At 43.8% G+C, this 288358-nt stretch overlaps 2 protein-coding genes and 1 pseudogene across 4 annotated transcripts in view; 2 read left to right on the top strand and 1 right to left on the bottom strand.

Annotated features, from left to right (window-relative positions):
* Window positions 1–86937, bottom strand: part of Mapk8 (mitogen-activated protein kinase 8) — a 103215-nt gene extending 16278 nt beyond the window's left edge. For 2 of the 3 annotated variants that reach the window (XM_045137371.1, XM_045137373.1), the window contains exons 1-9: window positions 86823–86937; window positions 27751–27919; window positions 23713–23842; window positions 15609–15667; window positions 15371–15509; window positions 9648–9813; window positions 4718–4789; window positions 2807–2989; window positions 1861–1985 (exon numbers count right to left, since the gene is read on the bottom strand). In XM_045137371.1, coding sequence (XP_044993306.1) covers window positions 1861–1985; window positions 2807–2989; window positions 4718–4789; window positions 9648–9813; window positions 15371–15509; window positions 15609–15667; window positions 23713–23842; window positions 27751–27872 — 996 coding nt within the window. In that variant the 5' untranslated portion in view covers window positions 27873–27919; window positions 86823–86937. Of the gene's footprint in view, window positions 1–1860; window positions 1986–2806; window positions 2990–4284; window positions 4357–4717; window positions 4790–9647; window positions 9814–15370; window positions 15510–15608; window positions 15668–23712; window positions 23843–27750; window positions 27920–86822 lie in introns of all 3 variants that reach the window. The other variant, XM_045137372.1, reaches the window with a different exon arrangement.
* Window positions 86938–128108: 41171 nt separating this feature from the next.
* On the top strand, window positions 128109–266601 carry Frmpd2 (FERM and PDZ domain containing 2). Its single transcript, XM_045137653.1, has 28 exons — window positions 128109–128132; window positions 156945–157070; window positions 158868–159025; window positions 163365–163556; window positions 165143–165272; window positions 168573–168660; window positions 171058–171193; window positions 171907–171978; window positions 180713–180887; window positions 182230–182377; window positions 183612–183750; window positions 200285–200437; window positions 206471–206656; window positions 214399–214555; window positions 223494–223704; window positions 229006–229103; window positions 231992–232084; window positions 232616–232723; window positions 232818–232934; window positions 235505–235710; window positions 238928–239032; window positions 242326–242419; window positions 243357–243442; window positions 246152–246296; window positions 251108–251322; window positions 252976–253074; window positions 256414–256757; window positions 266553–266601. The coding sequence occupies exons 2-28, from the start codon at window positions 156947–156949 to the stop codon at window positions 266599–266601; spliced, it is 3828 nt and encodes a 1275-aa protein (XP_044993588.1). The 5' UTR covers window positions 128109–128132; window positions 156945–156946.
* LOC101615157 lies at window positions 146982–147298 on the top strand (annotated as a pseudogene).
* Window positions 266602–288358: the final 21757 nt, after the last annotated feature.

Genomic DNA, 288358 nt, shown 5'->3' with positions numbered 1-288358 from the left:
GGGGGCAAGGAAAAGGGAGAAGGGAGATGGAGGGTTATACAGGACTAAAGACACCATGAATTTGTACTAGAGACACCTACTTGTTTATTAGCTAATGAAAAGATGTAACTCTCTTAAAAAAGGAGAAAGAGGGTGGGGTGGTAGTTCGGACAGAAGTACCCTGCTGAGATGAAGAAAGAAAGCTTTACCCTAAAAATGCTGTTCCAGAAAAATCCCAGTGCCAGAACTGTTACCCCCTTTCCCCTGGTGACCCATTGCCATAGTGCTCATGAGGTCCTACAATGCAGGCCATTGCTAAAGTATTTGGTTACTTATCAGAACTAGATAGTAAGACCCTATTGCTGAAGACACCACAAGTTGAGGGTGCAGGACATGGAGAAATCAAGGTGAAACGGAGATGGCAGCCAGCTCTCTTCTGGCTAGGGGTCATAGTGCTGGAAACTGCTACAGGAGCTGCCAGAAGAGAAGTCAACAACACTGTGAACAAGCAATGAATCCTGAAAGCTACACAAACCACCAGCCAGGCAAGATGTACCTGCTAGTGCAATGGTGTATCTGTGTGTGTATGTGTGTAATCAACTGCTCTCTTATTGGATATGAGGCCTGCTCAGTGGGAGGGAATTCATGCCTGGTACTGAGAACCATATCAGAAGCCTATGGCTTAAAAGGTCACAGACCCTAGAGGGAAGTCTCCATCCATCTCTGACTAAGTAGAGTTCAGGCCTATCAAAGTCTTCTAAATGTCCATGTTTATCCTCTTTGATCCATGTGGCTTGCACTCTTGATCAGAGATCCTGCTTTTTACAGATGGCAGCGAACACCTGGGAGACCCACAACCCATCAAAATGTCAAGAAGAGAAATTTGATATGCCTAGCACAGGAGGAATCATCTCTATCATACCTGCCAGGGTCCAGGAAACACTGCAGAGGAAGTGGCAGATTAAATATGAGTGTTGGGCTAGAGAAATGGCTTAATGATTAAAGTACTTGCCTGCAAAGCCTAAGGACTCAGGTTCAATTCCCCAGTACCCATGTAACCCAGATGCACAAGGTGGTACACGCATCGGGAATTCATTTTCAGTGGATGGAGGCCCTGGCTTGCCCATTCTCTTTATCTGCCTATCTCTCATAAACAAATAAATATTTAAATATGAGTGTTGCTCTTATGGCAAGCCAGAGAACCTTCTCAAAGTAAAGTAAACTTCTAACACAACCTCTAAGAGTCAGGAAACATTGCAGAAGAGGGAGTAGAAAGAATATAAGAGCCACATGGTATAAGGTACACTCTGAGGCATTGTCCTCCATCTAAACACAGAGACTGGGGTGGAAAGAATGTAAAAGCCACAAAAGTAAGAAGGTATACTCTGAGGCACTGTAACCCCTCTGCACACAGAGACTGGTGTATTCATGACTAATTACCAATAACCCAACTAAGGAGGATTTCAGTGGAAGGGGGATGTCTATAGAGAGGGACCAAGCCATTAAGATATATATATATATGCCTATACTATTCATAACTTTCTTATGTAGAAAAGTACTCTGGAAATCTCTATTGCAGGAAATAAAACATTTTTTTCTTCTAGCTTTTGAAATGATCACATTTCACTTTATATCACAGAATTTTACTTTGCTTAAGACTTGTTTCCAAGTAAGTTAGGATGCTCCCCCAAATGTACTAGCATCCTAGATTAGGTTATCAATGCAAGAAGGTACGCTCACCAGCCGGAGGTTTTCTTCATGCAAAAACAAGAATGCATCTTCTTTTTTAAAACTTGAAATAAAAAGGTATCCTTCAAACTCAACTTTAATCCTAGCTCTAAGAACGCAGTATGCTCTTCAAACATTATGAAAAGAACTTACGGCTTCTGCTTCAGAAGGGTCATACCAGACATTGATGTACGGGTGCTGGAGAGCTTCATCTACGGAGATCCTTTTGGATGCATCTATTACTAGCATTTTGGATAACAAATCTCTTGCCTGACTGGCTGCAAAAAAATGATGGTATTAATGTATACATGTTAATAAAGTTCTCAATTTATCAACAGCTTCAGAAAGTTGAGGTTATTTTTTACTTAAAAAGCATATGTTTGCCAGGCATGGAAGCAATGGACAAGCAGAGGCAAAAGGATTGCCGCAAGTTCAAGGCTAGCCAGGGAAAGTGAGACCTGGTCTCATAGAAGAGAACAAAGCAGAACAAAATAGAAAAAACAAAAAACAAACACCTACACCAAATGAAGCATATACTTAAAAAAGAAGAGACTTTCTTCTTTTCCTTTTCTTCTCCCCATTCCTCTTCCTTGTCTCATTCCTCTCTCCTCCCAGGCTAGCCTCCAACTGCCTATGTAGGCAAGGAAGAACTTCCGTTCCTCTGACTTCAATTCCCCAGTGCTGGCTGGACCAGGCGCATGCTAGGCAAGCACTCTATCTACTGAGCTACATCCCCAGCTTTCATTTTTTAAAACAGGGTCTTGTTGGGGAGCCTAGACTAGCACAGAACTCATTAAGTAACCCAGTTGGCCTCAAACTGCTGGCAATGCTCCTGCTTCAGCTTCCTGAGGGATCAGATTGCAGGCTTACACCAAGCACAGCTAAAAAATAGTGGGTTTTTTTTTTTTTTTAAACTACAAAACTAGGCCAAATAAATGATGTAAAAACATAAAAAGTGAAGGCAAAAAGAACCAAAACTTCAGTTTGCTGTACTATTTAGACACAATCTTGGGTTACATCCCATAATAATATGGCTAAACTCACCTCCAACACATGCACATACCCCAAATGAGACAATGTATATATTCATAAAACTTACCTTTTAGTTTGTTGTGTTCTGAGTCAGCTGGGAAAAGTACATCAGGGAACAGTTTCTCAAAGCTATATCCAGCATATTTAGGTCTGTTTTCAACATAAGTCCTTACTGTTGGCTGTAGTTTCTTCATGAATTCAGGACAGGGTGTTCCAAGCTGTTCAATAACTTTATTCCATTGATCAATATCTAATATCAAGTAGCTAAGAAAAATGTTCTGGATCTAATGTTCAACACATTAGTTATATCCATAATAAAATATAAGAAAATGGAAATTTAAAAGATCCTATGAAAAATGTGGCAGGTATAAACTTTTTATCTCACAACTATCTTGCAAAAGGCAATGATTGTAGGTGGGCAGAAACGATCAATAAATAGGTTTTGTTAACCTTATTTATTGGGTGTTTGTGTGTGTGCATGCATGCATGTGTAAGTTTACATAAACACAATTTTTACTATAAAATAGCTTAAACTCATAAATTCAAAATAAAAATCATAAGTAACTCAAAGACATGTTATCATTACTACCCATTTCTACATGCAAACTACACTCGTCTCACAGTGAAAACTTTTCTTCCAGCTCATCAGAAAATGTGAGTGCATTTCCTAGAGAACAAGAAGTATTTCTACAGTCTGTCCTATTTTTCTGAGTTCCCTATACCAACAAAGCAACTGGTAGCAATAAAAAGACAACTCTGACTGAAGTACCACTTTCTCTTGCCATGTTCTGTTTAGCCTATATCAATGACTGTTTTAAAGTTCTAATATGCATGAAAAAGATTCTGTATTTTAGTAAGTTATAAGGCTAGAATTTTCTGGTCTTGTTCCTCCTAGCCTTTACACACTAAATCCCCAAACATGAACACTCAAAAGTCTTACTGTAATTTAGTGAGTATTCTCATTTCTCCTGAAGTAAATTTTAGGTGTTAGTTGCTGATAGACACACCATTGTTAATAGAAATACCAAAAGTACAAGAACAACAGGCGTGAATCCAAATTCAACCATCAACATATGAAAAACTCTTACTGCTAAAATTCTCAGTATGTTATGTAGACTAATGAGACAACAATCAAAACACAAAACACACAGACCATTAACAGAAAAGATGTGAGGGGATCAAACAAAAGGATGGCCAGAAGCAAAAGATAATTCCAAAATTCATATTAAGTCATAAATCTTTCTAGACATACTCAAGTGTGTAAGTATTATAAATTTTTAGTGCAAGCCATGGTTTTTTTATTCAAATAAATCAACTCAAAGCCAGCAAAGAAATGGGTAATCACACTTGAGCACTTTTTAGAATTAACATGATAAATAATAAATGAGAAAAAGTCTACGTCAAATAGGAGGTGGTATTTTGAATGAGTAATTTAACAATACTGTGTATTAGGGAGAGACAAAATACATTACACCTGACCAGGCTGACGTACTATCATACATTTTGACCTTTAGGAACTACATTTTAGGCCAAAGATAAGGATACGATCTGTACCTGGGAACAAAACACCACCTTTGATCATTTCTCCCATGATGCACCCAACTGACCAAATGTCAACTGAAAACAAAATGCAATGACATTAACATAAATATTTTGGTTAAAATAAAAAGAAAATATAAACATTAAAAAAGATCACACACACCATGTACATTTTTAAATCATATAAAGCAATACAAAATAAAAGTGAGTGACAGTGAATGTGCTCTGACTACCAGCAGAGACTGTATGTCCTACTGCCAGATGCAGCCTACAAACAGTTAGCTTTCTTAGCTCAACTTTTTTTTGGAACTATAACAGCCACAAACTTTGCATCTGTTTCACAGCCCTGTGTGTATAAATGTAGCATCTTCATTTTCTTTAGAGAACACAAGGAAGTTCATCCCTGACTAATGAATCTGCTGCAGCAGCACAAGGATACAGTCCCTTCCTGGAAAGAGGATTTTGTGGCAAACCATTTCTCCCATAATGCACCCCACAGACCATAAATCCACTATATGTTTGCAGCACAAAAGAAGGAAAAGCAAAGCAAAAGGTCATTAAAATCAAAGAAGCATAATATGACTGCATTATACAAAAACTGCAAAACACCACAAAAAGAAAAATGTGACTTTAATTTCAGCTAATGGAATAATTTGAAACAAAATATTTTTTAAAAAGCTTTGGCTCAAAACAGAAAATGTGACGTGTTGATATTTTAACTACATATCTATTTTTAAAGTGAAAGCCATGCACAGAAATTGCAGAAACTAAAACACCTGTACATATTGTAATTTGTAAAATAAGTAGAATCAAACACAAACTTTTTATTTATTTATTTATTTTTTGTTGTTGTTGTTTTGGTTTTCTAAGGTAGGGTCTCACTCTGGCTCAGGCTGACCTGGAATTCACTATGTATTCTCAGGATGGCCTCGAACTCTCGGCAATCCTCCTACCTCTGCCTCCCGAGTGCTGGGATTAAAGGCGTGCGCCACCACGCCCAGCTCAAATACAAACTTTATAAATAAAACTAAAAATGTATATGACTTAGTTAAATTATAAAGTACATTATTTTGAGGCTCAACTGTGCATTAAACTCTCTCTTTAACTTAAATAAAAAGCATGAGAAATTTAGCATATTAGTTCAACAGAAGAATTTATGAATAGCTATAATAAAATTTTCATCTAAAGCTGTTCGGAAAATTTCAAACTGTATTTCATAAAACTATTTAACCAAGAAGTGCTACTTGTTTACTCTGAATTGAAAGTCAAAGTTTTTTAAAAATATATTTTATTTATTTATTTCAGAGACAGAGGTGGAAAGAGACAGAATGGGTGCACCAGGGCCTCTGGCCATTGCAAACAAACTCCAGATGTGTGCGCCACCTTGTGCATCTGGCTTATGTGGGTCCTGGGGAATCGAACCGAGGTCCTTTGGCTTTGCAGGCAAATGCCTTAACCGGTAGGCCATCCCTCCAGCCCTAAGTTGTTTTTAGTTTTTTAATGAAAACATCATTCTACATTTATACTACCCCAAAGTGAACAAGTGCACAGAAAACAAACAGCTAATCCAGAAAGGAAATGGGTAAACAGAAACAGACTTCGCAGGCTTCCTATTTAAGCTGCTGTGAGTTTATGTGTTAGCTTTAGCTGGATGCACTAGGAAAGTTGCTACAGCTTTGTTACTGATTAAGAGTCTCAGAGCAGACTTTCTGATCCTCACCAACTTAAATCTACAGTCCTAATCAATGCTGTGAAGAATGAGCTAGGCAAAGAAATAAGCAGTTTTGGGATTGCTATCTATTTTCTAAAACTGACCATACAAGCTGACATTTTATATCTTTGGGCTTGAATGCCAGAAAAGAGAGGCAAGTCAGTGGTGTTAATCATTCAGCAGGGAAAGAAGAGAAGAATGAGCTATTTTTCAAAAGGAAAAAGCATAGACACTGGGAATTTAGATAAAGGCTCAAATTCTTTAACAGCAGAAGAGGAAAGGGTAGGACTAGATGCCAGAGAGACACTTATGTTATTCATGTTATACAGAATTCAGGGAATTTAAACCTGTATTTTCTAGTACATTCCTTTGTTTTTGTTTGTTGTTGTTTTTTCCTAGGTAGAGTCTCACTCCAGCCTGGGCAGATCTGGAACTTACTCTGTACTCTCAGGCTGGCCTCAAATTCACAACCATCCTCCTACTTCTGCCTCCTCAATGCAGGGATTAAAGGCATGTACCACCACTCCCGGGTTCAAGTGAAAGAAGACTAATGCTCACTGAAGAAGCTTAGGAGCTAGCTAATCTGAGTAACTTTTAGAAATCCTTTGGAACCAAATCTTCCTTGAAATGCTTATAAAAATATTATGATTCAACTTTCAAGGATAAAATTTTAGAGAAAAATTTAACAAAGTTAAAACAAGTTTTTATTTTTGGCAAAAATCTATTGGAATAAACTTTAATTCTTTTATTATTTTATTTTTGAGTTAAAGACAGACAGAGAGAGGGAAGAAGAGAGGGAAGGAGAGAATGGGCACACCAGGGCCTTTCAGCCACTGTGAACAAACTCCAGACGTGCGTGGCCCCTTGTGGCACATGTGCGACATTGTGTGCTTATGTCACTGTGCGTCTGGCTATGTGGGACCTGGAGATTCAAACATATGTTACTAGGCTTTGCAGGGAAGCGCCTTAACTGCTAAGCCATCTTTCCGGCCCTGGAATAAACTTTAAAAAAAAAAAATTACAGAAAACAGCAAACTAGTTAAATAGCCAGGATACAACCTCCAGAAAAACATTAAGCCTGACTCATATATAAAAATGATATGAAGGGTCTAACTGCTTCCTATTAAGATAGTTTAACATATATTAGACGTTTAGAACAGGTGTGTCTGTGGGGGTGTTACTGAGAGGGGAAGGACTTACGTTACTGGCTACCGAGGAAGAGCTGTGAACTAGCACTCACAAGTGACTGTTTCCTGGGATGGTTGGAAAAGTAGCTTTACGGTCAACATGACTTGCACTTAAAAGAGAAGCATACTTCACCATCTATATATGTGATAGAGGATTAATATCTAGGCTATACAAAGAACTCAAAAAGTTAAATAATAAGGAATCAAACAAGCCAATCAAAAAATGGGCTATGGAGCTAAATAGAGCATTCTCAAAGGAAGAAATATGAATGGCATATAAGCATCTAAAAAACTGTTCCACGTCACTAGTCATCAGGGAAATATAGATTAAAACTGCATTGAGATTCCATCTCACTCCTGTCAGATTGGCTACTATCATGAAAACAAATGATCAAAAATGTTGGCGGGGATGTGGAAAAAGAGGAACCCTTCTATGCTGCTGGTGGGAATGCAATCTGGTCCAGCCATTGTGGAAATCAGTGTGGAAGTTCCTAAAACAGCTAAAGATTGATCTACCATATGACCCAGCTATAGCGCTCCTAAGCATATATCCGAAGGACTCATCTCATTTCCTTAGAAGTACATGCTCAACCATGTTTATTGCTGCTCAATTTATAATAGCTGGGAAATGGAATCAGCCTAGATGTCCCTCAACTGATGAGTGGATAATGAAGATGTGGCACATTTATACAATGGAGTTCTACTCAGCAGTAAAGAAAAATGAAGTTATGAAATTTGCAGAAAAATGGATGGATCTGGAAAGGATTATACTAAGTGAGGTAACCCAGGCCCAGAAAGCCAAGTGCCACATGTTCTCCTTCATATGTGGATCCTAGCTACAGATGATTGGGCTTCTGTGTGAGAAGGAAAATACTTAGTAGCAGAGGCCAGTAAGTTAAAAAGGATATATAAAGGGAAGAGAAAGGAAGGGAGGAGGGTACTTAATAGGTTGGTATTGTATATATGTAACTACAATGATTGAGATGGGGGAGGTAATATAATGGAGAATGGAATGTCAAAGGGGAAAGTGCGGGGTGGAGAGGGAGGGTATTACCATGGGATATTTTTTATAATCATGGAAAATGTTAATAAAAATTGTGAAAAAAGTAAATAAAACTCACATATATAATTATAAAAAAAACAAAAAAAACAAAGAGGAGCATATGTTGGTCTCTGATGCTGTCCCATCTTTAGAGAAGTAGCTAACCTAAGAGGGTAGTTTCAGGACACTGACCCATGACAGCCAATAGTTACATGGCAAAAGAAATCTTCACGCTGGTCAATTGAAATAAGGATTTTCAAACAAAACTTTCAAAATTTAGGTAAAGAACAACAAAACATGTTTATTTAAAAATGGATAATGTTTAAAGTATTTGTTTTTAATTAGCTCAGAGTAAGAGTAAACTGAACAAAAATCCTAATTTCAGTGGTTATCTTTTATTTTAAAATGAACTGTTATTCCAGTATCCTTCCTAGAACAATATCTAGGTTATGTCCTAACAAGTATTTTTTCTTTTATAAGTATTTAATTGATTAATTTATATCACAGTGTATGTGTGTGTGAGAGAGAGAGGGGCAGAAAGAGAATGGGCATGCCAGGGCCTCTAGCCACTGCAAACGAACTCCAGACACATGTGCACCTTGTATATCTGGCTTATGTGGTTACTGGGGAAATGAACCTGGGTCTTTAGGCTTCATAAGCACGTGCCTTAACCGTTAAGCCATCTCTCCAGCCCCTAACAAGTATTCTGGATGAAGTCATCACACTTACTACTACATGGTATTTCTTTGAACTGGACAGAAGGCTTCGATGAAACACTGTTTCCTCAAAGAAGCTGCTTAATTACCCACCAGCTTTGCAGAATGAGACGCCATTGTAGCACTCAGTTTGCACTAAGTACTACTGTGATTAACAGTATCACGGGGTCAGGTGTAGGGACAAAGGTGACTACTGTACACTAAGATTACTACCAAGACTAAACTACTGAGAACACTATACTCTTCCTTTTATATAGAAGTATTTGTTCATTTTCAAATTGCAGGTAAGCAAAAGATATAAATTCTGTTTTCAAGAGTTATGGCAGGGCTGGAGGGATGGCTTAGAGGTTAAGGCATTTGCCTGCAAAGCAAAGGACCCAGGTTCGATTCCCCAGGACCTATGTCAGCCAGATGCACAAGGGGACACACGCATCTGGAGTTCCTTTGCAGTGGCTGGAGGCCCAGGCATGCCCATTGTGTCTCTGTCTCTCTCTGCCCCTCTTTCTCTGTTAAATAAAAATTAAAAAAGAGTTATGGCAATAAATTATTCATCTAACAGTAGTGCTGATAAGTACTTACATTTAAATAAAAACTTACTTCAAATTCTAGATAGTGTCATACATTTAACTCAACTCATTTTAATATAATTACATAAAAAAGAAGAAAATCTAAGAATCTAAAAAGGTTATTTCAAATAAAAAGCATATGCTGACCGTTTTCCTTGTAGCCCATGCCTAGGATGACCTCTGGTGCTCTGTAATAGCGAGTCACTACATAAGGCGTCATCATGAAACTTGTTCCTGCAGTCCTGGCTAGTCCAAAATCAAGAATCTTCAAAGTGCAGTCTGATTTCACTACTATGTTACTAGGCTTTAAGTCCTTCAAAGAACAAAAATGAAAAATAACTGCAAAGATACATACACAAAGATTTTTCAGTTTACAACTAAGTTATATAATTTGTAAAAGAATTCATGTCAACCATTCTCACTATGGTACCACTGGTATCACTGTACAAACTGTCATAATAATAGGCAAACCTGAAAATTCTACTTTAGTACATTTTAAGATTTATGAAAATAAGCTTATAACAGAAGTTAATAATGTTTTATTTCACAGGTATCAATCACTATTATCTAGAAATTTTTGGTCAAGTAGATTAGAAGGTATTTGGAAAGACATCGTAGAGCTCACTTAAGACCTATATTTATTCACTATAAGCAATGGCCCTGGTAATCCCAGTACTTGGGTGGCCGAGGCAGGAAGATTAGAAATTCAGGATATATAGCAAGACCTTGTTTCAAAATACAAATAAAAAATAGCTATTATGGTAAGACAATCACATATTAACATTTATATTCATTTGCAAACTAAATAAATTAGTAGCACTTGAAAATCTTGGTCTAAAGTTACAATAATCTTTAACATTATAAAACCAAAATGAGCCATTCTGTTAATCCTGCTATGTTATCTGACCAGTTATTTTCACAGATGTTCTTTGTGTGTGCTGGGAAGTGAAATCATCAGGGCCTTGTGCATGCTAGACAAGTGCTCTACCACTGAGCCACACATCTCAGTACCACAGGTACCCAGTTCCAAAGGAACAAAATAGTCTGTCCATCCCTGAGTTCCCACATGAAATCACAAACATTTGCTCATACAGTTTCTGTCTATATGTACTGGAGAGCCCTAGTATGCTGGCAATGCTGGTCCATATTACTGTGTGCTGCTGATACTGCTAAACAATGTCTTTGTGAAGAGTTGTCATTTGGCTCCAGAAGGAAATGAGTGTGATGACAATTGGAAAGAAGGACTGGCACTCATGGCTTTACATTCATCATACTTTGCCTGTTATCCCTAATGAATCTTATTATGAACCAAAAAATGAACAAAAGCAAAGACCCTCAACACAATTACATATAGTGCATTAACCACGCGACGCAGAGCACACAGACCAAATGCCAGCAATCACCAGCGAAGGCAGAAGAAGCTGCCTGGGAAGACAAAATTACTTTTTTGATGTCTACATCCAAGAAAGTAGGGTGATGTCCTTACTATGCTCTGAGAGGCAATCCTAGATGGGCCTTAGATGATTTATATAGCACGTTTAGTGCAACACACGATAATTTTTATTATTCCTATTCTGTAAACATGATGTTCCTAAGACTTTTAAAATATAGTATCACAACAAAGTAAACAGAAACTTTGATACTATTTCATTGTCAATGTGCTATGGTTGAAAATAACTAGCTCTTTATACTAGTACATTCTAGTCTAGAAATATGATTCCAAACTTAAAACATTTTGCTTTGAAAAGATTGTATTTTTAAATAAACACTTTAAATTAGTGTGTATGTGTTTGTATGCATGTGTGTGCATGCGTGTGTGCAACTCATAGTCTCTTGCTGTTACAGAAAATGGATGCCAGGTACTTGTGCCACTTATTGCATCCAGCTTTACATGGGTGGCTGGGGAATTGAACCTGGAGTACCAGGCTTACAAACAAGCAACTCTAACTGCTGAGCCATCTTCCCAGGCCTCAGAAATATTAAAGAAAAAATAAATTTAATGTTATTTATTTGTTTGTTTATTTATTGTTTATTGAGTAGGGTCTCAGTGTGATCCAGGCTGACCTGGAATTAAAGTAACTATGTAGTCTCAGGGTGGCCTAGAACTTATGGTGATCATCCTACCTCTGCTTCCAGAGTGCTGGGATTAAAGGTATGAGCCACCATGGGTGGGTGGGTGGGTGGGTGGGTGGCTGGCTTTCTTTCTTTCTCTCTCTTTCTCTTTCTTTCTGTGTGTGTGTGGGGGGGGGGAAGAGACAAGACAAATGGTGCTCTAGGGCCTCCAGCCACTGCAAACAAACTCCACATGCCTTGTGCATCTGGCTTATGTGAGTACTGGGGAATGGAACCTGGGTCCTTAAGCACCTTAACTGCTAAACCATCTCTCCAGCCCAGAAACAGATTTATTTTTTTCTTTTTGAGATAGGGTTTTACTCTAGGTCAGGCTGACCTGGAATTCACTATGTAATCTCAGGGTGGCCTTGAACTCATAGCGATTTTCCTACCTCGGCCTCCCAACTGCTGGGATTAAAGGTGTGTGCCACCACGCCCAGCTCCAGAAACAGATTTTTAAAGAAAAAAAATTGTCTAAAGAATATTTGTCTCAGTGCCACATGTTCTCTCTCATATGTGGATCCTAGCTACAGATGATTGGGCTTCTGTGTGAGAATGAAAATACTTAGTAGCATAGGCCAGTAAGGTAAAAAGAAGACATAAAGGGTAGAGAAAGGAAGGGAGGAGGGTACTTAATAGGTTGATATTGTATATATGTAATTACAATGATTGTAATGGGGAGGTAATATGATGGAGAATGGAATTTCAAATGGGAAAGTGTGGGGGTGGGGAGGGAGGGAATTACCCTGGGATATATTTTATAATCATGGAAAATGTTAATAACAATTTTTAATTAAAAAAAAAGAATATTTGTCTCCAAAAAGAATAACTGAAAATTCATCCTTGCATATCAATACGTTTATCTTTTTACAGATGATACTAACGTCGTTAATTGAAAATGTGAAGAATAACTTGGAATGCACATGAATTTATGGCAGGAAAGAGGAAATATTCCATCTTCTGTCTCACACTTTCCTGGTCTTCTCAGTTATGCAAGGCTGCAGGAATTCTAGTCAATGGGATTTGAGTGGGAGAAAGTGGAGAAGGGCCAGTGCACTCTTCCTGTAGTCTGTTTCCTTGCTCTGGTGATAGAAACGTTCCAGATAGTGAGCCTATTGGTAGTCTCTGTGGCTGTTATCTTACAAAGCAGAGTTCCCATTCCCATGCATTAGACACACAATGTGGGAAATAAACCTTAATCACGTTTAGTCACTGAGTTTGATATTTGTTACCTCAATCAAGCCTGGCATGTTCTGATTAGCACTGAAACTGGGAGTTACTACTATATGGTGAACATTCCTAATCTGAAATACTACTGCCCCCAAATTCAAACATTTTTTTGAGCATCCACTGGTATTAGTGCTCCAAAGGTTCTGGTGTCTATTTTCATATTTCAATGTTATGGAAAGATAACAGTAGACTCAAGAAAGTCTTAAATAAATCCAAGACTATAGGGCCATGAAGTCTTCATGTCAGTATTCAAAAGGATTTTAGATGCTCAACTGGTAAAGTTGATACAAATGTTACAAAATCTAAAACCTCCAAAATCTGAAACACTCCTGGCCCTAAGCATTTCAGATCACAGATACTCAGTCTGTATAAGCACACAAGATCCCATAATGAACATGATCTTACAGATGAACAGCAGGGAAACTAGTATCAACTGTAGAAAGATGATCCAAATTAGGCAGAAACAAAATATTTTATGAGCTGTCAGCTGTAGAGTATTTATATAATGAACAAGTTGATAATGGACTGCTTGTTTACCCTGCAAATGAAGTTTAGAACTTTGTGGTGATTTGAATGAAATGCCCCACAACAAGTTCCTGTGTTTTGAATACTTGGTCCTCATTTGGTGGCAATTTTGGATGACTGTGAAGCCTTACTGGAGGTGTGTGACTGGGGACAGGCTGTGAGGGGTACTACCCAGCCCACTGGGTGTTCACAGCCAGCTACTTCCTCCTGCTGATCTGTGACAAGATGTGAGGGCCTGGCGCCACCTGCACAATGCTCATTTGTTCCCACCATGAAGAAACTTCCCATTGAAACTATAAACAAAAACAAACCTTTCCCTCCTATGTGTTTCTTGTCAGGTGTTTTGCCTCAGCAATGAGAAGGTAACCACTACAGAAGTAGCCACAGACTTTCCATTCCACATTACAGTAACTGTGACAAGAGACCATATCTACAAAACTTAAAATAACTACTATCTTATCTAACTTAAAGTTCCTTGACTCCTACTCTAGAAGAGATTGGAAACCAAAACTCAATTTGTTGGATATTGGCACCTTCTGAAAGAACTGGCCACTTTAAAAGGGTCTAGAATTTCAGGGTGCCACCATTTTGGAGAACCTAAATGCTACTGTAACCCTCAAAAAATGTATGATAGATGATTCACATCATCTTGCTGAAGGGCTCAACTTAGTGATTTGTCTTGATGGGATATGAGGAAGGTGATGCTAAGCAGGTCTGAAGAGCAATTCTGAATATGTTTCATGTAGCAATTCTTGTTCCGCCTTTCACCATGGGAAGGGTATCCCTTGAAAGCCCTCTTTTAGCATGGATGCTGAAGCCCAAGCTTGACTCAAGGTTTACAGCAATGCCACACAGTCAATCCCTAAGCAAACACCATGTTGTTTGAAGTCACTGATATCTCTGGCTTGTTTCTATGCATCGTTTCCATGTAATATACCTGAGAGCTTTTGAAAACAGAGATATTTTACACCCTTTCTGTTCTGACTTTCCTGTGTGTGTTGTGGCATGCACATACATACCACACACAAACATACACACACACAAAAATACAATTTAGGAATATGAAAAGGCATCCTATTTTCCATAAATATTAAGATAATAAAACTATTACTAAACCAATCTATAGACTCAATGAAATCCTTAATAAAATTCCAATGGCCTTTTCTGCAAATGGGGAGGCTGATCCTCACATTCATTTGCAGTCACAAGTACCTCAAATAGTCAAAATTACTGAAAAAGAACACAAAAGGTTCATACTTTCCCATTTCAAAACTCAGTACTGGGGCTGGAGAGAGGGCTCAATGGTTAAAGTACTTGCCTGCAAAGCCTAATAATCTGGGTTTGATTCCCCAGCATCCTTGTAAAGCCAGATGTATGACATGGTACATGTGTCTGAAGTTCCTGGCACACACATTTTCTCTCTCTCCCTCTACCCCTCTTATCTCCTTGCAAATAAATAAAATATGTATGTGTGTGTGTATATGCACGAATGTATAAACTTTGGGCTGAAGAGATTGCTTAGTGGTTAGGGTGCTTGCCTGCAAAGCCTAAGGAGCCAGGTTTGATTCCCCAGTACCCACATAAGCCAGATGCACATGGTGGTGTATGCATCTGAAATTTGTTTGCAGTGGCTAGAGGCCCTGGCATGCCCATTCTTTATATCTGAGCCCCCCAAATAAATTAAAAAATTTTTTTTAAAAACTTGGTACACAGCAAAACTGATCAATATAATATTGTACTGGTATATGGGCAGACACAAAGACCAGTGAAATAGAACTGACAGTCCAGCAAAGAGGAGTAACTGTTTAACTAATGCAAAGCTGTGTTGCTGTTTCTTATAGGGGAGGAAGGGTTGAAAAGGATTTGATATAGATGGCAACTGCACAACATTATGACTGGACTAAATGCCACTGAACTGTACATTCTAAAATGGCTAATTCTATTACATGATTTTCATGTTAATTTTTTTAAAAAAGCATATGATGATAGTTTTATCTACTAACCCGATGAATAATTCCAGCAGAGTGAAGGTGCTTGATTCCACACAGCATTTGATAGAGAAGGTAGGACATTCTTTCATGATCTAGTTCCATCTGTATCACTTGGCAAAGATTTGCATCCATGAGCTCCATGACTATGTAACTTCATGGGTGAAAAAGATGACAGCTAAAGTGTACAGCAACATGAGGATAATATACTAGTCATATTTTATATTAACAGAATTTTAATTACTACACTTACACATCTTGAAATTCTTCTAGGGATTTTTGTGGTGTGAAAACATTCAAAAGGCCAATAATCTGTGTGTAAAAGCAAAGGAATAAAAACATTACAAACAGTTTCCTTCATCTGGGAACAGCAAATACATAGGTTAAAACAATTCCCTATCACTTTAAAAGTTTCCAAGCTGATGTTCAAGCAAGCTTGTATTTTACGTAAATTAAAACTTCATTGCTAGGAATTGGAGAAGACGAAAGTGAATTAGAAAACACAAAAGATCTTTAGGGCAATCAAAAATGAATGACAGAAAGTGTGTACGTATATATAGATACAGACATATATATACCTCTTGCCATTATGCAGGTGTTCACATTCATAGATTATACTGAACACTAAGTAAATCCTAGGGGCTGAAAGTGTATTCAGTGGTGGGGTGTTTGCGTAGCAGGTATAAGATCCTGGATGCAATCCCCGGTACTAAAAATAAATAAAAGTGAATCCTAACCTAATGCAAACTATGGGGACTTTGGTGATAACAATACATTAGCTCTGGTCTATCCATTATAACAAATGATTTGAGAGAATGCTATACATGTATTGAGGCAGGAGTTGAATGCACAATCTGTACCTTCTCCTCAAACTTGCTAAGGATCTAAAACTGCTCTGAAAAAGTCTTAGAAACTGGTAAGTCAACTGAAGGGTTTCCATACAACATGTTCCATGAACACTTTATCAAGTGTTATTTCTTTTTTTTTTTTTTTTTTTTTTTTTTGGTTTTTCGAGGTAGGGTCTCACTCTGGCTCAGGCTGACCTGGAATTCACTATGTAGTCTCAGGGTGGCCTTGAACTCTCGGCGATCCTCCTACCTCTGCCTCCCGAGTGCTGGGATTAAAGGCGTGCGCCACCACGCCCGGCAAGTGTTATTTTATATAGATATCTACATAACTTGTTAGCAAATTTTAGTTGCCTTCTGTTAACTCTTTCCAATCCAGTAATGCTATATGAGCTCAGCCCTCTCCTCCCCTGGGATGCTGGACCCTACCTCGAAAAACCAAGAAAAAAAAAATATTTTATTTACTTATTTGAGAGAAAGAAGGGCACACCAGGACCTCTAGCCACTTCAAAGAACTCCAGATTGATGCACTACATTGTGTATTTGGCTTTATGTGGGCACTGGGAAATCAAACCTGGGTCCTTAGACTTTGCAGGTAGGCGCCTTAAATGCTGAGTCATCTCTCCAGCCCAAGTCATTTCTTTATAACAAGAAACCTATGTGTGGTGTATGGATGTGTTATGAACAGGAGAAAGTATGTTGAATACCATGATGACATAGACAATAACTGGTGACCCAGGTGCACTAGTCAGCACTGTCAAGGACTGGTGGTTTGTGAGACTCTGGAAAAGAGTCTTGAAGATAATTAAGATAAGAAGATAATTAAGCTCAGGAGATAAATGACAAGCTCAATGAGTCATATGTTTAGAGACATCGAGTTTTTTAAAACAGCATTCTGCAGACTAATTTGGTATGCCTCAAGAATCATTAAGTACTTAGCAAAAGGTTTTTCGAGGTAGGGTCTCACTCTGGCCCAGACTGACCTGGAATTCACTATGGAGTCTCAGGGTGTCCTTGAACTCACGGCAATCCTCCTACCTCTGCCTCCAGAGTGCTGGGATTAAAGGCGTGTGCCACCACGCCTGGCTTAAAATATTTTTTTTTAAAGAAAGAAAGAAGCTGGCATGGTGGCTCATGCCTTTAATCTCAGCACTCAGGAGGCAGAGGTAGGAGGATCGCTGTGAGTTCAAGGCCACCCTGAGAGTACAGAGTGAATTCCAGGTCAGCCTGGGCTAGAGCGAGACCTTACCTGGGAAAAACAAAAATAAAAACCAGAAAGAAATGACTAATTAGCTTTATTTATTTATTTTTTTGACTTACTGGCTTTTATAGCCCAGTACACAATAATGGTCCAGACAGATTTTAGAATGTTTGTTGACAATCGAGGAATGGGACGGTTTTTCCAGACAAACTTCATGACAGTAGAATGTACATTATTGACTTATTATATATTATGTTCTGCTTATAGAGGACATTTAAACATTTTTTTCAGTGAATAATTTTTAAAAATGTTTAGGTCAGAAAGGGTAAACTAATTGTTTAGCATAAAGGAAGTACTAGTAAAAAAAGTATATGACTGCTTGAAATAAACTTGAGTCACCCAACTGCAAATAAGTAGCAAAAATATTTTCATTAATAAGTGGAAAATCCAAGGGTAGGAGAGCGGCATTAAAGATTAACAGATACAGACAGAAATAAAGTTTGTATCTTAAAACTAGTGGACATGGAAGGTATAGGAAGGACAGCTAAAGGATATATGGTTTCTTTCTGGGGTAGCAAAAGTATTCTAGAACTGATTATGTAATGCCTTTCAGATATTGGCATATATACTAAAATCCATTCAATTGTATTCTTTAGTGGGCAAATGTAGGCATGTGAATTATATCTCAATGAAGCTTTTACAAATAAGACTAAAACAGCTGTCCTATTTTTCAAGAGTGTGAATAAAGGAAATTTATCAATCATAGGCTAAAGAACAAGCAAAAGCCAAAGTGTTTAGTAGGTGGGGTATGACTACTTTCAAATAATTAAAAATTACTAGTTACTGAAAAATATTATTTTCTTCTGTGGATCAAAAGGACAATTAATAATACTAGCAGTAGATGAGAAACGCCACTACATATTTACTCCATGATTTCAGAAAGGCACTGTAAAAACGTCTCTAATCGTGACAACCACGTTAGTAAGATGAAGAATACAATGAGAGCTGGGCAACTCTGACAGATACAACATCTGCTGCAATGTACCAGTGGTTCCAGCTTTGAAGAAGATAGCCTGAGCAAATCTGGGCAGACAGGCCAGCATATGAAAAATTAGAACAAAGAGAAACCATCTCTAATACTCAAGGGAGAATAACCAAATGTCACATTGGTAATTTAAAAGAGAACGATTGGAAATACTGTACTTAATTTTTAAAAAAATCAAGCAAAGCCAGGTGTGGTGGAGCGCACCTTTAACCCCAGCACTCGGGAGGTAGAGGTAGGAGGATCGCTGTGAGTTCAAGGCCACCCTGAGACTACATAGTGAATTCCAGGTCAGCCTGAGCCAGAGTGAGACCCTGCCTCGAAAACCCAAAAAATAAATAAATAAATAAATCAAGCAAAAAAAGAATGGATACAATATGACTTGTTATCAGACCTCTGATAAAGAATTACTTGTAAGTCAATGTGAGGCAAGTAGTGACATGATTTCCAGGCAAGATTTAAATATCTACAATAAAGAGATGACATTTCAGCATCTACCAGAGGATTCCAGACATGCAGTACTATGAGCTAAAGTGACTTATCATAGTGCATTCAGTAATAATGGACTGGATGAAAAAGAAAGAAACTCAAACTGTCCTTGAAAAGAGGGGAAAACTGAGACATTTAGACTCACAAAGAAATGATCTGTGCAGAACATTGTGATGAAAAGAGACTCAAAAAACATCTATCATTCATCAGGGAGTAAAAAAGCACAGTTACTATTACTGATTTTTCTATACTTAATTTTACATTCATTCACTGAACAAAGTATTTGTTGAGCATCAGATCTGGGCCATTTCCACTACAGGGCTGATTAACAGGCAACATGGTTTCCATATGTTCCACTTAGATGAAAGCCATCTTTGCAGCCATCCCAGCTTGTGGGAAACGAGTAACTGACTACTTGAGAAAGGACAAAGAAAGACAATACCAGGGCTGGAAAGATGGCTTAGAGTGTAAGGCGCTTGCCTGAGAAGCCTAAGGACTCAGTTCAGTTCTTCAGTACTCACGTAAGTCAGATCCATCAGTTTGTCTGCAGTGGCTGGAGGACCTGGCACACCCATTCTGTCTGTCTCTGAATGCCTGTCTGTCTCTCTTCCTTTCTCCAATAAATAAATAAATAAATAAATAAACAAAATATTATTTAAAAAAAGACAACACCTCCACAGCTTTCACCATGAAATTGGATCCACAGACCAAAAGGGGCATAGGCAGTTCTACTGATGAGTAGGAGGCCACTAGCAAAACTAAGAAAGCCAGGCATGGTGGAGCACATCTTTAATCCCAGCACTCAGAAGGCAGAGGTAGAAGGATTGCTGTGAGTTTGAGGCTAGCCTGAGACTACAGAGTAAATTCCAGGTCAGCCTGAGCTAGAGCTAGATAGACTCTTACCTCAAAAAGCCAAAATAAAAAGCAACACACACACACACCCCAAACTAGGCCACATGCCTGGTCCCTACCCAGAACATGAAAGGCTATAATTTCTTCGTTGTCAGTGACTAATTTTAACTTCTATTTCTGAGCTCTTTTTAAATGTCATTCTTCCTCTCTGGGAGGCCCTCTCTCTTCAACAATCTAAAATTTTCTCCAATCATTAAGAATCAGCTTAAGTCTATTCCCCAAAGTCTCCTTAGCTCATTAATGCTCATAAAAATCTCCCTTTTGTAGGTACCATAGTGCTGAGAAGAAGTGACAGAAGAGTGCTTAGCATTGAGTCGTCATCTCTCTCACACCTGCCGAGGCTCCACTGCAAAGAGGTGGTAGAAAAAACTGTAAGAGCCAAAGCAAAGGTAGGAGTGCTTACAATGTACTCTTCTAGACACAAAATGGCCTGGATATCCATGACCTCACACTACCTACACAAGACCATCATAATAGGAGAAAAAGATCATGACATCAAAATGAAAGAGATACTGATTGAGAGAGGGGGGATATGTAAAGGGGAAGGGGGGGAACAGAGGGAATTAGCATGGTTTTATTGTCTTAATTATGTAGCAGGGGCTCATAAGCTAGAAAAAGGCTGTAAGAGAGGAAGGAGAGGGAAGGACTTTAGGGGATGACATTGTATATATGTATGCAGAACAAACTGCAAGGAGGGAAAGGCCTAAGTGAGGCCAGGGGAAAAGATTGTACAAAAGAAGGATGTGGGGGAGGGTCAATCAAAATTCAAGATATTTTGAATAAAACATATGAAAAATCTCCTTTCCTGAATAATGGCACATTCAGAAGTCATAAATTGTTACTAAAAATTTTTCAGTGCCAGGGATGGGATAGCTTCCAGTGAGTTATTGGCCAGGGAGGTCCCCGATGCCCCCAAAACATTACAGGCTATTGCCGAGACCCTTGGTTTCCCATGAGAAAGAGATGGTAAGATCTTATTGCTGAAGACTTCACATGCCTGAGTGGCAAAGTCACTGAGAAATCAAACTGGTGCTGAGCAGAAAACCTTCTCCTTGTAGACCAGCCAACTGAAAGCTGGAAAAAGCTGCACTATATGCAGTCTTGTGGGAGACAAGTCATCAGCGGTGAAAACAGTGGATACTGGAAGCCTAAAGTTTAGCCAGGCAGGCCAAATGACTGAATGAGTGCAACAGTGGCATGTCTCCTCTGGAGGAAACCAGCTGCTCTCTAATTGGACTGAAGGCCCACTCTATGGGAGGGAATACATCACTAGTACTGAAAACCTAATCAAAAGCCTATGGCAGGGGAGTTAGCAGCCTTAGGGGTATAAAGCCTAATATTGTCTGGATAAATGCATATGTTACTCTCCCTGCTCTGAAAGCACTACATTCAATGTTCATATTCATATATTAATGCTAATCTCACTTCTGGTTAGAGATGCTTCTCTTTTCACATGGCAATGACCATTGGGATGACCCAAAAGGCAACAGAGTACTGAGAAGAAGGGACAGAGGAGTGTCCAGCACTGAAATATCTCACACCCTCCAAGGCTTAGGGTCCACTGTGGTAAAGGTGGTGGATAGAATGTAAGAGCCAAAGGAAGTGTACCACTTCTTACATACAAATGTCCGGACAGAAATTGGCCTCGATATCTAAGGCCTCACAGTGCCTCACAATACCCACACAAACGCTCATAATAGGAGAAAAAGATGATGACATCAAATTAAAAGAAAGACTAATGGAGAGAGGGAGAGGATATGATAGAGAGCAGAGTTATGAAAGAGAAAGCAAGGGAGGGGAGGGAAATACCATGGTTTGTCTGTAAGTGCAGAAGTTGTCCACACACACACACACACACACACACACACACACACGTTAAGAAAGTTTATAAAGAAATTTCCCTTTTGAAAACTCATCAATACTTACTGTCTACCCATCATTGTTGGAGAGTTTAATTTTACTGCTCAGTGATGTTTAATTTAACTCTTGCTATGTCTGTAATGCCTTCAAAACAACACCTTAAATTTCCTGAAGAATAAGCTTAATTATTTTTTAAAAATATTTTTACTTATCTGTATATATGCCAAGATCTCTTGTTGCTGCAAATGAATAACAGATACATATGCCACTTTCTGCCTCTGCCTTTTTATTTTTTTTAAACAAATTTCATGTGTGCATATGTGTGTTTTATTTGAGAGAGAAAGAGGCAGATAGAGAATGGGCACTCAGGGCGTCCAGCCACTGCAAACAAACTCCAGATGCATACACCCCCTTGTGCATCTGGCCTACGTGGGTCCTAGAGAGTTGAACCTGGGTTCTTTGGCTTTGCAGGCAAACAACTTAACTGCTAAGCTCTCTCTCCAGCCCAGGGTGGGTGCTAGGAAGATGAACCCCAGGAGAGTAGACTTGGCAAAAGTGCTTTTGACTGAGCCACTTCCCCTGCCTCCAGTAAGCCTAATTCTTAATCTCCATATATTTTCACACACACACATTTGATTTTTTTGAGGTAGGGTCTCTCTCTCTAACCCAGGCTGACCTGGAAGTCAATATAGTCTCAGGGTGGCCTTGAACTCAATCCTCCTACCTCTACTTCCTGAGTGCTGGGATTAAAGGTGTGTGCCACCATGCCCAGCTTGTATTTTCCCTATTGATGATAAAGCTGTAAATTCACTATTCAATGGTTTGTATAATGTTAGCTCTCAAACTGCGGTGAATTGTATCTGCTGCCATCAGAAACTACCGGACTCATTATATTTTAGGAAGTCTCCAAGCCAGATGCTTGAAGCCTGGCCTATTTCCTCTCAGCTTGGAATGATCATTCTACTAAAATAACTAGAAAAGTATCAGTAAGTTTAATGTTAGCTTGAAAAGGTTTAACTGGTTATTCTCAAGATGAATAAAAGATGCATTCTCAGATCTTCATCATATAGTTAGAAATGATTTTGTAGGGCTGGAGAGATGGCTTAGCAGTTAAGGTGCTTGCTTGCAAATCCGAAGGATCCCGGTTCAATTTTCCAGGATCCATGTAAGCCAGTGGCACATGCATCTAGAGTTTGTTTGCAGTGGCTGGGGGCCGTGGTGTGCCCATTCCCCCCACCCCCGCACCTCTTTCTCTCTCTCAATAATAATAAAAAATATTTTAAAAAGAAATGTTTTTCTATTTAAGTATTTTCAAAAAGGTTCTTTTATTAGCAGTGGCTATCCTCAACATAAAACGATCAGTGAGTACTTTTACCACTTATGAGTACTGTTAGCACTTAAAGACATGGAAAGAGATGGACAGAAGTGATTTGACTTATATCCCATTAAGTAAAGCTCCAATGTCAAAGTAAACTGGGAACAATTTCATCTCTGTACCAAGCTAGTCTTCTGAAATTTCAGTTTTTAATAATTATCTGTGAGAGAGAGGCAGAGTATGCGTATGGGCACACCAGGGCCTCTTGCTGCTGCCACTCCAGAGCATGTGCCACTTTGTGTGCAGCTTTATACTGATACCCGAGGATGGAATCCAAACTGACAGGCTTTGCAAGCAAATGCTTTTAATCACTGAGCCATCAACTCAGCCCCTAGCTTTATAGAGAACAAAAAGCAAAAGATGAGATCAAGCCTAAATAAAATACTTGTAAAACACTATTTCTTTAAAAGTCCTTTTAAAAACTGTAAGGAAATTACACAACCTAAGTTCAGAAACCATTTTACTTTTGGTACTATTTAATAAAATTGAAAAAAATATTCCAACCATGGATATATATTTTCCTTTTAAACAATGTAGAAAAGTAACCTAATATTAAAAATAGTTTGATAGGCATGTATTCAAGAATAAGCCTTGATTTCATTTATACATAAGAACTCTAAAATATTCACTTACATTTTTGTGATTAACACATTTCATAAGAACTAGCTCTCTGTAGGCCCGCTTAGCATGAGTTTGATTCTGAAATGGCCGACTTAGCTTCTTGATTGCGACATTTCTTTCAAGAATGGCATCATAAGCTGCACTGTAAGAAGAAATTCAAAAGCAAAATATTTAAGGAAAAATCTCTAAGGCTCAATTTATGAAGTATTCATGCAGTGTCTATGCTTTTCCCACAGTGATTGTGTTCAAAATCCACTTACCACAAGGGGGTATGTGAATGCACAATTTTTTAAAGTATTTAGCTTAAAGTCTAAGTAAATCCTCCACCTCCATCATGGAGACAGGAAAAACGTGGTTTTGAATTCTACTCAAAATATGTACTAAATACAGCATTTTAATCTTATTGGACATAAGAAAATGAGTACAGAAGAAGGAAAGTACATTAAGATGTGTTTTGGAGGAGGAACTAAAAACTCAAGACATTTATAAATATGAACACTAGATTTGAGTAAGGCATATAATATCCTATATATTACTCTTCATATCTTCCCCATCCATTCCTTTCAAATACTGCAGGTCAGAGAAACTGAAGCACAAACTGAAGTAAAACTTGTCTTTAAATGGTAGAATTTTATGGTTGAAAGACCTTAAAGCCATTTTGATTTATCATTGCCTAATAAGGGATCAGCAACCATGTAACTTGCTCAAGGTTAGCCAGAAAGTTAAAAGCAATGCTGTAACTAGAAGACCAAAACAGGAAAGAGACCACCCTGCTACACTGGACCACTGAACATTCTGTAAGAGATCATTGTTGTTACATACCCTTACAAAGCTAGCTCACTACTAAGGCTGGAAATCTGTTCAGTATCAACTTCTTATCAAATATAGTATAGAAACATGTGAATTAAAAAATTGTTACTGGGCTCAAGAGATGACTTAGTGATTAAAGGCACTTGCTTACAAAGCCTGATGGCCTGGGTTTGATTCCCCAGTACCCACATAAAGCCAGATGCACAAAGTGGCTCATGTGTCTAGAGTTTGTATGCAGCGTCACGAAGCCTGACACACTATTCTTTCTTTCTGTTTCTCTTAAATAAATGTAATACATAAATGGGTTTACCTATCACTATAATTGCTGCATATGAACATACACATTCACACGCATACACACAAACACACATGCCAAAGTATAAATATGATATTCCTTTTAAAATGATGTATAAAAAATCAGGGAAGGTGCTTGCCTGCAAAGCCTAAGACCCTGAATTCAATTCCCCATGCTAAAAATTAAATAAATAAAAATAAAAATAAATAAAAAACATTAGGGGTTATGCAAAATTATAAATTTTGGCTATCTTCATAATCTTTAGGTAAAGTAGGTTTTATTTTTAATTATCAAATCCATCCCTAATAATTGTTATCTGCCTAATCAAAAGAATATTCCAAACTGTAAAGATTCAAAAGTACAATGTACTATTTTATTTAATTTTTTTAGTCTAGTATATTGTATCTAAAAATTATATTTTAATTATTAATCCCTCTTTAAGAATGTGTATGTTTGTTTATTTGCAAGCACAGAAACAGAGATGGTGGAACAGAGAGAGAAAGAATAGGCACGTCAGGACCGCTAGCTGTGACAAAAAACTCCAGATGCATGTGCTTGCTACATCGTGTGTCTGGCTTTAGTGGGTACTGGGGAGTTGAACCTGAGTCGTATAAAACAATGAATTTAATTTGTTAAATGTAGATGATTAAAATGATAGCAAGTCAATAGTTTATAAAATGGTCCCTACTTTTCTGATTTTTGATACTCTAAGCTACTTCAAGACTACAGAAAATAGGGGCTGAGGAGATGGCTCAGCCTGAAAAGCACTGGCTGTGCAGACTGAGTCTAGGCATGCTCTGCAGAACCACACTAATGCGGACAGAACACAGTCACCAACCTGTGATTCCCTGCACTCCAGAAGCAGGCACGGGGATCACCCGCAGTGAAACTGGCTTTCTAGACTGACCCAATCAGTGAGCTCTGAGGTCAAGCAAGAGACTCTGCCTCAGTAAGTAAGTAGGGCTGGAGAGGTGGCTTAGCAGTTAAGGTGCTTGTTGGCAAAGTCAAAAGACCAAGATTCAATTCTCCAGTACCCACGTAAAGACAGATGCACAAGGTGGAGCATGCATCTGGAGTTTACAGAGGTTAGAGGGAGGGCGTGGCACACCCATTCTCTCTCAAATAAATAATAACTAAATAAAATTTAAAATAAATAAACAAAGGTAAGCAGTAATCAAAGACACATGACTTCAACCTTTGGCCTCCATATATTCACCTGTACACATGGGAACACACATACACACAAACATACACAGGCCAAAAATAAACAAACAAACAAACAGAAAACAAGTCTGTGTTTACATCATATGCAAAAGAGTTAGATCTTAACTATTTTACCTTAATTGCTATGAATTTTTAAAAATTGCATGAGAGGTAAAGTCTACTCCTTAGAGGTTAGCAAAAGCCTTAGATTGTATTGGTGCATGGTTTTCTCTTTCCTAATCTATGTGGATCCATAAACATGTGACACAGTTTTGCATGTTTAATATTTTATTTATTTATTTGACAAGGAAAGGGGGGGGAGAGAGAATGGGCATGCCAGGGCCTCCAGCCACTGCAAACAAACTCCAGACACAAGTACCAACATGTGCATCTGGATTACATGGGTACTGGGGAATCAAATCTGTGTCTTTATGCTTCACAGGCAAGTGCCTTAACTGCTAAGCCACCTCTCTAGCCCTGTCTATTTTATTTTAAATACGGTATAGTACTCTGCTGTCTAGTAAATGATTATTTTCCTTGTGCTGCTTCCAAATTTTGCAATGTAAATGATGTTGCAACAACAACCCTCTTTTTATATCTTTGTAGACACAGGCAAAAATTTTTCTAGGACCTAGCAGAAATACTAGATCATAAACATGTCTAATTTCTTTTTATAAAAATATTTTTATTTATTCACAATTGAGGGGTGAGGGAGGGAGAGAAAGAGGGAGGGAATGGGCGCACCAAGGACCTCTTGCCACAGCAAATCAACTTCAGATATATGTGTCACTTTGTGCATTTGCCACTATGTGGGTACTGGGGATTCCAACTTGGACTGTTAGGCTTTGCAAGCAAGTACCTTTAACTGCTGAGCCATCTCTCCAGCCCCAAGTCTAATTTCTTCCAATAGATTCTGTAACAAATTTTGTTCAAGAGGTACTAAAGATATGATTATGCCTGAGTAACACTTAGAAAGTTCCTCAACAGCAACTTATAATGCTAACGTACTGATTCTGAATCATTAACAAAACTATCCCACGGAGTGCTTTTATTTCAGTTTATAAGGAACTATACTGGTGTATAAAATCCAAGTTTTTAAGCTGGGTGTGGTGGCGCACACCTTTAATCCCAGCACTCGGGAGGCAGAGGTAGGAGGATCACTGTGAGTTTGAGGCTACCCTGAGACTCCATAGTGAATTCCAGGTCAGCTTGGGCTACAGTGAGACCCTACCTCGAAAAAGCAAAAAAATAAAAATAAAATCCCAGCCTTTTGTAGATATTAGCTTGTATATCAGTTAAAAAAAAATATAGGTGAGTTATAGAACACATTCAGTGAGGTGAATAGCTGACTTTACTCCCCAATGTGAAGTAAGATTTCCAAAATTTCAGTTTCATTGTAGAGTGAAAGTGATGGTTAAGTGGCACTTTTATTAATTATCTATGGGAACAGATGCACACACAGAATTATCAAGTGTGAAACCTATTCATTTCTGATACCGGTGTCTTTACATGGTTTATATCCAAGGATTTCAACATACTTAAAAGTAGCAGTGTTTGTAATGGCTATGACTGGGTACATAATAAAAACAACATTAATTCCTGAGGAAAATACCATGTTATAGCTTTCAATTTACAGAGTCTTAATTTTTGAAGCAAAATGATTATCTACCAACATATCTATATTACAAAAAGAGGAAAGCTAGTAAAGGATATTTGCCCAGTTTTTGGAAGTAGAAACTTACCATACTATTCCTTGAGCTCCTGAGCCTATAGGTTTTAAATTCTGGTATCGTTTCAGGACTGTGAATGTCGAATCTCCAATCTCTACACTATAAAAGTTGTTGTCACGCTTGCTTCTGCTCATGATGGCAAGAAATTAATTTAATGGCTTCATCCAAAAACTCACCGAGGCTGAAAAATCAAACAAACTGTGATGTAACAAAATTTGAATCCTTACTCTTCATTCATTGATTGTAACAGATCATTACATACAGTTCAAAGAGGTGCTTCATTAAAAGCACATTACAAAAACAATTCCACACACTTTAAAGTAAATGACTGATTGCTCTTTTCAAAATATTATGAGGATGAACAGTTTCTCCATTCTAGAAGTCCCTGGCACTAATGCAAACTTACCTTCCTAAAAGAATAGCAAAAGGAAACAATCATAACTCAATGCATTCTGAAGAAATTATTTCCATAGTGAAAGACCAAGGCAGTGAGTATTAGTACACATTGCACCTGCCTAACAACAGACAGTCCGTGTGGTAAATCCACTGACTCCAACAGCAACATCCTGATTGATATAACATCTATGCTGACAGTACCGTGGTTTAAAAGATGAAGATGTCAGGTAGAAAATACAAGACTGAGAGAGACACATGCACACATTTAGTACATTAGTACACAAAACAAAGCTATTTGAGATATGTGGATCATCATACAAATCTCTAAGTTTTGACTACAATTCATTACCATTTGTCAAACTGAAAATCAAGGCAGTCATTTTTCTCATCTGAGTACTGATAAATCTACTATGTCCTCTTCCTAAGTAGGTGAAAGCAGTCTGTTGCAAAATGCATGCATTGCTGTAGAAGTGTGGGCCTGGAATCCTGGTACTCAGATGATTGAGAGGAAAGGATTACTTGAGCCCCAAACTTTAAAAGTAGCCCAAGCAACATAAGTGAGACCCCATCTCCAAACAAAAAAAAACAAAAGAAACAAATGCATCCAAGTCAGCTCTACCCTACGCCTGACCTACTCCTATGTGTTAGAAAAAACAGGAAAGAAACAAAAGAGAAGACTTGGCTCAACAGCAGAGATAGGCTTTATTTGGGAATGTCTGAGAAGGGCTCTGACCAGGCAGGTCAGAAGTAACATCCTCCCTTAAAGATTATGGTGTACTTATGAGGTGGTGGGGGCATTAGAATTCCTTTGTGGCTCACCCAGCCTCAGAGCCTGGGCTACTTCAGGAAAGATAAGTGGACGGGTGGTTTGGGGTCATTACAGTTAGGTGATAATGGGATGGGTAGTCTGAGTCATTCAGGAAAAGTGCAAAGCATGAGGGGTAGTTGGGTCACTATTGGGAAATTGAAAGTTACAATGAAATGGCAGTCAGAATCCAAAGACGGAGTCATTCTGGTTCTAACAGTGTCATGAAACCAGTCAGGTCTAAAGAAATACTCTGTGTGTGTGTATGTGTGTGTGTGTGAGTGTGTGTGTGTGTAGGGGAGAGGAGGGAAGGAGGGAGGGAGAGAGAGAGAGAAAGAGGGGGGAAGAGAGGGAGGGAGGGAGGGGGAGAGGGAGGAAGAATGCTAATAAAAATTCTGATAGGACTTTTAATGTAAAGAATCAATTTAACAATCATTAAGAGCCTATCATGGACCAGGACTGTGAAATACTGTCAAAAGTCAGTAAATAAAAAAAATCAGGTGCTGGAGAGATGACTTAGCGGTTAAGGTGCACACCTGCAAAGCCTATGGATCCACATTCTACACTCCAGATCCCCCTTAAGTCAGATGTACAAAGGTGAGGTAAGCACAAGGCCACACATGCCCACTAGGTGGCACAATAGTCTGGAGTTCGATTGCAGTGGCTGAGGCCCTGGCATGCCAATTCTTATTCTCTCTCTTTCTCTCTCAAATAAAAACTGTATCTCTAAAATAAAAGTCAGGTAATACTTTAGTGGGGCCTGTGTAAAATGTCATGCCTCAAAAGCACTGTGCAAGTGGACAGAACACAGAAGTAAAGGACTTTTGGCAATGACTTAAACATTCAGCCATGCTCACATATCAAATCTGGGTACTGGTTATCCCAACCAATTTCCTACATTAACTTGAATTCTCTTTCCCTACCAGAGTAGGGAAACAAGGGGAGAAGAATGTGGGAAAACAAAAATAGGGAAGTGGTATATGTTAGGCCCTTTATTAAATATTTTACATTTATCCTGGGAGCTGGGCCCACCCAGAGCATAGGGAAATGGTCCACTGCACTCTTCAAATATGACCAGAGAGTAAGCAAAGAGTTGTTACTGTTTTCATCATCTGGGATGTTAAACCGTTAGCCATTAACCACTGCTTAGATTTCCTGTGCTTACTGGAAGGAGTGGTACTTCTCTCCTGAAGATCAGGATCAGGAGAGAAGGAGGTCGGGGGGCACTATGGTACTTGACAGGAGTTGATGTACAGCTGCCAAAGTAGGTAACAAAAGACGGTGTTGCAGCTCCTAAGTGGCTGCAAATGGAAGAGAGTTGGGCAGATCCAAGAACATGCTCTAGGGCACCTTTCACTTTCTGCAAAGATTAACAGATTCAGAGCTGTGTATGGTGGTGCACACCATGAATCCCAGCACTTGGGAAGCAGAGGTAGGAGGATCGCCGTGAGTTTGATTCAGATATGCTCTATGCTGTCATCAGACAACTAAACTTAGATGTAAGACAAAATGCCTTTAAGCTTCTGTGCCATTCTTTAACTACATCTGTTTCACTAATCAGACGTCATATATATGTATGCCCTTCAAGGTCGGTGTAACTTCCTTTCTAAGTGTTTTAATAACCTACTGTAGAAGCCAAAGCCAACTGGATTCACTGCAGCTGAAAAGGCCAACATTTTGGCCTCTGCTGCCGGAGCATGAAGCCACAAGAGATGATGGGACACTTGTAACTGTTCCTATGGTAAGTCAGCTGTCTTCCTGATCAGAGAGGACAAGGAGACCTGAAACAAAAAATTGGTGTACAGTCTAAAACAGGAGATTCATAACCAAGTAACAGTCACAGTCCTCCAAGCTTCCCAAAGAAGGAAAAGCCACTGGGTTAGCACAGCCCTGACTCATCCTAACAGACAACACCAGCAATGGAAGAACCATAGTGCTCCTCCCAGGTCCCTAAAGTCTCCTTTGGAGAGCCATTAGTGACCTCTAACAGTAAATCTTTTTGTTTGTTTTTGTTTTTCGAGGTAGGGCCTCATTATAGCCCAGGCTGACCTGGAATTCACTATGGAGTCTCAGGGTAGCCTCGAACTCACAGCAATCTGCCTACCTCTGCCTCCCCAGTGCTGGGATTAAAGGCGTGCACCACCACGCCCGGCTTAAATCTTTTTTTTTTTTTTTCATTTTTCAAGGTTGGATCCCACTCTAGCCCAGGCTGACCTAGAGTTCACTCTGTAGTCTAAGGGTAGCCTTAAACTGTTTTTCAATGGTATGATCATTTAGTCTCTATTTTTACTCCATCTATTGGTTTGAAAGATGTTATATGACATAAAAAATACTCAAAAGACTTTAAATGACACAACTGAGAAAATCTCTCCTCCAAATACTGAGGTTCAAATGATGAGGAAGGCTGTTAAACAAAATATGGTATATTTGTCATCATCAAGGCTAATATCTCAATTGCTTTATAAACCATAGAAGAACATATTCAGACCATGTCAGATATTACTGTGCTATTCATTCAGTGAACAGTTGTCGAGGAGATCTTAGTCAATTCACACTCATACAGGCCTGAGACAATCTAACTCCATCTTCAGGGCCTAGAAGTCTATAAGAATGGAAACCCTAAAGGCAACCAGTTTGCTGTGTGCCCACTTCCCATTAATTCCTTTCTTCTGTTCTTTCTCCTGACATTTTCTTCCAGAACTGTCTGCCTGTACTCTATCAATACATTTGATAGATAGCCCCCACCCCTGGGAAACTACAATTACTCTATGATTCTGTTGAGTTACAAGCCATTAAAGAATGACTGGTCATTGTCCTCTTTCGTCTAGCACTTAAGTGTCTTCCCAAGAGGGGGGGGAGTGAGAAGGGGTCATGTAGCTTTGTTAGGTGGTTAGAGTGACTGGAACCCTGAAAGTGAAAAGTAGGTATGTTGGGTTGGAGTGATGGCTTAGTGGTTAAGGTGTTTGCCTGCAAAGCCAAGGACCCAGGTTCAATTTCCCAGGACCCATATTAGCCAGATGCACAGGTGGCACATGCATCTGGAGTTCATTTGCAGTGACTGCAGGCCCTGGCATGCCAATTCACTCTCTCTCTCCCTCAAATAAAAAAAGATATATTTATTTATTTATTTATTTATTTGAGAGCGACAGACAGAGAGAGACAGATACAGGGAGAGAGAAAGAATGGGTGTGCCAGGGCTTCCAGCCTCTGCAAACGAACTCCAGACGCGTGCGCCCCCTTGTGCATCTGGCTAACATGGGACCTGGGGAACCGAGTCTTGAACCGGGGTCCTTAGGCCTCACAGGCAAGCGCTTAACCGCTAAGCCATCTCTCCAGCCCAAGATATATTTTTTTAAAGTAGGTATGTCTTCAGTCTTTGCTAGAGATCAGACAGGAAGCTGGCTTCTCCTTATCTCTTGCCTAAAGTAGTTCCCTAGATCTGTTTTTCTACAAACAACTTGAACCCCTCCTGGGAGGGAGGCCCCCTTTCCTAGAATTTACATCTAATCCTGACATTCTAGCCAGTCAAGTTCAGCCCCCAGTTCAGCATCATAGCTGGCCTCTTCATGAGCCAACTCCTAGCCCAGACCAATTAACTCTCACTCTGGCTCACCCGAGCCAGAAGGTAAAGCCCACTACAGTAAGGTTATTAATACATTTACAAAGGGGGCAAGCTCTCTTAGGTGCTAGTCCATCACTCTTGTACCTCCAGGTTCTGGTGAGTGTCCCCTTTGTCTCAGCCCCTGCCCCTTCTCTACCCACTCCTTGTCTTCCACATGGCAGGGCCTCTCTGTACTTTCTCTTTTTTTCCTCTCTTAATTTCTTTTCTCATTTCTTCTAGGCACACATGGGCTCTCATACTATGTGGGTATATGCATTTTCCTTCCCTTGGTTTTGTTACATTCCTAAATAAATACAATGTGATCATAATAAAAAATAAAAAACCATTGAGATTAAGTAACACATTATTATTATTATTATTATTGAATAATGAAATCAAGAAGGAAATCAAAAAGTTCACAGAACTGAATGAAAATGTAAGCAAAATACTAAAACCTATGGGATATAAACAAGGCAATCCTGAGGAAAGTTTATAGCTTTAAATGTCTATATTACAAAAACAGAGAGAACTTAACCAATTTAATGATGCACCTGAAAGACTTAAAAAACAAGAAAAAAAAACCCAAAGGTACTACATAGAAAGCTATGAGCTAGAACTGCATACAGGGTAAAAAATCAATGAAATAGGAACAGAAAAAAAAAAAAAAAAAGCAATCAATCAACAAGTCGGGTGTCATGGTGCACGCCTTTAATCCCAGCACTCAAGAGGCAGAGGTAGAAGGATTGCCATGTATCTGAGGACAACCTGAGACTACACAGTATATCCCAGGTCAGTCTGAGCTAAAGTGAGACCCTACCTCAAAAAACCAACCTCCCCCCAAAAAAATAAAAACAGAATTTTATTTTTATTTTTGCAAAGAGCAACATGACGGACAAGTGTCTAGCCAAACATGTTAGTGCTGAGAAGTGATGGCATGGATTAGGAAAGACTGAGACCCTATAACTTGAGATAGAGATGTGTGAAAAGACCCTGATGACGCTGGGACACTGAACTCTCAGATTCTAGTAGAGGAATTATTTTGCTTGAGCAAGTAGCAGCTCCACACTTAGCAACAGAAACATCTCCATCTCCCATCCCCTGCAGTACTGCCCTTGCCAGTGCACTGTCTGTGGAACTGACAACCTTCCCTGAAGGAAATGCCAAGCAAGACAATGTTGATGCCCCTCGGTGCCCACCCATCTTCATCTCTAGGCCTATAACCAGATTTAAAGCTAAGCAAGCCCCTAGAGGTGACGTTTAAAGTATGACTCACAAAAAGATAGAACCCTAAAGAACCTCACAAGTTTTCTAACTCATTCATGCTGAAGTCTGGGGAATATGCATAAGAATAGATTTTATGGGTATGGAAGATGGAGAAAGGGACGTAAAACTAGATCAGGCTGAATTTCTTCAACACAGGCCCACTGAGCAGAGGTACTGAGTTTAATAATGTAGCTCACACAGTTAACTTTTTTTTTTTTTTTAAACAGAGTGCCAAAAATTTATTTGATTGGATTGGCTTAAAAGAGGGTCAAAAGATGACCTATTGTGAATCAGCTGGAGCTGCTGGATATCCATTGGCTTTGTGCTGATAAAGAAATTAAGAGAGTCAGGGAAATTGGAATGCTGGAGTGGGTTTGCCATGTGAAACCATATTCTCCACAATTGGAGAGTTCAGAAGATGTGTCCTTTACTAAGAGATTTGTGAGGGTACACTTGAAAAGCTCAGCCACTGCTCTTCTATGTAATGCAGACCCTACTGTGGGAGCCATGATTGCTGAATTAGATGATTTATATACCATGGGTCTAACTGGATCCTGGATTAACAAGAGCTAAGTGGCAGCACTGAATCACCAGAAGGTGATGTGAGCATACTTACTGTAATGGACAGCACAGGCAAAGCAATGTTAATAATGCTGTGGCTTCTGAAAACCTTTGTCCCTGGCTAATTAATTAATCATGGTATTCCCAGAAATCAAAAAGGTAGGTAGGAAGCCTGCTGAGTTCTTGTTCAATCTATATAAGCAGAAAAGTTCCACATCACATGAACAAAAGCCTGCTTTAAATTAAAGCAACAAGGCTGGAGAGATGGTTCAATGGTTAAGACACTTGCCTGCGAAGCCTAAGGACCCAGGGTTGATTCCCCAGTACCCATGTAAGCCAGGTGCACAAGGTGGCCCATGCATCTAGAGTTTGTTTGCAGTGGCTAGAGGTCCTGGCATGCCATTGTCTCTCTTTTTTTTTAATTATTATTATTTATTTATTTATTTGAGAGCTACAGACAGAGAGAGAAAGACAGAGGGAGAGAGAGAGAATGGGCGCGCCAGGGCTTCCAGCCTCTGCAAATGAACTCCAGACGCGTGCGCCCCCTTGTGCATCTGGCTAACGTGGGACCTGGGGAACCGAGCCTCGAACCGGGGTCCTTAGGCTTCACAGGCAAGCGCTTAACCACTAAGCCATCTCTCCAGCCCCCATTGTCTCTTTTTAATAGATAAAATAAATCACAGCAACAGAGCATCATGCCCCGTAATCAATTTCCAGGCTTTGGTGCGCCCATTCTCTCTCTCTCCCTCTACCTGTCTTTCTCTCTGTGTCTGTCGCTCTCAAATAAATAAATAAAAAATTAAAAAAAAATTTCCAGGCTTGAGCCAGTTTGTGGACTAGGAACCCCTTGAATGAAGTCCCCTTAAAGAAGGGCCCTCCAACAGTTCCAAAAACTTTTAACATTAATCTTTCTCTTATCCTTCCCAAAGAGATCTACAGCCTTTTACTAGGATAACTGTACATTGGGGGAAAGGAAATAACCAGACCTTTCAGAACCTACTAGACTAGAATCTAAACTGACATGGATTCTGGAAGATCCTGAACAGCACTGTGGCCAACCAGTTAAAGGGGCAGACAGAAGTCAGAGCTCAATGGAATGTTAACCAAAGTATGACTCAGGGTGGGTCCGTGAACTCATCCTGTGGTTATTTCACTGGTCCCAGAATATACTACTTCAGAGAGATATACAATCCCCACACCGGTTCCCTGACCTATGGCATAAGGGCTATCATGGGTAGAAAGGTAAATGGAAGCCAAGAGAGCTACTCCATCAAGGAAAAGAGTGAACCAAAAACGACGCATCCCTGGGGAGACTACAAAGATTACTGCCACCAACAAGGACTTGAAATATGCAAGGGTGCTGGTTTCTACCACATCACCCTTTAGCTTTCCTATTAAAGATGGACAGGTTGGAAACTTAAAGTAGTGACTCCAATTATGGCTGCTGTACCAAATATGGTTTCCTTACTTGAGCAGACTAACAAATCATCTGGAACCGGGTATGTAGCTACTGATCTTACAAATGCTGTTTCCATACCTATCCATAAAGATCATCAAAAACAATTTGATTTTAGCTGGCAAAGCCAGCAGTACACCTTTACTGTTTGACTTTAAGGTTATATTAATTCTCCCTGTGTTCACAGGCACCTTGATTACCTGTCTTTTCCACAATGTATTATGTGGGTCTATTACACTGAAGACATTATGCTTATTGGATGATGTGAGCAAGATGCAGCAATCATTCTAGAGTTACTGGTACAGCATCTGTGCATCAGAGGATGGGAAATACATTCAACCAAAATTCAAGGGCCTCAGTAAAATTTCTAGGAATCTAGTGGTTTGGGGCATGCAGAGATATTCCTTCTAAGGGGAAGGATAAATTGTAGCACCTGGCCCCTCCCACCACCAAGAAAGCAGCACAATGCCTAGTAGGCCAATTCAGAATTTGGAGGCAGCACATTCCTCTCTTGGGTGTGCTGCTTTGGCTCATATACCAAATGACTCATAAAGCTCCTAGTGTTGAGTGAGGCCCAGAATAGGAAACAGCTCAACAGGTCCAGGCTGCTGTGCAGATTGCTCTGCCACTTACGCCATATGATCCAGCAGATCCAATGGTACCCAAGGTGTCAGTGGCACACAGAAACACTGTCTGAGCCTGTGGGCAGGGCCCCAAAGGAGAGCCACAGAGGAGGCCTTTGAATTTTGGAGGGTGGCCCTGTAGCCATCTGCAGATACTATTCTCCCTTTGAGAGACAGTTCAGCCTATTATGGGGTCTTAATGGAAATAATGGGCCACCAAGTTACCATGGGACCTGAGTTGCCCATCATGAGCAGGGTGATATCTGACCTATCAAGCCATAAAGCTGGACAAGCACAGCAGCAGTCTATAATATGTAAGAGTAAATATGTGATCAGCCTGGAGCAAGTTCTGGAGGCACAAGTAAGTTACATGAACAAGTTGCTCAAAGGCCTAACTCCTACTTTTGTTATGTCTTCTGTCCTCAAAATTGCACCTGTGACATCATGGGGTGTCTCGATAACTGATTTAAGACTTGAGCCTGTGTAAATGCTCATCCAAAGAGGACTTCAGCAAAGGGTGACTTTGATCATTAAGCTGTTAAGATAAGCCGCTCTATGGTTAGCAGTCGACTTCTTTCCCTGGCCCAACATGCCCATGAACAAAGTTGTAATGGTGACAGAGATGGAAGCTACACACGGGTTCAAATAGACTTCCACTCAGGACTGACCTGGCTATGGCTGCTGCTGAGTGACAAATCTGCTGCAAAAGAGACCCACACTGAATCCCCAATATGGCACTATTCCTTCAGGTGACCAGCCAGGGTAACTACATTGAAGCACTTCTGTTGTGAAAAAGGAAGCGTTTTTGTTCTTAGTGGAGTTATTTATTCTGGGTAGAGATTTGCCTTTCCTGCATGTAATGCTTCTGCTCAAACTACCCCCCATGGACTCCAGATTGCCTTATCCACCACCATGCTGTTCCACTGAGCTTTGCTTCTCATCAAGGAACTCACTTCACAAAGAAGTGCAGCAGTGGGCCTAGGCTAACAGATTCACTAGTACTCCCATGTAGATTCCCCATCATTTTGAATCAGCTGGCTTGACAGAACAGTGCAATGTCACAGTGCTGACCAGGTGGTAACAGCCTGTAGGACTGGGGCAGTTATCTTCAGAAGATTGTATATGCCCTGAATCAACATGGAACGTATGGATATTGTTTCTCCCATCACCAGTACTCACGGGTCCAGGAATCAAGAAGTGGAGATGGAACTGGTACCACTCACCATCACCCCAAGTGACCCCATAGTCAATCTTTGCTTCCTGTTCCTGTAACTTTATGGCCTACTGTCCCAGAAGTTCTGGTTCCCACGGGGAATACTTCTACCAGGGGTACAACAAGCACTCCATGTATCTGCTGATGAATCCTGAGTCTCCTCGTATTCAACACAAATTAAGAATAGCAAATGAGATACATCCCAGAATTTTACTCATATTAGTAAATTCCACGTATACTTACCATTACTTTATCTTGTCAGTAACATAATTACACTCAGAATTTCTTTTTAAAAAGTGCTATGTGTTAGGAGAAGATGATTCCATAACTGATACCTTTCTATAATTAAGTATGCCTATTCTCCATACAGAAAAAATTTGTAGAGTAAATGACGCTATGTTTCAGAATCTGGAAGCTGAGCAAGACCAGGGAGAAAAATATCATTTCCAATTGATTGTGAAAACTAGAGATGACAAATCTACTCCACTGTGTAATGGTTAGCACTCTGAACTCTGAGATGACAAATCTAAGTAAAAGACTCACAAGATGCATATAAAATTTAGTTGTCCATGTACAACCTTATTATTAATCACTTAAAAAGAGCTTCAATTTTATGTTCTAGCTCATCTCTAAGTTGACCTGCACAGGGTAAGACCTATGGCATGGGCTATAACATCATTTCTTCATTACCAACTAAATTCAGAAACAAAAATATTGACTTTTTTTCCTACAAAAATCTGCAGCAGATATTAAGTATTTCTCCTTTAAGTCCTGTGTCCCCTTTTCCATAAGAGAAAGAATTTGCTGGAGTTGCACATTTAAAGCAAGTGCTACACACTTCATGTCCCAGGTGTTGGGCTTTGGGCTATGTGTGTTAAAAAAAGAGGGGAAGCAGAGCATGGAGGCTTGTACCTGTAATTTCAGCACTAAGGAGGCAGAGACACCGTCCAGCATTTTGGATAAATGCAAAATGAACACAGAACATGGAAAAATATGATTTAATGGAGAGTCAAGGGAGGGCACTTTATAGCCCACTGAACTGACTATACTAGCAGCTTTTACTTAAGATTCAGACAACCGGGTGTGGGGCACATGCCTTTAATACTGGCACTTGGGAGGCAGAGGTAGTGTGAACCTGAGGCCACCCTGAGACTTCACAGTGAATTCCAGGTCAGCATGGATTCAGGCAGTCAAAACTATAGAGAGCCAGAGCATATGACAGATCACAAGTTTGCATCACATCAGATCAGGAGTTGTTTGTTTAGGTTTATTTCACCAGAAAATCTTTGGAGAAGCTGTGAATTCCTGTTTTCTGGAAGCTCCAACCAAGGTGCATAGTCTTCCATGTCCCCAGGCTTAGCCTGTACAAAAATTAGCCTTCTGGGGACTGAAGGGATGGCTTAGCAGTTAAGGCGTTTGCCTGCAAAGTCAAAGGACCTTGGTTCGATTCTCCAGGACCCATGTAAGCCAGATGCACAAGGGGGTGCCTGTGTCTGGACTTCATTTGCAATAGCTGGAGGCCCTGGCGCACCTATTCTCTCCCCCACTCTCTCTCAAATAGATAAATAAAAAATAATGTAAAAAAAATTAGCCTTTTATCAATTAGCTTGATCTCCGCACAGAGGCAGGAGGAATTTCTGCAAGTTCAAGGCCAGCCTAATCTACACAAAGAGTTCTAGGTCAGTTGGAACTAAACGAAAGATCCTGTCCCCAAAAAACAAACAAGCAGGGGAATATACCTCACAGTGGCTGATGCAACCCACCCAAGACCTATTGTGATAGTCTGAATCAGATACCCACATAAATTCACGTGTTTTTTTATGTCTGGTCCCCACCTGATAGCCACTGAAGAGGTAGAGCCCTGCCTGAGGTGTTGTATCACTGGGGGGGGGGGAACCGTGAGATTTTTAGCCCCCAACTTCCCAGTGTTAGTTCAGCCCACTTTCTTGCTGCTTTTCCACCTGCTGTGGCACAGGGGGTGTCCAGAGGTTCATGCCATGCTTTCCCCTGCCACCAAGAAGCTTCCCCTTGAAACTGTGAACCAAAGTAAAACCTTTCCTCTCATCAGCTGCTTTTGGTCAGGTGCTTTGTTCCAGCAATTAAAAGTAAGTACAATACTTGTATAATAGGAGGGAAAAAATGATAACATGAAAATGAAGAGAGACAAACTGGAAAGAAGGGATTCAATGGAAGGTGGATTTTGGAGGGGGAGACGGGTAGGAATGGGAATTATCATGGTATATCGTTTATACTTACGGACTCTGTCAATAAAAAGTTAAAAAAAAAAAAGACTAGTTGGAAAGAAGGGATTCAGTGGAGAGGGATTCAGTTTGTGAAAAAGGGAAGAGAGTGGGAGGGGATTATAATTACAGTATATTGTCAATACAGTAAAGCAAGGGAATGTGATAAGGATAAATACTTGTGAGGGCTGGAGAGATGGCTTAATGGTTAAGGTGTTTGCCTGCAAAGCCAAAGGAACCTGGTTTGCGTCTCCAGGACCCACATAAACCATATGCACGAGGGGATGCATGCATCTGGAGTTCATTTGTAGTAGCTGGGGGCCCTGGTGTGCCCATTTTCTCCCTCTACCTCTATCTCTCTCAAATAAACAAATAAATAAATAAAATACATTTTTAAAAATTAAAAAAATACTTCTGAAATTCATGTGTTATTACAGGAGTGTGCACTGCAGCACAATATGAATTGTTTCCAGATGAAGCTCAGTGATGGAAGTCAAAATAGCAAAACAACGATATTTACTAGAAAAAGAAACTTTATACAAGAATAATTTCCAAGCCAGGCATGGCGGTATATGCCTTTAATCCCAGTACTTGAAGATGCAGAGGTAGGAGGATCACCATGAGTTCAAGGCCACTCTTAGACTACATAGTGAATTCCAGGTCAACCTGAGCTAGAGTAAAACCCTACCTCAAAGAACCAAAAAACAAACAATTGTAATAAAAAAAAAAAAAAACCTTTCTAAAATTCTGCCTCATTTCTATAAGCAGTTGGAAAAATTCGATATTTAAATAAAGCAACTTAAGTCCTTAAGGACACCTAAGGTTCTCTCATTATATCAGGACAACCATGGTCACTTCATAGTAAGGAATGGAAAAATAAAAAACTACTTGAGTTGAAGTCTAAACTAATTTTCAATTACCTGCAATTTCTTATGGGCTTTACTCACCAAGGATAATCTATATAACTGACCATGCACCATAATCTCTCACTATTAAACCAGGAAGTGACTAAACAAGAGAATATGCAATTAAAGCAATCTAATCCTCATGCCACAACTATAAATCACGGTAAACAGGCTCAGTCATGGACAACCAAAGGTTCCTTCCTTATACCTAAATATCACTCAAGTTTCACAGCTATCAGCAATAAGACACCCAGGAATTCAAGATATATTTTTTAAAACACCTTTGCCAAAGGTGTTTTAAAAACAAATGAATAATCTTACATTCCTTCTAAGATGATGGAATAAGCATCTTCTCAGTTTATCATTATCATCAAGATATGGTAGTTTGAATGAATGTCCCCAATGTAGATTCAGGTGTTTTATTTTTTAATTTAAAACTTTTTATATGTTTATTTATTTATTTGAGAATGACAGGGGGGGGAAGAGAGAGAGAGAGAGAGAGAGAGAGAGAGAGAGAGAGAGAGAGAGGGAGGGAGGGAGGGAGGGAGGGAGGGAGGGAGGGAGGGAGGGAGGGGGAGGGAAGAAGAGAGGGAGAGAGGGAGGGAGGGAGAATGGGCTTATCAGGGCCTTTAGCCACTGCAAACGAACTCCAGATGCATGCACCACCTTGTGCATCTGGCTTACATGGGTCCTGGGAAATCGAGCCTCAAACCAGGGTCCTTAGGCTTCACAGGCAAGCACTTAACCATTAAGCCATCTCTCCAGCCCCCAGGCGTTTTATTATTATTTTTTATTATTTTTATTTTTTTTAATATTTTATTTATTTATTTGAGAGCGACAGAGACAGAGAGAAAGACAGATAGAGGGAGAGAGAGAGAGAGAATGGGCGCGCCAGGGCTTCCAGCCTCTGCAAACGAACTCCAGACGCGTGCGCCCCCTTGTGCATCTGGCTAACGTGGGACCTGGGGAACCGAGCCTCGAACTGGGGTCCTTAGGCTTCACAGGCGAGCGCCTAACCGCTAAGCCATCTCTCCAGCCCCCAGGCGTTTTATTAAAACTTGTATTTCCAGCTGCCTGGCTGGAAGAGGAGTTTGTTGTCGGTCTGTGCTTGCTTTGGGTTGCATGCTGGCTAGTGTTGATTTCTCTCTGCGCAGACCTGTGAAAGGGGATCAGTCTCTTCCACCATTAAGGAACTTTCCCTGAATCTGTAAGCTGAAATAAATCTCGTTCCTCCCGAGTCTTCCATTGTAGTTAGTACATTGTACTACAATGCAAGGCTTGTCATTGTCTTGGAATTTTCATATCATAAAATATAGTATAAATATGGCAATAATGTTGTCAACACCTGATAATACATAAAAAGGAATAAAAATGTCAGTATATCTGGCCAATGTGTAGGACAATTTATAAGGTAGCATGACGGGTATAAATCTACTCATAATCATAAGAGGATGACATTCTCATAGATCGATGACATTAACAGTTCAGTCAGCAGTTATAGTTATTTTTGTTTTAATAGCTGTGATGGAGAAACTTCAAACACTGTGAAGAATGCATAGCTAATGACTTTTTCTGATGTAGAGAGAAAGGCCAAAGACCACGAAGCAGCTAAATTGATTCCACAGACATAAAGAAATGAAGTAAATTTTTAAAATTTTAAACTGCTTTTTCACTTGCTTCCTTAAGAAGAGTAGATAATTATACCTCCTGTTTTACACAGCTTAGCTGAGATGACCCTTAATAAAAAGACATGACAGGACTTTTATAAAGACAAATGAAAGCAAGGGTCTTAGCGTATACATATATGGCTAGTTTACACACATTTCCAGACCAGGCTGGGCTACAGAGCAAGACCCTGTCTCAGTATCCCACCCCCAAAGACAAATTACACAGTATATTTAAAATAACTTTTGTGTTTTCCTTACCTTGACTTAAATCATATATATTTCCAAATTGATAGAAATAACTCACTATCACAGGTACTAATGTATATACAAACACCATACCTAAAATGATTCTTGGAGCTGGAGAGATAGATGGCTTAGCAGTTAAGGCACTTGCTGGCAAAGCCAAAAGACCCAAGTTCAATTCCCCAAGCCAAGTCAAACCAGATGCACAAGGTGGCACATGTGTCATGAGTTCGTTTGTAGTGGCTATAGGCCCTAGCATGATGCCCATTCTCTCTCTCTCTCTACTTCTTTCTGTCTCTTAAATAAATAATATATAAAAAAAAATAAAGATTCTTAAGTATGGTTCTTACAGTTTGCTATCAGTCTAAAGTTATTTAAGCTGGGCATGGTGATCATGCCTTTAATCCCAGCACTAGGGAGGCAGAGGTAGAAGGATCATCACCATTAGTCTGAGGCCAGCCTGAGACTGCATAATTAATTCCAGGTCAACCTAGCTACAGTGAGACCCTACCTCGACAAAAAAACAAAAACCCTTAACATTAATTAATTAAAATCTAAAAAACAATCTAAGACACAGGATAAATCATTGCTTTAATTTGGCGTTCTAATAGATGTTTAATAAGAAATACGGTCAAAGGTAATCATCAATTATTTGCTTGCTGTTCTCTGTCTCCCAGATAGGGAAGTAGTAGAACTAATAAAGGATTTAAAGATGGATCTGGCATTTCAGAAAAAGGTTTTCTCCCAGTCAAAAGAAGGATAAAACTCTTTATACTAATTCAGAATGGCCCCAGGTTATCTTTTTAGATTCAAGCACATGTGGATAGAATATAAGTCTTTTTTTTTTTTTTTTTTAAGGTATGGTCTCACTCTAGCTCAGGCTGGCCTGGAATTTACTAAGTAGTCTCAGGCTGGCATCAAACTCATGGTGATTCTCCTACCTCTGCCTCCTGAATGTAGGGATTAAACGCGTGTTCCACCATGCCTGTTTTTTTTTTTTTTAATTTTTACTTTTTATTTTTAACCTTGAGTTTTTAAAATCAGGACTCAATATGTGGCCTAGATTGACCTTGAACTCAAGGCAACCCTCCTGGCCTTAAATTCCCAAAGTGTTGGATTACAAACACGAGCCATCATGTCTTGATTTAAGAACAAGGATTTTAACACAGGTCTAGGGCTGGGGAGATGGCTCAGTTGTTAAAAGAGCTTGCTTGCAAAAGCTGACAGCCTGGGTTCAAGTTTCCCGGTATCCACATAAAACCAGAAAATAGCAAATCCCTCAAAATAAATGCAAGTCTAATATGGACCCAAATATTTTGCCATCTTACTGACTAGTTATCTGATCTAGGGCAACTTATGTAACCCATTTGATTCCTCAATTAGTAGTATTAATACCTGTCTTCCAAGTTTCTGGGAGAATCAAATTGTATACTAAGAAGCCGACAGATGATAAAACATTCAACTAATCTTAGGTTTCTTTCTTTGCTACTTAAACAACCAATTACTTAATATTTCTACAGGTTTTATTTATAGACAGTATCTACATGGATTATTTCAAAAACAATACTTTTTTTATGGTTGGTTATGAGCATAATTCCATTAACTATTCCACTCACTCCACCATTTGAAACTCAAGGAAAAGAAGTAACCCAATGGGTGTGCTATTGCTAAATACATCTTATTTATCCAACTACTTTCCCATACTGCCTTTGAACAATTCTGAGAATACATATACTTAATGCAGCACTATATTCTTTTTTTTTGTTTTGTTTTGTTTTGTTTTAGTTTTATGAGGCAGGGTATCATTCTAGTCCAGGATGACCTGGAATTTACTATGTAGTCTCAGGGTGGCTTCGAACTCATGGTGATCCTCCTACCTCTGCCTCCTGAGTGCTGGGATTAAAGATGTGTGCCACCATGCCCAGCTCAGCACTATATTCTTAAAAATGACTGTCATCAAGAAAGGACTCAGAAGGTATCATAGTGCTGGAAAGAAGTGACAGGAGTGCTCAGTACTGTAATATCTCTATCACACTGTGGTGGTTTGACTCAGGTGTCCCCCATAAACTTAGGTGTTCTGAATGCTAGGTTCCCAGCTGATGAATATTTGGGAATTAAGGCCTCCTGGAGGGAGTGTATTGTTGGGGGCGGGCTTAAGGGCTTTATAGCCAGGTTTCCCATGCCAGTGTTTGGCACACCCTCCTGTTGCTATGGTCCATCTTATGTTGGCCAGGGGGTGATGTTCACCTTCTGCTCATGCCATCGATTTCCCCTGCCATAGTGGAGCTTCCCCTCGAGCCTGTAAGCCAAAATAAATCTCTTTTTCCCAGAAGCTGCTCTTGGTTGGGTGATTTTTACCAGCAATGCGAACCGGACTGCAACACACACCTTCCAAGGCTCAGGGTCTAATGCGGAAGAGGTGGCGGAAAGAATGTAAGAGCCAAAGGAAGGGGTAGGACTCCTTACAACATGCTCCCCCTAGACACAAAATGGCCTAGATATTCATGACCTCACAGTGCCTGATACTACCTATACAATACCATCATAATAGGAGGTAAAGATCATGACATCAAAATAAAAGAGAGACTGATTGAGACTGATGAGATTATGATGGAGAATGGAGTTTCAAAGGGGAAAGTGGGGGGAAGGAGGGCATTAACTGTGGGATGTTTTTTATAATCATGGAAGTTGTTAATAAAAATTTGAAAAAAAATTAAAGAAAAAAGAAAGGAATGGATTCACCATATGTCTAGTTTAAGAAAATCTTATATACAGATTATTGGTAATGTTCAAAACAGTCTCCCCATCCTACATGCTACAAAGATGCTCTACCTATGAGTTATCCCTCAGGTTCCCCCAACCTTTCTAAGACAGGGTCTTCTTATGTGCTTAGGCTGGCCTAGACTTGCTTTGTACTGCAGAATGGCCCTGAACTTACGATTCTTCTTTATCTACTCCTGAGTGTTAGGAGTGCAAATGTGTGCCAACCATGCTTGGCTCCAAAATATCCAAATATAAATTTCTATGTGTTTTAATGTAGTGTCTACTTTTAAGATGAAGAACATCCCAGCTGCTTTTCAGAAGTTTCTAAATAATCAAAAAATGTGAGACAACTTGCCATCACCTGTATGTGAACACCAGAATGTCAAATTGAGCCACCAATGTGATATATGTGAGCTATCTAGTGGGTAAAAGGAAAGTAAGTTTAATTATAAAGAATATGATAAGCTGGAGAGATGGCTTAGTGGTTAAGGCACTTGCTGGCAAAGCCAAAGAGACCAGGTTTGACTCCCCAGGACCCACATAAGCCAGATGCACAAGGGGGCACATGCATCTAAAGTTCGTTTGCAGTGGTTAGAAGCCCTATAACACCCATGTTTATTCTCTCTCTCTCTCCCCCTCCCTCCTATTTCTGTATCCCTTTCTCTCAAATAAATAAATAAATAAATAAAAATAAAGTATTTAAAAAAGAATACGTCATTGGAAATAGTCCATTATAACCCACAAAGCAGCAGAGAACTAATAAAATATCAGGGCAAATTAAAGATAACATGGCTAAGAATTTGAGTGGAAATCAAATTTTATGGATAACTGAAGATGAAAAGTAAAGATAAACATTCTATGTTATTTTTAAAAATATTTTTATTTATTTGAGAGAGAGAAAAAAAAGAGAGGTGGGAGGGAGGGGTTTGGGTGCACCACGGCCTTCAGCCTCTGCAAACAAACTCCAGATGCATGCACCACCTTGAGTATCTGTCTTACGTGGGTCCTGGGGAATCGAACCAAGGTCCTTTGGCTTTGAAGGCAAGCACCTTAAGTGCTAAGCCATCTCTCCAGCCCATCATTCTATGGTTTGTTTTTTTTTTTAAACATTACTATCAGACCACATCTAACTTTATAAGGCATTACAGAACTGAAGAAAGATTTCTTACACCAAGAAAATCTAAGGGTAATGGGTAATGTGGTGGCTTGAATATAAATATCTCAGTAGCCTTATGTGTTTGTGACTGAGCTTCTTGACTGGTCCCCAACAGATGGAGCATTTAAGAGGTGAAACCCTGTTGTAGGAGAGGTACTGCTAGGGATGTTCTAGGTGTTAAGGAGTCAATAGCACGTGCTGCTCTCTCTGCTGTGGATGTACTATGAGCCTGCTTTCTTCAGCACGATAAAACTTCCTCTTAATATTGTAAGCCTGAATGAAATAAATCCTTTCCTTTCAAAGGGTGATTTTGGTCAGGTGTCCTAACAATGAGAAGGTAACTGCAACATGTGGCACAGTAAAACAAAACAAAAGATTAGCTAACTGCTGGTGGGAAGAGGGAAACAGGACTATGGGGTGAATTTCTATGTGGTAACTGAAGAAAAGGCTCACCTTGGTCTGTGCTCCCCTGCAGGCTGAAGGTAAACCTAGCAAGCTAAGGGCTTTGAATAACACATAAACTTCTAAATAAAATCCTACATAAAGCACCCCAGCCAACCTGCTTGCCTGTGGAAGTCAGAAAATGGGGATTGTGCCAGATATGCTCATACTCACTCTGAGTTCCTGGCCAGCCTGGGCTGCAGTGAGAGCCCGCCCTCAAGAAAACCAAACCCAAAACAAACAAAAAAAGTTTGATAACTTCAGAAGCTACAAATTACTTAAACACTACAATACTATAGACTTTACTTACATCATAGAAGTATAGTTTTCTCATCCATTGAATGAAGGAATGGCAATCACTAGCTAAGACAGTCTTAATTCTAAAACACAATGATTTTAGGCACCATGACCTGAAAACTAAAGGGTTTAATAATAAGAAAATGTATTTTTCCCATTAACTCACATGAACAGTGTGTTGCAGACTCTAAAGAGGAAACAAAGATGACTGACTTGGAGGAACACCGAAATAGGTGGATGAAATAAAACATACAAGCTTATTTTAAGACAAGACAGAAACGAGAATCAGAAAGGGTATAAATGCAATGCTATAGAAATCTCCAGGCTAATAATTAAACCTGAAAGACAGGCAATTTGGATATCTGAGATTCATTGTCTAGATGGGGAACTAGCAGGAGAAGAAAGGAGTGGAGGGAGTGTATCGTGGGAGGAAATGAACAGAAAAGCCAGCAGCTGTCGAAAAAGGAGTTAACAGCTGGTCTGGTTGTGTAAATGCTGCTGACAGGGAAGAAGAGACTGGGATGGGGGCTGAATGTATTTATGCACCACAGAGCCTGCAGAACCATATGAGTACTTAGGGCAAAGCTAATCAACTTAGCCAGATCAATGGAAGTAAGAAAAGACTTGTGCAGTACTGAAAAGAATCAAAGGGTTTGTGAACAACTAGATATATAGGCAATGAAAAGAAATCTAAAACAGAAAGTCCAAACAAAACAAACAAAAAAGCCAGGCATGGTGCCACACACGTTTAATCCCAGCACTTGGGAGGCAGAGATAGGAGATCTCTGTGAGTATGAGGGCAGCCTGGGACTACAGAGTGAGTTCCAGGTCAGTCTGGACAAGAGTGGAACTCTACCTAGAAGGTGAGGAGGTGGGCTGAAGAGATGGCTTACTGGTTAAGGTGCTTGCCTGTGAAGTTTAGCCAGATGCACAAATGTGAGGCAAGCACAGGGTCGTACATGTCCACTAGGTGGCACAAGTGTCTGCAGTTCCACTGCAGTGGCTGAGGCCCTGGCTTCTCTCTCTCTCTGTCTTAAAAAAAAAATTCCAGAGTGTGTGTCAGGGAAGGACAGATATCAATATATCATTAACCAAACAGAAGCCATACTTATTTTGTCACTATGTTCTTATTTTGTATACAAATTGTTGAAAAAAAAATTAAGGATAGAACCTATACTTTAATGACTCAAAAGAAATAGCTATTTATTGTTTAAAAGTCACTGCCTTGATTTTCCTCATGGTTTTACAACCCACGTAATGTGCTGATGTTCACTTTTGCCTCTTACTAAACGTCATATAAGAGAAATTACCGCATACATGTTCCTTCTGTGGCTTGCTTCTCTTGATTTTGTAGCTGACCACATACGTATGTGTAACAGTAGTTCTTTAATTATTCTCATGGAGTGGTATTCCACTGCATGAATGTACTGCAGTTTGTTTTTCCTTCTACTGTCAAGGGATATTTAGGATGTTTCCCATTTGGGGCTATGATAAAAGCGCCACTGGCAGCATAGCAGATGCCTCCTACACACATTTACTTACACTTATTTAGGGCATTTGCCCAATTTTTCAGAGCCTTGGGAGTTGAACTTTGATAAGTACACCTTCAACTTAACTACAAGACAGGAAATTAGCTTCCAAAGTGGCACATCAACTTTTGAGATGGACAGATTAAAAAAAAAATATTTCTTATCTTTAATTTTCACTTGTCTAAATACTAAAGACATTGGGCATTTTTCTTCTCTACTTACCTATCCATTTTCCTCCCATCTTTTCCTAGCTGATTTATTCAAGTTGTCCATGTATTCTTGGTAACAGTCATTTGTCTTAGTTATGTGTTGCAATTATCTTCCTCTAGCTGGAGTCTGTTGTCTCACTCCCCACACAAAGTCTCCTGAACAATGTAGATGAACTTCAAGGTCAGTGCTTTCTGAGGTTTGCTTAAAAAGCTTTTTTCCATATTAAGGAAAACTTGCTTTTACTTCATATTCTACACAAGTTTTATGCCCTTTTTCATCAAGTTCTTTACTCAGTCTGATTTTTTTTTTCTCAGTGTGGTTAAGACATCAAATTTTTGTTCTCATGAATAGTCAATAATCTAGGCACCATTAACTGGAGGCCATCCTTCCCTAATGGTATGCAATTATAGCAAATATCTATAGGCACAATGACAGCTGATTCTAGGTACTCTGTTCTTTCCATTGCCTATTTTCTACCCTTGTTTCAGTATCACAATAATTAATTATTTTTGGATTTCAACTGTATCTTAATATCTCAAAGGGCAAGCCCTCTAACTTTATCAGGAAACTTTAGACACAGACAACATAAAGAAATATGCAGAGAAGGCTGGGATATCCCAGCAGTTTAAAAAAAGGCTTGCTGCTTAAACTTAAGCATGAGGGCCACGCAGTCCAGAGACTCAGCAGAGTACAGATAAAAAGCAGCATCTTATGTGACCATGTACACTGTTAACAGCAGTCTGCAAAGCGGAGCTCGCTACCTACTAACTACCAGAAGCTCCAGGTTGGGGGAAAGACTATTTCAAGGAAATATGTGGACAATCAACAAAAGGACACTCCACTTTCTCCTCTGAACTCTGCATGCATGAGCATGTAGCATTTGTATCTGCCTAAAAATGTGTATACAACATGCACCACACAAATCATACCACAGACTCTATACACACATATACAGGAACAAAGAAACATACAAAGAATTTACACATTGGAATAACCAAAGTTTACAATCCTAACACTGGAGGGGCTCAGTCATAAGAATTGCCAAGTTCAAGGCCAGCCTGGGCTACAGATACACAGTCTCAGAAAAAACTACGAAAACAAAACAATGGTAAAAGTCAGTGTGCTAGTTTGAAAGCAAATGTCTGCTCCCCACAGCTTTAATTATGCTTGCAACTGAGTCTCCGCAGGCAAAGCCCTAGTGGAGGAGCTGTCACTCCAGTCCAGCCCGAAGGTGTGTTCAGAGCACTTTGAGCTCTGACTGTTACGTGCTTGCTGGCTTTTGGTGGTGGCTCTCAAAACCAACTGTGACTATGGATTTGTCCTTTCCTACTTGTATTTATGCATATCATGCATTTATGCATTATTATTATTGTTTTGATTTCTGTATTTTAGAGTCAGAGTATTAGTGTGTGAAATTTAGAACTGTTTGTTCTTTGAAGTTTATTTTCTACCAGTATGACGAAATCCAACTTACCTCTAGTAAAGCTTTTACAAAAACATACACACACGCGCGCGCGCGCGCGCGCGCACACACACACACACACACACACACACACACACACACACAGCGGGGGGAAGGGAGGGAGTGAGGGAAGGAGAGAGGGAGGGAGAAGGCTCAGTGGGTAGCAATACTTGCTATACAAACATGAGGACTTGAGTTTGATCCCCTCCACCAGCATAAAAAGACAGACAGGCTCATGCATACCTGTAACCCCAGTGTTGAGCAGGGTGGAGGCAGGATTACAAGGGCTCTCTGGTCAGTCTAATAAAAAACAGGGGAACTCTAGATTCAATGATAGAGGAGACCTGGTATATTCCTCTACCCTCTGGACATATGCACACATGTGCATACACAATACACATGTGTATACACCACACACACACCACGTACTACACATACATCAAAATAAAAATAATTTTAGAGGCCTGGGCAGATAGTTCAGTGGTAAAAGGCATTTGCTAAAAAAGTCGGCTGCCAGATTCATTTCCCCAGCCACCTATGTAAAGCTGGACTGGCGGTCATCTGCAGTGGCAAAAGCTCATGGCATGCCCACCCATACACAAACACACACGTGTGCAAATAATATTGGAGAAATTGCTTAGTGATTGCCCACGAAGCCTAAGGACCCTGGTTTGATTCCACAGTACTCACATAAACCAAAAACAAGTTGGTGCTCGTGTTTACAGTTCATTTGCATTGGCTAGAGGCCCTGGTACATCTATTCTCTCCCTTCCCCATAAATAAAATTGTGTGTGTGTGTGTGTATTCATGTATGTATACATGAGAGAGAGAACGAGAGAGAGAGATACTGGGGTTAAGGACATATTTTCAGTGGTAGCACCCATATTTAACATGAATAAGGCTCTGGGATCAACCTCTAATACTCTATTCCAAAAGGGAAAAAAAAAACTACTAGCATTTTCATGTCTTTATTCCATCATTTACTTTCAATCTTATTTATTCATTCATTCCTTTCATTCATTCACTTTTCGATTTCTAAAATTCAGTTTCACTTTTCGATTTCTAAAATTCAGTCTGACACTTAACACCTGACAAAAATCAATTTAGGGGAGGCTGGTTCAGTTTCAGATTACAGTCCATCAGGGCAGGGAAGGCATGGAGGTGGAGGCTGATCACACTCAGTCCACAGTGAGAAAGCAGGGCCATTAAAAGCTGGTGCTCAGGGGCTGGAGAGATGGCTTAGCAGTTAAGCTCTTGCCTGTGAAGGCTGAGGACCCCAGTTCAAGACTCGACTCCCCAGGACCCACGTTAGCCAGATGCACAAGGGGGGCGCATGCGTCTGGAGTTTGTTTACAGTGGCTGGAGGCCCTGGCGCGCCCAATCTATCTATCTGTCTCTTTCTCTGTCACTCTCAAATAAATAAATAAACAAACAAACAAACAAACATTTTTTTTTAAAAAGCTGGTACTCAAGCTAGTTCTCTAGGTTTTTATACAGTCCAAGAGCCCAGCCCATGGAACAGTACAGCCCAGTTAAGATGCTTCTTCCCACCTCAATTAACCTAATCAAGATATTCACTCATGGGCTGGAGAGATGGCTTAGCGGTTAAGCACTTGCCTGTGAAGCCTAAGGACCCTGGTTCGAGGCTCGGTTCCCCAGGTCCCACGTTAGCCAGATGCACAAGGTGGCGCATGCGTCTGGAGTTCGTTTGCAGAGGCTGGAAGCCCTGGAGCGCCCATTCTCTCTCTCTCCCTCTATCTGTCTTTCTCTCTCTGTCTATCACTCTCAAATAAATAAATAAAAATTTAAAAAAAAAAAGATATTCACTCACAGGCTGAACAGAGACTAGCCTAATGGTGATAATCCCTCACAAGTGATTTTAGCTCCTATCAAGTTGACATATTTTAATATAAGCCACCACAGTTGGTAGCTATTGACATTAGCTCTGCTTTTTACAAAACCTACTAAACACAATTATCTTTTAGAAATCATCCTTAAGATGTTTGAAGGTAGTTACTACTTTTTGTGCTTTTCACTCCTTTTTATTTTCTCAGGCCCTACACTTAAAGATCATTTCCGAGGGCTGGAGAGATGGCTTAGCGGTAAGGCATTTGCCTGCAAAGACAAAGGACCTCGGTTTGATTCCCCAGAATCCATGTGAACCAGATGCGCAAGGGGGAGCATGCATCTGGGAATTTGTGTGCAATGGCTAAAGGCCCTGACATGCCCACTCTCTTTTTCTCCCTCCCTCCCTCCCTCTCTCTCTCACTCTCTCTCGTAAATAAAAAAATATTAAAAAAAAATCATTTCCTCCTTGAGGTGTGTGGTGGCACACACCTTTATTCCCAAGCACTTGGGAGGCAGAGGTAGGAAGATGGCTTGAGTTTGAGGACAGTCTGGGACTACCTAGTGAGTTCCAGGTCAGCCTGGGCTAGAGTAAGACCCTACCTGGAAGAAAACACCACCAACAAAATCAGTTCCCTGGGCTGGAGGGATGGCTTAGTGGTTAAGCACTTGCCTGCAAAGCCAAAGGACCCAGGTTCTACTCCCCAGGACCCATGTTAGCCAGGTGCACAAGGGGGCACACACGTCTGGAGTTCATTTGCAGTGGCTGGAGGCCCTGGCATGTCCATTCTTTTTCTCTTTCTCTCTCCCTCCTTGTCAAATAAATAAGTAAATAAGAAACCTATTTAAAAAATCAATTCATGTCTAGAGTACAATTTTCAGAATTTTATTTACTGACAATTTCCTAATTGCACTGTTTTTGTTTGTATGAAATGTATGGATTCCCCTTGACTTTTTCCCCCTCTTAACATACAATTTTAGATTTTTTTTCATCTTATTATATTTCAGTGGCTTCTGGGTGAGAAACCATGGAAGGCAGAGCTGTCTTCTCTAGATAAGACAATGATCTCTTTCTTGTCTTTGGTCTTGGCTATTTCAGTGTAACAAGGCTGGAGGAGGACGGTTTCAGAGCTCAGAAGGCTCATCCACAAAGGGAAGAGGAAGACTTGTCAGACTCTTTGCCTAGAAAAGACTCTTCTTGACTCTAGTCCCTCAATGCTGGTGGAGGCTGAAGATCAGAAACTCAAGTTTCTCAGGTTTCAACAACTGCCTTCCTACATAAAAACCACTTTAAGGGCTACAGAGATGGCTCAGCAGTTAAGGCACTTGCATGCAAAGCCCAATGACCTGGGTTTGATTCCCCCATATCCATATAAAGCCAGATGCACAAAGTGGCACATGCATCTGGAATGGGTTTACAGTGGCTAGAGGCCTTGTGCACCCATTCTCTCTGTTTCCTCTCTCTGCGTGCAAATAAACAGATTAAAAAAACCACTTTTTTTTAAAAAAGGCCACTTTAAGTGTCATAGACCCAAGTTTCTGGAAATCTTGTGCACTACAACTTTGATAAAAAAGTCAGAGGCTGGGGAGATAGCTCAGTGGATTAAGTGTTTGCTATGCAAGCATGAGTTTAGAACCACCCCCCGCCAAAAAAGCTGTAAGCCACAGTAGATGCCTATAATACCAACATGAAAAGCAAGCCCTGATTTATTTTTGAAACCAGTGTTATCTTGGTAACAAAACCGGGAAAGGGCACACCCCAGCCTGTGATTTTTTTTTTCAATTTTTTTTTTTGTTCACTTTTTATTTGAGAGCGACAGACACAGAGAGAAAGACAGATAGAGGGAAAGAGAGAGAATGGGCGCACCAGGGCTTCCAGCCTCTGCAAACGAACTCCAGATGTGTGCGTGCGCCCCCTTGTGCATCTGGCTAACGTGGGACCTGGGGAACCGAGCCTCGAACTGGGGTCCATAGGCTTCATAGGCGAGCGCTTAACCGCTAAGCCATCTCTCCAGCCCCAGCCTGTGAATTTTTAAAAAAATTTTTTGTTCATTTTTATTTATCTGAGAGTGACAGAGACAAAGAGGGAGGGAGGGAGAGAAAGAGAGAGAAAGGGTGTTCCAAGCTTTCAGCCACTGCAAACCAACTCCAGATGCTTGTGCATCTGGCCAATGTGGGTCCTGGGGAATCAAGCCTTGAGCCTGGGTCCGTAGGCTTCACAGGCAAGTGCTTAACCACTAAGTCCTCTCTCCAGCCCAATTATTTTTTTTTTTTTACTTTTTCTCAATTTTTGAAACATTTTCCGTGATTATAAAAAACATCCCATGGCAATACTCTCTCTCCCCCTTAAATTTTTTTTTGTTTAATTTTTATTAACATTTTCCATGATTATAAAATATATCCCATGGTAATTCCCTCCCTCCCCACCCCCACACTTTCCGTTTGAAATTCCATTCTCCATATTACCTCCCCATTACAATCATTGTAATTACATATATACAATATCAACCTATTAAGTATCCTCCTCCCTTCCTTTCTCCACCCTTTATGTCTCCTTTTCAACTTACTGGCCTCTGCTACTAAGTATTTCCATTCTCACGCAGAAGCCCAGTCATCTGTAGCTAGGATCCACATATGAGAGAGAACATGTGGCGCTTGGCTTTCTGGGCCTGGGTTACCTGACTTAGTATAATACTTTCCAGGTCCATCCATTTTTCTGCAAATTTCATAACTTCATTTTTCTTTACCGCTGAGTAGAACTCCATTGTATAAATGTACCACATCTTCATTATCCACTCATCTGTTGAGGGACATCTAGGCTGGTTCCATTTCCCAGCTATTATAAATTGAGCAGCAATAAACATGGTTGAGCATGTACTTCTAAGGAAATGAGATGAGTCCTTTGGATATATGCCTAGGAGCGCTATAGCTGGGTCATATGGTAGATCAATCTCTAGCTGCTTTAGGAACCTCCACACTGTTTTCCACAATGGCTGGACCAGATTGCATTCCCACCAGCAGTGCAGAAGGGTTTCTTTTTTTCCATATCCCCGCCAACATTTATGATCATTTGTTTTCATGATGGTGGCCAATCTGACAGGAGTGAGATGGAATCTCAATGTAGTTTTAATCTGCATTTCCCTGATGACTAGTGACGTAGAACATTTTTTGAGATGCTTATATGCCATTCGTATTTCTTCCTTTGAGAACTCTCTATTTAGCTCCATAGCCCATTTTTTGATTGGCTTGTTTGATTCCTTATTATTTAACTTTTTGAGTTCTTTGTATATCCTAGATATTAATCCTCTATCAGATATATAGCTGGCGAAGGTTTTTTCCCATTCTGTAGGTTGACTCTTTGCTTTTTTCACTGTGTCCTTTGTGGTGCAAAATCTTTGTAATTTCATTAGGTCCCAGTGGTTAATCTGTGGTTTTATTGCCTGAGCAATTGGGGTTGTATTCAGAAAGTCTTTGCCAAGACCAATATGTTGAAGGGTTTCCCCTACTTTTTCCTCTAGCAGTTTCAAAGTTTCCGGTCTGATGTTAAGGTCTTTAATAAATTTGGACTTAATTCTTGTGCATGGCGAGAGAGAAGAATCTATTTTCATCCTTCTGCAGATATTTATCCAGTTTTCAAAACACCATTTGCTGAAGAGGCTGTCTCTTCTCCAATGAGTATTTTTGGCATTTTTATCGAATATCAGGTGGCTATAGCTACTTGGGCTTACATCTGGGTCCTCTATTCTGTTCCACTGATCTACATGTCTGTTTTTGTGCCAGTACCATGCTGTTTTTGTTACTATGGCTCTGTAGTATAGGGTAAAATCAGGTATGGTGATACCACCAGCCTCTTTTTTGTTGCTCAGTATTATTTTAGATATTCGAGATTTTTTGTGATTCCAAATGAATTTTTGGATTGTTTTTTCTATTTCCCTGAAGACAGCCTTTGGAATTTTGATAGGGATTGCATTAAATGTGTAGATTGCTTTAGGTAAGATTGCCATTTTCACGATATTGATTCTTCCAATCCAGGAACAAGGGATGTTTCTCCACTTTCTAGTGTCTTCTGCAATTTCTCGCTTGAGTGTTTTAAAGTTCTCATTGTATAGATTCTTTACTTCCTTGGTTAGGTTTATTCCAAGGTATTTCATTTTTTTTGATGCAATTGTGAATGGGAGTGATTCTCTGATTTCATCCTCCGTGTGTTTGTTGTTAGCATATATGAAGGCTACTGATTTCTGTGTATTTATTTTGTATCCTGCTACATTGCTATAGGTTTTGATCAGCTCTAACAGCTTGCTAGTAGACTCTTTAGGGTCCTTTATATATAGAATCATGTCATCTGCAAATAATGATAACTTGATTTCTTCCTTTCCAATTTGTATCCCTTTTATGTGTGTCTCTTGCCTTATTGCTATGGCCAAGACTTCCAAAACTATATTAAATAGAAGTGGGGACAGTGGACACCCTTGTCTTGTTCCTGATTTTAGTGGAAAAGCTTCCAGTTTTTCCCCATTTAGTAATATGTTGGCTGTAGGCTTGTCATAAATAGCCTTTATTATATTGAGATATGTTCCTTCTATTCCCAGTCTCTGTAGGACTTTTATCATGAAGGGATGTTGGATTTTGTCAAATGCTTTCTCTGCATCTAATGAGATGATCATGTGATTTTTGTCCTTCAACCCGTTTATGTAATGTATTACATTTATAGATTTGTGTATGTTGAACCATCCCTGCATCTCTGGGATAAAGCCTACTTGGTCAGGGTGAATGATCTTTTTGATATACTCTTGTATTCTGTTTGCCAATATTTTGTTGAGAATTTTTGCATCTATGTTCATGAGGGAGATTGGTCTGTAATTTTCTTTTTTTGTTCTATCTTTGCCTGGTTTTGGTATCAGGGTGATGCTGGCCTCATAGAAGGAGTTTGGTAGAATTCCTTCTTTTTCTATTTCCTGGAAAAGCTTAAGAAGCAATGGTGTTAGCTCTTCCTTAAAAGTCTGGTAAAATTCAGCAGTGAATCCATCCGGGCCTGGGTTTTTTTTAGTTGGGAGATTATTGATAACTGTTTGGATCTCCATGTTTGTTATAGGTCTATTTAAGTGATTAATCTCATTTTGATTTAATTTAGGTAGGTCATATAGAACAAGGAAATCATCCATTTCTTTCAGATTTTCATACTTTGTGGAGTATATGCTTTTATAGTATGTCCCTATGATTTTTTGAATTTCTCTGGAATCTGTTGTGATGTTACCTTGTTCATCTCTGATTTTATTAATTTGTGTCTCTTCTCTCTTTCTTTTGGTAAGATTTGCTAAGGGTTTATCAATCTGGTTTATCCTTTCAAAGAACCAACTCTTTGTTTCATTAATTCTTTGGATTGTTCTTTTTGTTTCTATTTCATTAATTTCTGCCCTAATCTTTATTATTTCTTCCCCTCTACTGATTTTTGGTTTGCCTTGTTCTTCTTTTTCCAAGGCTTTAAGGCGAAGCATTAGGTCGTTTACTTGCGACCTTTCTAATTTCTTAATATAGGCAGTTAAGGCTATAAATTTACCTCTTAGAACTGCCTTCATTGTGTCCCAGAGATTTTGGTATGTTGTGTTCTCATTATCATTTGACTCTATAAATTTTTTGATTTCCTTTTTGATTTCTTCATTGACCCACTCATCATTTAGTAGTGTATTGTTTAGTTTCCATGACTTTGTGTATGCTCTATAGCCTTTCTTGCTACTGATTTGTAGTTTAATTCCATTGTGGTCAGACAGAATGCAAGGAATTATTTCAATTTTCCTGAATTTGTTAAGATTTGCTTTGTGTCCTAATATATGGTCTATTTTAGAGAATGTTCCATGTGCTGCTGAAAAGAATGTATATTCTGCAGCTTTTGGATGAAATGTCCTGTATATATCTGTTAGGTCCATTCCTTCTATGACCTCATTTAGTCCAGATGCCTCTCTGTTTATTCTTTCCCTGGATGACCTGTCAATTGATGAGAGTGGGGTGTTAAAGTCACTCACCACCACTGTGTTTGGTGTTATCTGTGACCTTAGTTCTAATAGTGTTTGTTTGACGAATTTGGGAGCCCCCATGTTAGGTGCATATATGTTTAGAATTGTAATGTCCTCCTGTTGGAGTGTGCCCTTAATCAATATAAAGTGACCTTCCTTATCTTTCTTGACTAACGTCGGACTAAAGTCTACCCTGTCTGATATTAGGATAGCAACCCCTGCTTGTTTTCTAGGCCCATTTGCTTGAAACACCGTCTTCCAACCTTTCACCCTAAGATAATGTCTATCCTTTGTAGAAAGGTGAGTTTCTTGGAGACAACAAATTGTAGGATCCTGCTTTTTAACCCAGTCTGCAAATCTATGCCTTTTCGTTGGGGCATTGAGACCGTTGATATTAAGAGATATTATTGAAAGGTGTGTATTTATATTTGCCATTTTTGTGTGTGTGTGTGTGTTACTGGTTCTACCTGTGCTCTCTTCTGTTAACTGGTATTTGAGTATAGCTTGTTTTTTCTAGGTTCCTTATATGTGTGCTTTTCCTTTTGTTCAGCATGGAGGATTCTATCAAGTATCTTCTGTAGAGCTGGTTTTGTCTTCAAATACTCCTTTAACCTGCTTTTGTCATGGAATGTCTTTATTTCTCCATCTATTTGAATGGATAACTTTGCAGGATAAAGTAACCTTGGTTGACAGTTGTTATCTTTCATAACTTGGAATATATCACTCCTAGCCCTTCTGGCTTTAAAAGTTTGTGTTGAATAATCTGCTGTAATCCTGATGGGCTTGCTTTTGTAGGTAACTTGATTTTTCTCTCTAACTGCTTTCAATATTTTTTCTTTGGTGTGTGTGTTTGGAAGTTTGATTATAATATGGCGAGGAGAGGTTCTTTCTGGGTTTTGTCTGGCTGGGGTTCTAAAGGCTTCCTATATCTGTATTGGCACCTCTTTCCCAATTTGGGGGAAATTTTCCTCTATGATTTTGTTGAAGATGCCTACTATGCCTCTGGAGTGGAGTTCTTCTCCTTCTACTATGCCCTGAATTCTTATAGTGGATCTTTTCATAGTGTCGCGAATATCTTAAAATTCCCACTCATACTTTTCTATAAGTTTGTCTTTCTCTTTGTTGGACTGCATTAGGTCTGCCACTTGGTCTTCTAGCTTAGATATTCTGTCCTCTCCCTCATCCATCCTACTGGTGAGATTTTCTACAGAGTTTTTTATTTCATTAACTGTGTTCTTCATTGCTAGTAATTCTGACTGGTTTTTCTTTATTATTTCTATTTCCCTATTTATGTCTTGTATTGCCTTCTTTATTTCATTAAATTGGTGTCCTGCCTCTTCTTTGATTCCTTTGATTTCCTCTTTGATTTCTTCTTTGATTGTTTTCATGTGTTCTTTGACCTCTTTGAACATATTTATAATTATTCTTTTGAACTCTTTCTCAGGCATTTCCTCTAACTCTTTCTCACTGGAGGACATTTCTGATGCATTTATACTTTTAGGTGGATTTATATCGTCTTGCTTTTTATTGTTTCTTGTGTTATAATGTATATATTTTTGCATCTTGGATTAAGTTAATGCTTGGATTTTCTAGCTAGCTGTGTATTCTTAGCTGTATCAATTGATTTGATGTAATATATTTTCAGGGTAGGACCTTAAGGTATTAGGTGTGGCTCTTAAGACTCTCAGAGTATCTACAAAGATGTTCTTAGGGGTTGAGTTTCCCTGCTATAGGAGTATTCAAGCAGGCTGAGTGGAATAAAATACAGGTAGATTCTAAAATTTAACTAAACACTGTACACATTCCATCAAAAACAGCCCCGAGTATGTATGCAAGAGTAGTTATTATAATGACCAGATCCTCTATCAACAAAGAGATTTAGATTTCTGGTCTGTTGAGGGATCCAAGTCAGCTTGTGACCAAGTGAGACCCTTCCCTGGTGCAATCCCAGTTACCTTGGGTGATTTTGGTCTCAGTCAAGTTGCTGCCTGGGTCGTCGGGCTGTTGTTCTGATTTCTGGAGCTGGGCACTTGCTTTTCCTACGGGGCAAACCAGCTGCTGCTGCTGCCTCTGCTGCTGCCGTAGCTGCCACCACCGGAGCCACCACCGCTGCTGAAGCTGCTGCTGCCGTGTCCACTGCCACTGCTCCCCCCAAAGCCGCTGCTGCGGGATCTGCCGCCGCTGCCGCTCCTGGGTCCGCTGCTGCTGGGGTCGCTGGTACCGGTGCTGGAGCCGCTGAGGTTGCTGCCGAACTCTGCTCCTGCTTGGGTCCCGCTGTCAGCCGAAGTTGGCGTGGCCCGGTCCCGGGCCGCTGGTGTGTTCGCTGGAGCTGGGTTCAGGCGGTGGGGGAGGGGAGGGAGCCACGGCTGCTCTGGTTGTCTCGCTGCTCCACGTGTTCTTCTACCTCGTGGTCTTCTCCTCCGCTGCTCGCTGCCGCTCTCCCCTCACGTTTCCCGAGTTGCGGAGAGCGTGGTGTGAGGGGAAAATCCCGCACCTGGCTTTTCCTGCGGCTCGAGCCGAGAGTCTGGCGGCTTTCCGCTGTGCCGCGGCTGCGGAGGTTGGCCGAGCTGCCGGAGCCGCTTTTCCCACCTGTGCAGGCTCTGGATGCTCTATAACTCTTCTACTTCTCCGCTGCCGCCTCAATTTCCTATACACCTCACTTTTTAGTAAAAGTGTGTATTTTGCTGAGTTTTTTTGGTCTTTTTCCCCCCTAGGCTGCTTTGACGTGGTACCTACGCCGCCATCTTAACCGGAAGTGCAGCCCAATTATTTTTTTAAGACAGTGTTTTGCTATGAAGCCCAGCCTGGCTTTGAACTTATGTTTAGTCACTTTTCCCTAAATCTAGTGAGCACTAAGACTACAGGCATATGTCACCACAGCCAGCATCTGGGCCTAATTTTTAATTTTAAAATTACAATTAAATTTCCCTAGTAATTATGGCACCATTCAAATTATCTATAGCATAGTAGGCTTATGGTTTCTGAAATTTATTTATTGTGTCAAAGTTGTCGAATATATGTATTTATAGTATTTCTTTGCTATTGTTTTGTTGTCTGCGGGACCTAAACCTTGTATTTCATTCCTGGTTTTGGTAAATTGTGTCTTTTATTTTTATTTTCTAAAATGTCCAAGGTTCTGCTTTGTATCTTTTATTTATTTATTTATTTATTTGTTTGTTTGGTTGTTTACTGTTTTTCCAGGTAGGGTCTCAGTCTGGCCCAGGCTGACCTGGAATTCATTCTATCGTCTCAGGATGGCCTTGAACTCATGGCGATCCTCTTCCCTCTGCCTCCCGAGTGCTGGGATTAAAGGTGTGCACCACAACGCCTGGCTTTGTATCTTTTATTTATGGAGACATGCTATTAAGAATTTCCAGTTTTTTCCCATTAACATTCAAAATTTCTTGTTGAAACATTGTCTTCACGACTGCTTTAAAGTCCTCATCAAAAACTGGACATGGTGGGCTCATGCCTTTAATCCCAGCACTTAGGAGGCAGAAGTAGGATCACTGTGAATTCAAGGCCAACCTGAGACAACATACTGAATTCAAAGTCAGCTTGGGCTAGAGCAAGATCCTTCCTGTTTAAAAAAAAAAAAATCTTCACTAAGGATGGAGAGATGGCTCAGCAGTTAAGGCACTTGCCTGCATAGCCTAAGGAACCGAGCTCAATGCTCTAGTACTCATGTAAAGCAGATGTACAAGGTGGTGCATGTGTCTGGAGTTCACTTGCTAGATGCCCTGGCATGGCCATTTGCTCTCTTTCTATCTATCTACTTCTGTATCTCTGTATTCATGTTATCTCACTGTCAGTATGTATTGTCTTCTCCAATCAAAACTGAGCCTTAAACCATGCGTGGTGGCACACGCCCTTAATCCCAATCCCAGCACTGGGGAGGCAGAGGTAGGAGGATCGCCATGAGTTCAAGGCTGCCCTGAGATGACAGAGTTAATTCCAGGTCAGCCTGGACCAGAGTGAGACCCTACCTCGAAAAACCAAAAACAAACAAACAAAAAAAAAAAAAGCCTTTTCTGGGTTTTGGCTTGAGAGATTATCTATTGAAACCTTGATATTATGCAGAAGACAGGATCTTATTTAAATATTCTACTTGGGCTGGAGAGATGGCTTAGTGGTTCAGGTGCTTACCTGTGAAGCCTAAGGACTCAGGTTTAACTTCCCAGTACGTAAACCCGATACAAGGTGGCACATGCATCTGGAGTGTTTGCAGTGGCTATTTTATACCCTGGAGTGCCCATTCTTTCTCTCTGACTCTCTCTCTCACATAAACAAACAGATAAACATTCTACTCTATTACAGCTGGTTTCCTTTGATACAGCTCTGGTGGAAGAACTACCTAGCCAGGTATCAGCAGTTTCCTTAATAGGGTTTTGATTAACTATAGGCTGAGGAGAAAGGAAGAGAAAGAGGAACCCATCTGCATGAAGATCAGAGTTCCTGATCCTTGCTAATGGGCTGTGCTCCCCACATAGGCTTCAACTGCCATTATAGTGGGAGGTGGTTTTGCTGCAGACTGAACATGGAGAAAGTCTAGATCCCCACTTGGCCTTTAATAATCAGAATAATTTTTCTGTGTTGGCCAGAGTATAGTAGTTATTTTCTAAAATGTTCCTGTCACTCTGTCATGCTAGGTTTACCCATATGGTCCTTGGCTTGATTTTTTTAAAAAAAAAATTAAAGGCATGGTCTCGCTTTAGCCCAGGTTGGCCCACACACTGTAGCTCAGAAGAATGGCCCCAAGCTCATGGCAATTCTCCATCAGCAGCATGAGTGCTGGGATTATAGGTGTGAGCTACCACACCCAGCACATAAACAATTTTTTTTTGTTGTTTTTTCGAGGTAGGGTATCACTCTGGTCCAGGCTGACCTGGAATTAACTCTGTCACCTCAGGGTGGCCTTGAACTCATGACAATCCTCCTACCTCTGCCTCCCGAGTGCTGGGATTAAAGGCATGAGCCACCACGCCCAGCTCATAAACAATTTTTTTTTCTCTTGATCTGTACCCAACATTTCTGGAGAGCCAATTTTTACATATTTGTCCTGGAACATGAGGCAGTAAGAAAACTCAGGATTTCCAGTAATATTATTTGGGTCTGGGGTCCAATCTAATCCATCATCTTCTCTTCACTTTTTGGCTTTTGTATGCTGCTTCATAGATAATGCCCAGGTTTTTAGAATAGGGAAAGAAATTTCTACTCCATGTTGGATACAGAAGTCTTATAATGCATCACTGTTGAGTTTAGCTGTAGGTCTTCATGGTTAGGCTTTGTAGGGAGAGGTGTTGGTGTTAAGAATCAAATCTAGCAGTAACGGCACATCTGTTATGGTGGAAACCAATTGCCCTCTAATTGGAGTGGAGACCTATTCTATGGAAGGGAATACATCCCTGATACTGAAAACCTAAAACAGGGGTATTCATGAGCCCTAGTGGTTTAATGTCTGCTGCTGTCTGGTTAAATGTATATACTATGCTCATCAAACTGCCCAGTAAGCACTTCTCTTAATATTCACACCCACATATTAATGCTACTCTCACTTTTGGTAGAGAACCTTCTCTTTTCAGATGGCAGTGACCTTGGGATGACTCAGAAGGCATCATGGTCCTGGGAAGAAGTGAGAGGAGTGCTCAGCACTGCAATATCTCTATCACACCTTCCAAGGCTCAGGGTCCATTGCGGAAGAGGTGGTGGAAAGAATGTAAGAGCCAAAGGAAGGGTAGGACTCCTTACAACGTGCTCCTCCAGCCACAAAATGACCTGGATACCCATGACCTCGCAGTGCCTACAAAACACCTGCGCAAGACCATCATAATAGGAGGAAAAGATGATGACATCAAAATAAAAGAGAATGAGAGGGGGAAGAGGTATGATGGTGAGTGAAGTTGCAAAGGGTAAAGTGGGGGGAAGGAGGACATTACCATAGGCTATTGTCTACAGTTATGGAAGTTGTCAATAAAAAAACAAATAAACCGGGTGTGGTGGCACATGCCTTTAATCCAGCCCTTGGAAGACAGAGGTAGGAGGATCACCGTGAGTTCAAGGCTGCCCTGAGACTACATAGTAAGTACCAGATCATCCTGGGCTAAAGTGAAACCCTACCTTGAAAAACCAAAAAACAAAACAAAATAAAATAAATAAAAAAGAATCAAATCTAGGATTCAAAGAAATGTTTCCAATCATATTCATCTGCTTCTTTATGACTCTACAAATGCTTGGTAATTTTATTTCACAATATATTTAGGACTGGCTTTCCAGAAAAAAATAGGCAAGGAACCTAAGTGACTGACTTACTGACAAACTGAGAAGTCACCCAATAAGTAAAAAGGTCCACCATAAGAAAATAAAGTGAAGACTAGGGGGTTCTCAAAGGAAGACATACAAATGGCTAATGCACTCTCAAGGAAATGTTCAACATTCTTAACCACCAGAGAAATACAAATTAAAACAACTATGAGATTCCTTTACTACAACCAGGATGGCAATCATTAAAAATTCAAATGACACCTGGGAGTGGTGATGCATGCCTTTACTCCCAGCACTTGGGAGGCATAGGTAAGAGGATCACCATGAGTTTGAGGTCATTCTGAGACTACATAGTGAATCCTGGGTCAGCTCAGGCTACAGCGAGACCCTACCTCAAAAAACTAAAAAATTGAAATGGCAATTAATGATGGTGAGGATGTGGGGAAAGTGGAACCCTCATTCACTGTTGGTGGGAATGCAAACTTATACAACCACTATGGAAATCAGTGTGGAGACTCCTGAAAGGTGAAAAAAGCAACCAGCCTGACAAGACGTGTGTACCTGTGCAATAGTGGCACCCAGCCTTAGCGGGTAACCAAGGCCAGAACGAACCAGGTCAAAATCCTATGGAGACCAAGTTCATGGTCTCCAATGACAAGCTCCTTCTAGTCTTGACTCTCTAAATTAACAATGCTTATCCCATTTAACCTCTGCTGACTTCATTCTCCATTGGAAAAATCTGATTTTTTGTTGTTTTGGTTTTTTTTTTTTTACACAGAAGGTAATGAGACCAGAGGAGATAAACCACTGAGGAACTGGCCAGAGGAGCAAGAGTGCTGCCTCCATGGAGAACTTGACAATCTGCACCAGGGTGAAGGAGGTAAGATGTGGGGGAGATACTCAACACTTACCAAAGCAGAAATCCAGAAGCTTTTGAGAGGTTAACACTGAAGTAGACTTAAAATACACCCACCAAGGCTCAGGGGATTTTGCAGAAGAAGGGACAGAAATACTGTAAGAGCCACAGGTTGGGACATCATACCCAGAAGCATGCCCCCTCCCAATGACTGACTTCTACTCTCACAACACGTAACTTACAACCCCATGGGGAACAACAGCAACCCCTCCTGGGGACAGCCCTCAGCGGACTCTTGGCAGGGAGGAGGGAAATGATGGTATTAACACATGATGTGTCCATACAAAGTATATTCTTAATAATTTTTTTAAAAAGTGAGTAATTCATAGAACTATTAGATCAACTCAGAACTGTGAGTTACAAATAATTTAATCTAGTTCTCTTATATTTCTTATGGTCTTTAGGCTCTGTATGTTTCACTGCCATAAAAAAGTATGTTAAAATCTCCCACTAATCAGTGAAGAAAAATCAAGTGTGCTTGTGTTATATTTTATGGCCAGAATTCCACCATATCTCACATGAATATTATAATTCTTAGTCTTTTGTTTTTCAAGTGTTTGTGAATTTAAGAAACTTTTAGTCTCTATGAGTCACTTTTTAGGTGATTTTCTTTTAGAAAGCATCTGCCTAATTCTTTGCGTATCATGTGAGCTGACACAAAGATAGAATGAGGGATGTACACAATCACATTGTAATCTTACCTAGAATTCATGAACTTACATAGTATTTTTCCTTCCTAATCTTGTAACAATTATAATATACAATATAGCATACATACAAAAATATAGCCAGTGTAGTATATGACTCATACTTACATATATGCTACCTTCCCCACCCCATCAGCTAAGTGCTTTGGAAAGTGGGAAAATTCTAGTTAACTTCAAGTTTTCCAAAGTATTTAGCGGGTTACTTTGCTTACAGAAGATATTTTTTAAAATATATTTTGAACTTAAATTAGTAAAGAATATTAATCATATAGCATTATGATGCTAGTACATTGAAATTCTCCTGGTAAACTAATAAAATGTTCATCAGTCCAGAAACGCAGAGATGACCACCACCAAGATATTTAATTAGCTTTTGCCCAGTGGCCTATGTGTAGCTCTTCAAAGCAGGAATGAACAGAAGAAAGGCTTTGGTAAGTCCATGATGAAAAAGTAGTAACTGCTGGGAAACAACAGCAGATGGTCAATCTGGCAACAATCTTGAACAGGGCAGCTCTTCAGGAATAAAGACAACAAGGGAGTTATAAATAGTACCAGAATCTGTAAACTTAAAAGCAGTTCACAAAATATGTGTAGCTTTAAGAATGTTACAGAAAAAGCAAATCTGTTACCCCACACTTTCTAAACTTCCTAAGGACTACAGTTACTTCTAACAACTGTCAGAGATAACCAACTGAAAGCTGGACCGTGATGGCACACACCTGTAATCCTAGCACTTGGGAGACTGCATTAGGAGGATGGTAAGTTCAAGGCCTTGGGTTACATAGTGTGTTCAGGACAACCTAGACTAAATATCATCCAAATGGTCTCCAAATAAATATGCAGACAAATACACCAAAAATATTCAGGAGACAGTCAGTCAAGGATTCAAGCTACTGCAAGCCCACATCAAATAATTCATGTCTGTAACTGCCAAATATACCACACACACGCCCCACTTCTGGCTCCACCATCTAGTGTCTTCCCTCATAAACAGAAGCAAAAGCCTACAAAAGATAAACGGTTTGCCTGAGGCAAGTAAAACTGCCATCAACTGTAACTTTTATTTATGTCAAATTAGCCAATTATTCTGGGCACTGGACCTACCATATCTAGGAAAAAAGGGGGTCAGGGAGATGGCTCAGTGGTTAAAGGTGCTTATCTGCAAAGCCTGTCAGCCTGGGTTCAATTCCCCAGTACCCATGTAAAGCCAGATGCACAAAGTGACACATGTGTCTCGAGTTTATCTGCAGAAACAGGAGGCCCTGGTGCACCCATACTCTCTCCCTCTCTTCTCATAATTAATTTTTTTTTTTTACAAAAAGAATGAGGGGGAGAATTGGTAATGACTCCCATTTCTTATTTCATTAAATAAAACAATAAAGTTCAACCAACTGCCTGCCACCATCCCCATGAAATGCCACCCCTCTGAACTTGACCCATGCCTCCATTCCTTCCCAATGTCCTAAATTTTACTACAGTCCACTAGCACTGGAGTTCCAACTTTCCCTATATCCTCAAATTTAACACATTTAACTTGGTTTTTCAGAAGCATCATAAAAGCTCACTAACTAACTAAATCCTTGAATTATTCTCTTTCCTTGTCAAAAATTTACCTAAATTTACCAAGTCTCAGTAACTAAGATTGAATTTACTTTCTTCACAGTAATAGCTAGAAAGTAGACAAAAACCTGAGACTGCCATAGAAACTGGAAAACAGAAAATCAATGAGAAAAGAAAATTCAAATAAGGCCAGCTCTGAACTAAAGAGAAGGGAAGAACAGGACACAGAATCACAAGCAACTCCTTAGATGAATGAGCTTGGGCAAGTTAGTTTTATCCTGCCTATAAAATGGAGGGGAGGGAAGAACAATGGCTGTCTATACAAAAGTTATTAGAAAGATTCAATGAGCCAGGCATAGTGGCACACGTCTTTAATCTCAGCACGCAGTAGGGAGACAGAGGTAGGAGGATCACCATGAGATCAAGACTACCCTGAGACTACATAGTGAAACCCTACTTCAAACAGTCAATTTTTTTTTAAATTAAGAAAGGTCAAATGAGCATCTCTTTGTGAACTTGGGCACATAAATATTTGTGGTTCCCCACCCACACCCCCAGCAGTCTTATTCTAATCCAAACTGACCTGGAACTCACTCTGTAGCCCCAGGCTGGCCTCTGACTCACAGAGATCCTCCTATTTCAGCCTTTGGAGTGCTGGGACTAAAGATGTGCACCACCACACCCCACTAAGTAAATAAATAAAAATAAAAAAAAAAACATATACACATATCTGTATGTGTGTGCGTGTATTTTAACTTTTTTTAAAAATCAAAAATCAGAGAGGAGGGAGTGGAAGGAGGATTAATCAAAATTTAAGATTTATGGATACAAGCCATATGGAAACCTACTTCTTCACTAGCTAAATAACATATATGTTTTAAAAAAAAAAGAGGGGGGCTGGAGAGATGGCTTAGTGATTAAGCGCTTGCCTGTGAAGCCTAAGGACCCCAGTTCGAAGCTTGGTTCCCCAGGTCCCACGTTAGCCAGATGCACAAGGGGGCGCACGCGTCTGGAGTTTGTTTGCAGAGGCTAGAAGCCCTGGCGCGCCCATTCTCTCTCTTTCCCTCTATCTGTCTTTCTCTCTGTGTCTGTCGCTCTCAAATAAATAAATAAAAAATTAAAAAAAAAGAGGGTGTTTGGACAGATTATCTAGTGGAGGTAGATAATGTGCCCAGAAGCCATAGATTGTTTCAAGAAAATTTCAGTCACAGGGGTGTGGAATACCTTCCAGTGCATTGTTGGCCAGGGAAGTCCCCAATGGCCCCCAAACATTACAGGCTACTGCCAAGGATCATGGATGCCCACCAGAACTAGATGGTAAGATCCTACTGCTCGCCAAGTGTGGTAACACACGCCTTTAATCCCAGCACTCAAGAGGCAGAGGTAGGAGGATTGCTGTGAGATCGAGGCCAGCCTGAAACTACAGAGTGAGTTCCAGGTCAGCCTGGGCTACAGGGAGACCCTACCTCAAAAAATAAAATAAAAACAAAAACTAAGAATATTAGGAAGGGTGGGACTTCTTCAATTTGATTAAAACACCCATTCTTATTCATTCTCTCTGTCTCTCTCCTTGCAAATGAATAAAAATATAGTAAGTAGGAAGAGGCAGGAGAATTGCTTTGAGTCTGAGGCCACCCTGAGACTACATAGCAAGTTCCAGGTCAGCCTGGGCTAAGCAAGGCCCTACCCTGAAAAACCAAACCAAACCTAACCAAACCAAACCAAACAGAGATACATAGATAGTTTTTTTTATGAGAGAATTGGTGCACCAGGGCCTCTAGCCACGGCAATTGAACTCCAGACATGTGCACCACCTTGGACACATTCGTGACCTTGTACATCTGGCTTACGTGGGTTCTAGGGAGTCAAACCTGGGTCCTTAGGCTTCACAGGCAAGGGCCTTAACCACTAAGCTATCTCCTTGGCCATGCATAGATAGATAGACAGATCAACAGATAAAAGATATTGATAGAGATATAGATGACATAGTAAGTTCCAGGTCAGCCTGGGCTAGAGACTCTACCTTGAAAAACCAAAAATAAAAATAAAAATACAGTGTGCAAGTTTAATATAGTAGAGAGCCACATTTAGAAATATTAATATACACATGTATGAATTTATATCTATTGATATATAACTATTTCATATATACCTACTATACACTTATATTTACTATGGCTACAGATAGCGACTAAAGAACACCATCCCAATAGTAAGGGACTCACCTAGCACCAGACCTTGGTTTCGATTATCAGTCTTAAATAAATAAATACAACAGATCTCCTTGTAGAAATGGCTGATTCTAGGACTGAGATAGAAAATATGCAAGATGAGCTACAAACACCTTGTAGGGACACAAAATAAAGAAGTATTCAAAAATTAAAACAAAAAAAATCCACAGACGGATGTCAAGAAGCCCACAACAGCCAACCAGAGTGAACGTGCACTAACTGGTAAAAATGTATTACACTAATTAAGACGGTAATAACTGGAAACCTGTGTGTGAAGTATATGGGATGTCTGAAATAATATCGTCTCAGATTTCCAGTAAAATTCTGACACATAAAATTTATGTGAGAATAGTGACTCTCTCACAGTAAGGAGAAAAGGTTATTTTCAGAAAAAACAGTTTGTACATTAAAAGCAAAAAGCATTTGCCCCATTAGGAAGAACTTACAGTTCAATCTTAGCTAGTGAGGGAATCTTTTAAAATGTTCTTCTGGGAACAGAATCTTGCTAAGTATCCCAAGCTAGCCTTGAAATCACTATGTAACCTGGACTGGCCTCCAACCATCTTCTCCCACAACCTCCTGAGTGCGAGGATTATAGGCATGCACCACCACGCCCAGCTCAGGCAAAGTCTTTTATAAAAACTTAAAATCTGGCTAATAGATATAGAAAGACAGGGTAGAAGAAAGCACTATTTTGCAAAACCAAATAAGGCTCAATTCCCCAAGTACCCACATAAAGCCAGGACACAAAGTGGTGCATATATCTGGTGTTAATTTGAAGTGTCTGGAGACCCTGGTATGCCCATTCTGTCTGTTTCTTCTATCTCTTGCTGCTTGCACACACACACACACACTATACATACAAACATACATACACACACACACACACACACACACAATATATTATATATATTATTTTTAAAAAGTAAAAGGGGGCTGGAGAGATGGCTTAGCAGTTAAGGTGCTGGCCTGCAAAGCCTAAGGACTCATGTTCCATTCTCCAGGTCCCACATAAGCCAGACACACAAAGATGAGGCAAGCACAGTTCACACATGCCCAGGAGGTGGCACAAGTGTCTGGAGTTTGATTGTAGTAGCTGAGGCCCTGGCAAACCAATTCCCTCTCCCTCCTTCCCTCCCTCCCTCCCCCCCCTCTAAAAAATAAAAATTAATCTTGCTAAAAAGACAAATGACAACTGGTAAGAGTCTTGAATAACAACAAAGAACTCCTAATTTAATAGCAGAAAGGTAACCCAATTTTTAAAAATGTTTTCATTTGTTGACAATCTATACATGTATGTAATATATTTTGATCAAATTCTTCTATTATCTTCTGGTGTTCCTTTCTTCCCACTGAATTCCTTCTTCTCAACTAGTACTATATCTATTTTGATGTCTTTTTTTCCTGACTAAATGAGTATGGTGTATGGTTAGGGCTGCTTGCACAAGCATGGGTGGAAAAGTTATTTACCCGAACCCAGGTAAATTACCAGTGGTTACACCACTGAAGACAATGTCTCCCTCTCCTCCATCAACCATTAACTGCCAAAAGCTCCCAGGCAGGTAGAGCTCCACCATCCAACACAGAGTATTAATGGGTCCAACCCTGTTCAGGTCTTGTGGAAGAAAAGACAGCCATTGTGGGCTTTTGAATGCAACTCATGTCATGTCCAAATGCTGTTATGTGCAGCATTCCACAGCCCTCCTCCCATCCTGTTTCTAACCCTCTTCTGCGATGTTTCTTGAACCTCGGAAGTAATACAGATGTCCTATTTAGCACTAAGCACTCAACAGTCACTTTTCTTAGCACTCTGATGAATTCTGAGCATTCCTAGTAGTCATTGTCCACGACCAAAAGAAGCTTCTCTGGCCAAAGCTAAGATCAGCACTCATATATAGACATAAATATTTGGAGAGCAACTTGACAAGTATAATATATCCTTTTAACCAAACAACAAAAGTAGCTTCCCTCCTACAATCTATGACCTCCCTAGCCATGGGCTTTTGACAAAATTTTCAGTATCAGGCACAAATTCCCTCCCTTGGAGCAAGCCTCAAATCTAATCAGAAAGCAACTGGTTTATCCCCATTGCAGTGTAAAAGTCATGCTGCTATTGTACCAGTGGACATTATCTTGCCTGGTTGGCTCAGATGTGTACCTAGCAGAGTCTATTTCTGGGAAAGTCTGCTGATCATTTTTCTCCCCCAGCAACCTGCATAGCACCTTCTGACACTATAAAAGCTGGTCAGAAGAAAGGGAAGAAGTTTCCAGTTTAATTCCAGCTTGATTTCTCCTTATCCTACAACTGTAGCATATGACAGTTACTTACTACTGTGATCAACTACCTGATAGGAATTAGCTTAAGGCAGAAAAGGGTTTATTAAGGATCATAACTTTTGAGGTGGCAGCAAGTAGCAGGAGGAGGCCAGGCTGTAAAACCTAAAGGTCTGACGCCTGCCCCCCTACTTTCTTCAGTAAGGCTCTACTTTCTGAAGTTTCCATAACCTTCCCAAACAGCACCACCAGCTGGAGACTAAGTGTTCAAACACATGAACCTATTGGGGACACTAGATTCAAACCCTAACAAGAGTTTTACTGTCCAGTTATGACAGGCAATCAAGAGCCTGTATTGTTCTATCTCCCTGTTCAACAACTCCCTGGGAGGTATCCTACAACCTAGCACTGAGGTTTTCCATTAATAACTTATGGCTTCTGATAATCCGTATCTATAATGGGTAAAAGGATCCGAATAAATATTTCTCTCAAGATACACAAATGGGCAGTAAACACATGAGATTTATTAGTAATTGGGGAACTGAAAATCAATTACACTCAAGACAATGACAAGATTGAGTAGAATGCAGAGTAATTGGAGCCTCTGTATCTTGCTGACAGAAATGTAAAACAGTACTACTAGTTTGAAAAATAGCTTTGTAGTTCATCAAAATACCAAACATAACCCAGCAAGTCACTCCTGGGTATGTGCTCAAGGGAAATGAAAACATATCCCATGCAAAAACGTATTTGGGGCTGGAAAGATGGTTCAGCGATTAAGGCACTTGCCTGCAAAGTCCAACAACCTGTGTTCAATACCCCAGTACCTACATAAAAGCCAGATGCACAAGGTGGAATGTGCATCTGGAGTTCATCTGCAGTGGCTGGAGGCACTGATGCACCCATTCTCTCTTTGTGTCTCTCTTTTATCTCTTTCTCTGCTTGCAAATAAATAATTTTCAAAAAACCTTGTATATGAATATGTACAAAAGAATTACTTATTATAACCAAAAAGTAGAAACAGTCCCATGTAATTAAATATTACTGGACCACAAACAGAAATGAAGGATTTATACATGCTACATGAACAAACCCTGAAAACATCATGCTAAGTTAAAAAAAAAAAAAAGACCATCATAAAGGACTACATATTGTACAACCCCACTTAGATGAAATATCCAGAACAGGCAAGTCTATTGAGAAGAAAGTAAGTAAATGCTAGAATATAAAAGTAGGGTGCGAAGGGAATGTAGAGTGAGAGTTAGTGAATAAGGAATTTCATCTGGTGAAGGCAGAACACTCTCAAGTTAGACTGTAGTGGTTGCTATGTGAACATGCAACACTATTGAACAGCCTTTGAATTCTACCACAGTAAAACATTTTTAGCTTATTTCTTGTGATAAACTAGTGTAACATAGGTTGTGAATTCCTAAACTCATTCTATGGACTACTAGTGATCCTGACCAGCAATGTGAAAACTTCTGCTATAAAGTCCTGTAACACTAGAACTAATACCATCTTCTTTCTACCATAATAACTACTGCCACCATACCTCACATCCCTGCTGCCTCAGTTATAACAAAAAGTCCAATTCTCCCTGGTCATCCATTAGTCCCTGAATGTAGACTGCCATAGGCTCTATAAATCCTTCATTTTACCCAATTCCTTATCTCCCCTTATTCCTTTGTTCTCTGAAATTTGTAATTTGTAATGAATCATCTATCCTCCCTCTGATTTACCACTCACTGAACAAAAACTTCAGCAAACAGGGCTGGAGAGATGGTTCAGTGGTTAAGGTGCTTGCCTACAAAGTATAATAACCCAGGTTCAATTCCTCAGTACTTACGTAAAGCCAGAGACACAGTGAAATCTACATCTAGAGTTCATTTGCAGCAGCTAGTGGCCCTGGTTTGCCTATTCTCTCCTCTCTCCCTCCTTCCCTCTTTGCTTGCAAATAAATAAAAATATTTTTAATAACTTTTTGTTATTTATTTATTTGAGAGCAACAGACAAAGAGGCAGAGACAGAAAGAATGGGCGCGCCAGGCCTCCAGCCACTGCAAACAAACTCCAGACACTTTGGCCACCTTGTGCATCTGGCTAACGTGAGTCCCGGAATCAAGCCTCGAGCCCTTAGGCTTCACAGGCAAGCACTTAACCGCTAAATTATCTCTCTAGCCCAGTAAAAATATATTTAAAAATATTCACATTGTTTTTTTTTACATTTTAAAAAATTTATTGATTGTTATTATTAATTATTATTACTATTAACAAGATATTTCATATGGATACATCATGTGTTGACACCCTCTTTTCCCTCATCCCTGCCCTCATTCCACTGGGGATGCTCCCCATGGGTTGTGGTTTATGCATTGTGGGAGCAGTAGTCAGTTATTTTGGGGGGGAAGGGAATACCTCTGGGCATTCTGTCTCAACCAGTGGCTCTTATGATCTTTCTATCCCCTCTTCTGCAAAATTCCCAGAGCCGTGCTGGGTGCGTTTTAAGTTTACTTCAGTGATGAGCTCTTAGGAGCCTCTGGATCTCTGCTTTGGTGGGTATTGAGCCTCCTGAGGGTCTGTCTCCTTCACCCTGGTGCTGATGATCAGGAACAGCATGGCAGCAGCTCTCTTGCTATGATTTTGCATGTGTGTATGAATGTCTTGTTGTCTCTGTTCCTTTCTCAGTCTTCTTCCTGGAACTCACTCTGTGGCCCACAGCTGGCCCTGAACTCATAGTGATTCTTCTACCTCAGCCTCCACAGGGCTCACATTGTGTTTTAATGACTTTTAATGTGTCTTCTTTCTCAATTTAATAAAACTGCTCATCAAGATCACTAACTTCCCATATAATCTCTCTGTGCCAGTTACTTTATCTAGAAAATGGGAATATCTGTGCTTATAGTCATCATGGGGTGTTTAAACAACTTACATACAAAATAGTGCCTGAACTACAATAAGCCCTGAGTGTAACATTGGCTATTATGCCATTAGTATATTCCAGATTCTTGTTTTTCTTGGGTTCTATTTTTTTTTTTTTCGAGCTTACCTGACAATCTATGATTTCTTGAGCTGTAAATTGCTTCAGGATCAAAGGGAGGTAGGAAGATCAGAAAACAAACTATGTAATTTCTATTAAGCAATGAGACCTCTACAAAATTTTAATGAAGTATCTTCAACCAACTGCCATATGATTTCTTAAGAAAGCCCAACAGCCAAATCAAGCTCTTCCCCTTACTCCCCTTCCCTCCCATGTTTTTCTGACTTACTGATTCTTTTGTTCATTTGTTTTTTCAAGGTAGGGTCTCACTCTAGCTCAGGCTTACCTGAAATTCACTATGTAATTTCAGGTTGGCCTCGAACTCATGGCAATCCTCCTGCCTCTGCCTCACAAATGCTGGAATTAAAGGAGTGCGCCACCACACCCAGCCTTGACTTACTGATTTTTGTCAAGATCACGTTTCCAAATATAACACCTTCCTGCTTATATGCATTGGCTTCTCATTCACACGGCCATACAGATCTCGACCACTAACTTGATTTGTGCTTCTGGCAGCAGGCTGAACTACATTTCTAGAAACTGTCCTTGGATCTTATGCACATGAAAACAGTCCATCTGTGTTATTCATTAAGAAACAAGAAAGTTAGTTATTAATCATTTGTTCACAATCAAATGGTTACCAATTTGCCTGTTTAACAATTGAAGACTACAATTCATTTCAAGAGTATTCACATTATCTTTAGAGAAAAAAAGTTCACACTATTAGCAATCATTTTAACAATTCCTTCACAATTTAATTATTATTTATAAACATTAAATACACATTGTGTTTCTTGTTTTTATATGGGTTTTACATATATGGACAAAAACAATCTTTGAAAATCACTGCTACCAATGTTGGAACAGAGAGGGATGTAAGAGTTTGGTAAAAATCAAAGTAAAAACATTCAGCTATAATACAAACAGAATCTTAAAAAGGGACTTACTATTTAAAATACAAGTTAGTAGGGCTGAGAGTGGTGGCCTATGCTTATAATGTCTGCACTCAGGAGACTGAGGTAGATTACAAGGAGTTCAAGGCCAGCTGGGCTACAGACCGAGAGTTCCAAGTCAGTTCAGGCTACAATGAGACCCAGCCTCAAAAAAAAAAAAAAAAAAAAAACACCAAAAAACCAAAAAGTAGTAACAAATATACAGCATTAAAGATTTAAGAAAGTAGAAACAATGCCATTTCCAATTGCAATCAAAATAACAGAATGGGCTAGAGAGATGGCTTAGCAGTTAAGGTGCTTGCCTGAGAAGACTAAGGACCCAGGTTCAATTCCCCAGTACCCATTAAGCCAGACATACAAGGTGGCACATGTGTTTGGAGTTCTTTTGCAGTGACTAGAGGCTCTGGCTCACCCAATTCCTCTATCTGCCTCTTTCTCTCTCAAATAAATAAATAAAGACCCTGACTCAAACAAGATGGAAGGCAGGGACCAACAACACCTGAGGTTATTCTCTGACCTCCGTAAAGACACCACAGCAGGTGCATACCTGTACTCACAAACATGAACATGCACACACATACCCTAAAGATTTTTAAAAAATGGAAAATTAGGAACCCCTCAAAAGATTCAAACAAATGATTAAGTTTTCCCATATATCATAAAATGGTCAACTGTATACATACAAAGCAAAAATCCTAATAAGCAAATTAAATCTATGTAACTGAATTCAATCATGGCTGGGGATATTGGAAGATATGTCAATCAACCTGAAAAGGTATATGATAACATTCTCAGTGATGGACATAGTCAACATCTGACATGCGGACTACCCCAGTGTGTACATGTATAGATTAACTGTTATTGGATTATATGCACACAGCGTGCTTCTACTGCATATGAATTTTATACTAATAAAATTAAACAACCTAAAGTGAACTCAACAAAAATAGCAAAAGATTGGCAGAGAGGGGGAGGGACTATACCAAGTGAGCTGATTATAATTGAAGGTCAAATAAAATAAAAGAAAAGAAAATACAGCGCTGGGGAGATAGCAGTCAGCAAAGCACTTGCTACATAAGTGTGGGGCACTAAATGGCAGGTGTGGTGGTATGCCAATATTCCCAGAATGAGAAGGTAGAGAGAGGGGAACCCTGGGGAAGCTAACCAGCTAGACTACCTGAATCAGTGAGTTCTGATTTTAAGTGTGACACCTTGTCTCAATAAATAAGGTAAAGCTGGGCATGGTGACGCACACCTTTAACCCCAGCACTTGGGAAGAAGAGGTAGGAGGATCACCATGAGTTCGAGGCCACCATGAGACAACATAGTGAATTCCAGGTCAGCTTGGGCTAGAGGGAGACCCTACCTCAAGAAACCAAAAATAAATAAATAAATAAATACATAAATACATAAATACATAAATAAATAAGGTGGGATGTGATTGAGGAGAATACCTAATGTCAACCTCTGGCCTGCACAAGCACACACATGCATGCATGTATTCATGTGCCTAACATATGCAAACATGCAGACACACATTATACACACACACACACACTAAAATAAACCAACAAGCTAGAAGCCACAAAGAGAAAGAAATTAGCCCCATCTGAAAGCACACTATAAACTATAGCAGGGCTTGGTTCCCAATAGGGTAGATGGGTCTATTGAATAGAAATGGCCACAAGCACAATGGGAATTTAGTAAATGATAAAGGTGACACTTTAAATCAGCAAGATAGTGGATCGATTATTTATGAACTAATGTTTAGGGCATTGAGTGTTTATCTGGTGGTAAAAATAAGTTCGGGGCTGGAGAGATGTCTTAGAGATTAAAGAGCTTGCCTGAGGAGCCTAAGGACCTATGTTCAACTCTCCAGATCCCACATAAGTCAGACACATTAAGGTGAGGCAAACACAAGGTCACATGTGCCCACTAGGTGGCTCAAGTGTCTGGCATTCAATTGTAGCAAATGAGGCCCTGGTGGCCCAACTCTCTCTCCCTCCCTTCTCACTCTCTCTAAAATAAAAAATAAGTAAGCCTGGAGCCATATATAAAATCATTGCCTAGAAAAGCAGACAGCAAATTTGGCAAAAATAAATCTTTCAGAAAAAAATATCAAACAAACCTGGAGCTATTTCTCCAGTGTAAAAATGAATTCTACAAATCTAAGATAATGAGCAACAAAGTAAGGATAAAGACCGTTCATATGAAAGAAAATATGGGTCTGGGGAGAAATAGCTCAGTGAGTAAAGTGCCTGTTCTGCAAGCACGAGGACCTGGGTGGTGACATGAGCCTGTAATCCCAGCACTTGGGAAGTAACGACAGGCAGACAGACACTTGAAGCTAGCTAGCCAGGCCGTTTAACCTTATGGGTGAGCTCCAGACCAATGATAGACACTGTCAAAATAGGTGGATGATGAACCTGAAAATGTCACCTGAGGTTGCACACACATGTAAGGACCCACACATATACATGCATGCACACCACACAAAAATACACATGCACAACAAAAAATGGGAAAGAAAATACAAATAGTCCTTATATTTAATCTCACTCCCAAGGGCAATGACAAGAAGCCAGCATCCTTACCCACTGCTGGTGCAATCAAAAATGGACAGCAATAATGATCAAAACTACAAGTGCACATACAGATACTCTGACCTGGCAGCCCACTTCTAAAAATTTATCCTATACATTTCTATGCAAATGTGAAATGATGTCTGCACAAAGTAACCACTGAACCATGGCTTGCTCTTGATAGTAACAAAACTGAAATGTACATAAAAAAAAGAACATTAATTAAATGTAGACCTTGATAATGATGTTACGGACTCGATTGTTGTGCCCTCCTCTCCAATACATATGTTGAAGCCCTAACCTCCAATGTTGATGGTATTTAAAAAGGAAAGTATTAGGAAGTAATATTAGATGGGCTCATGAGAGAGGATTAAACTCTTAAAATAGGAAGAGGCCTGGGCTTCTTCTAGACACATGAATATGATGGCAGAAGGAAGCAGACCCCTAATCAGGAAATCAAAGTGGTCAATGTAAGAAACATATTTCTGTTCCTGTAGCTACCCCAATCTATGGTACTTTGTTATAGAGCCCAAACAGACTGAGGCAAATGGAATACTACAAAACTGCACACAAAAAAATAAAGACAGCTGGAGAGATGGCTTAACAGTTAAGGTGCTTGCCTGCAATGCTTAAGGAACCAGGCTTGATTCCCCAGTAGCCACATAAGCTATATGCACAAGGTGGCGCATGTGTCTGGAGTTCATTTGCAGTGGCTAGAGACCAGGGCACGATCATTCTTTTTCTCTCTCTCAAATAAATAAAAATAAAATAATTTAAAAACAAAGGAAGGAAAGAAAGACAGAAACAGTGAAGAGAGAAAGTATAGGTATGTCAGGACCTTCTGCCAATGTAAGCAAACTCCAGATGCATGTATCACTTTGTGCATCTGGCTTGATGTGAGTACTAGGGTATCACACCCAGGTCATAAGGCTTTGCAACCAAGCACCTGTAACCACTGAGCCATCTCTCCCACCAGAGAATTTATTTTTATTTATTTGGGAAAGAGGCAGAGAAAGAGACTAGGTGTGCCAGGACCTCCAGTCACTGCAAACAAATTCCAGATGTGTGTGCCACCTTATGCATCTGGCTTTATGAGGGTACTGGGGAAATCAAACCTAGGTCCTTTAGCTTTGCCAGCAAGCACCTTAACCACTGAGCCATCTCTTGAGCGCATTAAGTCTGAAATTCTGATGAAAGTGGATGTATTGTTTAGTTAGATGAAATATAAAGGAAATGTCAAGAAATTTTCAGATTAACAGACAAAGCCCAATACTTAAGCTTCTGTTTTGACTGAAAATTGACCCTTTTTCCAGTCACAAGAAAATCTCTGAAGCAGTAGCTTCCCTCCCATTGTAGAGACATCTGAATGTCAGAGCTACTCTCAGGAGTCAGAGAATGAGGAGTTTCTACCTCACCAACAGCTTTTAAGAAGGCAATGGGATGTTTCCTACCAAGCAAGACAGGTATAAAGGGCTATCCTCAGCAAAATGGTGGGTGACAGCGCCAGGAAGCAGTGAAGTCCATACTTCTCAATACTGAGAACAGCAGTTGTAAAAATGTTCCAAACCTAGCATGATGGCACATGTCTTTCAGCACTGGTAGGAGATAGGAGGCCAGTCCAGGTGAACCTGGGCTAGAGTGAGACCTTGCCTGAGAAAGAAGAAAAAGTGCTCTGGTATAGATCAAGCCTCATCTTCAAAACCTGGATACAAGTTTGACAAGCCAGTTAGCATTTCATTTTGATTTATCAATACTACATTTTAAACTGTAATAAAACATTAGAAAAGACATCTTGCTTTCTAAAGTTTATAAAGTTAGTAATATTTTTTTAAGACAGGGCAGTATATGCTAAGGTATAGAAGTTTCCAAATGCTTTGGCAAAATACATTTCTAATAAAATGGCCAACAATATTTGCTTCTTTGTCTTATGACAAACATACTTCTGTTTGCTTTTATCTCCTATCAAGTCATACTCAGACCACTGCAAGTAGAGCCTGACTGTGACAAGACTGCAGCAGGCTCACAAATCACTACTTCAAGTGGCACAGAGTGGGTTCTCACTAACAATGGCGGTGTAAGATCAGTATCTTATCACAGTTGCTGTCCTCATGCAGAGTCAGAACTTTAAAGTAACACTATAACCACTAAAACTATACAGAACTCAGAAACTCTATAAAATGCTAAACAAACTGTTGTGGTTACCAAATCTGAAAAATCTGCAATCTTCAGAGTCAAAGAACACAGTAAGATTAAATTTAAAAGATCTGACAGCATTCCATTTGCTTCAAACATATTATATGATCTGAATTATTCCCAGCTCCTAGATTCACACTGCTTTAGATGTCAAAATAAACCCAAGAAAATTAAGGCAGTACTCTGGTATAAGAAATGTTTGTTAAAAAAAAAAAAAAAGCATTGTATCAGGCAATGCATCAAATACTTTTCCTTTGATACTTGTTTTGGGAACATTCTCAAATTTTAAGGCAGAGAGGATTACAGATCCAAATGTTAATGCAAATAATCCCAGTCAATTCAGATTAGTTGAGATTATCAAATTTTAATAAACCTAGCAGAGATGCAGAAAGAAACAACTGGCATTTCCTGGAAAATAATAATGCACACTTCACATGAAAAGAATTAAAAGGGCTGGAGAGATGGTTTAGAGGTTAAGGCGTTTGCCTGCAAAGCCAAAGGACCTAGGTTCAATTCCCCAGGACCCATATAAACCAGATGCACAAGGTGGCGCAAGTGTCTGGCTTGCAGCTGCTGTTGGCTGTGGCACACTCATCCTCTATCTGTCCTCTCCCCACTTTACTTCTCTCTAGCTCTCAAATAAATAAATGAAAAAGCTAAAACATAAAAATAAAATATTTTTAAAAAAGAATTTAAAATCTTCTTGTCACTTTGCATTCCTTCAAAGTAAAAATAATAAGTGGAAACTCTAAAATTTCCTGAATGCTTTATCTACCATCCAAGCATATGGCTTTACATGCATTAATATTTAAACCTTATAGCCCTATGAGGTTAGGTGCTCTTATTCTCATTTGACAGACAAATATGTTATATAACCTGAACTGCAATATGTCACAAAATGAGATTTGGAATGTTGACTAGAACTCAGGACTGGTGCTGAAGTCATGTTAGTTATTTTTTAAGTTTGTGTCCCAAAACTTTCAAAAGGAATGGCTGGAGAGACGGCTTAGAGGTTAAGGCACTTGCAGGCAAAGCCAAAGGACCCAGGTTCTACTCCCCAGTATACATAAAACCAGATGCACAAAGTGGCGCATGAATCTGGAGTTTGTTTGCAGTGGCTGGAGGCCTTGATGCTCTCATTCTCTCTCTCAAATAAATTAAATTAAATAATAAATATTTTAAGAATTGGCAAGTGTTAACCAAATCCCATGCATTACTAAAGCATAAGAGACAGGTAATTGCTACAACAGTGACATAACCTACCCAGTGTATCTTAAAAGGTCAGAAAATTTCCAAAAGTCCTCATATACACAAATTTTAAAAATCATACTGCAGTGAAATTTGGCCTTCTCAGAGATTTGCAGGGAGCTTTTATATGAGAAGGTGGTCTCCCAAACATCTTTTAATCAGGTACAAAATTCACTGGTTATATGCACCATAAATTTCATTTTTGGCCACACTTCTTGAGGTTAATTAACTTTTCATTTTCACAACTACTACAAAGTCCCTGAGAACATTTTTCATCAGAAGACATAGTACTATGAAATGAATAAAAGCTGTATGTATTTATGCATGTACATACATGCATACTGTCTGGTATTAGAGAAAAATTTAACAATTTTTTCTGCTTGAATTACAGAAGTTAAATTATGAGTGCCTGTTCTTCACTGGGATTCTGAATAGTCACTCAAAATGGACATTTTTTTGTACATTTTCTGAAAAAAACACCTGTCTACATAGAGTTCTGCCTGCCTTAGTTGACAATTCTAAAGCCAAAAGGTTAAGCAACTTGCAGCAGGCTCTGAGATTATGGATGAAAAGTAACACAGGTCTGAATCTTGGTTTTATTCCCACTCACTGCCCGACAAAAGAGGGTGCCTTACTGCCAAGTCCCATCACCTTGTACAGTCAGTTCTCTTGGATCAGAACTCTTCTGAAATCAAAGCTTAGGTGACCTGCCCCAGAGCAAGTATGCAAAGCCTCCAAATGTTCAGGTAAAGAGCTAGTGACTCAGACAACAAGCGCTGCAGCTCACTGAAAGGCAGTGATTCACATGAAAAGCTACCTGGTTCTAAGGTCTTTGCATGTGAGTCAGAAAGGCTACTTACTTCTCATACCATGGACTTGACCAGAGCTTTCTGGAGAGCTGGCACCTTAATGTCAGACATTGTTTTTCTACACTGTGCAACAAAGCATCTCAACCATGTGGATGACTCAATTATGTCAAAACTCAGCCCTCTGGCAAGGCAAAGCAACAAGCAGCAACCTAGCATTCAGCAAGCTCTTAATGATCACAGAATACTTTATGACTGGGGATTGAATAACAAATGACAGTTTCCCTGAGCATCTAGTATCCCCTCAAGGTCATTTCCAAATCATCTCTCACAGAACATATAACTAAAATTCTAACTGTATTAATTTTGTACAACTTATTCTTTGGCCAGTTCTTGAAGACAGGGTCCTGTTATGTAGTACCGTAATTAGCCTGCCTTGCTTGATCCCTGAAGTGCTGGATTACAAGTGTGTATCACCACATTTGGCTCATTTCATTCTTATACCAATTTTGTTTCCACGGTATTTCCCTCAGGATCTAAAGGATCATGAAGCACATACAGTTTCCCACTTTGCCATTTTCAAAGTCACTGAAGGAATATATTTGCTAACAGAATCCATGCTCTCTTCCCTTAAAACACTTTGGAGTGACATGGAGAATGACGAGATAGTGGGCACAGGGTTTCTTTTTGGGATACTAATGTTCTAAAATTATACAGCGGTTATCAATGCATAACTTGGTGACTATACTAAAAAACATGGAAGTGTACTCTACAATAGGCTAAGTCTTATGACACATGGATTACATCTCAATAAAGCTATTTTTTAAAAACCAACTGAATTTAGAAAGCAACGTAACCTTGTCCTTCTATACATAGCCCAAATGTAAACTACTTCCAAAGGATTATTTTGAAAATCAGTAATCCTTACTGTAAACTAACATATCTTAACTAGATAAAGCAATAAAAATTTGATGTCTCCAGATTTTATCACATATTAATAATATATCATTTTTAAATTTTAAAAATACTACTCTATGTCAAATCAGTTCACCTTGAATTTTTATTATCCAAAACAAATGCTAAGATGTATTAAAAGTAGTGGAGGCTGGGCATGGTGGTACATGACTTTTAATCTCAGCACTCAGGAGGTTGAGGTAGAAAGATCACTGTGAGTTCGAGGCCAGCCTGAGACAACATAGTGAATTCCAGGTCCGTCTGAACTAGAGCAAGACCCTACCTCAAAAAAAAAAAAAAAAGTAGTGGAAATGCACTATACTTTCAATACAACAAAAGTATTTTGAATTCTAGGGCCATGTGTTTTGTGAATAGTGTGAGTACAAGTTAAAACTCTAAAAACTAAACATTTCTAAAAAGCATTTCTAAACACTATGAAGCAATTCTAAAGTGTTATTAGAAATCAAACACTTGTAATAACACATTTATAAAATCTGTTTTACTTTTTTAAAAGAAGTCTCCAAAACCCTCTGAAATATTCACAAAAGGAACGGGGATAATCACGTTGGATTCCTACTGCTATGTCTGAGGGTGTATGTATATACAGGTAGAGAAATCCCTCATCTAACGTGCTTGGGGCTAAAGTTTCAGATTTCCAAATTAGGGATGCTTGTTCACATGTATACATACATATCTACATACCACAATCTATCTTACTTTATTAATCCTACTTAAAAAAAATAAAAAAAAACATTTAGATAAGGTTTTAGGCTAGTGAGTGGCCTAGACAGGATAGGGAAAAAATTGAAAATGCAGTGGATGGAGAGCCTCTTTGGCAGTCACAGGTAGCATGCTACATTCCTTGATAATGTACCCATCTGGCAGTAAATCTGAGGCTGCTGAAACTTCATTGAGAACATGAGAAGTTTTTGTAAGGCTTGATTTTTACATACTACCAGTTCTAAAGCACTTTCAATAAGTCCCACGTTTATTATATTACAGGTTAGGGTGGACACACAGGTGCAAGGAAGGCCTCCCTCAAAGAAGTCCCAATGTGACCGCTTGCTCCTGTCATGCTCAACACTGAGGATGTTCACTTACAACATCAGACCTTCTAGGCCTAACTTACTAGCCACAGCAGTAACCATTATAGATGACTGTAACACTGGAAAAAAGAATGTATGTTCAAAACAAATCTAACTCTATATTCTCTAATACAACACTATTTGAAATTCCAGTAAAATGAGGCAGGGAAAACGACTTAACAAACAACCCTTAATAATCTCATTTAAAGGGATATCTATAATATTTCAAAGTATCCTCTTCCTTTTAAGGATATTTCTCTGTGGCCTCAAACCTCTCCAAATGAATACATTACTGAACAGTTGCTGAATGAATGAATGAATGAAATAAACAGATGTTCTAACTGCCAAGAAGGTACTTGCTGGATGCATGTCTCAAAACACAACAGGCTGACACACGAGAATCCTACTGGGAAGATCACTTAATTTCAGAGGTAGAAAACAAAGTGGACGTTGTCTTATGCCATGCAGTCAACATGTTATTAAATTCACAATCGGAAGGGGGAACTTTCAGAAAGGAAAGGAAAAAATCCACAAAAACGCAAAGTGTCCCTTAAATGGACTAGGTTCCACCATGTCTGGATTGGAAACATAAATATAAGACAAAGAGACTTTAGGCTTGGAGGAGGGGGGGGAGGTCAAAAGGTCACCACCCGGTGACCCTCAGGAGAACCGACCCAGCTCAGGCCAAGCTGAATCCACCCCACCAAGTGTGGCCCCGAGTTGTGCACACAAGCCATGGATGGAGGCCACCCCAGCCTCTTATTTTGTTTTTGTGTGTGTGTGTGTTGTTTCTTTTTTTGGGTGAGGGTTTGCGCCGCAGCCGACGTTCCCCTGAGCACCTCGGCACAAAGAAACCACCCAGAGGGCTAGAGAGATGGCTTAGCGGCTAAGGCACTTGCCTGCAAAGCCTAAGAACCCAGGTTCAACTCCCCAGGACTCCCTTAAGCCAGATGCACAAGGTGGTGCATGCATCTGGAGTTCATTTGCAGCAGCTGAAGGCCCTAGTGTGCCTATTCTCTCTGTGCCTCTTTCTCTCAAATAAATAAATATATACGTGTGTGTGTGTGTGTATACATATATATATACATATATATATATATATATATATTTTTTTTTTTTTTTGTAAGAGGAGGAGGAAATCACCCAGAGACAAAACACGCTCCCCCACCACCACCGACGGACATACTGTGAAGACGCGGCCCCGGGTAGGCAGGCAGGCGGGCCAGGGGGCAGCGGGCCGCACAGGCTCCTCCGTGCCCACCTTTGCCCACGACTCTCACAACTTGCCACCCAAGCCCGCTCCATTTTCTGCACGCGAGCGACGCGGAGGGCAGAACCCGCGCGAGAAGGGCGCGCGAGGACGGCCGCGGCGGGGCGGGGGTGCAGCGACGGGCCGGGCGGCCGGGGTCGCGCCGCACCACGCCCCCTTCGGTCGTTCCCCCCGCCTCCGGGCCGCTATTGTTCCCGCGCCGCCCCCGCCCCGGCGCGCTCACGGGAGGGGGTCACGACGACGGCGGCGGCGGCGGCGGCTGCACAATAACATAAACAACCGAGGGGCCGAACCCGGCCCCGCGGCATCCGCCGCACTCACCCGGCAGCACGGCGAGCGGTCGCAGGGAAGCCCGCGGCGTGTGACCGACGCCGTCCGTCCGTGCAATGGCCGCGGCCGTTAGCCAGCCGTGCTCGGCGGCTCCGCAACTCCCGGGCCCGTCGCGTCGTCCGGCCTCGGCCGCTCCGCTGAGTAACAGAGACGCGGGCCGTCAACGCGCACGCCCGCCCACGTCATCGCGCAAGGCCACGCCTCCCCCGCGCGCGCGCGTCTCCGGAGCGGCCTGCGGGGCGGGGCAGCCCTCCAGTCCCAGGGAGTCCCGGATTGCGGGGGCGGGACCCGCATCGCGGAGGGGGCGTGGCCAAGCTGGTGTGCTGGCCTGATTGGAGAAGGGCGTCTGGAGGCGGGGCAGCGGGGAAAGCCTCAGGAAAAGCCGCGTGTGAGGGGCGGGGCCTACGGTGGCACGTGGCGGCGCGTGGCTGTGAACCCCGGCGCTGGCAGACAGCGGTCCACCAGGTCCTAGCCCGAGCCTCCGGGACTCCTTGCCCTGGGGTTTTGAAGGTCAGGTGGCTCAGGTCACCCGCCGGTAGGCGAGCAGGCACGCGTGCAGGGGCGCACACCTGAGGGAATGCTACTTTGAGGGTCCCAAGCACCTCTTCAGCTTCGCAGGAAAAAAAAAAAGGACAAAAACTGCCCCCTGTTTTTTCCAAAATCCTCCCTCCTCCCACGTGATCTTTTTTGCGTTATCGATTTACTTCTAAGGCTCCACAAGTCAGGGAAATGTCAACTAGAGAAGTGATAAGTTGACAAACTTCAGTAGTGGGTGGAAAGGCTTTTAAATCACTGCCATTCATGAAAGAGGACATATTTTAACACTTGACAGAAGAAAATGTACCAATAAATCAGAAAAAAAAAGCAAGAAACAAGCCTACATACAATGATTCCGCTTATGAACTATTAAAACTGTACAAGACTGTCATAATTGGAGGAAAAGATCATGACATCAAAATAAGAGAGACTGATTGACAGGGGGGAGGGGATATGATGGAGAATGAAGTTTCAAAGGGGAAAGTGGAGGGAGGGAAGGCATTACCATGGGATATTTACAATCATGGAAGTTGTTAATTACAAAAAATAAAAAAAATTAAAACTATATAGTATATGCATAGTTCTATGTAAATACATACCGAATGTATACAAATTTATTTTGATAGTGGTTCATTAGCCAACTGGGAAATGAAGGGTAATTCAGTTTTCTCTTGTGGATTTGAGGCAGTTTAGGGTGACTGGGACGAGGAAAGTGAAAAGCAGGAATGTCCTTGAGTCTGCCCTTGCACTCTCCACTTTTCCAGCTCTGCTTTTCCATAAGCAAGCTGAATCCCTCCCAAGGAAGGAGTTCCCCTTTCCTAGAATTAAGATTCTGGTCATGGCTGGTTAGCTCACCCTTCATTCAGAATCTATAAATGACCCCACTTTGGGTGGCAGGGTGGGCTTTTCCCCCACCTGCCTTCTACATGGCAGGAGCTCACTGCACTTTCTTTGCTTTCCTTAATCTAATACAGTATCTCTAAACCCAAATTATTGGTGCGTTGGCATATATTGGTATATTGGCAAGGAATCCCCAAATTCCTGTTTCAGCTTCCCATGATTTCCAAAAGGAATTGTTATGTTGACAATCAGAGATAAGTTACCTTAATTATGAATACATCAATATTTATTAAATATGTAAGTAAATTCAGGTAAACTATTTTCCCTTTGCATGTTGAGATGACCTATTTCTAGTGATTCTGAAGTGGAATATACATGAGTAGTCATTCTTTGTTTTGTTTTGTTTTTCTCAGCATTCGTGTGCGTGTGTGATATGATATACATGTGTGTATACGTGCACTTGTGTGTGCTGGTGTGTATTGGTAACACATGTGGGGGGTGTAAGTATGTGGATATGCAGGCATTGAAGGTCAAAGGGCAACCTCAAATGTTATCCTCAGGAATGTTGGCCAAGTGCTTTTGAGACAGAGTAACTCATTGGCCACGAATTCACCAATTTAGCTAGACTGGCTAACCAGAAATCTCCAGGGATCTCCTTCCCCAGTGTTGGGACTTTAGGGGCACACTGTCATGCCTGAGTACTGGAGTATTGTTGCATGTGTACTGGAGATTGAACTCAGGTCTCCGTACTTGTTAGGCAAGCACTTGACCATGAACCATCTCCCTAGATCCCTTATCAATGTTCTTTACTGCTCTTCTCTCCTCATTTCTCCAGCACATTCTCTGCCAGACAGTGTTCTAGGACTGGGAATGGCAGCACCAAGCAGGACACAGAGACTGCACACCAAGTTACTCAGCCTTAATCCATCTGTCTCCCTCCCAGCAGCCTGATGTGTTTCCTTTTCAGAGACCTTCTCCCAGACAAAACTTTAGGGTTCATGGCGCCAATGCTAGAATGAATGATGAGCCAATTGATGAAGCAAAGTTTGAGACTTTATTTAAAAAAATATACAGCCAGGCGTGGTGGCACACATCTTTAATCCCAGAGGCAAAAGGGGGATTATCGTGAGTTTGAGGCCACCCTGAGACTACATAGTGAATTCCAGGTCAGCCTGGATTAGAGCAAAATCCTACCTCAGAAAACTAAAAAGAAAAGAAGGAAGGAAGGGAAGAAGGAAGGAGCTCCAGGAAAGAGAAAGAGAGAAATATAATGTATACCTAATGAAATATGGACCTGCCCAGAGTTAGATTTGTAGCTTGAGAGAATAAGACATAGGGTATGGCTCCTCAAAGTCTGAATGTAAAATGAACCCTGTAAATTCATGTGTTTGAGTGCATAAGCCCTAGCTGGTGGCACTATTTGGGAAGATTGTGGAACCTTTAAGAGGTGAAGGCTTGCTGGAGGAAGTGTGTCACAGTTACAGCCTAGCTTCACGGACTTTCTACTTCCCCTCTACTGATGTGAAGATGTGACGTCATCTGTCTGCTCCTGCCATGGTTTCCCTGCCATAATCGCCTTCCCCTTGACACTTTAAGCAGAAAATCAGCCCTTTCCTTGCCATAACTGCTTCTGGTTGGATATTTTTGTCCCAGCAAAGAGAAAGTAACTGATAAAAGGTTTGTGCTTATGAGTGGTTGTAATGGGTGTATATATAGGAGTTTGACGATTCTCAAGTTATAGCCCTAAATGTTGCTCCACCACCACCCCCTGCTTTCCCTGTAACATTGTTTAAAGAATTTAACTCGTGAAAAGGTTAAAAGTTAAAGAATTTCTCTTAGTGGAAAAAGTTTGCGATGGGTGCTATGCAGACTTAGGAATAAGAAGGGAGTGCTAAAGATTCAGTGTGGTATCTCAGTGGGCTATGTGGCTTCTATTAGTGATGTTTGAAGTTTGTAGTCATTTGAAGTCTGATGCTGCCTCCCCCTCTTTTTTTTCTTTCTCAGCAGTAGAAGAGCATATCTGGCCTGGAGAGATGGCTTCACAGTTAGGGTGCTTGCCTGTGGAACCTAAGGATCCAGATTCAACTCCCCAAAATCCATGTAAGCCAGACACACAAGGTGGCACATGCATCTGGAGTTGTTTGCAACGGCTAGAGGCTCTGGTATGCCCATTCTCTCTCGTTCTTTCTTACTTTCATAAATAAATAAAATAAAATATAAAAATGATCAGATTTCAAAAATAGAGCCTGTGCCACTCTTCCCATGTCATTACAGTTTTTCCTGTCTGTCTATCCTACCTCAGCAATACAATGGAGCTCAAAATCCCTGTTAATTGATATTAAGAAACTAGCTGGTGTAATTAATGAGACCAGGGAAAGGTTAATTATGGAATTTCCACTCAAGTGGAGAAAAGACTTTTTTTTTTTTCTAGGTAAGGTCTTGCTCTAACCTAGGCTGATCTGGAATTCACTCAGGGTGGCCTCAATGTCATGGCGATCCTCCTACCTCTGCCTTCCCAGTGCTGGGATTAAAAGTGTGTGCCATCACACTTGGCTGAGAACAGATTTGACTAGGAAGAGATTAAGTGAGACAGGGGTAACTTGGTGTATGACGGTGCTCTGATAAAAGAGAGCAGGGTAAGTTGAGAAAGATGAGGAAGGACCAGCCATGGTGGAAGACCGAAGAGGAAGAAATAATAAGATGGGCTGGAGAGATGGCTTAGCGGTTAAGCACTTGCCTGTGAAGCCTAAGGACCCTGGTTCGAGAATCGGTTCCCCAGGTCCCACGTTAGCCAGATGCACAAGGGGGCGCATGCGTCTGGAGTTCGTTTGCAGAGGCTGGAGGCTCTGGCGCGCCCATTCTCTCTCTTTCCCTCTATCTGTCTTTCTCTCTGTGTCTGTAGCTCTCAAATAAATAAATAAATAATTTTAAAAAAATAAAAAAAAAAAGAAATAATAAGATGAGGGCTGGAGAGATGGCAGTTAAGTGCTTGCCTGTGAAGCCTAAGGACCCTGGTTCAAGGCTCTATTCTCCAGGACCCACGTTAGCCAGATGCACGAGGGGGCGCATATGTCTGGAATTCATTTGCAGTGGCTGGAGGCCCTGGCGAGGGCATTCTCAATCTCTCTCTCTCTCTCTCTATCTCTCTCACTCTCAAATAAATAAAAATAAACAAAAATAAAATTTAAAAAAAGAATTAAAAAATAAGATGAAAATGAGAAGATTGGTAAAGGGACTGATGGTTTGAATGTAAAATGTCCCTCCTAGGCTCATGTATTTGAATACTTAGTCCCCAGCTGGTGGTGCTCTTTGGAAATATTGTGCAACATTAAGAGGCAGAGCCTTGTTAGAAATGGATCACTGGGGGCAGGCATTTAGGTTTTATGGTCTGGTTCTGGTTGCTGTTCTTTCTCTGTTTTCTGTCTGCAATGTGATGATGTGACACCAGCTGCAGATATCATGTTTCAATCTGTCAACAATGTCATGAAGGTTTTATAATTACAGAACAAAAGAAGATCACAAATAAGGCACTTTTTCAAATACATTGGTGGAAACACCAGGTAGGTGGGTTACAGCAAAGCAGGGAAATCTCTGCGATAGGCTTCAGTTGCTCTCTGATAGCATTCTTAGCCTTTGGGTTGGTGGAAGGTTTCACCTGATAGTTATAAGGATGTTCCATCAAAAAGATGGGTAGGAGGGCTGGAGAGATGGCTTATTGGTTAAGGCACTTGCCTGTGAAGCCTAAGGACTTAGGTTTGATTCTCCAGGTCCCATGTAAACCAGATGCACATGGTGGTGCATGCATCTGGAGTTTATTTGCAGTGGATAGAGGCCCTGGCATGCCCATTTTTACATACTCTCTCTCCCTATCCTTCTCTCTGTCTCTAATAAATAAATCAGAAAAATTTTTTTTTAAAGATGGGTAATAAATAGCTATTACGGGCATTAAAGACAGCCCAAGATGGGCTGGAAGGGTGGCGTAGTGGTTAAGGCATTTCTTGCAAAGCCCAAAAAAGGTTCGAGTCCACAGGATCCATGTTAGCCAGATTCACAAGGGGGCACACACATCTGGAGTTTGTTTGCAGTGGCTGGAGGCCCTGACGTGCACATTCTCTCTTTCTCTCTCTGCCTCCCTCTCCCTCTTTCTCTGTCAAATTAATTAATTAATAAAATTAAATAAAAACAACACCCCAAGATAATTTGTCTCTGGACCCAGAACATTCCAACTCTACATCACATAAATACTGATCAATCGATAGGTTGTTTGAAGTAGATACAGCTGCTTTTCAGAAACCTTAGCTCACAATACACGCAAAAGTGTCCTGCTCTCAAGTGAGCTGGGAACCCCCTTTTGTGCTTTTCTTTGCATGTGACACTTCACATTCACTTTTACTCCATGACTTGATGCAGAATGGGGCCCTCACCACATGTGGCCACCTGATCCTGGACTTCCCAGGCCCCAGAAACATGAGACAAAATAGACCCCTGAAGCCCACCGTGCTCAGCTACCAAAGACGGTTGGCATTCCTCCTCTGGTGAATAAGAGAAAGGGATGAGTGAAAGGGTCAGAAAATTTATTTTTTTGGCACATGTGTATGTGTTTCTCTCCACTTAATTTACTGAGGCATTGCTACCTTTCTGTTGCTGTTATAAAACACATGACCAAAAGCAGCTGATGGGAGGAAAGAGTTTATTTTGGCTTACAGTTTTGAGGGGAAGATGCATGACGGTGGGCAAAGGAGGTAGAACATCAGGCTGGGCATCATTCCTTGCCACAGAAGGTAGAAGATAGCAGCAAGAGAGTGAGCTGAGTTCTGGCAAAGGAAAAGCCGTGCCATTACACCCCAAAGCCCACCCCCAGAGATCCACCCTCTCCAGCAAGGGACCAAAATACATGACTTCATGAAGGACATCTGATTCAAATCTCCACAGGCAAGGTCTCACATTTGAACCCAGAGCTCATCAATTTGACTATCTAGTCAGCTTGCCATAGGGATCCCCTTTTTCTGCCTCCTGAGCTCTGAAATTATTGGCAGGCATTTTTTTTTTTTTTTTTTGGTTTTGACATTCCTAGCTAAGAATTTTTTGGTTGTTTGATTTTTGGTTTTTGAGGTAGGGTCTCACTCTAGCCCAGGCTGACCTGGAATTCACTATGGAGTCTCAGGGTGGCCTCGAACTCACAGCGATCCTCCTACCTCTGCCTCCCGAGTGCTGGGATTAAAGGCGTGCGCCACCACGCCCGGCTATTGGCAGGCATTTAATTCACCTATTAATTAATGCCACCTGGCATTTAATTCCAATTCTGATCCTCACAGTTCATAGCAATTGCTTTATCCACTGAACCATCCCCCCAGTCCCAAGAAAATATTATTAACCCCTAAACTAATTAATAAAATTTAAATGAATGTATATTTCAGAAGAGAGCCAGCCACCAGACCTCTCAGCATGGACCTCTTGCTCCCCATTCACAGTTCTTAGCTGGGTAGCGGGCGTGGTGGCGCACGTCTTTAATCCCGGCACTTGGGAGGCAGAGGTAAGAGGATCACCATGAGTTCAAGTCCACCCTGAGACTACATAGTGAATTCCAGGTCAGCCTGAGCCAGAGTGAGACCCTACCTCGAAAACCAAAAATCAAACAACCAAAAAATTCTTAGCTAGGAATGTCTCGTGGAGGTTTGCCCTCTATAGTCCTAAAGGTACTGGAGGATATTGGTGTAGGTGTCACAGGAAAGTTTTTCTGTGGGGAGATATAATAACACACCTGTTCAGCCCAGCAGGACTCAGACTATGGACTATGGACCAAAACACGATTGCACCAAAACCAATGAGTTTTGGGAGTTACTTATAGAGCAGGGTGAGGGGCTGCTTACAGGAGCATGGCTGACTCAAAGGCAGCCGCATCACGGAAAAGCCTATCGCAGCATTGGTGGCAACACGTGGACCCTGTGTCTGTCAGCCACGCCACACAACCTGCAGGCAGCCTTGCTGGTTGGAGTCTCATCTCGAGCAGCTGTTGGAGAGATTTAAGGAGTACCCTTTCAACCTTTTTTCTAAGACCTATTGACCTCTTCCTGAGTCTTCTGAGCTTCCTTTCCCTCCTCCCTTCAGGAGGGAATATTTCAATTTGGAGGAATTTGCTCTACCATAGCAGGTCTGATGGTGGAGAAAAGATAACACTCCGTAATTGGCCATTTCCTTTGGGTAGCTTTAAGGATGACCCACCTTCATCCCCTCCCCACCTCTTCCACTGGATGTCCTCTTTCCAGATGGCCAACTGGAGCTCATATTAATAGGCAGGCACTTATTCATGCTACCAATAACTCTTGGGGGAGGGACCCCTGTGACCTCCCAACTTTGGCAAAAAAAAAAAAAAATCCCTTCTATTGTTAGTTGAGTTTGAAATGGCTCTTTCTGGTACAGCTAGACAGACATTCTCAGACTTTGAGGTCTACCTCCTGTTTCCCTGGTAACAGCGAACAGGAAGGCGTCACAATTTCCCTTTTCTAGGATTTAAAATACCATGGGAAAGAGAGGAAGATGTAGGGCTTTGGTTGCAGTCCATTAGGATAGCCACTTCTTCCTAGCCAGAGGAGCAAAGTCAGTACTCTACCTTGGGCCCTGAATGGAGGCAAGATGTTCTAAGATACCAAGACAAAAGACTCTTGTCCCCTTCTTCAGGAATGAATTCAACCGAACCTGTCACTCACCTGGTGGAAAGACCACTCCTTACCCCAAACCATGCTGAAGATGCAAGAGGAATAGTTAACCCCTTAATGGGATAACGTACTTGAATCAGTTGCTTTAGTCTTGCTGGGACAAAATACCTGACAAAAATCAGTTCAAAGGAGTAATGGTTTAATTCCACTCACAATTCCAGCTGACAGTCCATCATGGCCGGGAAGGTGTGGCGGCAGGAGCTTGAGGCAGCTGGTCACATTCAGTCCACAGTGAGGAAGCAGAGAGTGATGAACACTACTACTCAGCCAGCTCTTCCTTTTTACATGTTTTTATTTATTTTTTTAAATTTTTTGTATACTTTATTTATTTATTTATTTGAAAGCAATGGACACAGAGAGAAAGAGGCAGAGAGAGAGAGAGAGAGAGAATGGGCATGCCAGGGCCTCCGGCCACTGCAAACGAACTCCAGATGCGTGTGCCCCCTTGTGCACCTGGCTAACATGGGTCCTGGAGAATCGAGCCTTGAACCAGGGTCCTGAGGCTTCACAGGCAAGCACTTAACCACTAAGCCACCTCTCCAGCCCGTGTTTTTATTTATTATTTGTAAGCAGACAGACATAGACAAGACAGAGAGCATGGGCACTCCAGAGATGACTTCTGAGGTTCCCTGATGTTAATGAAAAGATGCTATTACTTCAAGAGGGCAGAAATTAAAAGATAATTAGTTCTTTATCACAATAGAATTATGATTGATAATCATGAATTGTATATTTTAAAGTAACTAGTAGAGAGAATTTTGATTGTTACTTCTTGAAGAAATGATTTATGTTTGAAGCAAGGCTGTCAAAATATTGAGGTAGGGTCTCACTGTAGCCCAAGCTGACCTGAAATTCACTGTGTAGTCTCAGGCTGACCTTGGACTCACAGTGATCCTCTTACCTTGGCCTCCTGAGTGCTGGGATTAAAGGCATATGCTACCATGCCAGGCTCAAAAGTACTTTCAAAAATATTTTATTTATTTACTTATTTGTTTATTTTATTTATTTATTACACACACACAGAGATTGGGTATGCCAGGGCCTCTAACCAATGCAGATGAACTCCAGGCACATGTGCCGCCATGCACATCTGGCTTACATGGGTTCTGGGGAATTGAACCTGAGTCCTTTGGCTTTGCAGGCAAGTGCCTTAACCGGTAAACCATCACTCCAGCACCCCAAAGTACTATTTTTTATTTTTATTTATTTGAGAGTGACAGACAGACAGGAGGAGGAAGAGGAGGAGGAGGAGGAGGAGGAGGAGAGAGAGAGAGAGAGAGAGAGAGAGAGGGAGAGAGAGAGAGAGAAAATGGGAATGGCAGGAATTTCCAGCCATTGCAAATGAACTCCAGATGCATATGCCCCCTTGTGCATCTGGCTAACGTGGGTCCTGGGGAATCGAGCCTTGAACTGGGGTCCTCAGGCTTTGCAGGCAAGTGCTTAACCACAAAGCCATCTCTCCAGCCCTAAAGTACTATTTTTAAGACGAGTTGGTAAAGGAATCTTTAATAGCTCATTGATTCTGTTTTAAAGCAAATTCCCAGATAGCAACACTGTCATTTATGAAGGTGGAGTCCCTTGCCCCTTGTACCAAAAACATGCAGGATTTATTCTCAGCTAAAGGTGAGTATAGGTGGCCATCCTGTTCTGCTCCTGACTTGTTGTGAGACTGACAAGTGGGTGAAAAATTAAAATGTAAGGACTTGGGGAAATGCAGAGGGAAGTGTCATAATCCTTCAAAGTATGGCCCTCTTAAATAAGTGACAACTACACAGAAACACAAGTTCAGTGGTCTGGATATCTGGGGGACAAACATCCCCATGCTAGGCAGGGGAGAAGTTAATTTCTGGTGATGCTGGAAGTAGCCTGGCAGGAGCAAAGAGCTTCTATAAAAAGACACTTGTGCCTCTTCCCTTCGCAAATCTGTTCACCTTATGGCCAGCAAGCAAAACAGCAAGGAAGGGCCAGGGTCTTCTACTCAAGGATACAGCCCAGCGACCTGAAGACCTCCCACTAGACCCCACCTCCAAAATGACACCCTGGGAACCAAGCCTGTAACCCACGGACTTTTGAGGGACACTCGAAATCCAAACTTGTTAGCTACACGATTGTACTTTGACTACCAAATCAAGATGCAGTACAGACATCAGGGAGTTATTAGAGTTCTTCAAAGAGAAGAAAATGTCAACTTTGGAAAACAGCTGCTACATTGCAAAGTAAATTTCCACAAGCTTAAAAATAGAAAGTAAGATGGAAGAAGGACACATGTTACATTTCAGATAAACTAACCATTAGGAAGGAAGAAATTTTAAAATTAACTTTTCCTACTGATGGAAATAACAGGACTATGGCAATGATATGTAAGTATTTTGAATTATACAGAAATCCTGCAGTTACTTTTTTTTGTTCAACTTCTACAAGTTATAGGAAATACTTGGAACTCTTGGAGGAAACACTGAAACACTATTCTATAAATTGCAGTTCACATCATATGACTTAAATGAAACCAAGTTGTATGAATTGAATTGTCAACCTTTTAAAAAAGTATTTTAGGGGCTGGAGAGATGGCTTAGAGGTTAAGCGCTTGCCTGTGAAGCCTAAGGACCCCGGTTTTAGGCTCGGTTCCCCAGGTCCCACGTTAGCCAGATGCACAAGGGGGTGCACGCGTCTGGAATTCGTTTGCAGTGGCTGGAGGCCCTGATGTGCCCATTCTCTCTCTCTCTCTCTCTCTCTTTCTTTGTCTGATGCTGTCAAATAAATAAATAAAAATAAACCAAAAAATTTTTAAAAAGATAAAAAAAAAAGTATTTTACTTTTATTTATATATTTGTTACAGAAAGAGAGAGAGAATGGGCATGCCAGGGCTTCTAGCCACTACAAACAAACTCTAGATGTGTGCACCACTGTGTGCATCTAGCTTACTTGGGTTCTGAGGGATAAAACCTGGGTCCTTGGGCTTTGCAGGCAAGTGCCTTAACCACCAAGCCATTTCTCCAGCCTTGTACTGTTAATCTTTAAAGCAAAATCATTCTTTGCATGCAAAACTTTTTCCCTGGGAAGATAATTCACCCTAGATGGGAGTCAGATGACAGACCAAAGTAGGATTGCACCACAACCAGTTTTTGGAGAACCAATGAGTTCATTGAGGTTACTTACAAAGCAAGACAAAGAGTTGTTTACAAGAGTATGGATTACTCAGAGGTGGGTTCCTTGCGGAAGAGCCCACCCCAGCATAGGTGAGCACTCAGGAAAGCTACATCTCTGGAGCTCACTGCGTGACTTGTAAGCAGCTCTGAAGGTCTGACAGTCTCTCCCCAAGCACTTATTTCCCTTTTGTATAACCTTGGGATGAAGGGGTCCTACCACCTTTTCCAAGATTCTGAGCCTACCTTCTTTCCCGATAGAGAATATTTTAATTCAAAGAAAATTGCTATAGAACACTGGTCAAAAGGCTCCCCTAGGCAGTTGTTTACTGCCCCTGCAAACTTGGGGAAGTGGTTGTGGTGACCTTTCAAAATTCAGATCTATCAGACTTGATTTCCTGATTCCCTTTAGGTGGGGATATATCAATTCAGAGGAATTGCTATCCAACATTCTTTAAAAATTATCAGCCCTGGGCTGGAGAGATGGCTTGGCAGTTAAGGCACTTGCCTTTGAAACCAAAGGACCTCAATTCAATTTCCCAGGACCCCACGTTAGCCAGGTGCACAAAGGGGAACATGCATCTGGAGTTCCTTTGCAGTGGCTGGAAGCCCTGGTGCACCCATTCTCTTTCTCTCTCTCTCTGTGCCTCTTTCCCTCTTTCAAATAAATATATAAAATTACTTTATAAAATGATCAGCCCTGGGACTGGAGAGATGAGTCAGTGGCTAAAGTACATGCCACACTAGCATGAGGAGCAGAGTTCAGATCACAGCATCCACTAGAAGGGCTAGTTTGTGTCTGTAACCCCAGCGGGCCTATGGCGAGATAGGGAGCAGACAAAACTGGAAGGCCAGTCTGGCCTGGTGAACTCAGCCGCTAACAACAAAGGGACCCTACCTCAAAAACAAGGTGAAAGGCAAGGACCAACACTAGATAGTTATCCTCTGGCACAATCACCAGAGAATAGACTCGCTCACACTCACACATGCACACATATATACATACCATGCACACATTGTACACACGTATCTTATACACATGGACACATACACACACACACACACACACAAATCATCAGTCCTAGGTATACTGAGTTTAGTTTTTTTAAAACATTTCTCTTCCTATAAAATTCTCTTAGCAATTCTAATAATGTGATTACATCGGCAGAAAGAAACGTTTCAAAGTTTAAACTTATCAAAGATTATTTGACACTTGCCAAGAGCAACAGATATTACTTTCAGTAGCATCAGTTGAAATATGGTTTTAAAAGAAATTATTAAACCTATACATTTTGATGACTTGACAAACAAATTCAAAGAAAAGCCAGAAAAAATATGATCAAAATACTGCATTAGTAAAGTATTGTGTTAGTAAAGTATTTTTTTATGTGCATGTATGTGTGTAAGTGTGGACACACATGTGTACCTGCCTGTGTGGAGGTCAGAGGTCCATGCTGGGTATCTTCTTCAGTTGTTGTCCATCTGATTTATTTTTTTTAAATTTATTTCAGAGAGATAGAAAGACACAGAGAGAAAGGCGAGAGAGAAAGAAAGAAAATGGGCACACCAGGGCGTCCAGCCACTGCAAACGAACTCCAGATGCATGTGCCACCCTGTGCATCTGGCTTACATGGGTCCTGGGGAATCGAGCCTTGAACTGGGGTCCTTAGGCTTCACAGGCAAGCGCTTAACCGCTAAGCCATCTCTCCAACCCTCCATCTTAGTTTTTGAGATTAGATCTCTCACTGAACCTGGGACTTATGGAATAGATAGCCACCAAGTTCCAGGGGTTTATGCCTCCCCACTGTTGGAACTACAGGTGCATACTGCCACATCTAGTTTTTACATGGGTACCAAGAATTCAAATGCAGGTGTTCCCCCATCCTTGCTTAGCTAGTGCTTTGTGCACTCCCCAACTCCCATGTTTTTTTTTTGTTTTGTTTTGTTTTTTTTGAGTCATAGTTTCCTTCTATCCCAGGCTGATCTGGAACTTACTGTGTAGCCCACGATGGCCTTGAATGCATTGTGATCTTACTTTAGCCTCCTGAGTGCTGGGATTGTAGGTGTGGACCACAACATCTGATTATTCATCTTGGCAGCTTTAATGATACATTTTCCTTGCCTTTGGAACACTTTAATTTACACGAATTGCCATAGGTTATCAATCTCTCCCTGAACCAGTATCAGAAAGCACTGAATTCACCCAGTATGAATGTATGGAATGGGGTAGGAAAATGTCCCTGCTTTGTGGATGTCAGGTGACTATGGAAACACAGTAGGGACCAAGAAACGAGGGACTGAAAAGGCGGTTGAGATCAGGTCAGGGAGGCAAATATATCTATTGGACCATGGTGGCAGTTACTGCTGTTGACTGGTTGGCTTTCCCTCGGCAAGGGTCAAGTTCAAATGCCCCAGGAATGGGATTAATGCGATTAGTCATATGTGCTCAGCATCAAGAAAAAGACATTACCTCAAGGATAGGGGAGTCAGCACAACCAAACAGAATGCTTAACTTCTAACTTCATCAAGACTTTTAACAGGCTATATGCATTATGTATTTATACCAGTTGATCGTCCCATAGGCAAGAGCTTCCCTCAAGGGGGATCATTAAGGAAAGCTTAGTAAAGAGCTTTCTCCAAAGATGTGAACACCATTAAAGGAAACTAGCACGTGAAGACGCAGCACGCTGGGGCTTTCTCAGCCTGGATCTGAAGTCAGAAGGGGAGGGAGTGGTTTGCAGCATTTACGGAGGGTAGAAGAGACGCCGCAGTCGCCCTAGTTGACAGGGCGCGGACAACCCTGAGCAGCGGGCGGGAAGAGGACAGGACATTGGAAGTCCTGACCTCCCATCTTTGCCTCCTGCCCTTGCCCCTCTCTTCCAGCTGTGAAACCCAGCCACAAGCAGAAAGCCGGAGCCCACAGGCGTTAGTCCTGTCTTAGTACCATAGGTGAGTGGGTGGAGAGTCACCTGCAGGGTCAGTAAAGAACATGCAGCTCAGGAACTTTGCACGTGAGATATAAATACATTAAGCACCAACTAACAGCTGTGATAATATGTATAAATGCTATATACTTTATATGGTATATTATGCTATGTATTAGATATTTAACGTGTATATAACGTACACATATGTGTGCATAAATATTTATGTGTGCATAAATATTTATGTGTGCATGTATAATAGAAGAAAAAGAGCAACTGCAATAGTCTGACTGGCTGGTGTAACAAGAAAACAAGGGAGGAAAGACTATGAGGTTTATTAGTCCATGGGCCCTTGGCCCTGTCACTCTAGGTCAGGGCGGTAGGAGGGTATGGTGGCCACCTCATGGTAGCCGGGGAGCAGATAGATAGAGAATGTGATTGTATTAGTGAGCTTTCTTTCTTTTCTTCCTTTTAGTACATCTGGGCCTTTAGCCCATGAGATGGTGCGATCTACTTTCAGAGCCCATCTTCCTCATTTAGTGAAATGCCCTCACAGACACACCCAGGGGTGTGCTTTACTAATAATTTGTCTTTGAGAATCATCTCCATCTAAGCAATTTGACAATCAAGATTAACCTTCACTGGCCGGGCGTGGTGGCACACGCCTTGAATCCCAGCACTCAGGAGGCAGAGGTAGGAGGATCACCGTGAGTTTGAGGCCACCCTGAGACTCCATAGTGAATTCCAGATCAGCCTGAACCAGAATGAGACCCTACCTCGAGAAACAAAAAACAAACAAACAAGCAAATAATAATAAGAAAAAGGTTAACCTACATTGGCTAAAGAGATTGCTCAGTGGTTAAGGCATTTACCTGCAAAGCCTAATGACCTGGGCTTGATTCCCCAGTACCCATGTAGAGCCAGATGCACAAAGTGGCACATGCATCTGGAATTCAGTTGCAGTGACTAGAGGCCCTAGTGTGCAAATCCTCTCCATCTCTGCCTCTTTGTCTCTGTTTCTATATATGTCTGCTTGCCAATAAATAAAAATATCTGAATAGAAAACTATTAGAGAAAAAGGTGCTTTCTAGCTTGCTTGTATTCTTCCTCCACAGCAAGCAGGAACATCCAGGCTTGAACTCTTATGGTTGGTTCTGCATATACATGGTGTGTGTGTGTGTGTGTGTGTGTGTGTGTGTGTGTGCATATGTGCACATGTTTGTGCAAGACAGAGGGATGTGGCTTATATATGAAGCAGGCGCCAGTGTTTCAGGGTAGAACTAGCATGTGTTTTCCTCCTTGCTCCATATAAATGTTTCCATATTTAAATTTTTAAAGAAGACTCTCACTGGCCTGGAGCCAGCTGTAGAAGGCCCGACTTCGGCTCTCTAGAGGGACTGAGGGGGAGGGTTCGGTTCAGAAAGCAGCAAAGAAAGTACCAAAAGATCTTAGCGTGGGGTTGAATTAGGACTTTCTCATCATTCTACGGACTTGGTGTCTTAGATTGGATTTCTCTAGAACTTACTCAGTTCCATCCATGAGTCCCACACCTCAACTTGGATCCATCTCACCGCCTTGGAAGTGCCAAGGATCTTATCTTCCCTCCATGCTTTGAACGTTCCCAAATCTTCTTCCTGTCTCCCCTTCCTGTCACCACTCCTCACGCCAAACTAGCTGGACAGCATTAAAGTGGTCCTAATGTCAGTAACAAGTATATGTGGTCATTATTTGGACCTGTTCAAAGAGACCATCATTGCAAGTCATGACACCAGGTATACTAGGAAGTTTACGTCAAGAAAAAAAGACAGGGGCTGGAGAGGTGACTTAGCGGTTGAGATGTTTGCCTGCAAAGCCAAAGGACCTCATTTTGACTTCCCAGGACCCACGTAAACCAGGTGCACAAGGGGCTGCATGCATCTGGAGTTCGCTTGCAGTAGCTGGAAGCCCTGGTATGCCCATTCTCTCTCTCTGTCTGCCTCTTTCCCTCTCTCAAATAAATAAATAAAAATAAAAGTTAGGAACAAAGAGGCTAGAGAAACATTTCAATGTCTATTTCAGCCAGGGTTATATTGTGGAAGAGAACTAGTGAATGAGTGAATGTTATAGAGGGGATTAATTGGATCAGCTACGGGCTGGGCAGTCCAACAATAGCTGTCTGCAGGATGGAGAGTCAAAGAACACAGCAGCTGCTCAGTCCACAAGGCTTGAAGCCTCAGCAGTCCCAGTTTGGCATGGAGAGCCTGGAGGCTTCCTGGAGGTCTCTGGGCTTCAGTCCACTGTGGGAGGCTGATGAGGCTGGATTCCAGTGTTGCTGAAGGAGAGCAGCAGCAGAGGAGATGCACCCACCAGCAGGTAGCAAGGGCAGCCAGGCAAAACACCCAGTGTTCTCTCAAAGCTTCTTATTTATTTGAGAGAGAGGAGAGAGAGACAGAGGAAAAGGCAGATAAAGGAAAGAGATTGGAGCCAGGTGTGCTGGTGCATGCCTTTAATCCCAGCACTAGGTAGGCAGAGCTAGGAGGATCGCCATGAATTCAAGGCCAGCCTGAGACTACATAGTGAATTCCAGGTCAGCCTAAGCTAGAACGAGGCCCTACCTTGAAAAACAAAACCAAAGAGAGAGAGAGAGAGCAAGAGAACAGACATGCCAGGGCCTCCGGCCCCTGTAAATGAATTCCAGATACACTCACCACCCTGTGCATCTGGCTTATGTGGGTCCTGGGGTATTGAACCTGGGTCCTTAGGCTTCTCAGGCAAGCACCTTAACTGCTAAGCTATCTCTCCAGCCCAGAGCTTCTTTATATATATAGTCCACCATTAGAAGAGACACCCACCCCTCAGGAAAGATCTCTATCAATCCTTCTGGTAAGGCCCTTACAGACCTGTTCAAGAGGCATGTCTCTTACTTGATTTCTAATCTGATAAAGTAGATGACAGAAATGAACCATTACAATATCTTTGTGTGCGTGTGTGTGTTTGCATGTGTACATGTATGTGGTGTGCTCTTGTGTACGTATATTCGTATGTATGTGGGTGCACATGTGTGTGTGTGTGTGTGTGTGTGTGTATAGAGGTTGAGATTGGGTGTTTTCCTCAATTGCTTTCCACCTGTTTTTTTTTTTTAATTTTTAATTTATTTATTTGAGAGTGACAGACACAGAGAGAAAGACAGGTAGAGGGAGAGAGAGAGAATGGGCGCGCCAGGGCTTCCAGCCTCTGCAAACGAACTCCAGACATGTGCGCCCCTTGTGCATCTGGCTAACGTGGGACCTGGGGAACCGAGCCTCAAACCAGGGTCCTTAGGCTTCACAGGCAAGCGCTTAACCGCTATACCATCTCTCCAGCCCTCCACCTGTTTTTTATACCATAATCTCTTGTTGAACCCAGAGCTCATTGATTCGGGTAGATTAGCCAACCAGCAAGCCCTAGAGACTTCCTGTTTCTGCCTCCCTTGCATTGGCATTGCAGGCACACACCACCACACCTGGCATTTTATATGTAAACTGAGGGTTCAAACTCAGGTTCTCAAGCTTGTATGCCAGGCACTCTGCACTCTGAGCCATTTCTCCAGCCCTGATTTCATGATGTTACTTACCAGGTTCCTCCAGAATCTTGGGATCCCAAGCATGACAGCTCCATTAATACGTATTACTCTGGCTTATTGATGAGTGCATGAGCTCTATACACTTCCCGGTCCTGGCCAAGAAAGGTCTTAGAGAATTGCTAGAATTCACCTCCCCACCCAGTAACCTACTGTTGTTTTTTTGTTTTGTTTTGTTTTTTTCTGCACCAGTATCAAAATGGAAAGGAAGAGGAACTACCCAGTGTAAAGGAAGGTTCACTGGAACTCAGGAAACCCAAAGCTTACTTTCCCAAAGTAGTATCATTGTTTGCCCCAAATGCGATGTAGAACACAAGAGCAGACAGAGGGCCCATCATGCTGGCATTGCGTGAAGCCAGCCCACACATTCTCCTCTTCTGCACTCTGATGGAGCTTGGCCAATAACTCCTAAATAACTTCCTAAACATAGATGCCGAAGCCTTCTAAAGTGAATATTAAAAAAAATTTTTTGTTTATTTTTATTTATTTATTTGAAAGTGACAGAAAGAGAGAGAAAGAGGCAGAGAGAGACAGAGAGAGAACGGGTACTCCAGGGCCTCCAGCCACTGCAAACGAACTCCAGATGCGTGCGTCCCTTTGTGCATCTAGCTAACGTGGGCCATGGGGAATCAAGCCTGGAACTGGGGTCCTTAGGCTTCACAGGCAAGCTCTTAACCACTAAGCCATCTCTCCAGCCCAAAAGTGAATATTCTTATATGTGAATAAATTTATATTTTATGAAGTGTTGGTTGATATAAACAGCTTCCTTGCCATGACTATTTGTGGTTACCCTTCCCAAGCACATGGGCTTTTTCAAATCGTAAAAAATATTTCTGTAGGATGCTAAATGGAGGGAATAGTTGAGGAAAGAAATGAATGGATACACCCCAGATACACCTGCATAAATAAAACCATGGGACTCATGGCTAAGGAAACAATTTCTTGGGCTGGAGAGATGGCTTAGCGGTTAAGCGCTCACCTGTGAAGCCTAAGGACCCTGGTTCGAGGCTCGGTTCCCCAGGTCCCACGTTAGCCAGATGCACAAGGGGGCGCACGCGTCTGGAGTTCGTTTGCAGAGGCTGGAAGCCCTGGCGCGCCCATTCTCTCTCTCTCTCCCTCTATCTGTCTTTCTCTCTGTCTCTGTTGCTCTCAAGTAAATAAATAAAATATTAAAAAAAAAGAAACAATTTCTTGGGCTGGAGAGATGGCTTAGCAGTTAAGGCACTTACCTACAAAGCCTGAGGACTCAAATTTGACTCTCCAGGTCCCATGTAAGCCAGACACACAAAGTGATGCAAGTGTGCACAAGGGGTACACATGCTTGGAATTCTTTTGCAGTGGCTGGAGGCCCTAGTGCTCCAATTCTCCCTCTCTCTCTCTCTCTCTCTCTCTCTCTCTCATTTGCTCAATTTCTTGGTGGATTGAATCATATTGTCCACAGACTGATTAGAGCAAGAGAATGGACAGTACAAAAGCTTCTATGGCCCAGAGTAGAAGTAGAGGCTGCCGGTCATGGACTACTTACCACATGGCTTGGCTCAGCTGTTCCCCTTTTCACTGTGGACTGACATCCCTGTGCAGTGTCATTTGGATGAATAATACTGGAGATAGCACATCCACAGCTGCCTGACCTCTCATGAGATGAGGTGTCTTCATCTGTCTTCTGGTAACATTTAAAAAAATAAATAAGACTCAGGACTGGAGAGATGGCTTAGAGGCTAAGGCATTTGCCTGCCAAACCAAAGGACCCAGGTTTGATTCCCCAGGCCCCATGTAAGCCAGATACACAAGGTGGCACATGTGTCTGGAGTTCATTTACAATGGCTGAAGGCCCTGGTGTGTCCTTTTTCTCTATCTGTCTCTCTCTCTCTCTCTAAAATAAATAAATAAATAAATAAGTTTTAAAAATACTTGAAGCTGGGTAATGTATAAAGAAAAGAGCTTCACTTGGCTGCAGTTTTGAAGATAGACAATACTAGATTGTGGGGTCCAATTCTTCAATTCTTTACCTCTAGTGTGGGCCTTCTGACGATATCACAACATGGCTGATGGTGAAATGATGTGGGAAAAAGAGACAGCACATGGTAAGATAAGTAAGACAGATTCAGGGGCCAGACTTTCTCTTTTTATAATAAACCACTGTTTCAGGAACTAACTAGGAACCTGTGACAATAGCTTTAATCCCTTCCAAAGATGGAGCCCTCACTGACTCAAACCATGAGACACCTACCTTCTAAAGTTTTCACCACTAAATTTTATTTATTTATTTCCATATGTCTGTGTGTATGTGTGTGTGCACATGCACACACATGCCATGGCCTCCTGCTTCTGCAAATGAATGCCAGACGTGTGTTATTTTGCATTTGGCTTTATGTGGATACTGGAGAATTGAACCTGGGTCATCAAGCAAGTGCCTTTAACCACTGAGTAATCTCCCCAACCTAGTTCCCACCATTTTAATGCCAGTATGTCAGGGTCCAAGCTTCTAACACATGAACCTTTGGGAGACATATTCTAATTTTGTCCAAGCCATAGCAGGTAGGAATGCCAGACACAGGCAAGAAAGAGAACTGAAGGCATCCATAGACCTATCCCTAGACCATCCACAGGAGGAAAAATCAAATAGAGCATATGAGCCTCCCAGGCAGCCAGGCAAACAGCAGAGTAGTGCAGAGACTGAAGCTCACAATTCACCGGAATTTATTTGTCATTTCTCCACTCTATTCAATGAAAATGAAACAAATACTTTGCTCAAGGAGTTTGGAAGCTTTTAGCATTGTGTTCTTGGTATAGATCATCAATATTTTGATCCTTCTTTCTGTCCCATGACAAATCAGGATTTCCCAAATGCCTTTCCTGTCACAGCCACAGGTAGAGGATTTACATACCATGATGCTTTTCTGAATCTGAAATGCTTTCCATAAGCGTTTGTATTTGAATACGAGACCCCCAGCTTGTGGTGCTATTGTAGGGGATTATGGAGAGTTAGGAGGTGGAGTCTGGACGACACAGGTGGATAACTGGGGGCCAGACCTTTAAGGGTAATAGCCTAGTCCCCGTGTTGGTTTAAATCAGACATCCCCCATAAGTTCGTGTGTTCTGAATGTTTGGTGCCCAGCTGATGGCAGTTTGGGTGGTGGAGCCTTGCTGGAGGAGGCATTTTGTTTGCGGTGGGCTTTGAAGTACTCTACCAAGCTCCTTCTCTCTCTCACTGGTGTTTTCCACCTGCTCTGGCAGAAGGGATGTCCAGCCTCTGCTCATGCCATGCTTGCTTCTGCTACCATGAAGCTTCCCCTCGAGACTGGAAGCCAAAATAAAGCCTTTCCTTCCATCAGCTGCTTTGGGTTGAATGCTTTGTACCAGCAACGAGAAGGTAGCTACACCGCCCTGCTTCCTGTCCCACACTCTGCCTCACAGCCTGCCTGCCACGCAGGAGCTGCCCCATGCACTCATCAACAGGAGCCACTTGGCCACGTCTTTCCCACTGTGATGGACTGTACTCCTGGAAACCATGAGCCTGAGTAAAACTGTCCTTCATTAGATTGCTTCTGTCAGGGATTTTGTCACAGCAATGAGAAAAGTAGCTAACACATAGGCTAAGTATTCAGCCTCAGGCTAAGGTAGTCTCTCTCTCCTCCTTGACTTCTTTTTTTTTTTTTTAAAATATTTTATTTTTATTTATTTGTTTATTTGACAGAGAAAGAGGGAGAGAGAGAAACAGAGAGAGTGGGCATGTCAGGGCTTCCAGCTGCTGCAAATGAACTCTAGACGCATGCGCCCCCTTGTGCATATGGCTAACGTGGGTCCTGGGGAATCCAACCTGGGTCCTTTGGCTTTGCAGGTAAATGCCTTAACTGCTAAGCCATCCCTCCAGCCCCCACCCAGACTTTGTATGTAGTCATGAGATAGACAAGCATTAAGTAAGACATCCCAATAAAGTAGAGTCAAGCACTTTTGGTGAGTAGCCCAGCCAGTGACCTCTGTTTTCCCTCTAAGTGGGCAGAACTAGTCTTCAGCAGCTAAATATAGTCAATTCCTCCATACCTGCTCAACATGTCTACAGAATACTGCTTTCCAGTCTTCCTGGTTGGGGCTGTCGGGCTATAGGAACGCAGATCATGAAGAGAATATTCAGAACAGAATTTGTATACATGCAGCTACACACGCTGTGTGCCCACCGGGAGCAAGGATCGTGCCCAAGGTTGTGGATGGTGATACCAACATCAGGGATCCTGATTGCCCAGGAACTGCTTGTATTACGCTTTTGAGTCCTGACATTGTGGCCAGAAGTGCCGTGGAAGAGTGACGTACGCACATGCCCAAGTTCCTTCTACAAAGTTCATGGTAGTTGTGTGTGGCCTGTACACTTGCTCCAGCTATTTTAAACCATATCTAATTTGCTTGTGATATGTGACACAACATAAATGTTACATAACTAAATATTATCCTGTATTAGTGATGAGAAATATGTGTGCACATGTTCAGTACAGATATAGTTTTTCTTTTTCTTTATTGAATCAGAGTCTCACAGTAGCCCAGGCTGATCTAGAACTCACTCTGTCGTCCCAGGCTGGTCTCTAACTCATGACAATCCTCCTGCCTCAGACTTCAAGTGTTGGAATTAAAGATATGAGCCCCCACACCCAGCTTCCTTTTTTTGGAGTTGAAATTTAGGTATGTATCTATCATTATAACATACCACCTCTCAAGAAATGTGTTTTTCTTTTCTTTTCTTTTTTATTTTTATTTTTGAGAAATAGACTCTATAGTGTTTACTTTCTTGTTGCTGGGACAAAGAACCCAGCCAGAAGCAGTTTATGTAATAAAAGTGTTTATTTTGGCTTACAGCTTGTTTGTTTTAATTTATTTATTTGAGACAGTAATAGGAGAGAGAGAGAGAGAGAGAGGAGAGAGAGGAGAGAGAAAATGGCCTCCAGCCACTACAAATGAATTCCAGATGCATATGCCAACTTGTGCATCTGGCTCTACATGGGTACTGGGGAATCAAACCTGGGTCCTTTGGCTTTGCAGGCAAATGTCTTAACCATTGAGCCATCTCTCCAGCCCATTGGCTACAGTTTTGAGGGGAAGTTTCACCGTGGTGGGGAAAGCATGGCAGACAGACAGCTGCCAAATCTTGTCACTTTGGCAGGGAGGAAGCAACAAAAATGAGCTAGCGAATACTGTCAAGTGGAGCTGCACTATGAATTCCTAAGGATCACCCCCTGTCCAGTGACACACCCCCTCCAGCAAAGCTCCCCTTTCCACCAGCTGGCAATTAAGAATAAGGTTTAATCATAAACACACGAGGCTATGTGGGGACACTTGGCATTCAAACTACCACATTCTTCATAACTGGGCAGTGTTGCTCACCAACCAAGTTGCCCTCATGGTTCAGTAGTGTTGGTTTAGCTTCTGTTATGGTCACCAGATATTGTGTTCCCTATTGAATGCATCCTGCTGGATTTGGATGGTTGGGTATGGTACTGTCCTGTCATCCATTGGCTTGGACCATCTTCCTTCCCTGTCATAACAACAAGGGAAATCTTTGACCTGGAGATCTTTCATAATGACCTCTTCCCCACATTTTAAAATATGTTTTATTTTTTAGTTAATTAATTTATTTAACAGAGAAAGAGAGAGAGAGAGAGAGAGAGAGAGAGAGAGAGAGAGAATGGGTGCGCTAGGGCCTCCAGCCACTGAAAATGAACTCCAGACGCGTGTGCCCCCTTGTGCATCTGGCTAACGTGGGTCCTGGGGAATCGAACTGAGTCCTTTGGCTTTGCAGGCAAATGCCTTAACCCCTAAGTCATCCCTCCAGCCCTCTTACCCACATTTTGATGAACGCTTTAGTCCAGGAGAAGATATCATATTGGCATAGCAGTCATGATCCAAGATAAAAAGAATTGCTAGATTTTATTTATTTATCTACTTATTTGTGAGAAGAAAGTGAGAGAGTGATTATGGGGACACCAGGGCTTCTTGTCACTGGAAATGAACTCCAGATACATGTGCCACTTTGTGCACCTGGCTTTATGTGGGTCCTGGGAAACGGAACCTAGACTGGCAGGCTTTATAAGCAACTGCTTTTAACAGCTCACTCATCTCCCCAGGCTAAAATTCCTAAACTTCTAAAAGAAATTCTTTATTTGTGAAGTCTTTTTCCTAAAATTTTTATTTATTTACAAGTATGTCTGTGTGCATGGATATGTGTGCCACAATGTGTGTGTGTGTGTGTGTGTGTGTGTGTGCGTGTGTGTCAGAGGACAGCTTTGAGGCATCTGTGCTTCACCTTCTTTGAGACAGGGTCTCTTGCCATTGCAAATGAACCTCCAGACCATACTGTTGTAGGTGGGTTGGGATCACAGATGCGTGTGCCACTTTGCAACTGGCTTTACGTGGGTGCTGGGGAATTGAACCCAGACCAGTAGGCTTTGCAAGCAAGATCTTTTAACCACTGAGACCTCTCTCCAGTTACTGTGCAGTCTTTTATGGTAAAACAGATTATAGAAGGAGATGCAGAGGGCATGTTGCAGACCATTTCAACACTAAGCTTCTCAAGCACAGGTTTCATTTATAGGCTTTTATTAAACCCTGTAAGTTACACCTGGCATAGAATTGACTCTCTAAATGCTTGAACAATGATTATGTAGGTAATAATGCAAACAACAATGGTGATAATTATTAACTCATTATGAGCCTATGAAATAGGTAGCGGGTTGCCATGGATTTGTTCAGTTACTTCTCCCGGTCATTCCATTTCAGTAGATGGGTAAAGTCACCCAAGTTCCTGTAGCTAATAGGTGGTGGGAGAAGGAATTAATGACTGCTTGAACCATGGGGATACACTTCGTTATTGCCGTGCCCTTTAGGGCCATGCCTCTGTGTGTGTAATGGAAAAATCAGGCAGAACGGAGGCCCCGGTGTGAGCTAAGAGAAGGCAGAGGTGGTGTTCTCAGGAGAGCGGGCTACTGAAGACAGGGAATGCAGGTCAAGATAGAGAGAGTGTAGCTGTGAATGTGGCTGAGAGTGGCATCAGTGCAAGAGGAAAAGGACTATTTTCTCCCTTGATATCCCATAGGAGCTCAGCCAGAGCTGGTGAATGTGAGCAATGGCCATTTATGAGTTGAGGCTATCCTACTGGTCAAGGAGAAGACTGAGTGAGAATTGGGGTGGCGGGGGGCCGGGACACTGCAGGCCTTGGTCTCTTTCCTACCGAGGAAATCCAGAGGGTCTGCTACTGCCTGTGATGCAGGAGCCAGTCAGTGCTGTCTTTCTCAAGTTGTGAGCTTGAGAGGCCATTTACTTCTTCTTAACACCTTATATTTTTATTTATTTGACAGAGAAAGAGGAAGAGAAATAAAGTTAGAGAGAGATAGGAGAGAATGGGCACGCCAGGGCCTCCAACCACTACAAATGAACTCCAGACACATGCGCCCCTTGTGCATCTGGCTCACATAGGTCCTGAGGAATCTAACCTGGATCCTTTGGCTTTGCAGGCAAACGCCTTAACTGCTAAGCCATCCATCCAGCCCCTCTTCTTAGCACCTTATTGACCTTAGAGTGTTGCCACGAGGAGAAAAGTAATAAAGAACAATGCCCATCAAACTTGGCCATGGCCTGGATATCCATGACCTCACAGTGCCTGCCACTACCTGCACAAGACCATCATAATGGGAGGAAAAGATCATGACATCAAAACAAAAGAGAGACTAATTGAGAGGGGGAGGGGATATGATGGAGAGTGGAGTTTCAAAGGGGAAAGTGGGGGAAGGGAGGGAATTACCATGGGATATTGTTTACAATTATAGAAGCTGTCAATAAAAAATACATAAAAATTAAAAAAAAAAACTTGGCCATGGGCAACTACATTAGTCACTTTTTTCCTCCCTGCAGCAGAAGACCTGACAGAAACAACTTAAGGGAGGAAGGAATTATTCTAGCCCAGGGGCCCATTGTGGAGAGGAGAGGTTAGCGGAAGGAGCAGCTCACCACTGCAGCAGTGGGAGCGGGAGCTCACTGGTTAGTTACATCTTTCAGCAATCAGAAGGCAGAAAGTGTGAGCTAGAAGCAGTGCTGTAAGTCTTGCTATGATGGCCCTACATCTGCCAGTTAGATCCCACGACCAGAAGGTTCCATAACCTTTAACCTTTCCAAAAAGCCTCATAAGCTGCCGACTGTTCAAACACACATACCTCTGGAGCAGGAGGGTATTTTTCACATTCAAATCATAGCTTTGATCCCTGTCAGTCTCTCTGTCGGTTCTACCTCCCACAGGCCCTCATTTGCACACCACATTTCTGGTCCCAACTTCATCTTTGAGCTCTGGCACCATGTTTTCTACCTGGACCAGAGCCTTTCATGAGCTCATTTTTGTGGGGAAAGCTGCCTGCACTCACTGTACTGCGGCAGGTGAGAGGCCTGCTCACACCTCAGCTTCCTTCTTGGGATGTCCAGGGTTGGACCCAGGACCTCTCCAGGAGGATCTTACTTAGTAAAATGTGTGCTTTCCTTTTAGTTATGGAGAAGCAATTCCCAAATGTATCTAAAGAGACAGCAACAACACTAAAAAAGGCTATCATCCCAAACCACACACCTTGGTCAGCTGCCTGTGTATGTGGGACATGTTAGAGTTTGAATATGAGATGTCTCTCACAGGCCGTTGTGTTAAAGGCTTGGTCCCTAGTGGTGGTGCTATTTTGGGAAGTGAAGGAAACCTTAGGAGGTAGGACTTAGTGGGAAGAAGTAGGTCACTGGGGGAGTGGCTTTGAAGGTTAGACCTATTCCTGGTCCCTTCAGCTCTCTGCTTCTTGTCAATCATGAGGTGAATAGCCACCACATGCTCCTGTCATGACATTCTGCCTTACCAAGGCACAGAATCAATGGCGTGAAGGCTATGGGTTGAAACCTATGAAAACGCGAGATAAAATAAATTTCTCCCATTTCAATTGTTTAGTCGGGTGTTTTTGTCTTTCTTTTCCCCCCAAAATAAGTTTCTATTTATTTAACCTTTTGTTCACTGCAGCATCAGCTATGAGTGTACTATCCCATCTCTCCCTTGGAATGGGCCTATTTCATGGTTTACAACATAGCTGTGAGATCGCAATCTCTGGTTTCCGTCCAATGTGAGACCCTCTGAACTATTTGATGTTTATTTATTGATTTATTTGAGAGGGAGAAAGGGGGGGGAGAGAGAGAGAGAAAGAGAGAGAGAGAGAGAGAGAGAGAGAGAGAGAGAGAGCATGGGCACGCCAGGGCCTCCAGCCACTGCAAATGAACTCCAGATGCATGTGTCCCCTTGTGCATCAGGCTTACCTGGATCCTGGAGAATCAAACCGCTATCCTTTGGCTTTGCAGGCAAACACCTTAACCACTGAACCATTTCTCCAGCATGTTTTTTTTTTTTTAATTAAGGAGAAACTTTATATGAACAGATTATGTGTTGGTTCCATCATTTCCCTCTTCCTCATCCCCATTCCACTGAAGGCTGAACTCAGCGGGGTTATTAGTATTCACCATAGGATTGTGGGTTATGATTATGAGTTGTGAGAACAGCAGTCAGTCACTGTAGAGCAGCAATGCTTCTGGCTATTCCCCCCCACTCTGTGGCTCTCATAATCTTTCAGCACCCCCCTCTTCCGAAAACTTCCCTGAGCCGTGGTGGGTATGTTTTAAGTCTACTTTAGTGTTGAGCTCTCAGCAGCTTCTGGATTTCTATTTTGACACGTTTTGAGTCTCCTCAGTGTCTATCTCCATCACCCCAGCACAGTTTGTCAGGCTCGCCATGAAAGCAGCGCTCTTGCTCATCTCGCCAGTTCCTCTGTGTTTTCACCTGAGCCCTGGCTGATGCATGAGGGCTGGTTCATCTCCTGTCAGGAAGTCAGCTATGTTTTCTTCTCTTGCTGATAGGTTTTGGTTGTCATCAGTTCTCCCTGCCTTCTGAAAAAGAGAAACAGATTCTTCAAAGGAGAATGAGATCAACATAGATTGAAGTGGATAAGCATTGTTAATTCCAAAAGATTTTGATGGATGTAGACTCTCTTTTGGCCAAAAACTAGTGGGAGCTTCTCCTTGGAGTCCATATTTTTGGTCTCTGTAGGATTCTGGCTCTGTTCCCAGTTCTAGGCTTCTTTCCACTGAGTGGATCTCTTAGCTGACCAGAAAACCATTGGTTACCCACCTAGGCTGGGTGCCACTATTGCATACGTGTGTACATCTTGTCAAGCTTTTTGCTTTCATATAGTAGGGTCCCCTGCTTGCTCACAGCATTGTTGGCTATTTTTCCCATAGCAGCTCATGTACTACCCCTGTTGCAGGTTTTCAGTATCAGGGATGTATTCCCTCCCATGGAGCAGGCCTCCAGTCAAATTAGAGGGTGGATGGTTTCCCCCATAACATCCGTGACACTATTGTACCTGTTGGCTCATTTGGCCTGGCTGGCCAAATATAAGGCTTGCAGTGTCCACTGTTGAGTATCTTCACTGGTGATTTTTCTCTCTCATATTGAACTGCATGCAGCATGGCTTTTTCCTGCTTTCTCTCAGCTGGTCTACATGGAGGTTTTCAGCTCAGCTCCAACAGGATTTCTCAGTGAACTTGCAGCCCAAGTATGTGGAGTCTTTAGCAACAGGGTCTTACCATCTATTCCTGGTGGGAAACCAAGGGCCTCAGCAATAGCCTGTAAGGTTTTGGGGACATCAGGGACCTCCCTGGGCAACAATTCACTGGAACGTATCCCATCCCTGACACTGAAAATTTTCTAGTAATAAGGTCTTGCCTTTTACGTCATGCAGGTAATAAAGTGCTTTGACAGAAGCCTGTCTTGTTTTGGGTTCCTTGTAGGTCCCTCAGATCAACAACTCTATGTGGGTTGCCACTGATTTCTGGTACTGGGAGTTACATACAAGCCAGAGCCAAATGCTTTAGGATTAGGCTTCATTCTACGCTTTTCAGGGCCATTCTTTTTTTTTTTTTAATATTTTTTATTATTCAATTTCTTATTTATTTGTTTGAGAATGACAGACAGGGAAAGAGGCGGGGGGGGGGCGGGGGGGGGGAGAATGGGTGCACCAGGGCCTCCAGCCACTGCAAACAAACTCCAGACATGTGTGCCCCCTTGTGCATCTGGCTAACATGGGTCCTGGGTAATAGAGCCTTGAACCGGGGTCCTTAGGCTTCACAGGCAAGTGCTTAACCGCTATGCCATCTCTCCAGCCCCTCGGAGGCCATTCTTTAGAGATGTTACCCTCCATACTCCTATTGAGAGTTATATCCTTTAGTCCACTACCCAGCAGGAAGGTTCCAGTGGTACCAATTCACTTTGGATTTAGGTTTTTGTGTGTATCTCCCCCTGCCCTCGCATTCTCCTTCACCCCAACCCTTCCATCCCCATTATCTGTCCCCTGACTTGCCTGTCAGGTATGCCTGCAACTCAAACTGTTCCAGGTTAGGAGCTACAAATGAGGAAAAATGTATGGCATTTTTCTATGAATTTCATTATAACATATTTTCTTACTGCTGAGTAGAATTCCATTGTGTATATGCACCACATCTTCATTTTCTTGTCTTCAAATGACAAATATCTGTGTTGATTCCAGCCTTTAGCTATTGTGAATTGAGCAGCTATAAACATGGCCGAGCAAATGTCTCTGCAGTGAAGAGTGGAACCTTTAGAGTAGATGCCCAGCAATGTAATATCTGGGTCAGTTGGTAGCTCTATTTTCATCTTTTTCAGGAGTCTCCATATTGATTTCCATAGTGATTGTACAAGTTTGCACTCCCACCAGCCATGAATGAGGATTCCTCTTTCCTCACATCCTCATAAACACTTGTCATTTGATTTTTTTAATGATTGCCATCCTGACTAGAGTAACGTGGACTATCATAGTTGCTTTAATTTGCATTTTCATGATGGTTAAGGACATTGAACATTTTCTTAGGTATTAGCCATTAGTTTTTCTTCTTTGAGAGTTCCCTATTCAGTTCTTTGCCCTACTTTTTGGGTGGATTGTTTGATTTTTTAAAAATATTTATTTTATTTATTGGAGAGAAGGAGAAAGGGAGAGAGGGAGAGAGGGGGAGAGAGAAAGAGAGAGAGAAAATAGGTGCTCCAGGGCCTTCAGGCACTACAAACAAACTCCCGATGCATGGGCCCCCTTGTGCATCTGGCTTACATGGATCCTGGGGTATCGAACATGGGTCCTTTTGCTTTGCAGGTAAGTGCCTTAACCGCTAAGCCATCTCTCCAGCCCTATTTGATTTTTTTATTGCTTAGTTTTTTTGAGTTCTATGTAGATTCTAGATATTAGGCCTCTGTGGGTGGTGTAGCTAGCACAGATTTTCTCCCATTCTGTGGGTAATCCGTTGGCTCTGTTTATGATATGTTTGTCTGTACAAAACATTTTTAGCTTCATGAGCTCCCACTGATTGAGTGATTATTTAATTTCCTGGGCTACTGGGGTATTGTTCAGAAAGTCTTTTCCCACTACTATATCATAGAGTTCTCCCTAGTTTTTCTTCCAGTCATTTAAGAGTTCTAGGTTTTGTATTGAGGGCTTTAATCCATTTGGAGTTGATTTTTGTGCGTGGTAAGAGGAATGTATCTTTTCATTTTTATACATGTGATTATCCAATTTGTCCAGCACCATTCATTGAGGATTCTGTCTTTTCTCCAATGTATGTTGTTAGCACCTTTGTCAATGATCAAGTAACTCTAGTTACTTGCACGAAGGGCTGAATCTTCAATTCTATTTCAATGGTTTGTTAGTCTACTTTTATGCCAGTACCATGCTGTTTTTGTTACTATGCCTTTGTAGTATAGCTTTAAATAATTATGGTAATACCTCCAGAGGTATTTCTTTTACTGAGGATATTTCTGAATGTCTGAGGCCTTCTGCCATTCCATATGAATTTTGGGATAATTTTTTCTATCTGTGTGAAGAACGAAGCTGGGATTTTTGTTGGTATTGCTTTGAATCTGTATATTGCTTTTGGTAGAGTTGCCATTTTTGCAACATTAATTCTACTTATTGAGGAGCATGGGAGGCCTTTCCATCTTCTCATGTGTTCCTCAATTTCTTTCTTGATTGCTTTTATGTTTTCATTATATAGGTCTTTCACATCCTTGGCTAGTGTTATTCCATGTTATTTGATTTTTTTTTTTAATGTAACTATTGAAAATGGGACAGCCTGGCTTATTTCTTTCTCCGTATTTTTTTTTTTTTTTTTTTGCATATAGAAAGGCTACTAGTCCAGTATTTTATCACATCAACAAAAAAAGCTAACTGACATATCAGGGGGGTCCAGGAAGCTGTGACCGTAATCTTGTTGCTAAGTGAAGCACAAACCCTGACATTGCTGGCTGGCCTACCAGGCTCACTTGGCTCCATCTCCCTCCTCACCTCCTGAACTCCTTCTCCTTTGTGGTCACCTACAGGACACATTAGGACCTCCCTGGCCAGCACCACCTGGCCCTAGCTCAGCTCCTTTGTTACTCTTTAGTAGGATCCTCCTTCCTGTGTGTACAAAGCTTTCTGCCCAGTATTTTTCAATAACTTCCTGGGCACGCCCTGCTCAGTTGGAAACCTAAGTGTGTAGCCTATTCTTACTCAAGTTTTGAAAAGCTCCCCCTGTTCCACAAGACCTTTTGTGGTACAAGGCACTGAGCCAGAGCTGGCATTTATCCCACACTGCTCTCCCTGTGGCCTTTCTAATTCTTTGGCCGTTGGCACCACTCCAGTCCCTTCGGTCACTTGCTGCTCACAGTTGTAATTTCTCTCAGACTGTTCACCATCGCAGTTCTCCCTGTTCTCGACAAACTGTCCCCATTGTCACGTCCGTGCTTCGTCATGCTTGTCAGCAGATGATCCCCAACCCCAGTGGAAAGACTGAGGCCATGGGACGTGGGACCAGACTCTCCTCATTGGCCCCAGAATTTCTGTGCGTTTTCATCTGTCCTCCACCTCTCCGAGGCTCTCACGTGCACAGGATTTTCTTTTTTAAAATTATTTATTTATTTATTTGAGAGCGCCAGACACAGAGAAAAAGACAGATAGAGGGAGAGGGAGAGAATGGGCGCGCCAGGGCTTCCAGCCTCTGCAAACAAACTCCAGACGCGTGCGCCCCCTTGTGCATCTGGCTAACGTGGGACCTGGGGAACCGAGCCTCGAACCGGGGTCCTTAGGCTTCACAGGCAAGCGCTTAACCGCTAAGCCATCTCTCCAGCCCAAGGATTTTCTAAAAGTAGGAACACAGGTCCTCAACTCGTATTTGGGGTTCAAATATGAACTCTACCATCTTTAAAATTTGCCCATTGTACACCTTCATTAAAACAAGTGAAGCCTGGCATCACTCTGTCTGAGATGGTTGGCATAGCATCTTCGTTTGCTCCCAAATCTGCGATGTCTGCCACTTTGGAACGTTCTCTGAGGCAATTCTCACACTAGCTCCTTCCCAACTGGGGATGACATTACCAGTTCATCCAATTTGGATGACACTGACTAATTCAATGAACTTCTCCAATCTATTTGAAAAATGGGGGCAGTCACTGTTACCACGGGTCACCATGAGAGGCAAATGACACCGAAGAGAGCGTACCTCCTCTGCGGAACTGCAGCAATGTGCAAGAGATCCTAGATTCCATGTGGAATTACCAAACATTATTCAGTTAGATTTAATTAATGCATAATTAATGATCATTGAGATATTGGACATACCTTTGCTATAAAATTTAACGTAAGGAACCGTGAGGGTTCATTTTATATGTCTGCCTGATGGGGCCATGGGATGGCCAGACACTTGGTTAGTTATTATGGAAGCAGACAACCTGGTTTCACTTTAGTTCTGGTGCCATAAGAGTATCTATGAACGTACAAAATGCTTTCCCACCATCCTGACCTCCCACACAGCTTAGCCTCTGCCCAAGAAACTCACTTCACAGCGAGGGCAGGGCAGCAGTCAGCCACGCTCATGGAATTCTGGGCTCATCATGATCTCTACAGTTCTGAAGTGAGTGGTTGGGTAAAACAATGGGATGGCCTTCTGAAGACTTAAGCTTCAGCACCAGCTAGGGGAGAATACCTTGCAGGGCTGAGACAAGGTTGTCTAGGCAGCTGTAAGTCCACCTCTGATACATGGTGCTGTTCCTCTCTAGTTAGGATTCATGAGTCCAAGGAACGGTGGATGGAAGTAAGAGTGACGCTCATCATTGTTGCCAGCGATCCTCCAGCAAGAGTTTTTACTTCCTGTTTATTACCTTTTCACATCTTAGTTGAGAGAAGAATGCTTTCATTAGGAGACACAACCATTGATCTATAAGTTAGCATGTCACCCGGACATTTGGGTCTCCATAGGCCTTGGAATCGACAGATAAAGAAGGGCTATTGGCTGGGGTGATTGATCCTGACTCCCAAAGGGAACTTGAGCCGCTCCTCTACAATGGATATCTGTAAGACTCTGTCTGGAGTACTAGAGATTGTCTCTTAGTATTATAATACCTTACGATTAAACTGAACCAGAAATTACAGCAATCTAATTCAGGCAGAACGATAGTGGCCCAGACTTTCCAACAATTAAAGTTTGAGCCTCTCCACAGATAAAGAGTCAGAAGCAGTCGAGGTACATGCTGAAAACAAAGAAAATAATCATAAATACCAGCTTTAATTAGATAACCAGTAACAGAAGTGAGGACTGCTTTTTGTTTATATGTTTTTCAAGGTAGGGTCTCACTCTAACCCAGGCTGACCTGGAATTCACTATGTAGTCTCAGAGTGGCCTTGAACTCATGACAATCCTCCTACCTCTGCCTGCCAAGTGCTGAGATTAAAGGCATGTGCCACCACGCCTGGCAAGACTTTTTTTTGTCACAAGTATTTCTTCTTATTTTGTTGTGAATATGCTTTGTCTGGGTGTCTATAATGTGCAATCTACTTTATGTATTTTTAGATTTAATATCCATGGATTCAATAGATGGCAAATTAAAACATTTGGAAAAAAAGTTTGCATCTATATTTAACATGTAAAGACTTTTTTCTTTTGCTTATCCTTGTTCCCCAAACAATATGGTATAACATCTATTTTCATAGTATTTATATTACATTATAATTAATCTAAAGGTGATTTAAAGTATACATGAAGGTGGAGAGATGGCTCATCAGTTAAGGGGCTTGCCTGCAAAGCCTAAGGGCCCAAGTTCTATTTCCCAATACCTTTGTAAAGCCAGATGCACAAGTGGCACATGTGTCTGGAGTTCATTTGCGATGGCTGGAGGCCCTGGTGCACACATTCTCTCTCTCACTCTGTCTCTCTCTCAAATAAATAAAATATAAATTATATAAGAAAATAAACATACGTTATGTGCAAATATGTCATTTTATAGGAGGACCCTCAGCATTCATGAATTTTGCTATCTCTCTGTGTGTATGTTGGGAGGTAGGATATTTTTTTTTCTGAAATCAGTCACTAGTGGCTACCGAGGATGACAATCTTTGTCTCCTTTCTTCATATTCTCTTATCATGTAACATATGTACATTTTATATCATGTCTACTAGTTACTTTACTGGCTGATGTGACCAAATCCCTGATAAGAAACAACTAGAGGAAGAAAGGGTTTATTTCAGCTTATGGCTCCAGGAGGTGGAGTCCATCATCATGGAGAAGGCCTGGCAGGCAGCAGGAGTCGGAAGCCACTTGGCCACATTGCATCTGTGGTTCAGGAAGGGACAGTGAAGAAAAAGACAGGCTGAGCCATAAAACCTCAATGGCTTTCCCAAGGATCCACTTCCTCCAGCAAAGCTTTACTTTCTTCTTCTTCTTTTTTAAAGTTTTATTTATATATTTGCGAGCTACAAACACAGAGACAAAGAGACACAGAGAGAGAATGGGCGCGCTAGGGCCTCCAGCCACTGCAAACGAACTCCAGACACGTGAGCCCCCTTGGGCATCTGGGTCCTGGGGAATTGAGGCCCTCACACGCAAGTGCTTAACTGCTAAGCCATCTCTCCAGCCCTCTTCTTCTTCTTTTAATTAAGAACATATTTTTGTCAGGACTAGAGAGATGGCTCAGCAGTTAAAGTGCTTGCCTGTAAGATTAAGGACCAGAGCTTGATTCCCCAGTACCCACATAAGCCAGAAGCACAAGGTGCCACATGTGTCTGGAGTTCTTTTACAGTGGCTAGAGGTCCTGGTGCGCCCATTTTTTCTCTCTCTTTTTCTCCCTTTCTCTGCCTCTTATTCTCTAAAATAAATAAGGTATTCTTAAAATATATATATTTTGTCCATACAAAGTACATAGCATGTCCATACAAAGGATATATCATGTGTTGCTACCACATTTCCCTTCTCCCTGCCCCCATTCAACTGGGTCCCCTCCGCGGTGAGGTTGCTGGTATTCCCCACCGGGTTGTGGGTTATGTGGGGTTGTAGGAGCAGCCCTCAATTATTGCAGGGAGGCAATGCATCTAGACATGTCATCCCAACCTGTGGCTCTTACAATCTTTCTGCCCCCTGTTCCACACATTTCCCTGAGCCATGATGAGTGTGTTTCAAGTCTACTTCAGTGATGAGCTCTTAGGAGCCTCTGGGTCTCTGCTTTTGGTAGGTGTTGAGTATCCTCACTATCTGTCTCCTTCACCCTGGCGCTGATTGTCAGGCTCAGCATGGAAGCAGCATTCTTGCTTGTCTCCCTAGTCCCTCTGTGGTTTCACTTGGGCCTTGGATCCTCAGGTTTCACTATGTCCTGAAAATGAAAAACAGATTCTTCAATGTAGAGAATAGTCATTTGATCTTTGACGAAGGTGCTGATCACATAGACTGGAGAAAAGACAGCATCTTCAACAAATGGTGCTGGACAAATTGCATAACTACATGTAGAAAAATGAAACTCGACCCACTCATCTCACCATACACAAAAATCAAAACCAAATGGATTAAAACCTCAATATAATACCGGGCATGGTGGTGCACGCCTTTAATCCCAGCACTCAGAGGTAGGAAGATCGCTGTGAATTTGGGGCCACCCTGAGACTACATAGTGAATTTTGGGCCAGCCTGGGCTAGAGTGAGACCCTACCTCAATATAAAACCTGAAATTCTTCAACTACTGGAAGGAAAAAAAAAAAAAAACAGATGAACTTTCCATGATATAGGAATGGGAAAGGACTTCCTGAACAAAACCCTAGTAGCCCAGGAAATTAAGCAGTCTTTCAATCAATGGGCTCTCATGAAGCTAAAAAGCTTTCACAGAGACAACCATACCATATAAGCACAGCCTATAGATGACCCACTGAATGGGAGAAAATTTTTGCCCGTTGTACCAATGGCAAAGGCCTAATATCTAGAATCTACAAAGAAGTTAAAAACTAGATAATGGGCTGGAGAGATGGCTTAGCAGTTAAGCGCTTGCCTGTGAAGCCTAAGGACCCCGGTTCGAGGCTCGGTTCCCCAGGTCCCACGTTAGCCAGATGCACAAGGGGGCGCACGCGTCTGGAGTTCGTTTGCAGAGGCTGGAAGCCCTGGTGCGCCCATTCTCTCTCTCTCCTTCTCTCTGTCCTTCTCTCTGTGTCTGTTGCTCTCAAATAAATAAATAAATAAAATTAAAAAAAAAACTAGATAATAATAATAAAAATCAAACAACTCACTCAAAAAATGGAGGTAGAGACACTGAATAGGGAGTTCTCAGAGGAAGAAATACAAATGGCTAACACACACTTAAGAAAATGTTCAACATCCCCAACCATCAGGAAAATGCAAATTAAAACAAAGCTTTCCTTTCTAAAGGTTCCACAGCCTTCCTAAACAGCACCACAGCTGGGGACTCTCGAGCCTGAGGGGAATGTTTCAGAAGAGTTCCTGGCCCCATAGACTCATGGCCATTTTGTGATGCAAAATGCCTCCAATTCAACTGTCTTTAACAGTCTCAACACTGCTCAAAAGTCCAAAGTTTCTTCTGAGACTTGGGACAATCTTTTAATGGTAGGCCCCTATAAAATCAAAATACAAACAACATACTTCCAATATATAATGGAACAGAGAACCCATTCCCATTTCAAAAGGGAGGAATGGGGCACATCACAAGGGAAAATTGGACTAAAGCAACATCCCAGTCCAGTAGGGAACACACAAAAGCCTGCACCTTCATGTATATGGAGGTCATGATGGAATCATCTGAGCTCCAGGTAGCCCTGAACCCCCAGGCCTGATGCCTGTGGCACACAGAACCTCTCTCTTGGGCCAGCTCTGCTCTGAGCCGATAGCTTTTCTTGGTGGACATCCCATGGTCTTGGCATCTCCAAAATCCTGGGTTCTCATACCTTTATACAATTGCCTTGTGGAATTGCATGGAATCTAACCCTACCACACACTGACTGGCCTCGGCAGCTCTCTGAGACTATGGAACAAGAAGTTATAGCCCACCCAAATCTTAATCATTTATGCCTATAAAACTAGTGCCATATGGACGATGCCACCTTGGGATAGAGCGTGGCTTCCCGGACCAAAGGTATAATTGTGTCTGTGTGCTTGGCTGCTGAATCTGTGGAAATGCTTTCATAGGAAGTTGACTTTGAGCAGGGATGCCCTTCCTCTGCGTTCTCTGTTCAGGCTTTCATCTTTGAAAAGAAGTTGTGCTTTTACAAATTAGAACCTCCAAAGGGTTGAGTTGAGATGCCTTTTCTATTGTCTCAGTGAAGAGAGTGAGGGGTCTCTTTAATTAATTCACATTAATTTCTTTAGTCTGTTCACTCTCTTTTATCTGCTTAACAATCACCGATGCTATGTCAGCAACAGTCTTCTCGTCTGGAACTTTCAACTTACTCATAAACCTTTCCTCTCCAAACTTCACTGTTTTCCACAACCTTTTCAAATATCACCATCAGCTGGGGACCAAGTGTTCAAACACACGAGCCTATGGGAAATGTTTTACATTCAAACATATATTAGTATGTATTATTATATTTTATATCACCTATAAGTAATAGTTTATAACTTAGTGGACAAAGTGAACATCACTCAAGGATTTAATTTCCTTCCTCTTGTGTGGAAACTACATTTAAAAAAAATTTAGGTGGGCTGGAGAGATGGCTTAGTGATTAAGGCGCTTGCCTGCAAATCCTAAGGACCCAGGTTCAATTCTCCAGCTCCCATGTAAGCCAGATGCACGTGGCACGTTCTCCCCCACTCTCTCCCTCTGTCTCTAATAAATAAATAAAAATGAAATCTTTAAAAAATTTAGGGTCTCTCTCTCTCTCACTTAGGCTGACTGGAACTTATTCTGTAGTTCTAGGCTGATCTCCAACCCACAGTGATCCTCTGATTTCCAAGTACTGGGATTAAAGGTATGTATCACCATGCCTGGTTAAAACAGTACTTTTTTGTTGGTATGTAAGAGAGTGCTATCATGTTAGATGGAATTAAGCCCTTGTTATTGACCTGGTTTTAAGATTAAGCAGGGTATAAAGACATGAGTATGAATGTCAATCAGATAAAAGGTGAACTTGTATTGACTAATTTTAGGTGTCAACTTCACTGGGTCATATTGTACCCAGCTATTTTGTTAAAATTTATTCTAAATGTGTCTGCAGATATTTTCTAATGAAATCTGAATTGGTAGATTGAGCAGAAATAACTGTCTTCCACTCCATTGAGGCTCCAAATGGAACAAAGAGGCAGAGGCAGAGGCAAAGAGAAGTCACTTTCTCTCTTGGGCTGAGCTGAGGCATTGGCCTTCCGTTGGATGGGACACACACCATTGGCTCTCTTGATTCCCAGTCTTTTTCACCCAGATTGGAACTCCGTCATCTGCTAGAATATGTCTCCAGCTTGCAGATAGCAGATCATAGGACTTCTCAGACTTTATAACCATATGAACCAATTCCATATATCTTTGGAAATCTATCTAAAGTAGGTGCCCTGCTTTCAATTACTATATCTATGAATAAATACAGGTCTTGAAAGTGAAGCAGTTGGAAATTTAAAAATGTATAAATTGAAGCATTTCAGGATTGAGACAGGATTTTTTTTTCCTTCTTACTTTAATTTGACCCACAGAGCTATCTGCAGAAGGAGAGTACTGCTGAGGGCCGGTATTTCTAAGAAACAAGGAAATGGTGGTGGTGGGTTTAAGCAGACAACCACTTACCTAGGTGCTGTCCTTTGTCCTCCCGTGAACCAGCCACGTGACTGGAGAAATTCCCTTTCATCCTCTGGACCTCAATGTCTTCACTGTGCATGGCTGGCATGAATAAATTACTGATTAAAAATTATACATGCACTTGCTGAAAATGCACATACCCATGACTGCCTGAGATGAAGGCTCAGCAGGTCTGAGGCAATGCCTGGGAAACTGAATTTTCATCAAATCCCCAGTTGAATGTGATGTATAGAAATGTTTGAGGGAAACAAAGGCAAAGAAAGCAGAGGCAAAGAAGGGAGGTAGGTCTGCGTCTCCTGGCATTTATCAGTTGCCAAGAAATTATTTTTTAAAACAAAAGATGCAGCACAACCCAATTTGATTCCTTTTCTTGAAAATAGTTATGTAAAAAAAAAAACAAGTTAAACAAAAACTCAGATGCTTTGTCTAGGTAAATCATAAGAAATGTAAGATTGGCTGCTTGGGAAGCAAAAACTTATTACCCCATTTTGATTGTTTTTCTTCCTTGACCTTTTGTGTTATACTGCTTAAAAAAAAATCAAAGCCGGGAGTGGTGACACACGCCTTTAATCCCAGCACTCGGGAGGCAGAGGTAGGAGGATCACCATGAGTTTGAGGCCACCCTAAGACTACCTAGTGAATTCGAGGTCAGCCTGGGCCAGAGTGAGACCCTACCTTGAAAGACAAAACAAACAAACAAACAAACAAAAAGTACCATACTGGTTTTACATGGCATTTAAGCAATAAAGTAGATCAATGACATTGAGCACTCTTCTTTGGGTGCTTGGGTGAACGTCTGCAAGAATATCTACAGTCTTTGTCTAAGCAACTGGGGTTGCAAAGGATGTGTGCATTCACAAATTTAATGAATGTCACCAAATTCCCTGAGGGGAGGTTGCACTAATCTTACTACTGCATATGAGAATCTGTTCTTTTACTCTAAGTAGCTTTGGGGTTCATCCATTTTTTTAAATTACAATTATTAGCCAGTTAAAAGCTCATATTTTTATTTTTGCCAAAAACACTTCATGGTGTGGGCACCGATAACTGAGAAGTGGCCTCAGCAGAACGGGGGTTGGGAAGAAGGAACTTAAGAGTATAACGCCCTCAAAAAAATAAAAAAATAAAAAAGTATAACACGGGCTGGAGGGATGGCTTAGCAGTTAAGGCATATGCCTGCAAAGCCAAAGGAACCAGATTTGATTCCCCAGGACCCATGGTAGCCAGATGCACAAGGGGGCGCACACATCTGAAGTTCATTTGCAGTGGCTGTAGGCCCTGGCGCTCCCATTCTCTCTCTCTCTTTTTCCTCCCCCTTTCTCTGTCAAATAAATAACTATTAATTTTTTGGTTTTTGTTTTTCAAAGTAGGGTTTCACTCTAGCTGAGTCTGATCTGGAATTCACTACGTAGTCTCAGGGTGGCCTTGAACTCATGGTGATCCACCTACCTCTGCCTCTGAGTGCTGGGATTAAAGGTGTGCCACCCTGCCTGGCAAAAATAAAATATTTTTTAAAATGTATAACTCAATGGGAATGTGAGCAATATGTAAGAATCATACAATAAAGTTCTCAAAAAAAAATACTTCTCAGGATTGGGGATTTAGTTCAGTAGAAGGTCCTGGGTTCCATCCTCAGCATCAGAAAGAACAAAAACAACAACAAAAAAATACTTCACAGTTTGACAGTTATGTATTCAAGGCCTGAAAGATCCGTTCTGTCATGGCCACCTCTATAGAGCTTGGATCCATTTCTTGCTGTTCCTGTCTCTGCTGGGTCCTCCCTGACTTCAACGATCCCAGACATGAGGACTGCTTTCTCTTCCCCAGCCACGTTCCTCTTGTCTCCTTGTGGGCAGCTCCAGGTCCAGGGGCAATTGCCAGGATCATCCATGGGCCCCTATTCCCCGTGGATACAGGCCTGAAGTCTGTCTGTTCAAGGCTGAGGAAGACTAGGGAGCTGTGGAAAGCAAGCCGAGGCTCTCCAGCTGCCTTCTGCTCCTTGTGGGGCTCTTTCTTTTATTGGACCAGGAGGTAAGTGACATCAGTGTAAAAGCCCCGCTGAGCCGTCCCTCCCATGGCCTTCAGTGGCACCTAATCCTTTGAGCTCTCACAGGCTCTCTCTCAAGGGTCACTGGCTTTGAGGACACAGGCTGCTGGGTGGTTCTTTCTGCTAACAAGGCCAGAGCACAGGGCCCAGAGCAAAGAGTGGCAGGAACGCGAAGGGGCCTTGTTGACTCACTGGGCAGCGAGTGCTTAGTGACAAGCAGTAAACAAAGGCAGCCAGGAGCAGGGGAGGGGACGAGCCTTCAGGAGACAGGCTTGCAGATCTCTGCACTTTGTTGGAAAGTTGTCCCCCAGCTGGACCACGGAGACTGTTGGACGCAGCTGTTGACAAAGGTACTCCTGGGTATGGTTCGGTTCTCTCCTATAAATCTGGGTCAAGAAAAGGGCGAATGCATCACAGAGGCTGGGTGGGGAAATTAGTCAGTCCTGGGCCTACTAGTGACTGTTTTCAATATTATTTGGGACACTATTTGCCGTCCAGGCCTCTGGCAGGGCCTGGTAACATGGCAGTGTTTTCCAAGCTGATCAGGATGGACTCAAATGAGAAGTCATGTACTGAAGTGTCAGACTCACCCTTGGTTTTTTTTTTTTTTTGTTTATTTTTTTGTAGAGTTATTTTTTAACATTACTATTATTATCATTACCAACATATTTCGTATGGATACATCATGTGTGGGTACTCTCTTTACCCTCATCCCTGCCGCCATTCTGCTGGGGGCCCTCCTCAAGTGGGGCTGCAGGTATTTCCCATGGGGTTGTGGGTGATGCATTGTGGGAGTAGCAGACATTTTTTGGGGGAGGGAATGTCTCTGGGCATGTTGTCTCAACCTATGGCTCTTACAATCTTTCCCTGCTCCTCCCGCAAAATTCCCTGAGCCGTGGTGGGTGAGTTTTAAGTCTACTTCAGTGATGAGCTCTTAGGAGCCTCTGATGTGTGTGTATGTGTGTGTGTGTGTGTGTGTGTGTGTGTGTGTGTGTGATGCATGTATGTGATGTGTGTGTGACCTGGTCTGCCTTCTGTGTATGTGAGTGCAGATGTTGAAAATTAGAGGTCGTTTCTTGTTGTTTTCGCTCACAGGCTACCTGGCCTCTGAGCTTTTGGGAAATTCTCCTGCTTCCAATATCTTTCTTGTGCTGGGCAGGCTGGGATGGCAGATGCCCACCACAGTTTTACATGGGATCTGGGGATCTGAACTTAGGCACTTATGCTTGTGCGTCAAGCAGTTTATTCACTGAGCCATCTTCCCAGCCCTCTTCCTCGTGTGTTTTCTTTTTAAATATTGTTTCTTTATTTATTTGAGAGAGAGAGAGAAAGAGGTAGAGAAAGAGTGTGTGTGTGTGTGAGAGGGAATGGGCATGGAAGGGCCTCTAGCCACTGCAAATAAACTCCAGGTGCATGCTCCACCTTGTGCTTAGGTGGGTGCTGGAAAATTGAACCTGGGTCCTTTGGCTTTGCCTTAACCACTAAGCCAGTCCTCCAGCCCTCCACCTCTAGCCCTGCATCCTTGTTTTTTTTTTTTTTTTTTTTTTTTGTTTTTGATGTAGGGTCTCACTCTGGCTCGGGCTGACCTGGAATTCACTATGTAGTCTCAGGGTAGCCTTGAACTCACGGTGACCCTTCTACCTCTGCCTCCCGAGTGGGTGCTGGGATTAAAGGCGTGAGCCACCACTCCCAACTTCCTCCTTGTTTTAATTGCTGTGTTGCTGCTCAGCTTCTGTAAAAATTCATACAATTAGTCAGGAGACTCACTTTCCACATCTATGAAGCAAGGACAACAATGGCCATGTTCCAACCTTTGCACAGGGAGATATTTGTGAGGTAAGTAGCCTGTACTCAAAGCGTCAGAGTAGCTCAGTAAATGATGGCTAGCATTGTTTTCCAGAAGTGAGCATTTTGGTTATTGCTTAGAGAGTGTATTACTTCCAACTTTGTGTTTATTGATAAGAGTTTGGGTTGGGGGAGCCAGAAAGGTGGGCCTGAATGACAACTTATAGTAGTAATGAAAATTTCATTTTTATTTATTTATTTATTTGTGAACATCAGACACAGAGAGAGAAAGAACATAGAGAGAGAGAGAGAGAGAGAGAGAGAGAGAGAGGGAGGGAGAATGGGTGCCTCCAGCCACTGCAAACGAACCCCAGATGTATGCGCCACCTTGTGCATTTGGCTTATGTGGGTCCTGGGGAATTGATCTTCAAACCAGGGTCCTTAGGCTTCACAGGCAAGTGCTTAACCACTAAGCCATCTCTCCAGCCCAAGAATTTCATTTTTGTGTGTAGTATGTGTGGCATGGTGTGTGTGTGTGTGTGTGTGCGTGTGTGCAAATGCATGCGCCCCACTCAGGCATGCTGGAGGTCAAGAGGACACCAGGCATTCCTTCCATTGCTCCTCTGTGAGTTTCCTTGAGACAGTCTTTCACTGATTTTGGAGCTTGCTGTTTGCAGAAGCTGCAGAGATTCTCCAGTCTCTGTTACCCACACGATTCGGCTAGAGTTTTGCCTGGCCACACCCAGCCATTTACGTGGCTCCTGCAGAATCGCATTCAGGCAGTCTGAGGCCCTCATGTTTGTGCAAGAAGCATTCTTACCCACTTAGACATCTCTCCAACCCCTAATGTAAAACATTTTAAATTTTTTTTTTTTTTTTTTGGTTTTTCGAGTTAGGGTCTCACTCTGGCTCAGGCTGACCTGGAATTCACTTTGTAGTCTCAGGGTGGCCTCAAACTCTCGGCGATCCTCCTACCTCTGCCTCCTGAGTGCTGGGATTAAAGGCGTGCGCCACTACGCCCGGCTTTAAAATATTTTTAAAAGTTTCTGATGAGAGAGAGAGAGAGAAAAAAAAAACAAACACCAAGGCATCCCACCACTAAAAACTCCAGATACACATGCCATATTGAACATCTGGCTTTACATGGGTACTGGGGAATCGAACCCTGGTCAGCAGGCTATGTAAGTAAGTGCCTTTAACTGCTGAGCCATCTCCCCAGACCAATTAAATTTAAAAAATTTTTATTTTAAAAGACTGAAGTTTACTTTAGAGTTAGAGAGGGGAAGAAAGAGAACAGACTTCTCCTAGAGGACATTTTTAAAAAATTTTTTTTTTATTGACAAGTTCCATGATTGTAAACAATATCCCATGGTAGGGCTGGAGAGATGGCTTAGTGGTTAAGTGCTTGCCTGTGAAACCTGTGACCCCAGTTCGAGGCTCGATTCCCCAAGACCCACATTAGCTAGATGCACAAGGGGGCGCACGCGTCTGGAGTTCGTTTGCAGTGGCTGGAGGCAGGCCCTGGCGCACCCATTCTCTTTCCCTCTTTCTCTCTGTCTCTTTCTCTCTCTGTCTGTTGCTCTCAAATAAATAAATAAAAATAACAAAAAAACTTTTTCAAAAGGGAAAATTACAATGTCCCATGGTAATTCCCTCCCCCCACTTTCCCCTTTGAAACTCCACTCTAGAGGCATTTTTGAGAGCTTGGAGAACCTAATTAAAAATTTTAAACTGGAAGTTTCTATGCTTTAACATTTTGTAATGGCTGTGTGTAACAATCAGCTATCAAAATTCCTGGGAATATTATAATTGACTCTCAAGGTCAGTTGGAGCGTCCTTCTACACATTACAGGACCCAAGGGAGTTTTACAATGGTAGAATATACCGAGATGGGAAAGTAAGGGTAAGGGAAGGAGAAACAGAGGGAGGGATTTGGAATCACTGCTCTCTAGGGATAAAGATGACCCTTGACAAGATACAGGGACCCTGAAAAGCACGCCATGAAAAGTTGACTATAAAGTTAAATGCAACTCCAGCATGGTGGCTCATACCTTGAAGTTCCAGTACTTAGGAGGTTGAGGCAGGAGGACTCACTTGGAGTCTGAGACCAGCCTGGCCTATAGAGTGTGAACCTTCTCAAAGATATATGGGTATGAACATTAAGAGAAGTGCTTACTAGGCTGTTTGGTGAGCATAGTATATACATTTAGCCAGACAGCAGCAGATGTTACACCCCTAGGGCTCATGACTACCCCTGTTGTAGATTTTCCATATCAGGGATATATTCCCTCTCATGGAGCAGGCCTCCAGTCAAATTCGAGGGTAGTTTGTTTCCCCCAAAACAGACATGCCACTATTGCACCTGTTGGTTCATTTGGCCTGGCTGGCCAAATATAAGGCTTGCAGTGTCCACTGTTGAGTATCTTCACTGGTAATTTTTCTCTCTCCCATTGAATTGCATGCAGCATGGCTTTTTCCAGCTTTCTGTCAGCTGGTCTACATGGAGGAGGTTATCAGCTCAGCTCCAGCAGGGTTTCTCAGTGACCTTGCAGCCCAAGTATGTGGAGTCTTCAGCAATAGGATCTTACCATCTATTCCTGGTGGGACACCAAGGGCCTCAGCAATGGCCTGTAATGCTTTGAGGGTCTTCAGGGACCTCCCTCAGCCATGTTTCTTGAACCCTGTGGCTGGGCTGAGACTCCCCAGAGGGCCTTGATGAACCAGGGGAGTGATTGGCTTGGTAGGTCAATGAAACATGGCCAGGCTCCCAGAGTGTGCGGGAGCATATATGAAACAGCCTTGTGGACCTTTTGTCTTCTCCCAATTCTCCAGCCTGTGGCCCTCACAGCCACTCCTTACCACATGCTTTCCCTTGGCCTAGGTCCATTTGGTCCTGGCCCCTGGGCTTTGGTGCCGTATAAGTCCACTGGATATTAGACCTCTGGTATGTCTTCTTTGTCTGATACTGAGAGCAGTTGTGCAGGTTCCGTGGACCACTGACTAGCCCTTGGTGTGGGTCTCCTTGGTTACCTGAGAGAAACTCAACCTCCACATTTCAACTGGCCATAGCCAATGACTGGCTTCTTGTCCCTGGTTCTTCCCAGCATGGTAAAGGGCTCAGGGCAGTGTCCCTTACAACTTGCAGATGAGTCACCTGGTGCTTTACAGTGAAAATTCTGATTTAAGGAGCCCTGGGGAACCCAGAGTCTGCTTTTTTATTTTTTATTTTTCCGAGGTAGGGTCTCACTCTAGCTCAGGCTGACCTGGAATTCACTCAGGGTGGCCTTGAACTCACGACGATCCTCATACCTCTGCCTCCCGTGTGCTAGGATTAAAGGTGTGTGTCACCATGGCCGGCTCTGAGTTTACATTTTGACAAACACTGGATGATTCCCTTGTGGCTGCTCTGAGGGGCCATACTTTGAATTTCCAGGATGGGGATGGGCTGCAGCCCACATGAACGAGGGATATCTAAAGCCCTTTATGGTGAGCCTCTTTCTGCTTCCATGGCCTGGTTGTGGAGGGTTTTTTTGTACCTGCTCCACTTTCTGCGCTCACCTATACCCAATATTAACAGCATGAGTAGAGGGCATTGATTGAGAAAGTACCACATGCCAGACATAGAGACTCGTGGGACAAAGAGCTGTGAATGACCTGCCTGAAGGGAGGCGGGGTCTGTTTCACTCAGCTTGCTCAGTAACTATGCTTAGCTATTCCCATTCCCTTCAGAGCGTTAGTGGCCCTGCAATGTTCAGTGAGTGTATTGAGCTGTTTTCCTCCTGAGGCTGGTTAACACCTGTCTGAAGACTTGGTCTTGTTTTTGCTATTGGTTGCAACACGATCTATTGAATTGTTTGCCCAAGTTTTGTTTTCTTTACTCCTATATATCTTGCAGGTAAAATGCTTGCAATTGCCCAGTGTTGTTGGAGATGTGCAGGAAGCAGGTAGGAGGTTATGCAGGTGAGCAGACAGGACCACTTATGGGTGTTTGGTACCAGTTGTGATTTCAAGACTAAACTGGTTGAAGTTTTCCACAGATCATACAGTGTAAAAAGACACAGGAGCATTTTAAAAACATTCTGCCTAAAAATTGCATTTTTTTCTTTTTTGTGTATGTTTTTATGTGTTCATGTGTGTGCGTGAGTATATGTTAGGGGGTGTGTGTGTGTATATGTGTGTGTGTGCAAGAATGTGTGTATAAATGCATGTAGAGGCCAGAGGACAATATCAGGTATCATTCCTAGGGAATATCATCTACCTTTTATATGACAGAGTCTCTCATTTGCCTGGTGTTTTCCAATTAGGCTAGCCTGGCTATCCAGCAAACCCTAGGGATACGCCTGTCTCTGCCTTCCCAGTGCTGGAATTACAGGAGAATGCGACCACGCCTAACATCTGTACATGGATGTTGGTGATTGTCACCGTGCCTGATGTTTGTATGTGGGTGTTGGGGATTGTCACCATGCCCGACATGTGTACGTGGGTGTTGGGGATTGTCACCATGCCCGACATGTGTACGTGGGTGTTGGGGATTGTCACCATGCCCGACATGTGTACGTGGGTGTTGGTGATTGTCACCATGCCTGACATGTATTGGGGATTGTCACCACGCCTAACATGTGTACGTGGGTGTTGGTGATTGTCACCATGCCTGACATGTGTACGTGGGTGTTGGGGATTGTCACCATGCCTGACATGTGTACGTGGTGTTGGGGATTGTCACCATGCCTGACATGTGTACGTGGGTGTTGGGGATTGTCACCACGCCTGACATGTGTACGTGGGTGTTGGGGATTGTCACCATGCCTGACATGTGTACGTGGTGTTGGGGATTGTCACCATGCCTGACATGTGTACGTGGTTTTGGGGATTGTTACCACGCCTGACATGTGTACGTGGGTGTTGGGGATTGTCACCATGCCTGACATGTGTATGTGGGTGTTGGTGATTGTCACCATGCCTGACATGTGTACATGGGTGTTGGTGATTGTCACCACGCCTGACATGTGTACGTGGGTGTTGGGGATTGCCACCATGCCTGACATGTATTGGGGATTTCACCATGCCTGACATGTGTACGTGGGTGTTGGGGATTGCCACCATGCCTGACATGTGTACGTGGTGTTGGGGATTGTCACCATGCCTGACATGTATTGGGGATTGTCACCATGCCTAACATGTGTACGTGGGTGTTGGTGATTGTCACCACGCCTGACATGTATACGTGGGTGTTGGTGATTGTCACCACGCCTGACATGTATACGTGGGTGTTGGTGATTGTCACCGTGCCTGACATCTGTACATGGGTGTTGGGGATTGTCACCATGCCTGACATGTGTATGTGGGTGTTGGGGATTGCCACCATGCCCAACATGTGTACGTGGGTGTTGGGGATTGTCACCATGCCTGACATGTGTACGTGGGTGTTGGGGATTGCCACCATGCCTGACATGTGTACGTGGTGTTGGGGATTGTCACCATGCCTGACATGTATTGGGGATTGTCACCATGCCTGACATGTGTACGTGGGTGTTGGGGATTGCCACCATGCCTGACATGTGTACGTGGTGTTGGGGATTGTCACCATGCCTGACATGTATTGGGGATTGTCACCATGCCTAACATGTGTACGTGGGTGTTGGTGATTGTCACCACGCCTGACATGTATATGTGGGTGTTGGTGATTGTCACCACGCCTGACATGTATACGTGGGTGTTGGTGATTGTCACCGTGCCTGACATCTGTACATGGGTGTTGGGGATTGTCACCATGCCTGACATGTGTATGTGGGTGTTGGGGATTGCTACCATGCCCAACATGTGTACGTGGGTGTCGGGGATTGTCACCATGCCTGACATGTGTACGTGGGTGTTGGGGATTGCCACCATGCCTGACATGTGTACGTGGTGTTGGGGATTGTCACCATGCCTGACATGTATTGGGGATTGTCACCATGCCTGACATGTGTACGTGGGTGTTGGTGATTGTCACCACACCTGACATGTATACGTGGGTGTTGGTGATTGTCACCACGCCTGACATGTATACGTGGGTGTTGGTGATTGTCACCGTGCCTGACATCTGTACATGGGTGTTGGGGATTGTCACCATGCCTGACATGTGTATGTGGGTGTTGGGGATTGCTACCATGCCCAACATGTGTACGTGGGTGTTGGGGATTGTCACCATGCCTGACATGTGTACGTGGGTGTTGGGGATTGCCACCATGCCCAACATGTGTACGTGGGTGTTGGGGATTGTCACCATGCCTGACATGTATTGGGGATTGTCACCATGCCTGACATGTGTACGTGGGTGTTGGGGATTGCCACCATGCCTGACATGTGTACGTGGTGTTGGGGATTGTCACCATGCCTGACATGTATTGGGGATTGTCACCATGCCTAACATGTGTACGTGGGTGTTGGTGATTGTCACCACGCCTGACATGTATATGTGGGTGTTGGTGATTGTCACCACGCCTGACATGTATACGTGGGTGTTGGTGATTGTCACCGTGCCTGACATCTGTACATGGGTGTTGGGGATTGTCACCATGCCTGACATGTGTATGTGGGTGTTGGGGATTGCTACCATGCCCAACATGTGTACGTGGGTGTTGGGGATTGTCACCATGCCTGACATGTGTACGTGGGTGTTGGGGATTGCCACCATGCCTGACATGTGTACGTGGTGTTGGGGATTGTCACCATGCCTGACATGTATTGGGGATTGTCACCATGCCTGACATGTGTACGTGGGTGTTGGTGATTGTCACCACGCCTGACATGTATACGTGGGTGTTGGTGATTGTCACCGTGCCTGACATCTGTACATGGGTGTTGGGGATTGTCACCATGCCTGACATGTGTATGTGGGTGTTGGGGATTGCTACCATGCCCAACATGTGTACGTGGGTGTTGGGGATTGTCACCATGCCTGACATGTGTACGTGGGTGTTGGGGATTGCCACCATGCCCAACATGTGTACGTGGGTGTTGGGGATTGTCACCATGCCCAACATGTGTACGTGGGTGTTGGGGATTGTCACCATGCCTGACATGTGTATGTGGGTGTTGGGGATTGTCACCATGCTTGGCATCTCTAGGTGGGTGTTGGGGATTGCTCATGCAGTACCTCATGTGCTTTCGTGTAAGGTGGTACTCTTACCTATGGTGGCTGGAGCAGAATGTCAGGTGTCCTACTCCATTGCTCTTCTATCCATTCTTATTAGAGCTGGATTCTCTTATCTAGTCCTAGAGCTTGCTGTTACCTCACTTTGTCTCCAACTTGTGAGCTCCAGCAATTCTTTCTGGTTTCATAAGGGACTGAGCTTACAGATGTGCATGGCCATACCCAGTGACTTATGTAGATGCTGGGGATTGAATGTGACTTCTCCAAGGCCTCCTCAGGCCCTCATGTTTGTACAGAAAGTGCTCTTAATTGCTGAGACATCTCTCTGGTCAAGGATTTTTTTTTTTAAATCCACTGTCATTATCTGTATTTCTAATGTGGTTAAAATCATTTATATTTGAAACGACAGGTGATGTGCCTGAATTAATGGCCACCATGTTTATAACTATTGCACCTGTATCTTTAACACTCCATTTCATGCTGTCTCTCATTGTGGTGAGCAGTTCACATGGTTTCATTACCTCTTATATCTCAGCACATCAATTTATGTCTTTTCAAAATAATTTCTAATGGTTGCCCTTGACTTTGCAGTAAAAATTTATAATGGGCCTAAATCCACTTTTAAAAAAATTTTTATTAGCATTTTTCATGATTATAAAAAAAATCCCATGGTAATCCTCCCCCACACTTTCCCCTTTGATATTCCATTCTCCATCATATTACCTCCCCATAACAATCATTGTACTTACATATATACTATATCAACCTATGAAGTACCCTCCTCCCTTCCTTTCTCTTCCTTTTATGTCTCCTTTTTAACTTATTGGTCTCTGCTACTAAGTACTAAATCCACTTTTTAAAAAAATATTTTTATTTGCTTATTTGAGAGAGTGAAAAAGATGGAAGGGAGAGAGACAGAGAGAGAGAGAGAGAGAGAGAGAGAGAGAATGGGTGCACCAGGGCCTCCAGCTGCTGCAAATGAACACCACCTGCATGTGCCACCTTGTGCGTCTGGCTTATATGGGTCCTGGGGAATGGACTCTGGGTCCTTTGGCTTTGCACTAAGTCATCTCTCCAGCCCTATATCCACTTTTTTTTTTTTTTTTCGAGGTAGGGTCTCACTCTACTTCAGGCTGACCTGGAATTCACTCTGTAGTCTCAGGGTGGCCTTGAACTCTCGGCGATCCTCCTACCTCTGCCTCCTGAGTGCTGGGATTAAAGGGGTGTGCCACCTCGCCCGGCCCTATATCTACTTTTAAATAGTGAAAGTGTAATGAAATGCTTGTGTTTCTCTTTCTCATCCTTTATGACTGGCTGGCATGTACTTCATTGCATGGTTGTTTCAGATCAATTACCAATAAGGAAAATAAATGGTTCATGATATGAGTTCTTGATCTATGTCATTTTCTTTCTCTCTGAAGAACTGTTAAAATATTTCTTTCAAGGCAGACCTATATATTGATGACCAATTCCTATTTTTGGTGGTCTAAGAAAGTATTTTTCTTCACTTGTGACAAGTTCACTGGATGTGGAATTCTAGTTCCGCAGTTTATTATTTCAGTATTTTAGATTTTTCACTCCACTGTCATCTTCCTGGAACAGCCTATACAGGAAATTCCACTGTAATTCGTATCCTTTTTTCCATTGTAGGAAAGTTGTGTTTTTTCTTTGACTTCTTTCAGGATTTTTAAAAAAATTTTTAAAAAATATATTCTTTTTGACAGAAGCCTCTCAGACTTATTTTTAATGCAAGAGAGCAAGAGTGAGAGTGTGTGTGTGTGAGAGAGAGAGAGAGAGAGTGAGAGAGAGAAAGAGAGAGAGAGAGAGAGAGAGAGAGAGGGAGGGGACTGGCATGCCAGGCCTCAGCCACTGCAATTAAACTCAGATGTGTGCACCCCTTTATGTGCATGTGTGACATTGTGTATTTGCATCACTGTACATCTGGTTTGCTTGGGACCTGAAGAGTCAAGCATGGGTCCTTAGGCTTTGCAGGCAAGTGCCTTAACTGCTATGCCATCTCTCCAGCCCTAAAAGTATTTTTTATTTTTGTTTATTTATTACATATATATATATATGTATATATATATATACACATACATATATATACATTTATATGTGTATACATATATGTATACATATATATACACATATGTATATATATGTATATACATATATACACACATATATATGTGTACATATATATGTATGTATGTATATATATGTATACATATTTATTTATTTTATTTTATATATACATGCATACATATATATATGTATATATGTATACATATTTATTTATTTATTTTGGTTTTTTGGGGTAAGGTCTCACTCTGGCTTGGGCTGACCACTATGTAGTCTCAGACTGGCCTTGAACTCACGGTGATCCTCCTACCTCTGCCTCCCTAGTGCTGGGATTAAAGGAGTGTGCCACCACGCCCAGCTTGTTTATTTTTTTATAAAAATTTATATATTTACAAGATATTATGAGATGGAGAGAGAGAGAATGGGTGCACCAGGGCCTCTAGCCACTGCAAATGAACTCCAAAGTCATGTGCTACCTTGCACATATGGTTTATATGGGTACTGGGGAATTGAACCTGGGTCCTTAGGTTTTGTAGGCAAGCTCCTTAACCACTAAGCTACCTCTACAGCCCTTTTTTAATTGTTTATTTGAGGGAGAGAAAGAGAAACAGAGAGAGGGTGAGAGAGAATGGGCACACCAGAGCCTCTAGTCACTGCAAACAAGCTCCAGATGCAGGCACCACCCTAAGCATTTGATTACGTGGGTACTGTGTCCTTAAGCTTTGTAGGCAAGTGCCTTAACTGCTAAGTCATCTCTCTAGCCCCCCCTTTTTTAAAATTTTATTCATTTATTTATTTGCAAGGAGAGAGAGAGAGGGACGGAGGGAGAGAGAGAGAGAGAGAGAGAGAGAGAGAGAGAGAGAGAACGGGAACACCAGGGCCTCCAGCTGCTATAAATGAACTGCAGACACATGCCACTTTGTTAATCTGGTGTTAGGTGGGTACTGGAGATAAAACTTGGGTCCTTTGACTATGCAGACATTTGCCTTAACCTCTGAGCCATCTCTGTAGCCCAGCATTTTCTTTTTGTAGTTAGTTTCTAATACTTCCAATTTGTCATGTTTATGTGTTAGTGGGTTTTTTTTTTTTTGTGCATTTATCCTGATGTTTTCTGAGCTTCCTGTATCCATGTTTGGTGTCTATTATCAATTTTGGATAGACTTCAGCTATTTTATGTTAATACTTTTTATTCTCCTCCTAGGCGAACAGATATGTTATGTCTTTTGTAATTGTACCATGGTTCTTGACTGTTCTGTTTCTCTTTTTCATTCTTTGTTCTCTTTGAATTTCAGTTCATGAAGTTTCTACTGGCACATCTTTAAAGTTATTGATTCTTATAACATGGTGAATCTGCTGAAGTCATTCTTAATTACTCTAACAATGCTGCTGACTTTTTGTTTGAGACAGGGTCACAAACTTCTCTGGAACTTGGTATCTAGTTCAGACATCATCCTACCCTAGTCTTCCTAGTGCTGGGATCCTGCGTGGATCAGTTTTGTTAGTTACTAACATTTCCTTTTCATTTTTAGCTTTTAATGTTTTCACCTCTGCTTATATTGCTCATTTTTATTGTCCACTTTTTGAAGTAGAGCCCTTAGCATAATAGTCATGGTCATTTTAAATGTCTAGCTTGGTAATTCAAGATGCCTTCCACATCCAAGTCTTGTATCATCATTAACTTTCTCTCTTCAGATTGTGCTTTATTTTTCTGGTTGTACACATCACTTGGCAATCATCCATGATGTATTTTGTAACAAGAACTGAGGTATGACTTGCTGTAATATCAGGTGTAATGGTTAATTTTATGTGTTAACTGGACTGAGCTATTGAATGCACAGATTAGCCATCATTGTTGTGGTTGTGGGGATGGGGATGTCTGTGATGATATCTGCAAGTGAGGTTAACATTTGAACTGGTGGACTCAGGAATGCAGGTGCCATTCCCAATGTGGATATGCCTGAATAGAACAAAAAGTAGAGAAAGAAGTAATTCATCCCTTTTTTTCAAATTAACTGCTTGAACTGGAAATTTTTTCTTTTTCTTTTTTCCTTTAGACTGGAATTTACATTATTGATTTAATTATATCTTATTTTCTGGCCTTTGGGCTTGGACTGAGTTAGATCACCACCAAGTTTCCTGGGCCTCCATTTTGTAGACAGCCTTCATAATTGCATGGCCGTCATAATTACATGAACCAACTCCTTAAAACAAAGCAGTCTTACACATACACACACACACACACACACACACACACACACTTCCTTTGATTATGTTTCTCTAGAAAACACTGACTATTGACTGAGGCTTCAGTTTCCTCTGTTGTTCTTACATTCCCTTCTCCCATTGTATTTAGGTTTCTCTAGAAATTCTTAAATAAATTCTGAGCCTTACTGTTCCTTGGCTAACCTCCTGACAGATGCATTATAAGTCAGTGGAGCATTAACCAAATATATGAAATGATTCTTTTCATATACAAATCTATAGATTAACACAGCATACTATTTTAAAGCTAAATTTAAAAAGGCTTAAGACAAAGGTACTTTAAAATCTGCAACTTTAATAAATCAGGTATTCATTTAAACACATGGCACTTTAGCTTGTCTTGCTTCCTCACAGCTCCATCTCACCCTGGTTTTGAAAATCCAAATGGAATTTACTAGTTGTGATGATTTGAATTTAAAATGTCCATATAGCCTCATATTCTTGAGATTAACTGTCATATCTAGTCCCCAGTTGGTAGAGCTTTGGAAGGTGCAGCCTTGCTGGAGGAGGTGTGTTACCAGGGAGGACCTGGATGTCTATTCATAGGATATTTTTCTCTCTAATTCTTACCTGATGATATATGACCATATGAGCCACCTTTCTGCTCTTACCATGCTTTCCCCGTCATATTGAAACCTCCCCCTTGAAATGGTAAGCTGGAAATAAACTCTTTCCTTCCATAAACTAATTCTTGCCAGGTGTTATGTCCCAGAAATTAGAAGGTAATTTTTACTGAAAAATGGTACCAGGAGTAGGGTCATTGTTGTAATAGTCCTGACTGTGTGCTTTTTAGTCTTTTGGAACTAGTTTGTGGGAGGAATATGGAAGGATTTAGAACTTTGGACTGGAGAAATTTCAGAAAAGCTATAAGCAGAACTGGAGAGATTTGCCTAGTGGTTAAGTTCTTGCCTGTGAAGTCTAAGGATCCCAGTTAGAGGCTCAATTCCCCAGTAGCCATGTAAGCCAAATGCAGTTTACAGGGCCTTTGGGAGGTGGAGCTTTGCTGGAGGAGGTGTCCCTGGGAGTGGGCGTTGAAGTTTATTACTGCAGCGCACTGGTTGATCATAGGAGCTCATTCTCTCGAATTCTTCCCAGCTGATATGTGACCATAGGAGCTAGCTGCCTGTTCCTGCCTTGTTTCCCTTGCCATAATGAAGTATCCCTTCAAAACTGTAAGCCAGAGATAAACCCTTTTCTTCTATAAGCTGCTTCTTGTTGAATAATTTTGTCCCAGTAATGAGAAGGTAGCTGCTACACTAGTCAAATGCCTTTTGCAATCTTGTATCGTTAAATTCTCAGTTTCATCATATGAAGGTGCTGAGCTATCTGTGGTAGTGTGAATGTGTGTTTCACATAGATTCAGGTGTTTTATTAAAGCTTGTAACTTAAGTGTTCATCTGCCTGGCTGGAGGAGGTGTCACTGAGGGAAGATCATGGGGTCCAGCCCCAAGGTGTGTTTGGGAACTGATCTGAATTCCAGCCCAGAGGCATTCAGAGAGGTTTGAGCTCTGGGGGTTGCTGCTTGCTGCTGGTTCTTGCTTGCTGATGTTGGGTGTTTGCTGGCTGCTGGTAGTTTCTCTTTCTGCTTGGACTTATGAATGAGCACCAGCTTCTTTCACCATAAATAGAACTTCCTCTGAATCTCTAAGCCTGAAATAAATCTCTTCTTCCCATAAAACTATGTTTGGTTGGATGCTCATCCCAGCAACATAGAAACTGTCTACCACATCATACTTTGCTGTGTCTATTTTAAAATATTTTCATTGAGGCTGGAGAGATGGCTTAGTGGTTAAGGAACTTGCCTGTAAAGACTAAGGACCCATGTTCAGCTCTCCAGATCCCATGTGCCAGACCCACAAAGATGAGGCAAGAGCAAGGTTGCACATGCCCACTAGGTGGCACAAGTGTCTGGAGTTCACTTACAGTGGCTAAGGCCCTGGTGTGCCAATTCTCTCTCTCTCTTTCTGTCTCTCTTTCTCTCTCTCTTGCTTGGTCTCTCTAAAATAAAAACAAATATTTTCATAGGAATTTAATAAGTTTAAGAAAACACTGTAAGCTATGCAGGACTACTTTCCCTACTCCTCATTAGCATGAATTATAACTGCTGAGGAAACATCACATGATAAGCAGCCCTAGAAACCTGAAACAGTCTGCACTGGTGCTTCTCAAAGTGAATCTGGGACTGTGGGACACAGGAGGGACAGACACTGCATTAATAACTTGAATTATGGTTTTGACGATTCACTTCAGTTTTTTTTTTCTTCAGATAATATCAAGAAGAGAGTCTGTTTAGAATTACAGACTTTTCCCATTTCTCAAAGTAATTGTTCCTTTCATAAGAAAAGATCAGGCTCCAGGCTCAGAAGTCTCTGGAAGGCAATATTATCTGACATGAATTCAATCATTTAAAACATGTTTATAATTACTTTCTATTTATGTCCAATGTCAGTAATTTCTCATTTACTATAATACTGAATTGTTTCCTTGGAAGATAAGTGCATTTAAATGAAGAAAATCTGTCTTACTGGTACAAGTGGGATGAAATTAGCAAGGATGAGGAAATGGCATGTGAAAGGCTGGGAGAAGCACCAACGCAGATGCTCTATGCACTTCTCTGTGCTGATAAATAGATCATCTGATCGACAGAGGTCAGATCCATCCCTCCTGGACTGCAGAGGAAAAGGGGGGGGGGCTCAGTGGCTACCTTTGTTCTGTTTCTCAAACCCACTGAGTAGCAACATAGGAACTGTCGTCCCACTTAAAAGATGGGGAAATGCTAATTTGAGAGTGCCCTTGTTTGAAGTCATATATAACAGTGTCATCTATGTAAGTCTGCAGTGGGAGTTTGGGTTTAGAGGGCAAGCAGGGATCTATGTTGGGAAGACAGTTTGAATCTGTTTGAATCTGGAATGTTTTCAAGAGCTCATGGGTTGCACTCTTGCTTCTGGTTGGTGAGGCTGTTTTGGAAAGCTATGCAATCTTTAGGCGGTAGAGCCTGATTGGTCCAAATAGGTCATGAAGGATGGAACCTTGAAGAAAGTGAGGAACCTGCCCGTGCACGATGCCTCTTGTCCGCCACCATGTGGACAGCAGCGGCCATGCACTCTACCCACCAAGAACTCCACCATGTCTTCCCTGTCTTGATGCAGAGACTCTCTGGACTGTAAGAGGAAGTAAAATCTCCCCATAGGATGTTTGTGTCAGATACTTAGGCCACAGTGATGCCAAAGTAAGCAATGCACACTCAAGTTGCGGCTCTGTGTCTCTCACTGTGAAGTGCCTTGAGGGGACACGCACTGACACCCGTAGCCCATTGAATGTGGGTACAGAAGAGACAGACTGTTCCTCCTTGGGGAGCCACAGAGTTTTCCTTGTGTTCAGATCTTGATCTGATTGTGGCCAGATGGTTTTCAGTGAGTGCCCAAAGGGAGGAGTGGAGAGGAACGTGAGGACCAAAGGGAGGAGGAGAACAGAATAATTCTGAGAGCATTGACTCCTTGAGAGCGCCATACACTTTTTTGGTTCCTTCTGGGGGTATCTATTTTGGGGACATTGATATATCTGAGGCATCTTGCTAAGGTTGAAAAATGGGATGTTTATAGCGCCTCAATCCCGGCAGACAGATGGAAACAATTAACACCCTATCTTCGTAATCATGTTGTTCCTTGGATGCTGCTCAGCAGTCCTGGTGCTCCAAACCCATGATGGATGCGGCAGAGATAGAGAGAGAAGAGAGTGAATGGAGCTAGATTCCTGTTCTTTCCAAGCAGTCCCAGGAAGCCCTAGTCCTCCCACAGCAGAGTGGAGGCTTACAGAGGTTCGCTAGGTGCATGTCCAGTGCACAAGGTCTACAGCCGGGAAGTCAGGGAACTGGGGTTTCCACTTTGAAGGCATGTATCTTGTGTGCGTGTATATTTGCATGCACGCATACGTGTTTGTGTGTATGATGAGTGTGGGAGCAAGGGTGCCACGGCGTGGGTGTGGTGGTCAGAGGACTGTTTCCGAGTCCGTTGTCACCTTTCCGCCTCCTATGAAGGCTTCTCCCTCTGAACTGTGATGCTTTTGTTCCTTGCTGAACTTGCTATGAACTTCTGGGACATGCTCCTATTGATGCCTCCCAGTTCCCCATCAGCTGGGGTTAAAGAAACCTATCATGTCTTCCAGCTTTCAATATGGGATCTGGGGATCAAACTTGGGTACTCAGGATTGAGCGTCAAGTGTTTTACCCACTGAGCCATCTCCCCAGCACAGACTTGTATCTTTTCTAGTCAACAGGTAAAGAGTCTAGAATGAAAAATGGCTAGTGGGAGGGTAAATAATGTTCCTTCAAAAAAATAAAAATCTGGCTGGAGAGATGGCTTAGCAGTTAAGTGCTTGCCTATGAAGCCTAAGGATCCCGGTTCGAGGTTTGATTCCCTAGGACCCATGTTAACCAGATGCACAAGGGGGCACACGTGTCTGGAGTTTGTTTGCAGTGGCTGGAGGCCCTGGCACACCCATTCTCTCTCTTTATCTGTCTCTTTCTCTCTCTATCTGTTGCTCTCAAACAAATAAAAATAAAAAACAAAAAAATTTAAAAAGTCCATTTAAATATACATTTATATATATATATATACAATCTCAGGCAGAGAGAGAGAGAGAAAAGAGAGAAAAGAGAGAAAAGAGAGACAGAGAGACAGACAAAAAGAATGGGCAAACCACGGCCTCTACCCATTGCAAATGAACTCCAGATGTCTGGGTCACTTTGAACATCTGGCTTTACATAGGTACCAGGGAATTGAACCTGGGTCATTAGGCTTTGCAGACAAAGGCCTTAACTGCTGAGCCATCCCCCCAGCCCCAAAGATATGCACATGTAGATATCCATATCTAGAAGTTCATATCCTGGCTTATGGAATCTGTGAATGTTGCCTCATGTGGCAGGAAGGACTAGTAAAAGATCTAGAGATGGGGAGATTACCCTGGTGGATCTTGGTCATTGTCACAGGTTTTTAGAAAGAAGGAGCCGGGAAGAAACTTGGAACAGAAAGAAGAGGAGCAGTGTGACTCAAGAGGCAGTTAGTAGAGTGATGTGTCCATAAGAAACTGTGAGGCAAGGACTGAATCACCTCCGTGAGAGCCAGCAGACAGACGGAGCAGCACCTCCATCCATTCCAGCTGCACAAAACTTCAGATTTCTGGCATCAGAAAATGGGCAGTTTCAAAGCACCCCATATGTGTGGCCCTTTGTTGTAGTAGTTGTGAGGTCACCAAGACAGAATCCTGAAGGTCAGCGTCTCAGAGACAGAGAGGCAGCAAGGACAGGGAGAAAATTGGGGGAACAGGGAGCAAGAAGTAATAATACACAGTGACTCAAGGAAGGAGCAGTCAGTCGCCTGTTCTCACAAGACCAGGAGATATGTGTACTGTCCCCACACTCTTCCCTTAGCTTCTCAGGCAGACATCCCGAATCCTAGAGCTAAGAAAGTCCCCTATACACCCTGGAGACTCAGGTCCAGTTTCTCCTCCAGGGCATTCCAGGATGGCCTTGTGCATCTTACTATCACCCATGGGTCCAGGTCAGAGATCCTCAATAGTTCCTTAAAGAAGGCTAGGAGGAGAGATGGTCAGTTAAGGGCCTATGCTAGAAGGTTCACAAAGTCTCGCAGTTCAGGGGCATTGCAGTCAGTCAGTAGATGCTCATGATCGGCCGAGGCCCTTACCTCTTCCGAAGCCAGTCTCCAGCAAATGCTACCAAATACCTTGGCAACGAGTGCCCACGGTGCCCACACGGTGCTCGGAAAAGCCATCTTTGCATTGTTCCTGGGCTCTGTCTCTCTGCTCGCCACACACACCTCCACCACCCGCCTTCCTCCTATCTTCCCTTCTTCCCTCGCCCGTCTCCGAACTCTCCCTTTCTCCTTGGGCCGCTGCCCTGGCTCATCAGTGCCCCACCATGTCAGATGGGGCTGTGGACACCAGCTCTGAGACCACCACCAAGGGTGTGACCGAAAAGAAGGAAGTTGTGGAGGAGGCAGAGAATGGAAGAGAAGCTCCTGCCAATGGGACTGCTGATGAGGAACATGGGGAACAGGAGGCTGACAATGAGATAGAAGGAAGAAGAAGGTGGGGAGGAAGAGGAGGAGGAGGAACAAGGTGATGGGGAGGAAGAGCATGCAGATGAAGATGAGCAGGCTGAGGCAGCTCTGGACAAGCAGGCAGCTGAAGATGATGAGGATGATGATGTTGATACCGTCAAGCAAAAAGGACTGATGAGATGCCTAGATAGCAAAACAGGAAAAGTTATTGACAAAAGTCCACTGTGACCCATTCATTCACCTTCCACTTCCCATCTCAGGATCTAAACACGGTCACCTTCGAGTAGAGAGGCAGGCCTGCCCGCCAACCACGGGCAGTGCCACCCGCAGATGACACGCGCTCACCACCGAAACCACAATGAGAGTTTGCAACAAAACTTCCGAGGCCCTGCTTTTTTTCTTAAAAGCACTTTAAAAGGAAAATTTGTTTGTATTTTTTAAATTTACATTTTATATTTTTGTACATATTGTTAGGGGTCAGCCATTTTTAATGATAGCGGATGACCAGACCAGCCTTCAGAGCGTTCTCTTCCCTACTTCTGATTTTACTTGTGGTGTGACAGTGTTCATTATAATCTCAAAGGAAAAACAAACCAACAAAAAACCTTGTCAACAACAATAACAAAGTTTTATTCCGAGCAGTCCAGTAACTTTTTTGTGTATGTACCTAGCTGTACTATAAGTAGTTGGTTTGCATGGGTTGGTTAAAAAGGCCATAAAACGTTTGCTTGCAAAGTCAAAGGACCCAGGTTTGATTCCTCAGGACCCTTGCTAGCCAGATGCACAAGGGGGCGCATGTGTCTGGAGTTCGTTTGCAGTGGCTGGAGGTCCTATTCTCTCTCTCTCTCCCTCTTTCTCTGTCAAATAAATAAATAATATTTTTTTAAAAGGCCATAAAAAAGATTCCTTTTTTCCTTTTGTTGTCTATGAAGTTGCTGTTTATTTTTTTGGCCTGATTTATGTTTGTGTGAAACAATATCCAAAAATAAACCGAAATTTTATTTTGCTGAGTCGTTCTAAAAAAAAAAAAATGCCCGTGGCCTACCCTCCAGTATGTGGCCTAAGCCATCAATGGGCACCAGTGATGGCTACTCAGCAAGTGTCCAGGAAACATGTACTTAGGGTCCTGGGGGTTGGGGCTAAGGAAGGTGTGAACCTTGTCCTTAATGGAGACAGTGCTCTGCTGTAACCTAGAGGAGGTGAGGCCCGCCTGCTTGGTGCTCAGGCAAAGCTCAGCTGCGTGGCTGGGGCATGGCACATCAGCCTGGCTTTGCCCTCTGTGGGTTGTACGTACTCTGAGAGCTAGTGGCTAGCCAAGCTCCCTTTTGCTCCCAGGCAAGAATGCGCGATCCTCATCTTTAATAGTTCTTTTTCATAATTAAAAAAAAAATTTATTTATTTATTTATTTGAGAGCGACAGACACAGAGAGAAAAACAGACAGAGGGAGAGAGAGAGAATGGGCGCGCCAGGGCTTCCAGCCTCTGCAAACGAACTCCAGACGCGTGCGCCCCCTTGTGCATCTGGCTAACGTGGGACCTGGGGAACCGAGCTTCGAACCGGGGTCCTTAGGCTTCACAGGCAAGCGCTTAACCGCTAAGCCATCTCTCCAGCCCTTTAATAGTTCTTTATTTCTATTTATTTGTGTATGTGTGTGTGGGGGGGTGCACTCAGACCATGCTATATAAGTGGTAGAGGACGGAAAACAACCTTGGAGTATTGGGCCTCACCTTCCACCTTCTTTGAGACTGCTATGCCCAGTTCATGCCCCCCTCTCCAGTGACCACCAAGGAGAACCACGAACACATGCAAAAGCAAGGAGCTTTATTTCGGGCTTAAGTTCAGACTCTTGACTTCTCCAGTGCTGTGGATCCATGCAAGAGCCCTGAGCAGCAGGGGGGCAGGGATTTGAACAAAGAAGGAAGATGTAGGGGAATAGTTACGTGATTGGTTGAGTTAAGCAGTAACTGCATCTGTATTTTTCTGATAGGCTTAGGATGCTGGTGGGCAGAGCTGGTGGGCAGGGGGCTAGGGGGATCCCAAGCAGATTAGGTCACCTTTATTGTGATTGGCTATGTGTATCAAAGAACTTTAAGCAAAAAACTTATTTTGAGCAAACTTATCTATGACCACAGGAAGGCATGGTTCAGACAGTCCATTCCGTTATTGGGAGACTGACCTTGCTGGGAAGCAGAAACTTAGGCCTATTGATGATTCTGAGGCCTATTATGGCCTCCTGAGTCCTTCAGAGACTCCCTTCCTTCTTCCTAGCTTCGGGATTCTCCTGGCTCTGCCTCTCGTTGCCATGGGTGTGTGCCACTCATCTTGCTTGATGTGGCGCTGGGGGTCTGAGCTGAGGTCACTAGGCTTGTAGCTGCTGAGCCCTCCATCCTATGTGTCCTGTTCCTGGCCCCCAGAGCCTGGCTGCTCTGTGCCTCCACCTCCCATCTCTACCCTTTTGCTCATCTCCTCAGCATGCAGCGTTTGCTCTTTTCTGAACTGTGGGATCTCTGGGACTTTTGTGCCTGTGCTTTTCTTGTAATCTTTCCCCACATTGGCGCCTTCACAACCTCTGGTTCTCAGCTCAAACGCCACCTCCCAGGGAATGTTTCCTCGCGTTCCCACCAAAGTGTCCACGCCCCATCACGTGGTATGCCGCCGCATGTCACCTTGTTGTTCTATGAGGTGGAGTTATTTTCATTTCCATACCTATTCATTGCCTGTCTCCCCATCCAGGTCCCCAAGTCTCACAGAGGTAAAAATATTATATTGGCCATTGTTTGGTTCATAGACCAGAACTTGAAATGTACTTGTTCTTTATTTTTTATTTTTATTTTTTTGGTTTTTCGAGGTAGGGTCTCACTCTAGCCCAGGCTGACCTGGAATTCACTATGTAATCTCAGGGTGGCCTCGAACTCACAGCGATCCTCCTACCTCTGCCTCCCGAGTGCTGGGATTAAAGGCGTGCGCCACCACGCCCGGCTATTGTTCTTTAATGGATATTTGTTAAGGAAATGGCTGCTGAGACTGGAGTGCCAGGACAGCCTTAAGATGGAGCTATGACTACTACTGTCACTATGGGCCACATGAGAGGGACCCCCAAAGAGAAACACTAAACGTCATGGGGGTATGTGTGTGTTTGTGGGTGGGGAGGGCCTAGTGTGAACCAAGCTGGGCATTGCTGACGGCTCCATTTCATCCTGACAGGCAGGGCGCACCACAGCTGGCCAGTGCATGGGGCAGGGAGGCTTATGAATGAGCACAGGGGACCTTGGACGGAAAGGCAGATTTTAGGATACAAGATGACTCCAGACGATACATGGAGGTGAGATCCAGGGAGGTGTTGAGAGATGGAGGAGGGCCACAGAAGAGCCCATTGGTGGCGGGCTTCCCCAGAGCATCCTCACTAGCTGACGGACCAGATTTATCTGTGCAGTTCTCTTTTAATAGTTAACGATCCCCTTTTAGCCCACAGCCCAGCAACACCTCGCCCACCAGACCGTTTAGAAAGACTTTGGAGAGAAGCCCAGAGGTATCACGGCAGGATGAAGGGCTCAGGATTGTTTCCCAGGTTCTAGACTGCAGGCTCTGCCAAACGATTTCCACCATCTCAACAGCCAGCAGGACATGATGGTGAAGGGTATTGCCCTGGAAATCAGGGGGATGAATCCAAATCCAAGCTGTCTGATACTAGCCAAGTCATTCAGTCCCTGTCCCTCAGTTCTCACATCTGTAAACTGGGCATGATGAGACCCTTGTTTCAAAGTCTGTGGTGAGGCTTAAATGACTTAATCACATAAAAATACTCTGGCCCTTGCCTGACATCCGGTATGTGTTTTTATTTATTAGAAGTGACGATTGGATCTGAAACGGCATTTGCAGTAGTCCAGAGAGAGATAACAGTTTGGTTTTGGGGTCTGGAGTAGGGGTCTTTAGAGTATATCTAAAGAAGCTATGTTCCATCTGGATGTCTCCAACAGATACTGGCGTGGAAGGTTGTGGTAGGGTTCCCAGGGCGATACAGGGCTCCGGGAAGTTCTTAGCGTCTGTGCGCTTCCCTGACACTCACAGCAGCTCTAGAGCTAGCTGGATGGGGAATGTGTGAAGACATCTAGGAGATATATGTATATATACTCATTTCTTTCTTTGGAGCAATCCCAGTCATGCATCGGAACAAGTGTGGCCGCTGGACAACTGTTTTTACATGAGAAAGGATGATGGCAAGTTTGCTCTCCCTGACTCCTGGGCTTGTGGCTGCACTGGATGTGGAAGCTGTGATCTTGGTGCTTCCCATGACAAGAACGGCAGCTTCGAGTCTCAAGCCCCTCTTAGCTGCAATAACCAAGAGAGGTGCTTGTTTGGCCCACGCGAGCAGACAAGCGGTTCTCTAGATCTTGGATGCACCCCTACCTTTACATCCAGAGTGGTGGGGGTTCCAATCAATATCTTTTTAAAAAATTTTCGTTCATTTTTATTTATTTATTTGAGAGTGACAAAGACGGAGAGAGAGAGAAAGAGAGAGAGAGAGAGAGAGAGAGAGAGAGAAAGAATGGGCGCCCCAGGGCCTCCAGCCACTGCGAACGAACTCCAGATGTGTGCGCCCCCTTGTGCATCTGGCTAACGTGGGTCCTGGGGAATCGAGCCTCGAACCAGGGTCCTTAGGCGTCCGCCTAACCGCTAAGCCATCTCTCCAGCCCAAATCAACGTCTTTGTATCTGCTTATGTCACTGCCTTTGCTATTGTGCTTGTTTGTCCACGAGGACTCAAATGAGGCCTAGTGGCTGTTTGTTCCCGTCTGAAGGACCCTTCGGTATTCCTTGGAGGGCTGCCCTGCCAGCAACACATCATAAGCTTTTGTTTACCCGTCCGGTCCCCACCCCACCATAGATTCGGCAGTTTTAGTCAACTTGGCTGGAGGAGGTGTTACTGGCTGAAGATCTGAATTCCAGCCTGAGATTGGCAAAGTGCCTGAGGTTAGCCTGGGGTTTCCTGGAGTGTGCTTGTCGGTGCTGGCGATGGATGCTTTTCTCTCTCAGCTTGGACCTGTGAAGGGGGCCCAGCTTCCTCCACCATTAGGGAACTTCTCCTGGATCTGTAAGTGTCACTAAATCCTTTCTTCCATAACCATGCCTGGTTTGGAAGTCCATCCCAGCAACTGAAGCTGACTGCGGCAGGTGTTTTACTTCACGTGGCTGCTGCGAGGCACCCCGTCAAAAGCAGCTTGTGGGCGGGTTACAAACGCGAGGGGAAATGTGGCATGATCAGAGGCTGGACATCACCTCCTGGCCAACATCAGGTAGACAACAGCAGCAGGAGAATGCCAAACACTGGCAAGAGGAAGTTGACGATAACACCCATAAACCCGCCCCCCCAAACACACCTCCAACAAGGTTACAATTCCCAGATTGCCATCAGCTGGGGATCAAGCGTTCAGCACACATATGTTTATGGGGGACACAGGAATCAAACCACCACAAGTATAGAATTCTCAAGGGCGTTTTCCTTCCTGACATTGTAACTGTGCCACTCAGTCATATTTTGGTCCTCATGGTTTAAAATGACAAATCAACTGTGTATATCTTCTTGAGGATTTGTTGTTTGTGACGAGCTACCCCTCCCCCGCCGGCTTTGAATATCCTTTCTGTATGTTGCTCACAGCTTAATTAAAATGTGGTAAGCCGTGGATCTATGAATTTATCCTTCTTGAGCTTGGCTGAGCTTCTTAGACGTGTAGATGAATGTTTTTGATCAGATTTAGGATGATTCTGGTCTTTGGTTCTTCACATCTTTCCTCTCCCCTCTGCGATAGTGCTTCCTGCAAGGTTGCTCAAGTTGATGGTGTCCTGCGGGTCTCGGGGTCTGCTCATCTCCCTTCATTATTTTCCCTTCCTGTTTCTTATCTGGAGAATCCCCCCAAGACTGTTTGCAAATTCACCGTTCTTTTCTTCTGACTTCCTCTGGTAACGCCTCTAGTGAATCTTTCCTTTTGCTGTTTCTTATCTGGAGAATCCCCCCAAGACTGTTTGCAAATTCACCATTCTTTTCTTCTGACTTCCTCTGGTAACGCCTCTAGTGAATCTTTCCTTTTGCTGTTTCTTATCTGGAGAATCCCCCCAAGACTGTTTGCAAATTCACCGTTCTTTTCTTCTGACTTCCTCTGGTAACGCCTCTAGTGAATCTTTCCTTTGGCCTACATGGCAGCCCAGGTCATTTTACACATATGTGTGTGCATGCATGTACACACACGGCATCATGTGTCCTAAAGTGTTTCCATGGCCACCAAGTCCAGTGTAGCTCCCTGCCCGAGAGTCTTTGAACAGAGCCCCATCACTTGGCTTAGTCCCTAATTATCTATGCATATTTGTGTGTTTACATGGATAGTCAGATTTACTAGTTCGTGCTAATTTATTTTTCCAAGGTGGCTGGTTGAGCCAACTCATGGATGAAGTATTTTTTAACTTTTTTTGTTTATTTGTTTGTTTTTAAATATTTTATTTTTATTTATTTGAGAGAAAGAGATACAAAAATAGGCAGGGAACGAGAGAGAGAGAGAGAGAGAGAAGGAGGGAGGGAGAGAGAGAATGGACTAGCTAGGGCCTTCAGCCACTGCAAACGAACTCCAGATGCATGTACCCCCTTGTGCATCTGGCTTACGTGGACCCTGGACAGTCGAACCTGGGTCCTTTGGCTTTGTAAGCAAGCACCTTAACTGCTAAGCCATCTCTCCAGCCCTATTTTTTTTAACGTTTTATTGACAATTCCTATATATGCACATAATATAATTTGATTATAATTCCCTCCCACTACTTTCTTTTGTCCCTCTTCCCTCGTTTTCCTTCCACAAAACTCCTTCTCATGGGTAGACTTGTGTATGGACATACATTTCCACTTCTCTGGGGAAAATGCAGCAGAGCACTATTGCCAAACCATATCCTGATTGCATGTTCAATTGTATACAATGCTGTCGACTCTTTTCCAGGATAGCCGCACCAGCAGTGATCTAGGGTCATCAGTGTTGATCTTAGCAGTTTCCATTGGTCTGTAATAGCATGCTATTGTGGCTTTAATTTGCATTTCTCTAATGCCTAATACTGTTTAATATAGTTTCATGGGCTTCATTTATTATTTATGCAAATATCTCTGGGGAAATGCCTGTGTCATTTTGTAATTGAATTGTGATTTTCTTATTGATGAGTTTTGAGAGCATGAAAATTTACATATTCCAGCTATGTGCATGTTTTTCAGATATGCGGGTTTTCACATACGTTGTCCCAGTGTATAATTGCCTTTTCATACTCTTCACAAAGTTTGAGGAAAAAAATTGTTAATTTGAGGACATACAATTTCTTAACTGGATATCTTTTTATAGACAAAGCTTTTGGAATCAAGTTTAAAAACCCTTTGCCTAATCGTCATCCCTGAATATTTTCTTTCTTTCTAAAATCTTATGGTTTTATGTTTAATATTAAATCTATGACACATTTTGAATGAACTTTAAAAAAATATTTTTTTGTTCATTTATTTATTTATTTATTTAAGAATGACAGAGAGAGAGAGAGAGAGAGAGAGAGATGCAGATAGGGAGAGAGAGAGAGAGAGAGAATGGGCGCGCCAGGGCCTCCAGCCACTGCAAACGAACTCCAGACGCATGCGCCCCCTTTTGCATCTGGCTAACGTGGGTCCTGGGGAATCGAGCCTCGAACTGGGGTCCTTAGGCTTCACAGGCAAGCACTTAACTGCTAAGCGATCTCTCCAGCCCTGAACTAACTTTTTATAAGATGTTAGACTTTGGCCAATGTTCACTTTTCCCATGATAGACCCACTGCTATTCATTGGGTTGCTATATTGAAATGATTGTCTTACCCAGCTAGCCACACAAGCTGAGGCTTTCAATGTATTTTTTTTTTTCGAGTCTTAAAGTAATTGGAAACCCACATGTTCTATATTATAGACTGGGATTTAGAGATTTTCTGTCTGAGAACCAAAGTCCTGTCTTATCTTTAATGAATAGCCTTTCACTGTGGTTATAGAGCATTAGAAAAATAAGGCTAAATAGGAATGCTGAGTCCATAAGTCTCAGAGTTTTAAAAAGGAGCAAAGGAGGGAGAGAGGAGAAGAAAAGAGAGAAGACAGAGGAGCAGGAAAAGAATAGAACAGGGTAGAAAAGGAAAGAAGAGGAGAGATGGCCTGGGTTGAGTTTCTAATTCATCACTTAACATTTATTCTTTGTTTTTTAAAAATATTTTATTTTTATTTATTTGGGAGAGGGAAAGGGAGGGAGGGGGAGAGAAAGAGAGAGAGAGAGAGAGAGAGAGAGAGAGAGAGAGAGAGAGAGAGAGAGAGAGAGAATGAGCATGCCAGGGCTTCTAGCTACTAAAGACGAACTCCAGATGCATGTTCCACCTTGTGCATCTGGCTTAGGTGGGTCCTGGGGAATCAAACAGAGGTCCTTTGGCTTTGCAGGCAAGTGCCTTAACCATTAAGCCATCTCTCCAGCCCCTATCTTTTTGTTTTTTTGAGGTAGGATCTCACTCCAGCCCAGACTGACCTGGAATTCACTCTGTGGTCCCAGGCTGGTCTCAAACTCATAGCGATCGACCTACCTCTGCCTCCTGAGTGCTGGGATTAAAGGAGTGTGCCCCACTTAAAGTTTTTGATGTGTGATAAGTGTACAAAATGGGCTCTGGTGTGAATCCTATGCACAAATACAGAGCAGTGATCAAATCCGCACAACCAGCGATTCTGCCACCTGAGAGTTACCTGGTTACTTGGCCTGCTTTCCTATCTGTAAAATGGACATAGCAGCTGTCCTTTACAGATTCCTTGTGACAAATTACAGCTCACAGGCCAGGCATCTTAAGGAGCTTGCACATTCCCCATTCATACCCCCAGGTAGAGACGGAAGATCCAGGCTCTGTCTCCAGGAGCCTGTGTCTCTCTTCTCCAGGGTGATCAGCATCTGGTGAGTGGCTGGCCTGGATTAATGCCAGGCTTGGGGGGGGGGGGCGGAGGCGGAGTGAATGACTGTGACTCCCCTCAATCCCACAGAGTACCGCCCTCCCCACTCTGCTTCAAGGAAAAGCTCTGTGCTATAAACAGATTAGAGAAAGCCTGCTGCCTGGCCCTCCCTGCGGCCATGAGCCAGGCTCCAGAGATTAGTGGCGGTGGCTTTGTGGGGCACAGAGAGAATGTCAGCTTTGGTTTAAAGGAGTGCTTCTGGAGAGAAAGAGAGCCGCTCTCCTGGCACCTCCTCCAGCTTCTCTGGGTTTCCTCCCTGCTCCAATCCTTGGACTCTCTCTCCCTTCTAGGGATGCTTGCTACCCTGCGGGCAGGTGCTGGCTGAAGGGCTTTAATGGCACCTCACCCAGCTCTGTGGGTAATGGCACCTCACCCAGCTCTGTGGGTGGCAGCCAGGGACTAAAGACACACTCATCTGTCCCAGGCAAAAAACGATTGTCAACCCAGTTTCCCAGACAGAACAAAAAAACAGGTAGCTAACACTTCCTATGGGGAAGCCGGTATTAGGGAGCTGTCCCTGAAGGGGGTTGGGTACCTGTGATGGGTCACTTGCCATTCATCTATTTCCTTAACCTTTTATATGGGGAGCTGACTTATCCACTTATTCCTACTCATCAAGAAATCACCAGACTACCCCACCAGCTCTCAGGGAGCACTGCTTTCACTGGCCCTGTGGCCTGCCTGGGGACGCAGACCATGAAAACACGGTGTGTACCCACTACCAGAGTGGCCAGGGTGGTAACTGCTAGCCTGGATGCACTCCTGGGCATGGCAGGGGCTCTGCCACCTGTATATGTTTTTGCAGGCATGAATGCAGCCTGGGTGACGTTGGCCAGTGCCCTGCAGGTCAGGGGTGAAGCTCTGTCTGAGGAGGAAATCTGGTCCGTCTTGTCACTGGCTGCGGAGCGGCTCCTGGAAGACCTTCGCCATGGTAAGAGACAGTGCTTGGGACAACTGAACCATGGGAGGGGCTTGAAGGTGAAACTTTCCAGATAAGCACATCTGCATCTCCGGCTGCTTCTCCATTAGTGTTAAGACAAGAGGACGAATAAATGGTAGCCAGCGTCTGCTGCCTTGGTCTTGCATGGTGCCTATGGGGAGACCGGCTACAGCCGTATGAGCCCCCCATCACCTGAAACCCTCTCACCCCTACCACTTGTTTGCCTGATTCTGTACCCCGTCAGAAGGCAGAACCCACACTGTGGTCTAAACAGAGGGTGTTAATACAAATAATTATTTCACTATAATGTAGTAGCAACAAGAACACAAGAAATCCACACAGTCCCATAGAGCTGAGGGTGGGACCTCGGTGAGGGACAAACCCCTCCTCAGGTTGAGCTTCAGGCCTGACGGCGAAGCTGTGCTTATAGTTCATGACGATGGAGTTTCTTGGATCACCCAGCCCAAGGGACTCTTCAGTCATGCCCTATATGGGGCACAGGCAGGTAACGGGTACACAGAAGGACAAGAAGTTGGGAGTGACCCTTCAGGATGTGGGCAGGCTCAGGTGAAGGGGAGGGCATTACGGGCAGGAAGGCTGAAGCCAGAAATATCCTTGTGGATCAGTCCGTGAGAAAACGATCACATAGTACAATTGGGCCCTGAGATCTGCGAGGCACCTTGTGTCATAGGACTGGATTCAGGGTACAGTGCACGGCCTGGTTGTCCTTTTTGCCCACACCGTCAGTCCGACGAGGTCTCTCCAGTCCCTGTTCCAAGAAGGTTTTCGAACAGAAGGGATGCTTAAGAGAGCTGGGATGGAAAGATGAGTTTGTAGCTATGAGGCATTCAGCTGGTGGTGACTCAAGCAGACATAGGTGTTCACACTGACTCAGAAGTCCCCCAGCTCAGCAACTCAGTGTGCAGTGGAGACTCAGTATGTAAGACAGCGCAGGTTCCAGCAGGCGCTGGGCCCCATCATGGGCAGGTGGAGAAGGCTGTACCTGCCCCTTAGCGTCTCTTCCCTCTGGGCCCTCACTCCTCTCCCCTGCCCTGGGGGGCTCTACTATTTCCCTTGGTTCCTGGGCTGCTTGCAAATCACTTGGGGTTGCACCAATTTCCAGGGGGCTTGACTCCTACCCATGTACTAGTTATGGTTCTCTAGAGGATCAGAACCAATCTGGCAGCTGCTCAGTCCGCGAGGCTGGAACGCAGGCCAAGGAGTTGCAGAATCTGGAAGCTGCTCAGCCCGCAAGTCCAAACGAGTGACAGAAGCATGCACAGAGCAGCAGGGGAGGCTGGACTAGGGTGGAAAACACTGGCTTCCTCCTGGAGTCTCCTTTGCTACAGTCTTCCAGCAGAAGGACTTCTTGCTCAGTTAAGCTTGCCTCGTGTCTTGGTTACCTTTGTGTTGCTAAGATAAAGCACCTGACCAAAAGCAGCTGGCGGGAGGACAAGCTTTTATTTTGGCTTACAGTCTTGAGGGTGGCAGGGGAAAGCATGGCATGAGCAGAGGCTGGACATCACCTCCTCCGCAGCAGGTGGAAAACAGCAACAGGAGAGTGAGCCAAACTCTAGCAAGCGGGAGTTGGATATAGCTCCTGTGGTGGTATTAAATGAATTTGGATGCAGGTGCTCACCACTTGGCCACAGCTACACCTGCCTTTTGTAATCCACGTTTCATGTCTTCCCCACTGCCCCCCAAGTCCTGCTCATGGTCAGTCCTTGAGCAGGCGTGGTCAGGCACAGACTGTCCTGTCTCTGTCTTCCACCGCTGCCTTGCTTGCAGATTCCTCAGACTACGTGGTATGCCCCTGGTCTGTCCTGCTCTCTGCGGCCGGAAGTCTTGCTTTCCAAGACCACGTTTCTCACTTAGAGTCTGCTCCATTCAAAGCCCCCGAGCTGCTTCAAGAACCCGGTGAGGACAAGCAGACTGATGCGTCACAGGTAAGGTGTGTGGCATCTCTGTAGCACCGTCCTTCTGCCTCCCCCTGCGGAAAAAGAAAAAAACCCACATCCTGAAGGCGGTCCCCCCCAGCTCCCAGCCCAGGTCCAATTCTAAGGCAAAATGGGTTTAAAGAATGTTTCTGGTTCTTTCTTGCCAGCAAGTTGTTAGCTCTTGCACAAGAGCAAGCCAACTATGTTGAGCCCAGGTATCTTTCTCTGTAAAGTGAGGTTAATGTAAGTGTGGGCTCAGCCATTATCAGCATTCAAAAAATAATGTTGCAGAAAGCTGTGGGCCAATGGTCTACCCAGTGTAGCATGAAGCTTAAGGTAAGAGGCCTCCAATGACCAGCCAGGCCTCCATAGGAACTTTTTCTAAGGCAGAATTAAGGGCTGCTACTGCAGGGCACTTGTTGATGTTATTCGTATGCAAAATGATGATTGGTGGAGGGCAGATATGAGACAACTTAGCATGCACACCAATGTGATCCAACAAGAAATAGGGCTGGAAGCAGGGCGTGGTGGTGCACGCCTTTAATCCCAGCACTTGGGAGGCAGAGGTAGGAGGATCACTGAGAGTTCAAAGCCACCCTGAGATTACTACATAGTGAGTTCCAGGTCAGCCTGGACCAGTGAGACTTTGCCTCGAAAAAAACCAAAAAATAAAAATTAAAAAAAATAGAAAGAAAGAAATAGGGCTGGAGAGATGCCTTAGCAATTAAAGCGCTTGCCTGTATAGCCTAAAGACACAGCTTCAATTCCCCAGTACCCACATAAATCCAGATACACAAAGTGGCACACGTATCTGCAGTTTGTTTGCACTGTCTACAGGCCCTGCTGTGCCTATTCTCTTTCTCTCCCTCTCTCACTTTGTCTCTGTTTGAAAACAACTAAAAATATTAAAAAAGCAATAGAAATAGAGAGAGATAAAACACATGTTAAGGTGTCTCAAGTGATTTTTTTTTTCCGGGTGGCAACATCAGTGGCGATGCTAGTAGAGATGCCTGGATCCCCTCAATGGGGACATATTCCATAGACCATATTTTCAGCTTGGAAAAGAACTGGAAGGTGTGAATGCTCCACTGGGGGCTTCTTCAGTGAGCTCTGTCCCCCCTTCATTGTCCTTTCTTGGGAAGAGTGAAGTTCTGGAGACACTGCTCCTCCCAGGCTCTGAGAAGAACAGAATGGGGTCCCAGCGGGTTCCAGGTTTGGCTCATCAGGGTTCACATTTCTCATATCATATAGTCATATAATATATATCATATCATATATATCATATCATATAGTCATATCATATCATATCAAATGTATCATATCATATAGTCATATCGTAACATTGGTGAAGACATGGAATCCCATGACTAACGAAACAGCGTTCACTGATCCACAGCTGCAGACATGGGGCTTTGGCTGGTGCTGGTGCTCCGGCTCAGCCCTAGGTCTGCACATGTTCCACAGGCGAATCCTCTCGCTGGCCTTTGCTTCATATTCCTCCTCTCTGAAGTGCGGACAGTGGAAGACCTGCCTCAGAGGATCGTTGCGAGAAACAAATGCACCTCCATAAGCAAACACGTTAACCGAAGCTTGGCATGTTGAGTGCCCTGTGTCTGATAAAACAGTAACAGCTTCAAGAGTAATAATTACCATCTCCAAGAGCTCTCTTTTTGATCTTTGTGAACATTCAGGCAGGATGCTCACTTTAAAGACAAGGAAGCTGTGGTTCGGAGAAGCCAGGCCACGTTGCTTTCTGACAAGATGCTGGGCTTCATAATCAGGTGAACCTGTAATATATCAGGTACAGATGGCTTTGGCTGCGAGAAACAGGAAGCCCGAAGTACAACAACCAGACTCACTGATAGCCATTTGTTCCCTACCTCGCAAGACATCTAGGGATTGGTCAGCAGCTCGGTCATGTCTTGAAGGATCCGGGCTGTACATTTCTGTTTTATTCCAGCGCTTGTTTCCTCATGGTCTCATGATGGCTGTCATCACTCCACGTATCATGTAGAATTCAGGACAGAAACATGAAGAAAGGATGGGTCCAGTCACATGAGATTCATTTACCAGTAAAGCAAAAATAACCCCAAAAAACCCCAAACCTATTTTTTTTCAGAAGCCCCATAACAGATGTCCTTCATACTCTTTGCCAAATCGGGAGTCATAGAAATGGCTAAAAACCAAATTTCTGGCCTTATAGTATGTGGTGTAAGAGCCAGAAAAGGTTAGGGAGGTGCAGATGGTGCTTGGCTACCCAGATGACTGACCTAGTATGTAGCAGTTGGATTGCATTTTGCTTGCGAGACCATGGAATAACAGAGAGATGCCTGACATCTAATCCTGTGTTTTTCTCTTGGGCAGATGCACGTCTATTCCTTAGGAATGACTCTCTACTGGTCAGCAGCATTTCACGTCCCTCCGAACCAGGTCTGCAAAAAAGAACATGCCGTGTCTCGACAGATCATGCCTTTGAATTAGCTTAGCGGCTTTCCCCATGTGCACTGAGCCCAAGTCTTGCCCTACACCTTCAAAATGACCTCCATACCCTGCGCAACACAACACTGCAGGCAGCCTCAAGTTGAGACTGGCAGGCAAGATAAGATTCACTCGCCAGCTCCGCAGAGAGGATGCAGCAAGCTGGAAGGATTTTCTACACACTGAAGATAGTTATTTATATCTTGTCTCAAATGCTTTCGAGTCAGCCCTTCTTGAAGTGAAGCTGCCTCCCTGAGAAAAGGTTCTGTGCTCAATAAACGAGGGAAGAGGCACCCTGTGTGTTGCCTCCACGGAGGTTTTTCAAAGCAGAGTGTTTTTGACTACGGCAAGGCTTAAAGCATATGGACTTGTAGCATAGTCTTTTACACAATTTTGGACTGATGAGTGTGTGTGTGTGTGTGACTTTTTTTCAGACACCGCAAGAATTCCTTAGAAACTAGGCCTATAAGAACCCATATTGGAACTAGCGACAGAGACTTCCCTCCCTCCCTCTTTCTTAGCTCACACTCCCTGCCCAGGTGAGATGCTCCTCTGAGGCTGTACCCCACCTTCTCATCAGGGTGCACGAATCCCAGATCTGCTGAGCCATGTCCGCTGTTTCTCCGAGTCTCAGGCATTTCCAGGGCCAGCCTTCTGGATGTGTCCAGGGCTTGGCTTCATGCTCAACTAGCCCCGTCTTAAAATTTCTGAAACTTTGGGGCTCAATTCTGTTGCTTGGTCACAGGCTTGTCCCTGACTATAGCTGCTTCCTTTCAGGCGCAGACCGGGCTCCCCGGCACCTCACCTTTGCACATGCTGCCCCTTCCCTAGCTCACTCCTCCCCACCCCGAACCCCTAGTGCTTTTTGAGATCTGCCCAGCTTGGGCCCTTGCCCATGTCATTTCTGAGTTCCATGCTTCCTGAGGCTAAGCCCTTGTCCTTAGCTATCCTCGGTTCTTTAAGCAAGTGGTACTGTCTCTGGAGGGATTGAGAGAAGTCAGGGAGTGTGAAGAGTCAATGTGCAGTGGAAAGGTACAGTGGTCTCCAGTGTCCTGTGGGTCACGTGAGCGACTGGCTGTCATGAGTACAAGGCGCCTTGGCCATCACACAGAGGAGTGCAGCGCTGCGTCAGAATAGCTGACCACAGTTTGTCACTGTTCCCATTGTGAGCCAACCGGGATGGTCCCCGAGCCTTGCTCATGCTAGGCAAGTGCTTGACTGAGTGAGCCCCACTCCACGCCAAGATGGTCAGATTTCGAATCTGGGCTGGAGGTCTTCCCTGTCACCTAAGTTACGTGACGGACCTACTTGTAAGACACTGGTTAATTTTGTTTTAATTTTATTTTATTTTTTGTTTTTCCACGTCGGGTCTCACTCTAGCCCAGGCTGACCTGGAATTCACTATGGAGTCTCAGGCTGGCCTCGAGCTCACGGCGATCCTCCTACCTCTGCCTCCCGAGTGCTGGGATTAAAGGGGTGCGCCACCACGCCCGCCTTGGTTATTTTCTTTTTGTTGTTGTTTGTTGCGCGAGTGTGACATAAAGTTCTACCAATAGTGACAGGATCTTTGTCTGCTGTTGGTGACTCCAAGGTTAAAGGCTATGTAGTCTGATGTCCCTGCCATTCACATTACCCCTTCTAAATAACTTGCGGCGGGGGGGAATGGCCTGTGAGGGGAACGTATGTGTGTTTGTGTGTGTACACATGCACATGTGTGTGTAAGGCCAGCAGTTTGCCAGGCACTTGTTTGGGACGGAGATAGATGTTCAGACACCCCTGGTAGTTGCGAGTGCGCATTTCCCAGTCTCCAGCGCATGCCTGGCGGCTGCTCCCGCGCGCCTGCGCCTCTCACCGCCCGTGTGCTCCCCAGCCCCTGCAGCTCCAGGAGCCCGTGCACTCCCTCCTGCTAGCCATGTGTGAAGACCAGCCTCGGAGGCGGCGGCCACTGACGGCGGTCCTGGAAGCCTGCCGGCTCCATCAGGAAGAAGTGGCCGTGTACCCAGCCCCCGCCAGCCTCCACATCAGACGCCTGGTGGGCTTGGTGCTGGGCACCCTCTCCGAGGTCAGTACAGAGCCCAGCTTTTCCACCAGGTACCCACTAGCGATTAAAATTTTAAAAAATTAGCTTCCTTGCGATTCAAAGGCAGTAAGTTAGAAATTCAGGGGCTCGGTGGTAGAGTACTCGCTTAGTAAATTCAAGACCCTGGATTATATCACTGGCACCGGAAAAAAAAAATTTCTTAGTTCATACCCATTACATTTCAAGTAATAAATTGCCAGATGTAGCTGGCGACTATCCTTGTTGAACCTAGAACATTCTCGTCATTATAGTTTTATTGAATAGTGCTGATAAAAGCCCATGGGCATTCTCTTGCATAGAGGGGTGATGGATATAACCTGGAATCCAGTTCCACTAAAGCTCACCTGGCTCAGGGGGTGTCTGGCCACATCCTTCTCTCCACTGCCTTCTCCCTGTGAAGGATCCACTTGTCCTTGACTCCCTGTGTGGCTTACAACCCTATGAAACACCTTGTGGCCCTCAATGATTCGACACACAGCAGGCGTTTGGTGTAAGTCCGGTTCCCTACAACGGAGACGGGGTTCTGTATAAGGAGTTCATTGACTTCCACGTGGGAGACGGTGGTGGGGGAAGGAGAGTAGCATCAGGAGCAAGCTGTCCAAAGAGTGGCCTCAGGTAGAGACAGCCTCCTCCTGACCCTGTATGGAAGTGCAGAGCATGAATGTTCTGTGGAAATTGTCCCCTCATCAAGCCACAGCAGCCAAGTGGGCCCTTGTGGGTAAAGACAGCTCCGGTTCCACATGTAATGAGATTTTACCGCGAGGTGAGGTGGAGCTAGCGACCAGCTGTACTTGCCCCGGGGACATGTCAGAGACCCAAGACCAAAATTAATGTGGGGGGGGGCATGAGGAAGGACATGAGTGGTAGCTAGGTGGGCACTGCCAGCAGTCCATTAGAAAAAGACTTGCCCCACCCACCATCCTTTGTGGACCCCTTTTCTTTTGAGTGTGACCGTGTGGCTCCATCTTATAACTGGCACAGAAGATTCAGTGGGAGAAGAGGTGTATGTTTAATCCAGTGGTGTGCCATCGTCCTTGGATACTCTGTGGACCTCTTATACTTCCACCAGGGACCCTGAAAGTTGGACCCTTTACAACATTCACTGGGGTGCCGTATTAGAGGAGGGGCAGTGATGCTGAGAGCACTTGGGGATGATGGGGAGGTGAGGCAAACAAGTTCAAGGTAATGGATTAAAGTGGAAAGATGAGTCAGGGGGTCTGAGAGCAGAGGTGGAGAGGATTAGAGGTGGAGAGGGCACAGCGCCCGGACTTGATGTTACCAAGCAGGTGCGGAGAGACCCTAGGCGGTAGAGGGCGTGCTGCAGAAACACACCAGTGTGTCTCAGTGCGCAGGAATAGAGGGAGAAAACTGCTTCTCGGGGTGGAGGGGGGGGTGCTGTAGAGGAGGACCCAAAGCACATGCTAGTTTCTGGACAGGGCAGCCATGGACACTCTGCTTGTCACAGGTCACAGTGACGGTCTGATAGGTAGCTTACATGCGTCTGTATAAATGCCCCCCCCCCCCACACGTCGGTGCTGGGATGTGTGACGGCCTTGAACCTCGCTCAGGCGGAGAGGAGAGTTGTGGAGGAAGGCGCCTGCGAGTGGCACGGCCGAAGCTGCCTGCTCCGGAAAAGGCTGCACCGGGCCAGCAGTGAGAGCCCCGCTCGGGCCCCTGAGGGTCTGCAGCCTTGCAGAGGTGAGTGCTGGCCCTAGGTGCACTCCAGGCCTGGCCTGAGGGTGACCCTTCCTGTCTCTTGTCCCGGGTGTGTGGACATGCCTGCTGCGTGAAAGAAGCCCCATGCCAGTGCCGCTCTTCCAGGAACCCGGGAGAGAAGGGCCCAAGGCTAGCTCCTCTCCCCGACCTCAGGAGAGGGCTAGCAGTTTAACAGTTAATTGTATGAAATATTAACTCATCTTAAAAATGGAACTGTAACTGACCAAGTTGATGAGAATAAGTTAGAACAGGCAATACTGCACCAGGGTGATGGCGATGGACACTGCGGATACTCAAAAGTACCAAAGCAGGAATCCTGCAGCCGCGGACAGCTCAACACTAAAGTAGATTTAAAACACATCCGCCATGGCTCAGGGAATTGTGCGGAAGAAGGGGGCGGGAAGAGCGTAAGAGCCACAGGGTGGGAGGGGACGTCCAGAGGCACCCCCCCCCCCAAATGACTGAGCGCTGCTCTCACAACTCATAACCCACAACGCCATGGTGAACACCAGCAATCCCACTGAGGAGAGGCCTCAGTGGAATGGGGATAGGAAGGAGGGAAATGACGGAACCAACACATGATCTGTCCATACAAAGTTTCTACTTAATAAAAAATTAAAAATATATATATATAAGCCTTGGCCTGTACCATGTGAGTCCCTTGCTTTGGCCAACAGAGTCTGTAACTGTGACATTTACTGGATGACATTTACTGGATGTGCTCAATGCCTGAAGATAGAGCCAGTTTTAAAAAAAAAAAAATCAAAGCCCCAAAGCTAGGAGAAAATATTTGCTGCTAAAAGACTGAATATTTGATAATTGACTTGTATATAAAATATACAAAGAGGCCTGGCGTGGTGGCACACGCCTTTAATCCCAGCGCTTGGGAGGCAGAGGTAGGAGAATTGTGGAGAGTTCGAGGCCACCCTGAGACTACATAGTGAATTCCAGGTCAGCCTGGGCTACAGCAAGACTGTCTAGAAAAACAAACAAACAAACAAACAAACAAACAAACAAAAATTTGTGGCTAAAAAGTATACAAAGAACCCTCAAAAGCGAATAATAAATACTTGGCTTTAGAGTATAAAAAAGAGTTACACAGACATATAAAGATATGGCTGGAAACAAGTAAGTGGAAATATGGACCCATCACCAGGGATTAGGGAAATGAATATGGAACCCACTAATGAGCCTCCACTTTGCAACACAGTAGAACAATTCAAATTAAGAACATTGACACGGGCAAGTGTGGAAAGTGTGCAGAGCGACAGACACATGCACACATGGCTGTGGGAGGATAAGTGGATACACTTTGGAGAAGCGTTGGGCAATTTCTTGTCTTTTTTAAAAAATTTTAGTTAATTTCTTGTCTTTTCAGGACAATATAAAATTGACAGAATTCCTCACCAAAAAAAAAAAAAAAAAAAAAAAAAACGAGGAAGCTTTCAAACACTGCTTTCCAGGGTTGGGTAACAGATGGCTCAGTGAGGTAAAGTGCGGGTGATACAGCCGTGAGGATCTGACTTCTGTGTCCTCACCAGGCGTGGTGGTGCACGCTCGTGATCCTAGTCCTGGGGACATGGGGACAGCATGCCTGGAACTCGCTGGCTACCTAGTCTAGATGAATCAGTGAGCTCTTCGTTTAGCAAGAGACCCTGCCTCAAAGAATAAGGTGGAAAATCACTAGTAAGACACCCAACATTGAACTCTAGCCTTCACACAGAGGCACAAACGTACACACACGCCTACATACGGGTGCACCTATACACATACAAATGAGCATGCATACACACATTCACACATATTACACACACACACACACAAATAAAAAATTACTTTCTAAATGGAATGGCAAAAAAATGACTTGCAAAAGATTTATTGCTATTTTAGGTATGTTAAAAGAGTGGGTTTATGGGCTGGAAAGATATCTCAGTGGTTAAAGGTCCTTTGCTTGCAAAGCCTGACGGCCTAGGTTCAATTCTCCAGTATCTATGTAAAGCAAGATGCATAAAGTAGCACATGCGTCTGGAGTTCCTCTGCAGGAACTCTGCAGTGGCAGGAAGTCCTGGTGTGCCCATATTCACTCTCTGTCTCTCAAATAAACTATAATTTTTTTGTAATCTTATTTTATTTTTTCTCAACTTTTTAAAACATTTTCCATGATTATAAACAATATCCCATGGTAATACCCCCCCTCCCCACTTTCCCCTTTGAAATTCCATCCTCCATCATATCCCCTCCCCATCTCAATAAATCTCTCTTTTATTTTGATGTCGAGATCTTTCCCTCCTCTTAAGATGGTCTTGTGTATTTAAAATAACCATCAAATCAACTCTTCTCTACTTGTCTCATTTATTTACTTACATATTTTGAGGCATGATAATGCATTCTTTTTTTTCAATTTTTGAGAGACACAGAGAGAAAGAGAGAGAGAGAGAGAGGCAGAGATAGAGAGAGAGAGATAATGGGCATGCTAGGGACTTCAGCCACAGCAAAGGACTCTAGACACATGTGCCCCCTTGTGGGCATGTGTGACGTTGCATGCTTGCATCACTGTACGTGGTCTGGCTATGTAGGACCTGGAGATTTGAACATGAGTTATTAGGCTTTGCAGCAAGCACCTTAACCACTAAGCCAAGTCTCCAGCTCTGTCCTTGCACTCTTGATTCTCCTGTCTTGGCCTCTGAGTACTAAGATTATAGGCATGCACCACCATGCCTGTGTTTATTTACTTATTTATTTTATTAGTGTTGTTGTTTGTTGTCCCTGAAACAAGGTGTTATTTTCCTCTTTGCTGTTAGGCTTTATGTTACCCTGCAACATTGCTTTCAGCCCCCTCTTCCATGCTGGCCATGCCTATTTTCTTTAGGAGAGAGAGTGAGAATGATAGACAGAGAGCAAGGGTTGGGGGGAGAGAGAAAGGAGAGAGAGTTGACACACCAGGAACTCTATCCATAACAATCGAACTCCAGACACATATGCCACCTTGTGTGTCTGGTTTACAGTATTCTGGGGAGTTGAACATGGGTCCTTAGGCTTCCTAGGCAAACACCTTAACCACTAAGCTATCTCTCTAGCTCATTGTATCCATTTTTATTATGAGAATATAGACTCAGAGAAGTTCAGTAATTTTGCAAGTGGCACACAGTTATCCACACTGTAGTTTTGTGATTCTAGAAACCATGTGTTTTGTCTGTACCCCTCACCCACCCTTATCCCAGCCATATCACCACATTGATTATCTGCATCCCATCTCTCCCCCCCACCATGATGTTTGATTAGTTTCACAGAGAAGCACGGAGACACAGAGTTCCCTAGGGCCCCGCTGGAGCTCCTCAGGACATGGTGGCTGCAGCCTCTTTGTTAACAGGTGAGCCACTCCTGCTACTAGGCACCATGAAATTGGCATGGCTGCACCCATTTCCTGCTTTTTTGCTGGTTACTATGATAAGAATCCTCTCACTGCCTCAGAAAATACCATTAGCGGGCTAGGGAGATGGTTTAGCACTTAAGGCCCTTGCCTGCAAAGCCTAAGGACCCATGTTCGACTCTCCAGATCCCATGTAAGCCAGACGCACAAAGGTGAGGCAAGCGCAAGGTTGCACTTGCCCACTAGGTGGTGCAAATGTCTGGAGTTCGATTTCAGTGGCTGCCAATTTTCTCTCTCTTTCTCAAAAGAAAGGAAGGAAGGAAAGAAGGTAGGTAGAAAGGAAGAAAGAAAAAAAGAAAATTCCATTTGCAAGAAGAGGGCAAAATGTAAGGGGTCCTACATCCTCTGTGAAGCACATTCAGCCTCAGTGTAGCTGGGATTATCCACCTGCACACCTCACTACATAACAGCCACACAGTGGTTTCAAGCAACAGCGACTCCCTTGTGACTGTGGGCTGGGGATTTCAGTTGGGTTCAGACACCTCTCTGGGTGTCTTCAGTATCTGTGACAAGATGCTGCTTGCTCTGCTGGGTAGCTTTGCTCCTGGGAAGTCGGTGGCCAGCTATCATGTGGGGTACCCTGGCTTTTCTCCCCCAACAGCGTGGGCTGGGTTGCTCTCACAGTGGTGGTAGAGGAGACATTGACAGAGAGGGAAGAGGGAAGGAGGCATAGGGGCTTCCAAGCTGGTCTTCCAACATGTCCACTTTATTGAGTTGGCCCAGTCATGCCTCAAGTCCAGCCCAGGTTCAAAGGCTGGCAAGTGGATTCCACCTCTTGATGGCAGGAGGATGCAAAGAACAGGACCATGGAGAAGAACTGGGAATGTGTTTGCAATCAGTCTAACGTTAGATGACATTTGACACGCGTCTTTATCTTCCTGGAGCTGTAACTTGGGGCATTTTAACATTACAAGGACTCTTCCATTGACGCATCGCTTTGTGGAGGATTTAATGGTGTCTTAACCCTTCCATGGTTTAGCCAAGGGCTTTGGTCACTTTTGATGTCATGTCCACCGTTGAGGCCTTGACTAGAGATTATAGCATTCACCTTACAATGATTTTTTTTTTATTGCCACTTACATTTCTATCCCCCCCACCAAATAGCTTTTCCCCACACACAGTTTAACCTATATGAAGAGGTTCATTCTGAGAAACGGGCTGTTAGGCAATTTCATTGCTATGTGAAAACCATGGCGTACACTTAGACAGACTGGACCCTCGAGTCTACTCCCCATCTAGGCTATGGGGTGTGTGTGTGCTGGAGAGGGGGATAGCGTGACACTCCTGTGGCTATGATGGATGAAACAATACAAGACTGAGCACGGGAAAAATGATGCCATCAAGAGATGCAGTGAATACTAGCCGAGTGAGGCAACTGCTGGCATAATGTGGCAGACTGTAGGGAACTGGGTTTTTCTTTTCCAGTAAGTAGGAATATGCTCTAAAGTAATAATAAAAGCATAGCACAATGGATATTTAAACCAATGACAAAGTCTTTTATCATCACCACCTGTTATGTACATTACTGTATGAGCTAGGTTTATATATAATCAGAGCTCAGGGAGCTTGTTTCATCGGCATCCTTGTGAGCACATGACGCGCTGTCCTACACTACAGTGATTTCAGCCTCACTAGGTGATAGTGTTTTTAGCTCCATAATAATCTTTTATTTATTTATTATTTATTTTATTTGAGAGAGAGAGAGAATTGTTGTGCCAGGGCCTCAGCCACTGAAATTGAACTCTGGATGCTTGCACCACCTAGTGGGCATGTGTAACTTTGCACTTGCCTCATCTTTGTGTGACTAGCTTATGTGGGACCCGGAGAGAGTCAAACTTGGGTCCTTAGGCTTTGCAGGCCAACTCCTTAACTGCTGAGCCCTCTCTCCAGCCCAAGCTCCATCATAATATTACCAGACTCCTGCCACTTGTGTGCCAGAGTCTGCTCTTGACCAAAGTGTTGGTACCTGGTGCATGACTGGAGGTTTATTGTCAAAACATTTTGAAGGCGTATCATTTCACGATGAAAGTCAGAGGGATGCCATGAGCCATTCAGAAGATTTTGTGGGATCTGGGGGTCATGGTGAACACAGAGGCTGAGTTGTAGGATTAGGGAAGAAGTGAACCTTGGCCTTGGACCACAGACTCTTCCCCAACCCATGATGATGCAGCGTTAGCCTGTGGTCCTCAGGTTCTGCTGGAAGGAAGAGCGGCTGTGCTAACTCCCCAGGGGGTGGGAGTGGCGACAGAAGGCCAGCTGGGTTCCTGCACGCCGCACTGGGTGGTTGTCACAGGAAAGACGCACTGTCAGATATTTCACACGGCCCCCCCTGGCTAGCGCTCTTGCAGGTGCCCGTCCCCGTGACCACGAGGAGGGTCAGCGGCGCAGTTCCAGGTCTGTGCTCCTGGCGGAAGCAGAGAGCTCACGGCCAACAACACCTTCTCAAAGGGGGTTCCTGCAAAGAAAGGGGAAGGTGAGCAAAAGAGGCCAGGGAGCCCTGCCCAGAGGAGCCTCAGCAGGGACTGTGCCACAGAGGAATATAAGCAGAGGCTTCGGAGACCAGCGTCCCTGGGCTGGAGTTTGTAGACCTGGATTGATAGAAATTCTGGCTGCTCACGGCAGGAGGAGGGACATGTTACTTTTTGGCTCATTGCCCCTGCCCAGCTGCTAAAGTCACATCCCCTGGGGACTCTCGACTCAGGGTAGAGGTTAAAAGGTGTGCACCACCACGCCTGGCTAATTTTTTTTTTTTTTTTGAGACAGTCTTTTTATGTTGCCCAGGTTGGTCTCCAACTTGAGATCCTCCTGCCTCAGCCTCCTGAGTGATGAGATTACAGGTGTATACTCCATGCTCAGCTTGTTTTCTGCCCTTGTTTCATACACAGGACTCTATAGTGCTGTGTGAACGTGAGCCTGTAGTGATGTAGACAGCCCCCTGGCCAGCAAGAATCAGGACACTGTCTTCAGCACCCGCTTGCAAGGCCTCAGCTTTGAGATGACCAGATGGTCTGGGACTTCTGCCCACATCCGCTCCTTCTGGCTGAACCCCATTACACATGGGCCCTGGGAGGCAGAGAGCTGAGGAAGAAAGAGGGGAGGTGCGCTCATAGGCTAGGGTGAGCCCAGCTTGCAACCTTACCTTTCCTCCACCTTTGGTGACTGACTTTTCCCTCTTTTTCCCTCTAGTTTTCCAGGCCAGAGTTCATCTTGCTGGCTGGAGAGGCCCCCGTGACCCTACATCTGCCTGGATCCATTGTGGCAAGTACGGGTTAGGCCGGGGTGGATGGGAGGGAATTGTCCCCAAGTTGACTGCAGGATGACTGGGGTCTCAGCTGGTGACATCCTGATGGTCTCATCTCTCATAAAAACCTTGTGCCCCTTTTCCTCTCGTTCTCTCATCTCTGCTCAGCGCTGTCTCCTCAGAGCCACCTCCTAGGTAAAGAGCAGTTCTCCAACCCTATCTTCAACTTCTTCACTCCTCCAAACTCATGCCACCCGGCGACCAGTCCTTTTCCCGCCCTTCCTCCTCCAGCCAGTCTGCTGTGACTTCCAGCTCTGTCAAGCTTGTCCCCTATGCTCAGTTCAGCCTCCATCTCCTCATTCAGCGGGGACGCCTGTGAAATATCTGCACAGGCCAGGCAGTCTTCCAGGCGCCGCCCTATGCTGTGGCAAACACAGTTCTTAGCACGTGGAGCTTACAGTCTAGCAGGAAGAGGAAAAGAGACAAACACCTGACATTACAGCATGCCGGATTTGTGCTAGAAACCCTGAGAAGACCCACAAGGATGGAAGAGGGTGGAAGACGGTGGGTGGGGATGAGAGAGAGAGAGAGACTTGCTTCTTCACACAGGGAAGTGGCTCTGAGGAGACAGGAAGGAAGACAGGGAGAAGGGTGGTGCTTTTATGGGGAAGGGGAGAAAGTCTAGCAGATGGAACAGGAAAAGCAAATGTAGGTGGGTTGCCCAGCTCAGCCCAGCATGTCCCTGCAGAGTCCCATTTTACTGGATCCTGTGACTGGCTGCATTCTGAGCTCTGGGGATGTGCCTGTCACCTCCTGACTCATACCCCTGGCGTCTCATGGCCAGCCAAGGATCAGGAGGGTCTCAGCCATTGTTGAGTATTTGGGGGGGTTTCCTTCCTGGGTCCCCAACTCCTAGAGCTCAGTGCCTATGCAGCCAGCCTGGCCATGTTACCACTTAGTTCTCAAAAGCCTCCTCTTGGGCCTTCTGGAAGCAGGGCTGGCAGAGGGCAGGCATGGTGGCCTCCTTTTCCTGGGCTCCTTCATCACCCCCATGTCTGTCCTTCTCTGTCGCTCAGAGCAATGCAGAAGAGCATCGGCGAACCCTCTCTGGGTCAGTCCTGGTTAGGTCAGTGCTTCTGGTAGAATTCCCTTGAACCCCAGCTTGATTACCCTCCCCCACCATCCCAGGGAAGCAGGGCTGCTGTCTTACTAACCTTGCTTGGAAAACACACACCCAAATATGTTTTGGTGAATGTAGTGGGGGTCCCGCGTTGCACAAGTGAGACTACTGACCCACCAAGTGCCGGCCCCCCACCTCTCCTGGGGCTGCCTGGCAGAGGGCGGGATCGCTGAGAGCAGCTCCGAACTGCTTGAAATGTCAGCTTCGATTGGAAAAAAAAAACAAAAAAACCTACAAAATGTTTATTGCAAAAACAGGATGGGAGTTAAACCATAAATCACAAGTCAACATGTTACAGTTACAGCCATAAAAGTAATTTTAAACATAAAGGGGAATTCGGTGTATGACAGCAAGAACATTTTATTCTTAGAAGATTATAGGGGAAAAAAAAAAAAAACAAAAACAAAAAGAACTTGTGAGCAGGTCTGTTGGTCAGTTACAGGAAGCGCCTGGGGGGCGGGGTGTGAGGTAGGCCTGCTCCCAAGAGTCTCAGAATGTCCCACTAATTTGCCCTTAAGGATTTTGCTCAACAGTGCAGGTCCAGAGCCTTCTGTTTATCTACCATCCCCATCTGCTTAAGCCAGTGTTTCATCCCATTCTTTTATGGGCTCCTACAAGGAAGTGACTTCTATTTTTCTCTAAGCTCGATATAAAGAAATGTAGAGAAATAAAACATTTTTCTCTCTTTACAGTGAAGGATTTCAAAAGGGGCCTTTATAGCACCAGATCGAGCATGTCTGTTAGGGCCAGCCTGTTCCCTTTCCTGCTAGCTCAGGGCCCCTCTGACTGCACATGAGAATAACTTTGGCACTGTTAAAAACAACGACTCCCTGGTATCACTCTGGATTGGCTTAGGTGCGCGGCAGGTGGGTGGGAAGCAGGAAGGCTCGCAGTGTATTTGCGTGACCAGCTCTGCGAGGATTGCGGATTGTGAAGGGAATCCCGTTCCACGAGGTCCTCGGATCCGCTCTGGTTCCTGGAGTGTGATGGGGTCAGCGTGTGGATCCAGGCATGGTCTTACTGTAAGGTTTGGAGTGACCATGACCACGCAAACCACACTGAGACCAAGATGGAAGCTTTTGTTTGGGAAAAACACAAGCTGCCAGGACTGACTCTCTAGAATGGAGCCCAGCCAGCCTGAGGTTCCAGATAGTGGGCTTTACAGGGCTTCTTCAGTTGGGGGAAGGTGAGCGAGGGAGAAGAACTCCTTTGTTCTTTACATTAGTCATCTCACATAACTAGGGTGTGAGGCCAGAACAGTGAGCAGGTGACTTACAAGATAAGGGGGCAGAAACCATAACCTGGGCGGGTGGGGGGGAATGGGGGACGGCGGGCATTGTTAGGCAAGGAAGGGATAATGGCTGGGCAGCTTCTTGAGGAATGTGGATAGTCCACTTCCTTGTCTCTGTCACCATCCTGCTGTCCTTGGCGACTCCATTTTGGGAGGCTTTCCCGACCTAACACTTATCATCTCCAGTGGCCACAGGACCTCTGGAGCAGGGGCCAGCCAAAATATTGGCCTTTTTAGCTCCAGTGAATCTAACTGGCTTTGGCTTCTACGTAACTTACTAGAACACTTAGACAGGAAGTGACGCCAACATGGATGTGTGTACATATCTAGTACAGATCTAGTTAAAGAATGGCACAAGAGCTTGAAGTCATTTTGCTCAATCTTTTTAAATTTGGTTGCTCTGTGGCAGCATAGGCCACATCTGAAGCACACAAAATAGGCACAGCTTAATACCTAATAGCTATAAACACAGGCAGAACCTGTTACCAGCCTTGAAAATAACACAAATCTAAGCCAATGTACTTAACCTAAAAATGGTCAGCAAAAAGACAAGTAAGAAAGTATAAAGACTTGGCACCTGTGTTTGAACACATCTTTGATTAGTCCAGATACCTGTATGGGTACCAATTACTCAGGGAACATTGGCAATAGAATCACAGAGCTTGAAATTGTTTCTCTCAGATGAGGACCATTGATTGAGCATGAGGCTGTATACTAAAGCGGGGAATGTGTCTTTATTTTATTTATCTATTTTTTTTTTTTGTGGTAGGGTCTCACTCTAGCCCAGGCTGCCCTAGAATTCACTATGTAGTCTCAGGGTAGGCTCAAACTTACAGAGACAAAGGGGGCACCATCTCTTTTCCAGAGTCCAGCTTGCCATGACTATTTAATAGTATATAACAGTAAGCAAGAGCAAAAGGAAAAAGGAGAAGCCAAGCATCCTGACATTTCTTTTTGTCTTATTTTGAAATTGCTTATTTTTACCTAGGAAATTTATTTTACCCATTTGTAATACACAAGGTGATGGGGTCTTGTCTATGTCTCTATCCTGACTAGACCTTCAAAGAATGTGAATGACATCTGTGTTTATGGCTTTGTGACCCCCCCCAGGACAAGACATAACTTGTGTCTAAAATAAACTGAATTTAGATTAAGTCTGTGTCTCTATATAAAAGTTCTAGAGCATCCTCAACAGTGTAAACAGTTGAAAATCCTTAATTGTAGGCATGGTATTTATCTATGCTTAGCCTGAAAATTAGTTTTTAGTTCCGTATAAAAGGAAATTAATTTTAGGCAAAATTTGGTCCTTTTAAATCTCCTATATCCTTTCTACATATGTGCATCTTCATCCACATATTTTAATATTCTGATCTGTGTTCTGCTCAAGAAAAGCATTTTTAGCAAGCATTCAATGTCCAACACTGAAAAATTCCTTCCCAGCTTCTTAGTCATCTAATCTCAACCCATAATTAACCATCTTTGTTATAAGTCTGTTAAGAGAAATTGCACCAAATTGATTAATTTTATTACCCACTGACAAAGAAACAAGTAGTCCAGCCACAGAGGGTTCATTAACATCTTATTGGAAATTTGTAGAGAAACATCCTTAGCAGAAAAACTTAGAATTTCCTTATTGTTATATCACCAAAAATCTCTACATTTTAATAAAATTTAAGAAAAATAACAAGCCAGACTTGTCTTATAATACCAGTATATATACCTATAAATTTTATATAACCCATTGATTTGAAACATCACCTGTTAATAAACTCCATGAAATAAAATTTAAAAGTTATAAGCCTTTGAATACAGACAAAGCATGACAACTATTTTGGGAATAATCTTTATCAATATCTATAACAAATGTGTAAAAGATTTTATTAAGACTAGCTAAAACAGATTTTTTATTTTCTTGAGGCAGATTGACCAGTTGTTTACTCCTTTTAAGTGACAGGACAATAAACTCAGGGAGAATTTGGTGTTTTCAATAATCCTCTACGTAGGTTGAAGTTGACCTAGAACATAAACTCAGTAGTTATATATTTATGATATCATGTAACAAATTATAGCCTGTTTATACAAAATTTCAGGTCACCGTAGTCTTCAGTTAAATCTGACTTTTAAAGACAAAACCCAGAAAAACCTTGAAATAAATGCCAACAAAAACTTCAGGAGATGGGCTGGAGAGATGGCTTAGCGGTTAAGGTGTTTGCCTGCAAAGCCAAAGGATCCTGGTTTGATTCTCCAGGACCCACGTAAGCCAGATGCACAGGGGGGCACAGGCATCTGGAGTTCATTTGCAGTGGCTAGAGGCCCTGGCACACGTTCTCTCCCTCTCTCTCTCTTTATCCCTCTCAAATAAATAACTTAATTAAATGTATTAAAAAAAAACTTCAGGAGCGATCTGTTGGATTATTTGGATTAGGAAAGCCATACTGTAATTCATCACACATAATAAAAACCCAAAAAGGTGTCTATAAATAACATCCTATTTGTTTAAAGCCTAAACAAAAGAGAAAATATTAGATAAGGTTACTAATGAGTTCTTTTTAATTGTTTAATAATTTGTAAAACATCAAATTAAAATCATGCACTTATTTTTACCAAGCAATTTGAAAGTCACATGGTTTTAAATGTGAGGTCAGGCTATCACATTGGACCCCAGAATTGGTGATCCTCCTGTCTCAGCTTCCTGAGGAGCTCGAATGATAGGCCTGTGCCACCAGGCCTAGCTCATTTTACATTTTATAATACCTGTATGAATAAATGATTTATAGCTATGCAAAGATATATTTGTCATAGAGCGCTTTGACAGAAAACCTCGGCAGTTAGCAAGCACGAGCAGGCATGTCTTTCCCGTTGTGTCTCTGTATTTCCTGAGGGTCAGCATGGTCACCCCCCCTACCCCCACCCAGCTGACACTGCTGCAGGCCTCAGTTCCACGTGGGGAGGAGGCATGTGGCCAGGACCTAGGCCTGTTGGAGAAACCTTTCCAGCCAAGTGCCTAGGCCTGAGACTTGGCGGGGACAGTTTCTGTCTCCCTGTTTTAGGTGGCCAGAGACCTGTGGTCTCTGGTTGGCAGTTCACCATGCTCTGGAGGTGCTGCAGGGGGCGTGGCGCTCAGAGCAGGAGCCACAGCTCCGTCCTCCTGCCCTCCATGGGCAACCATGTGCCTTGTGGCTTATAATGGAAAAAAAAAAAATTAGAAGGCATTCCGGCTAACCACCTTTGGTTCCCAAGCCTCCATGTGGCCACGAGGTCCCTCCCTCTTGGCTCAGCAGGACTAGCTCCCAGGCTCAGTGAAGGCTGGCCAGGGGTCAGAGAAGCTCTATGAAGAGTATCTCCCTGGAGGGTGAAGTTGTCACCCTTACTGAAGAGCACTGCCAGGTGCCATCCCAGTGTGACCTCAGGCAATAGCATGCGTTCCAACAGGGCTTGCAATCCTAGCAGGGTGGACCGTGGGGGAGGGGCAGGGGGCTGCTAGGCAGCCAGAGATGTGAGGCGCAGTCTGGTGAGTGGGGGCTGGGGCAGAGGGTCCCCAGTCCACAGAGAGGTTCGAAGCAGACGAATCCCTGAGTTGTGCTCACAGCTGGAAAACATGCTCCCCATAATATAATAATCATAATTTTTCTTCTGAAGATAGTCCCATCTGGGTTGCCATATGGAACGGGGTGCTTGGTGTCCAGGAAAAGTCCTTGAACCTCAAACCCTAGTTTCATTTCTAATTTTATTCAAAAAATTGAATTAAAAAAAAAAGACTGGGAAGGGTAATTATTAAATTATTCTATTTGTTGAGGGAAGTACAGAGCTCAGGAAAGGCACCCATGTGGCTAGAGATCCCACATGAAGGGGCTGGAAAGACCATGGAAAGAAAACAGAGGAAAGAAAGTTCAGGGAGCTCCTGCCATGTGCACAGCTGGAGGAAATAAAGGAGCCATGTGGAGAGCAAGAGCTGGCCTAGGCCTGGACCTGGGCAGAGCCATCCCAGGCCTAGCAGAGGGCAAACCTCACCCACAGCTGGCAGTTCCCAAGTGGTCAGCACTTCTGTCACCTGTGCAACCCTGAGAAAGCCCCTTGCCATCTCTGAGCCTGTTTCTCACCTGCGAAACGAAGAGAAAAAGCATACTCAGGCCTTAGGGATGGTCAACCTACGGTAACTGTGCCAGAGTGGGCAGTTCGTTTGACTAGGCAGGACCAGGACAGCTCTTAAAGGGAAGGATCTTAGGATGTCACACCCTCACCAAACCTGTGTCAGACATGAGAGTTAGTGCTTGCCCCTCCTCTACAATTACATCTGTCTTGAGTGTGCGCCCTGCCTACACAGGTGTGGGTGAATTTCTCCTCTGAGCCCAGGCTGGTTGGCTGGGGTACCTGCTGTATGTGTGTCCAGGTGTGGTGGCGCAAATTCCTAAAGTATATCCTCCCAGACCCATGGAGGGAGGCAGACATTTCTCTCTCTCTCTGGAACTGACAGTGACATTTTTGGGTCTGGGATGGGTAAGAGGTTCCTCTCACCCTGGCCATCACGTCAGGGTGGGAAGAGACACATTTTGTCTTTTAAAAATATATATATATATATATTTTTAAATTTTCATTTATTTATTTATTTGAGAGCAACAGACACAGAGAGAAAGACAGATAGAGGGAGAGAGAGAGAATGGGTGCGCCAGGGCTTCCAGCCTCTGCAAACGAATTCCAGACGCGTGCGCCCCCTTGTGCATCTGGCTAACGTGGGACCTGGGGAACCGAGCCTCGAACTGGGGTCCTTAGGCTTCACAGGCAAGCGCTTAACCGCTAAGCCATCTCTCCAGCCCTATTTTATTTTTATTTATTTATGAGAGAGATAGAGAGAGAGAGAATAGGCCTGCCATGGCCTCTAGGCAGTGCAAACAAACTCCAGACGCATGCGCCACCATGTGCATCTGGCTTATGTCGGTTCTGGGGAGTGAAACCTGGGCCCTTAGGCTTCACAGGCAAATGCCTTAACCACTAAACCATCTCTCCAGTGCCCCCCCCCTTTAAAAAAAACTTTTAATTTTAGAGAGAGAGAATTGTCATGCCAGGGCCTCAGCCACTGCAGTCAAATTCTTGCCTTACCTTTGTGTATCTGGCTTACGTGGGATCTGGAGAGAGATGGAACATGGGTCCTTAGGCTCCACAGGGAAGCGCCTTAACTGCAAAGCCATCTCTCCATCCCTATAGCCCCCTTTTTATCTTTTTTTTTTTACTGTCTTCACTTTTAATCATTGTTGTAGTCAGGTTCGCATTGCTGGTAGAAATCACCTAGCCAAGAGAAGCTTCTGGGAAAAAGAGGTTTATTTTGGCTTACAGGCTCTAGGGGAAGCTCCACATCAGCAGGGGAAAATGATGGCATGAGCAGAGGGTGGACATCACCCCCTGGCCAACATAAGGTAGACAACAGGAACAGGAGAGTGTGCCAAACCATGGCATTTGGAAACTGGCTATAACACCCATAAGCCTGTCCCCAACAATATACTCCTTCCAGGAGGCATTAATTCCCAAATACCCATCAGCTGGGAAGCTAGCATTCAGCGCACCTAAGTTTATGGGGGATACCTGAATAAGCCACCACAGTCATTTTGGAAGTGCACGTTTTAAAAATTCCTTTTTTAAAAAAATATTTTATTTACTAATTCATGCATTTGCAAGCAGAGAAGGATGGAAATAGGAGTGACAGAGATAGGACTGGAGAGATGGCTTAGCAATTAAGAGAAAGAGAGAGAGAATGGGCGCACCAGGACCTCCAGCCACTGTAAACGAACTCCTGATGCATGCGCCCCTTTGTGCATCTGCTTTAAGTGGGTCCTGGGGAATCGAACCTGGGTCCTTTGGCTTTGCAGGCAAGCACCTGAGCCATCTCTCCAGCCCTAAAAATTCCTTTTATGTTTTTTTTTTTTTCTGATATCCATGCTCATTTACACGGGCTCCTAGGCTACATGTGGCCTACGTGGGCTTTCGGGTTCCACGTGACGTACCTCTGTTCTTCCACTTTAACCATCCTTCCCTTACCCCTCCCCCACTCCATTTTCTCCCTTCCCCATTCCTTTGTAAGATCTGAATAAAATGCGGTATTTTAAAAATCATTCTTTTGAATCTGGAATTGCTAATCCTTTGGTTAGTTTGAAGATATGAACTCAGGGCTTGGGGCTCCAGAAAGCACCCTGGTACCCCCCCACCCCCATTACAGTAACCAGGCCACAGGAAAGGCTCAAAGCCTTATGGTTGTTATGACCATCGATGCTATAATTGTTGTTTTCAGACTAAAAAAGGGAAATCATACTTGGCTCTGGCGGAGCTCTGCGTGGTCCTGCTGAGCGGGCAGTGTCTGGAGGTGAAGTGTGACCTGGAGTCCACAGCGGGCGCTGTCTTCCATGCTGTCATGGCCTTCGCTAACCTTAGAGAGACCTCCTACTTTGGCTTGGCTTATGTGAAAGGTGCGTGTTTCCTGGGGACACCACTGGCCCAGGGCTTCTGGAAACCCAGGAAAAGCTGCTTGAGATGGGGATGTTTTCACTGCACCCACCTAGACGTCCCACAGGAGCCTGTGGGAAAGGGTGTCACGTGAGTGCAGGCTGTCATAGGGAGAGCTCAGGAGCCTCTTTGTAACCATTCACTGGGCACAGTGAAGGGAGCGGGGCCGTCCTTGGCTCATAAGATCACATCATCCGAAGACCTCTATTCCAAATAAAAAGAAAGCCATTGTCATTGGCGGTTTGAACATTTCTAAGTTATGAATAAAAGCTCATTATTTTTTCAAGGTAGGGTTTCACTCTCGCCCAGGCTGACCTGGCAATTACTCTGTAGTCCCAGGCTGGCCTTCAAGTCACAGTGATTCCTCCTGTCCCCTGCCTCCCAAGTGCGGGGATTAAAGGCAAATAACATTTTTAAGAAGCATTGCATGTCTGTTGATCTCTAACATGGTGGTACTCAGAGGTGAAATACCTCTTTCTTTCTCTCTTCTCTCCCTCCCTTTTTCCATCTCTCTCTACCATATAAGGACCCAGTGAGAAGGTTTTCCTCTATGAGCCAGGAAGCAGATCCTAGCAAAAGTCAGATGCCATCACGCTGGAGGTTAGGGCTCAGTGTGTGAATTCTAGAACGTTTGATGGGTAATAAGCCTGTGGTTGGGAGGTAGAAGGTGGTTCCGTTGATGCATGTGGCAGGAATGAAAATTTCCTTTCCTTTGTCAATTTTCCCTTATAAGATTACAACTGAAAAGTAGATGTTAGGTGACATCCTTTTACCATAGGTTCAGTCATCCCTCAGTTTCCACAAGAGTTGATTCTAGGACCCCAGCAGATCCCAGAGCCCACAGATGTCCAAGCGCCTCATACAAAATGGCGTAGCATGTGCACGGAATTTATCCAGTCCTCCAGCATACTTTAAATCATCTCTAGATTATTAAGAATAACTAACACAATGTAAATATTATCTAAATAGGAGCTATAGTGTGCTCTTCAGGGAACAATTACAAGAGGGGTCTGCATATGCACCATATATATAAAACGTTTAAAATGATATTTCTACCTGCTGTTAGTTGAAAAATCTATAGACATGGGCCCTGTGGATACGGGATTCTGACTGAAGTTACATTTTCTGCCTTGATCCATTCCCCTTCGTTTTCCTCAGCTGCTTATGGCCTAAGAAAAGGTCCCTTAGTTCCCACACTAACATGGCTCCCCCCCCCAACACCCTTCTGTGTAGGGCTCTTGACTGTGAGTTTGAAGGTGGGTCATTCCCTATCATTTCTCCCTCCAAACTCCGTTTCCATCTCAGGTAAAGAATTTTTTTTCCTGGACGATGAAACCAGATTGTGCAAAATTGCCCCTGAAGGCTGGAGAGAGCAGTCCCCCAGGGCCTCCACAGACACCTTCACGCTGTTTCTGCGGATCAAGTTCTTCGTTGGCCACTATGGGCTGCTCCAGTGAGTGTTGCTGTCTGTCTCTGGACTTCTTAAGGGGATTGGGCCTGCCCACGCTGGCATTACAGATGGTGGATGGGCCAGTGCTTTGGGAATAGCAAATTACATGCTTAAACAACTAAGATTACTGTCGGTGGGCTTCTGATGTGATAGAACCAAGATGAAAATCAGCCTGTTTTCTTTTTCTTTTCTTTTTAAAATACCACATCTTATTGGGATTTTACAAAGGAGTGCAGAAAGGGGAAGGCTGGGAGGTAAGGGAAGATATACCACGTGAAGCCCAAAAGCCCATGTGGCCCACTTGTAGCTCAGGAGTCCATGAGACCAGATATGGATCTGGCGGGGGTGGGGGGGAAGCTTGGAAAGTAAAGAGAAAAGAAAGTTCAAGGATCTCCTGCCATATAGGTGGGAGGGGAGCTAGAGGGAATAAAGGACCCATGTGGAGAGTAAGGGCTAGGGGGCCCTTCAGGCTGGGCCTGGTCTGAGTCAGGCCAGGTCCAGCGGAGGGAAAACTCACCCACATCTGGAAGTTCCCAAGTGATCAGAGAGAGCCAGATCCAAAATCAGCCTTTTTGAGGACAGCCCTGGACAAACTGAGACATTTCCCTTGTGTTTGAAACACAGTTCACTCAAGGTTAGAGTTTCCCTAGCCGCCATACTCCTTCCAAACACAACCAGACATCCAGAGACGAGGGTTGGAGGAGGAGAGGGCAATGGATTTGCATCACCATCTCTGTCTTCCTCTGCTTACCAGAGTCACTATCTAAGCATCAGTGTTCCCTCTTGGACCACAGCTCCCAGCAAAGATTTCTTTTTTTTTTGTTCATTTTTTATTTATTTATTTGAGAGCAACAGACCCAGAGAGAAAGACAGATAGAGGGAGAGAGAGAGAATGGGCGCGCCAGGGCTTCCAGCCTCTGCAAACGAACTCCAGACGCGTGCGCCCCCTTGTGCATCTGGCTAACGTGGGACCTGGGGAACCGAGCCTCGAACGGGGGTCCTTAGGCTTCATAGGCGAGCGCTTAACCGCTAAGCCATCTCTCCAGCCCCCCAGCAAAGATTTCTATAGGCTACGGGTGAAGTACTTGGTGTAAAGATGCCCTCCGCGGGAACAGGAGGCATGGCGTGCGGGAAAGAACCTGTCCTGGCCTCTGTACCCTCGCCCTCTGGATTCTGAGGGGGTGGCATTCATAACATGACGACTCCAGCCACCTTCATTCCTGCGTTCCCCCGCTAGGCACAGCCTGACCAGGCATCAGTTTTACCTGCAGCTTCGCAAGGACATTCTAGAAGAAAGGCTGCGCTGCGACGACGAGACGCTGCTGCAGCTGGGGGTCCTCGCCCTGAAGGCCGAGTTTGGCAGTTACCCCAATGAGGTAGGGGCGGACGCCGGAAACCCTTGGGTGGAATTCCCTGCAAAGGCCCCCGTGGGACGAAAGGACTGTCAGTGATATGGTGACGCTGCCTTTGAGAAGCACTGGTAACGTCTTCCTTTGGCTAAAATTCCCCAGTGTCACGCTCTGTTTACATGACTCTGGTGGGCGTCCTCTGAGATAAAGCCCCTAGGGTGGTTTGGAGGTATTTGGAGGCGAGATGCATCTCTCTCTCTCTCTCTCTTCCTCTTTCTTCCTTCTTCTCTTGTTCCTCCCCCACCCCCGCCCTTACTCTGCCATGTAAGGACCCAGCAAGAAGGCTTTCCCCCTGTGAGCCCAAGTTGTCCCACAAAAGGCTTGGCTGCCAGTCTGTGGAACTATTGGAAGATGGTGGAACTTTAAGAGCCGAGGCATAGTGGAAAAGAAGCTGCGCCTTCTTTGTGTTGATTTTCTCGGGTAGATTACCCCAGCGATGGAAAGAGGGCCGCTGACACATACGCCTCTTGTGCTGGTGGCAGGGAAGCGATGATGCCACAGGATGGCTTCCCGTGTCTCTGTGTCATGTTTTCCTCTGTTGGGTGTCTCTTTGGTAGCTTTGATCCTCCCGGTCTCAGCCCTACATAGAAGGGAGAGATTTCTACTCCCTCCCCCGCAAATGCCATGGAAATGCCTGGGGCTATCTCCTTGGTTCTCACGGAGTCATGTGCTCATGCTGAACCAATCGCCGCGCAGGGAGATGCCATATGGTGATTGTCTGGACTTGAATCCCATGGACCGGTTAGGATCCAGGGCTGGTGTTCACACTACACAGAGCGTAGGGAACTGAAGGTTAAGAGGGATGTTTTTCTGCTTCTACAATGAAAGAGAGCAGTTGTACATTGCCAATATATATATATACACGGGCTCATTACTGGTGAGCACTGGGTGGTAAGTGATGTTACATCCTTGGTATATAAAGAAACCATGTTTGGCTGGAATCATTTCCCCCAAATTCCCATAGGTGAAGCCAGTATCTCAGAATGTGGTTTATTTGGAAATGAGGCCTTTACAGAGGTGATTAAGTTGAAATGAGTCAGTTATCCTGCGTCCTGATCCAATGCGACTAGAGCCCCTGAAGAAGAGTACATTTGGGCGCCCAAAGGAGCGGCAGGGACAAGAGCACAGAAGAAAGACCATGTGAGGAGACACCCATCAGGTAGCCATCTGCAAGCCAAGAAAGAAGTTCATTTAAAAAAAAAGTGACCTAAGGGAGGGCTGGAGAGTTGGCTTAGTGGTCAAGGCGCTTGCCTGCAAAGCCAAAGAACCCAGGTTCAGTTCCCCAGGACCCGAGCGAGCCAGATGCACAAGGTGGTGCATGCATCTGGAGTTTGTTTGCGGTGAATGGAGGTCCTGGCACATCCATTCTCTCTCTTTCTGTGAGTGTCTAAATAAAAATAAATAAATATTTACAAAAAAAAAAGCCCTAAGAAACCGACTCCTTCATCTGGAACTTTCAGCCTCAGAATGTGAGAAGGTAACTTTCTGTTTTTCTGAGCTGCCTGGTCTGCACTATTTGTTGTGGCAGCCGGAGCTGACTGATACAGCCTGAGTCTATGAAGATGGTACAGCCACCCCTGAGTGTGTATGTCCCTAGACCACATTTGTGTGTGAGTACAGAACCCAAGGAGCTGACTCAGTCATGGCTTGCCTGCCTGGTCAGTGATGACCTAGAAAGCAAAGGTCAAGCTCAGCCTTTTAAATGCCCCTTTGAGAACCCTTGCTTCAAACACTGTATGCCATGACCCGTCTAGAAAACGGTGTCCATTATAATCTCCCACATGCAGGTATGCACATAATATTGAAGGAAAAGGTTCAGCAAATCGGACTCGTCCTTTCCACATGAGGTGTCCCCTGATCTCTTCTGTTTTAGTTTCGAAAATGCTCATTATTAGCTCCTCAGTTGATTTCATGGTTCATGGATGAGCTACAGACTAGAGGGTGAACAGTGCCCTTCAGACTATACCACTACCCCCTTACTTTCCTCCCAGGGCTTCTTTGGAGAATGTTACCTGATCCTGGAGTTTCGTAAAAGCCGTCTGTACTCATTTATGTTGTTCGTGTCTTCACAGCATTCATCACCACATGGCATGATAAATCCACCTATTTGTAACTCTCATTGTCTTTTTCCTTGCTGTAGTTTGTCCCCTAGAGGTCTGGTCTTCAGCCTGTGGCATTGCTGGGAGGCAGTGGAACTGTTAGAAGGTAGAGCCTGGTTGTGGAATGTTTGGTCAGTGGAAGCATATTCTTGAAGGACATATTGGGACTTTGGTCTCTTCCTTTCTCTCCCTTTACTTCCTGGCTATGATGATGCAAATGGGCCACTTCCACTAGACCCTTCTGCCATATTGCACTGCGCCTCACAGGCTGAAAGAAACAGGACCACGTGACCATGGACTAGAATGCGTGAAACCAAGCACCAAAATAAATCCTCTTCTGCTGTAGGGAGTGGTGAAAACTCTAGGCCAGGCGTGTTACAGGAGAGCCCGAGTGATGGTCGCTTTTCCAGCTCATAATCTTCCCAGGGCAGCCACTTGCCCCAGAATCCCAAAGGCCCAGACCTCGCTCTGACTGGGTTCTGCAAAGAAATAGAACCAATATGACCAATGTGATTCTCTCCCTCTCTCTTTATCTTCCTATCTACCTATGTATGTATTTCGTAGAAGGAATTGACTCCAGTTTATATGGAGGCTGAGAAATCCCAAGATCTTCAGCTGGCAAGCGGGGATCCAAGAGATAAGATTGCTCATTTACAGAAGATCTGTTTTGCAGTATGAAGACAGCCGTCGGAGAAGAACTCCTTCTTCTTCACAAGACAGTCTGACTTTTGGCTTTATTTGAGCCTTTAATAGCTGGCTTGAACTCCACTGTTGTGGCTTAAATGTATATTCTATGCAAGATTCATGTTGAAACTTGGGCCCACTATGGTGGTATTGAGTGATGCCTTTTTTTTTTAAATTTTTTATTTATTTATTTGAGAGCGAGAGACACAGAGAGAAAGACAGATAGAGGGAGAGAGAGAGAATGGGCGCGCCAGGGCTTCCAGCCTCTGCAAACGAACTCCAGACACATGCGCCCCCTTGTGCATCTGGCTAACGTGGGACCTGGGGAACCGAGCCTCGAACCGGGGTCCTTAGGCTTCACAGGCAAGCGCTTAACCGCTAAGCCATCTCTCCAGCCCGAGTGATGCCTTTTGAGGAGTTAAGTCCCTCTTCCAAAGCATGCATGGACCAGAGCCTTATAAAAACGCTGCAGCTGACTAGCTTAAGACCTCTTCCTTTGGCTCTTGTGCATGTGGGAACACAGTGTTCATTCTCTTTTGCCCTTCTGCCTTCTGCCACAGTAAGCAAAGCTCTCAGCAGTCCTTACCAGACACCAGCGCTGCCGCCTAGACCTTGAAATTCTCAGTCTCCAGAACAGTTTGGAAAATTAAAAAGTCCTGTTTCCTCTAAATTACACTGTCTGTGGTATGTTGCTATGGCAGTACCAAAAGGTTACGATATGGAGCCACATTAGAGAGGGCAATCTCTTTTTCTCATTCTACCAATTTAAATGACCATTTTATTGCAAAGTTCCCCCCCCCCAACAGACAGACCCAGGACATTTCATTAGATAGCTTGGCATTCTGTGGCATAGTCAAGCTGGCACATAAAATTAACCTGGGGGACTTCCGGTTAAGATGGCGGCGCAGGTACCACGCCAAAGCTACCTAGGGGGGAAAAAGACCAAAAAAACTCAGCAAAATACACACTTTTACTAAAAACTGAGGTGTATAGGAAATTGAGGCGGCAGCGGAGAAGTAGAAGAGTTATAGAGCATCCAGAGCCTGCACAGGCGGGAAAAGCGGCTCCGGCAGCTCGGCCAACCCCCACAGCCGCGGCACAGTGGAAAGCCGCCAGACTCTCGGCTTGAGCCACAGGAAAAGCCAGGTGCGGGATTTTCCGCTCACACCGCGCTCTCCGCAACTCGGGAAACGTGAGGGGAGAGCGGCAGCGAGCAGCGGAGGAGCAGACCGCGAGGTAGAAGAACACGTGGAGCAGCGAGACAACCAGAGCAGCCGCGGCTCCCTCCCCTCCCCCAACGCCTGAACCCAGCTCCAGCGAACACAGCAGCGGCCCGGGACCGGCCACGCCAACTTGGGCTGACAGCGGGACCCAAGCAGGAGCAGAGTTTGGCAGCAACTTCAGCGGCTCCAGCACCGGTACCAGCGGCCCCAGCAGCAGCGGACCCAGGAGCGGCAGCAGCGGCAGATCCCGCAGCAGCGGCTTCGGGGGGAGCAGCGGCGGTGGACACGGCAGCGGCAGCTTCAGCAGCGGTGGTGGCTCCGGTGGTGGCAGCTACGGCAGCAGCAGAGGCAGCAGCAGCGGCTCGGTTTGCCCCGTGGGAAAAGCAAGTGCCCAGCTCCAGAAATCAGAACAGCAGCCCAACGACCCAGGCAGCAACTTGACTGAGACCAAAATCACCCAAGGTAACTGGGATTGCACCAGGGAAGGGTCTCACTTGGTCACAAGCTGACTTGGATCCCTCAACAGACCAGAAATCTAAACCTCTTTGTTGATAGAGGATCTGGTCATTATAATAACTACTCTTGCATACACACTCGGGGCTGTTTTTGATTGAATGTGTACAGTGTTTAGTTAAATTTTAGAATCTACCTGTATTTTATTCCACTCAGCCTGCTTGAATACTCCTATAGCAGGGAAACTCAACCCCTAAGAACATCTTTGTAGATACTCTGAGAGTCTTAAGAGCCACACCTAATACCTTAAGGTCCTACCCTGAAAACATATTACATCAAATCAATTGATACAGCTAAGAATACACAGCTAGCTAGAAAATCCAAGCATTAACTTAATCCAAGATGCAAAAATATATACATTATAACACAAGAAACACTAAAAAGCAAGACGATATAAATCCACCTAAAAGTATAAATGCATCAGAAATGTCCTCCAGTGAAAAAGAGTTAGAGGAAATGCCTGAGAAAGAGTTCAAAAGAATAATTATAAATATGTTCAAAGAGGTCAAATAACACATGAAAACAATCAAAGAAGAAATCAAAGAGGAAATCAAAGAGGAAATCAAAGGAATCAAAGAAGAGGCAGGACACCAATTTAATGAAATAAAGAAGGCAATACAAGACATAAATAAGGAAATAGAAATAATAAAGAAAAACCAGTCAGAATTACTAGCAATGAAGAACACAGTTAATGAAATAAAAAACTCTGTAGAAAATCTCACCAGTAGGATGGATGAGGGAGAGGACAGAATATCTAAGCTAGAAGACCAGGTGGCAGACCTAATGCAATCCAGCAAAGAAAAAGACAAACTTATAAAAAAGTATGAGTGGGAATTTCAAGATATTCGGGACACTATGAAAAGATCCAATATAAGAATTCAGGGCATAGTAGAAGGAGAAGAACTCCACTCCAGAGGCATAGTAGGCATCTTCAACAAAATCATAGAGGAAAATTTCCCCCAAATTGGGAAAGAGGTGCCAATACAATTACAGGAAGCCTTTAGAACCCCAGCCAGACAAAACCCAGAAAGAACCTCTCCTCGCCATATTATAATCAAACTTCCAAACACACAAACCAAAGAAAAAATATTGAAAGCAGTTAGAGAGAAAAATCAAGTTACCTACAAAAGCAAGCCCATCAGGATTACAACAGATTATTCAACATAAACTTTTAAAGCCAGAAGGGCTTGGAGTGATATATTCCAAGTTCTGAAAGATAACAACTGTCAACCAAGGTTATTTTATCCTGCAAAGTTATCCATTCAAATAGATGGAGAAATAAAGACATTCCATGACAAAAGCAGGTTAAAGGAGTATTTGAAGACAAAACCAGCTCTACAGAAAATACTTGATAGAATCCTCCATGCTGAACAAAAGGAAAAGCACACATATAAGGAACCTAGAAAAAACAAGCTATACTCAAATACCAGTTAACAGAAGAGAGCACAGGTAGAACCAGTAACACACACACACACACAAAAATGGCAAACATAAATACACACCTTTCAATAATATCTCTTAATATCAACGGTCTCAATGCCCCAACGAAAAGACATAGATTTGCAGACTGGGTTAAAAAACAGGATCCTACAATTTGTTGTCTCCAAGAAACTCACCTTTCTACAAAGGATGGACATTATCTTAGGGTGAAAGGTTGGAAGATGGTGTTTCAAGCAAATGGGCCTAGAAAACAAGCAGGGGTTGCTATCCTAATATCAGACAGGGTAGACTTTAGTCCGACGTTAGTCAAGAAAGATAAGGAAGGTCACTTTATATTGATTAAGGGCACACTCCAACAGGAGGACATTACAATCCTAAACATATATGCACCTAACATGGGGGCTCCCAAATTTGTCAAACAAACACTATTAGAACTAAGGTCACAGATAACACCAAACACAGTGGTGGTGGGTGACTTTAACACCCCACTCTCATCAATTGACTGGTCATCCAGGGAAAGAATAAACAGAGAGGCATCTGGACTAAATGAGGTCATAGAAGGAATGGACCTAACAGATATATACAGGACATTTCATCCAAAGGCTGCAGAATATACATTCTTTTCAGCAGCACATGGAACATTCTCTAAGATAGACCATATATTAGGACACAAAGCAAATCTTAACAAATTCAGGAAAATTGAAATAATTCCTTGCATTCTATCTGACCACAATGGAATTAAACTACAAATCAGTAGCAAGAAAGGCTATAGAGCATACACAAAATCATGGAAACTAAACAATACACTACTAAATGATGAGTGGGTCAATGAAGAAATCAAAAAGGAAATCAAAAAATTTATAGAGTCAAATGATAATGAGAACACAACATGCCAAAATCTCTGGGACACAATGAAGGCAGTTCTAAGAGGTAAATTTATAGCCTTAAGTGCCTATATTAAGAAATTAGAAAGGTCGCAAGTAAACGACCTAATGCTTCGCCTTAAAGCCTTGGAAAAAGAAGAACAATGCAAACCAAAAATCAGTAGACGGGAAGAAATAATAAAGATTAGGGCAGAAATTAATGAAATAGAAACAAAAAGAACAATCCAAAGAATTAATGAAACAAAGAGTTGGTTCTTTGAAAGGATAAACAAGATTGATAAACCCTTAGCAAATCTGACCAAAAGAAAGAGAGAAGAGACACAAATTAATAAAATCAGAGATGAACAAGGTAACATCACAACAGATTCCAGAGAAATTCAAGAAATCATAGGGACATACTATAAAAGCATATACTCCACAAAGTATGAAAATCTGAAAGACATGGATGATTTCCTTGATCTATATGACCTACCTAAATTAAATCAAAATGAGATTAATCACTTAAATAGACCTATAACAAACATGGAGATCCAAACAGTTATCAATAATCTCCCAACTAAAAAAAGCCCAGGCCCGGATGGATTCACTGCTAAATTTTACCAGACTTTTAAGGAAGAGCTAACACCATTGCTTCTTAAGCTTTTCCAGGAAATAGAAAAAGAAGGAATCCTACCAAACTCCTTCTATGAGGCCAGCATCACCCTGATACCAAAACCAAGCAAAGATAGAACAAAAAAAGAAAATTACAGACCAATCTCCCTCATGAACATAGATGCAAAAATTCTCAACAAAATATTGGCAAACAGAATACAGGAGTATATCAAAAAGATCATTCACCCTGACCAAGTAGGCTTTATCCCAGAGATGCAGGGATGGTTCAACATACGCAAATCTATAAATGTAATACATTACATAAACGGGTTGAAGGACAAAAATCACATGATCATCTCATTAGATGCAGAGAAAGCATTTGACAAAATCCAACATCCCTTCATGATAAAAGTCCTAAAGAGACTGGGAATAGAAGGAACATATCTCAATATAATAAAGACTATTTATGACAAGCCTACAGCCAACATATTACTAAATGTGGAAAAACTGGAAGCTTTTCCACTAAAATCAGGAACAAGACAAGGGTGTCCACTGTCCCCACTTCTATTTAATTTAGTTTTGGAAGTCTTAGCCATAGCAATAAGGCAAGAGACACACATAAAAGGGATACAAATTGGAAAGGAAGAAATCAAGTTATCATTATTTGCAGATGACATGATTCTATACATAAAGGACCCTAAAGACTCTACTAGCAAGCTGTTAGAGCTGATCAAAACCTACAGCAATGTAGCAGGATACAAAATAAATACACAGAAATCAGTAGCCTTCATATATGCTAACAACAAACACACAGGGGATGAAATCAGAGAATCACTCCCATTCACAATTGCATCAAAAAAAATAAAATACCTTGGAATAAACCTAACCAAGGAAGTAAAGAATCTATACAATGAGAACTTTAAAACACTCAAGCGAGAAATTGCAGAAGACACTAGAAAGTGGAGAAACATCCCTTGTTCCTGGATTGGAAGAATCAATATCGTGAAAATGGCAATCTTACCTAAAGCAATCTACACATTTAATGCAATCCCTATCACAATTCCAAAGGCTTTCTTCATGGAAATAGAAAAAACAATCCAAAAATTCATTTGGAATCACAAAAAACCTCGAATATCTAAAATAATACTGAGCAACAAAAAAGAGGCTGGTGGTATCACCATACCTGATTTTACCCTGTACTACAGAGCCATAGTAACAAAAACAGCATGGTACTGGCACAAAAACAGACATGTAGATCAGTGGAACAGAATAGAGGACCCAGATGTAAGCCCAAGTAGCTATAGCCACCTGATATTCGATAAAAATGCCAAAAATACTCATTGGAGAAGAGACAGCCTCTTCAGCAAATGGTGTTTTGAAAACTGGATAAATATCTGCAGAATGATGAAAATAGATTCTTCTCTCTCGCCATGCACAAGAATTAAGTCCAAATGGATTAAAGACCTTAACATCAGACCGGAAACTTTGAAACTGCTAGAGGAAAAAGTAGGGGAAACCCTTCAACATATTGGTCTTGGCAAAGACTTTCTGAATACAACCCCAATTGCTCAGGCAATAAAACCACAGATTAACCACTGGGACCTAATGAAATTACAAAGATTTTGCACCGCAAAGGACACAGTGAAAAAAGCAAAGAGGCAACCTACAGAATGGGAAAAAATCTTCGCCAGCTATATATCTGATAGAGGATTAATATCTAGGATATACAAAGAACTCAAAAAGTTAAATAATAAGGAATCAAACAAGCCAATCAAAAAATGGGCTATGGAGCTAAATAGAGAGTTCTCAAAGGAAGTAATACGAATGGCATATAAGCATCTCAAAAAATGTTCTACGTCACTAGTCATCAGGGAAATGCAGATTAAAACTACATTGAGATTCCATCTCACTCCTGTCAGATTGGCCACCATCATGAAAACAAATGATCATAAATGTTGGCGGGGATGTGGAAAAAAAGGAACCCTTCTGCATTGCTGGTGGGAATGCAATCTGGTCCAGCCATTGAGGAAAACAGTGTGGAGGTTCCTAAAGCAGCTAGAGATTGATCTACCATATGACCCAGCTATAGCACTCCTAGGCATATATCCAAAGGACTCATCTCATTTCCTTAGAAGTACATGCTCAACCATGTTTATTGCTGCTCAATTTATAATAGCTGGGAAATGGAACCAGCCTAGATGCCCCTCAACAGATGAGTGGATAATGAAGATGTGGTACATTTATACAATGGAGTTCTACTCAGCGGTAAAGAAAAATGAAGTTATGAAATTTGCAGAAAAATGGATGGACCTGGAAAGTATTATACTAAGTCAGGTAACCCAGGCCCAGAAAGCCAAGCGCCACATGTTCTCTCTCATATGTGGATCCTAGCTACAGATGACTGGGCTTCTGCGTGAGAATGAAAATACTTAGTAGCAGAGGCCAGTAAGTTGAAAAGGAGACATAAAGGGTGGAGAAAGGAAGGGAGGAGGATACTTAATAGGTTGATATTGTATATATGTAATTACAATGATTGTAATGGGGAGGCAATATGATGGAGAATGGAATTTCAAACGGGAAAGTGTGGGGGTGGGGAGGGAGGGAATTACCATGTGATATATTTTATAATCATGGAAAATGTTAATAAAAATTAAAAAAAAAATTAACCTGGGGGATTTTCTGTACCGAGTCTGACTGGCCTTGCCTCTTCTGCATTCCATACCTCACCCTGCACTTCTGGTTCTCCATTCCCAGATGCCCTTCTCTGCACGCCCGTAGTGTCTAGAGCATTTTGGAGATGTTTCCTGCTCCCCCTGTGTGGCCCCCAAAGGCAGACTTGCCTGTGAAGCCCACAGGTAGTGCAAACCCAGCCATCCGTGCATGAACGCACCCCGTTCTGGTTTATGGAGGGGCTGCTGCAATGCTTGGCATGCGCTCTTTTTACATCAGCTTTAGAAAGCCATTGTGAGTCACCGGCAGGTGAGAAAACTGTGGCTCTGGGGCTGGAGAGATGGCTTAGCGGTTAAGGCATTTGCCTGCAAAGCCAAAGGATCCCAGTTTGATTCCCCAGGACCCACTTAAGCCAGATGCACAAGGTGATGCACACGTCTGGAGTTCGTTTGCAATGGCTGGAGGCCCTTGCGTGCCCATTCTCTCTCTCTCTCTCTCTCTGCCTCTTTCTCTCTCTCAAATAAATAAATAAACTATTTAAAAGAAAAAAACATGGCGCTGTGAGGTGAGGTAAACTCCTAAGAATCCAATCATGACTGAATTGTAGTGATTGTGTGGCTATATACCTAGTGATGGTATGTTGCATCGAAGACCCTAAATGTTTTCAGATGTTTTAAGGAACTTTAGATTGGCTTTATAGAAAGATTGAATGGAACATACAGAGATTTACTACTTACCTATACTCCTATGCGTTTTCAGCCTCCACCTCCCCGTCCCCCGCCCCGGAAACACTACTAACAGCCTTACATCAGGGACTTTGCTGAAACGCGGTATCACTGAGCCCACAGTTCCCTCACTCGCTTCTCTATGTGCTTGGCACTGGTGTGCTCTCCAGACAGTGTTAGCGGAATACCAGTCGGCTCTCCACTGTTGTGACAAAATACCTGTGGTAATTAACTTATACGGAGGAAGGACTTATTTGGAAGGGAGGGGAGGTGGGGGGGGGTGAAGGGAATAAGCGAGAGATAGAGACTGGGGTCCCCTTCTCTTCAAGGGCATGCCTTCAGTGGAACGTAACTTCCTTCCACAAAGATAGCCCTTAAAGGTTCTGTTGCCTCCTAATTGCATCACAGGCAAGAACACATGGCCTTTGGTGATGTGTGTGTGTGGGGGGGATTTAACTTTCTATCCACAACAGGGATCTTCAAAGGAAGGGCTCCTCTCTGTCATTGGGTGGGCAGGAGGAAGAGACTGGCCCATCCAAGGAGCTTCAGGTGTTTTTCTGTGGCTACGGGCTGGCTAGGTGCCACCCATCACATCTGGGAGAACTTCATGTGTCCTGCTGAAGGGATTTATGCCTTGTTTGATGAGTGGTTCTGGTGCTGGGAAAATGATTTGAAAGCACTGCTGTGAAAGATCAGGAGGTCCCTACAGAATTTCAAGTAGGGAAGTAATATGATTACATTTGCATTTTAAAAAGGGAGACAAAGACAATTTAGTATAAAAATAAATCTCCTTAATCACATCATCACAGCAGAACAACGCTCCTCTGGGCACATTCTCTTTCAGCCTTGATCACATGTGGGGATTTTTTTGTCTCACTCTGGCTCAGGCTGACCTGGAATTCACTATGTAGTCTCAGGGTGGCCTTGAACTCTCAGCGATCCTCCTACCTCTGCCTCCCGAGTGCTGGGCTTAAAGGCATGCGCCACCACGCCTGGCAACATGCGCGGATTTTCATACAGTTGTCAGCATCACTGCATTCAATCTGCACTCGGTTTCCTCCCTTCATGGTATGTGTTGTCCCACGGCTGCTGGAGAAAGCCACGGAATGGCCATGTGGTGTGGCCTCCCTTTGCTTACTGATTCCCTCTCTGCCAGTCATTTACCTGCTAGTCCTGTGTAAGTGATAACTTCAATCACCATCACTTCAGTTGCTTCCAACCTTTCTCTTTTACGAATCACATAGGAATAGAAGTGCTGGGGCCTGGAACTTCTTAGCTTCGTGTTGACTTCCTTGCTTAGATACGTTCCTAGGTAGGGATGCTGAGACAAAGATTCTACATACTTTTTTTTCCCCCTTTCCCTCAGTGTTTCCATAGACTTGACATTTAGGGCACGTGTTAGTAAATTTTCCATCGCTGTGACAAAAGTAACCAGCTTATAAGGAAATAAAAAAAGGGTTATTGTGTCTTGTGGTTTTAGAGGTCTCAGTTCATGTTGACTGGGCCCTGTGGCGTTCGGTAAGCCCAGATGAGGCAGAAAACATCATGGGGATGGGACGCTCTTGATGGAGCAAGGCTGCTCACCTTGGGGTGATCAGGAAGCACTAAGAGGAAAAGCGGAAGGGGCTGGGAACTGGATATCCCTCTTAGGGCAAAAACCCAATAACCTCACTATCTTCCACTAAACTCTACTTCCTAAATGTTCTACCGTCTCCCAGTAGTGCCACAGGCAGGTGGCAAGCCTTTAGGATATAGCCTTTGGAGGGCACTTAAGATCCACACCACAACAAAACTTCTAGGTCCACAGCAAAAATGAGTAGAAGTGGGCTGGAGAGATGGCTTAGCGGTTAAGCGCTTGCCTGTGAAGCCTAAGGACCCCGGTTCGAGGCTCGGTTCCCCAGGTCCCACGTTAGCCAGATGCACAAGGGGGCGCACGCGTCTGGAGTTCGTTTGCAGAGGCTGGAAGCCCTGGCGCGCCCATTCTCTCTCTCTCCCTCTATCTGTCTTTCTCTCTGTGTCTGTCGCTCTCAAATAAAAAAAAAAAATGAGTAGAAGTTATAGAGATCTCCCATGCATCTTGTACCCGAAGTGATGCTTGTTACAACTGAACCCGTGCTGACACGTTGTCGAGTCTGGGATTGACACTGGGGTTTACTCTTGGGGTGTTACACATTTTATGAGTTTTTAAAATACTTTTTTGTTTCTATTTGTTTATTTATGAGAGAGAGAGAGAGAGAGAGAGAGAGAGGGAGAGAGGCGCGCATGCCAGGGCCTCCAGCCACTGCAAATGAACTCCAGACACATGCACCATCTTGTGCACCTGGCTTATGTGGGTCCTGGGGAATCGAACCTGGGTCCTTTGGCCTTGTAGGCAAACACCTTAGCTGCTAAGCCATCTCTCTAGCTCCATATTATGGGTTTTAATAAATGTATAAAGGCACATATCCAGTATTAATAGCACTGTGGTGGTTTGATTCAGGTGTCCCCCATAAACTTAGGTGTTCTGAATGCTAGGTTCCCAGCTGATGGATATTTGGGAATTAAGGCCTCCTGGAGGGAGTGTATTGTTGGGGGCGGGCTTATGGGCTTTATAGCCAGTTTCCCCATGCCAGTGTTTGGCACACTCTCCTGTTGCTGTGGTCCACCTTATGTTGGCTAGGGGGTGATGTCCACCCTCTGCTCATGCCATCGTTTTCCCCTGCCATCGTGGAGCTTCTCCTCGAGCCTGTAAGCCAAAATAAACCTCTTTTTCCCAGAAGCTGCTCTTGGTTGGGTGATTTCTACCAGCAATGCAAACTGGACTGCAACAAGCACCATATAGTTTTGTTGCCCTAAAAGTCCTTGGTACTTCTCTTTGTTCTCTACCGATCCATTCCTCTCTCCCTCTAACCCTTGCTAACCACTGATCTCTTTACTATCTCATAGCAGGAGATCCACTATTTGGAATCATCCAACATGCAATCTTTTCACACTGGTTTCTTTCACTTGATATTGTGCATTTAATTCCTCCATATCCTTTTAGTATTTAGTATACTATTGTTTGCATGATAGTTTACATGTCCACTCACTCACCAAAGGAAAGCTTTTGTCTCCAAGTTTTTCAAGCATGAATACAACTGCCACAAACAGCCATGCGCAGGCTTTGTTTTTGATAGTGGACAAGCACTCTACCACTGAGCCACATTCTTGTTCCCATGAGAAGGTTTTCCTGTGGACGTAGGTCTTCAACTCTTCTGGGTTGAATGGGGACTTGATGGCTGGATCCTATGGTAAGAGAGGCTGTGGAAGAAGTGGCACTCTCTTTCACAGTGGCTGCATTTTTTCATAGACCCACCAGCAATGAGAGAGACTTCCGGTCACTGCATACACACAATAGCATCTGATGCTGTCAGAGTTCTGGACTTAACTGTGCTGTGAATGGGTCTTTATGCGCCACCTAGTGGGCATGTGCGACCTTGCGCTTGCCTCACCTTTGCGCATCTAGCTAATGTGGGATCTGGAGAGTTGAACATGGGTCCTTAGGCTTTGCAGGCAAGCACCTTAATTGCTAAGCCATCTCTCCAGCCCTACAATTTCTTTTTTATATTTTTTACTTAAAAAATTCATTTTATTCACGTGTGTGTATGAACAGACCATGGCGACACACCTTTCAGGTGGGTCCCTGCCATTCCACCTCATTTGAGGCAGGGTTTCTCTCTCTGCTGTTATCCTTCTTTGCTATGTTTGCTACAAGCTTCTAGGAAATTCTCCCGTCTCCACTTCCCATCTCGCTGACAGAGTGTTGAAATTACAGAAGCCCACCCAGATTCTGTCTTTTAAAAAAATATATTTTATTAATTTATTTATTTGAGAGAGAGAAAGAGGAGAGAGAGAGATAGAGAGAGAGAATAGGCATGACAGGGCCTCCAGCCACTGCAAATGAACTCAAGACACATGTGCCCCCTTGTGCATCTGGCTTATGTGGGTCCTGGGGAATTGAACCTGGGTTCTTTGGCTTTGCAGGCAAACACCTTAACCTCTAAGCCATATCTCCAGTCCCCTGTTTTTTTTTTTTTTTACCATGGAGTCTAGGGATCAAACTTGGGTGTTCTGGATTGAGTAGCGAGTGCTTTACCATTGGGCATCCCCCCAGCCTCGCAAATTCTTTTCCTGTGTGTATGTGTGTTTCTCTGAGCTTCTGAGCCCTGAACCAGAGTGGATGGGCTTCAGATTCTGCATGGCCACACATGGGCAGGTCAATGCCACTGAAGAAATGGGGCTGTAACGAACACTGTGCTGTTCCCCTCAGGCCCCCTGCCAGGCTGTGTGGCCCACCCTCTGAATAGAGAAGGCTGGGTTCTCCCAGCTGCTGTCTTTAGGGTAGCTGTCCTCAAAGCTGGGGACAATGGCTTACCAAGGGTGGGTTGGGGGGTCCTAAGACCAAGAAAAGAGCAGGGTCAGCCTCTCCCCACTGCCTCTCTCATCTTTCATAGCAGCCTCATAGACCATGCCCCCATGGACTTCGGCAAACTTATCTCTGCCCGAAGTAGTGTTGGGCATCAGGTGACACTGATTTCCAGCTTCTCCTGAGGGGTTGTATCCTCAGCGCCCTAACTGCAGACCCGGGGTGGGAAGAGGAGTCTGATCTCCTCAAACACTGTCCTATGCAGAGGTGATGTCACCACTATGACTTCCCTGGCGAGAGGAAGCCGTGTACTAGGAGCGCCAGGGAACAGAAATGTCAAGTGAATAAAAAACAAACAAGGGTCTGGGTGGAGCTCTTGCCACAGAAGCCCAAGAACCCGTTGAGTTCAGAGCCTCAGACCCCTGGTACAATCTGGAAGCCATGGAAGGCCTCTGTAATTCTAGCACGCTCATGGACAGATGGGAGAAGGAGACAGGAGACTTTCTGAGAAGCTTGCGGGCCAGCTAGCCTGGAGGATCCAGCAGGGAACAACAGGGAGACCCTGCTTCAAAATCAGGTGGAGCGAGGCCCTTCCCTAGGCACATGAAGATTGTCCTCTGACTACCATCTGCATGCCATGGCATGCATGTACACACAGTCACACACGTGAACATGCCTACACACATGTACACATAGCATACACGTTCACCCCAAATTATAAAAACCCACAGTTTTATTTTATTTTTAATTATTTGAGAGAGAGAAAGAGGAAAACAGAGAGAGAGGGAGAGAGAAACAGGGAGAGGGAAAGAATAGGTATGCCAAGGCCTCCAGTCACTGCAAACAAATTCCAGATGCATGTGCCACCTTGTGCACCTGCTTACATGGGTCCTGGGGTATTGAACCTGGGTCCTTTGGCTTTGAAGGCAAGCACCTTTATAGGTAAGCCCCCAAACCCACATTTTTAGTGACGAGGCTTTCTTGTGCCTTTTGAGAAGAATGCCCTTGTTTCTGCCACTTACAAATTGTGACCTTGACCCTGTGGCATGACTTCTGTCCTTGGCACTGCCTCTCCCAGGATTCCGAGCACCCGGACAGCAGACTGTGTTCTGAGGGCCAGCTTGCATGGAGAAAGGGCTCGAATACTGCTTCCTCTTCCCCCTTTCTGTCATCGTCCCAGGGTTTTATCCCAGGGCCCTGATGAGATTGCCTGCACACATTCTTCTCTTCAGGACTTCCCAGAAGTCTTCCTGGCTGACCTCTTTCCTCTGCCTCCTCTTCACGGCAGGTGGAGAGTAAGGCGTATTTCCGAGTTGAAGATTATATCCCAGCAAGGCTGATTGAGAGAATGACGGCAATCCTGGTCCAGGTCGAAGTCTCAGAGATGCACCGGCTCAGTTCTGCGCCATGCGGGGAGGATGCTGAGCTGGAGTTCTTGGAGGTGAGGCCTTTTGGACTTTGAGGCGCTGAGCTTTTGGAAATTAAGGAATTGATGTCCTCTGGAGCCATCTCTCGGGACCAGAGTGAGATAAAATTGCAAGGAGGTGTAAGCAGGGCCTCAAGCCTAAAAAGGAAGGAGCTTCCATCGCCCTGAGCAGCACAGAGAAGCTTGTGGAAATGTACAGCATTTTGACCCCAAAGAGGCTACGGAGATGGCTTAGTGGTTAAAGGCACTGGTTACAAAGCCTGACAGCCCGTGTTCAGTTCCCCAGTAATCACGTAATGCCAGATACACAAAATAGCGCATGCATCTGAGGTTTGTTTGCCGGGGCAGGAGGTCCTGGCACACCATTCATTCTCTCCCTCCTTCCCTTCCTTTTGTTCTCTCTCTCCTCTTCCCTGCAAATAAATAAAAATATTTTTTAATCAACATAAAATGAGGGCTGGAGGGATGGCTTAGCACTTAAGGCACTTGCATGCAAAGTCAAAGAACCCAGGTTTTTTGATTCCCCAGGACCCACATAAGCCAGATACACAAGGTGGCACAGGCTTCTGGAGTTCATTTGCAGTGGCTGAAGGCTCTGGCACGCCCATTCTCTCTCTCTCTCTCTATCTGCCTCTTTCTCTCTTTCTCAAATAACTAAAATAAATAAAAAAAAGTTTTTTTTAAAGAGAGAGAAATGACCCCAAGGTAGAATAGGATTCAGTGGGCCAGGCTGGGTGCCACAGAGCAGAGCTTTAGCCTTAAGGCAGCTTCTTCTTAGGGCTTTTTATATGAAGAAGGACAGCAAATTTCTCATGGACGGCGCACAGGATAACTAGGTAGCAAGCCCGCTGGAAGCCGAGCAGAGCCACCAGAAGACCCCAGTGTGCCGCCCCTGGGGCAGCCGTACTCAGTACACACGGCACAGGGCTCCAGCTCTGAGCTACAGGATGAAGTTCTGCCTCTGGCCTCTCCTAAGCCCAGTGTTGTACACTGGGCTGTGCTTGCGCCCTCCTCCCCTGGTAGGTGCTGACAAATAGTTGTAAAAACAGCTACCATCTTGGAAGCAAAAAGACAGAACACTTCTTTCCTTCCATTCTTTCACAGAAGGTATTGGATAGCTCTGATTCAGTTGCATGCACTTTCCATGCGTATCAAGGAATACTCCATCTTCCATGTTTCCCTTTGGTGTTCTTGGTACAGAGAAAGGACTAGAGAGGGCTTTGCCACCCTTAGAGAACACTGGGATCCCCTGAGTTATGGTGTGAGTTAAAGTTTTTCTCTCCCCAATCATAAAAGTGAATATTTCCTCACCATTCTGGCCCTTGGAGTTAGCACACTTACATTATGATGTCTTTTTGCCCTTCTCTTCTTGTTCTATGCATTGATAAAGATTATATATGCATTTATATTTTATTTATTTTTTGTTTATTTTTATGGATTTATTTGAGAGTGATAGACAGAGAGAGAAAGAGGCAGAGCGAGAGAGAGCATGGGTGCACCAGGGCCTCCAGCCACTGCAAACGAACTCCAGACGTGTGCACCCCCTTGTGCATTTGGCTAATGTGGGTCCTGGAGAATCGAGCCTCAAACCGGGATCCTTAGGCTTCACAGGCAAGCGCTTAACCGCTAAGCTGTCTCTCCAGCCCTGCATTTATATTTTAAATGATTAACATTATAGTGCACTTTTGTGTACTCACATGATCCCACATCACAAAACTCCTGAAAACTTATTTTGAGTCAGTGCATACTCCCTCACCCTTGAGGGTCCCGTCATTTGGCACATAAGTTGGTTCTGGAGTGCAGGACTGTTGTAGATGGCATTCACATCAGCAGTTCTCTATGTCCACCTTCAGCCGTGCTTTGACTCCGTCCGTCCGTTAGCAGGAGAATCTCGTGAGTGGAATCACGAGTGGAATTTCTTGTCCCCTCTGCTAGGCTGTCAATGCCTGGAGTGCCCTGGGTCCTCAGAGCCCATGGTAGAGGCAGAACTCCATAATAGCCAGTGGATATTTAATTATAGCGCATCGAGGCTCTTCTTTTTCATTAAAAAAAAAAGGAATCCATTTCCAGGTGGCTGCCTGCTGGCCCGGCTCACAGATGCCATGCTCTGCCAGGCTTGGCAGCAGTCCAGTGTGGGTGCCACTGAACACCATCCTCTGCCTGGAAGATTCACAGCCACATGGCTATGGTAATTCCAGAATAACCTGTTCAAGATTAGATCACTGCTTTGCAGACTTCTGCAGCCATAGAACCATTTCCCCACCAGCTAGGGTTTATATATATGGAAAACTAATTTTTTGTTGCCTGTTGGAATCTTGTATTTCTTTTCTTATTTAGCATTAGAAAATCAAATACATTCCACAGACCATTGCAAATGCTTTGTGTAAGGGCTGGCTAATGATCCATTTAAGACAGTGCTGTCTTTAGGACACCACTTGTACCTGAGAGGTGGGCTCCTAACCAATGTCCGCAAGTCTGCATCAGATAGAATTATCAGGAGGCTCTGCCTGGATTCTTCAATGTGTTTCCTTAGGATGACATTCTTAGGAATGGAATTATAGGGTCAGGGCATATGAATTGTGGATTTCTTTCTGAACAGCTGGAAATGAGATCCATTTGCTTCCAACCGTCTTCAGAACAGCAGGGTACCACCAGGAGCATCTGCCTCTGGTCCTGCTTTGCGACCTGCCGTTGGAAGGACACTGGGTCCTAGTGCAATGCACGGGGATCGGGTACCATGGGAGAGAGAAGACAGATACTATCCTTAAAGTTTTCATAGGCTGGCAATGCCCTTGAAGATATTTTGTTTACTTACCTGTTTCCAGTGTTTATGGGAACCCTGTATTGTTCATTTGTTGTGAGTGAATTCTTAGGAACACAGAGCCTCATATATCCAAAATCTCATTCCTGACTCTGAAGTAGGAATGTTAGCAGATTACTTGCATCAACTGAGCAATTTGTCTCTCAGTCAACTGGAGAATTTGTCTCTGAATATCTGTTCTAAGCATACTAATACCCAAAGTCAAAACATCATACTCATGCACAGGAAATTGTTCTGATATATGCAAGAAGGAATTGACAGCATTCTTTTCAAATTATACCACAAAATTCAACTAAATACGATCCACATATGGGTACCAACTGCTTTCATGGTTCTATACCTTACTTTATATTGGTTCCAATAGGGCTTGATGTCTCTGGCATGCATACCAAGAGGTGTTGTGAAACAGAAGTTGACCTCACTATGGGTCACCTGAGCATGTTGGAAACACAGAGGAGGTTGAATGTTATTATAGGAACCCTAGGGAAAGGCAGAGCCAGGCTGAACTATGCCTTCCTTGCAAGGTAGGCAGCCAAGTTTGGGTAGAATATCACTAATATTTTCCAACTAGCCCACAGCTGGCTAATGGGTAGTACTCATGATACCTACCCCTTATATCCTGTCCTGAGCATGTCCCAGTGGATACTTGACTTTGTGGCTAAGCAGGACTTGTAGATTTGCAAGTGAGGACCTGGGACACCAAGCTAGGTTGGATACCATGCATAACGCCTCCATTCTTTGTGACAGAAATGGTGCAGGATGAAGTTCTTGTACCATACTAGTTGCTTCCTTCCTAATTTCCTCAGGCTATGAGAACAGAAGATGAAGTTACATTTTCATGGAAATATTGGATTTTTTGTGAGAAAAGATTCCTTTTAACCGAAGCATTTGAAGAACTTGACCAGCAGAGATAAATTGTTCAGCTGACTCAATTACTTAGCCCCTTCATACTTTATTTTCTTCTTTGAAAAGAGACAGCTACACCTTTCCCTTATGACCGTTGTGAACAATAAATGATAATGAAATAATGCCTGAGCAATGCTTAGCAACACACATTATCATTTAAAAAATTTTGGGGTCCCCAGTAATGAAGTATCATATCCTCTCTCAGAATAATTAAAAACTAAAGTTGAAAAGCTAGCAATAGACAATGGAAAAGGTGTCAGCAAGTTCAACAAAGGCCTTTTTATCCTCATGAACAGTACTCAAATGCTTTAAAATGGCTTTTTTAAAATATCATATTGCTGGGCATGGTGGCGCCTGCCTTTAACCCCAGGACTTGTAGGTAGAGGTAGGAAGAATGTGGTGAGTTTGAGGTCAGCCTGAGACTACATAATGAATTTTGGGTCAGCCTGGGCTAGAGCAAGTCCATACCTCAAAAAAAATTAAATAAGAAAAGTATGGCAGAATAGAAAACTAATAAAAAAAGAAAAAAGAAAAAAAAGAAAAAGAAAAGTATCATATTAAGGGTTAGAGAGAAGGCTCAGTAGTTAAGTGGCCTAAGACTGCCAAAGTTTGAATCAACAGATGCTATGTAAACAGCATGGCCCTGGCCACCTGTAACTCCAGGTTCATAGGGGAGCAGAAACCTGAGAATCACTGGAGCCCAGCAAGCTCCAGAATCAGTAAATAGACTCTGGTTCAAAACAAGTACAGGCAGAAGCAAGTGCAATGGAGCAGGATGCCCAGTGTTACAGCTGCAGCCACTGCAGGAGAACAGCTCCTGATGTGGGGGGCAAGAAGGCACCATGCCATACCACACCCCCTGCCCACACACATGCTAATAATAATGACAACAATAAAAATATTAACTTTCTTAACATAATTCATCCACTTGTTTGCAGTCAGCTTTGCTTGTCATACTTTAATCACACGCCCAGCGTGGCTATGGGTATTTCTTTTTTATCATTTTATTATTATTATTTTTTTTTTGGCCATGAGTATTTTAGTTCTTTCAAAAAGTATTTTAGCTGGGCGTGGTAGTGCATGCCTTTAATCCCAGCACTTGGGAGGCAGAGGTAGAAGGATCGCTGTGTGTTCGAGGCCACCCTGAGACTACAAGTGAATTCCAGGTCAGCCTGAGCTAGAGCGAGACCCTGCCTTAAAAAAAAAAGTGTTTTATTTGGGGGGTTGACAGTGATGATGATGATGATGGTGATGATAATAATGTCAGTGTCTCTTTAGAGTTAAAAGAAAGGTCTTCAGTGTTCAGAAATTTCATCCCGACCACATTGAGAGCTAGGAGGTCAGCAGGTGGCATCATGTCACTGTAGAGATTACTCTTCAACAGAGAGAGAGAGATGGAACATTAGTGAGCTGGAGAAAGATGAACAACCTTGTACTTGCTCCATGCGTTTGACTATGCCTAGGATGAGAGAGATTGAGCAGGATGTGGCACTCTGCTGGGAGTAGAGATGTTGACCCCAGACCTTCCCAGTGAAGCTCTTCTGAAAGGCTTTTGCCATTTGGATCAGGAAGCCTTTTTGGTGCGTGCGTGCCCATATATCCTGTTGGAGCCCTCCTGGCTGCAGGATGAGAGAGCCCAGGAGAGAGATGTGACTACTGTACAGACAGTAGGACATTTACAGTAGGGTCACGTTCCAAAGTCATTTGAGAATTCAGTGGGCCTGATGTGGCTTCCAGCTCTGATTGTCCCTTACCCTCTGGGAAATTCTGTCTCCTAGCCCGGTAAGCTGAGGTGAGATCTGGGCTTGTGAGGACCTTAAAGGAGGCATTGCTACATGGAAAGACATGGTGAAGTGATGGGCCATTCTCTCTGCAGGATACTCTTGGCGCATGTGTTTTGACTTCAATGCTAGCCATCTGGAAGGCTGCTCTCTGTGCCCGGGCCTCGGCTCTTACACCTGGAACACGAAGGGGTCTAACCAGATAGAAGCATGGTACACTGTGTCCCTTATCTTGAGAGGCCCTGGGACAGTCTGCATTCTTAACATAACTTGTCCACACTCTACTACACCATGTTCATTAAGAACTGTGTCCCAAGTATTTTTATGTTAGGGACTGTGCAAATAAAAGATTCCTTAGGTTAAAAAAGAAGTTAAATGCCAGCATATTGAAGGTATGGCTACACACTAGAGTAAGGATGTCTGTTTACTGAACTTACTTGGAGACAATGGACATCTACTGGTACATTTTTCATGGAGTGGGTTGAGGCACATTATTTTGAACCAGTCTGTCCTAAGTTGGCCTTTCCCTCCCCACTTCAGATCTCTCAGCAGCTCCCAGAATATGGAGTGCTGGTCCACCAGGTTTTCCCAGAGAAGAAGAGTCCAGAAGGGGAGATGGCCTTGGGAGTCTGTGCTGAAGGCATCATAGTCTATGACGTGAAAAACAGCTGCAGAGTTGTAATGTCACGGTTGCCTTGGAGAGAAACTGGCAAGATTTCAACTCACGTGAGTGTAACTCAGTTGTTAAGGTGGCCTGTGCTTCATTTCTCTTTCATAAGGGGCAGTTGGCTCTGTGAATTTCTTTTGACAAGTGTGCTCATGGCCTGTCACCTGTTTACCTGCGTTCTGATGCACCTTCCATTGGGGCATTTGGGAGGGTTTTACCAGGATTTTTTGGGAAGATTTATAGGCCATTTCTTTCTACCATCCCTCTCTAGGTCCCTCCCAAGTCCCCATAAACAGTCTTATACCCTGAAAAGGATGCACTTTCCCTCTGGGGAAGTTTCCTTAAACTGGAGAACTCATTTCTACCAAGAATGAGGTCAGAGGCGAGAGATGGTGGGGGAGGATTGAATGGAGTCCACAAGGCTTTGGAGCAATTTGCCCTGTGAGCTAATTTCTTTCTGCACATAGTGACCAGGCTCCTGGGGTGTCTCTGGGGACTCTAGGCGGACTGAGGATTGCTGACTTTTGGTGCTCATTGAGAATTTAAGAGACTTTTAAAAACCTCATAAAATTCTCCTAAACACAACATTTTGAAATCACGTTTAAACACTATTTTGCCCTAGTCCCTTCCTAACTTAGTTCTTATCAGTTTGGTACTGGGAGCTTGGTAATTGATTGTCCCTGTTGTCCCATGTTCCTCCATGGCTGTCCTTTTATTTACCGAGGTAGAGTCTCTCCCTTGGACCCAGAGCTCACCGATTTGGTTAGTCTAGCTAGCCAGCTTGCTCTAGAGATCCCATGTGTAGCTCACAAGCTCTGGGGTTACAGCTGTAGCAGACAGCCTCGTTGCTGGGATGAACATCCAGACCAGACACAGTTTATGGGAAGAAGAAGGGATTTATTTGAAACTTACAGGTCCAGGGGAAGTTCCATAGTGGCAGAAGAAATTGGTCCCCTTTCATAGATCCAAGTGGAGAGAAAAACCATACCAAAAAGCAAGCAAGCACACTCCAGAAACTCCAGGCAAAGATAGGCACTTTGCATACGTTTAGACTGGAATTCCAAATCCACCCACACCCCTTATGGATGAACACTAGGATCCACCTGTAGTGACACCTCCTCTAGCCAGGTGGCTGGAGTTCTATTATAACTTTAATAAACTCCTGGATCAATGGGGGTACATCCATTCAAACCACTGTAAACACTGTGTACCACTCTGTGGGTTCAGTGGGGGTCAGAAGGCTGGTTTCACGCTAGCAGGACAGGTGCTTTGTCTGCTGAGACATCTCCCCAGTGCCAGTATTTTCTTCTATTTATTTTCCTCCCATTGCTTGAATGATTTTCTACTAGTTAGATCACAACTTTTATTATCTGAGTTAGAGTGTTTTTTTTTAAGTAAAACATAATTGCTTATATTCAGTTTTGCAATGATTCCCTTGTGCCTTTGATCTCATCTTTTTTGGAGTTAACATGATTTGTTATAGATTTCACAATAAGTTATCATTTGTCTTTAGGAAAATAAAACTTACTTCTGAAGTAGGTATTAATGAGCCTAATTTGAGTTCATTAAGCTGACCCATGAATTATCAGGAAACTGATATTTTACCTAGATGCTTTTTACCAAACTTAAGTATAAGTACTGTTTATCTTCATGAACTTTTCTGAATTTCGATTACTTGAACTACTTTAGTTCTGTTGGCAGATATTTGAAGAACTTAAATTATTGAATTGAAGTCAGCACTATTCTGTTCTTCACTGCATGTTTAACTATTCAAAGTTTTCAATGTAATTTGTCTCAACCATTTGTTAAAATGAAGATTTTGTAAATAGTAATTTTGAACAATGGAAAGTTGAGGCCATAAAGTTCAACAGCTATTCTTAGCAAGTGCTTTATATAGAAATTGGTTTAGTTTTTATGAATATTTATTTTTCCTGCTACCAGGGTCTTTTCTTCTTCTTCTTTTTTTTTTTTTTTTGAGGTAGAGTTTCATTGTAGCCTAGGCTGACCTGGAATTCATTCACTATGTATCTTCAGGGTGGCCTCAAACTCATGATGATCCTCCTTCTGCCTCTCAAGGGCTGGGATTAAAGGCATTTGCCACCAAACCCAGCGCTCTTTATTTTTTTTTCTTCTCCCAAGGCAGTCTCACTCTAGCCCAGGAAGGAACAATGTCTTGATTAAATATGGGAAGTCATCGGGTTCACAAATTCAGGAGCTTAAAACACTGTTTAATTAGGATCTCTATTCCCTCATGATTGACGTCTTGCTGCACAAATGGCTTCGTATTCTGGAGATGTGATCACGTGAAATACTGTCACCAGCTGCTTACCACTGGCCATGCATCTTCCACATTCTGAAAATGCCTTGAACTTCTTATGCTTGTGCAAGCACAAAATAGGGACCCCTGTGAATAATATGAGAATTAGTTCGGGAAGCTAGCTGCAGTTTGGTTTACTAATAGCTGAAGCCAAGATGGTTCAGACAATCAGAGCTCATTCATCTCACCAGCCTTCAGGAGATAGAGGAAGATATCATTTTTGCAGAGTATGATTCCTAGATCCACTGACATCTATGCATGGTTGATTGTTCAATAAAAAGTTGTTCTTTCTGGAATAAGCAACCTAACTGTGTCACTGCTCTTGGTTATTAGCACTAGTTAAACTCTCTGAAGAGAAATGTAGGGAGCAGAACAGGCTGTGTGGGGCCATGTGTGTGTGTGTGTGTGTGTGGTGTGGTATGTATGTGCGGGTGTGTGGAATATGCGTGTGTGTGTACACCGTCCCATGCATGTGCATGCAGAGGCCAGCAGAGAATGTCTGGTGTTCTCTTGTCTGCATTTCCATATTTCCTTTGGACAGAATCTGTCCCCCAGCCTGGAGCTGCTGTCCATCAGTGAACCCCAGTGATTCTATGGTTTCTATCCCCCCAACCTTGGACCAGGGTTACAGATGTATGTGGCCATGCCAAGCATTCTACACGGGCTCTGAGGGGCAGAACTTGGTGGTCTCTGGCCTGAGAGACCCCATGTTGAAGCAGCAAGAATGCAAAAATGTGTTATTTTGCGATGTTGGGGGTTGAACTCAGGACCTTGCACGTGAAAGGTGAGTACTCTACCACAATGCTATAACCCCAGCCAGCAAGCACTCTTAACTGCTGAGCCATTTCTTTAGCCAGTATCCTCTTTAAGGAAACGCATACAAAACTATAAATAGAATATGCCACATGAAAGGGAATAATATTTAGAAAAGAAAGCCCCAAGTCTTGTAAATTTTAAAATTCTGTAGAAGTACTTTAAATATCAAAAATGTCAGAAAAAAATACTTCTATTAATCAACTTCCTGGCAAAGTCTATAATACACTGTCTCTCTTTCAAATTTTGGATGACATATTCTTTAGTTAGTTTTTCATATGACAACGCTTTTGTATATTTTTTTCTCTAGAGAGAATAGAAATACAGCTGGATCTTTCTATGGCTGACGGAAATTTCTTTGTATGGTAGGGGGCATGATTAGTATTGCTGTAGGCTTTTTTTGCTACAAATGTAAGATCATTTTCTCTTTCTTTCTCACTGAGGATGGAACAGGCTTCATGCTACACAAGTGCTCTTCCACTGATCTGTGACCTGGTTCCAAGTGCAGACAGTCTAACATATTATATTTTGTGATTCTCATCAAAAGGAAATTGTAACGCAGTAAACTGGTAGTGTAAAAATTACAATTATAGTGTATATTACAAAGCCCAAGACTTTACCTGATTAGGTAGTTTAAATCTAAATTACAGCCAAAATGTCCCTTAGAGCAGCTATCGGCTCTGCATAGCTCAGCTTCCCTTAGGTGCTGGATACAGTAGGGAATGGTCAATTTACATATGACTGTCGGCCCTATACTTTTGTGGCACTGATAAGTGCTCGGTGGAAGCAATATTCTGAGATGTCCAGCAACAAAGTAACTTATGAAAAAGATGCTGCAAGTAACATAAGTAAATCACACTAAATATCAATTAATGTAGCATCAATCCAATTTTATTTTCTTAGAAGCGCCTAATAATAATAATTAGATAATAATTTCCTCTCGATGAGAATCACAAAATACAGTTTGTTAGAGTGTTTGCACTTGGAATCAGGTCAGAGATTGGTGGCAGAACATTTGTCTAGCATGAGGCCTTGGTTCCATTCTCAGTGAGAAAGAGAGAAAGAGAAACAAGAGGGAGAGATCTTGCATTTGTTGCAAAGATGCCTATAGCAATACTAATATCATGCAGTACTACCTAGTGTGAAGGTGTGAAGCAGGACGGGTAGTGTGTTAGTCAGCCTTATCTTACTATATTTATATACCTGAGCTAACCTATATAAAAATAGAAAAGATTCATTTGGCTCATAATTGTAGATGAGCCGGTCTGTAATTCATTGGCAATGTTGTTTGGGCTGTGGTAAGGCAATGTATCAAGGGACAAGCAAAACCACCCATATTATGGTCAGAGAGCTAAGAAAAAGAAAAAGAGGAGACTGAGGTGTCAAGATCTTCCTTGTCCCTTATGTTCTTCAGGGGGCACAGCCTGATGACCTAACTTCCTTCCACCCACTAAGGGTTCCACCACCTTTCAACAGCACCACTATGGGAACTGAGCCTAACGTAGAACCTTTAAGATCCAGACTAGAGCTGATAGGTGTCCAGAGGAGAAAAGAGTCAATGGTTTTGACTGACTATGGTAGCAACATCTCACTTTCCACCTATTACAAGAACGTGTGTCCACACTGCCAGGGCCACTTCTGGGCAAAGGCATGCCCCAGAGGGTGCAGGAGCTCTACTTCATGAGCTTAGGGCAAATCTACTTTTGACTAGAAAACAATGTTGTTTGCACAGATACAGCAAAACAAACAGGTAAAGCAGGCAAGCAGCAACAATGAAACTGCTGGCTTCAGACTATTCAGAAATGGAAAACTAGGGCTGTAGAGATGGTTTAGCAGTTAAGCGTTTGCCTGTGAAGCCTAAGGACCCCGGTTCGAGGCTCAATTCCCCAGGACCCACGTAAGCCAGATGCACAATGTAGCACATGCATCTGGAGTTTGTTTGCAGTGGCTGGAGGCCCTGGCATGCCCACTCTCTATCTATCTGCCTCTTTCTCTCTTTGTCTGTTGTGCTCAAACAAACAAACAAAAAGAAAGGGAAAACCATTCAGAAATTGAAAGAGACATGATGTTCCAGAAGCACCCAGGATGTTTATACTGAAACCAGAAGGGTTTAAAGGCAGGTTTTCATCTTTATGCTGAGCTTGGAGTGCCATATCATTTTACATTCATGGAGCAGCTTGCTTCGGAGAAATACGCTGTAGATGTGAATTTCCCATTAAATGATATCATCAAGTTGTGAAAAACAGAAATAAACTCCAAACCGCTGCTACCAAAATGGTCTTTAGCTTCATGCCAAGAAATGGGATGGGCATACACTTTCTCTTTAACATACTGGAGCCCTGGCATTCACTAGGAGAGTTTTATTGAGTTGCTGAAATGAAAGACGTGTGTATGTGTGTGTGTGTGTTTCTCCCTTTTCAATTTGTTTGATAACATTTATTAGATTTCTTTAAGTTACTTGATTCTAATCTATTTTTGCATGTGTGTGCAGGGTATGTGTGATGTGTGGTGTGTGGTATGTGATGTGTAGTATATGAATGTATATATGCAGATGTGTGTACCGTGTGTGTGTGTGTGTGTGTGTGTGTGCAGTTGGAGTCCCTTAAAATAGGGTTCTTTTTCAACCCAGAACTGTCATTGGTCGAGGCATTCTCTGGCTTCTATCACCCACTGGTTATAGATGTGGATGGCCATGCCCAGCTAGTTCTAAAGATGTCCACTAACTGAATGAGCTTAACATAAACTTGTCAGGCCTACAGGGAAACACATCAGCATGTACTGAACATATACAGCTTGCAAGCAAATGGTCAGCTTTGGAGGGGCGTACACTAAATGATCAATTGAGAAAGAACCAAGACCAGGATAGTAGCAAGTATGAATGTCCGAGAAAACAGAAAACAGAAAACAGAAATACCAGGTAAAGCATAGTTTAATTCGATTTAGGATCCATTTGCATGGACACAGGAGGCTCAGAGATACATTTGTCAATGAAAGTAAGATACTTAGAAAATTATTAAATGATCTAAATTTAGGTTAAGGGTGAAAAGGAATTTCTCAGAGGAAATCCAATGAATCTGCCTCTTGTTAATAGCTGACTTGTATCGAGTTTCTTAGAGATGGTGAGTAGTAGGATCTAAAAATCAGCCTTCACGGGCTGGAGAGATGGCTTAGCAGTTAAGGCGCTTGCCTGCAAAGCCTAAAGACCCATGTTTGACTCTCTAGGACCCACATTAGCCAGATGCACAAGGTGATGCAAATGGCCAATGTCACATGTGCCCACGAGGTGGCACAAGCATCTGAATTTCAATTGCAGTGGCTGAGGCCCGGGCATGCTGATTCTCTCTCTCTCTTTCTTTCTCTTACTTTCACATGAAAGGGTAGTCTATTGGGCTTGCCTCAAACCAAATCAGCCTTCAGGAAGATCAAGAATTTTAGAGGGTTCTTTCATGTATGTATTCTGTTTTAGTAAGTGCATTTCTACAAGAGTAAGACTCTTCCTGAACTAGGATATCTAGAATAGAGGATTTCTTACTTCTCTTACCTCACTCTTATTGGAATTATATCTTCAAACATTATGACTGCCCACCAAGCTCTACATGAATAACCCCATGGGGTGACCGGGTTGGTGTAGTCAGTGAGACACATAAACAGTAGCATTTTCCTACTCACCTGGAAGATGTGCTGGAGAGTCATTCTGAAGTGATGTGACCTCCATGCCTGTTGCATTCTGGGGATTCTTGCTCTGTGTCAGCCTCTGTAGGTGAAGATAATGACAGGCCCTCCCTCATTTGCTAGCCAAGTAGACAAGGTGAGTAAATGCTTACGAAGCTCTTAGAATAGAACCTGGGTATAATTGTAACCCAGGCACCAGAAAGCTGGGGTCCTTTATCTCAGCGATGACAGAAATCAAGACTGTTCTGGAAGTGAAAAATACACTAATTACAAACAAGCATGGCAGCCCAGAGGCAGAGGAGCCAGGTACAAAGGACAAGGACATCCACCTCATTGTATGGGGACGGTTTTGATTATTTATGCTGCATTTGGAAACAGAGAGGACACATTCAGTGTGCAAGTGACACTTGGCACATTACATTAAATATGCCTATAGCCGGGCATGGTGGCACATGCCTTTAATCCCAGAACTGGGGAGACTGAAGTAGGAGGATCACTATGAGTCTGAGGCCAGCCTGGGCTATAGTGCAAGTTCCGAGTCAGCCTGGGCTAGAGTGAGACCCTACCTCAAACAAGCAGAGTGGAAATTTCACTCCGTTGGTGTCTTCTCATGGGTCTGAGGAGGAGCTGGGTCAGTTCTCGGTCTTTTCTGTACCCCACTAGCTGAGGTTTTGTTTTGGAGCTGGTTCACTGAAAACAACAGGAGTCCTTACTGGTCTATTCATAATGCCCTCTGAGGGTTATGTTTCTCTCCTTGCCAACTGTGTACCTGACTCATCCATATTCTTTTACTCTTTGACAACAGCGTTGTTGGATAAACAAACATTTGATATATGAATGAAGGGAAAAACAAAATGGGATTTTCCTTTAGTTCAGAGGCATGGGAGGCTAGTAGGGAACCACAGCTCTGGGAATTTACTACCGCCAGCATCCTTGCGCTCAGAGGCATGGGTGAGGCTGGCCATTGTTCTAAAGTCTGTGCTTGCTTCCTTCCTTCAGCGGAAAAAGCTCACCATCACCAGCAGTGTTACGGGGAAAAAGCACACGTTTATCACCGATTCAGCCAAGACCTGTACATATCTACTGGGTCTCTGCTTGGCCCAGCATGGGTTTAATGCGCAGATGGGCTCTGGGCAGCCGCCTCATCTTTTACCTGGTGAGTACTCTTTTATGTGGGTGGGGGGAGGTACTGGGGATTGAACCTAGGGCTTCATGCACACTAGCTAGCTAAGCTCTCTACCATTGAGCCCTTAACTGGTGAGTAGATGCTGTATATATTCACAACTCAAGTTTCGACAAGTTTGTTGTTTCACAAAACAACTTATAAGAACAGATATAGTTGATTCGGAAGTCTCTAAAAAGTTTAAAATCTCAAGTAGGGCATGGTGGCACACGCCTTTAATCCCAGCACTTGGGAGGCAGAGGTAGGAGGACTGCTGTGAGTTCGAGGCCACCCTGAGACTACATAGTGAATTCCAGGTCAGCCTGAGCTAGAGTGAAACTCTACCTCGAAAAACAAAACAAAACAAATTTAAATCTCCCAATGATAAACCATCATAAAATTATATATATATATATATATATATATATATATATATATATATGTATATATATATATATGTATATGTATATGTATATGTATATGTATGTATATATATATATTTTTTTTTTCTCTCAGGTTGGTAAGGACTAAAATAAACAACACTGGGAGGGCAGTACAATCTTCCCAGAGCACACATGGGGCTCTATCTGTCTTTATCTATTTTATGTTATCTATCTATCATCTATCCACCATCTATCAATTTATCTATATTTTTAAAAGCCTTAAGAAGGTCTATGTCCTTTTGGTCCCATAACTGGACCTGTAGATGTCTGTCCTGAAGTAAGAAATCACAGAAGTTGATGTTCATGGACGCTCACCGTGTCGTGTAGCATCATTTATCACAGTGAGCACTGGGAAGTGATCAAATAGAAGACTGGCTGGGGAGCTCATGGTGTGTCGATATATTTTAGACAGCATGTGTCCTCTCTGAACTCGTGGACCATCTCAGGTTTGTGTCCTGCTCCAGTGGGACAAGTGTGTGCCGCATTTCTAGTTTGACGTCCAGCTTTCAGTGTACTGTGTGAATGGTGACAATGGATTCTGCCTGTGGGGTTTGGTTCTGGGCTGGCCAACTAGTATGGAAGCTGGGACACTGGGCATTAGGGGCCAGTCCATGCCCTGGAATCGACTGGAAAACAAAACCACCAAGCTTTCAGGTATAGAACCAACCCCAGGGAGTTACGCAGCAGCGCACCGTTAGCCGCAGAATAAAGACATGAATACTTCACTGGAGCCACGGGCTGTGGCTTCTCCATGCCATTTCCAGGAAACGGGAGGTGATTAGTGCAAATTAATTACATGTCACTTACCTGCTATGGCTGAGATATAGTGTGCGAAACACGATCAATATTGTGTTCATTGCCTGATTTCAGTGACCATGAAATATTTATAGGCGCCTTGAGCTCACTAGTGGAAATGAATCCTTCCAGGCCGATTTGCTGTTAATCCACTGTTTTCTCAAACTGTAAATCCTACCATTTTAGGAGATTTCAGGAAGGTAGCATTCATATACATGAAAAAGGTCCACTTAGCCAATTCCCCTTGCCTCTTAGGAATCTACATGTGAGACGCTTCCTGTGCACAGTGTTTTCAATGGCTGCATGAAATAGAGAGATGGCCACCTTCCCCTGTCCCTGCTCAGTTCCCACAATTGTCCTCTCCTTTTAGCCACCTCCTTTTGCCATGGTCTCTGCACTGTTCAGATGGGACCACGGACCACCCGCTCAGCAGGAAGCTGGGATTCAGCATCCTCTCTTCCCACTCTACCTGTCTCCGCATGTTCTTGGTGGGCTTCATGCTGGGACTCACTGTCCTGGGAGCCTTCCGAGTGCCCTTCAAGGAGGACAAATCCAGTCATGACCTTCCGTTCGGCAGCTCGCCCACTGCTGTATACTGCCGTCAGAGACAATCCCCAGGTTGTTAGGACACAACTGGACCTTTGCAATCTGGACCCAACCTAAGCTTCTTTCTGGCCCTGACCCTCCCTCATCGCTTACTTTCTAGCTGTCCTGAAAGCCACCTTGCTGGCTGCTGGCACCTATCTCAGGTTCTAGGGTCCTGTGCACAGTGGCTTCTGTCTTTAATGCTGTTCCTAAGCCCTTCTGGGCTTTGACCACCAAGATCAGCCGGATCTCCTTGGATCAGTTCAAGAAAACCTCTTCCTTGACGCCTTTCCTGATCGGCTGCCCAGGCTGCCTACTCTCTCTGAAGGGGAGTAGACCACTGCTCCATTTGCAGACCTCTGTCTTCTCCTCTCTAATTCCCTCTGTCTCCAATCTATGAAAGATGGTGATTTCTTGAAGGCTGAAACAGTATCCCATATCCTTTCCAGCTCCATTACTGAACAGGAGTGTATCAAATAGGAAGTGGTTAACATATGCTTTCAAAAAACAATTAATTAATTTCGAGTATGTCCAGTTATATAGCCCAGGCTGGTCTTGATCTCATGACCTCTGCCTCAGCTTCCCCAATGCTGGGGTTACAGGTATGTGTCACCAGGTCTAATACTTCTTAAATAAATGAATGGATAGATGAATAATTAGTGTGGAAATATAGTTACAGAATAACTCCCTCATTTGATATTTAGTTGTTTTAAAATATATTTTATTTATTTATTTGAGAGAAAGAGAGAAAGAAGTAGAGAAAGAGACAGAGAGAATGGGCGTGCCAAGGCCTCCAGCCACTGCAAATGAACTCCAGATGTATGTGCCTCCTTGTGCACCCTGGCTTATGTGGCTCCTGGGGAATTGAACCAGGGTCCTTTAGCTTTGCAGGCAAATACCTTAACCACTAAGCCATCTTCTACAGCCCAGTGATTGTTTTTTTTTTTTTCTTTTGCATGTGTATGGTGTGTGTAGTGTGTATGTGTGTGTGATATGTGTATGGTGTGGTGTGAATATGTATAGTGCATATATATATGTTATATGTGTGTGCCTCATGCACACCCATGTACAGGCTGGAAGAGAATACCAAGTATTCCCCTCTGTCATTATTCCGCATGTTTCCTCAAGACAGGGTCTTGCCCTAAGTCTGGAGCTGCTGTTTTCAGTCAGACTGGCTGACGAGAAAGTCTCGATGATTCTTGGGTCTTTCTATAGGCCTGAGGATATGGATGTTGTGTCTCCATGCCTCACTGTGTATGTGGGCACTGGGGAATTGAACGTAGGCCCTATGCTGAGGCAAGTTCTCTTACCTAGGGAGTCATCTCCTTGCCCCCCTGTTTTTTTTAACATTACAAGTGATATTGTGATAAACAACATTGAAGGAAAAGAAATTTTGGCCCTTATGTCATTTCTTTAAACTCAGAGTATTATTATTGGATACTAAGCCAGGGCATTTTTAAAGCCTTCACTGTGTTCCCAAGTAGTGTGCATCCTCGGAGAATAGATGTCATTGAGTTTATCTGTGTTCATTTGATGGGCAAAAGTGATTTCTCACCAGTGTTTTTGTTTATTTGCTTATTTATTTATTTGCAAGTAGAAAGATAGAAGAGAGACAGACAGAGAGAATAGGTACACCAGGACCTCTAGCTGCTGCAAATGAATTCCACATGTGCCACTTTGTGCTTTTGGCTTTATATGGGTACTAGGGAATAGAACCTGTATCACTGGGCTTTGTAGGCAAGTACCTTAACCGCCGAGCCATCGCTCTAGCACCTCCCCCCCCAAGTGTTTTGTTACATATTTCTTTGACAGTTGAGAAACCAAGCATTTCATAGTCACCTTCTGTGAATTCTCTCTCTTTTTTTTAATTTGATTTATTAGTTTTCTTTTCATCAAATATAGGCAGTTTGGTACCATTGTTTAGGCTCATCTATGATCTACCCCCTCCCATCAGACCCTCCTTGTTGATGTAAATGGGTCGTGCACTGTGGGGTTAGTCCCCAGTTATTGGTATGCTAAATGTCTCTGCAAATCATGACCCAACATGTGACTCTGACATTCTATCTGCCCCCTCTTCCGCAAAATTTCCCTGAGCCATGTTGGGTTCATTTTTGGTCTGCTTCAGTGCTGAGGTGTTGGGGGCATCTGAGGCTCTGGCTCTCTGATTTGGTAGGAGTTGATTTTTCTCTGCGTTGGTCTCCTTCCCCTTTGTGCTGGTATCCGGTTCACAGGAAAACAGCACCCTTGCTTGTTTCACCAATTGTCCTTAGTTTCAGTTGGACCCCTTTTGAGGTATGTTGGGGCAGCTCTCTCCATAGGATCTGCATCTATCTGAAAAAGAGAAGCAGATTCTTCAACGGAGAGTAAGTTAGCACCAAGAAAATTGAAACAACACATACTTTTTTGATAGACAGATTGATAGGTGTAGGCCCTCTTGTTCCCCATGACTGATGATAGCTTAATATTGTAGAGTGGGCTTGTGTTTGGGTATGGTTCTGACTTGTTTCCCAGCTCCAGCTATGGGTCTAGTACCACTGAGTGGATCAGTTAGCCAAATCAAGAGTAGTTGGTTCCTCACCATGGCTGTGTGCCACTATTGCACTTGTGTGGGCATCACATCAGGTTATTTGTTGCTAATTAGATTAGACAATGAGTTGCTTGGACAGATATTGGTCGTTTCCCCCAGTCGCCCATGTAGCGCCTTCTGGCACTAGACTTCTGTGAATTCTCTTGACAAGCACATTACTTCACAGTTAGACTTGGATCCCTGGGGAGAAAGAAGAGTTATGGAGCTTCTCCAAGTGAAGCTGCAGGACTGAATCAGGCTGGACCCGTCAGCACAGCTGAGTGAGCCAGGCCTTTTCTCCGACTTCCTGCTGGGGTCTGGGCTACAGGGATGCTCTGGGCCCTCTCCCCAGCCTGGGCTCACAGGCCTGCCTTTGTGCAGTGGGCTATCCAGGATCTTGCCCCGGTGACCTCCTTGTGGCCCTGACTCCACGTGCTCCTGGGTGTGTGGGACATCGCAACTCACATGGACTTGAGCCCTCAGCATCCCAGCAGGTGCAGATAATTGTCAAGCTACTTCACCGGTGCCATCATTATGTTGTGAGTCACCCACAGCCAGCGGACAGGCACTGTCTTCTCTCCTTGGCATGCCCGTGGCTTTGGGATGTCCTTGGCAGCCATTCCCTCTATTCCTCAAAGACTCACTCTTCGCTTTCCTGCCTAGCCACAAATCTTCCCACACTATTGGTGGACTGGGGGAACCTCATGAAGCTGAGGCCTGGTAATGCATCTTTGCACCGTTGATCTCCCTTCCTGACCTTGCCTTGTGGCCTGTGCACTGAGCTTTCCCCAGCCCCAGCCCAACACTCTAGCTCCCTGCTGGGGACACAGCTCCTCCCCGAACGGAGGCACCTGGGGCTCTCACTCTTCTGCCCTTCTGCCTTTGCCCCACCACAAGTACTGAGGCCCCTTCTATAAGGGGAAACTGCCCCCTGGAGCCCCAGTCTCTCTGCAGTCTCGCTTCAGACCACTGAACTACTCTTTGCTGAGACTGTCCGCCACCACTTCTGCCTGGAACATTCCCCATGACGTGGGTGTTGATATCTATCATGGTCTGCCGGGCTCCTCCCTAGGGGTTGAGGAGGAAGATGAGCCTCGGACGACTCAGAAACCTCTCCTGGCCACCGGAGAAAAACCACACTGAGTCGGGAGTCTTTTCGAAGCAGGAACTCACAAAAAACTCGCTTTATTGCTATGAGCAGTTGCCTATATCATGTTGGGGACAAAGGCGGGGATTTTAGGACGGGGCGGGGGCGAGGTAAGGGCCAATAGTAAGCTGTAACTATTGAAATGGTAATTATAATCGCCATGCAGAGGTGGCAGGCAAGAAGCCATTAGGTGTCTTGCTGAGTCCTAGCTGGCCAGAGACAGGTTGCCAAACTTCAGCTAGGCTCAGGAAGTTCCACTGCACCTCACTCCTGGGCCTTTCAGGACCCAAAAATGGTCACTGTCCCTTTAGGCCCTGGTGATGGGAAGGGTGGGAGTGCCCCAGCGCATCTCCATTGCTGCTGTCCGTGGCTTGGCGTGTTTGGTACTCCCACTGTCCAGTGTGGACCATTGAGCCAGCAGACGTGAGTGTGGAATCTGGTGTACCAATAACTAGTCTTTGGAGCAGGAGCCAATGACCTGTGAGAGCTTCAAGTTTCCTCACCTGGAAAACGGGTGTGGTATCTACCCAGACAGCGCTGGAGATGATTGAATGCGGAAAAGTAGATGATGGGCTTCCCTCGGTGCCCGTCACATAGGACTCGCTGAGCCTATGCTGGCTGCTGGCCTTGCCTTGTTTCTGAAGACGCCCAAGTTTTGGACTAGGACTGGAATGTATGGGCTGGAGAGATGGCTTAGTGGTTAAGGCGTTTGCCTGCAAAACCAACGGACCCGGGTGCAAGCCTGTGGGGTTTGTTTATAGTGGCCAGAGGCCCTGGCGTGCCCATTCTCTTTCTCTCTCTCTGTCTCTGACTTTTCTCTCTCTCTCTTTCTCTCAAATAAATAAATAAATAATAAAAAATTAAACACACACACATAGACACAGCCTGTGCAAAGGCTGCAGATCATATTTAGATTTCTTCCTTCCCTCCGTGCTTTCTTGCCCATCCTACGGGAGGGATGAGAACACAATCTTTTTATACTCCAAACTTCTCAACAAGTAGATTTTACATGTTTTATTTATTTATTTGCTTATTTGAGACAGCGAGATAGAGAGATAGAGAGAAAGAGAGACTGGGCGTGCCAGGGCTTCCAGCCACTGCAAACAAACTCCAGACATGTCCGCCCCCTTGTGCATCTGGCTAACGTGGGTCCTAGGGAATCGAACCAGGGTCCTTAGGCTTCTCAGGAAAACGCCTTAACCACTAAGCCATTTCCCTACCTCAAGTAGATTTTATAAGCAAGCTCTTTTCAGGGCTGGGGGAGCACTGGCAACACTCTAGCACTGTGGTAGGAAAGAAAGGATCTGCACAAGAAAATAAGTACCCACACTCCCTCCAGGCAGAGTTCCTTCAACCGTGCCTCATTGCGTGCACTCCCATAATTCACTGCCATCACAACAGACTCCTATCCCACCTCCACACAGCATACCACACTCTCACACACCACACGCACGCATATCAGAAACACACACTGTATACATATATCAGCACTTCCCATAGCCATACCACACATGCATACTGTACTCTCACACACCACACACACGTATAGATGAAGAACCACATACCATGTAAGCACATCTCAACCACACACATTGATCATACCAGATACACATATCACCTTGAATACACAAACATCCAGACAATAAAATGCACATACACACATACACACACACACACGCGCACACACACACAGACACCATGTATACATGTACACACACAGAGAAAGAGTACAAGTGACAAAGCCATGAACACTATGCATGCAGGTCTTTCCTTCCTGGGTTTAGAAGAGAGCAAAGGACCTAAGACAGCCATTTTCCATTGTCAAAATATAAATGCAGGCTGGACATGGTGGTGCATGCCTACAATTCCAGCACTTGAAAGTTGGAAGTAGGAGGGTCAGAAGTTCAAGGCTATCCTTGGCTATATAGCAAGTTCCAGGCCAGCCTGGGTTACATGAGACCCTAACTCAAAAAAAAAAAAAAAAATCCAGGCTGGAGAGATGGCTTAGCGGTTAAGCGCTTGCCTGTGATGCCTAAGGACCTCGGTTCGAGGCTCAATTCCCCAGGACCCACGTTAACCAGAGGCACAAGGGGGAACATGTGTCTGGAGTTTGTTTGCAGTGGCTGGAAGCCCTGGTGTGCCCATTCTTTCTCTCTCTACTTCTCTCTCTCTGTCTGTTGCTGTCAAATAAATAAATAAAATAAACAAAAAAATTTAATAAAAAAAAGTCCAATGGGGCTGGAGAGATGGTTTAGCGGTTAAGACATTTGCCTGCAAAGCCAAAGGATCCTGGTTTGACTCTCTAGGACCCACATAAGCCAGATGCACAAGGTGGCACATGCATCTGGAGTTCATTTCCAGTAGCTGGAGGCCCTGGTGTGCCCATTCTCTCCCTTTCTCTCTCTCTTTCTCTCAAATAAGTAAATAAATATATTTAAAAAAATAAAACACCAAGCTGGGTGTGGTGGCACATGCCTTTAATCCCAGCACTTGGGAGGCAGAGGTGGGAGGATTGCCATGAGTTCAAGGCCAGCCTGAGACTCCATAGTGAATTCCAGGTAAGTCTGGGCTAGAGTGAGACCCTACCTCAAAATAAAAAAAAAAAACCCACAAAAAAACACCAAAGTAAAAATAAAAACTCAGCTTTGGACAGAGCTTTGTTAACTTAAGAGATCTATTGATCAAATCTCATTTTTTAATGGTCAAATAAATAATGGAATGAATTGTTCCTTTCAACCATGATCTCAGTTTCAGGACTTCCCTAGAGTCATTTATTAAGCCTTCTGAGACAGGAGAAAGGGAAGTGTCAAAGCTGAGGGTCCCACACGTCTGACCCCTGCTAATATTTCAGGCTTTTTAGAAGGAGTATTGTTACCAGGGCAAAGTAAGCCATGAAGAGATGAAAGATGATGTTTCTTCACAGGGCAGAGCCCGATGTTGGAAGCCCAGGTGGTTTGAAGTCTCATTCATTCTAGGGATATTTGTGAGGACAGAACTGCGGGAGTGGGGGTAGGATGGGGTGTAGCAACTCATGCAGCCAGGGCCTGCTGGAGTATAACGTCCCCAGAGATGTCTTGGGTGGTACTTATGGGTACAGACTCTGGTTTCTAGCCCATTCCCTATAAGGTTAGAGACCGTCTTGTCTCTTCTCTTCTAGGGTTCTGAAGTGGCTTTTAGCAAGTGCTATTATATAGGAGGACCTGCATTCGGAAGAATTGTCTAAGTTAGCAGGGAGCAAAGTGGCAGGTCTCTTAGTGCAGAAAAACAGCTGGGAGAAGAGAGCCAGGTGTGAGTGTGTATTGTTGCCCAGGAGCAATGGAACCAGACTCACTTTGTATAACTTTCTCGTTTTTGTTTGTTTGTTTGCTTGTTTGTTTGTTTTTCTCTCCAATTCAGACCACAATAAGTTTGTGCAGATAACCAACTTGAGTTCTGCGCCCCCAGCCCGGGCCAAACCTCTCACTTGGATTCAGAGATTGTCATGCTCAGAAAACGAGTTGTGTGTACCCAGGCCACAGAATGCTGTGGGAGGTCCACTGAGCACATCCTTGGAGAACTTCAACGTGGAAGGTGGCAATGAGACCGGGACAGAGGGACTTGGAGGCAGGTGGGATTCATCTTTCCTTTGAACCCAGACCACTGGGTCCACTGAAGCCATCTGTACCCAAAGTGCTTGTTTAAAGGATGTCAGATACCCAAGAACATTTGTTTACTGGGTCACTGTCACCTCAGTCTAGGGTCAGTGTAGGCTAAGTGTCATAGGATAAAATCCCACCCTCCTACCCTTTTGCTAGAGAAAGAACTAGGTGGTAATGGGAAACCAAAGAGAGAAAATAAGTAAATGCCAGGAAGTGTATTTTTGTCCTATTCTAAACCAGGTCCTGATCTTGGCATGTGTTCACATCAACCAAATTAAAGTCTGTGAAGTATTTTTTAATATTTTGAGAGAGAGAGAGAGAGAGAGAGGGAGGGAGAGAATGGGCACGCCAGGGTCTTCAGCAGCTGTGAATGAACTCCAGATGCATGCGTCCCCTTGTGGGCATGTGTGACATTGTGCACTTGCGTCACTGTGCGTCTGGCTTACGTGGGACCTGGAGATTTGAACATGAGTTCTTAGGCTTTGCAGGAAAGTGTCTTAACTGCTAAGCCATCTCTCCAGCCCCGCCTCCCGCTTTTAAATCACTTTTCAGGTGGGGGGAAACTGGAGGACTGGGACTCAAGCACAATAGCTGGCCCTGGGGACTGTACTCCTAACCCCAACACCGTGCTACCTTCACTGAGGATGGGATGGTTGCCATTTGACTTTGCACGTGAAAACAGTGAGCTTACACATGCAACACCATTCTAGAACAATGATCCGTAGATTTAAAGAGAGCCTAGAACTTGGATTACATTTGCATAGCAAGTTATATAAATAGCACAGATTCCCAGGCAGTGCACCACCAGGACAGTTGCTGAGGGAGCCTTTTTTCTTTTATTTTTGAGGGGGAGGAGTGGAGTAATACATCTGCTTTTGCAGGAGGCTATGGACGATTCATTTGAACTGAATTGCATATGCATGTATGTCTTAAAGTGATTCTTAGAAAATCATTTGCCTGAAGTCTGCTGATGTAAATGTGCCTCACGATGCACTGAACACTCAAACAAAAGTAACAGTGCGGAAGCAAAAAAACAAAAACAAAAACAAAAACCTATTCTGAGCCTCTGCTGCTGTCTAGCAAAAACTACCCCAAAGCACAGTGGCGTCAAACAGCAGCCATCTTCTTTCCCACGTGACAACTTCGTGGTTAGAAGAATGTCCTGTGGTAGTCACACACAGTGAGGACTTTGCAGCATTGCCTGTCCTCCAACAGGAAGCTGAGTCAGACTCTTCCACAAATTCTGTGGCTTCTCTATCTCATACTTATGTCTGTTACTTTTAAAATATTTATTTATTTGTGTGAGGATAAGTGTGTGTGTGTGTGTGTGTGTGTGTGAGAGAGAGAGAGAGAGAGAGAGAGAGAGACAGATAAAGAGAGAGAGAGAAGAAATATGAATAAGAGTGTGCCAGGCCTTTGCCACTGCAGACAAACTTCCAGATGTATGCACCATTTTGTGCATCTTGCTTTATGTGGGTGCTGGGGAACTGAACCTGGGCCAGCAGGCTTTGCAAGCAAGCACCTTTAACCAGCTGAGCCTGTGTGCCCGTGTTCTTCCCACTAAGGCTGTGGTTGAAGTTTGAGGTGGATCAAGGCTTGTGACAGTGTCGCTGTACACTGATGCTCTTGGGGACATGGGCGATACACTCAACTGGGGCTGGCTCAACGTTGATGCAGCTGTGAGTCCCTTTCAGACTCTCCCGTGGGGCGATCCCGGCACCGTGGGAGTTCCTGCCGAGCTGTCTCGAACTGTGTGGTCCTGAGCAAGCTCGTTCACATGCACACGACTCAGTTTCCTCTTCATCCCACAGTGTGTTAGCAGTAACAGGAGCTCTGCTGGGCGGCAGAGGCAATTAAAGTGTGCTATGAGCTCCAGGCCCGAGCCGCGTCTGTGGTAAGAGTCCTGATACTGAAGTTCTTTCCCTGGGCTTTAGGGGAGATGGTAGGAACACACACCTCCTTGTATGGGGGTGAGGATGGGTTAGATGCTCAAGACAGGTGTAAACACAGCGCTGTGGCTCCTTGGGAGTGAGGATTGTGGAGGGCTGGATGGGGGAATGTGACATAAAGTCTTTAAGTGTTGTTCATTCACTAGTTAAGCACCTGCTGGATACCTGCCTCAGCAAGGTGCTGGATTCAGCGTCAGCAAGACAGACAAGTCCCTGACTCTTGCTGGTCACAGATGGATAGAGGTGACCAGGCAGGATTGTATGGCATGTTGATGGCTTGATACTTGAGGCATGTGTCAAGATGGTGGGACGGCCTCTGATCTTGTCAATGAGGAGAAGGGAGCACCCACTGCCAAAGTCATTCCTGGCAATTATTTACTCAGCACTCCTTAGAACAGAGATGTCCCTGGCATCGCTTCTCTGAAGCCCCTCCTGGCTGTTCCGGAAAAGGGGTGGCTCCTCCACACTGCTGACTATGTTTAGGACAGTGCCCTCCCTGTGCCTGCCCACCCCCCGCAAGCACATGCTCCGCTAAACCCTGAAAGCCCCAAGAATAGCAGCAAGCCAGTTATATCCTCAGCTCGGCGGCCAGAATGTGGAGGTGTTCAGTCAGTGAATTTTAAAAGGTTTGCATTAAAAAAGACAACCTCTATCATTATGGTAAAAGACACAAACCATAAAAGGTACCATCATAACCACTTGGAGGGGTCTAAGGCAGTGATATTCAGTATCCCCACCTTGTTGTGCCCCCTCCCACCACCCTTCACGGAACCCTTCTTCTTCCCAAGCTGAAACTCTCGCTGCATTGAACACTTACTTACCCCCCACTCCAGCCCCGGCACCCACCATTCTCTTTTCTGTCTGGGAATGGGACTCCTTTAGATAACCTTGTACGATAAGTAGGCTCTCGGACCATTTTTCCTTTTGTGACTGACAGTAAATGACCTTGACCAGTTGAGGACTGTTCCTCTGGATGGCCCAGGCCACATGAACCGCAGTAGCCTGGGACAGATTTTTCTTCAAAGGCCACCCAAAGCTCTCTCAGGTCCCCAGAATGCTAGGATTTCTCCTTTCTTTGAGCCTGGATGACTCAGCCTCTGGGCGCTTTAGTGAGCTCGAAAAGCAGACGCCCCTGGGGTTCTTCGAGGCCTGGTCCACATCTGACTTGCCCTTTCACCATCCTTGGTTGCTTGCAAACCCCAGCATGACCCAGAGTGGGTTCCTAATCGATTTGGATGGGACTTGCTGCAAGATACAAGGAGCAAATAGGACCAAAAGGCAGAGTGAGGCTCCTCCCTGCGAGGAAAGAACCGCTTTGAGCTGCCTGTGCTTCCCGTCATGCTCCCGTCCCCCATCAGTCCCGTGTTGCTCTCTGAGTGGTGCCAGGTGTTGCCTCCGTGCTCCCGGACAGTGAGAGTACACGGTAACTACCCATCTCTAGCTGCTTTCCAGATGCCCAAGCAGTACGGTGGAGGGAGGGCGTGGCCTCATTGGTGTCGGGGACGGACTGAAATGAGTGTGCCTAAGTGGTTGGCCACCCTGTACCCAATGGTGTCTTTTTTTCCATAGCTCTGAGCAGGGGCAGCTTTGTGTCTTTCCTTACTTCTTTAATTTTGTTTGTTTGTTTTTAGAGGTATGGTCTCTCTCTAGCCCAGGCTGACCTGGAATTCACTATGTAGTCTCAGGGTGGCCTTGAACTCACGGCGATCCTCCTACCTCTGCCTCCCGAGTGCTGGGATTAAAGGTGTGCGCCACCATGCCCGGCTTACTAAAAAAAAAATTTTATTTCCTTATGAGAGAGAGAGAGAGAGAGAGAGAGAGAGAGAGAATGAATATGAGAATTGACCAGGGCCTCTTGCTGTTGCAAATGAACTCCAGACACGTATGTTACTTTGTCCATCTGGCTCTATGTGGATATTCGGGAATCGAACCTTGGCTGGCATGCTTTGCAGGCAAGTGGCTTTAACTGCTGAGCAATCTCCCCAGCCCCTGTTCTTTTCTTTTTTTTTTTTTTACCTTTTTAAAAAATTTTTATTTATTTATTTGAGAGCGACAGACACAGAGAGAAAGACAGATAGAGGGAGAGAGAGAGAATGGGCGCGCCAGGGCTTCCAGCCTCTGCAAACGAACTCCAGACGCGTGCGCCCCCTTGTGCATCTGGCTAACGTGGGACCTGGGGAGCCGAGCCTCGAACCGCGGTCCTTAGGCTTCATAGGCAAACGCTTAACTGCTAAGCCATCTCTCCAGCCCCCCAGCCCCTGTTCTTAATTCTTGCACTCTACTGCTCTCTGAATGCGGCCTACCTCTGTGTGAGCTGTGCCTGGGAACAAGGCAGGGGACCCGCTCGATCCATCATTCTCCTAGTGCTAAGAAGAGTCTTTGCTTACTCGAATACTGCTTGAATTCATCTGTTCTGTGAGGATTAAAGAAATAACAAGGCAGGGTACCTTATAAGGGAAAAAAAGAGTTTGAAAATGGGAAATCTGAATAGCATGGGTCTACCTCTAATGGGGGCTCCCTGACTACTTTACCTCATGGGACGATGGTATCATGGAGGGGGTGCATGTGGACCAGACCTCACGGGGAGGAGACACAAGCCCAGAGACAGGGCCTTGCACTGTCAACACCCTCTCAAAGAACTAATGGGGACCCATAGAAACTGACTGCTCCCTTCCAAGAGTGGTGTCCCCAGTGACCTACCCATTTCCTACTAGGCTCTATCGCTTAAAGGTGCCACCATCTCCCATTATCATTTTACTCAGTACCAAGCTTTCAGCACATGGAGCCTTGAGCCTTTGGGGAATAAACCATGTCTAAATCCTATTTGGCCAGTTTAGTGCCTGCATATGCCTTCCCACTCCAGGCTGGTAGGTGTCTGCTTACAATGGGTGAAGCATATGTAGGGTGCCTGGGCATGCCTGGCCCTGCTAAGGGGATTCAGATAAAAGCAATAAACAGCAAAACATTACAACCTCACAAACAGAGTCAACACTTCACAAACATGACTTGGTTTCAACGCTTTCCTAGCCCCAGGAACAGGAAAATCCTCGAGAGGCATTGCATATAAGAGCCACGGTGGACAGTGGGAGGTCCTTCAGAGGTTCTAATGACTGAAGCAAGCCTTCTGGGCCACAGAGACCCAAAAGCCATTCCTGTTGGTGACCTCCTAACCAGATGAGCCACGATGGACTTGATCTGTGGGGCTGCTGGGTGTCTGGGCACAAGGCTGATGTATCAGGCATCACCCACCCACACTAATAAGTGGCCAAGAAATTTGCCTTCAAGGAGCATCCGATCTTACCTTGTCACCTTTCCCCACAGCCCTTGCACTGGCCGGGAGCAGCTGGACACCCTAAGTTTGCTCCCAAAGCCAACAACCTGTGATCTCTCTGGGTCATCTGTTCAGAACGTGTACACAGGTATGGACCAGACTTAGAGTAAGGGACGCCTTATATGTGACATTTCTTCTCAGTCATTTGCCACCACTTCAGTTTGCTTCCCCAACCAAGTGGACCATCTTTTCGTTTTAAAAATTATCTTGCGAACTTCTCAGGCTTGGGATGAGCACTCCCAGTCAGCGTTTGACCTTGGTTGGGACACGGATATTGAAAGGTAAGGGTTTGGTGAAATGCTTCCCAACACTGTGGTCCAATGGGAGGAGTGCCTGCCATGGATGGTGTGTTCAGAAAAATACATGATTCCAGTCATGCTTTTTCTCACAGGCCCAGCAGATCTCCCCAACGCTGTTCAGAAAGAATCTATGGGGAGGGTAGCATGCTTCTCCCAGCAAGTTCCCAGTCATAAGTAAAAAACAAGAGATTTGATACTAGGGAAAATATTGGTAGCTGATGAGCCAGGTCAGGATACAGCCAGGCAGTGAACTAAGCTGTTTGCCAGGCTCTGAGGAGAGAAGACATGTGAAATGATTGCAGTGGTGGGTCATCGGGGGGGCTTTTCCCCAGCAGCACTGTGACAAGAATTGGAGTGCCCCACCCCAGGATTCCACTTCCCTAGGAATGACTTGAGGGGCCTGCTTCGGTTGTCTTCCAGTCGCAAGCTTAGGATCCAGGTTGGCTGACAGCTCCTGTCACCTGTCATGACTAGAGGCTTGTGTTAGCTTTCCATTATTGTAAAACATGCCTGGGAGAAATAAACTTGGGGGAAAAAAAAAAAGATTTATTGTAGGTCATGTTTTTGGAGGCTTCAAAGGTCTAGGTTGATGATTGCTGGACCCTATTGCTTGGGGCCTGTCGTGGCACAGTGCGTCATAGTAGCTGTGTGGTGGAGGTGGTCAGGGCAGCAAGGAAGCAGAGAGGAGAGAGGAGGGGAGAGAGAAGAGGGAGGAGAGGAGAGAGAAGGCGAGAGAAAGAAAAAACACTGCTATCTTAACATGCCTTTTAAGGCCACACCTCTAGTGACCTAACTTCTACCCACTGCTAGGCTCTACCTCTTTTTAAATGATTTATTTATTTATTTGTGTGTGTGTGTGTGTGTGTATGCGTGTGTGTGTGTGTACCACAGCACGTGTGTGGAGGTCAGAGGACAACTTTTCCTCATGTGTCCACCTCTTTTGAGGCAGAGTTTCTCACTCTAGATTTTCTCTGTGCTGTTCTTTGCTGGGCTTGCCAGGAGCTTCTGGCAAATTCTTCTATCTCTGCCTCCTATATCGTCATCAGTCAACATCAGCATTAGCATGCTGAGCTTACAAAACCCTATCACAGCCCCTGGCTTTTTTGTAACATGGGGTCTGGGGTCAAACTCTAGTATTCTGGCTTGAGCATCGAGTCTTTAACCACTTAGCATTCTCTCCAGACCCTAGGCTCTGCCTTTTAAAGGTTTGACCTCCTCTCAGGAGTGCCACAGAATGGCAATAAAGCCTTTTTTATTTTTTTGCTTTTTCTTTGGTTTTTCAAGGTAGGGTCTCTCTCTAGCCAAGGCTGATTTGGAATTCACTATGTACTCTCAGGCTAGCGTTGAACTCATGACAGTCCTCCTACCTCTGCCTCCCAAGTGCTGAGGTTAAAGGTGTGCACCACCACACCTGGCCCACAATCAAGCTTCAAACAAGTGATCTTTGGGAGACATTCAAGATTTAAGCAATAGCAAGACCAAAGAAGGAAGATTTTGCTATCTCATCTTTATGTTTTAGTTTTGGTTGTCATTGCCAATAAACATATCCTTGCATTTTTCATTTTGTTTCAAGACTAATGCAGGGAAAAAAAAAATGTTAGGTGGGCATTGTGTCACAGTCCTATAATCCCAGGGTGTGGGACACAGGGGCAGGAAGATCAAGAATTGAGCCGGGCTTGGTGGCGCACGCCTTTAATCCCAGCACTGGGGAGGCAGAGGTAGGAGGATTGCCATGAGTTCAAAGCCACCCTGAGATGACAGAGTTAATTGCAGGTCAGCCTGGACCAGAGTGAGACCCAACCTCGGAAAACCAAAAAAAAAAAAAAGAATTGAAAGACCCTGCTGGATTCATAGTGAGTTCAGGGCCAGCATGAGCTACCTAGAGGTCATGTCTCCAGACAAATAAGTGTGTTGGAGTTTTAAAAAAATATATTTTATTTGTGGGATGGAGAGGAGGCTTAGCGGTTAAGGCGCTTGCCTGCTAAACCTAAGGACCCATGTTCAACTCTCCAGATCCCATGTTAGCCAGAAACACAAAGGTGAGGCAAGCACAAGGTTGCACATGCCCACCGGGTGGTGCAAGTGTCTGGAGTTCGATTACAGTGGCTGAGGCCCTGGTGCACCAATTCTCTCTCTCTCTTTGTCATCTCTAAAAATATTTTATTTAGTTATTTAGAGAGAGAGAGAGATGATAGATAGATGATAGAGAGAGAGAAAGAATGGATCATCAAGGCCTCTAGCCACTGCAAACAAACCCCAGATGTGTATCACTTTGTGCATCTGGCTTTACATGGATATTGTGGAATCAAATCTGGGCAGTCAGGCTTTGCATGCAAGTGCCTTTAACTGCTAAGCCATCCCTCCAGCCCGGGCTGGAGTTTTAACTCAGTATACTTACCATGTATATGGCCTTGGGTTCTACCCTTAGCACCAACCAGAAACAGACACCATGGTCCACCCTGCCATGTCCTGTGCTCTTACAGTCCAAGCTTGACCCACACTGGCCCAGTGGGGTTCACTGGAAGTGCATGCTCAGTTACTCACTCCCAGGGCTACTGGAGGATTATTAGAACAATGTTTGCTTTCAGGAGTGTGTGCATGTGTGTGATGATTCTCTTCTTTCCTTTTTTTAAATTTGGGATGAGGTGACAATATGGTGCTTTGATTCCACCTCTAGGGTCACAGAATAGCAGAAGAAAGAGCTTCACAGAAGAGCCAGGCCAAGAACTTGTGTGTGTGACATTGGAGCGCGATCCCCACCGTGGTTTCGGTAAGAGGGCTTCCGGAGCCGAGGGTTACGCCACTCTCTCCGCTCAGCAGAGCGGGGAGGGGTGTGCCATTCTCCCCTTTCCTGCCCCCTCTCTCCTAGCTTGCCTTTTCCAGCAATTAGTTCTGCTTTTTCCTCCCTTGTGGTGCTCCCAAAGAGCAACTGGAGTTTGGGGTCCAACACTTCTCCAGGGTGAGGGGGTTCTTAGTGATTTGGAGAGAGCTAATCTTTCTAAATTAATTGATGATCACATTTTAAAACTATGTAAGCAAAAGTTCCCAAGATAGGGGGTTTGATTAAAACTTATCTTTCCTACCTTTGATTATCTTCTGGGGCAAAAGCCAGCTTGCATTGGCAGGCTGTATTTCTAGCCTTAGCAATGGTTGTGAAGGGAGCAGACCCTGCCTAATCATTACAGTCAGATCTGGATATCAGCAGTGCCACTTGGTAGCTGTGCCACTTGGTAGCCTTCCCTCTCTGAGCTGCAAAGTCATTCAGCATCATCTTATTATTCAATACTAACTTGGATTGCAGGTTTTGTCATTAGCGAGGGAGAAGATATAGGTCAAGCAAATCCTGGAATCTTTATAGCTTCTCTTATACCCGGGGGACCAGCAGAAAGAGCTAAGAAGATCAAACCAGGTACATTTTTATGTTAAATCGCCAGAGAACTGTTTCAAGTCACCGCCCTTTCTTATTTCCTTGCTGGAGTCACGGAAACATTTTCTTTCACCAGGGGGGCAGATACTAGCCTTGAATCACATCGGCCTGGAGGGCTTCACTTTCAACATGGCTGTGAGAATGATCCAGAATTCTCCCGACAACATCGACTTAGTCATTTCTCAGTCAAAAGGTACGTTTCGAGTTGATCTCAGAAACTGAAGAGCCTCCTCTGTTCTCAGCAGTGCACTAATATCATGAACACAGAACACAAACTCCACGTCAGTATTTTATGGGGCTCTTCCCCACGGTCATGGTTTGCAAATAGTCAATGCAGTGGCACGGATCAATATGCCCTGAAATTGCATGTACCCTTGAAAGGCAGCAATCTACTCTAACTTCTTATTAGGCATGACTGGATACATGACAAGGAGGACATTCTTATTGTCACCCACGTCCTGATTGAAAGTGACTCCTCTAGGATTTCTGCAGATGGCCTTGTGTGGAGCAGTGAGCTCTGCAGCTGCAAAAGAGACTGAAAAATGTGGAAGTCTGGGTTTTCACAGCGAGCACCCTGCTCTTAACTTGGTGTGTATGTCATAGTTCAGCCCCTAGTGTAAAGCTCTGGTTGTATATCATGGTGGTTTTCGCCACCCTTTAAGTGAGAATGACAGCAGTAGCTGTTTAGGGAAAGAATAATATTATCTTCCATTTTTTAAAATTTTATTTATTTATTTGAGAGAGACAGAGAGAGAAAGAGGCAGATGGAGAGAGAGAATGGGTGCGCCAGGGCTTCCAGCCTCTGCAAACGAACTCCAGACGCGTGCGCCCCCTTGTGCATCTGGCTAACGTGGGTCCTGGGGAATCGAGCCTTGAACCAGGGTCTTTAGGCTTCATAGGCAAGTGCTTAACCACTAAGCCATCTCTCCAGCCCCAATATTATCTTCCTTTGAGGCAGGTTTGAGGGGCTTGCCGGAGGTAAATGGGCAGGCTGGCATCCTGTCACCCGGGCTACCTCAGGCCACCAGTGCTTTTGGGGGCTGGGAGATCTTGCAAGCTATGGCAGGCAGCTTGCAAACGCAGGTTTGTGTCTGAATTCAGGCATCCCATGAAAGCCGTGTCGAACCCTCGTGTACACTGTCACTAGACGGCTTTCTCAGGCACTGCTGCTGCCTGGGCCAGATCCACGGGGCGGGTGGGAGTCCAGATGGGAGGCGGCAACACCAAGGCCTTTCACTGGGGCATCAGAATTGCCTCAGGGGCCAGCCCCGGCACATCTGGAATGCTGGCCTCAAGATCGCTGTTCCTGTCGGATGTCAGGGCACTGACCCTTCTTGAAGCGGGTCAGCAGTCAATGCATTTTCCTCTACCCTCCACCGAGAGAGGAGCTCAGTCTCCTGGGCACACACTTGAACGTAATGAATTTCTACCTGGTTAGGCTGCCGTTGAGGCATCTGGTCTACACTGGAGGTCAGGGCACAGACAAGTCACAGCCCATTCTGAGCAGCCCTGAAGGTCTACTGTAAATTGAATTATAATTTCCCACAGAAGGTCTCCTGGCCTGTGCTTCCATTAGGCAGGTCGCAGTTGGGCAGCCTGGCTTTTAGGTCAATTATAAGTCCCCTTCTCAGCTTTCAAGGAGGATGTGGAAGAAAGTGAACAGATGCTTGCAACATTGTACAAGGACAATGGTAATGGACTTCATGAACAGACTGCCCAGGACCATGGCATCATGGAATGGCATTCCCCTCCCTGCTAAACATCCTTAGGTTTGAATAACTGAAGAGCCAAATTAATTAAATCAATCAGTATGTGAGCTTGTGCCTTTCCCTGGCTGCTAATGAGTCTGAATGAAAGTAATGAGTGTATGTGCATGTTTGTGCATCTATGTTTAAAGAAACTATACTATGCTGTCCTCCAACATATACTTGTTGAGCAGCTAATATCAACACATTAATAGCAAACTAATGTATTGATTTATGTATACTAATCTACACACACACACACACACGCACACACACATCTGCATATATAAACCCCATTCTCTATGGGTAATTTCCATGCCTCACTGACCCTGTAATACTCCTGGTACTGGCATTATTTTTATTTTAAATACAAGGAAAATGTCAGCTGTCTTCCCCAAGGGATGATGTGCTGATCCTTCCATCTCATGTTCTTTGCTCTGTCCTGTACCACTTGAGTCTCAGACTTGGGGTAAGCAGGATTTGTGACCAGATTTCCTCGCAGGACCCTGGCATTATCATATAACCACGGAGGACACTACATGTGATTACATGCTGATTACAGCTGTGTTTAGCATGACTTGGGAGAAGGCCAGGGCATGAGAGTCCATCTGGTTATGACATTAGGAACAATGTACATCATCCCCGTGAGTCTGTTTCTCTCGTGGGAACTGGGAGGTCACCTTCCTGGTAGCATGTTGAGCAGATGGAAAGAAGACACTCCTCTCCCCATCATATGACAGGAGCTTGACAAGGGGAGCTGCTATGATGGTTCTCATTGCTCCTGTGTTTTCACAATTAGGTCACACAAGTCACTTCTATTTAGGTTTCTGAATCGAATCCAGAGCCTTCTCTTTCCCTACTCTAAATGCAACATCCTTCATGGAGTGCTAAATTCACACCCTCTCCTATAACTTATAAAAGCTCTCTCTTGTCACTGGTGGAAAACTTGGTGCCCCACATATGATGCCACCGAGGTGCCAGTCTTTCAAGCTCTTGACTTCTTGGCCTGCTTTCATAGGTGCTTGTGGAAATATCCCCGGGGAAGAAAAGAATAGCCCAGCGAATTCTGGTGTGTCACCTACAGACATCCTGAGCAGTGGGTGCCGGAGAAGTGTGTCATCACACACGCATGACCAGAACAGAAACATGGGAGGCCTGGAAATGGCTCAGGTGCAGAGTTCATCGCCCAGGCAGGGGCCTATGCTCTCCCCTCCACCATTAAAGGTGCTCATCTTTTGCTTCACATTCTAGAATTTGGACAAAAGAGGACAGGGCTGTGGAGTCCAACCCAGCTCCTGTGTCCCTATGCGCTCTCCATGTGCTCTGTGAGGCTGCTTAACCCCTACCATCCTAAGCTTCCGCGTCTGCGAGGTGGATGTAAGTGTCTGCCCAGCCTGGGGCAGAGGCGGAGCTCCTGATAGAATGACCAGGCTCCAGGACTTGGCATTGCCCCCCCCCTTTACCCTTTCTCTTTATAACTGTTTCTGGTAATGACAACGCAAGGACGTTGACTGTTACCCAGAGCAAGGTTTGGGCTGCCAGGTGTCTTAAAATCTTGGCTTCCATTTATTCCTTGAAGTGGGAACTTGGTGGCTTTGCTCTTAACCACCACCCCTCGGAACAAGTAATTCATGGCCACGTCCCACTGTCTCCTGGGACACTAGGTGGGAGGGTCTCCCAGAACTCACTCTTCTATGTCTTTCTTCTGCTCTGGGTCCCCAAAGCTAATGTTCGTAGATGGTGTCAGCTCTGGCTTTTGGTTGATTCTGCCTGAAAGAAGTCCTAGTAGGAGCCCACAGCTGGCACAAAACTGGGTAGAGGCTTGCCACCGGCCTTGTTCTCACACATGTGGCCATCCTTCCACTGATGAACCCAGGTCCAGTGAGCTGCTGTTTACTTCAGGCTGACCCCTGGGTTCCGCTGCACACTCGCTTCTCGCCCCCATGCTTCACGCCCCAGTGGTTACAATACCCCCCAAGTTTCTACTCTAGGTGCATAGCTGCTGCCCACTGGCTTCTTTAAAGGCTGGCAGCACCTTGCAACAAACCTGGAAGTTAGCTCTCCTGCTTTGCCCATGCTCTCACTATATGTGCTTTCTAGTTCTTTCTAGGACTCTTGTTTCAAACAGGCACACGATCCCACCCCTCTCAACTCACCTTGTATAAATGGAGGTAATGATGTCTGTCCACAGAGCCTCAAAATGACAGCCTCTACCCTGCTGTCAAGCAGAAGTTTTGATTTGTCACTTGGCCCAAATAGTGCTGATACCTAGTTAGACTTGAGCGCGGGACTGAGCGATGCCTTTGACACTCCCCAAGAAAGGACGAGCCATGTGCAGCTGTAGGACCAGCGACCAGTCCATGTGCTGCTTCCCACCCAGGTGGGGCTGCTGTTTTCTCTGGACTCCATGGCTCCAACCATCCATGCACTCTTTTATTTCTCAAATGAGTGTTGAGCACCATAAATGTAGTAGGTTTGGTGCCACCTATTGATGATATAACAAAGACCAGGACAGATAAGTCTCCTGCTCTCAGGAAGTCACATTCTAGAGAAGCATATATATATATATTTTCCTTCTATCCATCTGAGATTCATTGGTTGGGGCCTATAGCAGTTAGCATCTCATTGCTGGGACAAAGCACCTGACCAGAAGTGGCTGATGGGCAGGGAAGACTTGATTTTGGCTCTCAGTTACAAGGGGAAGCTTCATGATGCCAGGGAAAGCATGACATGAGCAGAGTCTGCACATCACTTCTGCTCCAGCAGCTATGAAGCAGAAGTAGGAGAATGAGCTGAATTCTGACTTGGAAAGCAGAAAAACTTAAGCATTTTTCCCTCAGCCCCAGTGCAGAACAGCTGACTCAATTTCAAAGGAGAGGCTCTCTGAATTGCAGCTGAAGTTGCATGCAGTCCCTGGCATGAAACTCTCATGTCTTTCTGTTCCATATCCTTCTACTCACACTAGTCCATTTCTTCCAAACTCAACCCTCAAGTTCTCAGGACATGGGCAGAATGAAGCTGGCCTTTCACACAAACTGTCTCTAGCCCAGTTCTGATACAATTCTTGCCATTATAAGCCAAGCCTCCATGGTCCACAGTTCTTTCTGCATTTAAGTCTTTCAGCTCTACCAGAATTGGCCATTAAACTCTACTTTAAGCACTACAAAGTGTCTTTTAATCCAAGGTTTCAAATCCTTCCATATTTCTTCCACAAATCAGTTCATAAAAAGATCAATAGCCACACAGTCAGTGGGGTAGTAGCAATGGTGTCAGTTTTCTGTCCCAGTTACCTTCGTGTTGCTGGGACAAAACACCCAACCAAAAGCAGTTGATGGGAGGAAAGGGCTTATTTTGGCTTATAGTCTTGAAAGGGTGCTTCATGATGGCAGAGGACAGCATGGTAGAACAGAGCCTGGGCATCACTCCTTATGCCAGCAGGTATACAATAGCAGCAAGAGAGTGAATGGGACTTTGGCAAGGGCAAAGCTGGTCTATAAACCCCAAAGTCAGTTCCCACCAACACACCTCCTCTGTCAGGGATCCACTTCCCAAATTTCCACCAACTGGGCACCAAGCATTCAAAACACACGAGTTTCTGGGGTCATCTGATTCAAACCACCATACCATGCGATCAGCAAGTACAACTCTCTGTATCGAGATGACAGCATACATGTCACACCTTCATGCTTATTAACACAAGGTTATTGGTTAGTTGATTGGGGATCTTTCTGTAAAAACCCTCTAGCTCCCTAGATAACAATTCTGTATGGGCAGGTATCCATCTCATCACTGTTATCTTCCCAGCAATTTGCATAGTAGTGCCTTTAAAAAATTTTTATTTATTTTTTATTAACAACTTCCATGATTGTAAACAATATCCTATGGTAAATGCACTCCCTCCCCCAACTCTCCCCTTTGAAACACTGTTCTCCACCATATCCCCTCTCCCTCTCAATCAATCTCTCATTTATTTTGATGTCATGATCTCTTCCTCCTATTATGACGGTCTTGTGTAGGTAGTGTCAGGCACTGTGAGGTCATGGATATCCAGGCCAAGTAATGCCTTTTTCGTTGCTATAACAGAATGGCACAAAATGGGGATAGTAGGAGCAACAGTTTGGATTATAGTTTGGAGTCTGGAAAGGTCTAGACTGAGGGAAGGAGTCTGATGAGGGTTACTGTGCTGTATTATAATGGGGCAGAAGGCATCAAGCACATGGTGGGAGAGTGTGCATGAGCCAGAGAATCTGAGAGACCTGAACAAGCTCAGCTGGAGGGGAACTGCTAAAGATGGAGGAGAATCCCTTGGTGGCCAACCTGGAAGCCCGTGCTTTCTAGGTGCAATTCTGCTGGCTCCTTGGGGCCAGGTGATAGACAAGAAGTGTCATCTGCACAGACAGGGCTGGAACCTCATGTCTTCTTTATTTCTGTTTAGGGACAGGGGGCCAGTTCTTCTTGTCCTCCATTACCTCCGGAAACCAAAGCTGGTGAAATCTACTTTGTGGAGCTGGTTAAAGAAGACGGGACACTTGGATTCAGTGTGACTGTAAGACTACTTAGAGGGGATTGGAAGGCAGTCCAAAGATGCCCATCCAGTGGGGCACACTCGACTCTGATAACGTGCTGCTTGTGTATAAGCGGCAAGGGTGAGATCAGTCACCATCATTTCCCACAGGGTCCTAGTAAGCCTGGTGCTATGTCTCCCGAGGGCCTGGGCAACTGTCTTTGCCCAGTCTCATATTTGAACTTTGCCTTTGGAGCTCAACCAAGCAGATGTCTGAGAAGGGACATTTCTCACCTAATTAATCACCCAACAGTGTGGGTGTGATGATCCCTGCAAAGGTGGTTACCCACAAAGTGACAGGTCACAGGTTGGAAAGCACTGCTTGCATTAGTGAGCACTGAGCATACCCACTTACCTGAGTGTGACCTTGGAAGGGGGCTGTGTTCCAGCAATGGATGGCATTATTGGATTGAACTGCTGATTCACAACAGTAGAATGTGGCTGGAGAGATGGCTTAGCGGTTAAGGTGCATGCCTGCAAAGCCTAAGGACCCAGATTCAATTCTCCAGGTCCCACGTTAGCCAGATGTACATGGTGGCACATGCGTCTGGAGTTCATTTGCACTGGCTAGAGGCCCTGGTGCACCCATGCTCATTCTCTCTCTCTTTCTCTCTAATAAATAAATACATTCATTAAATCTTAAAAAAAAGACAGAATTTCCTAGCAGTTAGGAAATATCAAGGGCTGCAAACACTTTCACAGGAAACCCAAGAGAAATGTGAATGGAGAGCATTGTTTGTTCCCCTCCCTAGTGATGCTGCATATCTAGAGCCAGGGCTTTGGATGGGTGGACCATCAGCTTACAACCGATGTGTCAGTAGATGATTTTTAATATGGGGAAATGAGGCTCATGAGTCCATAGGGAGTGAACAGACTTTAACCAAGTATGGTCAATTTATTCTTGGCTTGTAACAACAATCCTATCACTAGACACCAAACATAGCTACTTCTCATCTAAAAAACTTGCTAAGTTTTAGATTATTCATATATATGCATATGCTAGGAGGAGGTTGGTGGTTTTCTTTTGGCTGGTGAAACACTTTTTCCTTTGTAGAGCTTTCATTTCAAAAACAGTTATTGAAATGTCTCACTCAAATCCAAATGGTCATCAAACAAATGAAAGATACTCAAGCCCGTGAAAAGCTAGCAGAATACAAATGAAGTTAAAGGGAAATTTAACTTTATAACTGTCAGGTTGGCCAAATATAGCTGGTGTGATTGCAGAGAAAGGGTACAGTTATACAAAGCTGGAAGAAATGTGAATAATTATATACACATTCATACTGGAATGCAAGCTGCCAACATCTATTATGATGAAAAAAATGCATATAGAAATAAGGATCCCATTAAGTAAGGCTGCACATTTGAAGATGCCTAATGCAGTATTGCTGATCATGATGAACAGTGGGACAATAACTACAGATTCATTAAGGAAGGGCTGCATGGACTATGACACGTGCACACATAGATACCAAGCAAATGAATCTGTACCAGTTTCCACCACGTGGAAAGATTTCCATGAAATACTCTTTGAGCAAGAAGGCAAGATGGAGAAACTGTGCCTGTGTGCCCCAATTCTGTGCTCCCTATGATCTAATTGAGTTTAAACATTTGTCTGCATTTGTTACTGAGACATAAAAACCACCAAGTAGTCCAAAAAATGAAGTTAGAACCTAATTCACTTGCAAGGGATAGTTGCATCCTCGGTGTGCAAGTTCAGGAAGTTCTAAACAGGAGCTGAATTGGATGGGTAGGTAGAGTTCAAAAGCCCAAAGAAAGTCTTCCAAGGAGGGCAAGGCTGAGGGAGTTCCCATCAGCAGCTGGGCTTCGAGGAGGAATGTAAGCCCTTTCTTGCAAGTTGGTCACCTTGAGGTGTTGCATTCTCAATGCTGGAAGTCACGTTTCAAAGGATTCTTGCCTGAAATCCCTTCAAGTCTTGGGGTCTGTGTCAGCTTTCCATCATTATCACATCTCCCAGAAATACAATCAGAGCATAAACAGATCGGGCTCTTTATGGCTTGTAGTCTTAGACAGGCTGGCCCGGTTTGGGCTTTGGTGGTTAGAGAGTGAAGGTCAAAGGAAGAATGGGGTCTTTTAGTTTCCTTCAAGAGTAATAACCCACTATGCCTTACTTTTCAAAGGTTCTACACCCTTCTAATAGCAGCAAGCTAGGAATCAAACTGTTAACATGTGGACCTTTGATGGATATTCAAGATTCAAGCTGAAGCAGGGTTATTCAGTTGACTAGCTTGGCTGTCCATCTTGAAGCTCATTTGAGCTTTTTCTATGTGATTATATGATGTGGAGAAAAGTAATGAGGGATATGACCAATTATTATTGTAATAACTGTAGTGGGGTTGGGAGGTAGAAGCAATAAAGGGGTAAAAGGCTGCACAGAATGATATATGGCATCAAGAGAAATAGCCATCTCTTGCATAAAGTAAATTGGAAGAAAGAACTAGAGTTAGACCCTGATCTTCTGACCCATAGGGTGTCCATGACCTATTGTCAAGTTAAAAAAAAAAGTTGGGCTGGAGAGATGGCTTAGTGGTTAAGACACTTGCCTGCGAAGCCTAAGGACCTATGTTCTACTCTCCAAATCCCACGTAAGCCAGATGCATAAAGATGAGGCAAGTGCATCCTGCACATGCCCAGTAGGTGGCACAAGCATCTGCAGTTCAATGTCAGTGGCTGAGGCCCTGGCACACCAATTCTCTCTCTCCCTCTCTAAAAAAAAAAAAAAAAAAAAAAAAAAGAATAAATTGCAGAGCTAAACCTGTGACACATACATGGAATCCCAGCACTTAGGAGGCTGAGGCAGGTGAAACTGAGTTTAATACCAGCCAGGGCTACATAGAGAGACCCTATCTAAAAAAAAAAAAAAAAAAAAAAGGCTACAGACTACTATGCGATTTACTACTGTTTTCCCATAAACAGACACAGTAATATACAAATGTGCCAGGCACGAGCCTTTAGAACAAACAGTGAGCAAATTCAGATTTTCTGTATCCTCTCTCACTCAAGTTTTACAACACCTGCCATGAGCTGGGGGCTGGGATGGGCTTGGGGCTTAGCTTGACTCTCTTACTCAGTTTGCATTTTTATGATCTGTGCAAACCTGACCATATTGCTAAGTGGTGAATCTAGATAGTCTGCTCAGGTGAATGTGGAAGATGCTGTCAGACGGAGATGAGGCTGTGGGGTAGATATGAGGGAGGTCTGGGGGCCCCCAGGGGGGGACAGATGGATGGTAAACTTGGCCTTGTGTTTTTCAGGGTGGCATCAACACAACTGTACCTTACGGTGGAATCTATGTGAAATCCATTATTCCGGGAGGCCCGGCTGCCAAGGAAGGACAGATCCTGCAGGGTGAGGGGCAGGTCATGCTAGGACCTGTGCTATTTGAGGTGGGAGGGACAGATCAGGCCTTCCCCAGTGCCGCTCTCAAATCTCCAGCAAGTCATTGCCTCTCCAGAGTCTGGTTTCTTCACCTGCGAAGGGAGGTGGGATTCCATCTGTCTCACTTACCTCTTGGGTTAGTTGGGATCTAAAGTTTACTGTAGCAACATGGGAAGCATAATTTGATGTGGGAGATTTAAAAGCTTATTGCTGGGGGAGAGTACTGCTTTCTTAAGTGATCAGGAATTGTACTGGTGAGCCCACTTTAGTATGGAGACCACGGTGAGCCTCCGCTCTGCCCTTCCCCCGGTAGGTCAGAGCTGACATTGTAGACTCCACTTTATCATGGGGAGACACTGTGAACTTTCTCTCTGCTCTGAAACATTTTACACTTCTTTGAAGAAAGGGAATGATTTCTATTTTCCTCTAAAATTGCCATAATTGAACCAAAAAAAGATACCAAAGATCTTATTTATCTCCATTTCTCTTTAAATCCCTGTGTTCCCAGTATCAACCGTTGCCTCCCTGACCTTTTTTTTTTTTTTTGAAATAGAAATCACCCTGGGGATATAAATATTACCCCTGAGCAACTTGAAATACTTTCAAAAATGGTTTTAAAAGAAAACAGGGGGGAAGGCTAGCTCAGCCATCCTGTGAGCCAATAATAGACAGGCTTTCAAGTCACTGCTCTGTTGTAAGCTTTGGGGGACAAGCAGCATGTTCTGAGAGGCGTCTGGTGCCCAGACCCAGTAGACTCCCTGTTGAGCCAATCCCAGGGGTACTTAGCTGCTCTGCTTGCTATCCCCTGGCAGGCATCTGCATAGGGGACCCAGGCGGGGGGCGGGCTTTCAGAGGTGTCCTTCCTGTGCCCCAGAAACCAGAGACGTGATATGCATCCCTTTTGCAGGTGACCGGCTGCTGCAGGTGGATGGAGTGAGTCTGTGTGGTCTCACCCATAAGCAGGCTGTGCAGTGCCTGAAGGGTCCTGGGCAGGTGAGTAGCTTCTTACTGGGGAATTTCTCTTGCTTCCTGAACCATCTAGGACAACACTGGAAGCTGCAGTTACCTCTGGAGAGAAAGAGCAAGCTGAGAAACACAAGCAGGCTTTCTTCCTTTGCTTGTTTTTCTCTTTCGCATTTTCCCCCCTCTCCATTTTGTAAGGGGATGTGAACGCCAGGAGGTGGCAGACAGATGTTTGTATGCAGAAAGTGTCACACCCTTTAAATAGCTTTGCAAAGTTTCTGCTTGCTTGCCTAGGTTTAGGCCCCAGACAGCAGAAGACAGCCAATGAAGCGCAGTGGCTCCTCCAGCCTGGCCCTGGCTGTGCGCCAACACTGTTGACCAGGGATTCCCCCTGTTTGCAGACTCTCTCTCATTCCTGCCTCAGCTCCCAGTGACTCCCACCTCCCGTTCTATCTCACCACTGCCTGTCACCCTGGCTGTATACCCAGCATGCCCTGGCCTTAAACATCCTGGGATTCTTCTCATTGCATTTCATCCTGAACTTGGAATTCAGGATGCCAAGAGACAGAGATGCTCATTGACTATGTGCACCTTACTCAACGCGTTGCTCAGGCAGTGTCTCCATATTCCCATGCTGGCCTCTGACCTCTGCCTCTAGGTAGGGATGTTTCATTGCTCCAGTGTTGTGAGCCATATAACTGTCAAGGCCTTCTCTCTCTTTCTTGGTAAATGAGGACTCAACAGAGACAAAAACAATTCCAAGGCTCTTCTACCAAAGTGCTGTGTGAAACTCTGCCCCTGCCCCCCACTGCCCTCTCTCTCGTCGAACTACATGACAAGTCCCCTAGCACCCCCCCTTTCTATTTATTTTATTTTTATTTACTCGAGAGCAACAGACAGACAGCGAGAGAAAGAGGCAGAGAGAGAGAGAGAGAGTGAGAGAAATGGGAACGTCAGGGCCTTCAGCCACTGCAAACAAACTCCAGACACATGTGCCACCATGTGCATCTGCCTTACGTGAGTCCTGGGGAACCAACCCTCAAACCAGGGTCCTTTAGCTTTGAAACAAGAGGTTAACCACTAAGCCATCTCTCCAGCCCTAGCTCCCCTTTTTTGTTTCTTTCCCCAAAACAGTCTGGTTCATGGTTAAGTTTACTTGCCTTGATGACTTTGGTCAGCATGCCTTGAGGACACATCTCAAATCAGCTTTTTTTTTTTTTTCTAGACCTTTGGTAACAGACGTGGTTAGAGAGGCTACTTGCCAGGCCGCTAGCCCAACGGCAGGTGGGAATTGCGGCTCCGGGGTCATAGACATGGTACTGAACGGCAGTTGTAGGAGAAAGATGGCGGCAGGGGAAGTATGGCATTTCTAATGAGCTTTCTGGATGTCTCCATCCACTGCTTCTTGAACTTTGTAGGTAATGATGTATGATAGGGAAAAATAGGGCATCAAACCAGAAGAAAAAAGGGGACAGATCAGCATAGGACTGGGATGCTATCCTATAGCTTTGGGGTTTAGACATAGGGGACTTTTTCCTTTCCTTTCCTTTCCTTTCCTTTCCTTTCCTTTCCTTTCCTTTCCTTTCCTTTCCTTTCCTTTCCTTTCCTTTCCTTTCCTTTCCTTTCCTTTCCTTTCCTTTCCTTTCCTTTCCTTTCCTTCCCTTCCCTTCCCTTCCCTTCCCTTCCCTTCCCTTCCCTTCCCTTTCCTTTCCTTTCCTTTTCTTTTCTTTTCTTTTCTTTTTTATTGAGACAAGTCCAACAGACTGCCTTTTTTATGCAAGAGTGTGAGAGAGGGAGAGAACAAGAGAGAGGATTGAGCCAGGCGTGGTGGCGCACGCCTTTAATCCCAGCACTCAGGAGGCAGAGGTAGGAGGATCGCCATGAATTTGAGGCCACCTTGAGAGTACATAGTGAATTTCAGGTCAGCCTGAGATAGAGTGAGATCCTACCTCAACAAAAAAAAAAAAAGAGAGAGAAAGAGAATTGGTGCATCAGGGTCTCCAGCCACCGCAATTGAAGTGCAGACACATGCGCCCCCTCGTGCACACGTGAGTCCTTGTGCACTTGCATCCCCTTGTGCGTCTGGCTAGTGGAACATGAGTCCTCAGGCTTCACAGGCAAGTGCCTTCACCACTAAGCCACCTCTCCCTACATAGGCCTTTTAACCCAGTGTTCTATGTTCAGTTTTGTGTCTTAAACCAACCCATCAGTATCCATGCTGGGAGTGGACCAGATGAAATGAAGACAGGGCCAGCCAGCCAAGTTAGCCAGAGCTTGCTGTAGCCAGCTGGACACAGGGGTGGAGAGGGAATTCAGGAGGGAGCACTTGGGAGGACTTGTTTCTGGTAGGGGAACTCACAAGCCTCAAAACCAGATGGGTGTTTAGAAGGCGAGAGGCGGCATGGGGGCGGGGGGCAGGGCTGGAGGACCACAGGTGTGGCTGTTGTGAGGTTAATGCAGTTAGGAGCATAGGTAGAGAACAGGAGAGTGAGGGGAAGAAGGAGAGCTTAGCATGGATCATGCTGACATGGAGGTACCCATGTTACTTCCCGCTGCACTTTCCTATTCACAGTTGGAACGACTGGTCTGTAACCTCCCAAAGGGCTGGACTGGGGATTTTGATTCGAGAGTCAAATGAAGCAGCTTGTTGGAGACACTGGAAAAAGGAAGAAACATTTTCTGAGCAAAGGGAGGGTTGCACATAAACTGTAAATTGAGTCTGTCCACCGATCTTTCTAGGTGGCCAGGCTGGTCTTAGAGAGAAGAGGCCACACGACTGCACAGCAGTGTCCTCCTAATGACAGGATGGGAGATGAGCACGTGGCTGTTTCCCTGGTAACAGCCCAGCGTGGCAGGCCTGTGAGCTGCGTCTCCGTGACAGATGGTGAGAGGAGAGAGAATTGAGTGTTACTATTGCTGTGTCATTTCGTGCTGCTTTTTGAATTGTCAAGTCAAAAGGGAGAGGCAGGAAGGCTTCTTAAAAAACATCCAACAGGGAAGATGCTCGTCAGCCAAACTGGCAAAATATGTTTCTTGAAAAACAAAATAAATGCATTGTCTCCAAATGAGTATCCGTCATAATTCGGCTCCCAAGCTTTCTGCAATCTTCTGTTCACCTGCCTGAATGCTAATGCTTATGAATATTTAGGGATGAGATTGACACGAGAGGATCATGTACTTTCAGATACAAATGATTCCAAACTCCAGTCACGGCATTGATAACAAAGTCATCTGGGAACTGGTGGTGGGCAGGCTGGGAGACGGAGGCTTTGGCCAGGAGTCTGGCTCTGTGATTAGCATCGTTTGCAAATGCAAAGCCATGGTCAGTGAGAGGGACGTAGTGGTACATCTGATGGATCGCCTCTTTGTATGCTCTATGGAATTTTGTTTCCCTCTAGGAAAAGGTCTGTTGCCCTACTGTGTCATTGTCTGGAGCATAAGCATACTTCATTCCTTTCACAGATTTTGTGTTCCTCTTAGACATATGGGGCAGGTTAGGCACTCTACCATAAGATAGAGTGATGGGGTGGGTAGGATGGCACCCATTCTAAAATCAAGTCTGACTCCTCTTTCTTCAAATTCTCTACATACCCCAAAGGGTCCTGTGAAAATGGATTACCAAACTAAGCTATGGAAACCAGCATGGTGATAGGAGGAGGTCATACCACAAAACTCCTCTATCTGCTTCAGCTATTCCATTCTTGCCCCAGTGGAAGTTTACAAGTCGAGGCTCTGTCCATCTGTTCACCAGTTGCCTTATTAGTTGATGAAGGCAAGTTGGTTGAAGCCCAGAAGCCTCTTTGGCTGCTAGACCCCCTAAGTGCCTAGATCTGTTTCTATCTCTGGCATCCAGGGGTCACTGGCATTATAGTCAGTCCACATAGCTAAACAAAATGGCAGCTAAAACACTATTTGTAGGGTTGGCTATCATTCTCCCCATGATCTAATTCCATAGAATTTAATCTTCAGTACACTAAAACATGATTGAGGTTCTAAAAGTATATGTACATGTATATGTTATACAAGTTTACCTTAGTGGTGTGGGAATCCTGCGTGTGTTGGTTTGACTACAAAATGACCCCCATAGACTCATGTGTATGAACGCTTAATCCACAGTTGATGGCTCTTTTGAGACTATCTTAGGGTCTTTAGGACTGATGGAAGTGAACCTCTGCGGTCAGGGTTTGTGGTGTTTTAGCCCAGGCCCTGCTTGCCTCTCTCCACTTTGTGCTTGCTCCTGTCATGCTTTCCCAGCCATGAGAGAACCCCCACCACCCTTGATACCATAAGCTGAAATAAATCCTTTCCTTCCACACACTTGCTTCTGGCTGGGTATTTTTTCCTGAAAAATTGATAGCAGAAGTAGGGGATCATTGCTCAGATCAACTTGACCATGTTGTTTTTCATCTTTTGCACCTGGCTTGCAGGAGGCATGTGGAAGGATTTGGAACTTTGGACTAGAGCAACTTTATAATGTCATGTAGAGAGAACTTAATAGGCCATTCTGGTGGGGATTTGGAAGACCAGAAAACTTCTAAAAGAAATGTGGACTGCGGAAGCTCAGCCTATGAGGTTTTGAGGGGAATAAGGACTCTACTTGGAACTGGGCTAGAGACACTTCATGTAATAGTCTGGCAAAAAATGAAAAAAGCATGGCTGCATTCTGCCTGTGTCTTGAGAACTTGAGTAATATTGAATTTAACAATAGTGGACTAGTGTGTTTGGCAGCAGAAATTTCAGGGAAAGAAAAAGCATTGAATGTGTGATATGGTTTCTCTTTGCTGCCCTGGTTTGGATCTACAATGAAAGCAAAGAAAATACAAAATACAAAGATATGAAAAGTTTTGCATGGTAAGAAATGTGAGCAATTAAAAAAAAAAGTTCCAGAGACTGCAGCTTCTTGAGCTATACTTGCTGATTACCACCATTACAGGCAAGTCAACTGCTCTGTACTGGGACAATAGGAAGGATGCCCTGAGGGCAATACCCAAGCCATGGAAGGCTTAAGAATTGGAATTCTCTTGAGAAGAATAGGCCTTAAGATAGAAGACTGAAGGAGTTCCCTTCTCACCCAGGTCAGCATACAGAGCTGCTGCAACTGAGATCAGGGCCAGACTTCATCCTGATTTGATAATAAAAGAATGAAAGATGCAAGATACAGGTCATGGGATATTGCCTCGTGATTCCAGAGCACCACTGAGGCTATGCAATGTGAGCAGGGTCAAAATCCTTGCAAGGTGGCCTGATGTGGCCACTGTGTGAGGCTGTGAAGATGAACTGTAGGTCACAATGGAGACCCCAAAATTTTAGAGATGCCAGAACTAGGGGATGGTTGTCAAGGAGAGCTATGGTCTCAGGTTGGATCTTCCCCAGGAGAGAGGCCACAGGCAGCGTAACTGAGGGGGAAAATTGCTTAAACCTTTTAGAGGTTGTTTTTTTGTTTGTTTTTTTTGTTTTGTATTGTTTTTCAAGTTAGGGTTTTACTCTAGTCCAGGCTAACCTGGAATTCACTATGCAGTGTCAGGGTGGCCTCGAACTCACGGCGATCCTCCTACCTCTTCCTCCTGAGTGCTGGGATTAAAGGCGTGCGCCACGACACCTGGCCTTTTAGTGGTTTTCATCACAGGTCCCAGATACTGGACATAGAACTATGGGATTTGGTGATTTCCCTGTTGGGTTTTAGTCATTCTTTGGTCTGATCTTTCCCTGTTACACCCCATTTCTCCCTTTTTGAATGACAATGTTGATTTTGTGCCATTATATGTTAGAAGTATGGTAACTGTTTTGGTTTTACAGGACTCACATTTAAGAAACTGTCTTTGGAGGAGACTTTTGATCAGTGTTGGGACTAATAAAGACTATGGGGACTTTTTTAAAGTCAGACTGAATGCAGTTTGCATCATGAGGTGGCTGTTGGGTACAGTGGCAGAATGTGGTGGTCAATGTCCTCCATAGACTCATGTGTTTGATGGTGCTATTTGAGGAGACTGTGGCACCTTTAGGATATGAGGCCTTGCTGGAGGAAACGTGCCATTGAGGGATGACCTTGAGGTGCTATAGCTCAGTCCTGCTTGATTTTCTTTGAATTTTCTTGGTTTATTTTTATTTATTTATTTGAGAGTAACAGAGAGTAAGAGGGAGAGAGAGACAGAGAGAGAGGGAGGGAGAGAGACTGGGCGTGCCAGGGCCTCCAGCCACTGCAAACAAACTCCAAATGCGTGTGCCCCCTTGTGTATCTGGCTAACATGGGTCCTGGGAAATTGAGCCTTGAAACAGGATCCTTAGGTTTCACAGGCAAGTGCTTAACCGCTAAGCCATCTCTCCAGCCCACCTGCTTGCTTTTCTCTACTTCCTGCCTCCCAGTATGACCAGGGGGTACCAGCTTCCCGATCCTGCCCTGCTTTCCCTGCCATGATGGAAATTTCCTTGAATCCTATACGCCTGAAATAAGCCCTTTCCTCCTATAAGCTGCTTCTGGTCAGGTGTTTGGTCCCGGGAATGAGAAGGTAGCTGATATCCTGTGTATGTGTAAGGCCACAACCTCATTTATAAATTTAGTTGGTTTTCTCTGTTTGCACTGTTCTATATGGCAGGCTCCCGTGTGGCTACTGACCACTTAAAATATGCCAATCCCAATGGACAAGGTGCATGCCAGGGTTTGAAGAGGTAGCTCATAAGAAGAGTAAAAGATACAAATAATCATCATGTTGATTATATTTTGTCATGATAATAATGCAGATATGCAAGCAGTCCCCTAACTTAAGATGGTTTTGCCTACAGATTTTTCTTTGATTTTTACAATAGTGTGAAAGTCACACATATTTAGTAGAAACTATACTTTGAACTTAGAACCTTGATCTTTTCCTGAAATGCTAGGAGGTTGTAGCAATTTATAGCTCTTGGAGCCACAATTGCCAAGAGAGACACTGCTGTGGGCTATGTTGCAAGCTAGGATGTTGAGTCGGTTAGGCATATTCTATGCACTTTAACAAATAATATTTTCAATTTTCTAGGAGTTTACTAGGACCTAATGCCCATATAAATCGAGGAATATCTGAATTATGTTAAATTGACATATGTTTAGAGATTATTGTACCTGTTTCCTTTTAATTTTTTTTTTTTTTTGAGGCAGAGTCTCACTGTAGCCCAGACTGACCTGAAATTCACTATATAGTCCCAGGCTGGCTTTAAACTCATGGTGATCCTCCTACCTCTGCCTTCCAAGTACTGGGATTAAAGGCATACACCACCACACCTAACCTCCTTTTACTTTCTAAAAATGTAGCTATTTGGAAGTTTTGAGGCGTTTGGGAGATTTCTCAGTGGTAACAACCACTTGCTTGCAAAGATTGATGTAGTGGGCTCAATTTCCCAGCACCCGCATGGTGGTACATACATGTTGTTTGTTCGTGCTAGCAAGAGGCTCTGGTCTCACACACATACACACACATCATATACTCTCTCTCTCTCTCTCTCTCTAAAATAAATAAACAAATAAATATTTTCAACAGGAACTTTGTGTTCATGGTTGCTCTATGAGGCAACATAGATCTGTAACATGTGTAATGAACTCTGCCACAGTATTTGCACACAAAATCTTTGTATGCCAGATGGAAATAATTCATCTCTGTGACAATCTGTATGCCAGTTGTAACCTACTGAAGGGTTTGTTTTGACTAATATCCTACACTGCAGGTCCTAAGTTCGAAGTCAAGCTGAAAAAGAGTAGCAATGGTTTGGGATTCAGTTTCGTGCAGATGGAGAAAGGGAGCTGCCGCCACCTCACGAGTGACCTGGTGAGGATTAAGAGGCTCTTCCCAGGACAGCCAGCGGAGGAACACGGTGCCATTGCGGCAGGTGACCTTATCCTGGCGGTGAATGGAAAGCCTACGGAAGGCCTTCTTTTCCAGGTGCTGGGGCTGGGTCTGCTGCGGGGGGGGGGGGGTGCTGCAGCTCTGGGGACAGGCTAACATCAGCCATGCTTCTTTGAGGGCCGTCCCCGCAGACAATACTTGGGACTGTTGAAATTTACACCTGGAGCCCGGACTTGGATCTTACTGAACCTTGAGTAAATCTGACCCTGACCTTGAGTAAATGTTGCTTTTCAGCAGCACCCTGAGTGAAACTGGGCCTGAATTCTGTCTTTTGTACTGGCCAATGGTCTCTTCATACACATTCACACACATTTTGGGAGGTGGTGTGAAACTGGAGGGACAAAGAGAGGTTCTCTTTATATTCTCTTTTCCACTTCTCTGCTGAAATTATAGCCCTACTTGTTACTAAAAATATGACAGAGGACTGGAGAGATTGCTTTGCAGTGAAGGCGCTTGCCTGTGAAGCTGAAGGACCCATGTTCGGCTCTCCAGATCTCACTTAAGCCAGATGCGCAAAGGTGAGGCAAGCGCAAGGTCTCACATGCCCACTAGGTGGTGCAAGCATCTGGAGTTGGATTTCAGTGGCTAAGGCCCTGGTGAGCCAATACCCTCTCTTTCTGTCTAAAAATAAATAAATAAAAATATGAGACACACACAAACACACACACACACACACACACACACACACACACACACAGAGAGAGAGAGAGAGAGAGAGAGAGAGAGAGAGAGAGAGAGAGAGAGAGAGAGAGAGAGAGAGAGAGGCCCTTTCATGGGCACAATCCAGTAATTTAACTTCCTACAAATGGATCACACTTCATAAAGTTCCAGCCACTTCCCGACAGTAGCATGGGTTGAACTCCTTCATCACATGGGCCTTTGAGGAACATTCTAGGTTCAAACTTTTAACAAGTTTAATCTTTCAAAGTTCTGGGCAGCTGGGGAAGGGGCACTGGACAATCTGGGCCAGTGGTTCTCAATCAGGCAAGAATGTTGCCTCTTGGGGGGACCTTTGGAGAGTCCCAAGACCATTATGGTTGCCACAACTGATGGGCGCCGCTGTCATCTTGTGGCTCTAGGCCAGAGATGCTGCTAAACACCCTTCAGTGCATATGACACGAATCCCCACAGAGAATTATCCAGTCTAAAATGTGGCTAGTTCTGGGAGGTTGAAAAACTCCTGGGGCAAATGGAAAATAGGAGCTGTGGACCTCCTTGGGCTTTGACAGTGACAAGGTAGCTTGGGGCTCAGGTTCAGCATGGCTGGAGGTTTAGCTGTGGGTGCAGAGGGAAAAGGTGAGAGCAAGCCACTGGGGAGACGCAGTGGCAGGTGAGTGTGTGGCTGGGGTGAGCCAGGTGGTGGTGTAGCATTTAGAAAGTCCACTTCTGGGCAGTGTGGAAGGAGGCAGGGAACCGAGGGGAGGTCACTGTAGTCCCAGAGGGAAGAGGCCCTCTGTAACAGAAGGACTTTGAGAGTCCTATTGTCTTCTGGACATTGCCACTGGAAGGCGATATCCTTGGCCCCTGGCTCTTTGAGGAGTCAGGGTCACACCTCCGAGTCGTGGGCCCTCCAGAGTTCTCTGGAGACAAGCCACAAGTCAAGGCAAGGGAGGAGGTCACTCCCTGGGGCAAGTGGGCAGCACACAGAAGGTCCGCCAAGATCTGACCACAGCTCTGGGTTTCTTGTAGGAAGTACTCCATTTGCTGCGGGGTTCGTCACCGGAAGTTACACTCCTCCTTTGCCGACCTCCTCCAGGTGTGCTGCCCGAGATTGAGCAGGGATGGCAGGTACGACGCAGCGTCCTCTGCTCCCCTCAGCTGGCTTTCCTGCCTGGTGGTCCCAAGAAGCCCGTGCTGTTTTTTTTTATCACCAGCCCTTCCCGCAGGGGCAGGAGAACACCGGGCCCCCAAACCTTCCTATGTCTCTTTTCCTCCTTGCCCTTGCCTCTCTCTCCCAGCCCTGGATCTTTGTGTTAGATGTGCAGATGCTTAGACATTGGCCATGAATGTTCCAGGGCCATTTTCTCCAGCAGAGAGGGAAATGAATGCAAGGAGAGGAGACACAAAGCGAGAGCCAAGGAATGTCCCCTAGCAGTTTCCATGCTGACGAATGACATGGAATATGTCCACCCTCCTGACGCACGAGATAGGCATGAGTGGGGAAGTTTATCAGAGCTTCTGGAGTCAGGAGAATTCTAGATCTTTGCCTGGATACATATGTTAGTCTGATTCTTCAGCTAAGAAACAGAACAGATGGGAGTGTGTGTTTGTGTGTTTGTGCGTGTGTGTGTGTGTGTGTGTGTGTGTGTGTGTGTGTGTGTGTAGACAGAGGCTTGTAAGGAATTAGCTTATATAATTCTGGGGCTTGCCAGTCCAAATTCTTCATGGTAGACCATCAGGCTACAATCTTAGAGAAGTTTGAGCTTAAAGGTTGTCTGGAGATGGAATTTTCTCGCAGGTGGGACCGACACCTGTATTGGGGTGTGTGTGCTGGCCCAAGGGAGGAAGCCTAACCCCGAAGCAGCTCCTCTGAGCCGAGCACAGTGCCTAGGGACTGGGAGTCTTTGGCTGTGATCCTCAGAGCTTGCACGAACAGCTCCTGATCTCATGTAAGACTGAGATGTTGTAGGCTATACCATGAAAAAGTCTATCTGGCAGCATTGTAGAGCCCAAGTATGAATGGTTAGAAAAATTGAATTTGGGAGCTGTTGTTATATAGACACATATGAAGGCAGGAAACGGTGGGGATGGCATTGGGAGTGTCAAGAAAATGACCGAAAATTCAGTACAGGTCTGGATGTGGTGGGGTTTCATGCTTACAGTCCCAGCACTTGATGTGTATGTGGGGGGCAGGGGCTGAGGTGGGAGCATTGTCAATGAAGTTGAGGCCACCTGGGGCTACAGAGTGAGTTCAGGTCAGCCTAGGCTAGAGGGAGACAAACAAATAGCCAGGCATGGTAGCGCACGCCTTTAATCCCAGCACTCGGGAGGCAGAGGTAGGAGGATCACCATGAGTTCGAGGCCACCCTGAGAATACAGAGTGAATTCTAGGTCAGGCTAGAGTGAAATCCTACCTCGAAAATCCAAAACAAATAAATAATTGAATAGTGCATGGAGAGGCCTGGTACAGACAAGTGAGTCTGGGACGAAGGACACAGGAGAAGGTAAGAGGGCCAGTTGACAGTGGGCTCCTCATGCGTTCATGAGTGAGGACACTCGTAAAGCAACGATGCCAGTTGTGCAGAGCGTTGCTGAGAGCTAGAGAGAGGGAAGGACAGAGGATTGCCTCGTGGCTTTAGGAAAACGTAAGTCACTGGAGACACTTCCCTAACAGGGTGCAATGAAACAGAGTAGAGAAACGGGTGGCTGGTAGGTGAAGGGTGTATGGGTAGGGGCAGCAGGACACTCAGTAGGACTTTCTGTGAGTGATGGAGGATTTTTATCTAAATATAACTCTTTTCACTGTGAAGTAAGAGATGAGGGGAAAAGTTGGTGAGAAGAGAAAGGTGGGAAGTCCTGAGAGTAGAGAGGTAGGAAGTAGAACTTGCTAAGGATATAAGGAAATATTATCTGGAAGCCTTGAGTACCCCCTTGTCCCCTGTAGCCACATGGTGGGTCTCTATAGAGCCACAGGCTCAGAAGCAGGTGGGGAGGGCCGCAAAGTTTCCCATGGAACTGGGATTAACATGTGCTGTGTGCAGGTAACAGAAAGGGAGGTTGAGAGGGGCGAGAGAGGAGGGAGCTGGAGTGGCATCGGAGGAACCATGTTACTGGGGCAGAGTCAAGGGAAAGGGGAGAGATGAAGGGTGAGGATAATAAGGAAGCAGCAGTCGATAGTAGACTGGGCGGTCCAAGGAGTGGACGGATAACTGAGAGTGTCTGGAGACTGGATGCTGCAGGCTCCAAGGTAGACACAGGAGCTCTTCAAGGAGTGAAAGTGGGATAACTGCTCGTTTTCTCTCCGTATTCTTTATCTCACCTATTTCATTTTATTTCTTTATTTGCATGCACACGCAAGCACATGTGTGTGTGTGTGTGTGTGTGTGTGTGTGTGTGTGTGTGTATACACACGTCAGGGTCTCTTGCCACTGCAAACAAAACCCTATCAGGCTTTACGTGGATGGCTTAGCAAGTAAACCAGGGCCGGCAGGTGTAAGCAAGTGCCTTTAAGCACTAAGCCAACTCCCTAGCCCTTATCTCACCTATTTTAAAATGTGATTTTTGGTACGTTATTTATAGGGTACACATTATAGGGTACACATTTCTGAGGTGCTTAAAGATAAGGTTGAGTCTCACACCTATAATCCGAAGCTCTGAGGAGGTTGGAAGTAGGAGGCTCCCCATGAGTTTGAAAACAGCCTGGGATATAATAAGCCTCTGCCTCAAGTCAAAACAAAAGATAAGGTTAAGTGTGTTGTCCAGGGAGCAGGTAGGGGATCTGGGACCCCGACAGGGGAGACAAATCCTCAACTCCATCTTTTATTATTGTTATTATTATTATCTTTTTTTTGTTTTGTTTTTCGAGGTATGGTCTCACTGTAGCTCAGGCTGACCTGAAATTTACTATGTAGTCTCAGGGTGGCCTTGAACTCTCAGAGATTCTTCTACGTCTGCCTCTTGAGTGCTATGATTAAAGGTGGATGCCACCATGCCTGGCAACTCCATATTTTTCCCTTCCTTCCTTCCTTCCTTCCTTCCTTCCTTCCTTCCTTCCTTCCTTCCTTCCTTCCCTCTTTCTTTCTTTCTTTCTTTCTTTCTTTCTTTCTTTCTTTCTTTCTTTCTTTTTAATTAGACCTCAAGGCACATGAAAAAAGTTCTTTTTTAAAAAATGAAGCAATTTTTAGAGTTTTCTCAGTGCAAGTGGTATAGCCAATAATCATTTACTTTTCCTTCTTTTTTTAAAAAAATTATTTATTGATTTATTTGAGAGAGAGAAAGAGACAGATATAGAGAGAACGGGCACGCCAGGGCCTCCACCTGCTGCAGATGAACTCCAGATGCGTGCGCCACCTTGTGCATCTGGCTTTACGTAGGTCCTGGCAATTGAACCTGGGTCCTTTGGCTTTGCAGGCAAACTCCTTAACCACTAAGCCATCTCTCCAGCCCCATTTACATTTCTCTTAATAGGCTCCTGTACTATCAGCAGACCAAAGGTTCACCAGGATGACATGTACTGATTCAGAGCAAAGCCCCAGCCTGGATCAAGAGGACAGCTGGAGGGACAGTGCCTCCCTGGACATGGGAGAAGGTCTGGGTCCCAGGCCAGAGTCTTTCCGCAAGGCTTTGAGAGAAGCTCAAGGGGACCAAGACAGAGAGAGGCCCTGGACCAAGTCCCAGATGCAACCTCTGGAGCTCCATCCTCACTCATGCAGGCTTAGTAAAGAGACAGAAGTACCAACATTGCCTACCTCTTTGGAAAAGGAAATGAGGCAAACCTGCTACTCTGTGTGTGATCTCAGAAGACTAGAAAGGTAAGACTCACCACATTTGCAGAACATTTTGTGACTCATGCTCTGGCTTGCTAGAAGGTTAGGGTCAAGCAATCGCTGGCTATATGGGGAGGGGGTGAGGGATCACTGTGCCCAGCACTGTTCTAGGCATTTGGAAGGGAGAAAGAAACAATAGAAGCATATTGTTAAAGTTTCTGTGACCATCATTTGTGAGCTTTGGGGGATGCGAACCCCACTCAGATGGTCATTATCTCTAACATGTCTGTAGCAGACAGCTTCAGGTGTGCTGGGATGAACTTCCAGACCAGGCACAGTTATGGAGGAAGGGATATTTATTGAAGCTTACAGATCCAGGGGAAGTTCCATCATGGCAGAAGAAGCTGGCCCTGCTTTCACAGGTCCAAGGAGAGAGAGTGGGGGGGGGGGGAAGCCACCCAGCACACTTCAACTGCCCAGTGACATCTCCTCCAGCCAGGTGGCTGCAGATCCAAACTATAAAGTATTAAGACATTGCATATATTGGGGACCATCTATTCAAACTACCACATTCTGTCCCTGGCCCCAAATAGATTCAAAACCACCACACATTGTAAATTGTGTTCAGTCTAGTTTCAAAGTTCCCCACAGTCTTTACCAACTTAAGATAGTTCCAAAGTCTCAATCTCATCTGAGATTTAAGATAGTTACTCTTACCTGTGAGTCTTGGAAAATCAAACAAGTTATATACTCTCAACATATAAAGGCACAGAGTAAACATTTTCAACTGGTATAAGGCACAGCAAGGAGAGACTAGAACGATGTAAACTCAACCACCACCAAGCAAACACCAAACTTCTGCAGTTCAAGTCCAGTGACTGGCAGTCTCTGGATTTTCCAATTCCGCTCCTCCAACTGAGCTGAGTAGCCAGGGAAAACTGCCATCTTTAACCAACAGCTTCCATGGCAGCACTGGCACACTCCTCGTATATCCAAAACATCTTCGGGTCTCCATGCAAACCATGGTCTATCTTCCAAAGGCTTTTCCAACCTCTTCGTGAGGATCTGCCTCATGCCACATTTCAGTAGCAGCTCCTGGAACTGTGTGCTTTTCATGAGCACTCCACACATTTTTCATGCTTCTAAAACCAATACAAGGTGTGCAGGACTCAGCCATATTTTTAATTCAGGGAAAAAAAAATCATGACCTTGAAGAGCAGGTTCCTTCTCCAGTCAAGTCTTTCAAAAAGAGTTTGCCTTTCTATCATTCTTCAGGCATCCTTTCCATTGTTTTAATGTAAAGACGTTGGGCCATCTTCCTTAAAATTGCTAATGTATTGACAATAGCAGCTTCAGTAACCTAAAACAGGTCTTAGTGCCAGTAATTTTTACTTGCTTCAGGTTTTCCAATCTAAAACTATTAAATTTCTCAGTCCAATATCTTTATCCAAGCAAATCAGTCCATTTCAAATTTAACCTTGATCAAACTCTGGGCCTGGGCAGCAGAACACAGCCAGCCCTTATGTAGGTAGCCCAGTTCCAACAAAATCCTCTTTTTTCTTTCCCTTAGAAAGTTTATAAACCGGGCTTCCAAATACAATTCTTCTGCACTTAGCATTCTCAAACTCTCATCATAACAGTCCATAATAGTTGGCTTACCACTCTAGAAGGTATCTTCAGTTGCAAGTACCAAATCCATGCCCATTGCTCCAATACAAAAGTTCCAAAATACCAAAATCCACATGGTCACATTCATCTCAGCCCACATGCTGGTACCAATTTCTATAGCAGACAGCTCCAGGTTCGCTTAGATAAGCTTCCAGACGAGGCACAGTTACGGAGGAAGGGATTTAGTGAAGCTTACAGATCCAGGGGAAGTTCCATAATGGCAGAAGAAGCTGGCCTGCTTTCACAGGACCAAGCAGAGAGAGAAGCCACAAGCCATACAAACATACTTTAAGAACTCTAGTTGGAACTAGGCACTTTGCATATCTTTAGATTGGAATTTCAAACCTACCACCACCCCTTAAGATCTGCCCAGTCCCCTCCTCCAGCCAGGTGGCTGTAGAGCCAAACTAGAAACTATGAAAACACTGAATATATGGGGGACTAGCTATTCAAACTACCACAATATCTTAGAGGCAGGCCTTGAGTTCTCTCCTGGCACACAATGTGTGTCATGTACACTTCATGGCTTCTTAATGCACTATGGTAAGAAAGAAGTTATTTTATGCAGCCTCATTTATATTGGTAATATAGCACTTTATTATTAGCATTGCTTTAAAATACGTATTTATGTCTTCAAAACCAAACTGGAGCCTTGATTTCAATGATCATTTTTTCATTTAGTCTGCAGCATTTGCGTTTGCCCCACCCCTAAGTAAAACATACTCTTTAATTCAGTTTGTTAAGTATTTATTACACATAAACAAGGTACTCAGAAACTTGTTAGAAGCAGGAAGAGAGAAAGAGAGGAAATTTTCTGCTTGCTGGGCACTTGCTAATGTATGGGCACAAACCACTTAAACAATCAGGAATAGTAATTTGTGCTTAATACTATATAAACCTGCTGAGATTAAATAGCTCTCATCTGGTGGTCATCCCAACAGAGTGATGAGAGAAGATTCAGCTGGGCTGGTAGATGACATCATATATAGTCATACCTTCTATCAGTGGATTCCATGTTTACAGATTCAACCAACCCTAGATTGAAAATATTAGAAAAAAATGTAGTTGTACCAAATACACACAGATTTTTTTTGTGTGATTATATCCTAAGCAATAAAGCAGTTATTTACATAGCATTTTCCTTCTATTTGATGATCTAAGTACTCTAGAAATGATTGAATGTCTACAGGAGGATGTGTGTAGGCACAATGCAAATATGTAACATATTTGATGCAAGAGATTCCAGCATCTCCAGCACCTCGAGGCACCCTCTGACGGATGCTGAGGACCACTGCATGAAGTAGCACTGAGCATAAGGCAGCCAGGACTGATGAGAGTTGTGACAAAGAGCCAGGCTTGCATCCCTAAAAGCACCTAGATACGATTAAAGAGGGTTGTGTCAGCTAAACAAAAACCAGCCAGTTTGCAACACAGAAACAGGGTAGGCTAGCACATTCATCAATGATGCTCATTCTTATTGTCTGATAATGTATAGATAGAAGTGCATTTATATATAGTTCCTTATAACTGCATTGTGGGCAGTAAGTGATATGCTTGATAAAGTGATAAAGGGAATAACCTAGAGAATTTTCTGAGGACATCTATAGCACACAAAAACTCCTATAGGCATGGGGATACTGGCTTAGACTTCTAAAGGTTTTACTTTCACGTAGTTTGGAGTGGTGAGCAGCAACCTTGGCACCTGAGTTACAAATGGTTCCTGGATTTAAGTGCAAACCTTAGGCTTACCATATGCTTTTAACATGTGGAATATATATATATATTTTACTGGCCATTACTGTTTTATTTATGGTGTCACAGCATATAAGGTGGTTGGTCCTAGGGATAGCAAGCCTCTGCTCTCCACAGTTCTTGATTTTATTTTTGCCTTGCTTCTCTTTCTTATTCAGAAATCTACCCCGCCCCCCACAGATAGGACTCAAAGCACAACCGCTCCTCCTCCAGCAGGACCTTAGCCTGTATTTAATGCACATGTAGGTACTATTCCCAAGTGTATAATGCTTAGTGCATACCCAGCAATCCTTAGGGGCAGGCCGTCTCTGTGTAGGCAGAGTCCTAATTAGTGTTACAAAGTGGGAATGTGGCTCTTTATGAACTCTCTTAAAGAAACCTATAGGTCTGAGGTTCCAGCCAAACTACTCCTCTGTTTTTGGCATCTGTGAGTCAAACTACCTTCAATTTAAAGGAAAAAAAAGGGAGCCACTAGCATTCAAGAGGCAGAGGTAGGAGGATCACTGTGAGTTCAAGACCAGCTTGAGAGTACATAGCGAATTATTCCAGGTCAGTCTGGGCTACAGCTAGACCCTACCTCAAAAAACAAAACAAACAAACCAAAAGAAAGAAAGAAAGAAAGAAAGAAAGAAAGAAAGAAAGAAAGAAAGAAAGAAAGAAAGAAAGAAAGAAAGAAAGAAAGAAGGAAAGAAGGAAAGAAAGAAAGAAAAGGGAGGGGCACAAACTTCTACCTTGGTTTTAGTACTACCAATTCATTGTGCCTAGAAGAGTTGACTTCCTGAACGGGGGCTTCCCAGTTATAAATAAGGACCACAGCTATCCCATAGGCCACGAGTGCAGATCAGAAGAAATGTAGCACAGTGCCCAGAACACCACCCAGCACAAGGGCACATTCTTTTCCTTCCTGGGTGATTTGTTTTTTAAAAATTTTTCTGTATATTTTTATGTATTTATTTGAGAGTGACGGAGACAGAAAGAGGCACAGTGAGAGAGAGCGAGAGACAGAATGGATGTGCCAGGGCTTCCAGCCACTGCAAACGAACTCCAGATGCGTGCGCCCCCTTGTGCATCTGGCTTACGTGAGTCATGGAGGATCAAGCCTCAAACCAGGGTCCTTAGGCTTCACAGGCAAGCACTTAACTGCTAAGCCATCTCTCCAGCCCTTCCTGGGTGATTTCTAAATGAAGGATAGGCCCCGGTCAATTAAAATTCCTAGCAAGCTGCCAGACCGCACCATGGTCCAGGTGGCTCCTCTTCCCAGCAGATGGCTACCAGCACCCCAGCAAACCCAGAGCATTCACGGAGAAGGCTGGGTTTCACTTTTCCTTCCTTATTCTCTTCCGCATTCTATATCCAGAGAGGCCAGATAGTAGTAGTTCTATGTAAAATATACAAGATATTGCTGTTGCAGTCAGGTTCACATTGCTGGTAGAAAACACTGACAAAGAGCAGCTTGTGGGGGAGAGGGAGGTTTATTTTGGCTCACAGACTTGAGGAGAAGCTCCATCATGATGGCAGGGGACAACGGTGGCATGGACACCACCTCCTGGCCAATGGACAGGAAGGACAACAGCAGCAGGAGAGTGTGCCAAACACTGGCAAGGGGACATTGGCTGTAATGCCCATCAGCCCGCCCTCCATAATAATACACTCCCTCCAGGAGGCTTCAGTTCCCAAATTCTCATCAGCTGGGGACCTAAGAATTCAAAACACAAGTGTATGGGGGACACCTGAATCAAACCACCATAGTTGTCATGGAGGAAAGTTGTACTGTGTGCCTATGGAGGGGAATGGCTGGATGGGGAGGCATTTTCTAAAATTTGGGCATAAGTTGAAAAATCTCATCAAGTTACATTGCTCTTGAATATCACCTTGGGATGTGTCATGTGCCCCCTTGATGTGGGAAAAGATCACTTTCTCTTTTAGCTGAACACAGTCTGGTTCTTAAATTTGTGGGTCATGCTCAATGTATTATCTTTCAAGCTGGCCCTTTGGGAGCTGAAATGAACCAAGCAGGCTGGGGATTCCATTCTTTCGGTGCATTTCTTCCTTTTAAAAAAAGTTTTTATTTTTGGGAGAGAGAGAGAGGCAGATTGAGAGAATGGACGCACCAGGGCCTCCAGCCACTGCAAATGAACTCTAGACACATGCGCCACCTTCTGAATCTGGCTTATGTGGGCCCTGTGGGGAATCAAACCTGGATCCTTTGGCTTTGAAGGCAAGCGCTTTAACGGCTAAGCCACGCCTTCAGCCCCTTTTGGTGCATTTCAAGATGTTTACTCATTGATGTGGAAGTGGGTCACTGCAGCGTGAGTGAGATTCCCCGCCTCCATCCCTCTAGTACGTGAAGCTGAACTCACAGGAGTCAAATGCACGCAGGCGCAACAGGTCTCACTCTGTAGAAGTGATCGTGTAAGCCATCCTGGCTGCTTAAGAGCACAGCAACAAACACAGAGAGTCCCTGAACTGCACTCAAAGTGACTGCACCAGCCTTGTGCCAGGGGCATTCCTAGAACAACGAAGGACCGCGAAAAGGCCGGAGGGTGAACGTGGTTGCAGCTGCCCAGCCAGCTCTGACTGTAGAGGGGCTAGTGAGGAAGGATGCTGTCCCTGTGTTGGGCTGTCCTCCCTGCCCTGCCTCAGGGAGAGTGTGGCTGAAGGGAGAGAGTGAGGCATGAGCCAGACCAGGCTTTACAGTCATGGACCACAGGCCGAGGACTGGGCGCTGCTTTCGGTGGGGCTCCCGAGGGAAATGGGCTCTTCAAGCCCATCACCCCCTGACGTACCTTAAGTACAGCTCAGCTTTTTTCTCATCCAAGTCTCAAATCCGACAGCCCGTGGGCTTTTCTGCCTCAGTGTCGTAGAGATGCTGCGAACCTGGCCTGCTAAGTGCCATTATGAAGCTGGCGGGAGCAGAGGCCTAGAGACGCCATGTGTATCCTTAGGCCTCATAGAGGCATCGGGGTGAGATCTGAGAACCCGGAGAAGGCCGAGTCTCATAGGAGAGACATAAACCCCAGTAGAGATGAGCAGAGGCGCTCGAGTTACCGCTCTTCCTCTTCGGCGCGTGGCTGTAACACCATAATACACCAATTGCAGTTTTATTACTGATTTTATTAGCAGTACTATTAATCTATGACTGAGTTGCTATTCTGCTCATTTGGCTTGTCTTCATGAAAGGTTGGGGTGATTTTGCTAGCCCAAGTCTGTGAAGGACAGCTGTTCGGGGATGTTGGACATTGAGGGTCTTTTACTTATTTATTTTTCTACGTGTCCTGTAGCAGCCCGAGCCTTCAGAGTGAGTTCACTGCCCTCATGAGCTAAACTGGGGTTCCCTCCACAGAAGCAGCTCTTGAAGAGCTGCAGGATTTGATGGGGCTCTGCCGGCTTGTGAGACTGGGGTGCTGGGGGGGGGATAGGCAGGGAGTCTACATGGGGTCTCCTGATTCTCCTCTGGGTACCAAGTATCTAGCAAAGGTTTCTGCTGGGCAGCTTGGCAGTCAAGGGCATGGGGACATGGAGAGCGCCGAGGTCATTAATGTACCCAGATGATGAGCAGAAGGCTTGGAGTACCATTTTCCCCGTTTGCCCTGCAATGGCCTTGGGTTGCTCTTTACTGGGCGCATCCACCTGGTGAAACACTTGCCCTTGCTCTAAGCATGCAGATATCACATCCTTAAAACCTTCAAGTCATGCTTTCACGAGAAATCGGCTCTGCCTTTGGGTATACGCGATCCTTCTTGGGCCTCAGCTTTTCCTGTATGCCATTTCCTATGCCTATGGTCAAATTCAAGGTCAGATTTACAAGGACAGCCTGGTGGCCCATGTGGAGGGCTTTAAGGAAAGGCCATTACTTTCCCTGATATGACGGAATGAGAGCCAGTGTTTCACCCTAGGGACCACCAAGCCTTCTGTGGGTGGGCCACCTCCCTTGCCATTGACCTAGCAGGATAGCGGTCTCCAGAGCTCTGTCCAGGCAGGACCAGTCACTGGAGACTCACATCAAGCCATATTGTTTCCTAGAAGGGGCAGAGGAGTACGCCCTGGCCTGTGGGCAGCAGCATTCTCAAATGCCCTGTGGCTATATGGGCAGAAAATGGCATTTCCTGCTTTTTGACAAAACTTCCCATTGTTGTTTCTTTTTCTCCTTCTTATCTTCCTCCTCCACCTCCTCCTCCTCCTCCTTCTACTTTTTTTTTTTTTTTTGAGGTAGGGTCTCACTGTAGCCCAGGCTGACCTGGAATTCACTATATAGTCTCAGAATGGCCTTGAACTCACAGCGATCTTCCCATCTCTGCCTCCCGAGGGCTGTGACTGAAGGCGTGTGCCACCACACCCAGCTGTTCCTTCTTTCTAGGAAAATTTCATTTCTGTACACTTTGAGTTCTTCAAGTTTTTAAATCAATATTGCCTGCAAGTGCTGGACACTTAAAATATTTTTTCCCTAAAAGTAAATGGTCCTTTAAAAAAAAATTATGTATGTGTGTGTGTATCCCTGTATCCTCGGGGCCGCAGTTCCCCAAAGGTGTCCAGGCAACCGTGGAGAGTGGGGTCTTAAGTGGCCGTGAGTGTGACAAAAGAGCCACTTTTGGGAGGCAGTGTCAGTGTGTTTATTTGTCAGGGAAATAGGCTTATAAGTGGTTGAGAGCGGGAAGAGGGTCTTAAGGGTATTGGTGGGTTCAAAGGTTGCTAGCCGATGCCTAGGAACATTCGTTCCTGCATGTAGGGGGTCAGGTGCAGCACGAAGGGAGTCTACAAAGTGGCAGGAAGAGGGTCACAGGAGGATGGGATGGGTGGAGGCTGCTGGTTGGTGAGTTTCCTAGGCAATTGGCCAAAGGTCACAGGGATATGGGCAAAGCCTAAGTTCAGGTGTGCCAGGCTTGGAGAGGGAGCGGCCTCCTGTAGCCTGGGGGTCCTTAGCCATGCCTGGCAGCTTAGGCCCATCTCCTGAAGGCTCCAGCCTGTGCCTGGCAGTGCCCAACATGTGTGTGTATGTATGCATGCATGTAATGGCACATGTATGGAGGTCTGAGGACAGACAACCTTGGAGTGTTTGCCTTTTCTTTCCACCTTGTTTGAGACAGGGTCTCTGCTACGTGTGTGCCAGTCTGGTTGGCACATGAACTTGTAGATTGTCCTGGCTCTGGATCCCATTGCACAGTTGTGTTGAGATTGCAAACACACGTGCTACTGCTGTGGGATCAAACCCAGGCCGGCAGGCTTTCAAGCAAGCACCTTTCCCATTTGGTCATCTCCTCAACCCCTGATGGCACTCTTTAGTACTTTTTTAAAAGTTCATTTATTTGCAAGCAGAGATATAGAGAGAGAGATAGAAGAGAGACAGACACAGAGAGAATGGGCATGCCAGGGCTTCTAGCCACTGCAAATAAACTCCAGATGCATGTGTACGTGGGTTCTGGGGAATCGACCCTGGGTCCTTTGGCTTCACAGGCAAATGCCTTAACCCCTAAGCCATTTCTCCAGCCCCTCTTTAGTCTTTATAGGATACAATTTTCTTTCACTTTTCCCACCAGATTTGTATTTATTTATTTGTAAGCAAGAGAGGACAAGCCAGATAGAATGGTATGGGTATGCCAGGGCCTCCAGCCATTGCAAATAAACTCCAGATGCATGTACCACCTTGTGCATCTGGCTTACATGGGTCCTGGGGAATCCTGGGCTTTGTAGACAAGGGCCTTAACTGCTAAGCAATCTCTCCAGCTCACTCTTTTTTTTTTTCTTTTTCATATATATGACTGTGCAAATAGTCACACGAAATACTCCTTTACACCTTATAGCTCTAATGAGCTCCTTTATAGCCAAGCTCAAGCTGGGACAGATGCTTTGTGGACGTTTGAGGTTTTGGAGCTATTGGGAGGTGGGAGAGCTACTTTTAAAGAGAAAAAGGCATTGTGGGAAAGGGGAAGCAGGGACAAGGGCACACAGCTAAGTAAGCCTATTGATCTGGATGTGGGGAAGAGAAACAAGGATCTGTGTATGTGGTAAAAAAATGAAATTTCTGGGTCAAGCATTATGGTACTTGCCTTTAATCCCAGTACTCGCGAGGCAGAGGTAGGTGGATCTCTGTGAGTTTGAGGCCACCCTGAGACTACACAGTGAATTCCAGGTCAGCCTGGGCTAGAGTGAGACCCACTCTTGAAAAACAAACAAACAAACAAACAAACAAACGAGCCAGGTGTGGTGGTGCACGCCTTTAATCCCAGCACTCAGGAGGCAGAGGTAGAAAGAAAGATTGCCATGATTTTGAGGCCACCCTGAGACTACATAGTGAATTCCAGGTCAGCCTGAGCTAGAGTGAGGCCCTATCTTGGGGGGAAAAAAATCCATAAAAATAAATAAAATAAAATCACTTGGGAAGTCCGTGAAAAAAAAAAAGAAATTTCTGTGCTTTTCTCTTAGATTTTCCTTCTCATCTTCACTAAGTAGACTTGCCACAGATACCTTCTGAGTGGCCGCTCTGCGTGTGTGGAGTGCTGCTGGGGTCACCCTCCTGCCATCTGCATGGACTGCTCTTCCTCCCCACGGCTGTCGTTCTGAGGTCTCTCTGGAAGGCTGATGCTCGCTTTTCTCTTCTGTGTGCAGCTGGGGCCGCGTCAGCAGATAATGAGCTTCGTCGGTCCTCGGCCTGGGGTCTCCTTTCATTGACACGGGGGAGTAAATGTCCTCCGGTTGGCACTGTTCTCGGCGCTTAAAGAAAGGGCCTGACCGTTTTACCAAGTGCTTTGAAGGTCTGCTTGAGACATCCCTGGTCTCCTTTGGCTCTTTCCATTTCATCTGTCTGCTGAAATAGTCATTACCATTGCCGCCATAATAATAGCATCTCACATGGATTGAAAACTCACCCTGTACCACAATCCTCTAGTAGGTGTCTCATGGATAAAGAATACTTATGCATCCTAACAATACTATGCATGTTTTTTTTTTAAGATAGGAAAATGATAATCCCAGGTAAACTAATAAGTGCACAAGGCTCAGCGGCTCTGTTCGCCATATGAAAAGTCAGTCCCAGAACTGGGCCACAGCTCACAGCTCTGCTGGCTGTGCGTGAGCCTCTGGCAGATTCCCCGTGGGCTTCTGGACTTAAATCTCTGAACTGCCTCTACTTGTTATTCAGACTGTAACATTTATGTGCCTCTCTTTGCTCTTGTTAGAGTGGGGGCTCCAAAGACCAGGGGAGCATATCTTCTTTGTTATTTGCCTCCTTGTGCCCAGAACATCCACAGCAGGAATGTTCAAACCTGGCTGGTTCTCCTGGGATGTGCCATGGTGAAAATTCTGAAAGGCAAGGGGAAAATGGGTCAGGAGATTCTCATGGAGGATGGAAGATGCACAGACTTCTGTTTTATAGTCCTGGACTGTACAGGGGTGACGCAGAAGGTGTCCCATGCTGTCCATCTGGAACCCCTTCCCTCACCTCGGAGGACGAGGAGTACCTGACCCTGAACTTGATGTCCGAAGGCCAGCTTCCCTGTGCAGAATGTCTGGAGGCAGACTCAGAGACCATTCCGTTACCACAGTGCTGTCCTTGGCATGCTGTCCCGCAGTCTTCGCTTCGGGAAGGGTCCTGTGGGAGTGAGAGTGACTGGGAAGACCTGGAAGAGCCTGTGGATGCTGGCTGTAATGCTCTCAGGTGGGTATCATGTTGTCTGGGCAGGGCGGGGCTCACTACTTCCCATAGAGAGCACTTGGGGTGGAGTGATGGCCCGTGAGTGTCCCTGAGTTCCTCTGCTCCCCCAGGGGACCGCCATGGTAGCCATTTTTTGCTCAGCACTGACTGTGGTTTGTGTTCCCTGACAATGGCTTTACCAGTTGGAGACTGTACTGATTTCCATTTTACACACAGCACAAATTTGGCATTTCCCCAGGGTCATGCAGTCAGTAGGTGACAGAGGCAGAATTTAAGCCTTGGACTGTTGCTCTCCAGTCCACACGGCGAGCGCTCCCTGGGCTGCCTCTGGGATGTATGTGAGCATGGTGTCTCCCCTCTGGCTTTTCTCTCTGGGCATTGATTAGCTTGTCAAGGGCTGAATTCCAGTTTTGTCTGCTCCTGTCTGCCCTGGGCGAGGTATGCTTCAGAGAAGAGTCAAGTACATCATGTGAGCAGATACGCTTCTGATGTGGTAGTTGTATCCACCACATCAAGATGATGGCAATCCCAGAAGTTGGGAGTGGGAGGCAGAAGGATCAGGAGTTCAAGGCCAGCCTCAGTTATATAACCAGTATGAGGCCAGCCTGTGATATGTGAGATCCCCCCTCCCTCCCACCCTCTATCTCTCTCTCTATCTGTCTATGTCTACCTATCTACTATCTATCGATTTATCTACCTACCTACCTACTACCTATCTATGCAAAAAGTCCCCCAGAAGCTGGAGCATACAGTGAAATGGAGGAGGTGGAAGTACAAATTAGGCTGTAAAGCCGGGAGCAGAGGAGGTTAAATTCTCTGTAGGTGGTAACCAGCCCATCACACATGACTACAATGTTACAGTCATGAAGGAAAAAAAAAAAAAAAAACCAAAAGCTGAATGTCTAAGAAACTGTCCCACAGGAGCCTGTTTCCAAGATGCCTTGATAGTTACTAGGCGTTTGTTTAGGAAGATTCTGGTATAATTAAAGTACATTTGCTCACTTTTGTCCCAGATGCATTTCCCAGGCTGCATAAAAGGATGTTTAGCCACCACAAGTGACTGGAATGGAGCCTCAGAGGACAGTGGCAGGCAGGCAGATAAGGAGGGTGGGTATTTGAAATTCAAATGGGATGATAAAAGTGCCCGCTCCTGTCTGAAATAGCCAGCAACAAATTAATTGAGAAAAGGATTTTGAGGCTTTGAAAGTAGTTCAAGGGCATTTGCAGGGAAGGTGAGCCCGTGATGTGGCTGGAAGGCACGGCATATATTCACAAAAGTGTAAAGCGAGGAGTGGTTCTGTGCCGAGAACACACTTCCCGCAGGAGCTCCTTGGGGTTGGAGGAGCTGAAGGAAGAAGGCTGAGCCATCCCTGGGCACCCACAAGGAGGCAAGTAAGTATCAGCGCTTATGAAATGTCCCACCGATGTCCACATAGCAGGCCACTCTAGAGAGCGGAGCAGTGAGTCCAGGACATCGTAGGGGGAGGGGTTCAGGGCCTACCCACCCGCTGAGTGACCTACAGAGGACTCTTAAATCACGATGCCGCTGGAGATCACGAATGGTTAGGAGACCGTGCATGTGTGTAGTATGTGAGCTTTAAGAGAGTGTTAGCTGTTGTTGTGAGCTTAAGGGGGAAGTGACTTCATCATGCAGCCCTTTGAATGCATCCAATTCTGCCATGTTTTCCATATAGACAGAGGAACTAAGCAATCAGGCTTGATCCCTACCAGCAGGTTGGGGTGGGGAGAAGCACCCACAGATGGGTGAAGGTGGGCTGTATGGACTGAATCACCCTTAGGTATAGATGGTGTCTTGGGCTATAGTTAAGAGGAATCACTTCTCATTCAGCATAGAAAGAAGAACAGGTCTCATCCTCCTTTTCCTTTATTTTTTTTTTAAAGTAGGTTTCCATATAATTTATTTATATCCTCTTAGATGTTTTTTACAGACATATGGAATCTGCTCATTCTTTTTTAACAATATTTTTTATTCATTTTTATTTATTTGGGAGCAACAGACAGAGAGAAAGAGGCAGACAAAGAGAGAAAGAGAATGGGTGCTCCAGGGCCTCCAGCCCCTGCAAACAAACTCCAGACGCGTGTGCCCCCTTGTGCATCTGGCTAACGTGGGTCCTGGGGAATCGAGCCTCAAACCGGGATCCTTAGGCTTCACAGGCAAGCGCTTAACCACTAAGCCATCTCTCCAGCCCCTCACCCTCCTTTTCTGATAGAGGGTGGCATGCAGGTGTTGAGTGCTCATGGTGGGAACCTTTGGCCAGTGTTCCATGATTGGCCCATGTGTGTGCTTCCTGGTACCCAGGGGTGCTTGCAGCTACACCACATGCTTTTTTGGAAGAAGTCCCTCTGAACATCCTTTACATTGTCTAAGGGACCCATTATCATCCAGAAGTTTAAGGGCCTCTGCTCTCTATATAGCTTTTTGTTAGTCCCATAAGTTAGGAGGTGTCTTGGAGAATATAAAGAGGACTTTGCTTGTGGATGGAGTAGTGAACCCTTTACATCTGTATCTCAAAGCATTTTGTCTGCTCCTTTTAGATATTAAGACAGCAATCATTGGAAAGTAGTTCTTATAAATGATTTAATGTAATCCTCACATCAATTCTGAGTGGCGTTTTTTAAAACATTTTTTATTTTTATTATTTTAGGGAGGGAGAGAGGGGCAGAGAGGGAGAATTGACATTCCAGGGCCTCAGCCACAGCAATGGAACTCCAGGCACTTGCGCCACCTAGGGGGCATGTGCGACCTTGCACTTGCCTCACCTTCGTGCTTCTGGCTTATGTGGGATCTGGGTCCTTAGGCTTCACAGGCAAGTGCCTTAACTGCTAAGCCATCTCTCCAGCCCTCTGGGTGGCATTCTCTTTAAAAATTATTTAATTTGGGCTGGAGAGATGGCTTAGCGGTTAAGCGCTTGCCTGCGAAGCCTAAGGACCCCAGTTCGAGGCTCGGTTCCCCAGGTCCCATGTTAGCCAGATGCACAAGGGGGCACACGCGTCTGGAGTTCATTTGCAGAGGCTGGAAGCCCTGGAGCACCCATTCCCTCTCTCTCCCTCTATCTGTCTTTCTCTCTGTGTCTGTCACTCTCAAATAAATAAATAAATAAAATTATTTTATTTGTTTGCACGTTCATGTGTATGTGTGGGCATGTGTGTATGCACGTGAATGTGTGCATCCATGTTAGGGCTTCATGCCACTGCAAATGACTGTTAGGTACTTGTGCCACTTCTTGTGTCTTGGAAGTTGAACCTGGGCTGGTAGACTTCACAAGCAAGTGCCTTCAGCCACCGAGCCATCTTCCCAGTCCTGGGGTGCTTTTCTTATTCCTCTTCTATAAAGGGATTAGAAGTTTTGCTTAGCTTGTCAAGGATCATATGATAAGGAGGGTGGAGCTGCATTTCATCTGTAGATTCTGCATTTGGTGGACCTTCACATTTCTCTCCATGTGAGTCTGTTTAATACGCACATCTTTCTCTCAAGTGGCAGGCAGGCTACTTTCTCCTCATAAACATTGCTTTGAGGTTAAACAACAACAATAAAGAACCACTGGGCTGGAGAGATGGCTTGGTGGATAAGGCACTTGCCTGCAAAGCCCAGGTTCGATTCCCCAGTACACATGTAAGCCAGATGCACAAGGTGGTGCATGCATATGGAGTTCGTTTGTACTGGCCAGAGGCCCTGGTGCACACATTCTCTGTCTCCCTCTCTGTCTCTTCCTCTCTCTCTGCTTCTTTCTCTCCTAAGTAAATAAATAAATATCTTTTTTTAAAAATTTTTTTTAAATTATTTATTTATTTATTTGAGAGCGACAGACACAGAGAAAGACAGATAGAGGAGAGAGAGAGAGAATGGGCGCGCCAGGGCTTCCAGCCTCTGCAAATGAACTCCAGACGCGTGCGCCCCCTTGTGCATCTGGCTAACGTGGGCCCTGGGGAATTGAGTGTTGAACCAGGGTCCTTAGGCTTCACAGGCAAGAGCTTAACCACTAAGCCATCTCTCCAGCCCAAATATCTTTTTTTTTTTTTATATATCCCTAAACTGTTGTTCAGTGGGAGTGTAAGAAAAGAGCTGAACTGGGGCTTCAGAGTTGATTCAGTGGTTAAAGGTACTTGTTTGCAAAGTCTGACGACCCTGGTACAATTCCGCAGTACCCACCTAAGACCAGATGTACAAAGTGGTGCATGCATCTGGAGTTCATGTGTAGCAGCAGGAGGTCCTGGTGTGCCCATACACACTCTCTCACTCTCTCTCTCAAAGAAATAAATCTAAAGCAAAAATAAGTAAATAAATAAAAATTTAAAAAAGAGAGAGAGAGAGAAGGGCTGACCTGATTTGGAGGAGGTTCTGGCCAGACGACAAGGCCACCCACTAAAAGCTGCTTTCTCTTCTAGGTCAACATAGAGAGCAAGGCAGAATCCTGAGGATTTCTGCACGAACGTCTTTTTGATGGAAGTTCCTTCAGCTGACCTTGGTCCAAAGAATATACCCGTCAGCTCTGCTACTGTGAGGGAAGCATGCCTTGTGGTATACGCTGGGATGGAACCCCAGCCCCATGGCTAAGAACTAACTCCAAAGAGACAATGCCTGTTATTCCTGAGATTTATCAGCAAGAGCAGCCATGATCTCCCAGGGTTAGGTCAAACAAAGCTTCATGTGTGGGGTGGGGTTTCCCTCATGAAAGGAGTTGGAAACCAATTTTCCCTAATAAGATTAATCAAAAGCCAGGCATGGTGGTACATGCCTTTAATCCCAGCACTTGGGTGGCAGAGATAGGAGGACTGCTGTGAGTTCAAGGCTGCCTTGAGACTACGTAGTGAATTCCAGGTCAACCTGACCTAGAGTGAGACCCTATCTCAAAAAAACAAACAAACAAAAAAATTAAAAATTAAAAATTAAAAAAAAATCACCAAGGCAATGTGAGGCCTGGCTGCCACCGTGACATATACTTTCAAAGATGGATGCAATATTTTGATTTGCACTGATAAGTTCCCATTGGTTAAAAGAGGCTCTTCAGTTATCAAAGCACCCTCAGTCTGTTTCTATATCAGTTGACTTTTTTTATGTCTTTCTTATAGCTACCAATACTTATACATTCTTTTTAAAATGATTTGTTTTTTTACTTAATGCCTATTCTAATGATCATGTGAGGAGTGAGAAAGTACATCTAGCATATCTGGACATGAAGATATAATAGCCACCACCAGTATATATATAAAATCAAACCTCCTGGGCTTACAGTGCACAAAAGAGACCAGAGTGCAAATTGTGTCACATACCTGGCACTGCATGATGGAGCCCACATGGCAGAGTCAAGGTTGGGGATGGAGAGGGAGAGAAAGAGAAATAGAGAGAGAGAACTAAAGTAAAGACAGAGATTTAAAAAGCCCATGTTATAAAATCTCACTCATGAAGTCTTCCTTATGTGCTTCTGTTTTGACTTTCCTGTTCCCCTCATAACAGAAACATCTTGGTCATTGCTTACTCTGCTGTTAATGAAAGAGTATTTTCCAGGGACCAGAATGTTTTTGTTTCAGATTCTCTCCTAGCTTGGAACACTCATGCAATTCTGTAGGTCTCAAGGTGAGCGAATTTATCAACTATGTAATAAAGTGAATAAATAACATTTGCGGTTTTGGAACAACTTGCTTTCTGTCGATTTCTGGTTTGTTTTTTCTTTGGAGCAATTTGGGAGATGAGCAAGAATAGAGAAAGAGAGAGAATGAATGAATGAATGAGTGAATGAATGATGGGATAGCATGAAGAACCCAGAAGCAGGAAATAGGCTCCTACAACTATTCTCAACTTAGTTTTATTTTATTTTTTTATGAGAAAGAGAGAGACAGAGAGAGAGAATGGGCATTCCAGGGCCTTTAGCCACTGCAAATGAACTCCAAATGCATGTGCCCCCTCGTGCACATGTGCAACTTTGGGCACTTGCCCATTGTAGGTCTGGCTTATGTTTGACCCAGAGATTTGAACATGAGTTCTTAGGCTTCCCAGGCAACTGCCTTAACCACTGAGCCATCTCTCCAGCCTCTCAACTTAGTTTTTGACAAAGGTGCATAAGGAATTCACTGGGAGCCGGGTGTGGTGGCGCACGCCTTTAATCCCAGCACTTGGGAGGCAGAGGTAGGAGGGTTGCCGTGAATTCGAGGCCACCTGAGACTCCATAGTGAATTCCAGGTCAGCCTGGGCTAGAGTGAGACCCTACCTCGAAAAAACAACAAAACAAAACAACAACAAAACAAAAAGAAAAGAAAAGAAAAGAAATTCACTGGGGAAAGAAAGAAGAGTTTTTAACAAGTTGTGCTGGAACAGCAACCACCAAGAACATTAATGTAAACCTTATGCCTTATACAAAATTTAACCAAAATAAATTACAGATTTAAATGTAAACATAAAATGACAAGCTTTTTAGAAAAAAGAAATTAATAGAAAAAAGATCTTTGCTATCTAAGCTGGGCAAAAGGATCTTAGATTCATTATGATCAATGAAAGAAATAAAAGAAAAAATTGATGAATTGTTTTATTTCTCTGAAAAGACTGTTTAGAAGATTAGAGATAAGATTCATACTGAAAGAATGTATTTATAACTCACATACACAACAAAGAACCAGTATGTGGCATATAAAAATAGCTCTTAAAATTCAATGACTAAAAAGAAAAAGAAATCCCAAATAGGCAGATACTTCAGTAGACATTTCATTGCAGACTGTATATAGATTGCAAATAAACACATGAAAAGACTTTCCACCTCATTAGCCTCTGGAGGAATGTAAACAAAAGACATTTATATCTTATCTAAATGATAAATGAAGATACAGAGACAGGAGCAAAAGCTGATGAGGATATGGAGAAGGTAGATGCCCATATATTGCTGCTAAGAATGTAAAATAGTACATAGAATCTAGAAACCAACCCGATAACATTTTATCAAACTAACCATGCAAGTGCCACATGTCCCAGAATTTTCACATTGGGAATTTATCTTGGAGAAATTAACATTTATGTTTACATAAATATTTGCTTACTTGTAATAGCCCTTTTGCCCTTAGGTTCTCATTGCTGGCAGAAAACACCCAACCAAGAGCAGCTTGTGGGGAAAAAATAAAAGGGTTATTTTGGCTTATAAACTCCAGGGGAGGTTACATGATGGCACGGGAAAACAATGGCATGAGCAGAGGGTGAACATTACCTTCCAGCCAGTATCAGATGGATAGCAGCAAGAGGAGAGTATGCCAAACACTGGTAAGAGGAAGCTGGTTATAACATCTCTAAGCCCACTCCCAAAAATACATTGTCGCCAGGAGGATTCAATTCCCAAATTTCCATCATCTGGGAACCTAAGCATTCAGAACATAAATTTATGGGGGACACCTGAATCAAACCACCACATTCCAACCCTAGCCCCTATAAACTGATAACCACACATGATATAAAGTACAATGCATTAAGTACAACTTTAAAAGTCCCCATGGTTTTTATCAATCCCAATGATGTCCAAAAATCTCCATAGTCCAAGATCTTATAACTGAGCTGTAATATCAAAAAAACAAACAAACAAACAAAAAAAAACCAAAAAAAACACCCAAAACTTATAATGGCACAGAATAAATATTCACACTGTAAAAGATGACATTGGGCATAGTAAAGAAATATTCAACAAATACAAGATTTAAACAGGACAAACATCAAGCTCTGTAGCTCCAAGCCCAACAACTCTAGTCAGTGACAATGCTAACCAGTCTGATAATTCTAACCAGCAAAAAGTTTCTGGAGTTCCAATTCTGTCCCTCCAGCTAGGCTACTCATAGTTCCAGAAAACAGTGCTGGCAGCTCTCCTTGGCAGCCATCTCATAGTCCTGGCATCTCCATCAGGTCTCCACTGCAACCCATGGTTCATCCTCATGGCTCCACTGGGCTCCACACAGGTAATCTAGTAAACTTGCTTCACACTGCTCATGGCTGGCTCCAAAATACAAAACCATGTTGCAAATTCTGTAACCTTCTTTTTCCTTAATTTGCTATACTCCATAATACCAGGTGGGCTACCAACTTGTTTATCCAGGGGGGGAAATAAAGCATACTTTTAAGGACAGGACACTCCTTCAACATTCAGGCCCCTTCAAAAGGCTCTGCATTCTTCCTGTTGTCTCAATGCAAGTCAATCCAATCTCAAAGGTTGCAATCTCTCACATAATTGCAGCTGAACAGGCAGAACTTTCTGCTCAAATATTTCATTTACTTTGCCATATCCCTCTGTTCACACCAGTACATTTCTATACAATGCAACTCTGCACAAGTTTTCAGGACATGGATTTAACAGCAAGCCTGTCACATAAACTGCTTCTAGTTCAGTCCAGGTAAAGCTCTTTCTCACCCTCACGAGCCAAACCTCACAATTCATTGTTTTTACTGCCTTCAGGTCTTTCAACCCTGATCAGAATAATCCATCAAGCTGTATTATAGCACTGCAAGGCATCTCTTAGGTCAAGATTTCAAATTCATCCACATTTCTCCTGCAAAGCACTTCCAAAAAACCTAAAGCCCCACAGTCAGGTTTCCAGCAGCAATGACACCACTTCTTGGTACCAACTTTACTATTGCAGTCAGGTTTATATTGCTGATAGAATACACCCAACCAAAAGCAGCTTGCATGAAAAAAAAATGGTTTATTTTGGCTTACAGACTCAGGAGAAGCTCCATGATGGCAGAGAAAAATGATGGCATTAGCACAGGGTGGACATTACCTACTGGCCAATATCTGATGGATAGCAGCAACAGGACACTGTGCCATATTCTGGCAAGAGGAAGGTGGCTATAACACCTATAAGCCCATTCCCAAAAACACACTTCCTCCAGGAGGAAATTCCCAAATTGCTATCAGCTGGGAAAGTAAGCATTCAGAACACAAGCTTATGGGGGACACCTGAGTCAAACCGCTACAAGCCCTAACAAACGTCTTTCAATAAATGCATGGCTAAACTGTGGTAATCTATGTAAAAAGGAATGAACCATTGACACATAAGACTATTCAGATGGAACTAAAAAGGATTATGCTAAGTGACAAAAAGTCAATCTCAAAATGCTCTACAAGGGCTGGAGAGATGGCTTAGCGGTTAAGTGCTTGCCTATGAAGCCTAAGGACCCCAGTTCGAGGCTCGGTTCCCCAGGTCCCACGTTAGCCAGATGCACAAGGGGGCGCACGCGTCTGGAGTTCGTTTGCAGAGGCTGGAAGCCCTGGTGCGCCCATTCTTTCTCTCTCTCCCTCTACCTGTCTTTCTCTCTGTCTCTGTCGCTCTCAAATAAATAAATAAATAAATCTTTTAAAAAAATGCTCTACAAGTCTGATTCTGTTCATATAGCATTCTTAAAAGGACAGAATCATTAAAATGGAGGATAGATGAGAAGTTAAGTAGGCTAGAAAGGAGAATGGTTCCAGTGGGTGGGGAGTTTGGTTATAAGAAAGCAACAGGAATGATTCTGTGTTATGGCAATGTTCTATAATCTTTGTTTGTACTATATATATATATATATATATATATATTTCATTGACAATTTCTATACTTACAGACAACAAAACATGGTATTTCCCTCCCCTCCCTTCCCCTCCTCCACTTTCTCCTTCATAGCTCTGATCTCTGTCATATCCCTTCCCTCCGTCATATCCCTTCCCTCCGTCCATTAGTCTCTCTCTTTTAATTTGATGTCATCATCTTTTTCTCCTATTGAGGGTCTTATGTAGGTATTGCTGGGCACTGGGAGGTCTTGACTATCAAGGCCAAATTCTGTCTAGACAGTTGTATGTAGGGAGTGGTACCCTTCCTTTGGCTCTTACATTCTTTCCACCACCTCTTCCACAATGGACCCTGAGCCTTGGAGGGTGTGAGATGTTTCAGTGCTAAACACTCCCCCATCCCTTCTTCTCAGCACTATGTTGCCTTTTGGGCCATCCAAGTGGTATCGCCATGTGAAAAGAGAAGCTTCTCTAACCAGAAGTGAGAGTAACATTAATATACGAGTATGAACATTAAGTGCAGTGATTTCAGTGCAATTTTGTTAGAGTAATATATGCATTTATCCAGACAAGAGCAGGCTTTATACCCCTAAGGCTCATGACCTCTCCTTCCATTAGGCTTTTGATTAGGTTTTCAGTACCAGGCATGTACTCCCTCCCATAGAGTGGGCCTTCAGTCCAATGGTTGTGGTACTTTTAAAAGTTTTTTTTTTCATTTTAAAATTTTCTTTTAAAAATGTTTTATTTATTGAGGGGTGGGGGGAAGAGAGGCAGATAGTAAATGGGCATGCCAGGGTCTCTAGCTACTGCAAATGAATGAACTCCAGGTGCATGTACCATCTTGTGCATTTGGCTTTATGTGAGTACTGGGGAATAGAGCCTGGGTACTTTGGCTTTACAGGCAAGTGCCTTAACCACTAAGTCATCTCTCTAGCTCATTGGTTGTGGTATTCAGTGGATGTGTGGATCTATTCATCTGGTAAAAATCTTACAATGAAGTGCAAGTAAAACAGAGAAAACATCATCACCAATACAGATGAATTATATCAATATCCTGGTTGCGATATTGTACTATTGAAGCAAATTGCAGAAAAGGTATTGTTTCTAATAACTGCACTTGAATACACAAGTATTTCAAAACAAAAATAAGTTTAATCAAAAAGAAGTAAGGAGCTGGCTAAATGGCTTAGCAGTTAAGGCACTTGCCTGTGAAGCATAAGGACCCATGTTCGATACTTCTGATCCCACATAAACCAGATGCACAAAGGTGAGGCACGCATAAGGTCGCTCATGCCCACTAGGTGGCGCAAGCGTCTGGAGTTCCACTGCAGTAGCTGGAGGCCCTGGCATGCCTATTGTCTCTTTCACTCTCTCTCTAAGAAAAAAAAAAAAAAGAAGTAGGCTTCCAAACTCTATTTAAAAAAAATATATTGGGAACTTTCACATATGAACATACTGTAATTTGGTTTTATTGCCATATATTATCATCTTTTGTCCCCCTTCCCCTGCTCCTTTTCCACTGAGGACTCTCCTCTTTCAAGGTATCCTTGCTTTGTTTTGTTTTCTCATTCCTTTTGTTCTCCTCTGTCCTCCGTGTGAACATGTTTATGGCTCAGAACGGTGCAGGCCTTGTGTGTGTATTAGTAATCACTGTGGGGGTCATGAATGCACCAGTCAGTTCCTGTGGGGTGGACAGTGCCCCACAGTACTCATTTCCGTGCCGTGGCTCTTACATTCTTTCCATCCCCTCTTCTGAAATGTTCCCTGAGCCTTGAGGGCATGTTAGACACATTTCCTTTAGTGTTAAGAGCTCAGCAACCTCTTCTTTTCTTCTCTGATGAGACATGAGTCTCCTCAGTATATACTAGCATCTAGAAAAATGAAATTATGAATTTTGCAGGAAAATGGATGGCTCTGGAAAGAATCATATTAAGTGAGGTCACCCAGGCTTAGAAAGACAGACACTGCATGTTCTCTCATATGTGTGGATACTGACTTAGAATCGTTAGATTTGTTTGTAATTGTAGTAAATAGTAGTGGTACAGGCCAGGAAGCTAGAGAGAAGGGTCCATGAAACTAAAGAAGGTATGGCTACATACTATAGACACATTCTTCCTTCATAAGCTACTCAAAATATTTAACTTCCTTAAAGAGAGTGAGAAGGGAGAGTGTGTATGAGAGAGACTGGGTGGAAGCATCCTGCTGGGGTGCAGAAAGCTTAACCCTAAAGCCATAGATTGTTGCAGGAAAATCCCAGTGCTGGAGATGCGCTGCCCCCCCACAGTGAACTATTGGTCAGGGATGCCCATGAGGCTCCCCAAAACAATGCAAGTTATTTCAAAAGTACTTGATTAATTCTCTCTCTGAAAAATGGGCGCTGGAGAGATGGCTTAGCAGTTGTAGCAGACAGCTTCAGGTTCACTGAGATGAACTTCTAGACCAGGCACAGTTATGGAGGAAGGGATATTTATTGAAGCTTACAGATCCAGGGGAAGTTCCATAATGGCAGAAGAAGCTGGCCTGCTTTCACAGGAACAAGGAGAGAGAGAGAGAGAGAGAGAGAGAGAGAGAGAGAGAGAGAGAGAGAGAGAGAGAGAGAGAGAGAAGTGTGTGTGTGTGGGAGGCACAATCCAAAAGCCACACAGCACACTTCAGGAGCTCCAGCTAGGCACACTTTGCATATCTTTAGATTGAAATCTCAAACCCGCCACCACACCTTAAAGTCCACCCAGTGACACCACCTCCAGTCTGGTGACTGCAGATGCAAACTACAAACTAATACAACACTAAATATATTGGGTCCCTTCTATTCAAACTACCACAGCAGTTAAGGTGCTTGTCTGCAAAACCTAAGGATCCATGTTCGATTCTCCAGATCTGACGTAAGCCAGATGAACAAAGGTGAGGCAAACACAAGATCACACATTGCCCACTAGGTGACGCAAGCACCTGGAGTTCGATTTCAGTGGCTTAGGCCCTGTTGCATCAATTCTCTCTCTCCATGTATATATTGTTCTCTCTAAAAAAATGTACTTGATTACCCATCAGGAATAGATGGCAAGACTCTTGCTGAAGAAATCCAATTCTGTTTTAACCAAACCCACGGCTACTCCATATATTGCCAGAGTGGACTGTACAGAAATCTACATAGCTATTAGATCAAGAACAAGGAAGGGGGCTGGAGAGATGGCTTAGCGGTTAAGCGCTTGTCTGTGAAGCCTAAGGACCCCGGTTCGAGGCTTGGTTCCCCAGGTCCCACGTTAGCCAGATGCACAAGGGGGCGCACGCGTCTGGAGTTCATTTGCAGAGGCTGAAAGCCCTGGTGCGCCCATTCTCTCTCTCTCCCTCTATCTGTCTTTCTCTCTGTCTCTGTCGCTCTCAAATAAATAAAAAAAAAAAAAATAAAAAGAACAAGGAAGGGTCTTACCCTCAAGATCTGACTGTATCTGAGTTGCTCATGGTTCCTCAACAGCCCATCTACATAATCAAAGTCACCACTTTGGTTCTTGTATTATTTATTTATTTATTTGACAGAGAAAGAGGGAGAGAATGGGCCCGCCAGGGCCTCCGGCCACTGAAAACGAACTCCAGATGCTGTGCCCCCTTGTACATCTGGCTAACATGGGTCTTAGGGAATCAAACCTGGGTGGGAATCGAACCTGGGTCCTTTGGCTTTGCAGGCAAATGCCTTAACTGCTAAGCCATCCCTCCAGCCCTTGTTTTTTTTTTTTTTGCAGAAAGTAAAATCAGATGCATCAGTTCTTTCCCTCAGCACCATGAACTCTGCTGCAGAATAGAACAACGAGTGGGAAGAAACTGAAAGTACGTTGGAAGAACTCTAGCTATTTGTTCCATTTCAGCTTGGCGTGTGGATACCGAGCACTTAGGACATAACAATATAACGGACTGCAGGCCTGGTCCAGGTTCAGGGCATGGAGGTGAATGTGGAAGGGGATGTTCTAAAGGGATCTGCTTCCTGTGGAGCAGGTAAAACACAAACACATTGCGTAGGCATCAGCCTTACTTCTATACGGAGTTAAGGTTGGGGCTTATATATTTTTTTATAGCAGCACCATCTCATTGATTATGATTCCTATAACGTAGGGTATACAGATATACTGAGACCTAGGGAGATCCAATAATTTGCATTCAAAATGTAAACGGTGGCCTTGAAATAAAACTCAGGCCACTTTGGAATAAAGCCAACAACAATAATAAACTCACTCAATCATACTGCACCCCTGCAAGGACCAGGTAAGATGTTCTGTGATCTTGTACGATGAAGTGCCTCGAGGTGCTCACGCCGCAAAGAGACACAGGAAGGCCTCAAGAGAACAGTCTAGATTGCTCACATGTCCTAGATTCAGGAGGTGTGAGCACAACACACAGGGCCATGTGGGAAAGATGTTAGGGTGATCAGGAAGCAGAAGTCAGAAACAAGAGGGGTGCTTGGACAGACTATGATCTTTATTGAGTTCTTTCTGAGAAAAGCAAGGCAAGGTGGGGCGTGGGGGGACAGTGTGGGACTGGCTAGTTTGAATAACTGAAGTGGATGGGGGCTAGTGGGGTAGTCCCTAATTGTGTGGTTTTGGCCTTGGGATGATGGGAGAGGAATGTTGCCTCCTGGGGTATGTGGATCCGAAAGTAGCTCGGGAGTGGTCAGTTTGCATTCTGAAGGCAAGCTCCTGACACCTGCATTGATGACCTCCTGTGTGGCCCTGTGCGAAATGCCACCTCTAGAACTAGTGAGATAACTGGACCAAGTCTCTCTGTCTTCTCTGTTTGGCTTCACCTGACTGATCATCTCGTAACAGAATGTAAGGGATGATCCATGGTGTTGCGGGTTGTATATGAAATGTCTGCTGAGAACTCATGGGTTGGAAGTTTGGTACCCAATACAATGCTCAGAGGCGAAGGTTTGGGGAAAATGATTAGATTGTGAGGGTTCTGACCTAATCAGTGATTTAATACACTGATGGCTTCCTAAATTTTTTAAAACATTTTATTTATTTATTTGAGAGAAAGAGAGACAGAGAGAGAGAGAGAGAGAGAGAGAGAGAGAGAGAGACAGATAGAGAATGGGTGTGCCAGGGCCTTTAGCCACTGCTAATGGACTCCAAACACATGTGCCCCCTTGTGCATCTGGCTTATGTGGGTTCTGGGGAATTGAACAGGGATCTTTAGGCTTCATTGGCAAACGTCTTAACTGTTAAGCCATATCACCAGCCCTGGCTTCCTAATTTGATGATATTATTGGAAAGTGGTGGAAAGTAGGAGGTGCAATTTAGTTTCGTTACTGGATATATCTTGTCTCTACTCCCCCCGCCCCACTTGGCTGCCCTGAGTGAGCAGTTCTGACATGTGTTTTCCCTATGCTGTCTTCTCTTGCCTTGGACCTAAAACCAGTGGGAGCAGTGGACAATGGATAGAAACCATGAAATCATGAGCCAAAATAAACCTCTTCTTTAAGTTATTTTCCTCTGGAATTTTTTGTCAAAGTGATTAAAAAAAAAATAGCCATGGGGAAACAGTGACTTTCATGGTTGGATTAGAAACTACTTTAAGAGGGCAGGAGAGATGGCTCAACAGTTAAGGCACTTGCCTGCAACGCCTGACAACCTGGGTTTGATTCCCCAGTACCCACATAAAACCAGATGCACAAAGTAGTGCATGCATCTGGAGTTTGTTTGCAGTGGCCAGAGGCCCTGGCCCAGCCATTCTCATTCTTTCTTTCTCCTTGCAAATAAATAAATAAATAAAAATATTTTAAAAAAAGAAACCACTTTGAGAAGTATGGGAAAGGCAAGAAATTCTTTTACTGTGATTGCCTGAAGAGCTCTGTGCACTCTGCTGATTACCATTCTTAGTTCACCCCAACACAGTGGCCTTTTTTTTGCCAATCTACCCGAAGACTAAGAAGCAGGATAAATATTTGCTAAGGGTAAATAAGAGTGTGTAGCGCCATGCTTCATGTGTTTGGAAGGCTAATCCTGTGGGATAATGCTCACATTTCTTAGCAGGGAGTATAAACCATTTTAGCTATGGGCTGCAACACAGCTCTTCAATTCCAATCCCATCTCTCAGAGCATTCCCCAAACCCTTTCCTCTCTTACACTTAGGTACGGTGCTCTTCACAGAACCTTGGAGTCTGCCACATCCACATCGTCTACCCTTCCTTCTCCATTCACTGTAACCTATACCTTTGGAATCAACCTCCCACCCCTGGTAAGCCAGTGGCACTGGGGATGATCAAGCTGCATCCCACAGGACTTATGCAGTAAGGAGTCCAGGAGGGGAAAACTCTTTGAAAAGATGAGTTTCAATGCCATGATATTTCTTCTTCTATACCTGCTTACCCTCCTTGGAAGGGGAGGACAATGATTTTTTTTTTTCAGCAGAACTTAGGGAAAATAAGGTACCTCATGCTGGGCATGTGTCTCTGGAAGGGCTTGGAGGCTGGCCTGGGCCTTTGTAATCTTATAGTAAGAAACATGGCTGAGGCCATGCGCCGTGCAGGGGAGAGCCGAGCAAAAGGCCTTGCCCCAGAACTGGACTGCCAATCTCCGTGTCTGGAGAAGGTCATGGGAGCCCTTCTTTCACATCTATCTTTATCTATTCCTGCTGCTCTAACAAAATACCTCAGACTAGAGACTGGGAAGTCTAAGGTCCAGGTACCAGCAGATGTAACGTCTATCTAGTGAGAGACCATTTGTCACTGATGGTACTTTTTTTTCTTTAAATTTAATTTAATTGATTTATTTGAGAGAGAGAGAGAGGAAGAGGCAGATATATAGAGAGGATGGGCATGACAGGGCCTCCAGCCACTGCAAATGAACTCCAGCCACATGTGCCACCTTGTGCATCTGGTCTAAGTGGGTACTGGGGAATTGAACCTGGGCCCTTAGGCTTTGCAGGCAAGGGCCTAAACCATTAATCCATTATACCAACCCTCAGTGATGGTACTTGTATGAGCCTTCTCATGGTAGAAGAGATAAGCACTGTGATTTCATATAGCAGATGGGATAGCTCCTGCCCGACTCTTTTACAAGGGTACTAATTCTATTCATGAAGGCTCTGCCACCATGACGCCATTATCTTCTGAAGACCATACCCCTTAATTGGTGATTAAGTTTCAACATGCAAAGTTGGGCAAGGTCATATTCAGATCACACATTTAGATCATAGCAGTAGTCGGGGAGACCAATGGGGAGAGTGCAGCCTGGGGCTGCTGTAAAAAAAAAAAAAAAAAAAAAAAAAAAAAAAAAAAAAAACAACCAAAACACGTAGAGGGGACATGGCCTCAAACTGAACAGAAAGTCTGAGCAGCAGCTCTTAGCACACTGGCACAAGTAAGGAAAAGGGAATGGCTGGCGGATTCTAAAAAGGTGGCCCTTTCTTCCATTATGAGCAGCCCTTCATCGGGCACAAAGCCATGTTACAGTCCAGCCTGCAGTTATCCATTTGATGCCCCCTTGATTCATAACACGCTGGGAGCCATGGAGGAGGTCAAGAGATGTTATAACATCTGGTTAGAGGCACCATCACATAGGTAGCAGCATTGTGCTGAGAGAGTTCCTGCAGGAAAGAAAGTTCCCGAGAAACCACATCTTTCAGGAGAAATACCAGCCAGCTCCACATACCTGCCCAGAGGGCTTAGAGCTGAGGATGCCAGCTGCTTAGGTGTCAGATCCTGAGTCTGGCGGAGAGGGGGTGGGTGTAAAACTGGGTGAGAAAGGAGAAGGCTGCTAAGCCCCATTTCCCCAGGCTTGCAGGCAGAGTTTGCCTGGCAATTAGATGAGCCAGATGAGAGAGCTGTACTGAAATGGGACTGTCTAGGGTACTGTACATCATGGACCAGCCTAAAATTTTACATGTAAGAGCCCAGAAGACAAAAAAAAAATACATTTGGACAGTGAGTTTGAATTCCACTGTAACGAGACAAAGAAATTGCACCCTATTAAGTCCAGCTAATAAGACACGGTAACATGTCAGTGTCTGGATGCCTGCTGTAAAACGCAGGGCTTGGCACAGGCCAAGCAGTACTACATAAGGATCGAAAGGCACGCATTCAGCTTGTCTATTAGAACTTGGCAGTCGTTGCGTTTTGCTTTTTGCTACATCATTATTTTACAGTTAATAAATGGAGCTGGGTATGGAAGGCAGGGAATCTATGTGCAGTAGTTTGTGGTAGGCCCTCCCTCCAACTTAGCAGCTCTCTCTCCAGTCAAAGCCTAACACACACACAGTCTCCTTGGAGGTGAACTCTTGTAGAACGACAGCCAGTTGAAGCTGCATACGTGAGAACAGTCAACTAATGGATCAATCATTTTACATTTATTGGACCCAATCTGCCATATGCCAGGTTCAGGGATTAAGCAACCAGAAATTCACAGCCAGGTAAATGCATGTCCCTCCACTCTTTAAATAAAATGGGTTTTTAGCCTCTACTGGGATTTTTTTATTGGCATTGGGCTTTGCTCAATTTAGTTTTATTGGGTCTTTTATGGGACGTGGAAAGAAAGAAACGCATAGGCCACACAGCTCCTTCTGAGCTCACAGGGTTGTTCATCAACGCACACTTAATGCTGGTTGTGAAGAACTCCATCCCAAAATAAACTGAGCAGCCAAAAGGAGGCCTATACCAGAGGCGCTGGGGAGCGCGAATGCCACTCAAGTCATTATTACTTTCTGTCAGCGTGCCTTCTTTAGATGAACTCTTAGTATGGAGCCCACACTGATACCTGCTGACCTGGAATTCATCGCATCCTCTGGATCCTCCTACCTTAGCCTACTGAGTACTGGGATTATGCGTGTGCCACCATGTCTGGCTTTCTATCAGCGTTTCCTGTTGTTAACGCTGAGCTGGAATTCGAACCTGGGCTTTGGAGACTATGAAGAAATAAGCTAGGGTCCTGCGATCTAATGGGATCTTTTCTGACCCATGGCTCAGTGACAATCAGTTCGCAAGTGTCTTAGAACATTTTCTTCAGTGCTGTAAGATAATATCTGGGGCTGAATAAGTAAGACCCAATTAGGGATAAGTTCCAAGACCCTCGTACAGGGGGTACAAGAGCCCCGCTTCAGCAGATAGCAGGTGTTTTTCTGAGCCACATGGTCTGTCCCAGAGGAAGTCTGGGTACCCAGATAAGAGCAGATGTGGCAAAGGCAGCGAGACTTTAGAATCAGCATCGCTTCTCTGGCCCAGTCCCCAGTTCCGCTCCCCCCGTGTTAGCATTTGGATGTTTGTCCGTTCCCCTACCTAAAATACCCATATTGGAATTTGATTGTCACTGGGCCATGAGGGCTCTTCCCTCATGGGTGTGTGTCGGGGGGAGTAATGCTGTTATGAAAATGGGGAGATCAGCCCCCTTTTCTGTTTTTGTTCCCTGTGGGGATTGGCGTTCCTCCCTTCAGGAGAACAGAGTAAGAAAGCTCTTGCCAGATGCCTGTGGCTTGGTGTTGGATTGCCCATTGGCTAAAAGTATAAGAAAATAATTTAGATTCTTTTTTTAAAATTTTTATTAACATTTTCCATGATTATAAAATATATCCCATGGTAATTACCTCCATCCCCACCCCCACACTTTCCGTTTGAAATTCCATTCTCCATCATATTACCTCCCCATTACAATCATTGTAATTACATATATACAATATCAACCTATTAAGTATCCTCCTCCCTTCCTTTCTCTAGCCTTTATGTCTCCTTTTTAACTTACTGGCCTCTGCTACTAAGTATTTTCATTCTCACGCAGAAGCCCAGTCATCTGTAGCTAGGATCCACATATGAGAGAGAATATGTGGCGCTTGGATTTCTGGGCCTGGGTTACCTCACTTAGTATAATCCTTTCCAGGTCCATCCATTTTTCTGCAAATTTCATAACTTCATTTTTCTTTACCGCTGAGTAGAATTCCATTGTATAAATGTGCCACATCTTCATTATCCACTCATCTGTTGAGGGACATCTAGGCTGGTTCCATTTCCCAGCTATTATAAATTGAGCAGCAATAAACATGGTTGAGCACGTACTTCTAAGGAAATGAGATGAGTCCTTTGGATATATGCCTAGGAGTGCTATAGCTGGGTCATATGGTAGATCAATCTCTAGCTGTTTTAGGAACCTCCACACTGTTTTCCACAATGGCTGGACCAGATTGCATTCCCACCAGCAGTGCAGAAGGGTTCCTTTTTTTCTACATCCCTGCCAGCATTTATGATCATTTGTTTTCATGATGGTGGCCAATCTGACAGGAGTGAGATGGAATCTCAATGTAGTTTTAATCTGCATTTCCCTGGTGACTAGTGATGTAGAACATTTTTTTAGATGCTTATACGCCATTCATATTTCTTCCTTTGAGAACTCTCTATTTAGCTCCATAGCCCATTTTTTGATTGGCTTGTTTGATTCCTTATTATTTAACTTTTTGAGTTCTTTGTATATCCTAGATATTAATCCTCTATCAGATATATAGCTGGCGAAGATTCTTTCCCATTCTGTAGGTTGCCTCTTTGCTTTTTTCACTGTGTCCTTTGCGGTGCAAAATCTTTGTAATTTCATTAGGTCCCAGTGGTTAATCTGTGGTTTTATTGCCTGAGCAATTGGGGTTGTATTCAGAAAGTCTTTGCCAAGACCAATATGTTGAAGGATTTCCCCTACTTTTTCCTCTAGCAGTTTCAAAGTTTCTGGTCTGATGTTAAGGTCTTTAATCCATTTGGACTTAATTCTTGTGCATGGCGAGAGAGAAGAATCTATTTTCATCTTTCTGCAGATATTTATCCAGTTTTCAAAACACCATTTGATGAAGAGGCTGTCTCTTCTCCAATGAGTATTTTTGGCATTTTTATCGAATATCAGGTGGCTATAGCTATTTGGGCTTACATCTGGGTCCTCTATTCTGTTCCACTGATCTACATGTCTGTTTTTGTGCCAGTACCATGCTGTTTTTGTTACTATGGCTCTGTAGTATAGGTTAAAATCAGGTATGGTGATACTGCCAGCCTCTTTTTTGTTGCTCAGTATTATTTTAGATATTCGAGGTTTTTT

This window comes from Jaculus jaculus, chromosome 18 (assembly GCF_020740685.1).
Source record: "Jaculus jaculus isolate mJacJac1 chromosome 18, mJacJac1.mat.Y.cur, whole genome shotgun sequence".
Classification (NCBI taxonomy): Eukaryota; Metazoa; Chordata; class Mammalia; order Rodentia; family Dipodidae; genus Jaculus; species Jaculus jaculus.
This window is presented reverse-complemented; position numbering and strand designations above follow the sequence as displayed.

Excerpts from the sequence above, each read along its gene's own strand:
- Frmpd2 (XM_045137653.1), top strand. The coding sequence starts at position 156,947 with ATGAATGCAGCCTGGGTGACGTTGGCCAGTGCCCTGCAGGTCAGGGGT. Across the intron at positions 214,556-223,493 it reads GCCGCCTCATCTTTTACCTG|ACCACAATAAGTTTGTGCAG; the intron begins GTGAGTACTCTT and ends TCTCCAATTCAG. Across the intron at positions 242,420-243,356 it reads GGAAGGACAGATCCTGCAGG|GTGACCGGCTGCTGCAGGTG; the intron begins GTGAGGGGCAGG and ends TCCCTTTTGCAG.